General features: G+C 43.0%; 5 protein-coding genes and 1 long non-coding RNA gene across 20 annotated transcripts; 5 read left to right on the forward strand and 1 right to left on the reverse strand.

The window, feature by feature from the left end:
• The first annotated feature begins 4282 nt into the window (after positions 1–4282).
• BDNF (brain derived neurotrophic factor) lies at positions 4283–43385 on the forward strand. Of its 8 annotated transcripts, none has more exons than XR_013951783.1 (2): positions 4283–5290; positions 9474–9655. XR_013951783.1 is itself a non-coding variant. In XM_080593644.1 (2 exons), the coding sequence occupies exons 1-2, from the start codon at positions 5288–5290 to the stop codon at positions 39915–39917; spliced, it is 765 nt and encodes a 254-aa protein (XP_080449770.1). In that variant the 5' UTR covers positions 5267–5287; the 3' UTR covers positions 39918–43385. The 8 variants fall into 8 exon arrangements, 7 of the variants coding, with proteins under 7 accessions (XP_080449770.1, XP_080449771.1, XP_080449775.1 ...); XM_080593644.1 differs by lacking the exon at positions 9474–9655 and adding an exon at positions 39156–43385 and having other exon boundaries at positions 5267–5290; XM_080593645.1 differs by lacking the exons at positions 4283–5290; positions 9474–9655 and adding exons at positions 21521–21800; positions 39156–43385.
• Positions 43386–45009: 1624 nt separating this feature from the next.
• On the forward strand, positions 45010–71745 carry LOC308195533 (uncharacterized protein). Of its 6 annotated transcripts, XM_080593133.1 has the most exons (5): positions 59362–61095; positions 61428–61494; positions 65493–65571; positions 70509–70611; positions 71212–71745. In XM_080593133.1, exons 1-5 carry the CDS (start codon positions 61092–61094, stop codon positions 71265–71267), a joined length of 309 nt encoding a protein of 102 aa, XP_080449259.1. In that variant the 5' UTR covers positions 59362–61091; the 3' UTR covers positions 71268–71745. The 6 variants fall into 6 exon arrangements, 2 of the variants coding, with proteins under 2 accessions (XP_080449260.1, XP_080449259.1); XM_080593134.1 differs by lacking the exons at positions 59362–61095; positions 61428–61494 and adding an exon at positions 45010–45348; XR_013951592.1 differs by lacking the exons at positions 59362–61095; positions 61428–61494; positions 70509–70611; positions 71212–71745 and adding exons at positions 64434–64989; positions 65164–65184; positions 68308–68789.
• A 3272-nt stretch (positions 71746–75017) lies between these two features.
• LIN7C (lin-7 homolog C, crumbs cell polarity complex component) lies at positions 75018–87764 on the forward strand. The gene is made up of 5 exons (XM_080593121.1): positions 75018–75188; positions 79692–79810; positions 80915–80986; positions 81330–81539; positions 84206–87764. Exons 1-5 carry the CDS (start codon positions 75152–75154, stop codon positions 84359–84361), a joined length of 594 nt encoding a protein of 197 aa, XP_080449247.1. The 5' UTR covers positions 75018–75151; the 3' UTR covers positions 84362–87764.
• Positions 87765–94310: 6546 nt separating this feature from the next.
• On the forward strand, positions 94311–169845 carry LGR4 (leucine rich repeat containing G protein-coupled receptor 4). Of its 3 annotated transcripts, none has more exons than XM_080593090.1 (18): positions 94311–94921; positions 125765–125836; positions 140900–140971; positions 142445–142516; positions 153072–153287; positions 153815–153886; positions 155614–155682; positions 156276–156347; positions 156434–156505; positions 157193–157261; positions 157504–157575; positions 158703–158768; positions 160012–160083; positions 160980–161051; positions 161367–161492; positions 162916–163013; positions 163676–163750; positions 166871–169845. In XM_080593090.1, the coding sequence occupies exons 1-18, from the start codon at positions 94731–94733 to the stop codon at positions 168145–168147; spliced, it is 2835 nt and encodes a 944-aa protein (XP_080449216.1). In that variant the 5' UTR covers positions 94311–94730; the 3' UTR covers positions 168148–169845. The 3 variants fall into 3 exon arrangements, with proteins under 3 accessions (XP_080449216.1, XP_080449215.1, XP_080449217.1); XM_080593089.1 differs by having other exon boundaries at positions 94312–94921; positions 162916–163037; XM_080593091.1 differs by lacking the exon at positions 94311–94921 and adding an exon at positions 110431–116693 and having other exon boundaries at positions 162916–163037.
• Positions 169478–175024, reverse strand: LOC308195535. The gene is made up of 2 exons (XR_013951595.1): positions 173621–175024; positions 169478–171215 (listed from the first exon to the last, which is right to left on the reverse strand). It is a non-coding gene; the product is annotated as an uncharacterized lncRNA (long non-coding RNA).
• A 105-nt stretch (positions 175025–175129) lies between these two features.
• Positions 175130–197253, forward strand: CCDC34 (coiled-coil domain containing 34). The gene is made up of 6 exons (XM_080593111.1): positions 175130–175314; positions 178598–178733; positions 180011–180118; positions 193982–194140; positions 194999–195140; positions 196799–197253. The coding sequence occupies exons 1-6, from the start codon at positions 175178–175180 to the stop codon at positions 197011–197013; spliced, it is 897 nt and encodes a 298-aa protein (XP_080449237.1). The 5' UTR covers positions 175130–175177; the 3' UTR covers positions 197014–197253.
• The last annotated feature ends 34968 nt before the right edge of the window (positions 197254–232221 follow it).

Genomic DNA, 232221 nt, shown 5'->3' on the forward strand with positions numbered 1-232221 from the left:
TGTGGCTGAGAACTCCCATTGAAGTCGATGGGGTATTTGGCTGTAAAGAAGTAGATTAATATGGTTTGGAGATAGTTTCCTTTTAAACATTAACTTAGAAAGGAACTAAAGTATGTGTTTACTTTTTACTCACGAGTACAATTAAGACTAATCCCTCTCGGTTCGGTAAGGGCATTTCTGTACTGGAAGTGCTGGAGTTCTCTCCTGACTCAGGGCTGCACCGAACAGCATTTCAGAATGTGACAAGGTGATGGTGTAGCTTTTTTTTTTTTTCCCCACATTTATCATATATGTTTACTCTTTTTAAAGGAAACTGAATAAAGAGTCAGTTTAAATGTTAAGTTGCCCACAGATGCTTCCCCTGTGGTTACAAGAAGCGAGACGTATTCTTTATTGCTGCAGGAAAGGGTCCCCCACCATGTCAAAGCACCCAGTAATCAGGTTGCAATAGTAACAGATTACGGCTGTCATGTTTCTTTTTTCTCCAGGTTCTGATTTCTCTCCCTATCTCTGGTTTTATTCTAGTAAGAGATACCCGGTGGCTCATTTTGCTCAGGTCATCCAGGAGAACTTACATGGGCCAATAGTTTCCATTACATTTATCTCATCTCCTGTCTTTTGCAGCTCACCTAAGTGAGTGCCCCACAAGCAGATGAGATACAGTCCGAACTACATTTGCATCAGTGGTAGTCTGAGGAAAACAAAGCAAGGGCGTTTAATCTGAGTTCTCCCAAATCACGCCTCTTCCATGGATAACAGAAGGGGTTTAAGCAAAACTTTTTGCAGTGGCTGATAATGAATAAGTACTTCATGTAAAGCTTTCAGGCCAGTTCCTCAGTCCTGTCTGTGGTCCCGTCGTGCAACAAGAGCAGTGCGGGGGGACCCAAAGCCAGACAAAAGAGCAAAGCGAAGGGTTTCCCCGGCACGAGCAGACTGGTGGCTGGCACAAGGCTGGCGTCCCTGCTGTCCCCTCAGCCATGCCTCCTCCTGCTGCAGCCTTCGCTGCTGTCCCAACAGCATGGGTGCAGTGGCCGAGGCGCCTGCCTCCAGCTCTCGGCCCCAACCACCTGTGGGGACGGGAACCTGACGTTACCCCGTCTCACATCAGGCCCAGCTTTCCTGGTGGTGCTGAGCTCTAGCCACCGGGAGCTCTTCCCCTCTCTCCTGCTTTTATCAAGTGTGAAGATGAGCTCGGCGCAATTTGTGATTTTTTTTCAAAGAAATGCCTCCCTAAGGCACTGGCACGGGGTGACGAGCAGGAGAGGACATCGCCCCCGCCAAGGCACGTTTGGAGGAGCCCGCTGGTGCAGCATGCTCCTTGAGGTGAAAACACAGCAAACGCACCCGCCGCAGCCTGCCTACTCCATAGTATTTCCTGGTATTTTGAGGAGACGGAAAGCAAGCTGAAATGTTCTGGTGCTTTAAAGGAGGACTAAGCATTGGTGGGAGGCTTGTTTAGTATCTGAGTGGGATCATGACTACGATGTTCATCTGCATGTTACCAGCATGGAAAATACGCAATTGGGAGCGGTTTGAAGACGAGTAGGCTCAGGAAGAAAGGGAAACTATTCCAGGGAGGGAGGAGGTAGCGGCTGCTAATGCTTGCAGCATGAAGATCGTGGAAAAGCTGGAGATATCAGACCGGGATAATCTGCAGGAGGAGGAGATCAGGCACAGATCAACACTTTATGGGAGGCTACCCTAAAAGCATTCTGGCAGGATGGCATTTACCCTCGGGGCAGCAGCAGGGCGGGTGCCAAACCCGCCTGTTGAAGCAGCAGGAGGTTACCAGCCAAATGTGCATGCCGTGACCCTGGGGGACCTTTCTTTCAAACGTGCCTTTAGTTTGCTGGCATGTAGAGGAGCTGGCAGCCACGCTTCACGCCAGTGATGATGCAACGTAGCTCTCCTTTCAGAAGTGTCTCCATAAAGCTGACAGATGCTGTTATCGCCTGGTTCTGCCCGGATCGCTGGCCCCAGTGTTCGAGGCGGCTTTTGGGTGATGTGTAAGCGAGCAGGGAGCAGCACGTGCAGAATGGATGCAAGGTGTCTTCCAGCGCGTGCCTAGCAGGGTAGTCATCTGCACGTTGTGGTAGTCTTTCAAGTATGTGAAAAAGCCAACAAATAACAGCTCGCTGCTTCTGCCTGATGCTTGAAGCCAGGGAATGAACATTTGCAGCTCACTTAGGATTTCGGTGTGTTTGGCAGGTTGGTTCAAGGCACCATGACTTTCTAGCAATGCTCCTGCAGTATTCTTCACATTCTTTTGTCAAAGAGAGGGGAAAATGTATGACTGATTCCTGCTTAATTAGGCCTCATCTGCTAAACACTTTTGTCACTATTTACATATGAGTAGTCCCACTGAAGTCAGGTCCAACAGCTGTATACTTCATCTGGTAACAATGTAAATCCAAGATAAACACACTTGGAACAAGAGATGTACATTGCCTTATATGTATGAACTACCTGAATAGAGCAAATGCTGTGTCGTACAATTCTGGCAAGGGCTAAAAGCTATCCTGTTTCAACACCCTGTAAGCAGATCACCTGGTTATTAGTCTTAAATGATGGACCAAACTCTTCACACTAGTGCTGACTTTTACTGAAGAGTTATAACTTGCCAAATGAGTAACTTGGATTAATTGTTTGCCCCTATGATAATATGAAAAATAAAAATAAAAAATACTCCCCACATACTCCCATCAAGTGCCTTTTTGTGGCTGGGTGTCCCATGGCCTCGGGATCTATTCTCCTGGAGGTAACAACCAGTCAGGAATGGGACGTAGGGAAAGGAAATGGCTGGAAACTTGATGGACAGCTGGGTTTAATTCTGTCTCAGCCCCTTTCCTCATTCCTTTCTTGCAGGAGTCTCTCTGAACCGCCTGCCAGGGACCTTTTTCCACCACTGTTGTGCGTTCACTCATGTCCCATCTTTGGCTCTGGTCCCTCAGAGCAACGTGGGCTGTTCTGTCACCAGTGAGTGTCCGTGCGGGGACTGCGACTGTTCTGTACTACCTCCTCCTCCTCTTCTGCCAAGGAACTTTGCTTTTTGGCATCCCATATCACCCTGCCCGTGACCTTTTGTTCTTCCATACACCATATCTCTAGAGTCTTGATTACTGCGCTTGTTTTTTTCATAAGTACTTCAGACTGACATGATTGAGGCAACGTAGAGCAAAATCTCCCTTCAGCAAACACATGCTTAATTTGGTCTGATGACCGCGAGATGGGTTATCAGCTGCTGCCTATTCCAGTGAAATGGGTGGGGGGGGGTTGGATTATCTTAAACAGAAGTGTTCACCAGAAGCTCTTTGAGATAGCTCTATAAATGAGTATTCTTGCGTGTTGTTCTGTCAGCATGACCCTGCCTTATTATCCTTGGCAAAGCTCATCCATTTGCTCTGGAACAGGCCTGAATTGACTGTGTGTCCTGTTCTTGCTGTGGGTCCCTCTTAGAAAGCCTTCTGTGGAAGTTTTTAGGATGTTTAATGTTACTGTGTCATTATAATACTGTGATCCAGCAAAGTTTCCATCTGGACATCCTTAATGACTGAGAACTTCCTCAGAAAGTGAAAATACCTGGAAGTTAATGATCTGAGAAGTAGGTGAGGAACAGATAGACTACTTTCTTACAAATGATACAGCTAGAATGACTTTCTGGATGAAAGACTGTATTTCTTGAGTTTTGAAGTATGTAGAATTGTTTGTTTGTTTGCTTTAATTGATACTACTTCCTTACTGAGTTGTCTCTACCCACAAGTGCTGAGGACTCCCTGAAGTCAGAAACTTTTAGGGCTCAGATGCGTACTTGTATGACTTTCTGTCCAAAGCAGACCCCACCATAGTTGTTCTACTCCTCGGAGGGAGAGGTGGCAGCTGTTGGCTTAGAAGGTTGGGAGAAGGCATGGTGTGATGCAGTCCCCCTTTGTTAAAACACTTGTGGGGTGTTTTAAGTGGCATTTAAAAAGTGGTGTTCACAACTGGTACTAACACTATCAGTGCTTCCAACGGTGGAAAGTTCAGTTCCCTGACTGAAGATCAATACTTAAGGATGGGTCTTGGGTGACAAGTGACGGGGTAATCTACTGGGTGCAGCCTTACAGCAGCAGCAGCCTTTGGGAGCAGCTCTGTCCGTTGCACGCCACACGGGCAGCGTGTGATGCTGACGAAGGGGGTCAGCAGTCCTCTTCTGGGCAGGTCGGCTGGAGACCACCCGACGTGCCTTCTTGCACCTTGCCCCCAGGACGGCCGAGGCAGGAAAGTACCAGCTGTACCAGTCTTAGGGCAGCATCTGCTGGTTATTGCATGGATCAACATAAGTGGTTGTCATGGAAGAGGCTGCTGGCTTTGGCTCCCGGGCGGAGGTACCTGGGGCTCGGGCCGGGGGGGCACAGGCTCCGCCGGGGGAACGCCCCGCAGCGCCCTGGGAGCAGCCGCCCGGGAGGGAGCGGCACCGGGCGAGGGGCTCCTGCCTCCGCCTTCCCTCCGGTACCGCCGGCAGCCCCCACAAACTTTGCCGGGGCCGCAGGCCGCCTCCGAAGGCGAGGGCGGGCGGGCCGGTGTCGCCCCCAGCCCTCAGCTGGCCGCGGTGGGGGGGACCCGGGGACAAAACGGGGGACGGGAGCGCGGCGGCAGCGGGGCCCGCAGCCCTCCCGGGGTCGGGGGGTGGCGAGGGCAGAGCGAGGAGGGGGCGAGGTGCGGCGGGGACAGGCCGGGGGCTCCGAGGGAGCCGGTCGGGGCAGCGAGCCGCCTCCTCTTGCGGCGTGCAACAAGTCCCTGGAGCTCTCCCCGCGAGGGCGAGCGAGCCCCGGAGCCCCCGATGGGTACTCACCTGCCGGCTCCGCGCCGCCCCGTGTCGCTCGGCCCCGGGTGCGGGCGGGGAGCGGGGCCGGGCTCTCCCCGGGAACTTGGCGTCCCGCTCCGGCGTGCGGGGGGCGGCGGTCACGTTCCGCGGCGGCAGCCGGTAACCCCTCTCGTTCATTGGGATCACGTAAGAACTCGGAGGGAAACGTGACTCTGAGCTAAGGCGTTTGCGTACGTCTATAGGTTCTTAAAACTCCCTGCCAGCCGCTTTCTGTCTTCTGTAGGCACCAAGGTGGCGGAGAGTTGAAGCTTGCGGATATTGCAAAGGGTTATTAGATTCATAAGTCACACCAAGTGGTGGGCGATCCACTGAGCAAAGCAGAAGTTCTCACATGATGACTTCAAACAAGACACATTACCTTCCAGCATCTGTTGGGGAGACTGGATTTTAAGACACTTCTGTCTCCAGGACAGCAAAGAAACAATGGTGAGTACCAATAAAAAGCCTATTTTTGTAACTGGGGAGAGGGGAAAGAAAAAAAAAAAGAAAAAAAAAAGGCTTGCGATGTTGCTTAACAACAGTATCTGGTACCACGGGCTGGGCTGTCTGGCACTTGGCGTGCCGGAGGACGGGACCCGCGGCGGCCGGCAGCACGGCGGTGCGGGCAGCGCAACTTTCCCCGGAACGCTCCGCTGCGGGGCTGCGCCGGGATCCCCGCCTCGGAGAAACTTGGAGCCGCCGGGGAGCGGCGCGGAGCCGGCCGCCCGCTGCCGACGGCTGTCCCCAGGCGGGCCGGGGGCCGGGCCGTGCCCCGAGCCGGGCCGGGCCGGGCGGGGGCCGGGGCGCGCAGGGGGCGCGCAGAGGCCGCGCAGCGCCGCGCGCTTCACGTGACGGGCACGGCGGCGAGGAGCGGCCGGGGCGCGCAGGGGGCGCGCAGCGGCGCGGGGCCGGCGGCGGCGGGGCAGCACCCTGGACAGAGGCGGCGGGGGAGGCCCCGCGCCCCGGCGGGCTCGGGGAGCCGCGGGCAGCCGGTACCGACCCCCCCCCTCCTCCGCTCCTCACCCCTCCTTCCCGTCCTTCCCATCCCATCCCCTCCCCTCCCCTCCCCGCCCGCCGCCCTCTCGCCCCGCCGGAGCTGGGCGAAGTTGAATTCCTAGCGGTGCGGGCTGGAACAGGAAAAGGAGGAAAAAAAAAAAAAAAAAAAAAGAGTCTTGCAAGCTCCGGGGGTTGGTTTGACGGTGTCAAGTTTGGGAAATGCGAGTGTTTATCGGCACGATCTAGCCACTGCTTGTGGTGTTAGCTGTGACTAAGGTAAGCGGGAGGGTGATCCCCCGGCGGCACCCCTCTGCCTGCTGCCCCCGTCTCGGTGCCGTGGGGATGGGTTCCTGCTCTTTGCCGAGTTTTGGTACCTTTGTGGCTGGGCGGTGTGTGGAGGCTAGCGAAGGTAGGAGCAGCTTGATGAGATTTCACTACGACTTGAGTTAAGTTGTGCCTGATTTAATCTGGGAATCTCGTATCTCGATGTGCGTGTGCATGCTATGGGCAGAGATGCAACCGATCTTTACCTAGATAAGCAGATGCGACGGATTTTTCCCTAGCCGGGGATGGAAGTTGCTTTTGCATAGCTAAAGAGATGCAGCTGAGCTCTAGCTGGCACTATGCACAACTGATCTCGCATAGATAAAGAGACGCAGCTGATCTTTACCTACATGGAGATGAGCCGGTCCCCAGCTTGAGGGATCGCTGATGGCCCCTCTGTGTGTGCGAGCTACGACGGAACGGGAGCGCCGTGCATGTATTGCTGATGATCCAATATCCGCAGCTACTTTGCTATAATTAAAAGGGGGGGGGGGGAGGTGTTTGACAAGCCTGAAACCCAAACGCAGCCCCCCCACCTGGAGATCGCTCGGATAAGCTTTCTGCTCATCTCCCTCTCTCTAGTCTCTCCCCCCCCCCCCCCCCCCCTTCCTACGTAGAAATGTAGCTAATAATATTTAGTCTCCGGGCTAAAAATAAGCTCTAGAAAGTCAGCAGTTTGGCGGAGCAGCGGCGGTAGCAGCAGTGCTCGCAGGTAGACAAGCTCCGGGGGTCTCCGGCTGTGCGCGGAGCCCGTGCATTGATTCCCCCCCCCAGCCACCCTCACCAAACCCGGGGGTGTTTTGGGGGGGGGGGGGTTCCTCCCGCGGAGGGGGGGGGGCTCCGAGCCGAGCGGCGCTGCCTCGGCGAGGAGACCCCGTCCCCGTGCCCACCCTGCTGGCCCCGAGGGGCGGCCGAGCCGGGCGGCGCCCCCCTCCCGGGCACCGCGGGGGCGCTCCCTGCGGCACAGCCCCGCGGCCGCCCCGCTGCGGCGCCGGGCCCCGCCGGGGAGGAGGCAGCGATGGAAGGAAGGAGGGATGGGAGGAAGGAGGGATGGGAGGAAGGGAGGGAGGATCCCGCGGCCCCGCCGCCCCCGCCTCCCGCCGGGCTCCCGCTCCGGCTCGCACGTAGCGGCGCCGAGGAGGGAACCCCCCGGCAGGCGGGGAGGGGGCGGCATCCCCGCTGCGCACCCGGGGGCTTCCCCCCCGCGCCCCCCCGCGGCGCCGTTGTCACGGCGACCGCCTCCAACCCCCCCGTGGGCACCGTCCTGCGTGGGCCGGGGATGCCCCCCCGGAGCCGAGCCAAAACGGAGGTGCCGCGGGACGGCCCCGGGGGGCTGTGCGGGGCGGGGGGCTCGCTGCCCGCGGAGGAAAAGGGCCCTCGGCCGGGCGGGGGCAGGCGCAGGAGCGGTGTATTTTTCCGTTTCCACTTTGAAAACTTGCGTTTGCCGGGATGCCCGGGCTAGGCGCGACGGGAGGCGTTTCTCGGCAGCTCTGAGGCGAGGAGGAACTGGTCGAGAAGAGGCCGGCCTCAGGAGTGTCTGTCGTCGGCAGGCTGGAGCGCACTCAAACGCACCTCCTTTGCGGTCCCCGTGTCACTAAATTCGTACCCAAACGTCCTCTGACCGGTTTTCACTTGGGAAGGAGCCAGGTGGTGCCACTAGTGCCTGAACGCACGTACTGGGGTCTGGTGGCGGTGAGCCCTACCCAAGGCTGTCCAGTCCCCAAAATACACAGCTCTGGTACAGAGGAGGTTGCCAAGGAGCTTCTGTTTATGTGAATTTTCCACTCCGGGGATAATCTTGTATGTCTTCATACACTTTAATTTTACACCCGTTACTTTGTCACCGGCTCTTAAAACCTCTGCGTTCTGATATTGCCCTTCCTGCCTCCGCCGTCTTGTTTGTGCCCAGTTCCGATCGCTCTCTGTGGAGACGAATGGGACGGACGGCCGCTAACAAATGACACGGGGCCGTATTTGGTCACATTTGCTCGCAGTGACTCATACCTTAATCTGCAAGTAGCTTTATTGATTTTAGTACCTAGTATTTCTCCAGGAGCTGTCACCCATTTGGTGGTGGTTCGTCACCGCCGTTCGTCTCTTATGGTTATGATAGTGTAAAATGTCGGATCTCCTCTGAGGATCTCTCCGTCCTGCAAAGCTTTGATGTGGCAGCCTGTCTTTCTCCTTTTTAACAGTTCTCTGTTTATTTTACCTGATGCCACAAGTGTTATTTTCAGTGGTTCACTGACCCTCAGGTGTCTGTGTCCAGTGTGAGATGTTTTCCTGTGTGGTGTTTGACATAGGCCTGATCTTTCCCAAAGTTCTTCATTCTCTGTACCTCTCCATTTGCATAACCACTTGATTTTCAGAGTACTTCAATAATTTTCTAATTTCAGAATGATCTGACAGTTCCCACTACTTATTTCTAGAGGCCTTCCCTGACAGGCCTGGAGGATTGCATAGCATTTCATTGATCCGAGGTGGCTGGATTTGACTTTGCACAGCGAGTCCTTTATTTTGTTTCTTTATCACACCGATATTGTCGAGCTCTCAGAAATGCCCAAAGAAAATGCAGGCTGGCTGCCATTTAGTAACCATGCTCTGCTTCCTAAATACGGTGGCATATGATTGCCCAGCCACGAGAAATTCTGGAAAGGTGGATGAATCCCTAGGGAGAGATTTTGCTCAGTGCTGTAAGTCTTACCATGAATCACAGTAGTAAATCACCACTGAGCACTCTAAGATGTAGCTGCTAGAATTTTTTTAATCAGGTACACAAACAAAAAGAGCATCCATAAGGTTTCAGGAGATCTAGTTCATTCCTCTAGCAAAAAATAGTAATTTCAAGTGCTGTAAACAACATCTTGTGTAAGGAACAGTACCTCTCTGAAAATCAGCAGGTTCCTTCAGACTTGGCAAACAGGCAGGTAGCACAAGCTGAAAGACGTATGGAGAGGTGCTTTCACAGCTTCCTCCCCTTTGGGCTAACATTAGATGGAGAATGCAGCATTTCTTTTGTTTGTGGAAAAAAACCCTTGGATGGAGGCTTGGAAACTGGGACTAACAAAAACAGGCTCATCCAAGTGGCCCTTAAAATGGGGACAATGGCTGTTGGGGCATAAAGAGCTAGAAAGAAGGAGCTGAGGAACGCAGGTCTGGCTTTGCCATGCTTCTTGCCATTCGTGGTTGGCGAGTCCAGCTAGCAATAGGGACCACAGAATATGGGCAGATGATACATAAACATGAAATACTTTTATGCCTGGAAGTAAGTGTTTTAAACAAATCTGAGTAGCCCGTGTTTCCCTTGCAGGTGGGCTTCCAATTATTTTTACACTTCTTTTCTGCCTCTCTCCCACCTCATTGTTGGGAATGCTGAAGTGCCCTGGCAGGAAGATGTGATGGGACGTCCTGGGGCTTGTGACGAGCTGCTCGGTGCGCAAACCGCCCAACAGCTCCAGTGATCCCTGCGCCCACACGCAGGCAAGGTGCAGTGCAACACAGGGCACTGACTTCTCCCATTCCCTGAAAATATCTCTGAGACATACTCTTGCAAAATTGTAGCCAGGAAAACATAACGACTGACATAGAGTTCATATAACAACTGCCCACCCATTTCATTATTTCACAAATGTGTGATTCGTGCTTGTGAGCTGTCACTGTTAACATTTCCATCTGTCTCAATATTGCTTCTATTCTTAGTTGCTATGTGATAGATGTAGGTGTATGAAAAGGATTTCTCCCCCTTCCCTGTGTCATGAAACAAAATAAACGAAAGCCACATATGTGTATCCATGCCTTTCATGAGGGCAGTAAGAAATACCAGCACCCTGGCAGCACTCCCTCCGTTGGAAGTAGCGGTGGAGTAAGAAACATACGGCTGGGGCCTCTGGGTACTACTGCTAGAACACGTACACAACGGGGAGAAACGTAAGTCAAAACCTAACCACAAAAGAACAATAATGCTTTGATCTGCTTTTGAACGTGTAGCTTTAGAGACCTATTTTCCTAATCACATAAGAATGGGAGTAATTTTGCTTATCGCGTAATCCTAATTGGTGGTTTCGTGAGGCAGCCTCAGAGGGCAGATAGCTGGGACACACATGAGCATTCAAAGGTCTGGGCCCTTGGCTGTGGGGAGCTTTCCAGACCTGGAGCCTCCAAGGTACTTGTTGCTCGGACAGACAGAAAACTCTCCGCATGAGGCAGGCAAGTCCCGCGTTTGTCCATGCATGTGTGCCAGCGCTGGATGTGATGGGGTACCCGTAAACTCTTGTGGTCTCCTTACAAAATGCACCTTTTGGAGTGGCTAATAGCCACGGCCCACCTCCTGTCCAGCCCCTCGGCGGGGGCTTTGCTGGGGGGCTCAGCCGCTGCGCTCCCCCTGCTCCTCCAGAGGTAAGTGGCTCCCCAGGGCATCCCGTGGGTGGTGTGTGCGGTGGGGCTGTGATCGGCCGAGGTCTCGCCAGAAGCACCTAAATATATACTTTCTCTTCCGCCCACCTCTTAGTGGTCTGGTCTTTCTTTGTTTTTCTTCCCAAAATAGCATGCACAACCCAAATTTAACAAGCATAAGCCATACACGCTGGCCTCCAATTTATTTTGACATTTGGCAAGAATGATTACGCGACGCGTTCATTAAGTCATAACATTTTCACTACTTGGCCATTTCAGATTGTTATTGACTGTCGCGCATGTGAAAATAACAAATTTATTTATTTCAAAATGGGAAGTAGACCACAAACCTCTGAACGCAATGTGTTGTTTCTGGATGCAATGTACACAGAGACTTTTAGAGGCGTAGGTCTCACCTGGCTGTAAGAAATAATGGTTCCTTTCTGAAAGGGGTGAGGAGGGGCTTATTATCCCCTGAAATGTTTATAGGGTTGTGCAGTGAAGGAGGTCTAGGCAGACAAGTTGTTTCCTTTTTCTTAAACAGAGCCCCTTCCTCCTGACAATCCTTTGTGGGGCTTATGAAAAATGCATTAAACAGTTACGGTAATAGATAATTAGATGGACCAGCTAAAAGCAATATGAAAGGGGGCTGGTAGCACAAGGATTACAGAAGGTGTGTGGGCATTTTGACATCCAGAAAACATTATAGATCTGGTCTCAGCTACCTCAGTCTCATGATGATAATTAAGAAATGTGGGTGTAGAAAAGCTATTCGCATGGTTAGGTTGGATTATTGCTGCAGTTCAAAACACAATTGGCACAGACACCCACACTGGACATGATTGCCCTTTGATGAGGCAGATACTGACTTTTTAAAGTTGACATAGTTAAAATTATGTCTAAAGTTTATGGGGCCACAAGCTTCTGACTGGATTCCATTATTATAACAAATTGTAACACACAAGCTGAAGCACTTTAAAAGGAAAAAAAAAAATGAGGAACGTTGAGGAGGAAGGGACCCTGGCAGTGAGAATGCTTCAGGACTTAACCCTTCTCTCATCTGTTCAGCAGAGTAGAAGAACATGGGTGATGTCCAGAGGGTTTGCTTCATGTGAGTTTCATATGCATTCCCATACATCCTCTTCAGAGACAGGCTAGAGGGAAGGCCAGCCAGGCTGGTTCCTTGTCTGCTTCATTGTTAACCCGGAGCATAAATCTGGCTCCTCTATGGCTTGTGTGTTGTGCGGCAGATCTTTGCAGTTCTTTCGCCTCAGTTTGTTCATCAGCAATACAGATGTGTTACAAAACTCTTACCCGAGCACTAAAAAGATGATAAATACCACGGATGGAAAACAAAAAAAAAGTTCAAGATTCTTTATAAGTAGATTTTTTTTTTTTTCAAAGAGATGAGTGCAAATGGAAAGAGAATGATGGAGACTCTCGATGGGGTCTGTTAGTGCATAGGATAGGACATAACAGTATAGCTTGACCTACTCACTCTTGCAGGGTGTTATCTCTCTGTTAGAGACACTAAACGTGTGCAGATATGGAAACTTCAAAATATTGACTTCAGGCCTGATCCTGCTTTTGGGTGTATTTATTCTTTTGCGCACTTGACTTTTTAAAACAACAGCAATGGAAGAATGTTACACGGTGGCCCAGTGGTCATTCCATACTTATCACTTAATTGCCGTTCAGTTTTTCCCTGAGGAACCAGAAAAAGCCACGTGTTGATGAGAGAGACAGATCTGCAACAGCACCTGACACTTCAAAATCATCTCTTTTCCAAAATCTTCAACGCAGACTCAGTTCTATACTTTTTGACACTGTGTTCAAAGAGGCTTTCAAATTTTCCCCGTAAAACTATCATCAAAAACTTACAATGATGTTTGATATAATATTCAGATGCAAAATTAAATTTATAATGAGGACAATGGATTTCAGGCAAACAGGTGGTTACTAAAAGGAAAAAAAAATCTGACAGCAAATACCTTTTGAAAATTGACCAACTCTACTGAGAATGGGATGCAGTGAAAGTCATGAACGGGGTCAAGAGAATGGAGCTGCCGAGGTAGTTAGTTGGCTCTGTCAAATAAATGTTCATTCACATCTGTTGAAAGTTTATAAAACCATCTGAGAGGATATTTGGCTGAGTTTTGTAAACAGATATCTGATAAAATAGAGTTGGCCAAGAAAAAAAAGCCCTAATAGTTTTAAAGCGAGGCTAAATTCTAGTTTTGGAATTTTCCAGTGGATGACAGTGTATCACAAACATCCTTTGCTTCTGTGCATGCCCCTTGCTGTAGCCTGAAGTGTGATACCGCTTATGCTATTGTTGAAATTTTATTGCATCAGAAGGGAAAAAATGAATAATGTATCTATTGGCTATAGAAAGACATCCACACAAGGAGTGAATCTTACAGTATTTCCCATATCAGTCTCTTTCTGTGTCCCAAATTTGGTTTACCAACTAAGTTATTCTAAGTCCTTATACCACACTCATCCTTCATCGTGGTATTTGAACACCTTTCTAAGTGACATGACTAATATCTGCCACATGTTTTGCACTCATCCTTTCCCAAGGGAACTAATGCTTCAAGTCTAGTTTTTTTTCCTTTGCTTTTCCTGCTGTGCGTCGGTCTCTCACAAAGGTCGGGGTGGTGTGAGAGGTAAGAATTTCATCATGGATTCACCCGATTCTTCTCTTTCCCCTGGTGCTTGCCGCTACCTCAGCCGTCCGTCACTCTATCCACCACCTATTCCCCAGGCAGATCTGATTCTCCTGCTTTTCCCGCCCACCACCTGTTGTTTGCCTGCTCCCAAATCCTTCACCTAGACTCAGTCATCAGCTGATCCGACCACAGTCATAGTCCAGGATATCCACTGCTGTTCTTAGCGCTTTTTTTTTTTTTTTTGAACTCTTTGAAAGATCCCAGCTTCTCTGACTTCAGAGAGGCTTTTGTTCCCCAGTCTATCGCCTTTGGCACCAAATAGTTATTTTTATCATCCCATCAAAGATCTCCTGCAGCATTCACTAAGGAAAATTCTGCTAGCTCACAATTTTTAGGGAGCCCAAAGCGACCAAAATATCTGACAAGAAGGCTGAGCCTTTTTTTAAGGCAAAGCGAGAAAGTTAATTTTAAATGGTGAGAATGTCATAATCGTTTATCCAGAGGGATTTTCCAGACAAAGTGGGGCGGAAATTCAAGCTCTCACAAGGCACGCGCTTCAGGGCAGAGGAGAGACGGAGAAGATGGACTTTCCACATTTGTTTTCTGCTGGGTTCGCCCCATCCCCTGGCACGCCAGCCTGCCCCAGAGCAGCAGGGCAGGACCGAGGCGATGTACTGCCGCCTCCACCACCACCAGAGGCCATTTCACCAGCTGCTGCTTCTGTGTGACAGCTGCCCGGGGCTCTGATTAGCAGCACGGCTTCCAGCTCGCCTCTGCCAGGGCTGTAAACGCGAGGCTTGTGTGTGTGATGCCAGTTCCCTCTCAGAAACTGAGAGTCGGGCAGGCTTCAGCGCCTGTTCCCCCAGGACGTACTGGGGATGATGCAGACGCAGTGCTGAGCCTCGTTTGGATCTGTTTGCCTCTTTGTTTCCCTCAATTTGCATTTCTGACGTGGTTTTCAGGCTGGGATGGCAGCAGAGCCCACATGTGACCCCCTAGGTGCCCTGCAGGCCAGCCCTTCCCATGAAGCCCACAGTTGCCTTTGGCTCCCAGAGCTAATTGCAGGGGGCGTTAATGCCCTCCTGCCCCGCAGCAGCCTCTCCCTCTCCAATCTGGCTACAGAGCTGTCAGTGGCCGTGGGTGACAGCCCAGACAGGGAACAAGGGCAGGGGGACTTTAACTCCTTCTGTAAAGAGGCAACTCTTCTGTAAAGAGGCAACCCGTGTCTCTCGGACATAGGCACTTTGGAGACTGTGGCTCAGAGGGCTGGGACCACTGCAGTGGTGGGACGGAGCTGTGGCCGTGAGCCCTCCCTGTGCCCCCCGGTACCACTGCCATGGTGCAGGCCCACTGGCCGTGCCCTCAGATGGGATGCTCTGCAGCCACAGGTGGGGCAATTTGCCTTGGTCTGCCTCATGGCCACTTGGTGAGGCAGAGGCTACGATAGCACAGGTAGGGAAGGGGTAGGAAAGGAAAGTTATAGGGTTGTATATGTCCCTGGCAGGCTGGCGCCGGGTCGCAGCATCTCCTGGGGCAAGCCGGCCATGTGGCCGGGGGTGTCCGGACAGGAGGGCAGCAAACCCAGCGGTAAAACGAGCATGTTGTCATTGTGCCTCCCGAACTCCGACAACCGCTGCAGGTTTCTGGCAGTTAACGGGGCCTACATTAAGAAACTAATCAGAAACAAGCCCCTAGATTATACCAGTTCTTACTCATTTTCTTTTATCTCAATACAGCTCCTTAAAAGAATATTTTTAACGGATCTTTTAAACATTTCTAGTAAGAGGCAATAGACAAAATGTCATAATTTCCATATGAAGGAGTTTCTGTCAGTGCAATTCCTTTCTAAAAAGCCATTTTACCCTAATATGGTCCCAAAGTTTAAGTAACATATTCTGTCGCAATGACTTTTGCATCAAAACAATTTTTCTGTGTTTCATATCCAAGAAAAAATGTTGAATATTTAAATTCCGTATCCTTTTTGATCTTAATTCCCATCACAGAAGAGCTCTTTAGGCCTCATCAATGTGCTCTAGGTACAATATCAGAGTATATTTTTCATATGATGGGATCTAACCCAAATTAGGAAACCAAAGGGGAACACGCTATACATGCCTGGAAGGGAAACGGATTCTGCTCCGAGCATAGAGCAGGGTAAAGCATCAAACAGAAACGTAACAAAAATATAAAATAATGGTTTAAATTCCTCGCCGCAGAATCCTTGCTTAAAACCTAGCACTGGGCTCTGTGCTGATTTACACACTTTGCATTCCTGCTGACTTCAGTGGTGTTTATATTCAAATAACCAAAGGCACAATAAGGCCGTGCAGGATGTCATTGGATTGTAATGAGTTATAGCTGATTAAACAGGATAACTAATGGAAAACAGGGAGGTGTTTAAAGGCACCACTCCTTTGCAATCATTTGCTTTTCAGCTGTGTAAACTCCACAAAAAATAAAGAGTGTCCAGGAAATAAATGCTGATAATGTTGTTTATGAGTTTGTACCCAAAACGCATGGGACCTCAGCCTCAGGTGTCCTGCCGGAGCAGGGGCTGGGTTTCACTTCAGCCCTGCACATGGGGGGGTGACACGGTCTCGTGGAGGCCACGTCCTCCCGTTTGAGAAGAGGCATCGGGCTCGAGGAAGGTTATTTAAATGCAGCTTAAAAATTCACGCTGGTTTTCTGGTTTAGCACTTCAGGACTTTCAGACCTGGAGTGGCTGCACATCTGTCCCGTGCTCCTGTCTCACCTCTGGGCGCCCGTCACCGACAGCCCAGCGCCCGCGGCCGGGCCTTCAGAGCCGCGCGTCCCTGCCATTAATCTCCCAGGCGGAATGCGGCAACGCTTGTACGCCACATGGTTCCAGTTATTAAATTAGCAGAAGATTAACAATCCCAAGTGTTCAATAAACAGAAAAGACAGCAAACAAATGAAATGCGTTAGTTAAGGGAAATTTTGGCTTTAATGCAACTAATCCAGCGTTTGTGTCGTGAACCACAAGTCGCGGTGACTGGGGGAGGAGGAGGACGTGATGTGGTCTAGGTTTTGCTGCTAGGACCCAGGTTTTACTGCTGAGCTGATGATTTTACACCACGATTAGTAAAAATGTCTACTGCTCCTCAGCTACTTCTCTCTTTAATGCTCTATTTGTTAACATGGAGAATATTTTTACCTCCCGAGGTGCTTCTTAGGTGAAATAATTCAATAACCTGTTTTAAAGGGCATCACCTCGGGGCAGTAAAGCTGTGCGGCCCATACCTGGTGAGCTGGGGTCTGATGTCAGAGGAGAGGTTTGCTGCCTAAAGCCAAGTAACCACACAGGGGCATTTGCAGTGTGGCCACAGAGGTTTCACTGAGGTTTGGGGGCTGGCTTACTTTCAGGATGTATCCAAAATAAGCTCTCCAGAGTTACGGACTGAGTAGGGTTTGGTGAGGCAAGTACATGCAGTCAGGTCAGACAAGGTGCCTGGCTAAGTTTATTAAACCTCTGGAATCCGATCCCTTTAAATATTAAAAATAATCCGCTGCATTGCATCTAATTGAAGCACAGTGAGTATGTCGAGGAAAGGAGAGCTGACTCAATCCCAGCACCTTTCACCCACAGGCGCACCACCCGCTTGCTGATCCCCTTCCAGCGCAGGGCTCCAGTGGCTGGCTCTGTCACAGGAGCGTCCCCGGCCATCTCGTCTCACTGCCCGCGGCTCTGGTTTCTCCCAGCCCCAGGAACCACATGCTTCTGGCCTCCAGGGGTGGAGGAGGTTCTCTTTCCCCTTCCCACACCGCCGTGGAGCCTGCCTCCTGCCATTCCTGTCCCGCTGTTGGGGTGGCTGTGCCCGGCCAGGAGGCACACTGACGGGGCACGTGTGCACTGCCACCACCACGTGTGACTCGCTCTCAGTCTCAGCGCCAACCGATGCCAGCAGAGGCACCTGCACAGGGGGGCGAGGCGTGGGCGCAGCAGGGGCGAGCTCCACAGCAAGTACGGTCATGAGCAGCTTAATGCCTCTCCGCACGGCGGGCGCGTGCACTTCCTCGTCGGCAAGGAGCTGATCTGCACCTACCACAGAGCTTTGTTACTGCAGCAGTTCCGTGCGCGTAAATTGCACTGAAATCCCTGACTAGGAGGCATGGGACAGGATCCAGGGTACAGATCCCCCGCGCGATGGAAAACTGGCATACCTTTAGCAGACATGAGAAGAGACCAATTACTCTAATTGTTGGTTGGAGTTTTTTTAATTTGCTTTTGCTGTAGCTGCAGGGTGACGGCGCCGAGCTATTAGGTGATATTTTCTCCAGAAAAAATGTTGTGGTTTCAGTCCCAGTGATTGAAAGGGTGGATTTTGCTGCTTTGTCCTGTACACACACAGCCTGAGAACCGCGTCTAATGAAAGATCTTTGATTTTGCATTCCCAACTTCACTGTTTCTCGTAATGCTTTCCCTGCTAAAACAAGGCTGAAGCACCTCTCTGCGGACGTTGCTCACTGAAGGTGAAATTTCACTTGGTGCTGACGGTGACCACCGCAAGCTGTTGGGGGCACGGCAGCCCGGCCACCTGGCAGGCCGCAGCCACAGGGCCAGACATGGGGTGAACCAGGAGGCCGAGAGACACATGGGGTCCCCAGCGAGCGGTTGGGTCCCCAAGGGTGCTGAGGGCTCGCTGGTCCCACTGGTGTCAGCAGGGTGCATGAAGGGCTCCGGGGCATGCGCCGTGATCGCTGAATCATCAGAGAGTGGCGTCACAGCTCAGTCACTGTCTTACGAACGTGATACGCCTGCAACCTCCAATCGTGTTTATAACTCATTGCAATTCTTAGCATTGCTTGAGTTGGAAAAGTTTATTTCAATGAACTTTCCAGTCCTTTAATGTGAAAAAATAGCAAAGATAGGTAACTAGGAAACATGAATAAACATAATTAAACATAAAATACTTGTAGTGATATAAGAACTGACCTCAGGCAATTAAAATTATTAATAGAAAAAATACTCTAGTGTCAAAACCCGAGCACATCAACATCATTCTCATTTGTGTAATCAGGACTAGTTTATATTTCCCGACAACCAAGTGAGAGGGAGTCCAAGTTGTAGCTTCTTGACCTTTTTCTCTTTGAAAAACAGGTTGAGATACTGTGTTAATGAAACAGGGAGTGTAAAGATACAGTTGTGGGGGGAGGCTGAAGTGCCTTTTGTGTATTGACCAACTGTGGACCTTTTAAGAAGTTTATTCTTTTCTAATATTGACTTTTTTATTGCTTCTCTTACAATTGCAATGGGGGAATTTAAGAGCCCCACAAACTACTTTATCATACAATTAGTTTATCAGTAAATTTGGACCTTGTGCATCAATCACTATAATGCATAACCTCCACTGAGACAGAAACCAGATGTGCGTGCTTCTGCTTTGCTCTTTGTAGTATCTACGGCATCGTTAGTGCCTATGCTATAGTTTAAATTGAATTCAGCAAAAGGCAATGGTCCTACCCCCCTACAAGCAGTCTGATACTGCTGCAGGGATAAATCAACATTATATTGATTGACAACTCTTAGTTGTACTATTTCTTACTCTTTCTCTGTCGCTGTATGGAATAGGGTGAAGTGTAATTGGTGTATGCAGAAAATAATTTTAACCAGTTAGGTGCAGGAAGAAGAGGCTCAATGTCACGGTGGGCATGCCACGGTGGGGACACCAAGAGGCTCGATGCACCGAATTCTCCCAGCTGAAATAACCAGAGACGTGCAGCTGCTCCCCACCGTGCAGCCCACGCTGCCGCACTCCTGCCGAGCACCACCAGGCTCTGGTGCCCACAAAGCCCAGCTGGGGCTTTGCACCCGTGGCCGGACAGCAGGCGTCCTGCAGAGAGAGGTGCAATGGGAGCAGTCGTCGTGGAGCGCCTGGGGACCTCTGATCCTTGCACATGGATTGGGAAGGCGAGGGCTTGTGGACACCTCTAAGCCCCGTGGGCATCCTGTGGAACAAGAAGTTTCGCTCTGACCAGGGAAGTGTCTCCCCGCGAGGATTATTGGTTGCTTCACAAACTAGTGCCACGTGGGCCCAACCTTGTGGGGCTCACTCATACAAAATTCTCCTTGAAGTCAATGTCTAATTGAAAAATATGGAGCCCAGATTGTACGTGCATTAAAATCCAGGCAGATCATTATTTACACTACTTTTTCATTTTCCCAGTAATCAAGCACTGGCTGGTAATAATCCCCCACGGGCTGATTATACCGGCAAGATAGAGCAGCTCTCTGACCACACCTCTTCCCCAGGAAGATCTCGGTACCAGGGCGAAAGGCAGCGTGTTCGCAGTGGAGCAAAATGGGAATTTCAGCGTACAGTTGTCTGGAACTGATGGTTTCCACGTTCTCAGCAGAGCAAAGCTGCAAGCGTGTACCACGGCAGTCCGTAACATGCTTCCTTTCCAGAATTAAAAAACTTGCTCTGATTGCAAGCAGACTCTTTCTGAACATGGGCTGTCTTCCTCGCTCCTGAGAGCCAGTCAGCAGATGCTTCGGTGTCTCTAAAGCATGACACTCGCTGCTGCTCATCTGCATGTCTAGTGTGCGAGGAGACGAGTCCCTCCTCCAGGAATAACATGTGTGCGGTGTATTACATTGCAGCTAATTAAAGTAGCCCCTGCTGCTGTTCAACTCGACTGGTAGATCATTCAAATATTTGCAGGCGTCGTCTTATGAACACAGAATATTAAAACTCTGCCGGCTTGGTCTTCTCACAAGGCAAAAAAGCAGCTTAAAATGTGCAGCCCCGGATGAAATCAGGCACCATGGTAATACAGTTGTACCTGGAAAGCTGAACGGTGTCATGGAAGGAAGTCCAAGGCTATAAAACAAAATGCATGCAGCAACTTGGCAAGTTCCAGCTACAATCCTCTGGTTTGAAACCATGCTCAGAGATCTGCCTTGCAACACCAGTGAGAGATACAGGGTTATACAGGTATATAACGACGGGAAAAGAAATGGCTGGTACTTTCCTAATGTCAGGATTTGAACACTACAGAGGCAGCCGAGCAGGACTGGGCCTGAAGAGCCCCCATTCTTAGCACCTACCTATCAGACAGCGAGAGCTGGGTGCGATTTCCCTGGACAAGGCTGCCAGCAGGGTCTTTGAGAAGCCACCTCTTTTCTTGGGAATGGACTGGCTGTGGTCTGGAAAGCGTGGTGACAAAGAGGTGGAACTGTCTTCCCCACTCGGGGACACTTGCCATCCAAACACGCGAAACCGAACCCCCAAGTGCAAGGAGGATGGTGTCCTGGTACCCGAGCATGGTTTTTAAAGAAGTTCTTAAAGCTGCAAAGGATATTAACCACCAAGATTGTTTCCCTTAATATATATTAAAAGCTGTTTTATATGGGAGGCCTTAGGTGTACTCAGATTTCAAACGCCTGGGATGTTTTACGACTTTACTGATCTCATAAATGCAGGTGTTTCATAGCAAAAGCACACGGGCAATCAGACCGTCTGAAGGCAGCAATGAGTTGCACACATTTCTCCCAGGAGAAATAAACGGGCGCGAGATGGATGGGCCTTGGGCATGGATTGCATCGAGAGGGCCCGTGGGCGCTGCTTGCCGTGCCCGGCTGGCAGAAGAGCCCGGCAGCGCCTGGCCCCGGCAGCCCCGGCGGGGAGCGTGCCACGTCTCTGTCTTTACCGAGATCGGATGGAGCCACTCAATCAGGGGCTGCCATTATTGCCTGCGCCGTGCAGTTTCCACTATCAATAATTCACCGGCCTTGCGGCGCAGGCAGGAGGGGCCCGGGGGGCCGGGGGCTGCGCACGGGGAGCGGGCATCGCGGCCGCCCCTGCCCGTCCCGGCGGGCGATGCCTCGCCCCGGCCCCGTCGCTGTCGCCGTCGTTGTCGCTGTCGCTGTCGCCGGGCTCGGGCAGAGCCGCCCCGAGCCGTGCGCCCGCTGCCCGCCTGCGGCAAGCCGCCGGTGTAGCGTTACCTGTGGCGCTCATTAATAAGCCATGCCTGCCATTATCTTGATTGCATTCCTAATGGGCCAGCCGCGCAGGGGTCAGCGCGGGAGCGACATTTACACGCTCCGCGCCCGGCGCCGTAAACCAACACCCGCCGGTGCGGGTCCCCCCCCCCCCCCCCCCCCCCCCCGCCCCGCTCCCCGCCGCTGCCGGCCCGGCCCCTCCGCGCCCTGCCCGGCCCTGCTCGGGGGGCGCCGGGGGGAGCGGGGGCCGGGCCGGGGGGAGCGGGGGCCGGGCCGGGCGGGCGGGGCGGGGCGGGGGCGGCGGCGCGGAGCCTTTAAGCGGGGCAGCGCGGGGCCTGCGGCCGCTGCCCGGAGGCGCCCGGCCGGGGGGCGAAGCCGCTCGTAGGGGTCGAGCCGAGCCGAGAAGCTCTCGCTCGGCGGGCGTCGGGGTGGGGGATCCGGGACCTGGGGTCCGTCCTGCCGCCCCTCGGGGAGCTCCGATGAGACTCGCGAGCCGCCGCCGGTGCCGCCCGTGCTGCCGGGGCGGCGGGAGGCGGCCGGCGGGGCCGGGCGGCGGGCCGAGGATGTGAGTGCCCGCTGGGGAGCGGCCGCGCTGAGTGTGGACGACGAGGTACGGGGCGCCCCGACGGGGGCTCGCGGGGCCGGGCCGGGCCGGGGGGAGGCGGGCGGCGGAGCCCCGCGCCCCTTTGTTCGGCACCTGCCGGCCCCGCCGCCGCCGTGCGGTGCCGAGCCCCGTCCCGTCCCGTCCCGTCGGGGCTGAGCGCAGCGGGCAGCGCCCCGACGGCGGCGGCGGCGCGGGGCAGGGCCGGGGGCGCGGGCGCTGCGCGGGCGCGGCCGTTGGGCGGCCGTTGGGCGGCGCGCGGCGCCCCCTGGCGGTGGGCGCGCAGCGGGGCCGGGCCCGGGGAACCCCCCGGGATGGGGCCGGGCCCCCGCGGGGCGGCGGGGCGCGGGCTCCGTGCCGGCGGCGGGGGCCGAGCGGTGCCGTCGGCGCGGCGGCAGGGGCGCTTCCCCGTAACAGCTGGCGGTGACGGGGCGCCCCGGGGCTGCTGCTGCCGCCGCGGGATCGATGTCGTTACTTATTGATGTTTCTGGTAACGCGCACCTAACGAGCGCGGAGGACGCGTCCCGGCAGTGCGCTTTACCGGGCCGGTGTCTGTGCCATCGCTAATTCCCGGCCCGATAAGTACGCGGTGAGAGCTGCCGGGGCACCCTGCGGGCTGCGGCCGGGCCCCGAGCAGCCTTGGCCCTGCTGGGCCTGCCCGGGGACTGCAGCCGGCTCGGCACCCCGGGGTGCGTGAGCCCACCTGCGCTGCCCCGGGGGGAGCGGGTGGCAGCCGCAGGGCCCCCCGGGGCACTGCCCAGGGGTACGGGTCCAGAAACCTGTCCCTGTAGGCTGCGTGCGCGTAGGGCTGTGCCAACCGACCCATCGCCTTGGTCTCGGGGCAAGGCAATGGCTGCGTTGGGAGTACAAAACAGCTTGAAGGAGCTGAGAGCGGTTTCATCTGTTTGCTTGCTGAGAAGAGGTATGAGGGGAGCCTTTCTGCAGGGCTCCGTAACTCACAACAATTTTCTGCTGTAGTACTACCACTTAATGTTCAGCCTCATTGAACCTCAGCTGGGAAAACCCATTTGTAAGTAGCATGCCTTCTGTTCGAATTGCCAGTGTGCTCTGCTTTCCAGAGCTGCAGAGTAGGATCCTGTTGCTGTATGGCTGTGAAATCAGGGTAAACCCGGTCAGAAGGATCAAGAACGCTTTATTTGAAAAATCCAGATGTAACAAGGGAGATAGGGGAGGAGAATGGGAAAGGACTTTTGTCTTGGAGGCTAAGCTGAAAAAGTTTAGTTTCAAGCAATGTTCTTTTAAGAGCATGCTGTAGTACTACATATGCTGGAGTACTATGAAACAGTGCACAGATGCAAGGGATCTCAAAGATTAATTAAGATGTGAAAGAATACAGTGGAAGAGGATGATCACTGCTTTTGCTTTAAAGGTCTGTGTGCAATGACAATGCTAACTGAGAGCAGCTGGAGTTAAAAGCCTGCTCTGGTACCTGTAGGGCTTTCTGCAACTGTTGCCCCATCGCTACCCCTAGGAAAACACAGCAAGCTGCACCTTCAGCTCAGCAGTAGTTCTCTGCCAGGGTGCAGGTATGAAAGCAGGTCAGGAGAAGCTCATGACTAGGAGACCATCTCATCATTTCCCTGCATAAGCCGGCATCAAAGAAAGAAACAACTTGCTCTACTGAGTGAACTGTAGAGCAAGTGTGGTCCTATCAAAAATCAAAAGTATTTCCTGTATCTGCCTTCCTGGCTCGTGTGAAAGGCTGAGATGTTGTTCTCTGAATGTGTCTTGTGCTTGCACTAGAAATCGCATGTTAGGCATTGTGTGAATTGGTGGAGGCTCCACTAGAAGAGGATATGTGCTTTGAATAGGTTAATTACCAACTTGTCTTGACCTGTTTGCAAGCATCTGTTGTGAGCACTTGGTTCCTCCTAAATAGCTAAATTGCTGCTGAATTAGGAAGCTCTCAATCACTTAGGTCAGTTCATACGCTGGCATTCTTGGTAATACTTAGCTGTGAACACCCTTGAAAAGGAAGCTTTGAAAAGCACTGACGCTCAGCTATTTTTGTGTATTGCCCAAGTGACGTGGTAACTCAATAACCTGCTGCCTTCAGTTCCAGGTGGGAAGGCGCTGTGTGTGACCGCACCTTTGTTCCCTGCTGTAGTCTGCTGGCAGGTGGCAGCGATGTGGCCTGAGCGAGCTGCCTGAAGGACAGGCAGGGATGGGGCTGGTAGGCTGTGCCCGCTGCCAGCTCACAAAGCCCATTGTTTCCTGTGCTGGCGCACATCCGTCAGCGTTAGTGCTGACTGCACGTTGTTTGGGGCAGGGATCATCTTGCCTGTCTTCTCTGTGTGCGTGCGGTCCTGGTCCCTCCAAGGACTCCTCACTGCTCTTGTAATGTAAAAATAAATAACAGATCTCGCTGGGCGCTAATGCTGGTGACTCTGTTACAGTGCCTTAAACTCGCATGTTATTAAAATAAATACTTAGGCTACTTGATTTGGAAACACTGGAATATACAGTAGCAGAAAAATCAAATGCGTTAACTTTGGAGATTCAAGAGTGTATTGGTAGGGTAGCCATTATATTATGGGCTACATGCTCCAACGTAATCTTAAGTTGGCCATGTTGCTTACAATTACAGGCTCTGAGCAGTCAAATAAGGAACACGTTTCATGAGCTTTCCAAGCTAAGCAGGTCAAATAGTCATAGACAGAAAGTGTAGGTGATCTGTAGGGTTGGAGTCATGTTTTCTCCTCTTCAGCATTCAGGACCTAATTATCAGTTGACAACAGGCAGGTGGAATTCAGCTGCTGCACCCAACTGTAGCTCTCAACATCTCATTGGGACAGCCTGTGGCATTGAAGATGCTGTAGATTTAATGTGATAGGCAGGTCTGGGCAACAAAAGAAAAAGCCAACCCTGTCTCAGACAATTTCTACCGCTTATAAATTGTGAGCGGAGGACTGGCTGGGATGGCGCTGATTTGAGATGACCATAATCGTTTCGTAACACTGATACTGGTGGTAGCAGAACAGCCCATTACAGTGTAATTTAGGCATCACAACTGGATACAGCTGTTTGAAGACAAGTACCGTGGACAACTAGAGAAAGCAGAAGGAAACTTCATTTAGTGAATTCTCATGCCCCAGTGACAGCTGCCATAAGGCTGTAGCAGTTGTATACTCCTCTCGGTAAGAATATTGTATTTTTCAGAGAAGTCAGTTTGAAACCAGTTAATTAGGACAGTTATTTCTGGCCGTGGCATTTGTACAGAACAGAAGGCATGATTGTTCTTATGTTTGTTTCTCTGAGTCCTTTGATCGGCTAGAAGCTCTCGATGCTTTACGCTATAAATTACCTCAATACTTTGGCAGTTCATTTCTTTTCTTGTGTACTTGGTTAGGAAAATGCAGAAATCCTTGTGACTCAGCTTCAGACTACTATAAATTATGAAGAAATGGGGGAGGGGGTCACACTTCAAATTAGGAAAGGCAGTTCTTGGAGGCTGGGAGGAATACTGGTTGCTAAATTTGAGATAAGCATCTCCTGGTATCTCGAAATCTGAGCAGCTACCGCCACCTAGAGCTGCATGACACAAACACGCCGCTATGGCCGGCTCTCCGTCTGCGCCTGGACGATGAAGATGAGTGGGGCTGCTAATCCCAGTTGGTCCTCCTTGGCAAAAGCCACTTGAGCGTGTGCATGAGCGCGGTGCTGAGCCCTGGGACAAGGGTGGTGCCTGCGAATCCTGTTGGGCGATGCAGGTAACGAGTCTTTATGTGCAGTCTTCCTTAGGTGGCTTAGATAGGTAAACAAGGAGGATCACTTTGTGTAAATTGTTTGTTGACTGAACTTCGCAATACACCTGAAGAAGTTTGTGAAAGTCAAATTGCTGCAGGTGCCAGTGAGACTTGGTAGCGTGTCCAAAGCTCTCACTGAAAAGGTGCGATGTAGAACTGGTTCCTTAAGGGTCTGCGCTGGCTCGTGGGGGTGCTTGTTTCCCCTGCTCCCTCAATGAGGTCTGTTTACTAGTGGGCAGCCTGCAATAGATGTTTGCTGGGAAAGAAAAGCTTCGGATATTCTTCATACATTGACTCTGCAGCAATTAGCTTTGTTTCACTAGACCCAGCATTTCCCAGTTTCAAAATTAAATATTGAGGTGAAACTAGATATGTGGGTATTTGTTGCTACTACAGACCTAACGATGTGGAATATGTTTTTTTGTATCTACTCTGCTTAGGTTATAGACTTGTTTTGAGCTCACAACTTTATATTTGTATGTTTTGTACACCAGTTTTTGGCAATAGGAGGCTCTGCATTTGGGAGAGCAGAATAAGCAGCATTGTTCCTTATTTAATTTGCCAGGAACTGCTTACAAGGAGAATCAATGTGCCTTTTTCATTCACCAAACTCATAATCTCATGTGCTGTTATTTCTGCTCGGCTCTTGCGGACACAATATGTTTTGGGGGCTCTTCATTATAACTGCTGGCTTAGGGCTTCCAGAACACCCCGTGAAGTAAGATACCCACCAGAACCAAACTTCAGTGGGAGCTGAGGACTTCCAGCTTGTAGAATCCTGAAAATGTAAGCCCTTGGTTGATAGTATGTACTGACTGTCTTCCCAGGTGATAGTTTTGGTAATTTTTTTTAAATATTTCAAATCTGCCTGTGTCAAGTATATCAGGATAAGGGCTTAGTGTGTGTTTTCTGAAGGAAATGAGTTTTGCTGTGGGAAACGGAGGAGCTGCGGCACATGACCATTTGCCATTCAAGTCAGGAGGCAACTGCAGGCTGTTTATATGAGGCTGTATGAGGGGAGAGAGCTTTCATACCAAACTAACACTGGAAAAACTACCCGTGGCTCACCTGGAGCTCAGCATCTAGCCTCTGCCTCTCCACTATAGGCACTGGGCTACAGTTAGGTTTGTAGTCCCTTATATATGTGTACCATAGCAGGAAGGTTCTGGCAAAAGATCAAAGTAGGAGAAATTCAGCAAAGTGCTGTTGTATGCTCTTTAATAACTCAGCATGCAAAAGACCTGAAGCATGTTGCTGCAGCAAAAGCTTAATTCTGTAACAATAAGAACAGGACTCAAGTCTTTTGATTTATTTTTTTTCTGAATCCTGTAGTATGTATCTTATAAAAGAGTTAAGCATAATCTTGTGCCAACCCTAGCACATATTATACCTTATCTAGCGTGATCAAAACACAGCTTTCTTTAAACATAACAGCTCCTGGAGAAATGCAGTTTTGTCTAGATCAAGGAATTAGAGGTTATGATCTCTGGATTCCTTAGTCCGTTATGCCATTTACTTTCTAAGCTTGGTGCAAAGTTTAGTATCCATATGGTTTAGTTTACCTTTCTTTACGCTGGGCATGGCTCTCTGTAAGTGTTCAGTACTTGATACACTGAAATGAAAAGGAGCAAAATCTAAACTTTATTCAAGGGCTGGATTAGCAAGTAAACCAACCTCCCTGTCGTCACAGCTGTCACCGCGCTACAGAGGTGTGTGGACACTGTCGGGATGAGCGACGGGACTTGTTTTGTGGTATTTCTACATAATTGTGCCTGCTGGCTGTCTGCATTAAGACTTGGATCTTCACTTGGTATATACATTCCTTTTGAGTTGATAATCCAGTTTGAGTTGTAAATGCCAAGAGAAAAATGTTGTTTGATAGAAATTTGTACTGCAAACCAGTGCAAGTCCAAGGGGGAAGCAAAGCCAGTAACAAGTCCAAGCTGGCAAGGGTGCCTTAACCAGAACCCGTGCCAGGAAACTGTGGTGGAGTAAGAGTTTGCTGCTGAACTTCGTGACTGCCCTTTATCTTTACAATGGGTTGACCCAAAACTAGAAATAAATACATCCCAAGTACTCAATTCTTGCTTTCCCAGATATAAACATAATGGCTTATGTCAATGTCATTATTTTTTGGCATCTAATGTTCTGTATCGGTGAAGAAAGGTTGGTTTTATTTAATGGGAGGCAAAGAAGGATGTTTAACATCTCACTACAACAGCAGGGTACTGGTATAGTGTATGCAGGTTGCTGCCAGTGAAATGGTGCACAGAAAGGACAGGCAGGTGCTTCTTTGTATCCAATCACAGAAATACAAATGTTATGTAATGTTTAGCCTCAAGCTCAAAAATGAGCTTCCCCCTTAAAGGTTAATGATTGGCATCTGAATTTAAAGCCAAGAACAAAGCTTGGAAGACTCATTTCAAGTCCTGTTCTCTTTATTTTGTATTAATGATTAATTTCTGCTGCCCCTGGTGCAAACCTTTTCTGCAATTTTAATTGTGAAAGTAGCAGTAATGCTCATGATGAGCAAGGATATTTTAAAAGGATAAGTCAATCAATTCCACATACCTCCATTTAAAAAAAAAAAAAGGATGGGGTGGCAAAACTACGATTTAGCAAGAAATTACTTAGAGGTCAATGCCTGCAGAAGCTGGCTGCCTCCAAGTCGGATGAGTGGAGATGGGACATCCTGAATTCCATAATCCTCAAACATCAAGTCATATCTGTTCTTAATCAATATTGTTCAACACAGGTATTGTTGGATATATTTTTTTCCTTGCTCTGACTCCTGTAACTGAGAATTTAAAAATCTTGTGCTTAGAAAGAGCAAATCATTTCACCTGCCTTTGGCTAATGAAAGGACAGCTGTGCAATGACAGCTAGGAAATGCAATAAATACCTTCCATGTCTCCTCTAAAGAAAACACTCTAGAGCAAATTTTCAGTTGCAAGGCACCACCAGACCTGTTAGCATTCAAGTCGTAGTCACTATAAAATGACTGAGGGGGAGCTGCCGATGTTCTGCATACCTTGTCATGTTCAGGCATACTGCCAAACGTGACGTGTGGTTTTGACTAGGACTGTCTGGAGCCATTTATATTTCTAACAAAGAAAATGCATTTGTGGAGATGACACTGCTGGTATACTGAAGCTAGGTTTTCTTTTTTCTCCATTTGATTGTTTTGATTGGGATGAGACCTGCTTCATTCCCTGTACAGGCCAAGCATCTTTATTATGAGCAGGCACGGCTTTGCTCATCTCCATTTTATGCAAGTTAAGGCTGACCTTTGGTTTCTGGCAAGCGGCCTGTTTTGTGTTTATAGGGCTGGTAAATACCTACTTGTGCAGCAGTAGTTTTTCATGGGAATAGGTATTTCCTGAATTTCATAGCAAATTTGTTCTGGCTAGAAGCAGCCTCTGGATGAGAGAGGAAGTTGTGCTGCATTTCACTTGAAGCCTCCTAGAGGTTTTAATGGTGAAGGATGTTTCTGCATTAGCACTATTTGCCTCCTTCTTGTTTTTTGTTATATAATGGTTGAGCCCACAAACTAGAAGCATGAGGCTAAAAGCTGAAGAATGAAGGAAGAAACAAAAAGCCATATGGCGACAGCAGGAGGTCCTGCCACCCCACCTTAGGCTCGTGACAACATGCCCTACATTTAACCTACAGTCAGGAACTAATTAACAACACAGATGGAATTGAGCTAGCATATGTATTTCAAGTAATACCCCTAAGGTTTTAATCAGCTGCCCAGCCTCTTTCTGGGTTACACATGTAAGTTGCCGTAGAGAGAGTTGCAAAATATTTGAATGATGCATATGGTTAAGGTAGCTCGTGGTAGTGGCTGGAGCGAGGGAGCGGGGGCTCCCGTGTTCTCCGGTTCAGCAGTGACTTGCCATGCAACCCAGGGGAACTTGTTCAGGCCTCTTTATGCTTAGTAGGAAAAGACCATTTCTGGGATGGTTCCTCCTCTCACTGAAGTGTGGTGAGATGCAGTGCTCGCAAACCACTCTGGAAGCTTTGATGGTCTGTTCCGTAAGAAAAGTAGAAGTGGAGGCTCAGCACTGTGAGTACCAGGTCTCTCTTCTCTTGCAGTGTCTTTGTGAGGTTTTTCAACCTCTCCAGAACTGCTGATCATCTCTGATAAGGCAGCATTGATTTTGGCTAGGATTGCGATTTTGAGGTAATCTATTGAGTTGTGCGGAGGTTTAGGAGAGGGAGAACAACTAGCTGTTTCCTACCGAGTCATTTCATGTTTCTCTCTTTCCTCCCCCCACTCCTAGCTATTTGAGGAGAGGCTCTCCTTCCCTGCAGGGCAGTAGCATCTGCTTATGTGAAGGGACAGGTACTGAAGTTTTAATAGAGGAATGTCTAATTACTGAAATCCCATCTATGAACCTACCCTTTGGAGCTTAAGGGCTCTTACAGCGAGGACTGTACACTGGCAGCAAAGCCACTTTGTTCTGTTGGGGGTGTGTGTGCATGAAACAAAACACCCAAATGTGGCATGGAGGGAGGTTGGATTGTGTTGGCCTGGATTTTGCATACTTTTGTTTATAGGCATGTCTGGGCTATTTGTGTGCTTATGTCGGAGGGGGAAGGGAGGAGCTAGTCTGCACACCTAGGAAACTTTTTTTTCTTCCTCTTGAAAGTGTAATTATTACCAAATATGCATGTATCCCTGAGGAATCCTGAGTGTGAGGAAGCTGTTTTACTCAAACCTGTCACAAGTTGTTCTGATAGAGCTATTAGCTATAGTGTTGGCCCCATCTGATTTTATAACCACATAAATGCTGGGCCACCTTCACAGCTGGTACAAATCTGTGAAGAGAGCACTGTGGATTGACATTAGGCAGTGACTCTGGACACCACAATCAGGTTCACTGGAATGTACTACTTCAATGAGCCCTAACAGTTCTCATGGAAATAGTTTCCTGTGATGCTGCAATCTATCTCTGCATCTAATGACTATATGAGAAGTCATCAGCCAGGTACATTTCATTTTTAACTGGGGGGATGGGATGGGACAACCCAATGTCAGTGCGTCATGTTGACAGAAATCTGTGTAATACTCCTCTGGGCAAGAGATTAGATGGTTATACAGCTGGGAGAAGGCATAAGGTTGATAAAAACCTGCAGTCTTGCAGGAAAAAAGAAAAAAAAAAGACTTTTTCCTGAAGTTCCACTACATGTTTGCACCTTGAGCAGGGTGACTACTGAATCCTGATTTCAGACACTTGCATCTTTGGCAGGCATACCACCACACTTCCTATAGTAATTCCTGACTTTTTTCCTCTACAAAACTTACGAAGTGGAAGCAACGATACATGGTGGTGTAAGTCTGTGGGTGTGTGGGTCCTAACTGGCTGGGCAACTGCTGCTGAGCCAGTGAGGCTTGCCCAGGGAAGGCTGGAGGAGGAAAGCTGCTCTGGGTGGTCTCAGCTACTTGCATGCCAGTTACAACATGTGACTGTGGAAGCAGTGCTGTCTGTGGAACTTGGATCCCTCTGAATCCAGTTGGAGCAGGCCCCCAGGTTTTTAGAATTGTGTTAGGGACAGAAAACCAGGCTTAGTGATTGCAGAGGTTTTTTCAACATGAAACCACGTGGTGGGAGGGGAGGGCTAACAACTCTAATGCTTGGAAATCTGTGGTATGCTGCTTTGTCCTAGTAAAATAACAGTGGTGAAGACATCACGTCTTTCCAAAGTGTTTTCAGTAGTTATGCTACTATATTAACATACCTTTGCAGCAACAATGCTATCTCCAAAGATAAAACAGTTGTCACAGCAGGACACGTGCAGGGCTGGTTGCGTAGTGAGATGGATTAGACTGCTAACCCATCCAATGGCATTGATGTCCTCAGTAAGTTAAAACTCTTCATTATTCCATTTATGTAGCTTGAGGTGGCTTTGTGAACCTCCCCCCCCCCCCCCCTCCAAAAAAAAAAAAACCTGCTCCTCGTCTGGTTGTCCCTGTGTTGTATAACTTTGGACTCCAGAAGGTGCTCCTCTGGTACCTCAGCAGAAGCTCTCATGCCTCCTCTGTGTATGGAGGGTATTTCTGTGGAGGTGCTGTGTTAACAACGGGACTCAGCATGTGTTGAGAAGTCTGCACAGGAGGGCAGGAAGCCAAAAGATGACTGATAACACTCCTGGCAAATGCAGGCATATTGTTAATACCTGTCAGGACTCTGACAACAGGCATTTCCAGTTTCTGGTTCATGCACATCACAACATACTGATCTGCTTCATTTCAAGGACTGACTATGGCTAAAAGCAAGGTACTCTCTAACAGCAATGCCACACACAGTCAGGGTCTCAGCTAAGGTAAGTATCTTACAGCAAGTGGGCACAGCCCTTGCTCTCCTCCCTTGCTCTAAGAAAGCACTGCCTGCCCAAACCGTGGGTAACTGCTCCATCCGATGCTTAAGCTTTTTAACCATTGGTTTTCCTTGGCTAAGCTTCGCTTACATTCCTGGTGAGTGCATAATGTTCTATAGGTCCTAGGAAACTTGCCACTCGCAGCAGAGCTGATGGGTGCGTGGGATGTTTTACATGCTGTTCAATAGTTCCTGGGCACTCGCAAGATCCAAGTTTAACTGGTACAGCAGCTTCTGGGTTGTTCGCGGGCTGCTGGACACATGTCACAGTACAAAGGATCCAACACACGCTAGTTTGCATGCAACGTGCTCCATTCTGTTCCTGCTCTCGAATGCCAATTATCCTTAACTTCATGTGTGTGCTTGGCAGAATAGCTTGGTCCTGTGACGATTCAGTGCAGTGTTTCATACCAAAGAGCAGTGGTGAAATGGAAGACAAACCACAGATGCTGCTCTGAGGTCCGAGACTCTGCCCTAATGTTCTTCCACGCACAGGTTGAATTAGTATTAAATAAAGCTCTAGTGGCTATTGAAGCGAATGATTTCAGAGAACTGTAATTATCTGCTGTCATGGAGGAACCAGACAGTATCTTGGCGTGGAGTAATTATTCCATGGAGTGGCTTTGTGGTTGGCTTCTTGTTTTGTTGCTTGGTATGTTTTTTTCTTAAATAACCAGTTCTGTAGGTGAACTCTGCTTTCACAGAAGTCATAATTGTACTTCTGAATGAACACAGTAGTGGCATGAATCTGTTGTGACACATACTCCAAACCGACACATACTCCAAACCAGCTTGATGCAGCTTTCTAAGCCTGAAATCAGTTCAGAAGCTGGAATTCACTAATGCTGAGGTCTTAAACTTGGAAGTTGTATCTCTACTGGCCAGTATTCCTGGCATGGCAATACGAGTATCGCATATCTTACCCATTCTACTCCTGCTGATGAACAGAAGTAGGCCTGTTGGTAGCACCTTCTATTTGAAGGGGACTTTCCCCCATATACCTTTATTTCAACATGAGGGTTTGGCAAAAAAAACTGTTGCAGTTAAGCGAATTGTTTCATAAGCACAGTGGCACACACACGTGCCCTTCTAGAGCTGAGTTAGTTTGTTTACAGTAGTCCTAGTAAAACCCCTGTGTGGTTTGAGTGCCCCTTGTGTGGGATGCTGCACAAACAGCTGGAAAAGCAGCATGTGTCCCTCGCTCAACAATTAATTCCCATTGTAAAAGTATAAAAATAGTGCACATCTGTTCTCTTCTATGGGTGTTGTCTCTCCAAAACCTCTGATACCATCTGTGAGTTTGGCCTGCTCTTTCTTTACTTGCGCACGCTGCCAAAACCCATCCTGCTTGTTTCCTGGTATGGGCAGAATGGGTTTTAGATCTGTCCGACAGAAATCCTGCTGGGAACTCCTTGTAGTCCCGTACTTGGCAAATTGAAGTATAAGCATGCTTGTAATGATGAGACTGTCTAGTCTACGCAGTAGAGCGTCTGAATTCTTTCTTAGAGCTCTGAAGTATGCGAGTCCTTTGCATGGCTGTTTGGGCATCCAGAAAGGTATGAAGAAAATCTGTAGGAAACTCTGATGCATAAGTCAGTGAAAGATCAGGGTATAACGCTGGGACATTAATATTTTGGCATTCATTTTCTTTGGGTTCTTTTTCACCTGTTTGATGGGAGAAGTTGTGATTTTTTTTTGCATGTCTAGAGGGAAGAGTCCGATAAACCCCGGTAACCCCACAAACTCCTTGCAGTACTTTAAACAGATGCTCTCTAGAGCCAATGTAGGCACTGCTGGAGATGCTGTGTTCTCAGAGGCTGTACTATGGGCAAGGTTCCGTAGCATGAGATCAAAGACAATTTCTTATGTTAAAAGTTGTAGTTTACAAACTACTTATAAATTTGTTTGTAATTTGTCTTAGTCTTCAAAATGGTGCTGGCTTAGTCTCTGCCATCTCTGGCATTATGGTTAAGTAGATTTTATTCCCTCAGGGAAAACCAACATGAGGGAATAAAAATGAAATATTTTTTTTCTTCCTGACATGAAGCACCAACTTACAAGAATACAAATTGGGTGTGGGCGTGCCTGTGTATGTATAGATGGGAGATGGGGGGGCTATATTTTCTGTAATAAAAAATAATTACATAGTTTGCATAAATAGCCGTAAGGATAACCATAGTGCGTCAGACATCCAGTTATGCATGTGTTAAAGGTTAATGCTGTTTGTTCTCAGTACACTTAGTCTTTGCAAATCATGTGCTGACATGCATCCCATTTTGGTATCTGTTCACACACTCCAGTAATGATGCGTAGTGCAGGAACTCATGCCTGTGCCATTCAGTAGTATTTAGTAAATTGAACTTTTGTATAAAGGTCTTAGAAAATGGCAAGGCAGAAAATGAATGTCGTCTTGCTGCTAATTTTATCTTCCACTGCACATTCCTTTCTGGAGATTAAAGCATTCTGAATCTATTCACTACTGAAAGTTGTTTCAACTTCCATAGCACATATCAGGATGCAGAAAAGCAAGTTCATGTTCACAGCTGTTACTCAGGTCTCTCTGCTGGAAATACAACCTGTTAAGCAGTTAGATTTCTGCTTAAAATAAGTAAAACTAATGAAATAAAACAGTTAACCGGTCAATTCTCATTGAATGCAAATACAGAAGTAAATAATACAGATAGGTAATTGACTGCATATGTAAACTAGCTGTAGATAATTGACATGACCTTCAATTTAATGAGCCTCCTTCCCATTAGTGGAGATGACTGCCACAATTAAGTGCCCTTATTCTAGCTGTAATTGTATGGACTTCATTGAAGTACAAACTAGGTCATGTCTTCCTGAGATCTGGTCCATGGTGGGTGACCTGTTTTCATTGCTTTGGCTTCACTGTGCTGCATTAGAGAAAGAAGAATGCTCTTGCAGCCATGAGAGTGGATGGCATTCAGGAAACTTGTCTCAAATGTCATTTTTGACAGACATCTTGTGTGACCCGAGGAAGCCTTTTAAAGCTAGGTCTCAAGAGGGCTGGCATACATGTATTTTAAACAGCGCATACCTACTTTTTGCAAGGTAATAGGTGTATTCAACAGTCCATCAGACAGCAATAGAAGTAAGATTTCTTCTCCTAGAGGAGTCTGATCCAGTGACATAGCTGGGTGGGAGGAGTGAAAAAGAGCTTCAGTCTTCACTCATTGTTCCTGGGCTGTGGGGAGTAGGGATCTGAACCTCCCACAGCTGAGAGGGGAGAGAATGGATGCATGATAGGACTACAAAGTGAGGCCACATCATCAGTGACTGGGTTGTGGTTTTTTTCTACCTGTGTGTGGCCAAAAAGTGGCCACAGCTGCTCTGGCTTGGCTGGCATTTGATGGTATTGGTGTGCTTGGTGCCAGTTGGTGGTCTTTATGCCACAAGTTGGGTTGCTTCAGGTAAAAATACGCCATTTCAGAGCACTGATGAGCCTCTGTGGGAAGAACTTGTTTAGTCTACTTGGGCAGCATCTGCCGTGGGAGTACCCAGCAGGGCTGAGGCATCTCCAGACAGGGCCTTGCAGTAGCAGATGTGTCCGAGATGGCAAGGGGCAGTACCTTGCTCAGCCTGTGTGCTGGGGAAATGGGCAAGTGCAGCTTTGTCCTGTGTTCCAGCCCGTCTTCCACTTCCATGTGGGGTGACGTGGTGACTGCCTCGTAACTGGAAGGGTGTATGCAGTCTGGTGTGCAGGGTGTACAAGGTGCTTGGTGTAACAGGACGGCCAGCATCTGTCATCTTTGCTGTATAATACCTGTATATTACCTTGACAGTTGGGGAGCAGAAGGAAAAGGATGGGCAACTGCCATCCAACTTGTTTCCAATGACTTTTTTGGAGCTGCATGGTTTTACTAGTCCTGCCTTGCCAAGTGGGAGGTGAACCATGCACTCATGAGTCAACTCAAAAGGAGCTGAAAGGCTGTTTCCAACCACGAAGGGAGGTTTAATTCTTACTCTTCTAGTGCACTAGTAGATTTAGAGCAACTACTACTAGAAGATATGACCTGTAAAACGAAGAGGTTTCCTAGGTGTTCACAGATGACTTCATCCTGTTAACTCACGCGGTATCATTTTGTTGCTGCCCAGAACTGACTGTATAGGACCATGTTAGAAGATTTTTTTCACAGCCTGCTTACACTGTTCAGAATAGTCAAGGACTCTTTTATGAGCAAGTAGAAGTTTTTCTATTTTCTCTTGACAGTGATATTCCATGTCTGTACTGCCAAAACTTACTTTGACATAATATTCTACAGATATAAACGGGAGGGAAAAGGGTGGCTTTTTAGGGGGCCACGTTTACTTGTGAATAGTTGCTATCTTAAAGTGTCTTAAAGTTGTGGGTTTTCAAAGCCTAGCTGTACGTTTTCTTACTACCCCAAATAGTGACAGTCAGATATCATTGGATGGGATACAAATTGATCAAGCTTGACAGCGTTTTCCCTCAGAAGTGGAAGGAAACACTGAATAAGGAAGGATTAATTGAATGTCAGATATAGAGTAGTGTTAGATCTGGTAATCAACCAGCAATTGGTGGAGGTTGCTGAGGGTATGTCGAGGCCATGGTAAGATAGCTCTACATCTCTCTGCCTTCCCTCTTTGTTCCTTGTAAGAAAGCTGTCCATGCAAATGAAGTTTCACAGCCCCTATTCTAGTCGCTTTGGATCCCATCAAGCTTATTGCTACCCTAATGGCCCAATGGTAGTTGTGAGGGATGTGGCTTGTGCCAGAACTCGTTGCATCTTTTGCTCACCTATTGAATTGAGCAAATACTCAGCCTTCCGAGGGTGAACTTAGCCGATGTGTGCAAACTTTTCTTAGTTCTCTGCTTGCCTTGGTACCCTGTCTGTTGTGCCCTACCTCTTCTGTGTTGGAGGGCTCTCTGGGGCATTGTGTGCTCAGACGGGATCTTGCCTCCAGAGTCCAGATATTGGCTGGGATCTTTGGGCACTACTCTAACAAAAATAATGGGAACTTGATTAGGAGCCAGAAGATCTGTTTTGTGTTCGTTGCTTTGGTGGTCACAACACGTGATATGGGGTTTGGTTTTTGTCATTTTTCTTTTATATGAAAGAATTCTCGAAGAGAGAGCGTATGATGTTCCACTGGCTCTGTCCTGGTATGCTAGGGGAACCACCCCTTCTCCCTCTCTCTTGTCTCTCTGTGTTTGATAAAGGAAGACTGATAGCCTTCTTCCTTGTGTGTAAATCATGTCTAGTGTGTTTCTTCCCTTCGAGGAAGAAATCTGATATTGCCCTCTAAAATGTTTTTAAAAATCCTAGGATGAAAAATCTGCTAAATATTAATGTTCTGCACAGTTAGAGCAAACACTGTGTTCCTGTGAGTCACAGATGTCAGGTTTGTTTAATCTTAATAAATCTATGCCACAATAACACTTAAACAGGAAGAGATGGAGGGAAGAAAGTAGAGTTGGACTGGGGTGGAGATGACTCTTAGCTGCAGTCGTGTTCAGTGGTGGGAGGGGAGGGCCACAGACACAAAACCAAACACTTCGCCCACTCCCCAACACTTCATTAAGTAGACTTAGAGATGTGCATTTTGGCCACTGCCTCTCTAGTACATATTTCATTTTCTTTGTATGGTTTATGATAGATTGTCTTTCCATGTTGGAGTCTTAAGAGTACTAGTTTCCCACAGCATATTTGCAGGAGATGAAGTAAGGCTTTTTACATAGCACCCTGTTGGCAAACAGAAATAGCATTTACTCCAATGAGTGCTGCCAAGTATGAGGTACTTCCGAATGAACTTCAAAAGCTTTGAAACAAGCATTAGCTGCTGCTTCAAAAATGTGAACAATGCCATTGCTTTCTAGCAAGCAGAACGGATGAGAGCCGGGATCGGAAGGAGGAGAAATAACAACTGGGCATGATAGATGTTGTAGTAGCACTTCGGATCAGACAGAAAGCATAGCTGTCTGTCACAGCAGGGTTTGGGATGTTCTTGTTTTAATAGTACCTTAAGTATGTACTCCATACTTCAGGGGGAAACAGTCTCTAATCTCTACCCTGAGGAATGTATGATTGCTAGAGATTCAGCAAAGCACTGGGGAAGGAACAGTCATACAAGCCCAAACTGTTCAGAGTGCTGGTACAAAGGAGTTTGCTCAGGCTGGTGAAAAGTTTTCTTACTGGCACTCACCCATGGTGCTATCCCTCCGTGCTCTAGTCAAGTGTACCTATAAGCATCAAGGCACAGCTCATAACATGCTCCAGAACTGGGAGCAGAATGGGGGAAACAAAGAAGAGCTGCTGTGTTTAAATAGGGCAAGCAGGGCTGCTGCCTGGTTGTGCTCCTGGTTGGTTGTGTTGTGGTTTTTTTTTTTGTGTGTGTGTAGCCGTGTGTTTAAGTAGATACTTTGCCTGCTTGAGAATAGGTGGTGAGTGGCTCTGGGAAAATACGGTACAGTGGTTCTGGTGCTGTTGTTTCAGTATAGCTCTTTATCAGCTCTGTAATCCAGTAAGCCCTTTCCATGGCATTCACATGATGTGAGCAATCTTTCCAGCTCAAATTTAGTACGGTTGCAAGCACACTGTCCTGCACCATTTTCTTGTTCTATATTTGTGCATACATACCTTCTACTTTTAGATGAGGAATTGACCTGCTGAGACCCCAGAGCTGTACAGCGTCTTCCTGTGTTTTGAAGATTGCATATAAAATACAAATGCAATTTATCCTGGTGCTGTTCAGTTTCTTGTGAATTTAACTATTTTTGGCATAGAGAGATCTTAAATCAAATATTTGCATTTGTTCTTTAAATGGAAGTCATACCTTTGACACTCGTGAAGCTGCCTTTTACTGCTCAAATGCTGCATTGCTAAATAGCAGTTCTGCTTCAGTTATTATTTGAAATAGGTGTAATCAGTCAACAAATAAGAGGTCCATATAGTATCTAATCTAATACCACAGAAGGACATTGGCACATAAGAACTCTGACTCACCATTATAAATGTTGCCCAAGTTTTGGCATGTGATTTATGTGAAAATCTAAATCAAAGAAACACCTTGGTACAAGGCTATGCTTTATCACTGATAATGAGTTGCAGCTGCATATGCAGCAGATCTCTGCAGAAAATGCATAATGTCTCATGATAACCCAGATGAATCTTTATTACTTGGTCCTTTGTAAATTAAACACTTTTTTTTCTTGTTCTTGTCCTTAACAGTTCCACCAAGTGAGAAGAGTGATGACCATCCTTTTCCTTACTATGGTTATCTCATACTTCAGTTGCATGAAAGCTGCCCCGATGAAAGAAGCTAGTGTAAGAGGACAAGGCAGCTTGGCTTACCCAGGTCTTCGGACCCACGGGACTCTTGAGAGCCTAAACGGGCCCAATGCAGGTTCAAGAGGACTGACATCGCTGGCAGACACCTTTGAACATGTGATAGAGGAGCTGCTAGATGAAGATCAGGACATCCAGCCCAGCGAGGAAAACAAGGATGCAGACTTGTACACATCCCGAGTCATGCTGAGCAGTCAAGTGCCTTTGGAACCCCCGCTGCTCTTCCTGCTCGAGGAGTACAAAAACTACTTGGATGCTGCAAACATGTCCATGAGAGTCCGGCGTCACTCTGACCCAGCTCGCCGTGGGGAACTGAGCGTGTGTGACAGTACGAGCGAGTGGGTGACGGCGGCAGAGAAAAAGACTGCAGTGGACATGTCTGGTGCGACTGTCACAGTCCTTGAAAAAGTCCCAGTACCCAAAGGCCAACTGAAGCAATACTTCTATGAGACCAAATGCAACCCCAAGGGGTACACAAAGGAGGGCTGCAGGGGCATAGACAAGAGGCACTGGAACTCCCAGTGCCGAACTACCCAGTCTTACGTGAGAGCTCTCACCATGGATAACAAGAAGAGAGTTGGCTGGCGGTTTATAAGAATAGACACTTCCTGTGTATGTACATTAACCATTAAAAGGGGAAGATAGTGGATTTGTGTTGTATAGATTATATTGAGACAAAATTATCTATTTGTATATATACATAACAGGGTAAATTATTCAGTAAAAAAATAATTTTATGGACTGCATGTATAACTGAAGTTTATACAGTACAGTGGTTCCACAAACTATTTATTGAACATATCCATGACCTGAAAGGGAACAAAAGTCATTTGCGCACAACGTAAAAAACAACAAAAAAAAAGCAAACTAAAAAGTCTGCATTACATTCCTCGATAACATTGTGGTTTGTCGCCGTTGCCAAGAATTGAAAGTATAAAAAGTTTAAAAAAAAAAAAGAATAAAATTGCATGCTGCTTCAATTGTGAATTGATGATACTGTCCTCTTTCAGAAAAATAAATTGAACCAAAACATTCCGTTTACATTTTAGACAGTAAGTATCTTTATTCTTGTTAGTATTATATCTGTTTACTGCTTTTAACTTCTGGTAGCGTTGGAATTAAAACAATGTCAAGGTGCTGTTGTCATAGTTTTACTGTTTCTCTTACTTTTGAGCTCCCATCAGATTGAGGAAGAAAAAAAAGATAAAAAATCATTACCTTATCCTGGATTAAAGACCAATTTGTTTTTTTGTATGTTGTGAGGTGTTTGCAATAGCAATCCAACTACTGACAAAAAAAAATAAAATAAAAAAAAAGGCAACTGAAAAAGAATGGTGATGTTCCACTTCACATTGTTGAACTTCAGGCTTAAAGACAGCACTTATTTAACTGTCTGACAACATGCTTTGGTGTTTTGTTTTTTTTTCAGTCACTGTCTTTTGAGACGTGCATTTTCTTATACCATGTTTGTTTGTGTTTGGTTTCCCCCCATACCCCTCTGGAAGGAATTGGATGGTGATCTTTGAAATGTTTCACTTACCATACAACTGGAGCTTGTCATGCAGAAACTATTCTTTAGAATGTTGAGAGCAATGATTGTAATGTAACAGGATCCTGGGCTTGGATCAAATATCTTGGTGAAGCACAGCAAGAATGTCAATACAAAAGGGTCTGGAATGATTACAGCGAAGCAGAGGGATGTCATGGGACTAGATAGCTTAGTTCAGGGATAAACAACAGTGTTTTGGCTTGACTGCTGCTCTCCAGATTGTAGTCAGCACTGAATTTGGTTCTGTGCGTGCTGCCTGAGAGAAACGGCTTTGCCTTGCGCACTGATGCACGTAGTGCAGCCTTCTGCTCCAGAGTGTGTCCTGCAGCCACAGGCCTCAACGTGCTGGGGGAGAGCACAGTGTGCGAACAGTTGCGGCATCCGTGCCGGAGAGACCCCTCTGCAACAGCAGGGCAATGAGGCAGAAATTGTCCAAAGATTCCCTGCCTCTGGTTGAAAGCAATTAACATCTATGTGAATGCAGCTCTAACTCTCCTGTCAGCCTTATTCCATGAAACAAATTGGCATTAAAAGTAAACTTGAAGTAAGTGCTAGAGTAGCAGGCTGAACATCTGCTTTGGTTCTGATAAACTTATTTATCCCTGTGCTGCTGCTCTAGCTACCCTGACAGAAGTATTACTAAAACATCAGGTTGTAAGCCTAAGAGTTTGGGCATAGCACTTGAGCTGGCTACAGTGGGTGGGGAGGCAGAAACAGCTCATTAGTGAGCTCACTGAAGGTAGATGTGATAATTGTAATCACTGTAGATAAAGACGAAAATGCTGCAAGATATAACTACTGCAGAAGCTGCAACGGTTACGCCTTTCTGTTGAAATTAATTAAAACCTGGACTAGGCAAAGCTTATTTGGAATATCATCCCCCACAAGTATTACCTATGAAGAATACATTTAATATGTTTATGTCACTCCTAGTAGCTCCTAGTAGAAACCAATTCTGTAGGCCAGCAAAATAAGTGATTTCCTCTACTTAAGGTAAGAGGACCTCCCTTTGCAATTTAACGGACTGTCAAAGTAGAGCCATCCCAACTGTAAAATGGAAACTTTCTGAACTTTCTGTATTGGCTGCGAGTCCACTGGACCATAAATGAGAAGACAAGGTTAGGTGACCCATTTGAACTTCAAAGTTGAGCCATTGCCAAGTGATTGGAGGTATGTAGGCTCCCACATAAAAATCAGACATGATGAAGATCATACTGAAATGCCTCAAAACTTTAGCCAAAGTATTTTTTTATGCAAACTGGACATTGGAGCAAGGGAGAATTTCATTTTGCTGCAGCCGGTACCTGTCTGTGTATTACCCTTTGCGTTTAATGACCCAAACATTACTAAGGCGCTATTCTCAGCAGTGTTTCTAAACTACTGCAGAGAGACAGTGTAACGGTAGCTCCACTGAAAATTAGATTTTATTGTTTAGGAAGGGGAAAGGATGATGCTAGTGAGTGAATACCAAACAGATCATGTAGAATGGAAAAAGAAACAGTGGCTAGGACATAATGGTGATCTTAATCAGATACAAGAATAAAGTAATTCCAAGTTCAAATAAAATGTATTTCCAAAAGAAGTGTTAACACCTAAATCATGCCGGAAATAAAGTTCCTAATTTCCTGAAGTTAATGATGGGTATACCTTTAACTCAGTCATCCTCACCCGGAATAGGTGAGAGCGTCACTGGTGTTACAGAATTAAAACAGTTGGATGGTAGGTCCAAGTTGTGCCATTAACTTTCTAGATGAGTAAAATAAATAGGTCTACTCATAGAATAGCTTGGTATTTAAAGTAACTCAAAATGATGGCCTTCATTAAAATACAAAATGGAGAAAACCTACTTTTTTTGGTTTTGACCAGGGAATACAAATGCTAGTATATTAAAGCACGAACAACAAGTGGCTTCTACTCTGCTCTGTCTTTTGCAGCAAAGCCACCTGATGAGGTTTCTACTCCTGTTCCCCATTGCCCGTTCACTGACCGTGGTGTGGGGAGCCTTGCAGTACAGCAGTCTGTTGGCAGCTGCACGCCAGACCACTGGAATAATTCCTTTAAAATACACCCAAAGGGGTAAAGTGCAGCCCATGCAGGTGGGGAGAACTAAAGGATGGAGCCGAGAACTTACAGAACCATGTCTAACTACTTCTAGAGTATGTTCCCGTAACACGCCACTTATATGCCAATTGATGCTTTCAACATCCATAACGTGAAACTGGCAATTAAAGGCAGTCCCATGACTCTCACCTGCCTGACCCGCTACGTACACGATCACAGGCTCGGGAGTTTTAGTTAGAGTTGGGGGGTGATGGCTGGGTGGGGGGTTGGTTTTCGTTCATGTCACTTAATTAAAATCTTGCTGTGGTCTGTTTGTGACAAAGGTATATCATGCATGTCAGCAGGCCTAGTGCTGTGTTAAAGTAAAGACTTGCAAATGTAAGTTCATGTCTGTGGCCTTGTTCTCTACTATTCACCTTGTGTAACATAAATATTTATTGTATATTTATATAATTTTATGTTTTTTGGGAAAAACTGAAATTGGCATTAAAATTTAAAAGCAACTGCGTCATATTGTAAATATAATTAAGCTATATTTAAGTGTACTGATTAACATAATATATGTTTAACTATAGAGTTTTTTATGTTTTTAAATATATTTTCAAAATATATATAAAACTTGGGGTTTTTTGGGGGACCATGTGACTCTTTTCTCTAATTGTAAAACAAACTTGAGTTTTACTATAAAGATGTGTGTTCTTTGTTTTAAAACAATTTTTACTTTATTTTAGCAATAAAATCTCACTTGGAGGGCAGATAGCCACCTGTTTCATAGCGGGACAGTTAGCAGCGGGAGGGGAGGGGTGGCAAGAATTTGCTTTCTGCAAAACTTGGGGATACTCACAGAACAATGTAGTACTAGCCTGTAAGTCCTCATGAGACTAAAAACCCACAAATGATGAATGTAAATGATTTTATTCAGCTATGAAGTAATGAGCGTAATGGAAGTGAGTTGGGGGGTCATTAACGTTAATAACTAACGAGTAAGTGAGACACAACGTCCATAGCTGTAGTCTAGTCATGTACTTGATATTTAAGTGGCGTCATGGATATTTATATCCAGTACGCTGAACTTAGTTATGTTCTCCACAGTGTAATAAGAGTGGAATTCCTTGGATTTAACGTACTGTTAGCATTGCTAAAAGAATATGCTCTACTATAGCTGTCAAGCCTTTGTGTATTTAATTATCCCAAACTCCTAGAACAATCAGTAAATCTTCATGATGAATAGAAGACTTTCATATAACTTAAGGGGAAAAAAAGCACAAACCCAAACTCCCTTCGGAAATGCCGTTGCCGTGAATTTCACAGGAGATCGGTGCCAGCAATGCCTCCGCGAGAACCTAGTAAATGGTGCTTCTGCAGATTCTCGTTTATATTAAACGCACACGCGTGCACGTTGCTTGGGCTATTGTTGTCTCGAAGTAAGCCCCCAGCAGCAGTGAGAGGCGTGCAGGGTGCTGCTGGACGGAGCGAGGGGGCCGCGCTCCCGGCACGCCGTGTTGGCTCCCTGCTGCGGCAGCCGGCGGCCCCGGCAGCTTGCTGCCTCCGCCGCGGGCTCCCAAGCAAACACCAGCCAGCCCCCGGCCCTCTTCCCTTGACGGCGACAGAGGGAGATGAGGGAGGCTGTTACGGCTTATTTTGCTGTTAAGCATTTGGCACGGGTACCCAGGGAAGAAAAGGGGCACCCTAAAATCCTTCTTTGAGGTATAGGGGAAGATGCAGGAGCTGACAGTCCATGCATAGGCTCTACTGAATCTTAGCTTTGTACCCATGAACCATCCGGGAGGGGAAAGGAAAAGGTGTCTCCATAGCTGTCACCACTTAGAGCAAAAGCTAGGCTTTTAAATCGCTCAGCCCGAGAACAATAGCAGAGTAAAAGAAGATTTTTGAACAGAATATCAAGGCACCGTTAAAGTGCAATGAGAAGGTGAGGACATTTATCTCAATTTGTCCCAGGTGGATCCAATACTCTGCTTCCACAGGCTACTTCTCCTAATTAAGATCTCATTCAGAAGATACCTTCTGGCAGGGCAATTAAAATGAAAAAGGAATGAATGCGCTTGTTTGGAGTAAATATAAACAGCTGCAAGGCTACACCTTGGGAAGCAATTTTAAAGTTGGGAAAGTTCTGCGGTGGGAGAGGGAAAGATTTTCTCAACTGCTTTTTGTGTTTGTTTTTTACAAAAAGCTTGCTACCATTTGGGGGTAGCTAAAGACTGTGGTATTGTTATAAACCACTGGGGTTGAATTGAAAGGGCTTTTTTGTTTGGTTGGTGGGGTTTTTTGGTTGTTTGTTTCGTTTTTACATCTCTGGGAGAGAAATGCCTGGAGATCTCATGAGCAGGTCCAACTTTTCGAGGTAACAAAAGAAAGATTGGGATTCAGCTGTGGAAATTGAGATGCTTCTGGAAATCAGGTCTTTTAAATCTCATCCTGTTACATGGAGGCAGAAAGCACCCAGAGGTAAGCTGCTGCTTGTTATGCCAATGCTCTGTTGAAAGCAACGACACGCAGCTGCTGGTTTTTCCTTCCCTGTCTGTAGGGTGAGTTCCTAAAGCCTGTCTGTGACCTGATCTGTTCTCTCAGGGGTCCGTACCAAAACCACAACTACCTATACGTGCAAGCTAGCTGTTGGTGCTGCTGGTTTGCTGTTGGCAGGGCTGGTGCTATAGTGTTGGCTCTGTGTCTCTGACTGCAGCTTGCTCAGGATTTGGTGTCCAGGGTGCAGGGAGAGCAGGTACTGATGTCCGGTCACAAAACCCTCTGCACGGGCAAGCCCCAGGGATGCGAGTGGCGCAGTTACGTGCCGTGCGCTCTGGTCAGGTGCCTGTTGCAACGGAAGGGATGCTTTCAGTGGACTTCTGGGAGGGCAGTATGGGCACAGGTAGGAACCAGCCCCTCTGCTGCAGATCCCTGTTCCCAGCCCCCTGCCTGGGAGGACAGTGAGAGCTCCTCTGCTGCTGGGAGCTGCAGGCAGCGCTCGCCTGCTGCAGGGTCTGCTGGGCTGGGCGGTGCTGGCTTGCAATAAACGCCCTTCGTACTGAGGCTGTGCTGTTGCAGAAGCTCGAGCGGGGCTGGATCCATGTGGCAGGAGCAGCCTCTCGGGTGACGGGTGTGAGGGGGAAGGTGGCGGGCACTGCTGCCAGGACGGCTTCAGAAGCAGCACCTTGTGGCACCATGCAGGAGGTGCTTCCCTGCTGGAATAATCCACACACACACAAAAAAAAAAAAGGTCTGGTCTAGCTTAAGACTATAAAGTACTGGAATTCAAAAGTTAAAGCTGGAGTTCACGTACATAAACTAGGCTATCTTCTCCTACTGTGTTATACTGATTATAACAACCTTTTAAAGGACTCAGACTCTCGATAAGCGCTTAGGTACTTACTGCACTAAATATTCCTTCAACTGGCATCTACACCGAGTATCTTAAATTACCCTAATAAGGTTTCCAATTATAATTTTTTCTGACCTTTAACTAAAGACCACTCTGCTGGGAAACTCATTTTTGCTCTAACCCCAGCATGTTCCTTAATGGAAGCTTCACTATATTTGGACTCCGGTCTTGGGAATCTGTTATTTAAAGACAATGTAAAGTCTATACAGTCATGTTTGTGTTACAGAAATAGTTAGTGCTGCCAACTTTGTCATCTGAATTTAGGAAATAGCCCGATGAGGTTATGCCACTTCCAGTTCTGCTTTCTATTCTCACTTGAATGCACATAATCATGTCCAAACCAGTACAGCTGGGAAATTGAATGCAGGGACATATGAGAGAGCTTTGAGAGAAAGATTCTAGTGGGCCTTAGCAAAAGTAAAGCACAGATGATATGATGCAGGACAGCAACCTCATAAGTGCTGCTGCCACTGCTTCCTCTTTTGCTAACAGGATGCACAGCTGCACCTGTGTCGGCCAATTCTCTGCTGGAGTGGGAGCAAGCAACAAAAAGTCTGTGCTTACTCCTGCTTGGTTGCAAGAAGTATGGGCGTCTTTTACTGGAACCAACAGCACACAAACAACTCTTGCTCTTGCTGAAACTGCAGCTTTTTTATTATTATTTAATTATTTCTTAAAATAAGCAAGGGAAAAAAAAAAGACTTTATCACCTCACAAACTAATAGTCTTTTGGACCTGTAGGAGCAGCTGCTCCAGAAGGCTGGATCCAGCTATCTGGCAGTGGTGCTGATGTAGATGCAGATCTGGCTGCTGACAGAAAGTCCCTGCTAGTGCTTGGGTGCAGCAACACCCTAGGGCACCGGTGGCTTCTGCTTGCTTCTTCTAACATCACATCGCCTTCCACCTCCCCATCTCTAGGACACTCTTCTCTCACTTTAAACCAATATCAGTCTTAAAGCTGATGTGGGCTGGGTGCCATTGACCGTTCTTATAATCCTTAGGGGTGCAGAAGAGAGTTGTAGGCGGCCTCAGTGTGACTGTTCCCAACAGCCACATCACCTTGCGGTTTTTCTTTTACACGTCCACCCCTTGCTGTGCTGCTGTGCAATGCTCGCTTTGCATCCCAGGGCTGTGAGCCCAGGCGTGCTCACCCAGCCGTGCTGGCAGCTGCTGTGCCCATCAGGGAACTGCCCCAGCAGCAGAGGGCACGGCTTTGAGGACGGAGGGGACTCTGCTGTGGGAGACAGGGTGCAGGAGGCTCTCCTCTCCAGGCTGCACAGGGCTTGGATAGAAATGAAGTGTGTGTAAAACAAGTTTGTGCTAACTCACTGCCAGATCTGATAAGGTCTAGGGGACCCAGTGTTAGGATTCTGACAACCCATGGGCTTCTCCTAGCACCTCCAGAGGAACGTGCTAGGCTCATGTCTTCAGAAGCCTTGCTGTCACCTAGCTGTCTAATGAAATGTGGAAAGCGATACCTGGCGGTGTGAAGCTACACCCTGCTTTGTTCTCCATAGGGAACTAGGGCAAACACCCGGAAGAGGCTACTGGGAGAAAACACTGCGTTGCATGTTCTCCTGAACACTTGTGGCCTTCAGCTCCCCGGTGAGCTGCCAGCTGTGCCGTGGCCGGGTGCACTGAGGCCCTGACAGCAGCCGGGTGCTGACTCCTGTGGGGTCTACAGGGGCTGTTCCCCCTGGGCCGTCTGGGAAGGAGCTGCTGGGGCAGAGGAAAGGCAGACAAGCATGCGAGACCTCTTTGTAAACCCTTTGTGGTGGTGCGGCATGGCTCCGGCATGCGCCTCTGCCGAGTTCAACAGATTCCAGGCATAGCTCTGCGTGTCCTTACGGCGTCGTAATTGTTGCTTGCATGGCAAGGCTAGAAATAATGAGGGTAGAGTAGTGCACACAATCACTATACAAGCTAATTAGCTCTGCCTGTCACTGAAAATAATACAGTGAATGGGCTGACAACCTAAAGCCTTGCTTGAACTTTCAGGGCAGGAAGTTTGTGTGAGGAGATACTAAAATAAAGCATTTCTGTAGCTCGAGATGACTTTAGGGGTCTGCAGTGCATTACCTCAGCAACAGCCACGTCATAAATTCCCCTTGAGGACCACAGTACTCTCAGTTACGTGCTTCATAACACAGCAGATAGCTGCAGTTTCTAAGAATTGGTGCAACATCCCATATAAAGTATGTGTCAGGTATTACGCATGGCAATATCTGCAGTACACTAAATTATGCTACTGTATAATTTACAGTTTGGTGCAAGACTACTGACATGACCACCTACGCACTGATGTTTGAGCATTTCAGAACAAAGCTGTATGCCTGGATCTCTCTGAATCTTTCCATGAGTTTTAAGTTTCTTCTGCTTTAAATAAAACAATTTATGTTGATCACAGAGCACAATCCTGCCTCTGAAAAGGACTGTGCCTACCAAATTGGATTTGATGATCCTTGTGGGTCCCTTTCAACCTGTGCTACTCTATGAAAGTGGGAGGCATGAAGAAGGAACAGGAAATGACCCTAGCAGGAGCCTTTGGGCATGGTGCTGGTTTCTGACTGGGAAGCCCCAGAGATGTGACTGGCGGAGGCTGGAAGAGCTCTGGCTGCTGCCGGAGGCCAGGGTGGAGCAGTGGTCTCCTTTGGTGTGGGCTTCTTAGAAATGTGTTTCTGTGCTTTCAGAGCACTACAAAAAAGAGCCGTAGTGGCCGGCAGTGCTGGTGCCATGACCCAAGCCACTCAGTGGTGCTTGCGCCTCCAGCAGAGGCTCAGGACCTCACCTGGCCCGGGAGGCTGCTGCCATCCCGGGGCACTGGCACTGGCAGGGCGCTTCTTCAGCTCACCACGGGGCTGGGGAGCAGCCATGTGCATTGCTTGTGCCTGCTGGGTCGGTCTCTGCGCTCCCAAGCTGTGCGAGGTCGGCTTTCTGGAAAATTAAAGCCAGGCCAGCAGTCTGTTTTGGATTTACATAAACGCACTGCAAATGCCGCTTGCCTTGTGAATCGCGTGGGGATGAGAAATCAGTGGTGCTTTGGTTTTGCCACAGATTTGGTGCCTGGCCTCGGGCACGCTCAAGCTCCCTGGCTCTGCTTTCCCATTAATTTCGTCTGTTTTGTTTTGCTGTGGGTGCTGCTGGTTGCTGTCTGCAGCAGGCTGCTGGAGGCCCAGCCCCGCGCCCAGGCAGATGTGCTGCAGCTGTGGGGCTGGCCGGCAGTCCCCGCTCGGCTTTGAAGCGAAGGCGCCTGAGCCATCCAGTGCTTTTAACCTGGCACCAAGCAGCACAGGCCCCGGGAGGCCCTGCTCAGCACTGTGACTGCCATCCGGGCCTGCCTCAGCGTCCTGCGGTGCTCTGAAAGCCCCCGTGGCGTGCCGGTGGTAGAGCAGGACAGAAAGTGTCACAGCACTGGTGGCTTGGTGTCCCTGCGGGGAGCAGGCCGCCGACAGCACGGTGCTGGGCAGAGGGCCGCGGGCTCTGCTGAGTGACCTGCATTACGAGGGGGCGGTCTTCCTGCCACAGCCGGGATCAGCTGTAGGAAGCCACCGGTGAATCGCAGGGACTTCTGTTCAAAACACAACAGTGAACTGCAGACAGGAAAAGCCCTGCTCCTCGCTGGTCGCTCCTTGTCGCCCAGCGCCGTCTGCGGCTTCACACCTCGTAGGCTTGCTCCGGGCATAATGAGCGTATGGGAGGAGGACACGGCCCAGGGACCCCGCTTGGGTCAGGCAGTGTCACAGGACTTGGCTGGTGTGGTTCGGAGAAATTTCTCTCCCCTGGTACTGACGGCTGCTGCCCGTGCTGAGATTCCTCGGACCTGCCCCAGCAGCAACAGGGCAGGTGCTCCTGTACCCGGCTGTGGCAGGACTTGATCAGCTCACGATGCTGTTTGGACAAGGATGGCGTGCCCAGGTTTGTGTTATTAACTAATTACATTGATATCTCTAGCATGCTCAAAGAAAAGCATGCAAAAATCTCAGCAGTGCTTCTGCCATATAGTTTTCTCTCTTCTGAGGTGAGCAACATACTCCACAAAATGTTCTGAAGTTTTGAAAAATTGATTTATAAAGATTTCAGCGTCACGGAGCACAAAAATATCCTTTCTGTAAATGCGTATTACCAAGTATTTGTTCGTTGATGTTAAAATATCCACGATATAAATATTTTTATGGTGTAAATATAACTATACATTAAATAACAAAACAAAAAATATGACAGGCTGCGTGAGTCACTAGCACAGACGCATGCTGTATTGGTTGTCAATGCAAAGGTCCACTTTGTAGGTTGATTTCATTTATCAGAATGCACGCATCATGCCAAAACTGGAAATACTCCTACCCACAGGGTATTTAAAGGCTGTTCAAAATACACCCCACCCCACCCCCTGCAAAAAATAAAACTCTGTCAAAGACTGTAGACTCCTCAGGCGCACTTCAAGTTTGAAGTGAAGGAAAATATGGGCTCCAGACGTCGTTTCTGGCCTGGCAAGCAAATGCTGCAACATCTCACAGTGAGGCCCCTTGGTCCTCCTCTGCGTGGGGCTGGGCACATCCTGCAAATGCAGTCTTGCGCTCTGGTGCTTGGACGGGACCCCTCTGCCAGGGTCTGGCACTTTGTGCCTTCCCTTCCTGCAGATATTGGGGCCTACTTCCCAGGGGAAGCGGTCTGAATTGGGTCGGGGGGAGGCCACGCTGGAGGCCCCAGAGCAGTCGGACACCGTGGCCGTGATCCCAATGTGGGGATTTAGATGTGAGCGGCCTCCGCTCGGGGCTTGTTTGTGCTTGCGTGCTGCCGGTGCCTGAAATGGAGGCGCCGCAGTGAGGAGCAGATGTTTTCACCGCGTAGCTGTTACGACATCCTTTGGGGCTCCCAGGCCGTGCGTGCAAGCTGCCATCCCCTCCCACGCCCCCATGCTGAATGCCGTCCCTAACGCACGGTTGTGCAACGGCGTTCACTTCGCACCGCTCCTCAAAGTCTGAGATATCTATAGAAACTGGAGCTAAAAAAGAGAGGAAAAAAAAAAAAACTGCTGCTGCTATAAGAGAATTGACATTTCTGGTTCTTTGGGCGCTCAGCAATCTGTTACTCAAAAGCCCAAATCTGGGATTCCCAATGTGCTGGCTACCTGTCTGGCGGTTTCCTCCAGCCTGGCTGTGGAGCTGCTGTGTAAGCCCCCCCAGGCTGTGCCCAGGCACACATCGCCACCCGTTTCCCCCAGCCTTCAGCATCAGAAGGCAGCTGGCTCAGCCACCGGCTGCTTGGGGGCAAGAGGCGTTGGGGTAGCAGAGAGCGACGCAGGGAAAATCATTCTCGTAAACCGTGAGCGCACATTGCTTTTGTGAGTGCTATGACCAGTTATGAAAATCCTTTTGGAGACCCCACCGCCGTATGCGTGCACGCAATCGATGCAGCAATCAATTAAAACCGATGGTGGAGGCGTTTTACAAAGGACGTTATTTATGCCGCATCCACCTGTAAAGCAAAAAACCATCCCTGTGGGTTTTAGATGGTGCGTGCTGTAATGGATGGCTTAATTAGACAGTACCTGAGGCATAGGGCTGATCTTTTCCGTTTTTCTGGAAAAGTCTGTCTCAGTTTCTCATTTATCACCTGAGAATTAACGTCTCGCACAAGCACTGCGGAACGTGGCAGAGCATCGCTTCCGCGCTAACAACATTTACAGGAAAATGGAGAAAATAATAAGTGCGTGTTTGCTTTTCCTAATGGATTGGTTGGCCTTTTAAGAGATTACTTTTCTCTACTAATCTTTTCTTATTTAGCTATGCGGTTGTGTGGGAACTGCTGCAGTTTCTCATATTTTGCTTTCAGCTTTTGAGTAGTGTTTCTGGCCCGTCCTAATTACTGCCATGGTTTGTGCCTGGGCAGGGATGAGCAAGGCAGGAGGAAAGCCCTTCCCTGGCGGAGCAGATGTTTGCATATTGCCTAGGTTACCATCTGTGTGGAGGGGAAGAGCTTGCAACTGCAGCATCCTGGGTCTTTCCCAGCTGAGTGATGGGCTGTGGAACACATGAGATGTGGAAGAGAGCATCAATAAGTAATAATGCTCTTCCCTGTTGGAGCAGCTCATCCTCCACACTCCTCAATTACAGTTGTCTGTGGAACACTGCTGCGGGGTATGCGGGCGTTTTATGATCAGGCGAGCTTGGCACGGAGTGTTTAAGAGACTTGCTCAAGTCTTGCTGTAACGTACTGGTGTGGTTGGCTGTGTTCTCTTTATTTGGTGTGTCATCTTTCATTTAAAACAAATGAGAGTCCTCGCATCCCCCTTTCCAGCGTTGCAATGAGGAATTGTAGCATTGCAGGAGGATCTGAATAGGCTGGACCGATGGGCTGAGGCCAACTGTATGAGGTTCAACAAGGCCAAGTGCCGGGTCCTGCACCTGGGGCACAACAACCCCAAGCAGCGCTACAGGCCGGGAGATGAGTGGCTGGAAAGCTGCCTGGCAGAGAAGGACCTGGGAGTACTGGTTGATAGGCAGCTGAATATGAGCCAGCAGTGTGCTCAGGTGGCCAAGAAGGCCAACAGCATCCTGGCTTGCATAAGAAACAGTGTGGCCAGCAGGGCTAGGGAGGTGATCGTCCCCCTGTACTCGGCTCTGGTGAGGCCGCACCTCGAGTGCTGTGTTCAGTTTTGGGCCCCTCGCTACAAGAAGGACATCGAGGTGCTCGAGTGTGTCCAGAGAAGGGCAACGAAGCTGGTGAGGGGTCTGGAGAACAAGTCTTACGAGGAGCGGCTGAGGGAGCTGGGGTTGTTCAGTTTGGAGAAGAGGAGGCTCAGGGGTGACCTTATCGCTCTCTACAGGTACCTTAAAGGAGGCTGTAGCGAGGTGGGGTTGGTCTGTTCTCCCACGTGCCTGGTGACAGGACAAGGGGGAATGGGCTAAAGTTGCGCCAGGGGAGGTTTAGGTTGGATATTAGGAAGAACTTCTTTACCGAAAGGGTTGTTAGGCACTGGAAAGGGCTGCCCAGGGAGGTGGTTGAGTCACCATCCCTGGAGGTCTTTAAGAGACATTTAGATGTAGAGCTTAGTGATATGGTTTAGTGCAGGACTTGTTAGTGTTAGGTCAGAGGTTGGACTAGGTGGTCTTGGAGGTCTCTTCCAGCCTAGATGATTCTGTGATTTACAAGGGAAGTGCTTGCTTTTGGGTGACATAGGCACTCAGCGTCGCGACTGGGAGGAGGTGAAAGCAATGTGGGTGGCCCAGCCAGAGATGCTGAAGCAACCTTAACCTTCTGAGGCTTGCAGGATCCACTACCACTTTGGGGACATCTGAAGTCCCGGCGTGGGAGCAGGCAGCCTGGTGGTGCTGGCTGCAGAGCCAAGGAGAGCAGGAGGCCCAGCACAGCAGTGGGCATGGTGCCGTGGAGGCTCTGCTCCGTGGAGGGATGTGTGTTTTAGCTCTCGACTGCGAGTGGTGCCTGATGTGTACTCGCTTTGCAGTCTAGGAGGCTCTTGTAGTCATCTCTCCTGATGCTGAATTAAGGTTCCCACGCAACGCGTTCAATAAAGATGATCTTTTATGCAAAGCAACAGCATCCTGTTTGCAAGGCTTGCTGCCGCAGTGATTGCTTGTGACATTATCCTTCAAGCAGCTAAAGTTCAAACGAGAAACAAAGCGTCTGGGGAATCAGGCGGGGGAGGCCTGGAGCTCAGCGTGGTGGAGATGAACAGAGCTGATGAGGGCAAGGAAGGAAGCCAACTTATCATACCAAGGTGACAGCCTTGCCTGAGATGTTGGGGTTAAAAGGTTATCGGGTGCACAAATAACACCGCTGCGGTTAAATTAATCCTAGCTCAGTAGAATTGAATGCCTTCCAGAGACTTCACTGGCATTACTGAGCAGGGCTGAAGCCCCAGGTTCATGGCGATGCCTGGGAACACTCTCCTCCAGCTTGGGGCAGGGGCCCCATGGGCTAGCTAGTCAGGAAGGGGGAGACTGGGCCATTTGCCCCCTCGGCGCGTAGCAGTGTGTCTTCCCACACAGCCACGCCACCTGTAATGTCCATAGTTATGGGTGCCTAAAGCACAGAGCTGAAGCTCCTCTATCTCTTTTCTCTAGCAGTCAATGTTTAGGTACCTCTCATTTTCTGCAGGAGCCTCTGGAATTGCCATTTTCTCTGTAGCTATCGGAGCTGGAAACCTTTATTCCCTGAGTAAAAGCTGAGATTTTCACATAATAACACAGTTCTGGTAACTAGAGCTTTAAGAAAAAGGTCAGATAATGTGACACTTGCAATAAAAGCTCAAGATTTGACAAAGCTGTATTTAGTGCAGTTCCCAGCTGAATGTGGATTTGCCATTAGGTGTTCAGTTTAAAGTACACTTACATTTATTCCAGGAAAGCTCTAATGCAACCTGTTCCTATTAGCTAAATAAAAGATTAACTTAATGCTGCCACTTATTTTAAAATTTACTGAAAGTATCAGTGGGAGAAAAAAAAAAAAGTGGCAAAGACTTCTGTAGACGAGTCGCTATAGAAATACTCAGTGTTGGCAAAACTCTGCTGCTCAGCGTTATTCATTAATATTCACAGTAGACTTGGCTAATTATAGTCTGAAGCTACACATCCTCATTTTCTTTTTTCCTTTTTGCTAATTTCACGGAATTTCTGTTGCTTTATCGGTCGGCTTGGCTTGCGTCTGTCCCTCTTCCTGAAAGCCTCTCAGCTGACGTGCAGCAGGAGCGTCGGCTCCCAGCTGGGGCTCAGGAGGGGATGTGCTGCTCAGAGCACGGCCATCGTGCCTGAGGGTACCGGCTTTTGGGACAAGTCCCAGGGCAGCAGGGACCCCCCAGCGTCTCTCAGCGTGCACGCCTTGTGGAGGGCGAGAGCTTTGAACGGGGACATCTGCCTGTGAGTGCTGTTGGTCTCTGTCCCGCCAGGTGTTTGATATCAGTGCAAGGCTCTCGTGGAAATTCAATGTCCTCACTCTTGTCACAGGGAGCAGTGCCCTGGACTGGCTGTATGTGGGACACCTGCTGCCAGGCTTTATCACCCAAGTGCTTCCAGCACAAGTGTGCAAAACGCACGGTGACAAATAACATGAACGCAAATTCTGGCAAGGAATTTACCTTGGCCCAGCTTGGATTAGGAGATTTTCTGTGCTCTGTAATGGATGGCAGGCCTTGGTGCCCATGGCACAGAGCACTAGTGAACACATGGATTAAAAAAGCTTAGAAACAATCTTTTTTTTTAAAGCTTAACCATATCTTTTGCCTCAAAAGACTTTACAAAGGTACCTATAACCCTTTCTGTGATGGAAAGGATTCTGCCACATGTTCTTCTTGAGAAAAGCAGAGAAATATGTCAAAATCGGTCAAAAAGAAGCTGTGCAAATAATGTTAGGTATTGTAAACAGGAACGTGAAACCATTTGTGGCCAAATTTGTGTGTATACTATATTCATAAAGACTCCTCTCAAAGGATGTTTTATTCCATTTTCCCTTATTTCACTACCGAACAAGGTCTTATTGCTTCTCATATACGCATCCTTGCTTTTTACCAGCACTGCTGATGCATAATGTGATTTCACATATTCTTGCATTTGTTTACCAAAATGTGTTTAAATTATTGAATCCAGTCCTGTATTAGCCTTTCAGCATGGGCTTCATTAAGCAGGAATATCACAGGATCTGACTCCTACCTCTGCTCCTTCCTTTTCTCTTGCTAATTAATCATTTTCATACCATTGATCAAATTTTGATGGTGAAAGACTGTTTTCCTGTATTCTGAAAATGCTCAGAGAAGCATTGCTGTAAAGGTCTGGTGTTCAGGGAAGGAGTGATTACTGGCTATGGCTAGCATCTAGAGTAGAGTAGCATCTACTGGAAATTAAATGAAATGACAGCTCAGAAATGAGAATTGCAATCAAATCTTGGAAATACAAAGGTGTCCACATCTACTCCTCAAATGCGAGCTTTCTGCAGCCTGCAGGACAACACGATTGGCAGAAAAACAAGCTGGATCAGTTCACGTAGCAAGTCTCTCTGGCATAGTCGTCACCCATGTTGTCAAGGCACCCAAATGGAGGAGAAGCCCTCCTGTGGGACAAGTCCGTGCCTAGTCCCCGTGGCCAGTGGCACTTCCTTTCCCGCTTTGACCAAGCCCCACAGTGAGAAAGGAGGAGGGGGTGGCCAGAGCTCCTGTATGGGGCGCACCCCAACAAGTGAGGTGCAGCCCAGATCTTTTGGCGTCGTTTCACAAAGGGAGCTTGTACCACGCGTCTGAGGCAAAGGAGGGAAGGTACTTTCACTAAGTGGGCTGCCATTGATTTTCATATGTTCATAGGTATTAGAGAAGGAAAAGACCTATTCAATCATCTAGTCAGTATAATCAGGGCAGAACTATTCCCTACTGGACATTTACTGGTGGTTTGTCAACTCTAGTTCAGGAAATTGAGTTGTAGTGTTCAATATAATGGATTCTAAATTTCCATTTAATATCAGTTTTCTTTGGTTTCTGCTTTTACATTAATGCATTGATGTGCTTTATATTGATTGACTTTTCTTAGTGTAATGAGAACAAAATGCCACTTATCATTTAAGTCATTTAACTCAAACTAGCAAGCTATCAAGCTAGCTCCTCCCAGGGGAAAATCATAATGGCTATAGCAGAGAGCCATGTCGATACAGAAGTGTTGGTAAGATGGATAATTCTACAAATGTTTTAATTTATTTCAAAACAAGGGTAGAGTTATACAGCTGAATACAACATCAAAAACTATTCAAACAATTACTTAAATCCTCAGCACTAATCTTGCCAGTCCTACTTGCCTTCCAGCTTCTTAATAATTTTATACATCTTATTTGCTCAACTGTCTTTTCAAAAACAGAGAAACTCTTCAAAATCATGTGAAACAATGCAAGCATAGTGCTAACCTTTGAGCCAAATCCCAACTGGGTTATAACCGCTGCACCATGGAGATCTGCTAGAGAAGGGCAGAATGAAGAAGAGTACGTCCATTGCCGTCCCTCAGTTCATCCAGTAAAATGGATGCTGCTTGTAGTGGATTATTCAGAGATGTCAATGTAGCAGCAGACAGTGTGAGAATAGGTAACAGAAGTAGGTTTTGGTCTTCACAAATGGGTTGTTGAAAAGATGCTGTGATTACTGCCATGTTACATTCCCAAAAATATAGATTGTTATTTAACGTGAGAAATATTACACCCCTGTAGCACCAGGCTGTTATAAATGTGTTCTGGATTTTGCGCGCGCACACACACACCCCAACTGTTCCACAACTGTTAGCCACTGGAAGAAAGCTCTGCACTTTACACATCTGTAGAGCACAGATGTGGTGCAGCGTGAAGTGTAATCCAAAACTGCCAGAAGGCAATTAAAATGTTCCTGTTCTTACTAAGACATCACTGGAATTATTTATAGCATTAATTTTGTATATTGGGTAACAGCTTTCCCTTTGTGTTGAGTAAAAAATGATCAAACTGGAAATACTGTATATCCTGTGATACATTCCTTGTGCTAAATTTTTATGAACTTTTAATAAGTTTGGGGTAACAAACTAAGGCAGATGATACAGTGTTTCTCTTTGCAGTATGATGCAATCTTTTTTAATTATGAATTCGTGGGGAGGTATGAGGAGGAGAAAACATCCAGATCCTCTTGTATTGTCTGCCATCACACTTACTGTATTGCAGTGGTCTACATCTAGCCTAGAGCATGAAATTATTGGCAAGAGCTTAGTTCTTACATGGTGTTTCTCTGAGGTGTTCTAATCCAGGCTGAAAACATAAAAGCCTTAAGACCACTTCTGAATGTTAACAGATCTGTTCTCATTCTGTGCCAAAAAAAAAAAAAAAAAGCTCGTTACAGATTAGACTGTTGCAAGAGAATCTGAAGTGCAGTTAGACAAAACAGACTGCTGTCAGTGATTCTCTGCAGAAGGTGGAGAATCAGAAAATTTCCCATGGCTTCAGGCTATTTCCCTGGAAAGGTGTCAAAGACTGAACTGAGGAGAAGGTGGTTGGGAGCACAGCTAAGTCACGCTCCTCATTTCCAGAACTAATTATACTATTTACATATGGCTGCTCTCCAAGGAAAACAAATCTAGCCATGCTTTCTCCAGCCATCTTTCTTCCTTTCAGAAACTGCTTTTGAATCATCCCCCACAGTCTTATAAACAAAATTGGAAGGAAAAAATCAGAGCAGCCAGGCTGAAGGTCCCTGCAGCCCAATAGCCTCTTTCCAGCAGCGGCATGAGCAGGCTATGGAGAAATAAGAACAGCAAGTAAATATTGTACTTTCCCTGACGATGACTTTTTCAGATTAAGGAACTTCTTGAGCTGGTGCTGGCTGAACCTCCTGTTGGCCCAGAGATGCTGATACTAGTAGTGTCCTTGGACAGGCAGTGCCAGGGGCTTTCTGTGGAGGACCATATGTTAGTGCATTTTTTGTTTCTGGATCCTTTGCATGCTTGGAGTGGAAGACGCGTGGCAAACACTTGACCCTGCTCTGGTTCCTGCTTCGGTCATCTGGGACCTCTGGCTTACCTCCTTAGCTGACCCATTTCCAGAAGGTAGAGTCTTAGCCTACCACATTGTTTGTTTGTTTTTCTACGTGTGATCATGCTCGTTGCCATATTTTGACTTTTTTTTCCCCATTTCTGCCATAGCTGTTTGAGACCAGAAGTGCATACGTAACAAGAACATCTTGTCCATTTGTCCATGCTAAGAGAGTAAGCTGATAGCAGCAACATTGACCTCAGGACTAAGATTTAAAAAATAAAAAAATAAAAAATAATCACTTTTTGTTCTTTGTTAAGTGGAGATAACAGACATAAAATTAGAAGACTAGAAGCAGCACCTGCGCTGTGTAGCAGTCACCAGTGCTGAGAAACCATCTTAATGTGTAGACCATCCATTGCTGGTCTCCTTAAAATAAAAAGGATCTTCTGCTCCCATTCTTCATCCCCATTGCTGTTAAGAATCTTTCTCACAACTTTGTTATTTTGGGGTTAGAAACCTTTTTTCTTCATTTTTGGTCGAACTTCATTTGTACTCAGCTTATATCACTTGTTCTTGTTACCTTTAATCAGACTGGAATATTGAACAACTCAGCTCTGGATTTTGTTCTCCTGGCTGGTCAAATCTTTAGAAAGAGTGTCTGCAGTTATAAAAATGCTTCCAAATTTGTATACAATTGGCAAACTGCTATATCTTTGTTTCTGAAAAGAAAAAAAAAAAAAAAAAAAACCTTTCCTGCTTGACATGTCAAGTGCCATTTTTTCCAATGGCACAGGACAATCGGTTTCAGCTATGGTGATCTTCTCAAAAGATGATGTAAAAACTTCTTATACCCATGAGCAAAATCTGAAGTTGCCTCCTCAGAATATGATTACATTTGGGATTTTTTTAGTACACAAAATCTGCCGCCCTGTGGTTTAGCTGCTACTGTTGTTATTCTAGTAGTACTCTTGAGTCTGTCTATGAGGAGTCTGAGTTCAGCCTCTGATCAGAGATGGCCAGAGCACTTCGAGAATGGGGGCTGTTCAGTTAGTTTATTAGAAAATAATTCACTTTAATGCAAAGATTTTCATCACATGAGAAATAGATGCTTTTCCCTGTTGTCTCTGGTTTGTCGGCAGTAGGCCCACATTCACAAGGAAGTTTGATGGGGCACGCCCTGTACCACTGCCACCTACTCAGCCCCCTCAGCGTTGCTCCAGGCCAGCCGACCCCAAGCAGACATTTTGGGGCCTCGCTGTTTACCATGACCCTGCACACAGAGGACGGAGCCCACCCGTGTGGCACGTTCCCCGGTGCGCTGGGCCCTGTCGGGGCTGTGACTGCAATGCCGCTGGCCGGGCCCATGCCAAAGGTGGGTGGCTGCCGGCGGGCTGATCCTCGGGGGTCCTCCTGCTCTTGAGGCGGCTCAGTGCTTTGTCAGACGCTTGGTGATGTGGCATTTATGGTGCTGCTGCACCGACGTTCTCCATGAAGGACAAACTCCAAGTTTGCACCTGGCACAAAACACAGGTAAAGCCTCTGACCGGTGGCGGGACGTAACAGGAGAAACAGAGACAACTTTCCAACTAGAAACACTTAACCGCCCTAGAAACCTCCAATGAGTGTTTACACTCTCTCGTTTTAGGCAACTTGATCTGCTTATTTTAACCTCAGAGTTAGTACAGACAAGCCCCGGAGAGCCATCAATCAGAGCGCTCTGCCTGCCTGCCAGCACGAGATGGATGCCTGCTCGGCCTGAACCACTGCCCAGACTGTGCCCGGGCCCTGAGGGGCAGCACGGTGTGCGGGCGCGTCGCCTGCCTCCCCTCGCCCCGCGGAGCGCCGGCAGCTCGGCCGGCAGGCCCTGGGGGAGCTCCAGGAGGCTCTGCCGCTTGTCCCGTGCCTTGCCGCTCACCCGGCAGCCTCTCCTCACCGCAATCCCCCTGTTGTCTTGGTATGCTGAGCGTCTCCTCAGGCTGTTCCCCGATAAGATCGAGCATGTGCTGGGTAATGATGTGGGGCAGGCTCGTTCCTCACCTTGCCGAAAGAGATGAAGCTAGTGGAGGTTTTGCAATGTGGTATATAACGCAAAAAATATGCCAGTGGGTGGCAGAGAGCAGTGCTTAGTCACTCGATATTAAGCAACGCAGGGCAAGACGAGCGATGATGACCAAGTTCCTGGGGATGCCAGGTTAGGTAACCATGTGGAGGCAGGGACACGCTGTGGCATGGGAGCCCTCAGCTGAAACACACGGGCACATGCGCTTGTGTCCGCAGGGACACTCTGGCCCTGGTCAGAGGCAAGAAAGATGAGCTCTTCACACTGACAATGGGTAAATGCACCTCAGCGTCTGGTTACTCACCTAGAAAACATGAGTAACAAGACAAGACTGTGAAAGTTTATCTTAAAACAGAGATAGAAACGTAGCTGGCTATTCCAACAAACCCAATTCATTTTTCCTGTACTTTCTTAAATAAGGATGTGTCTTTTATTAAGTAAATGTTAATTATCGTTCCGATTTCCATCAGCGTTGAAATTTTGTTTGTTTTCTTTTAAGACTAGTAACAGATACTACATTGAGCTGAAATTCAGCAGGTATTTAAAAGCAATCTCTTGTATACCTTCAGCTACATATTTCTTTTTCCATATTCCCTTCCAAAATAGTACTGTATTCAGGCATGGACAGAGGATTTCCTCAGATGTCCTTATCAGAAAACACTAAAAGCGGAAGGTAGGCGGTAATTCATTCATGCTTAGAGAATTTCCTATAAAGCTGTTGCATAAAACCAAAATTATAGCAGTTGGAATTACGTGAGAGTTGATTTGATTATATAAAAATGCATCAATGGTTTCAGATTTTCTATTCCCGAAGACAGAAATAGTCAGAGTTTTAGCTAATCTTTCTTACCTGTGGTTTTGGAATAGCCTAGTGTTACAGATACTAGAATCAAAAATAAGGCTGTGGTTAGCACCGAAGCCAGGTAGCAGAGTCTTGGGGGGGGGGGGAGGAGCATATTGTGACAGGGAAAAAAGCATATTGTGAGAAACTGTGAGAGGGTCAGATGTGTGAACTGTCAGTCTTAGGTGGAAAAATACACCGAGAAAGCTTCTGGAAGTAAGTTAGAGATGGTTTTAGTGCTCCCTGGGATTGTGCATGTGGGGTCCCATCCCGTGTCACCTGAGCTTGTGAGTAGTTCAATTCCAGGCACCTGGCCGCCAGAGATTTAGGAAAGCATGGTCTTTAAAAAAATGTTAACAGTTATTGGGAACACAGAGTAGAACTGTTGACTTCTTTCTCTACTTCTGCCTAGCTTTTTTGGTTTTGCACCTTCACACTGAGCTTGTCTGCTTTAGCTTACTGACTTTACCTTTCCTTTTAAAGGGAAATAGTTTGGAGAACATTTTGGTAGGCATGATTCTTGGGTCTCAGCAGAAATGGTAGATTAATCTTTGCATGTAAATGAGAAAAAAAAATAATGCTTTATTGAACAAATGTTGAGTAGACACCTCAGAAACGTGTTTACCACTAGGCTGCTGGGCTCAAATGAGAATTTCTAGTCAAAATGAGGTATGAGAAAGAGGAGAAATGATCAAGCCGTTCCAGACCAGGCAATATCCTGGTTACGTTATTCACCTGGAACTAGGTCATTTAGGATCCTAATTTGGAACTAGAACTGGTTGGGGGCTATAGATATTTATATGATTTATGTAATAATGCTATAGTTACTTTTTTCTTTGAATGGAGCTGTTTAATTTTGCATAGGTGCATCAATATTCATTGAGCCGGAGACTGCAAATTACTCTATTCCAGTTAGTTATTTTTGCCAAAAAATGAAGACAGAAAACTGCAATTCTCATAGTTGGTTTCACTCTGCACTGAAACAGAAGCAAGCATTTCAAGGGACAGTGAAAATTACATAAAAGACAGTAGAAGAGCCTTAGAATAAACTGTGTCCTGGGGGTGAGTAGTGTGCTGCCCTCAGACACCGTAGATTCCCTCCCTGCTTTCCACCGCCTGCGCAGAGACTTGAGCGTGCGTCTCCTGGGGACTTCCCTAGCCACACAACTCCTGGGTATCCTGGTGTCTCTCTGTTTCATTCTGGGTTACCATTAAAAAATTTAGATATCTTGGTTTCACCTTGCTTCAAGTAAAACCAACTGCCAAGCTTTGTGTTTCTTTTTTGTTGTTCTTAATGAAGTTCCATCTATTTATTTATTTATTTTAATGAAGCCTGCTTCTTTGCATTTGCTTCTAAATGCACCAGGATCTTGCTGGAGTGCAAGAGACGGGTTCTGGTTTTTCTGGTTTTTCTCCTTCTAGAAAATCCTTCACACTTAAGCACGATAAAAACCTGTAATCTCTCTTTTGGCATTTGAAACATCTTATGTGACCTTTAATAAAAGTACGGCTATAGAAATCTGCACAATACTGCTGGACTTGAGGGTGATAGATTGGGCTGTGGTTCTCCTCCACAGCAATTCATGTACTGGTGCATGTGCATGTGGCATGGCATTTCCACCATCGCAGCAGAAAATAATTCCGTTTTGAAGGGGAAACTGCTAACTGAGCAGACTTAATGGTGAGTTCAGGAGAAAAAGCTACAAGAAAAAGACCAGGAGGTGAGCTTGCTAGAAGACAGGAAGCGTCATTCCTCGTTGTCATCAAGATGCTTGCACAAAGGGGAGAAGTTGAGCCTCAAGCAGCTGGCACAGCTAGGCTCCAGCACGTGTTATCACTGAGGAGGAGCAGCTCAGGCTTTGTGCTCCGGGAAAGTGTCCCTCAGCAGGAGGGACTTGCCCTTGATTGTCTTAAGAATGAAATCACAGAAACAAGGTGAAGTATGTCACTGAGTATTTTGGACTCTGTCCTGCCTTCCTGTGAAGCAGAGGGTTGGTGCATCCAGCTACTGATGGACTCATCTTGCTCTGCTTCGTGCATCACCCACCCCATAAAAAACGTGTTGTTAATGCATAAGAATACTCTTTCACCTGAAAGACATCATAGAATGTTTTACAGCCATCTGTTTAGGACGATGATTTTGAGGATTATTACACCTTCAGAATACGGGATGTTTCACTATGTGTTAGAGCATTCTGTGTGTGTTAATATATGGTGAGATTTAATGTTTGAAGTATGTCTTGACTTTAAAAAGAGTCAATTCTCAGAATGAGAACAAAGATAAAACAATAAATCTCACCATTATGGTTATGCTTAATATTAATTTTTCTTTTTTATTCCAGCTAACTCACCTTTTCCTTTTTTTAAGCTAGAATCTCTGTAGCAGTAGATATCTAAGCATGCTGCTAATGAATGTAATTGAAATGTTCTTAATTAAACTTTCTGAGGAGTTCCCTTCTTCTCAGGAGATAAGCTTTAGAGAGAGGTCTCTGGGCACAGCAAGTAACCTGCAGAAAAGTAGGACTTTTCGCATCCACTCCACTCAAGTCCCTGTGAGTTTTCTAAGACAAGCACAGCATAAGTAGAAAGCAGCCTTTTGCCTTTGTGAGATTCCCACCTGGAAAACAAAGGAAAATTCAATGGATAAATATGATGCTTATGACTGCTGCTGGTACATTCGTTATTGACCCAGGTCAACCTCAGTGAACAGGTTGTATTACAAAACAAGGCAAACTGAGTGAGTTTAGAGAGACACTGTCTCCAGTTGAATGTTGCCAAAACAAAACAAAAAAGAAACAACAACAACAAAAACTTGTGTTCTAAAATTGATGCTGTTCTTTAATAGCATGCGTTAACTTTAATGATGCAGTTCTCTCAGCTGTGGAGGAAAGAAGCAGCAGTTGGACAACCTTAGCTGGCCCTTCTTCAAGTTTAATATTCTTTCCTAGTTTTCTTGTGTGGCTCATTGCAAAAGCCCTATTTATTTCTCACTAAACAGAAATGGCAGGGCGCGGAGGAGAGGCAGTGTGTTTGCACTCCAGAGGACAGGAGCTGGCTGTACTCTTTTTGAACTACCATAAATTATAGCAGCACAGGAATGAGATGAAAGTTACTCGTAGCCCTCCCTGCATAGTTAAGAGAGAGGTTTTTATTTTCCCCATTTTATTGTGATACCAGTCCCCCATATTTGTCGTCACAACACTCACAACACCTGAGTAAAGGGGATAAAGCCTGGATCTCATCAGGGTTTCTCTATGTAAATCCATCCTGTGTGTTTGCCAAAATAATTCTAGAGAGGGGATATCCCAGATTTATTCAAGATTCTAGGTCTGCTCATCTGCTTATTTTTTCATTTTTATCATTTTTATTTTCCTTTGTGTTCTTAAAAAAGCATTTTACTATAATTTGCTTTCTTACTTTTTGAGTATATTTACTTGGTATACAAAGAATTTCTAGATGTTTTCATAAAGTTCACTTTCTAACTGTGTAAGCCAAAACCAGACAACATGACAAGTTTGAAATGTAAGTTCGCATAGGTCTTTCTGAAGAATAAAAAATATTATTAATTTCAGTGGACTCTTGTATTTCAAGGTCATTTTAAAAAGGAGAGAGATGAAAGACTACTTTTGCAAGGGTATTTATATCGTATGGATGAGACTATATGGAGAAATATTTTCAAACTAAATAGTTACATAATTTGACAGAGACAGTTGCATTGTACCCTGTAGAGTGTTGTAGCTAGGATTAGGTAAATGTACAAGTACATGTAAATTCTTTCCTATTTGATGAAAAGGATAAAACTAATTGGCCTTGTGTCTGTTCCCTTGTAGAGGTCTTTGCCTTGCTGGGCATACCCACTCTCGTTCTGCCATGGTTCATGTAGTAAAGCTCAACTACTTGTGGGTGAAGGTAAGGCTTGGTGTTGGAAAGCTTCTAGAGCAGCTTCCCAGAGGAAGTGTTGGAAATTTGTTTGAAAATACTGGAACTGAATGTTGACAAGGCAGGACAGACGAGAAGCTCTGATGTCACAACAAGTAGAATTAAAACACAGGTACCGGTCTTGAGGTTCTATCTGTTGGAGACTTATGTAGCTTAAAAAACAGGTGTATCCAATTGAAAGACAAAATCTCCAAGGCAGAAGATAGACTTAGATTGTCTGAGGTGAACAATTAACTATTTTAACTCCTGTCCTGCGAGGAGAAAGGGAAAAAACTATGAGTGAAAGTGAGGCTGATGTTTATGAGCCTTGGAAGTATTAGCTCTGAAGCTTTTTGTCAGGAGAGGAAGATGCCAGAGAGCCTGCAACACGCTTTCTTTCAGAAGTACAACGGGGCTATGGGAAGAGCTTGTACTGAGCTGCAAGCACTCCTGCTTTACCGTGGGAAAGGCTTTCCTCCCAGGTCACTTCTAGCAGCTGCGGAAATACAGGCACAAAATAATTCATCCTAGAGAAAAATGGATAGTGTGGTAAATCAAATTTGATTTGCCAGAACTGAGGTTATGATGAAGAAGGAAGGAAAGCATGTGATTACCATTACTGATGCTTTCTGCTCTGCAGAGGGCAAGGGAAGCATTACCACTTGGTAGTGACAGTGGCATTGGGATTGCTGCTTTTGAGAGCCCACCTGTCACGCTGTGCTACACGAAGTGGATATAGACAGACAAAAATGATGCATGATGCAGCTGTCTCCAAAGCCACAGTGGTCTTGCATGTGGATCAGGAAATCCAGTCTCTTGCTATTTCAGGAACCATGTCCTAACCCCTTTCATAAATGAGATGATCTTCCTTGTAAAGGCCTGTTTCTGTGTTGTTTTTTTTGTTTGTTTTTCCCCCTCTCCTGTTTCAACTCCAAAAGTTATTCAGAATCAGATTTCGGTAAGGACAGAGAACTTGCTCCTAATTCTTAACTTTAGTACTGGCTAATTTGCATCTATTTGTTGTCGCAGTAAGATTTCCCTCCCTTGACCCCCAGTATACACTCAAAGAAAGTAGTTCTCTTTTCCCTGCTCCTTGTTAAGTTAGGCTTTTCTTTCCCCTAATCACCCAAGCAGTCTTTGTTTCCATCTGTTACAAATCATTGATTTTAATGTTTGATGGAGCAAGGGACACTGGAGTTAGGTGGGTTTTTTCTTTGTTGGTGTGGTTTGTTTTTACAAAGGTTGAAGGAATGTAGTTTCCTTGCTATTAGAGGAACTCACCTCTCGGTTTGTGGTATTAGAATCTGACTTTCAGCTTGTTATTGCTGATACTTTTTATGTGGGTGCTCCTCAGAAGGCCAATTTCATACAGAAATATTTTCACTGAATTGCAAGGCTAAAAACCTATGGGGCAAGCATCACTGAAACCACAGAACAAATAGGACTTAGGGAACACAATCCCAGTCTGTAAACACTAGCACACCACGCTGGTTAAAGTATTTCAGTTCAAAGGTGCAGAAAAACATTAAAATGGTTCAAAAGTGCCTAAGTCTCCAAATCTTGCTGTCTTGCAGCTGTACTCTAGGTTCCTTCATCGTTCGTTTTTGGTTTTAACTGAAGTTCTAAATTTCATGAATTTACAAGCTGTCATGGAAATTCACTTTGTCATAGGCTGAAAAAAAGTAGCAGTTGAATGTATTCATAAACCCCTTTTATTGGCTTCCTACACAAATTTAATTTCAGTCCTTCAGCTGAAATGTAAAACACAAGGAAGTACACTTTAAGAAAACTAAAATCCCCTGTTACTACAATGTACACATGCAAAAAAATGAATGTTTCAAATTTCATTCTGTACTTACTACTAAAATACAGCTTCACAAATCATATTACGAATTGAATCGCTTCTTCCGCTGTTTAACCAAAACCATAAAAAATAAAATGTCAAATCAGTTGTAATCCTTTATTCCTTGAGCATGAAGAGCACTTTTATCACCAAATTACGAAATATTTTCCCATGTGCATAATGCTCTCCCCATATGTGTAACTACAAAGCAGATCAGGAGGAAACAGGAAAAGATAAAGTTGGACAAATAAGACGTATTTCTCCATTCAAAATGCATTACTAAACACAGAATCTGGAATAATTAGCAGGTTTTTATACTCAGAAACAATTTTAATATAAATTATATTGTAAGCTGGGGCCCAAGCATGAAAACATTAAAGAATATGAGGTTATTTTATGCATGTAATTCCTCTTGAGAATATTTGCAAGATTAGAAAACAGAATAACACGATAAAATAATATGGGAGAAGATCATATTATTTCTGTTCAGGCTTATACCAGTTAGCTACTACTAATGTAGTCTAGTTAACATTAGTCAAATTCACTGGCTTCATAAAGATGATAAAATAGATACTTTACGAAAACAAAATTAATCTACCTGTAGTGCTATCAGATTGGCACTTTTGATGGGGAGAGGAAAGACTGGCTAAAGACTCCATTTTAGGACATGATCAATATATATTCTTCAAAATATAGAAAGTAATTCTGAAATTCTTTATTGATATGGAGATAATATACTAATGGTATATAGCACACTGTCCATGCAAAGGGGCAGCATACCTACCTGATACCTGCTCAGAGTGGTCCAGTCCTATTGCTACTGCAATTAATAGCAAAACTCCTGGGACCACAGGAACTAAACCCTGTTTATGTTGCTCCTGCAGTGATAGATACCAATGAGCCAGACCCTTGGAGAAAGGAAGACTATGTAGAGCTTCATCAACAAGTCCTCTGGCCCTATGCAAGTCTACAGAAAGATAATGTTTTAACATCTGAATGTTTTAAAAGGAAGTTACACGTTTACACATTAAATGCTTATCTCTGAGCTTTAAAAGTGCAGCGATGTGTGTTAGCACACTTCTTGGAGCTCATTACATTTCAGAGATATTACTAAAAACACAGTCAACATCTCTGAGACTTGCATTCCTTTCTGTACAAAAGGACCTCATTATGAGGAGCTAGACAATCTGCTGGAGATCCGAAATGGTGTATGCGTTTTTGCAAGCATAAACAGTTTGACAGTAATTTCACTTCAATGTTATGTTAGCAGTTTGTATCCGTTTTACTACAATCAGACCTTTGAGAAATGGTATTTACAAATCATTTTTTGGTCAAAAGCATTTGGCGAAAAAAGTCTCTTTACAAAGCCAGAAATTTATTACGTAGCACACAGCCAAATCCATCTGCTCTTCAGTCCCAAATATATATCTTAATTGTATTCAAATTTTCTCATTTGCACAAAAGGAGAGCAAGAACCACCTTAAAGAACTTGAACGATCTGCTGGGGTTTGGTCCAACTCCCACTTAGGTCAATGGGACACATTTAATGACTTACGCAGAGCTGTACTCCATGTCTAGTACACAGGATGTAACAGAACACTTTCAGATCTTAGGAGTCAAACCAGTGTTTTCTAGAGACTTTTCTCATCCAAGAGAGGTTTGTTCTGAGATGGTTCATCTAAAGGTACACAGAGAAATGGTGCGTGGCAGAAGAACTAGCCGAAGAGCACCAGAGTTACCAAAAGCCTCAGATGTAGCCTGAGACAGCAGAGAAATTACCACAATGCAGGGAAAAGAGCCAAAAGGTGAAATTAAATTCCAGTTTGGATGCTTACAAGGTCCTGAACTGCACAGATGCTTATTCTGTACTGTGACCCTTTGCTGATCGTAACAGTTCATCTGCTCAGGATAGCTATTCTCAAAAGATGTGAAATAGCAAACTTTGTATTTCCTGATGAAGATGTACAATGTAAGATTTCATATAACTCTAGTGAGCTGACGTTCCTGCTCAGTTGTTTTCTTCTTTAAAGAAGAAAATCTTTTATACGTACTGTAGAAAAAATATATTGTCTTGATAACTTAGAAGTCTACTCTGTTTTATAAGACATCGAAAGCATTGCATATTACCACTGATTGTCTAATATGTCATAAAAATATTTTGCCATGATTATTTTGCAGGTATGATTATATATTTATTGTGGAAATTGGGATCTTCCTTAAGTCTCTTTATTAAAGGCTTCGTAGACGTTTTTATTACATTTTAGGGGGAAGCAATGACCTACTCCCTTACAGCACAGTCTAAATTCAATAAAAGCTGATCCCTGGAATTCACTGTTAACTCACGCCTGTATTTGTGCAGGACACACAGTGAATTTGCAGCTGTCACCCCTTTCCTACTCAGAAAACCCTGCCAAGCTGAAGTGAGAAGAAGAGCATACTGCAGAGGCAGAGTTTCTTCTTCTGACCACCCTTCCCACAGGCTGAGGGCACGCGTTGCTGCCAGTGATGAAAGCAGAGGGAGCCTCAGCATGTTTATTTTCTTGTTTCAAAAGGCTGTTCTGCCAAGTCTATTTTGGGTAGTTTTAGTTCAACGCTCGTTCTTTTTTAAAGTACACTCAAATCTTTAAGGGTTCAAGTAACTTTTTATAAAGTGAAATGAGACGTTTCTAATGTTGCCATCTGTTTGCCCATCACTTTTTCTTGTACGGTACTTTAAAAGGACACTAAGCAAAGCTCTTGAAAGGCGGGCATATGTTGCTAGCGCAATCTTAACTCTATGACTGCACAGAACAACACAACCTGATAGCAGTTTTCTTAAAAACCTCCCTGTCCCATCTAAGCTGAAGTTACACAGCTTGTGTTTCAGCTGAAATTTGCTGATTAGCACAATTTCATTCCCTGGGCGATTTCAATTGCGTACCACTGAAAACGTGCTTGTAGGTGTACCAGCTTAATTACTGCCCCATCACCACTTGCATATGGGAAGTGGTAAATTTTGTCATGTTAGTGCTTGAAAGGAGTTTTTGGTTTGTATAGAACACTAAAGAAAACACAAAAAAGACAAGGTTTTGTTTTGCTGTCACAGATGAATTTAGTAGACAGAAGTCTGCGGTCCTTAAGAAGTGATGGTGAAGGGGTTCCTGTGAAGCGGTACGGTGCAACATATGCTTACTGCATCATACAACAGGGTGAGTCTGTCTTATCTATATGAGGCCTTTCCCAGCTACTTTACATTTTACTAAGAAGGAACATCTGCAAGATCAAGTACTCTCCTCTGGAGGAAAAAAAAAAAACATATTTGTTTTGGAGTATTAATGTTAATTAGCATCTAGACACATTATTGACTTTCCAGTTTGACTCTGCTTCCTCTGTCAACGTTGTCATCAGTAAATAACATTTTCATCTACAGACAAGGCCAGGAGAGCAGGAGGGAATGAAAAAGACAAATTTTCCAAAAAGCAGAATAACAGACAGGGCTTTCTTATATGTCTTGTATATGCTCCCACATTTTCCAGGAGTGACTAGCAAAATTCTGAGACAACTCACGTAGTCAAGTTTTATGTGGAAAAAATAAACGGCATTGAGATTAGGTGGCACTTGCCAAAATGCTGGGCTCTGTCTACATGTTAATCAAGCAGTGTGTGAGGGAATAATCAACTGCATACTTTGTAATAGGTAACAAAGCAAAAATCTGTTCTGTCATGTGAAGACCGAAAAAATTGCAAGCATGTGCATGACCGAAAAGGTACCAGGTTCTTCAATATGCATAAACCACTGAATTTTGACAGGAACAGCAGCAATCAATCACAGTGTGTGGCAGACCATGAAACTCACTCTGGACTAGGCCAATGAATCAAAGTACTGCTGAAATTGCAAATACTAATGCAACTGTCAAGGACTTAAAGTAATTAAATTCAGTGGTATTAAAGCAATAAAATTCTACCAACATGGTAGTCCTGAGGCAAAGGAATGTCTTAATAACCTAAAAATTGAATTTGCACTCTCTTCACTGCCCCGAATCATAAATAAATGTCGTGGTTAATTCTGCCTGTCAGGTTTCCAAGGCAGACTTCGTTTTTTTTTTGTGGACGACAGATTCCTCTGCAATTTTCCTAAGCATATGCTGTGTCCTGATACCCGTTTCTAGCTGATTCTTTTTCACTCCACAACAGTGTACTGTGTTACATGATTGCCATTTCCCCCTTAAAGGCAACTGGACACACATGTACTTTCTATAGCGATTAAGTAGGTAGCTATTTGAGAAAATACGCTTTCAGTTTGGATTTAACATTTGCTTAATAATGCTAGTACTTTGAGATCATCCTTGACCATGTGCATTTGAAATACGTGCATAAATGCTGTAGGTATGTGTTCATTAAAACAATGTTCATCTGTTCATTAAAACAATGCACTAATTAGACCTGTTGCATTTCTAAAGTTGTTATTGGGACTACGAGATTTTAGAAAACTGTGCTCTAACGTTTTCTGTGGCATCTAAACAATCTTAGAGTCCCTCCTTGTGACTCAGTTCATATCAGCAGGATGAGAAGGAGAATAATACCTAGCTACAAGACCACTACGGACTGGTCCTGTTAACACAAGTACACCTATACACGTGCATAAGTCTATACACATGAAAAGTAACTTTCCAATATAACTAAGGCATAAGTTTACTCACTGGTAGAATTGTAATAAGACAAAGCTATCTTTAATCCATGCGCATTTTCTTATTTTTATGATGGCTTTTTTTGATTTAGCGTGTATAAGCTAAAGGTAAATGAAGCTAAACCAAGTGAAGCTGCTCTTGAATAAAAAAAGTTCACATAAGAGATGTTCATGAGAATGACCTCTTGCACAGTTGTAAATAGCCTCTCTTTCTCTATAGATTCTTCAGCCTGAACCTTGCAGCTGAGCAGAAGCCTGAAAGAAAGTGAACAAAGTTTCTTGAACCACTCATATTCCTGCAATTTCCCTAGACAGTCACAGAGCATATTCCATCATATTTGCATTCCCTATCCACCTGTGTCTCTAATGCCTTGAATAGAATAGGACTGTCTGTTAGACGCTATTATAAAAATATTATGACCTTATTAATTAATTTATAAAGAAGGCTTATCTTCTTACTCAGTTATGGATTAACTTCTTACACACTAAAACCTCTCACCTAAAATAAGCTGCGCATTCATTCCAGGTTAGCTTACACTGGAGACTGATTTCCATTTTCTTTTGGACTGCTAATGCAACTGTTTTCCAATGAGGACTTGGGCTATATTGCTTGATTATTGATAGTCCTTCAACAGTAGTGTTACTGCATACATAAAAGACCTGCAGGATGTGCTTGCTCCCAGGAGGCCTACTGACATATGCTAACACCTAGGCTAATTCATCAATGACAACAGAAGTAAAGTACAAGATTTCACAAGCTTGACTGACACAGACAATGGGGTCTAAACTAATAATTTCATTACCGTTAGCAAAATACATCAATTGAAGTTTAATGTTTAGGTCTTCCATACTCCTCAGCCACTACTGTGCAAATCCGTTTTCCTAGTTATTCAGGCGGAGCAGACCCTTGCTGTTTGAGAATCACTTTTGGGACCTGTTTTTCTTCCAGAAGCTTACCAGAATAAGGATTTCCTAGGATGGCATGAATAGTTTGTCTTGTTAATGCAGAATCTGCCAGCATCCACCTATGCTTTTAATTTCTCTTGAGAAAAATATAGCTTGCTGAAGACTCAGCAGTTCACTCCCTCCCCCCCCTCCTTTTTTTTTTTTGGGGGGGGGAGCAGGCGGGGGGATGGTCAGGAGTAGAATTCTGACTTACGTAGTGGGTATTTCTTTGATTCAAATACATCTTGTTATTTTCAAAGACAAACATGCACTAAAATACTTCTGTCATACTAACGCCTAGCTTTGTAACTTAGGCCTGACTGCCTAAATACAGCACTGTGCCAAAATGTTGCCTCAGAAAGGAAAAAGCAAGTGGGTATGCATCCTTTTATTTTCCTGTATAATCTGATAATCTGAAGCTTTATTTTCCTCCCCTCTTCGTGGTCCTCCACTGGCATTCCATTTCTTCTTCCACCAGAATATCAAGCCTGCCATTCTTTGGCTCTACTGGAAAACACAGAAAAGGTGCACAAGCCAGCTTTTAGCTTGCTGCTTTTTTTTTTTTTTTTTCTTCAGAAAGGACAGCAATGTTGAATTTTATACAAGTTTTCTCTCTCGGATATTTTTCATTTGGTTGAGTTCTGTAGGTGCTATGAAAAAGCAAACACTAAAAAGACTAAGACACCACCTCAACTACTTCTTTTCCGTTCTTGTGTAAGATTATAACCCAACTCATTTTCCTACTAAACACGGGGATTTTGTGGAGAAGAGACCTAGCTTTCTCAAGGAAAAGATAATCAGAGAAAGTAATTTCCCTTTTGGGAACAAAGAACAAACAGAAATGAGTAAATAGTACATCATTGGCACTCTTTATTGGATTGCAAAATAAAAACTAAAACTTCTGTTCTTTTGCTTGTTTTTCCCACACGTATAAATCAGTGCAAGGTCCTAGAGCGATATGGTTTAAGCTCGACGGTGTTATGAAGAAGACAGCGGAAGCACTGCATAAAATTCGCTTTTTGTATTTTCTTATTCTCATAATGTCGTATTTTAGACCACAGAGGTCTGAATCCATTGTCACTCACTAGGCCTAGAGGAAAGGTAAAGCAACTGCCCTAACTTCTGAATCTTTAGTCTTTACTAAAGTCAAAGTAATGCCAAATTAAATATGCTTCAAATACGTATTCTTACCAGCCATCTTTTGGAAAAACGCTATGTTTTTGAAATATTGCTTAACACTCAATTTTCTCCATGCGTTTATCTGTCCAAAGTCAGAGCAAGCTATTTAAAGTTTCAATCACTTGTAACTGAGTGGTAGTTTCTGCACCACTGTGACAGAAACATCTGGGTTTTATTCCAGAAATATTCTACAGTTCCAGCTGCTAAAACACTTCTTGCCGGAAACAAGTCTGTGAGGATTTAATTTTGTTCACCTGCGGAATTCCATTCGCGTGACCTTTTCACTGAAACACGCACGCGGCATCCTTCAAACCGAGAGGACCTGCCATTAATACGAGTTACAGAGCGGAGGGAGCACATCGCCGCCGCATTCACTGGCACCGTGAGACCCGCGGGAGCTCTCTGCTTTCAGAGCAGAGCGCACAACCCGCAGCCGACACCAAAGCCAGGCAGCAGGCAGGGCCAGACCCGGGAAGCGGTGGAGTCACCGTCCCTGCGGGTGTTCAAGGAAGGGTTGGCCGCGGGGCTTGGGGATGTGGTTCAGGGGTGACACTGGCGGTAGGGGGTGGTGGGACCCGATGAGGCCGGAGGGCTCTTCCAACCCGAACGGTTCTGTGATTGTGTCTGTAGGTGCGCCGCTTCCACGGGGGAGCTCAATGCCCGTCGCGGGTGTTGCGGGGCTTTGTCCACGTTCCCCACGGGGTGACTCGGGGCGCACAGACGGATACGCTCCATACTTCGTGGTTTTGCGCCCAAACGCGCCCCGGCTGAGGCTGGCGGAGGGGAACACAGGCGGGGAGCAGCAGCGAGGCGCCCCCCTGCAGCCCAGGCCGCCCCGCGGAGCCGCCGCCCCTCACGCCTCGACCCCGCCGCCTCCCTGAGCAACGGCCGCGCTTCCGGCAGCCGCGTCACTTCCTGCGGGGCCGCGGCGGGGACAAGATGGCGGCGCTGGGCGAGCCGGTGCGGCTGGAGCGAGGTGAGCGCGGCCCCGGCAGCCCTGAGGCAGCGGCGAGCCGCGGGGCGGCCCGGCCCGGCCCGGCCCGGGGTGCTCCCTTGGCTCTCCCTTCGTGGTGCAGCCCGCGAGGGTTTTTCTCGGGGTTCAGTTTGGTTCCGCTCAGTGCAGGGCTCCCGTAGGTGCGCCTGCTTCGCCCGTGCCCGAATGCTGCCGGCTCCTCGTTTCCGTCACGTGAAGAGTTAAAGTTAAACGCACGGCCTCAGTTTGGGCTCGTCAGGTTGCGTCTGGTAGCAGCGGCCGGCCTGTCTCTGCGGGAGGCAGCTGGCACACGTAGGCGCCGTCAGCGCTCGTTCGTGAGCTCTGCTGTCGCAGCCTGACGCTCCTGTTTACATCCCGATTTTCCACTTAGCAGCTTTGATTTGTGTTGTTCGTGCCGTGCGGTGCCTAGCTAGAGCTAGCAAGGAGAAAGCTAAAGTCCATTCGTGTCGTCTATCCAGCGCTTTTAGGAGGCTGAGGTAAATCTCGGCCAGTGTGGTTCTTCCTGCCTGTGAAAGGGAAGGCGGTTACGTGGGGGGCAGGTGACCGAAGGAACCGTTCCCCTGTTGCCGTTCCCTCTGGGTCCACCGGCTTGGCTCAGAGCGCTCGGTGCCTCTCTGTAGGCGCGTAATGCGCTGTATGTACCCACTTTATTGTGCTAGCTGCCGTCACGTGTTACCTACCACAGAATTCAGGTCTGCTTGCCCAGCCCTCCTTCCCGCTCCACGAGTAAATCGCTTGTAATGTGTGAGGGAAAGCCTGTAAATAGTGACTTATGTAAGAACTTTACTTCCCACTCCGCGGCTCCAAAGCTTCTTAATTAGGGCAGCTGCTTTGGCAGTGGATTAGTTGCTCTTGGTAGGTCTGCTGAGTTAAACCTCAGGCAGCATCCTCCTCCACCTCATTACCCTGCCACTATGCTCTATCCGTGAAAACAAACAAATCTGCGGAGTTACTTGGGGATCGGTGGAACAAAGGAGCTATTCATTCTTCTGGCAGATTGGTCTTTTTAAGGAAAAGAAGAAAAAGGGAACACAGTGTAATGGACCTACAAAAGCAAGCGCTCTATTTACAGAAATAAACAACCTCTGTTAATTGTGTAGGGTTGACTGCAGATAACCTTATGATGAATCATCGTCGGCTTGAAAATGAACATCACTGATGTTGTTAGCATATAGCAGAACAGAAGAGAGAATAGTGTAGAAAATGTGCTGATTTAAAATGGTTACCATATGCTTACCATGAGGGCAATGGAAAATTCTCCCCATCTGTTCTTTCTTCCAAGCTGCATTGCAAAAGACACCACCCAAATTTACTGGAGTGCAGGGATCCAACAACGTTTATCACTTGGAAATTTTTCTTACGTTTTGGTGGTGATGTGTGGCGAATCTGCGTATTCCTTAGGCGTCCACACTGTTTGAACATAAGCAGCCAAAGTGGTTAATCAGGAGTGTCTGTGAGGACACAGCATTTTCCCTCTTTGTTTGATTCACACATGCATGGAGTGGTGGCATCTCACTGTAGGTTTGTTTTTGTTTTTCCCAATGTTATTTTAGTTTAAATGCATCTTCCTTTCAGGTTTCCAGTCTGGTAACCTGTGATCAGAAAAATAATTCCTGAAGAATGGGCAATTAATCTAAAGAGGCTGAAGAGGTTAAAAGAAAATAAAATTTAAAATTATTTATGAATTCTGTTTTGCAGTGAGTTTTATGGGGGTTGTTTGTTTGTTTGTGTTTTATCACATCTGGAGTTACTTCTACATTGTTCCTTCTTGAAATCCTTCACGGAAGCAGAATTCTCTAGTGTTCATTTCTGTCTAATTCTGAACGGTTGGCTAAACTATAGTGTCAGGACTATGAGGAAGACAGCTCTCAGACACCTTTTTTTTTTTCAGTAGTTAAAGTGCATTTTTGCTTTAGTTTCGTCTAAAATAAAACCTCTTCATGTGCAACCTGTGTGTGTCACAGTAACTTTTTGACAAGATGAATCTGTGCTCTTAGTTTGCTTTTTGAATGACCCAGCTGATTCCCAAGCTAGCTGATTTTGCCTTAAGGTATAAAACGCTACATAGTTAAAGTCTGAGCTGTTAGGAGATGCAGGTGGGAACTGAATCGAGTTTATTGACGAAAGATCCATGTTATAAAAGAGAAATTAGCAAGTGGAGTTCTGGAGTCCTGATTACTGCAGCTACTCATCGGATCAGTAGACTGCTGTCATTTTTTAAATTGATTGTAGTATCCTAATCAAAGTGTTAGGTAACAACTTCACACACTTACAGCATAACACGATTCAGGGACCACAGGCGTGAGGACTGCTGCACGGAACGGTGATCTTCATATGCACGAACCAGTCATTTGTCTGCAAACATCTGCACGTATTTGATAGTTGTATTGTAATTTACATAATTACCAGACTTCTGTCATGAATATATGGAGTGTTGCGGGATTGCAACTGCTGCTGTTGCCAAGGGAGGTGAACAGCTTCTTCCTTCCGTTTGTTGATCGTTCCACTTCAAGCTGTTCAGTGCGAGACTTCGTGAAACGAAGAGAATTTGTGCTGCTGATGCTGAACATAGAGATTCCTGAGAATTTTAGTCAATTTGCATCAGTAAGATAAAGAGATTAATAAACAATCGCACCTAGAGTATCTTCAATTTCATTACATATTTTTTAGTTAAAAACAAATCCAAGTGTGTATTAGGAAATTAAAAGTTTTAGGAGCGTTTTCTTCATTTGTAATTTTTGTACAAATAGCAACTATGCAGTGCCTCTGTGACGCTAGTTCTCTGCAGACTTGGGGTTAGTAATAGCTCGAATGTAGGTTTTGACATTTATTTGTGTTAGGCACCCGATCCTCTTAAAGCTTGAAAGAGCCAAAAAATGCGCAGTTGTCTTGGCATGTGGAAACTTCAACTCTTGTGTGAAATAATGTGTCTCATGGCTGTGGCTGTGATACTCGGGTGCTCTTCTGTGAATGATTTTTTTTTCCAGTCCCTGGCACAAACACAGCTTTAACTGTGCTAAGGGATGACCAGTCTGTTAAGTTGGACTTTGTTTAATTGACTGTACCACCTGATAATCATTGTGGCAGTCTGTAAGAGCTCTGACTGATACCTTACAGAACTGGACAGCGTTAGCTGTGGGTTGTCTTTTGTCAGTGCATTTCACCTTAATTTCAGAACATAACGATCAGTGTCTTTCCATCCTGTTGTGACTCCTCACTTCTTACACTCCTGTACTCTTGCAGGCAGTTTCGTGGCTGTTGAATGTCTTCTGTGCTGGTACAATGCCATCGAGTGGACGTGCATTCACATGAAAAATGATTGTCTAAAGGTTAATTACTGAAAAAAGAAAGTAATACATTTGGGACGTAGCTGTGTCCCAGATTTCAGCCTTTTCTAAAATGATCAATGCTTTGTTTGTATAGTAGATTAATCACTGCTTCTTTGTGCCTTTGTGGTAATGAAGGCAATCCTTTCTATCTGCCTTTCTGAGAGATTGTTCTACTTCTGTTCAAGGACTTACGTGATTCAGAATCGTCGCTAATGTAACACTCTGGAAATACAAGTGAGGAATATTAATCCTTCCTACTCTTGAAGAGCTGCCTGCAGCATATCACGTAGCATTTGATGTCATGTTTGATGCGCATCTTAATTGGTACTGGTCTGAAATCAAATCCTTCAGAGGGGAGTTTGGTTTCACCAAACAGCATGTGCATTTATTAGAATATCAACAGGGTGATCTTTAGGGACAAACGTTTAGGATCTGGGAAAAAGGTTTGGGGTTCAGGATTCTGGGCTACAGAATGCTCAGCTGAGATTATTGAGGAGTTTAGGTCATTTTTCGAAACGCTTTGATAAATTAGGTACATCAGAGATAGAGGAAATAAGAAAGCATTTCAAACTGGTAAAAGACCTAGCCAAGCTTTTATGATTCCAGACTGCTGTCTGGAATCCCGTTAATGTAATTGCAGGCTAGTGGTGCCTGAATAGGCCAGATATTACTCAGCCCTGTTATGGGGAAAGCATTGGGTGTACGCTTGTTGAACTGGGTTTTGAATGTAAGAGGAATGTCAGCATACCTGACAGCACTCTAGGTGGTCATAACAAAGTGATATCCACATAGATAGATTGTGACGTTCTGCATGTGAAATGTTGGTAGTATATATTATCAAAGAAATATTTCAGCCTGATCTCAGCTTCAAGGAAAAATCAAATTCTTTAAAATATGGATATGGTAGTGTTATCTCCAGATTCTTTATAGGCTTGTATTGCTGTGCTTGACCTAAATAGTCTGTAAATAAGGCTTTTTATGGTAACATTTTTAAATACATAGAGGTATGGAAGAAATGAAACTATAACATAGTCTTAAGATGTACACAAGCACACACAGACTGCTCTATTAACTTAATTTAAAAACAAACAAAAGAAAAGCCACCACTAGAATCTCCTCAGGCATTCCTCTTTACCAGTGCTTTGTTTTTCCGTAGACATCTGCAGAGCAATTGAGTTGCTGGAAAAATTACAGAGAAGTGGAGAAGTGCCGCCACAGAAACTACAGGCTTTGCAAAGGGTCCTTCAGAGTGAATTCTGTAATGCTGTAAGGGAGGTAAGTTAACTGCGCGCTGTTACCTTGCGTTAAGAATGGTACTTTTCTTTTTATGTTCAGTTCAGTAACCTATTGTTTTTCTTTCTAAAACTGAATTTGACTTATGGATCTTTTTGGAACAAGACTCATTTTTTAGAAGTTCAAGAGAAAATAATTTGGGATCATATAGGTGTGCTAAGCAATGGCTCAGAAAGAAATTACTTACTATAGGTTATTTTGAGGGTCTGCCCTTACCAACAGCTCAGCTAGCAGTGTGTTATTCTGTTGGCAGGTAAGAATGGGTGAAGTACAAATGGCCTCTGTTTCTTTTCAGCCAAATCAGCATCGTAGCCTTGCACCACCTCTTCTTCATTCCAGATACTCTTTCAGAGATTTGAAGTGATTGAATGCACCCTATAATTGCTGCTGGCGATGGTGCTACCACTGGTGTTAACACCTGCAGTGATTTAAAAGATCTCTTTGTAGGCACGGAAGTTGTCAAGGACCGTGTGTTTATTGCTTAGCAAATCCAGATGATTGGCAGGTCAATGTGAAGATGTGGTTAGCTCTAGGTGTGAGCACCTCCCTGGCATTAGTGTTCTTATTGCCTCTGTGTTTTCAATACTTTTCTTAAGATACTCAGTCTGTTGCATCAGTTGAAGGAACGTAAGGATTTGAGGGGGCGGGGGTGGGGCAGGGGCTGGATGTTCGGGAGGGCTTTGAAGAGCAGTCCTTAAATTAATTTTTCATGCATCGTTATGGAGGAGTTCCAACTTGAATCAAACGTGAGAAGGTAATCACCCGTATCTCCAGTCAGGTGTGTTACACTAGCAATAAGCATTTCTAAATGGATAATGACGTCTGCATGCCACAGAAGGAGGGAGTATTTGGGTTGAGACCTAGAAGATCCATGGTTTGACCAAGAAATAAAGATGCTGAGAGAGTTATTTTCTCATAGTATGGGAGATTCTCACTTGGCACCTTGCAGGGAATTGGAGAGCAACTTATTAGAGGTGTAGGTTTTTTTCATCTACACAGTTTTAAGTTGTAACTGGTATTTTGTTACATTGTTTAAGCATAAAAATGACTGTTTTCACCATACTTAAGCTGTTTTTTTCCCTAAAGGTGTATGAACACGTATATGAGACCGTGGATATCAGCAGTAGCCCAGAAGTCAGAGCTAATGCAACAGCAAAGGTAAAAGCCAAACTGTAGATTAAGTAAAATTCAGTAGTTTGTTGCTTTAGAAGCAGAAGATGGGTATTTAAAATTCAGAAGGGTATTATCACGATGTCTGATAAAATGGATAAGCATAATGGGTCATTAAAAAGTATAATAAAAGACTTGTTATTTTTAATTTTTTTACATTGGATTTTATTCTTAGGGTTCTAAATTTTTCACACTAGTGTTGGCATCTAGGAAATTAATCTCATTTGTCTTGTACAAATGAGATAAAAATAATTTTTCAACCTGCTCACTGTGTCTAGCTAAGGGGTCTATATTTAATTTCTTATAAATAGGAAAATTTTATTTCTTACAGGCCACTGTAGCTGCATTTGCTGCTAGTGAAGGTCATTCCCATCCCAGAGTGGTTGAACTACCAAAAACTGAAGAAGGTCTTGGATTCAATATCATGGGAGGCAAAGAACAAAATTCACCGATCTATATCTCTCGAATTATCCCTGGTGGTATAGCTGATAGACATGGAGGCCTGAAACGCGGAGACCAGCTTCTTTCTGTAAACGGAGTGGTAGGAATTGGTTTTCACTTTACGTAGCAGTAACTACTGGCTTCCACTTGGGGGCATACAAAGAATATACATGGCACGAGCTCAACGTCCTCGTCTGATCTTGGCCTAATTGGTTCTTTTTGTCCTTGCAAGAACATCTTGCTTAGTTTTCTGAACTTCAGTGTGTGCAGTGAGAGGCCTTGGATTATGCTTTCGTTACCATTCTCTACTGGGAACTGTACTATTTATGTCAACATTTCAGATTTTAGAGGTGGTGTAAGTCTAGTCAAGGTGTGGTATTCTGAAATAACATTCAATTGCCATTGTGGCTTCCTGTTTGATCCAAATTTGATGATGCAGATTTTGATTAATAGACTTTTCTGTAGCTTCTAAGGTAAGTAGTAAATTAGGTTACATTGCTCTAGACTGAGGAGGGGTTCCTTGACATCATTATCCCAATAAATATGCTAGTGCATAATGAAAGCTGTATTAAGATGGAAGAACAAGGTGGTGTTATCTTTGGTTGTGTGCTTTATTGTCTTCGCTTAAGTGTACTGAGCTTCAAAAAGAGGCTTCCTATCGTTTGAAGGAGTATATGTCTGAAGTGCTCTGTAGCTATTTATTTTTAATAAGTATCCTCTTCTGATGAGTTACAATACAAAAAGAAAAACACAGGTTGACTGGAAAGAGGAGGCTGCGGACAGGATTTGATTTAAGACAGCTGCTTGTCAAATGCGGCTAAATCTCTCAAACTTTCTGTTTTATTTACAGAAGCTTTTATCATATGGTAGCTTGACATCAAAGTTCTTGTAACTACGTCTGCCAACTCAATTTAGCTCGACTCTCAGTCTTGAAATAAATTTCTGTATAGCCTGAGTGTTTTTTGGACTCACGGAAGGAATGGAGACTTATTGGCTGTCTACTGTGGGAAATTCCTGCTAGCAAGGACCTGACGTGCTTGTCTCCTGACTGTTACCTGGGAGTCCAACTGTTCTTTTCAGGAAACACACCTGAAATCATGGCCAAAGTGCTGCAACTATCCCTGTCCTAGCTTTCCTAGTACTTTAAAGTATCAAGGGACAAGTCTACTGTCCCTAAAGTATCAGCTGTCCTCAGATGAGGCCTTCCCCGCCCGCCCACAGACCCTCCTAAAGAAAAAGCAATCACTCCACCCCAACCTGATTCTGATCATCAGACAGTTGTCACATCCAGCAGTGCCTGAATCTGTGTGCATACATGTATATAAGTATATAGAGACGTGGTAAGAATACAGTGAGTGCATAAAATACTGTGAGAATGCAAAATCTGACTCAGAGGGAGAACCTCCTGATGTTTACAGATGGATTACTGTCATCTTAATACATGACAGACATTATTGTAATTGTAATTGCTAATTTAATACTTGAAAAGTAATTTGCCACAGCCAAGACTGCAATGAATGTGCCTTAAAACAAGTTGTGGGGTGGTTTTTTTTCCTTTCCCACTGGGAGATTTTAAGTGTACTTCAGAATTTTAGGTGTTTGGATTTAATTAAGCATAAAACTTAGCCAGCTTTTTGTTACCGGTTTTAATTGGAACAACCTACACATCCACTTGAATAACAAACATGAAAGCATTCAACTGTATGTGTTTGAGTCTGACAGAGGAGAAATATCTTGGGTTTTTTTAACTGTTGTTTTTCTTTCTGTAAGTAACTTTATAGTAACGGGGATACCCTCCAATCAACAGGTACATCACCTGCCTTCTAGCTTCTAATAGCACCAGTGGGAGGTAGGCTTGGGGTAGTCCCATCATTGTGTTTGATAAGTTTGGAAGAAATAAGTTGTGCTGATAGAATGTATGCTATCCAGGAATGTATATTTGGATGCAGTTGTTGAGAATTGTTGCTTAAATTTTATAATGGGATGAATCTAGTATAACCTTAATAAATTGTGAGAGTAGTTTTAGGAAGGGTTTTTGTTGTTTTTGCTTTGATTTGTGTTTTTTTTGTGCGTGGTTTTTTTTTTATCTGTTCTTGTTTATTTGGGCTTTGTTGTTCTTGATCAGTCTAGAGGAAGTTAATCCCAATACCTCGCAGTTACGATTAGACGTATATGGAGAGCTAAGACAAGCAACGTGCAGTGCGTTAGCTGTTCCATTGCACCTGCCCAGTAGACGCCATTTTGCCCAACATAGGGATAGCATCCAGAAGGCAGCTACCTTGCAGGGTTTTTTTTGTGGGGGGAGAGAGGGGGGGTCACTTGTCCTTAGCTAAATGCAAGATAATTTGAAGTAGCTTACTAGGTAAATTGAGGTACACTACTAAATTTAAAATGCATGACAAAAGAAGAAACAAATTACAAGTGTCCTCCTGAAGTTGTTGATTTTTAAATATAATTTCATAATTGCCTAATACTCTCCTTATTTCACTTACTGTATGTAAATGAGTAAATGTGTATAAAGGCTCAGCATAAGCCTAACCAGAAGTTTTGCACTACTCTTACTAATATTGATCAGTATATTTATTATCACTTCTTAGTGATATGCTGGAGAAAAAATCCTAAGCTTGGGTGACGTTGTTCTTGTGAAGTCTTCGAACTAGAATATTTTAATAGTTGATTATATAGAAGTTGTAAAAAAAAAAAAAAAAAGTCTTTTTTCTGTGTTTGTCCTTACTAATATGATACTTACTGTTTTATGCTTTGCAGAGTGTCGAAGGTGAACACCATGAAAAAGCTGTAGAACTGCTGAAGGCAGCCCAAGGAAAGGTTAAATTAGTTGTACGATACACACCAAAGGTCCTGGAAGAAATGGAGTCAAGATTTGAAAAAATGAGGTCGGCAAAACGCAGGCAGCAAAACTAATGTTTGTATGCAATAACTTAAAGAGAAAATATATTCCATTTACATTGTATAGTTTGCTTTGTGACTCAGTCGATGCAATTCCTGGGCTGCAAAAGATACTGTCATTTTCATAGAATCACAGAGTGGCTGAGGTTGGAAAGGGCTCCTGGAGATCATCTCATCCAACCCCCCAGCTAGAGCAGGTTGCTTAGGGCTGTGACAAATTGAATTCTGAGCATCTCCAAGGATGGAGACTCTACAAGATCTCTGGGCAACCTGTTCTAGTGTTCTGATCTCTCTCACACTAAAAATGCCCATTTTTATGTGTAAATGGAGTTTCTTATATTACAATTAGGGGCTGTTGCCTCATGTCCTATCACTGTATACTACTGAGAAGAGTCTGGCTCCTGTTTTTTTTTCTTTTTAACTCCTCCACGTCAGGCATTTACAGATCTTGGTAAGAAAACCCCTGAGCCTTCTCTTCTCCGAGTTAGACAATCTCAATTGTCTCAGTCTCTCTCCTTGTCTGTCAGATGCTCCAATCACTTAATCATCTTTGTGGCCCTTCACTATATGCCCGTGTCTGTCTTCTACTGGGGAGCCCAAAACTGGACCCATCACTCCAGCTGTGTCTCGTGGGGGCTGAGCAGAGGGGAAGGATCACCTCCCTCGCCTTGCTGGCAGTGCTTTTCCTAACGCAGACCAGGAGGCTGTCACCTGTCTTTGCTGCAAGGGTGCATCGGTGGCTTGCGACCATTTTGGTGTCTTTCTCTGCAAGCTGGTCAGCCCCCGGCCTGTACTGGTGCATGGGATTGTTCTTCCCCAGGTTCCCACTTTCCTTTGCTCAGCGTTGAGATTCTTGATTGCTCATTTCTCCAGCCTGCCAAGGTTCCTCAGAATGGCTTGCTGGGAGCGTACTCAGTCCCATCACTCATGTTATTAACCAAGATGTTAAACAGTATGGATCCCAGTAGTGACCCCCTGGGGTACATCGGTAGTGACTGGCTTCTGGCGGGACTTGGTGCCACTGATGACAGCCCTTGGCAGTTCAGCCGTTTTTAGAATGTTTTCAGTTTCCATGCGTTTTTCACATTTTAAGAAGAATGTGTACTTTTAAAATAGCCTAGGAGACCCTGAAAAAGCATGTATATTGATTTTTATAGATCTTTTTCATGTCAGACCTTTACGCATGAAAGTGAATTTACAGATTTTTGAAAGGCATTTAATAGGACCTATTTCTACAATTGACATCACTTTTTTTTTCCCTATTTTATTTTGGCATTATTTAACATTAAATCTGAAGGTTTTTTGCTGAATTATTTTGGAAAAAAGATTCTTATGTAGCAGTATTTTGGCACTTTTCTTAAGAACATGTTATATATCAACTACAAAATGTAATCATGATCTACTATGTAACTGATAACAATACCAGATTTTGTAATGCTTTGGTGAGTACATTATTTTTACACTTCTGCTAAATCGTAATTCGTTATTCTGAAAATTTTATTACCTCACCTGTAAATAATCTACAGTTGGTGTTCTCATATAATGACTTTGTAATAGCTGACATTAACAAATTTGCAGCAATCAGTCTTTCCTGTAACTTATTTTGTACTAATTTTAAAGCAGTTAGGGGGAAAAGATGTAATTGTTTGCAGTTCTGGATTAAGTCTCTATATGTATTTTTATATTCAAAAACAGAAGATATGTTAATGCAGTGAAAAAGAATTCCAGATGTTTCCCTGACTTTCTGCTGTTTAAAAAAAAAAAAAAAGCTGAATTTAACTGTCATACCTCTTTTGTGTTCTTAGTATGTCCTATTGTAAAGTCTTACATACAGAGTGACTGTACAGAACTTGGAGTCGTTAGTATCTAAATTACTGATTTACTGATCGTTACATTTGTAAGGGTAAAAAGTTCCGAGGCTTACATGTTGCGTAACCCTAACGTGAACTTGTCTGGGGTTAATTGCTGACTACTTCTGATTTGGAGGGTTCACGTTTGTAGTGCAGAAGGAGTAGCATCAACATCGCTGTAAAACCTTATATGGAATGGTGCTGTGGTGGCAATAAGGAAATCTCCAGGTATAAACAATGTCTTTTTCCAAGTGTGGTTGATGGTGGCTCATTTTTTGTGTGCCATTCTAAAGAACCTCTTTTCTGGACAAAAGTACACTTCTGTGAATCTACCAGGTTTGAGGCTGTACTTGTGTAGCTTAGTTTATTTTAAAAGCTTCACTTTTGGGTATATATCTATAATTAACTTGATTGTCTACTGGGTGTCTGTTAACTTGTATGGCAGCTATGAGTGCATCCTAATTGACTCTTAGTAATAAAATTCTTAGAGACTTAAAAGTGCAGTTCTGACCGTGTGGCTACTCCCTAATTTTTCCACATGGAACAGTACGATCGATTGTGAAATAATTCAGTATGTGAAAGAAAGTAAAAGGTTAAAGATCTAAAAATGGCAGCATGAAGTTTGTACTTCTTCAGCTAATCTATGGGAAAAGAAAAAAATGGGATTGCTACAGGCCAGTGAGAAATGTGATTGCTTTCTGCATGTTTGCAAGCATGGTCAGCCTGCAAAGAGAAATTGAGATTTTAAAGATACTGATAGTTTGAAAATGCAGTATAAATATTTATCAGTTAGATGACATTGAGCACTGAAATGCATGGTTGATTATCTGTCATAGGTCTCTATCTAAAGGCCTCATGTCACTGATAGGACCATGTTGTTGAATTGTATATTTTTATGGAACAACTAATGTTTAAAGTATTGAGACCAAAATCACTAGTTAGATCAATCGTGGATGTGTGTTAATTTAATTGTAAAATAGTAGATATTTGCTTTAGAGCTATATATATAAATATATATATATTAAAGAAAGGTATGGATACAAGATAGAAATGTGCATTTTAAAACGTGTATCCCTCGGTGTTACTGAACAAAGCAGTGGTTTCTGTTACTCTAAGGAAATACTTTAGTGTAGCTAGAGCTGCTAAATGCCAGTAGCGTTGTCGTTCTGAGTGGAAGCATTTGGATACAGTTTGTCATCCACTACAAAATGTGAGGGAGTGTACCCGGGCATATAAATTGTACATGTAGAATTTAATACCAAGTTTTTTTTAATTGCAACAACAAAAAACATCCAATAAGCAGATAACTCGTTAACGGTCATCTTTTATTACTATGAAAACCCTATTATATTGAGGAAAGGGTGGATTAAAATGTGCTGAGAAACTTGATTTCTTTTACTACTGAGCAGTGCCTGTACTGTGTTAATATGCAGTCCCTACACACTTGACATACTTGGGTGTGCAAACAGATTAAGAAGAGATAACAGTTCTGCAGGTAACTTCTGCATCTATTGCTGCTGTGAGGGATCTCTGGGTTTTATCAACAGAAAAATAAAAGGTGAATTTCACGTGCATTGTGTTTGTGTGTTTTTTTCTGACTTTCCATTTTTGGTACTGTTTTCAGGCAGCTGTAGTTGGGTGTTTATAATCTCTGGGGCATAACATAAACAGTGCATGTGTGTGGGCGTGCAAAGAAAACTTTAAATCCTGGGTTTTAGTTTGTTTTCCTGGTTGCTTATGAATCTTGCCTTTTCTGCCCTATGTTTTGTGATGTGTTGGAGAGACGAGGAGAAAATTAGAATGCTATAAAGGGCACGTAATATCGTGGACCTCCTGCATTTTAGAGACCTCCTTAGTTTCAGCTGCATGAACTTACATGATGCGTATTATTCTGAGTCTGATATTATCTTTTAATTGTTTGAAGCAAGTATCTCCAGTAATGAGATGTTAAATATCTGTAATTCCTAGCTTAAAGACCTTGTAAGGTCTTTTAAGAAAAATGTGCCTGAAGTTACGAACTGAGATAAAGGCAGGAGAAATGCTTCAGTTCTGAATGCAAAAAGATTTTTTTCATATAGGTAGGCTGGAATGGGGATTGAAAATATATGCAAAAATATTTTTATATTTTTTTTATTTGATACAGAAGACTGGTATCACTTGAATTGGAAGTATGAATTTTCAATTTAATTTTAAAAAATCAAATAATTTCCATGATCTGGCTGTGTTCTTCTGAATATAATCCAAAATCATAGAGAAAAGCTCTGAATTGCATTTTAAGACTAAAAGTGCATCGAAGACTGAATAAAGGTAATGATGTTTCGTATCTTAAAAAACATGAGCTTATCTACCTCGTGTTTTTTATTGTAATTATGGGCATAACTATTTTGACTTTAAAACAACTGGGGAAAAAATGGTAAAACGCCTATTTCTACCTGACTTTTGATGTCAACCATAGCAGTCAGTATCCAAACGAGGTGGAAAAGTACTTTGTCAAAGTACATATGCCTTCTTAAAAGTGCATCCACTGAGCAGAACCAAACTTTTACACATAATAGACAGAGCAGCTGTTTCACTGAAATTATTTTTCCCTCCCGATAATTTCTTATGGAGGTTCGTGCTGGGTTTGGTGCTACTGTGTATTTTCATCTAAGTTTAAAACAATGCTAATTGGAAAAGGTAAAACTTGTATGTATCTGAGACTGGCTACGTATTAACCCGATGAACCCTGCCTGCTGCACTCCTAACACCTTTTTGTCCTCAGTTTGCTTGCTTGTGCTGGCACTCGCTGGTTTCTGCCCACATACTGCGCCGGTTCAGTTCAGTAAGCTAGCAGAGGCCGGTGAACTGTGTCTTAGTTCTTTCAGTTTTTCTGTTGCCTTACGCGAACTCAAAAAGTGCAGCATATGGTTGAGGGAACTGTGTTGGTGCAAGGGAGGGTGTGACCACAGTGGATAGACAATGGGGTGAAGTGACATGGAAGCCCAAGAGTTGGAGTCAGCTGGGCTTCTGATTAATCCTGATCAGAAGCTAATTTGAGAGCTGTGTTCCTATGCAAGATGTGTGTGAGTTGCTTAGAAGCAATTGTGTGTCCTGATGAATGTAGGTATCAGGAGACAAAGTTGTTTTAATAGGGTTAGCAAAAAATGGTTTTCCCCATCCATCCATCCATCCATCCCTCTCCCTCTCTCTCTCTCTCTCTCTCTCTCTCTCTCTATATATATATATATATATATATATATATATAAAAGGCATTTGTGTAACGTCTTCTGACTATAGGGCTGTTGGTTATTAGCAATGCTGTGTTAATGACCAAGCAAAAATACTATAACCTACTTCGGGCATGATAATTGTCCATAGTCCATAGTTTGCCTCCTCTTGAAAAACTCTTCTGCTTTCCCCCTTTAAAAATGAAGGAGAAAAGCCTACAAAACTGAGTTGTATTCTAATACGTGCTTGCCAAAAAAGCCTTCAGATTAGACACATGCTAATCATTTCTTCCCGCTCTTCAAAGAAGAAAGGCGTATTGTTGCACGTTGCAAGACTTGGGGAAACTTCCTCTACTAATTTCAAAATGAGCTGTCCTCAGATACCTATTATGATCTTAGTATCTGTTTAGTTCTGCCACTTGATGTATTGATAAATCTTTCATATGTAGAAGCGTTTCTGTTAATGCAAAAAACAGAGTAAAATCAATACATTCTGATATTGCTGGGTGATCATCTTCAGTTTTAGAAAATACTGCTTTGAAATGTGTCTTGTTGAGAAATTGTGATGTTTAAATAGTAATTTCCTCCCACTTACAATTAAGTTCCCTCCCCTTCTTCCATCATTTTAATAGTACTTTATTTTCCTGGCTTGTTAATGTGATTTGATAGCACAGAAGGCAAATATGATTATCCAAGTTAGCCAATTTGTGTGAAGTTACTGGACTTTTGTCCGTCATGAGTCTGATGATCTAAAACAGATGATAAGTTCTTCCAAGTTTCTTTCTGATTTCTCCTTTGCTATTTAGAAAATAGATCTGTGGACTGCAAGGGAAAAAGAATAATAAAAATAAAATATTAATAATAAAAAGGAAAGTTAAAAAGTAAAAGTAAAAAATAAAATGTTGTCTTCCTGAGCAGTGTTGGGCTTTGTCCTGTGTACTTCAAAAGGTGAGTAAAATCACCTGCATGTGGTTCTTATCTAATCACAGCTCGGCTTCTCTGCCCGAGCAGCACAGTAGTATTGTCTGAATAAAATCTAATCTGTGTTGGAGACAGGCTGGCTAGCAGCAGAGCAGTCCTCACAGCTCTCATCTACTCCAAGCGGCAGTAAGTAAAATGCAAAGGTTAGTGATTTATTGTATTACTTGCATTTCCGTAGCACCTCGGAGTCCCGGTTTTGAATCAGGATCCTATTGTATTTTGCAATGTAAACACGGTACAAATAGTTTGGCTCCAAGGAGCCTCAATCTATTGCTAAGAAATCATAGGTTTAGTGACTGAAGAGAACCAAAGTGAAAACACAGTAGACAATTAGAAAAACTTTTTTTTCCCCAGTTTCTTCTGTAACTTAATTTTGAGCTTTTATTTATTTATTAATATCTCCAAAGGATACAAAAGTGAGTCTGGCTATCAGCACAGACAGGCAGCTTGAGATGCAAATACCCATGTCACCTGTGGTAGCCTTTTGTTTGTTTGTTTGTTTTTGTGGTCCCAGGCGCGCTCCATAGTTAATTCGGTGTTGCTGATGCTTTGTGAAAGTATGAGATGTGTACAATGTGTCTGAGCGGCTCCCGGCAGTAACTGTGTCACACTGCAGTTTGGTAACTGTGTGCAGGGACAGCTTTAGGTGAACGTGAAGGCATAGTCAAAAGAGAAGTCCAAAGTAACTCTCATTAGACAAGGAGAATGCTGCTAGTTAAGTAATTTAAAAATAAAAAATAAAAAAGGAAGATCAGGATAAAGCGTGACAATTACTTCTGGGAAGTGATACTTGTCTTTGAAGATTGTGATCCATGAAGCACTGACAAATAATGTCACTTGGTGCCTAGTGTCCCCCAAAATTTGCACGTTAATTTCCGTGTCCTGTCTGGCATTTTTGGCATAAATGCCATGCTTTTGGGTCATTCTCTCAATGATGGCCGGTGGATATATATTCTGAGTAGCAATTCATCAGTGACCGGTCCATTTGCTCTCCTTCACCAAAACGATATTTGCAATGTGTCCAGACCCCTTGGAAAGCATCAGCATTAATGAGTGTCAGATCCTGAATCTGTACCAGACCCTCTCCAGTGCAAGTATCCTCTGACTTTTAGGCCTGGTGGTGATTTTAAAACTTAAAGATGTTTTTTCAGTTTTTATATAACCTCCTCACTATTTAACGACAGAGGCGACATCATAAAAAATATTTTCCAAAAATTTGACTGCTGGCAAACAAAGCTGATCTCTGAGGTGGAGAAATGCTCATGGCCCCTAAGGGATCTACTTGTCTGGATTTTGCCCTGCAAATGTTGAAGGGAGGCCTTGGATAAAGCTCTGCTGAGCTAGGGCTACTGGTTGGCAGGAGAAACGTCGCAACCTGTCTGCTGTGACCAAAAAGCCAGCGTGTTCTCTTGAGGAACAATAGCTCTGTGACGTTTACAGCTTTCTGGTTTGTTTTGCAGGTGCAGCTGTTTTTCCATTAAGCTTATGCTACAGAACACAGCTTGAATTTCCCTGCATTGCAAGCCAGAAGGAAATTATAGGAAGTAAATTGTTGGGGGGGAGGAGGGAAGGATAAAAAATTAGCAGAGAGAAGAAAATAGTCCCAAAATAACTAGTGTATGCTTATGCCCAAATTTTTGAGGATATTTTAATAGCTGATAAGTCAATTTGATTATAAAACTTAATTACTGAACTTACTTTCCCTTCCTCCATACAAAAATACAAACTACTTGAAATAAGGCTCACATTTAGCCCTTACACCTGGTTATAGGAAATCTGAAGCCTGTCGGGTTGGGCACCTTCTTAAGAGCTTTTCAGGGTACCAACTTAAAGTTAGTCCTAGAGAAACTAAAATACCTTCAGATGAATAAATTCTTTATACTGCTTCAAAATATGAATCAACTCAGATCTGCTGTTTCACTGCAGCGTTTGAGGGAGTCAAGAGCAGCAGGGATCCTGCCTTGTTAGATAACGATGAGGAATTACTCGCTGTAACAAAACAAAAATAACACTTGTGTGGATTTTCAAGGCTCCAGGTACAGGGTTATGGCAGTTACCTAGTCATTTCTGAGAACACGCCAAAATAAGATATTTGGCATGTACACAGCCTGACTTGGATCAATAGAGGGCATCTGGGAATGTTATCGGGTTAATTTATACTAATAGAAAATCCAACCCAAAAATCTATGGGGTGCATATCCCCTGCGACTTCACTGGGGATGTTCTGTTACCTATGGCTTAAAAATAAATAATTTGCCTTGCTAGTGCAGCCGAATGTTTTGGTAATGAAAAGAGCAGAGCATGTAATTGCTCCCTTACAAGATTCAATGTGTGCTTTTTTTATTTTTTTCTTCCCAGAGCATTAGGGTTATTCTGTGATGATGATGGGAAGTTTATCAAGGGAGGTTTGTTTAATAAAGACCTTAATCAAAAGGATTACTTGTACTACACGTACTTGTTTTGCAGCCCCTTGGGAAAGCCCATAGGGCCTAAGGACTTCAAAGCTGTGCCCAGAGGAGGGCGAATGAGGAGTTGCTGCTGAAGGGACGGAGGGCCAGGGGAGGGCCAGGCGAAGGATGGTCAGGCACCAGCTGCCAGCAGGTACGGCGCTGTCTCTGGCGTGTGTCTGAGCAGTGGGACACCTGATGAAGGCATAAAATGAGTCAAAAAAACCCAAACCAGTGGTGATGGGAGGTGACTGAACCTCTCCATCAGCAGTGAAAAAACATAAGCGCATGCTTGGTGAGCAGAAGTTTTCCACCTGTGGTCTTTCACCGATGGACCGCTTTGGTAGAGGGGGCTCTGGCTGTAAAAGGCCCAGGTAGCGCCAACCTTATGCACGGGGTATTTTTGTGGGGAATCACAAGGCCGGGTAAGGGCCAGTTAACCTGCTGCAGCTCAGAAACCTATTGAATTACTGCCAAGTACATAAAAAGCCAGGTGACGCTCGGATCCAAACCGTGGTATCGGGCAGGGGGGGGGGGCCGGTGGCAGGAGAGCTGCCTGCTGATCTTGTATTTACGGTGCACCATCCCCTTCCTACGCACAGCCCAGCTCACGGGGCCCAGGGTAGCTCAGGGGATACCCCAGCAAGAGGCAGGTCACAGAGCCAGGCCGCCAAGTGCTCGCACTCCCTGCAGGCAGCCCTTGCTGCAGGGCGTGCCACAGGCCCCGTGCCTTTGGAAGTTGAAATACCATTTACGCGTACAGGTAACGTTTCATTATGAGCATTTTTTTTTTTAAATAAAATTCGTCTCCTTTCATTCAGTGTATGAGTTGTGTATCTCTTTCCTTCGCTCTCCACGTGCTGTTTTTAAACTGTGAACCTCGGGGGCCTTGCTTGTCTGCATCAGCTTCTCTCGTGAGGTAGACGAAGGTGTCGTTACGGTCGCTTTCTGGGCAAGCCTTTGGCCTTACCAAAGCAAATCTCTTTTATTTATTTATTTATTTATTTATTTATTTATTTATTTATTTATTTATTTATTTCATCAGTGTAACCGTTCTTCTGAAGTCTCAAATTGTCCTTGTGTTTCTGAGCCGTGGCCAAGGCTTGGGTCGTCGCCTTCGTTATCTCCGTAAACTCGGTTTAGCCTCTCTCAGCCCTGAGGCGTTATTGCGGCGAGCTGTAGGGGTTTCCCTGCACCACCTCCCCACCGGACCTGCAGGGCGCTGCCGTGGGGCCGGGCCGGGCCGGGCCGGGGTCGCTCCGCGGCGCTGCGCGGTCGCGTCCAGGCCGCGGGGGCACGGCGCGGAGCCAGCGCCCGCCCCCCCTGCGCCCCGCCCCCCGCCGCCCATTGGCCGCGCCGGGGCTGCGCTTTGCATATTCACGAGCTGCGGGCCAATGGGGGCGCCGGGGCGGCCGCCTCATTAGCATACGCACCCCGGCGCAGGGCGCACAGCAGCAGCAGCCGCAGCCGCCGCCGCCGCGGCTCGCAGCGACCCAGGGCCGGGAGGGGCGGGCGGCGCCCCGCAGCCCCGCAGCCCCGCAGCCGCCCCGCGCCGCTCGGCGGCCGCGCTCCCTGGGGACCGCCCCGCGGCAGCCGGCGATGGCCGCCCCCGCGCCCTACCTGCGGGGCTGAGCCGGGCCGGGCCGGGCAGGGCAGGGCACGGCTCTGCATGGGGCGGGCGCGCCGCTGAGACAGCCCCAGGGCCGCGCCGCGCCGCGCCGGCCAGCACCGGGCTGGCGGCCGGAGAGGGCTTTTTTTAAATTATTTATCGCTGCTCGTTTCCGTGCTTTTAATTTTTTTTTTTTAGCTATTGTTTTCATTATTCTCGCGTTTTTGCGGGGGGCCGAGCCGTGCCGTGCCGTGCCCCGGCGGGCGGGCGGGCGGGGGGGGGGGGGCGGCGATGCGGTGCCTCCTCGCTCTGCTCGGCCTCGTCGCATGGGGCCCGGGGAGCTCGGCCGGAGGGCCCGGCGGCGGGGCCTCCCCCCCGCCCTGCCCGGCCGCCTGCAGCTGCGACGGGGACCGAGGAGTGGACTGCTCCGGCAGGGGGCTGGCCGCCGTGCCCCCGGGACTCAGCGCCTTCACGCACGCCCTGTGAGTGGGGCCGGGGGGCGGGGGGCTTGGGGCGGGGGGGGGGGGGGCTGCGGCCCCTCCGCCTTTAAACCCCGGGCAGGGGGCGGCGGCAGGTGGAGGCGGCCGGGGACCCCCGGTGGCGGCGGTGTGCTGCGGGCCGGCCGGCGGAGGCCGCGGCTTCCCCCGCGGGCCGGCCCCGGGAGGGCAGGGCAGGGCGGGGGGCTCCCTGCCGGTCCCGCGGCACGGCCTCGCGGCAGGGCCGGGCGGCGGCCCCCGGACCCGCGGGGCTGCTCGCGAGGAGCCGTGGGTCCGGCCCCGCTCCCCGCGCCGTGCCAGCGCGAGAAGCGCCTCTGCCCTCGGACGCGGCGCCTCGCTCCCTTTGTTCGGCAGCGCCCGAATCTGCCCGCGGGTCACCGGAGGCTCCGGCCGCTGAGCGGGGTCCCGGTTTCCCCACCCTGCTTGGCCGAGCACCAGGCCCTGCTCCTGCCCGCGGGCACCGGGAGCCCGCCTGCGAGCCGCCGCCGTGGGGTGCCCGGCCGGGGGACAGAGAGGGAGCCCGGGGCTGGGAGGCCTCAGGCTGGCTGGTAACCTGCCTTCTGCGGCCCCCCAGGCGAAGCGGGGCTGCTGCCCCGTGTCAGAAGCTGCTTGGAGTGTATTTGGCGGAAGCCACGTTTGAGCGCTGGGTTTTACGGCTCCTGCGCCGTCTGGCTGCCTCGTGAAATGGGATCGGTACATCCCTGCGTGCCTGCAACATGGCATTTGCCGGCTGATGGGTGCGAGTTGTCACAGCCAACACCCATTGCAGATAAGGTTGCCAAAGAGTTTCAGGTGTAGCTTCCTACTTTCCGGGCAGGTAGGTTCCCAGAAGGCTTGTGCTCCGGCTTATGGCCAAAGCGAGAGGGGACACACACACACACACATGGAGGGAGGGGTGTTTGTGTCTGCCTCGCTTGGCCCAGTTTGAAAGCGAGCAGCAGCTTCGTGGCCATCTCCTGCTGCGGCCGTGGAGGATCCCCACTTGTGTCTTGGCTCTTGTTTCCTCATTTACAACATGAAAAAATGGGTGCCTTCGTGGCACTTCTGCGCTTGAATAAGCCTCTGTTGCAGCACGGCTGCTGGAGGTGTAGGGTATGCACAAAGCAGTTTTGTAGGCCATAGAAAACTCACCTCTGAACCTGCTCGGGCTGTGCAGCGTGCAGCTTTGCCAGAGAAGCTGAATTAGCTTGTGTGGAGCAAAAAAAAAAAAAAAAGTAATAAATAAATCGCACCCCCTAGCTGACACGTTGGTGTCACGGTCAAGCGTCTTAGCGACACGAAGAGAAGAAAGCTTCCCCGTGCTCCGTGCCTGGCAGCACAGCTACGCCAGGAAATCCCCTTTGCCTTGCGATGGGGCTTTTTTTGATTATAGCCATGGCAGCAGAGATGGCGTGGAGATGGCTGAAGGAGGGCTGCAGGGAATGGGCTGCGATACCAAGGGCCAAGTCATGCCTACGTTTTTGGCTTTGGCCGGGAGAGAGGCTGGGAGCTGTTGCTGACAATTAACCCGAGCTGGCAGCCAAGGACTTCACAGGCAGCGGGGAAGCGTGGAAGGGAGCTGGCATTTCTGTTTTACTACTCGTGTTTTAATTTCCCTGCGTTCATTTCAATAACTTAACGTAACCTCCACCCGCGTTGTTAAGGCAGCGCCGTGTTCCTGGGGCCGCAGCGAAGGGCCAGGCGGCGACTCCTTCGGGGCCTCGGCAGCGTGTCCCTCGGGACTCCCGGTCTCGCCCTGCGTTTCCTTCAGCCGCTGACCACGGCATTGCATGTTCCTGCCCTTCGGTGGCTGGTGGAAGGTCCAGCAGACCTCTGGGGGGATGTGTGCTGGGCAGGGAGGCCTGTGGGGATGGCCATGGGGATAGCCATGTCAGGCCCCGCGGCGCTGAGGGACGGGCCGACCCGCTGGCAGGGCCTGAGGAAAGGAAAGGCAAAAGCGTGCCCCCAGCTGCCAGCACCTCGTCTCGTCTCGGTGGTGGTGCTGGGAGGTAGGAGAGCCCTGGGGGGTGGCAGGGGGCTGGTGGTGGTGGGAGGGGAGGAGTGGGGAGGGAGCCGGGAGGACACCGCCGGGGTAATTGCCTGGTGCTTGTGCTGGAGGTGGCCCTTGGCTCCGTGTAATTTAGGTGGGTGTTTATGTAACGCTTAATTACCAGCTGCCTGGCTCGCTGTTTGTGAAGGTTGTGATTTTACTTTGTTGCAAAATAACTGTCGTCTGACAAGTTGATATGCCTATGCAGTAACGTCCAAGTGTTTGTTTGGCTTCGCTAATCAGTGCCGTACGTTCCCCATCTTTGCTGTGACATTTCACGTCCTGCGTGCTAGAAAACTTCCACGTTAATGGAAGGCAGTTAGGCAGGGCGTGCTGATGGTGCTTCTGCTTCCCGTGGGTGCCCGTCTGGGAAATGAAATCCCTGGTTTGGGAGGCTGATGCTTGCGTTAGTGGTCTGCAGGAGACAAAAAACAGATAATCCTAGATAATGGCTTCAGGGATGTCTTAAATGGGCCTGGCTGTTTCAGGGGCTTGCCTGACAGCCGTCGGTGATGCAGTCCCTTCACAGGGCCTGCAATTATATTTTGGGCACTTTAAATATGAAAACATTGCAGATAACTTTCTTTCTAGTGCCTCTGATGAACTTGTCCAGGATTTCCCTCCCCCCACCGCTACTCTCATATTTTCCTAGTGGCAGGGTCCATGGCTTTAATTTTTCTTCCCTGGAGTTGGGAAGGGAGTGCTTTCAAGCCCCTGGTGGCCCTGCAGTCTTAACGCTTCTACACAACGCTGGGCACAAATGCTAGAAACAGCACACTTGTTTATGTTCTCTGCTACCCTCCCTTTGTGAAGCAAGCCCACAATCGCTGCTTGCTTTTGTTTTAAAAGCGCTCCAGTTTTGCTGGCCGTGTTCTAGTGTTCCCTCCTTCCAAATCCATTGCCTCTCAAAAACCTCAAATCTCCTTTATCCACTTCTCCCACAAAGGATAGTCCTCTGCAGGATGGAACAGTCCTCTTGGCTTTTGTTTTTCCTAACCCATCTAGCCTACTTCTGGCGGCCTTTCTGTGTGCTGTGTTACGCAAGACCTCCGTACGATCAAGGTGTCCAAGTTCAGAAGGATTCTGTTTTAGTCATTTTGTAACACAGGCTGGTTCACCAACCATAGAGAGCTGATTGCCTTTTCAGTATACAGACTAAGTAGAAATACCCCGCTGTCTCACGTTTGAGTTAATTTCCTGCTGTGTTTATGTATAAATGGCAAAATTATATAGTTCTGTTTGGAATCAGCAAAGCTTGAGTGTTTTTGTGTCTTTCTTTCTGGTACTTATATTTTTTGTAGAATGGTGATGCAACGCGGTGGGTGGATGTGAGATGTGGCCTCCTCATATACCAGGCACCAACACGTGGACATTGAGCATCCCGCTGTTGTCAGATAAGCATGGTCAAGACCTGGCTGAGGTTCTGTGAATGGTGTCTCGCAGAGTGGTTATGGTGAAAAGTAAGGATGTCCAGACCCGGCCTTGAGTCTGGAAAACATAGCATAATTGCTGCCCTGCTGAGATAGAGAAGCCTTATCTAATTAGAAGGTTTCACAGTTGCACTGTCTAGGTCTTTGCTTGCATTCGCTGTGTACTGGTGCTAGGATGGCAAGTAATAAAACACTCATTCTGTCTTTTGAGAAACATGCTTTCCATAATTCTTCAGGAAAGGTACAATCATGCCATTTTAATGCACGTATTTGTGTTAATCAGCAGAAACGTTGTTACCCTGCTTTACTAACCCCTGGTGCTGGTGCAGCCCCACTTCCCTGGCTGGTGCAAACGGACAGAACCCGGCCCTAAAGCTGGCAGGGGCTTTACCTGTCCCTCATCTCGGAGATGCTGGAGGTGGCTGTGTGCACCTTTCAGCCATGGCACCTCTCTGGTCCCGGTGCTGCCGCCGTGGCATGGTGACATGCAGCTGGCACGAGGGGACCGGCTCTATCTGCGCGACGTTGGGCTGCTCCGGGGCACGAGAAGTGGTGCACAGAGAAGTGAGGTTGCTGTTCCAAAGCCCGTTGCATATTTTTGCCCTTTTTATGTTCTCTGTTGGCAGCAGACTTTGTGTTTGGCCACTACCCCTCTTTCTCTTTTCTTCCTCCCTGAAAAAACCCAATGCCCCACCATAACACATAATTTGTCAGGTATTTGGCGTGTGTTTGATATGTTGAGCTCATTTATATCAGCAATATGTCATTTCTTGTTTGGTGCTTACTGGCAGAGGCTCATAAATGTGACTTGGGGGAGCAAATACTAAGATAAGTCTGCAGTGTGGAGGAAAAAAAAAAAAAAGGTTGGACTTTAGTGTAAGCAGGTTTATGCCAGTAAATAATTAGCTAGTTCTCGAGAGGAATTTACTAGTAACTATCTGCTTGAGATGGAAAATATGGAAGCTGTAATATAAGGACTCAAAACCAAAACAAAACCCAAAGAAACCTCCTCCGCAAGGATCTTTATTTGTTTTGTATTCTACATCTAAGCCAGCAATTTTTGCAGAACACAAGCTCTTATTTACCCAGAGAAAATTACTGGCCTAGATTTCGGAAGGGCTGAGCACCCATATCTCGTTTTAGAGAGGGTGGGAGCTGCTGGGCTCGGGGAGGGTCTCTGAGCGTCAGTCGTGCTCTTCCCTTCCCTCTTCTCTGCCACCCTTGTGCTTGTTCCTAAAGATCTCCCTTGTGTCGGGAACGGATACGAGCTGCTGTGTTTATGTGCTGGGGAATTTGCAAACAACTGGGATTTGCCTGCTTAGTGTTTCCCAAACAAACAAGGGAGTGAAATGGATGAGGCTCTTTAGCTTCGGTGCTGTGTGTGGGACTTCACGGCCGGCAGCTATCCCACCGGGATCCCAGTGGGGTTCAGGCTGCGCTCTGTGCTGTCGGGGCCTGGCTTTGGGGCTCTTCAAGGAGGAAGTCCAAAGTCTAACGCAGCCTGGGGGAGAAATCTGCACGATCCTAGAAACAGGAGACAAAGGTCGGAGAAGACACACGAGAGGATAAGACAGGAGAAGAAGCCATCCCGACATGATCAAAATGATCAAAAGAAACCTGTAAACAGAGGCTGAGGATTTAAATGTTAGGAAGCCTGTGTTAGCAGAGGTTTCGAGAGCATTTCCAAATGTTAGAGCTCCCCGGCCACCCTCCCTACCTGGAAGACTGCTGCAGTGGTGACCCAGGGTTTTGCTACAGGGAAATTCTCTTCTGTAGTTTTTCATACCCGCCTTTCAAGTACTGCTGCAGTTTTCTGATAAGATATTCTCAAACTGTGGTCAGAAAAGAGATTTCTGCTCATGTGATATTGGTTCTTAATTATTTCCCACTGCGCAGTTGCCCTGCAGAGCCCTTTTGGGAACGTGGGTGCAGCTGTGAACACTTCCTCTGCTAACACAGAAGCAAACAGCTCAGGGGGTGTGGGACAGTGGCTTAGGCAGAGGAGAGGAGGACCTCGACATCATTGTGTAAGCACCGTCCTCACTAGGAAATTGTGCGAAAGCCTTTCTATCAGAATCGGGTCCAGATTCATTTGAGTTTGGGACCCAAATAAAGCTGTGAAGTCCCAATGGGGAGCATCTAGTGTTTTATGTGTTGGTGCTTGGAAAGTGTAATTAAATGATGCAGAAACGGCATGTGATCTACCTGGCAGCAGAGTGGACTTTATTTTTAAAAGTGCTGAGTTACCGCAGCTGTCAGCGACTTTCACCGAAGTAGGAAGTTTCCAATATTTTCAAATCTTATGTCATGTATTTTAAAATACATAACTGAAATAGTTGACTGCGTTTCGTTTTACTGTTGAATAATTTAACTGTTCCAGGACTGTAGCAAGGCCAGAACTCACAGAAATGCACTATAGTGGCTGAGAGATGGGGGGGGGAACCAAACCGGGTTTCAGCTTTATCCTGAATTTGACAGCACATTCTGCGTAGTCAATAAAATGACATTGTTACTGATATACATCTCAGAGAGAACAACAGAGCACTGTATCGGTCTCAAAATGAGCGCTTGAGTTTGGGTGTCTTTAAAAAAAAAAAAAGATGAATTAGAATACATAACAGATAACTGATGGCTTTATGCATAGTGTCAATCGATATGATAACATGTTTGGGGAAAAAAAAAAGCAGATAGCTACTCTTGAGCAGGTGATATCTGTGTGTGTGCCCTGGTGGAGCGGGGTCTGACAGCTGTGAAAGATGTTTGGCTTTGGAAATGAAGGACATCACCTGATGAACTGTTGCCAGCCTCGTTTTCCAGGTGCTTTTTATATTTACTCTGCATACTCACTGAATTACAGGGGAGTCATATTTTTCTTAGGTGGGCCGTTCACTCGTACGGTGTGCCTAGAAATTAGTAAAATTCTCTTAGGGAAGAGAATTTCAACTGTAACTTTTTTTGTAAACATGTTAAAAAGCATGTCTGGATGATTTCATTTGGTATCTTGTCAGATGAAAAATGATCTTCGCTGCATGGCAGAAATAAAATGACTTCCTTACAGGCTTTCCTTGTTTGTATTTTGCATTCCCATGTAATGAGTACAATTGGCTAAGGACACCTGAAAAGCAATGAGCATGTGGAACATAAGGGCAGTGCGTTTCGCGCTGTTGAAAAATGTTTCTCTTGTTTCTCAAGCGATGCCACTCTTAAGCGTAGCCAGATGTTTGGTGCTATAACACAGGGTAACTCCTGAAACTTAGAAGGTCTGTTGCTGAAATGTGATGCACAGTATGACAGTCGATTTTGTTGTTGGCCAACTCTGTTATCGATAACTCCACATTTAATTAAAAATCTGCTCTATAACTTTGCCTGTAAGTCCTTCAGACAATGATCTGTGACTTTTGACAACTCCGCCTGAAGGTTTTGATACAGGGAAGATGAGTATTAAGCAATTTTTCAGTCTGACTTTTTTATCACCTGAAGTTGAGGAAATATTGAAGATAATTGTGTTCAGGAGTAAGAAAACTGTAATGAAAATGGAGGAACTCTTTAAAATACAGAAATCAATTCCTGTGAGTCTTACATTAACGGTGCAGGAGGAACCTCAGACCACCTCTGTGGTCTGGAGGGAGGGAACAGGAGTGATACAGGCGGTGGTGTGATTGGGGAAGGAAGAAAGACACTCGCCATGAGAGCAAGTGCTATTTCTTAATCTTGAGGAAGAAATCAGGAGAAATCCCAAAGGGAGCTTAAGTTGTTGAGAGCGTTGTGAGGAGTGCCCTGAGAAATCGGGCCTCCGGAGAGCAAACAGCTGTCTTTGCAGCTCTCAGTTGAGCGCTTTATTATTTAAGTATGATTATTTAAGTGCTGTACTTCCTTCTTTCCTCTCCCCCAGCCAGTGCTGGGGGAATGCTAGGTCTCACGAGGGCTTTTCTTCACCCTGAAATCTTTGAGAAAGTGTGTTGGGGCTTTCGAATGGTGCACAATTAGCAATGAATCATAAATGGATGTGCAATTTCTGAGGTATGCAGGGGAGGCCTAAACCTGTTTAATTTAGCTTAATGATGCTGCAAGCACAGTTGTGTATTTTATAACCTTGTCCTGTGAAAATGTGTTGTTGTTTGGGAGTTCTCCCATTACCTTCTGACATCCGCATAGCTGCACATGAATAGCCTGACCCGGCGTCTCAGCGGGGAGACCCGCGTGGCTGTGCTTTCAATAGGCGTGTTACTGACAAAGAAAACATATGGGATGTTTCATTCCCGTCTTTGCAAGCAGCACGTGGGGCTGTGAGGGCACAGGCCTGGAGGCTTCGGCCTGGTAAGCTGGCCGCGAGCTTTGCGGGGAGCTCGCGAAACGCTCCTGCCAAGGCCGTCGTGCCTCGCGTGGCCACGTGTGGCTGAGGGGAGGGAATCCCAGGTGGACAACAAACCATCTCGGCAGCCAACGTCAGTAACGTGACCGTGTCTCTGAAAGCAGAGATCTGGGTGTGCGGGGCCAGGTCTCAAGAGCAGCTGATCCCTCTGCACAGAGACCTGCCCGTGCTTCTCGGCTTGGCAGGGCTGGTGGATCCAGCTTGGCTCAGCTCCAGCATGCACAAGCTTTGAGAGAGCCATCTTCTTTCTCAGGAGGCATGGTTGAAGGCGAGAGGAACGTATTGGTTTTGAACCAGAGGAGATCTCCTTTGGACCAGGAGTTGTGCCTGCAGCTCTAAGAGAACCTCACAAAGCTGCAGTCGGCAATGATCTGCGGACTCCTTGTTCATCTCTCCTGGTTGCGGTTTTGCTCACGTGGCTGCCCATCTGGAGCACTGACTGCGCACCCAGCTGTGGCCTCGCTGGGCATCTCCTTGGAGTCCCCGGTGGTCTTCATGGAGGTTGCGGAGGGGAAGGAAAGGATAAGATCCTGAACAGCTTCACATGCTATGGGGCTGTGCTTTGAAAACGTAGCTGCTGCTGGTTTGGACCTGGATGGGCTCCTGCCTTCTGATAGTTGTTACTGCTGGTGGGTTTAACACTTGGATTTGGGAAGGGAAAAAAAAAAAAAAGAGAGAAAATGCATGTGCTAATATTGACCAAACTGTTAATATTTTACAGAACTAGTGTGAGTCTTGTTAGGTGTAGAAAATCCATGTCTCTTCCAAGGGCAAATGTGCTAGCACTGAGTGTTTAGTGGAGGCATTACATCTCTTGAATATCTAGGTCAATTATTTTAGAATTGACGTGCTCTTGCTTGAAATCTCATTTTCAAAAACTCCAACTAATTTATTTACGTGTTTTTTGTTACTGTTTTTTACGATGTTTCCCACAAAAACAGCTCTCTGGTTTCCAGGTCAGAAAACGTGCAGTATCCTGATATTTATTTTTTTATGCAGGTTTTTGATCTCTTGTGAGGATAATAAATAGCAGTTGCTTACTGCTTCAGCAGAAACCTCTGCAATTGTGCAGCAGGGCCAATTCTTCCTTTGTAAAAACACTCCTGAGTAATTGTACCAGTAAAAAAAAAAGGCTATCATTTAAGCAACAACATATCAAAAATCCTGCCCCAGAGTAGGACTGCTTGCACTGTTGTCTCTTCATTCACATAAGACAAATTTTTGTGTCCTGATACCATCATCGGGAGAGATGCCATCGCACATGGGGTTGACATGTATATCCAAATACCCTGGATATTTGTTGGACTTGTCTAACCAAGCACATTCCACAGTTCCTTCAGGCAAAGTGCATCACTGGGTCTCAGTTCATTCAGTGCCGTCATGAACAGAAAATAGGGAAATAACAATATTGAACATCAAAAATATCCTTCCCAATGCCATTTTTTCATCGAGTTGAGTTCAGTAATGGGTTTCCCGTCTTGCTAGAAAAGGACCAGTTGGATTCCATAGGCCATGCTGCTGTGCAGGTTGCTCTACACCCAGCTTGTCCTTTGCCATCGTCTCTTGGATTCGACAGCTGCTGTTTCAGCTCCCTGCCACCCAAGCCCCTGGCAGGGGACAACACTCAGGGCTTGCTTCTTGCTCGGGTCTGTCTGGCAGCACCGAGGCCTTTGGGCTGTGCGATGTGGGGCTGGCAGGGAGCTCTGTACAGTTTGAGCCCCTGCGATCTGTTGTCTTAGCAAGTGTGCCAGATTGCTCTTTGTCCGTGTAAGCTCAGTTGGTATAACAAATGTGACAGAAACAAATGCTTCCAACCACGAGGCATGTAATGTGCATGTAGCTTAGTAATCACGAAGTTAAGAAATTCTGCCTTAGCAGGGCAATGTGAAATCATCTTCCTCCATGAGCTTCACTTGTGCTAGTGAAGAATAGGTGGTCATACGTGCCTCATGCTACCGAAAGAAAATGTTTAGCTCCCTTGCTTTGCTCCCTGATGACCACAAGATGTGTACTTGAACACCTGGGACTTGAGCATCATACCCATCCTGTCAGAGAGTCTGATACCCAAAGCACACGTACTGCCATACGTTCCCATTGCTTTTCTGGTTTGGGGCTGTTTTATAGAACATCACGTTAATTGGCAAACATCTGTGGATGTATTAATTTTGCTATGTCCTCTAAAGCCACCTTGCTCTCGCTGGAGTGGAGTCCCCTCACTTGTTGACAGTACTGCTCAAAGAAGTCTGAGCTTTTTTCTACAACTTTAGAGCAGTAAATATTAGTCATGACAAAAACAATTATACGTTTGCCTGCATGGAGCTGGACCTGTTGAATGGCCAAGTACTCAATGTGTACTTTACTAAACTCTAGATGACTTTTTAAAATAACTTTTTTCACTGTCCTGTTTGTGTGTTGCAGCATTGAGGACTGATGACATTGCTGGGTTATCCCTGTTCTCTAGCCTACTTCTTTTCAACAGGTGCTAGTTGAACATGACTTCCACCTGTAGCTCCTGCGCAGTCAGTCCCCGCTGGCTTCTCACACTTTTGAGGTACTGGCGAAACCAAGGATTCTCCATGGTATTTATCCCAGAATCATCTAGGTTGGAAGAGACCTCCAAGATCACACACACATAAAAAACAAAAACAGAAACAAAAACCCCCAAAAATCCAAAGATGGTAAATCAGAATTCATTTTGCTCTTATGGAGAAAAAGGACAACAAATCTGTAGTGCCTACAATTGCTCATCTCATTTTAATTAAGTACATTTTTAATTGTGGGTGCCCTTCTTGAACTACCGTGCCAGGTTGAAAAGTGGCTTCTGATTTTAAGACAACAGGTGAATCACAGCACAAATCACCAGCAAAGATGCAGAGTATTTTGTATGTGACCATCTTCAATATTACAAAAGTCCCTGCACCTCTGATTTAAAAAAGAAACCCTAGAGTAGCAACACGTTGCTTCAGGGTTGGAGTCCTTCCTGTATGTTTGTAGTACAGAGCAAGGTGTATGTGTGGTGGTGGGGATCGCTGTGCAGACGCTGTTTGGGTTAGCTCTGTACCTCCACAGAAACGTATTGGTACGTAGAGATACAGTTTGGAAAGTTAATCTAAGGGATTTGCTGAAGGGGTTAAGAGGCAAGCAATTATGAAGTTGTTAAAAGTTTTGTAAAGGAAGCAGAACAGTTCTTGCAGCACAACAGTGTTAGCAGACACTTCTTTTGAGGCCGATAGCAGATCTCTTAACAATGCATATCTCCAAAAATATTGGGAAAGCCTTAAGGTTTGTCTACTGTAAACATTTTGCTTCTCTTTTGGAGCTCAGACTCGCAAGCATGGGTTTATATGGGATTTTCTTCTTAACCTTTCATTACTAAATAGTCTCTTTTAGATTTCCCTGAACTGCATAAGAGTGCATACTCTGTATGTGCTTTGTATTTTTAAAAGCAGTTAGGGCATAGTTTATTTTCAGAGAATATATGCAGATCATCCGAGAAGCTTCAGTGAATAATAACCAAGTGTTTGTGTAATTAAAAATGCAAGCAAAGCCTACTCTGATGCTGTCTTGCCAGCAATAAGGCATTGCTAATGCCTTAGAAAGGCTCTTTGCCCTAGATAACGCAACTCGCATAGAAGGAGGAGATTCTGTTGCAGCTTTTCTTCACAATCTTTTCGGGTTGTTCAAATGACTTTCATTTGTTTTTTTCACAGTAGCCCAAGGCTTTTGAGGAACTGCTAGACTAGAAGCTTGTCACACTTGTTCCCATATGTTGCAGTCATTTGAAGAAGGCAGTTTCCAAAACACGATGGTGGTTGAAGCACAACAAGCATCTTAAACGTTGAAAATCTCGGTCACATTTTAAGTATTTTTAACTGTTGAAAAGATGCTATCTGGGGAGAGATTAATGAGCAATAAGTAAACTATGTTGGATCCGGGCTTGCAGAATGCAGTTTAACTGCTTTAGGTTTCAGCACACTCGTTTAATTACTGGGTTACTGCATGTTTTCTCCGGGGGGTGGAGGGACGTATTTATGTGTGTGTGTAGGGGAAGTGTATACATTTATACAAAGAACACGAATTAACTTTGGGGATACTGTGTTTGTGTTGCCTAAACAATCACACTTTAGATTACCACTGCCTTAATTTCCTTTCAAGAAAATTGTAGATAGGTCTTGCTATCGCTTACACTTGATTACTTCAGTATTAAATTCCCCTGTGTGATTTAACATGCATGAGCTTAATTATTCTTTTCTGGCCTAGGGAGAGATTTCCTTCCAATAATTACCTTCACTGCCCTTTACCCTTCTGCACAGGAGTTTGTTTGGAGAGCCGTAGTTGCTCGGTAAGCAATTCCAAACACGGCAGTGCCTGAAGCTGTCTTGGAAACATAATTTATACCTTTTACATTGCGTGTTAAGCTTCGTTTCACCGAAGCACAACTACTAGGTGGAGAGAATTAGTGAGTTTTAAACGTTTCTCACTTCACTGAAGGCAGTACGTGTTCACCAGAAAAACACTAGTTTGCACCTCCCTTTTATACTGTGGTGGGGTGATTCAGGTAAAAAGGAAAGGAAATATAAATTAGCAACTAACATCTATTAATTCAGCCATTTCTTTTTACTAGCAACTGCTGTTTAGTCATATACTATTTAAACGTCAAAAGAGAATGACTCCTCATGAGCTGGATGTGATGCAATGTTGCCAGACTGATCGCTCCTGCGATAGCAAAGAAATACATATTTAATCCGGTGGAAATTCTCAGGTCTGCATCTTTCTGATTGCTCATCATACTGCCCTTCCTGATATGTAGTATGGAGGAAAAAAAAATACAAGTGGTAAAGACGGGCAAAAATAAAGCAGAGAAGTTGTTTGTTAAAATCTTTTTATCTTAAGTCAGTGGTAGTTGGAGGAGGCATGACTTCTTGATTGTTTCTTGGAGTGGGTGGTACAGAATTAGTTCTAAGAGCTTTGTGCTCTGCAACTTGTATTAGGCTGTACACTATACAAGATACAGCCTGCTCTGTCCAAGGGATGTGGATGCTGCCTTCTCTGCCATGGTTACTGTTGTAGTCCATACGTAACTGTTTTCTGGTAAATAGAGTAAAAAGCAGCAGAAATACCTTTCAGATTTGGTGGTGACTCTGAGATGTGTTGGTGTTTATTGTGGGATCTGACACCGTAAGTGCAGAGTGCTAGTTCAGATCTGGTTTCCAACTTTTATAACACTTAACAAATTAAAAGAGAATAGGGCTTACCAGTCCCAATAAAACCCTTTCACCCTCTTAATTTTTTTGGGGGGGTTAATTTTTTAGTAGTATCTTTTCACAGTTTTGCTGGCTGTAGATTGGAAAAGCTGATGGTAGTAAGGGATGAAATTGGTAATGAGGGAGACGGTGCGTTGCTAGCCCTTAGGTGTCCGTACCTGGGGCAGGTTTCGAGCTGCACGACAAGTTTTGCTGGTCCCAGCTTACTGATTCAGTAAAACAGTCTTTAAAGGGAGAAGAAACCAGACTGGATTGAAATAAGTGAGAGCAAGGAAAACCAGATGTCTTTATTAATGGAGCTTGGGGTATGTGCTTTGTCCAGCTCACATCATCCTTTAGCGTTCTGTCTTAACAATAACGTTGTTTTTTCATCAAAACATAATGTATGTTGATCAGTGGCCTTGAGGTAAGAACTGGGGTGTGTTTCCCTGCCCATGTGATAGTTATCATGGAGCAGGAACACGGCCGTGTTCTTTGTGTGGAGAAAGCTGAGGAGACACAGGTTTGCAAGTCCAATTTTCTTGTTTGGATTCACCTGCCAAATGCATGCTGCCAGGAAGATGCACATGCGACTTCTGTCTACAGGCAGGCTGGAAATACAGACAGGTTACTTGGTTGCCTTTTGTGGGTCTCTTGCTTTTCCATCACACGTGCATTAGATGTGTTTGTATTATAAAAAAAAATAAAATTGATCCTATGTACATGATTAAACTTGACAAGCCTTAATCTCTGTTGCAAAGAGTGTGGGCTAGATAGTTCATGTGGTAGGTCTTTGTTTCTCATGTAAATACTTGTGATGTTGTATTTGCATTAAGTATGCTGTTTTTCTCTTGACAGTTTACTGATAAAAATCTACTCAGTTTTAAATATAAGTGTAGTCATGTAAGTACTAAGAACAGTGTTAAACTGAAGAGAGAAATTGACCTTTTCAAGAAAATAACTAGTAATAAGTTCTTCTTTGACCTCATTTATTCATGACAGGGGCAGGCAGTGGCTGTCGGTTTTTGTCTGAGAGTTTCTGAGGAAGATTTCATTTGCTTTTATGATTTTCTTTTAAAGAAATAGAAAATACACTAACAGCTCTTACTTCTTTAGATTCTTGTGTCAGCAGCAGTAAGCGTTATTATCTTTTATTGATATTAGGGGAGAATCCAGAAGTGCAGAGCTCTACTACTGAATTTGTTTAGCACAGCTATTCAGCTTGGGCTGCGATTCCTGACCAACCAAGTCTTGCTGGCAGTTTCCCCCGATGTGCGGACAGCTGTAGCAGCAAACCCTGCCCATGCTGATACAGCTCGTTCTGCTTGGGCGGCGGGGCACCGAGCAGGGACGGAGGGATCCTGTCCTGATACGAGGGCAGCTTTGCCACTGTGAGCAAAGGGACAGTCCTCTGCCAATCTGTGCTACTGCTGCCACAATTCCACTGGCAAAGTGTGCCTTTTTATTTATTCTATTCGTTCTTTTCAGGCCGTAGCTGTGTGTAGGTAGTGAGATCTATCTGTGTTGGATGCTAAGCCATGCACTAGCAAGAGGCAGGTCTTCCCCTTTGTGCTCTACCTGTAGAATAAAGCTCCGAGTCTGGGGCTTTTTGGGGGGGCCAGGCAAGAGGGAGCGGGGGGTAAGTCTTGGTTGTCTTTTTTACACTGTATTGCAGTGGCATGTGTTACTTCCAGTGAGAATCTGTGTGCCTCGGTATGCTGTATAATATGTAGGGGATTACTTGGGGTGGTTTGGAAGTTGGTTTTGAAATGTGTTATATCAGAGGCTCTCGTTGAGATATTTTTTGTAGCTGATGCATTGGATGCACTCGGGATGACACTTGATGTGCATTGTTGGAATTTAAATTGCTGTTCTTTCTGTTTGCTGCTGCTCTTGAACTCCTCTGGTAAATAATGACTGGAATTGCCAATAACAACGTGAGAGCAAACTCCTGCTTGACCGATGTTGAAATTCTGTCAAGGCCAGTGCTATAACAAGTTGTGATAAAGGTTTGTGGGCAGGCTTCCTAAAAATGTATGCTTAGAGTTAGGCATTAAACCAAATCATGCATATATTAGAATCATAGAAGCATAGAATATCCCGAGTTGGAAGGAACCCATAAGGATCATCGAGTCCAACTCCTGGCACCGCATGGGTCTGCCCAAAAGTTCAGACCGTGTGACTAAGTGCACAGTCCAAACGCTTCTTAAATTCAGACAGGCTTGGTGCAGTGACTGCTTCACTGGGGAGCCTGTTCCAGTGTGCAACCACCCTCTCGGTGAAGAACCTCTTCCTGATGTCTAGCCTAAACTTCCCCTGCCTCAACTTGTCACCATTCCCGGGGGTCCTATCACTGGTGATAACGGAGAATAGGTCACCTGCCTCTCCACTCCCCCTCGCAAGGAAGTTGTAGACTGTGATGAGGAATCTCTCTTTTTTTTCTTTCTTATCTTTTAGTAGAGCTATGTCATATTTTCTTGGAGTAGAAGGAAGCAAGAATGCTGTGGGGAACAGGTGATAGTTGTCTGTTATTTGTTGGGCCTTAAATCAGCCATCTAAGGCTGATTTAGATGCCACCTACGGCCTGAGCAGCTCGCAGGACGAGCTTTGTTAGCTGTTGGGTCTACCTTCTGCGCCTGCTGTCCCTTCCCCTCATCGCCTCGCCACTCGCTGACCTGCCAAGCACGCTCCCACGTTAGCTTGTCACTCGGGCTGGTTTTGGGTGGAAATGGGCTGGTTTGGGTGGAAAAGGGCTGGATGTCCTGCGCAGCCTACACCCACGAGGAGGATATTTTATAGGGGTTTTCTTAAAGCTTTTATGTTTGCTGTTTGGGGGAGAAGTCCTTTAGGAAAAGAGCTGCTGTTTGGTCTCACACAGTAAGTTTCTGTAGCTGTAAAGAGTTAAAGGGGCTGTTTAGCAGAGACTGCCTACATTGCTGCAAAGCGGCTGTGACGTGCTGTTTCACATAGAGACGCTGATACTCCAGCGGTTCGGTTGTAACTAACGGAATACAGATGACCTTCATCTGTATTATATACAAGCCCGCGCTGAATCGGCTGCGAGGCCACCAAGACCAGCAGGGTGTACCCGAGTGTGGACAAGCGCTGGTGTTTGGGCAATGCCAGTGCTTGGCGTTGCGGTCCCAGCAAGTCGGCATCCATATCGCAGCAGCTTCCCCATCTGCCCGGGCCCAGGGGTGCTTCAGCCGCATCCCCGCCGGTTGCCTGCCTTCTGGGAGCTGCTGCCTTGTGGTGGATGTGGGCGAGCTGCTGTAGCTATGTCACGTTGATGACCGGCTGGATTTTTTTTTTTTCCCCCTTAAAATAGCAAGGAACATAGAGCCAAGAGGGGACGCAGTAAACTTGGACTTCTTTTTATTGCCGATAATATTTAAAAGCTGAAATGTAACAGTATTTCGGTTGTGAATACGTGGAAATTGTGTATACTGCTTAATGTGTTTCAGAAATCCCTGTTACTTTTCTTCCTTAAATACAAGAAAACAGGCGTGTAATGCCTCATTGAAAGGAGCCTGTAGGGGTGCTTTGTGAGGGTCTTAATTAAGGGCTTTGAAAGACTAAACAAAAGGGAAAAGAAAATGCTACAGGGTTATTGTTATTCCAGCCCATTGGCTCAGCTAGCTGCCCATCCATTGGTGCCTTCTGTCCATTTGGAAGCTGAATGACACTTTTGTTCGTGGTTAACAGAGGTGAAAGAAGCCAATTATTGGCTGTCTTTTCCACAGGGCAGCTGCAGACGGATTTAACTGCAGGCAAATATGGACTTTTCTGCCACAAGGATGGTTGTGATGACAGTTAGTTTTGTGGAATTGTATGAAAGAAAACAGATTTTTTTTTCCCCTCCAGTGACTTGTGTAGATGTTTATTGAAAACTACTGTGAATATGCTGGCTTGGAGTGGGATTGTGTAAATGGGTGGATTCCCTCTGCTAACAGTGTACTCAGCTTTTTCTCTGTGTGTGAGGGAGTGGGATTTTTTGTGCTGCTTTTTTTTTTTTTAATTGTAGTTTTTTTCTTTTCCTTTTTTTTTTCTTTTTTAATTGCTATGCAGTGTGCATTAACCCTCCTATAGCTGCTAGCTCAGAAGCTGCAGAAGGACACTTGCAGGTTAGCAGGAAGTCCTAGGGCTGCAGAATAACTCGGTGTATGCAACTAGGGACCTCAGAAAGTATCTGCGTGCCAGGAACTTGCCACCCCTGCTCCTACATCTCTAATCAGCTGATCCAAAATATTATCATATCTTTTCCTCCAGCCCTTGTTTTTATAAAAAGCGTACTCCTTTCCCCCAGATCTCTCTGTTTAAACCTATGGTCGTAGTTTACATGTGTGCAAAAGGCTCGGTTGAGAACAAATCAGGTTCGCTAACTGTGTTGGTTCTGGAAAAGTCTTGGGGACAAATTTTGATAAAGGACCCTTGTTGCCTTCGGAGTTTATCTATCTTAGTTTATTGTGCTGAACACCGTCTCAGCACATTAGCTGCTCAGAAGACCTGTTGGTGATTATAGTAGGTTGCTTGTGGCCTCTCTGCATAGCCACCCAAATCTGCCTTATGGCTTAGAATAACAGTATGAAAAAAAAAAAAAAAAAAAAAAAAAAGCCCGTGGTGATCTTCTGTGGCTTTCTGCTGGTGGTGAGAGGAGTCTGCCTGTTGTCCTCTGGCTGTGGGAGGTGGCAGTTGTATGAGGTGACTGGTGGTTCATCCTGGGGTGCGTAAAGCAGAGGTTTTGTGCTTTCAGTTGCTTTTTCTCTTCAGCCTGGCTGGTTACTTTCTGTTACAGACCTTGTCACCGGCTGACTGTTTACCTGTAGCTGTGACTGCCTGATGGCCAGCACAGGCCGATGGCAATCAGCCGTGTCCCCTTGGCAGGGCGCAGGCAGCCTCCCCTCAGGCCTCCGGCCTGTCTGAGGATGCAGCTCGCCGGCCATTTGTCATCTGCTGGCTGGCGGCAGCGCAGAGCCCGGACTCTGCCAAGTTCCTGAAAACACACAAGATGTGTATGTGAGCAGTGCCCTGAAGTCGTTTGTGCAGCCTTGGCAGCAATGGCTGAACGCACAGATGCGCTGGCAGGAACGAGGGTGACCAGCCTGGAGGCCTGGCTAACCCTTCCAAGGGGGCGAGGGAGCAGCACGGGTCCTGTGAAGCAGCTTCTTTCTCAGCCTGAGGTGCCAGCAAACGGAGGTCCCCAGGTGGGGGCTGAAGGTCCCCAGGTGTGGGCCGCCTGCTGGGGGGCAAATGCTGGTGCTGACCGCCCCCAGGCTGTGCTCTTGAAGTCCAGGCCTTACTCGCAGGAGAAGTAGAACTAGTCTGCCCGTCATTTGGAAAGGAAGAACAGTTTGTGGCCAAATTTGGAAAGCACTAATGACTTGCTGTTTTTTCCAAGTGTTTGTAATGCCAGCTAGTTTTTTATTGCAGGCTTTATGGGAGGGAACCCACCATTATGTATACAAAGTACACGGACACGAGTACTGCTGTCCCTGTAGGTCCTGGACTTTGGTGCATGTCATATTCAAATGGAGTTTGGGGGAGGAAAAAAAAGTAGTTTAAAAGCTACGCAGCTTTCACCACCGAGGAGTTATGCTTTTCGAAAGAAGGCAAAGCATACCTGAGGTTTTATTTCTTGAAATGTGAGTTCTGTGTTTAGTCTGATAGGAACGAGATAATTCTTGACACTTTCATTATACAAGAAAAAATAAAGCTGAATTGAAATACTTGTTTGACGACCCTTGGTTACTAAAGTAATGACGAAGTAGAAGCTGAACCTGTAACTCGTTCCTAAGAGTGTCCTGGCAGGCGCTTTGCGCAGCTTTCATTTTGATTAGTATCTAAGGTTCATTGGAAGGTAAGAGTGGATGTTCAGCCTGCATTTTCATGTGTATTAGGGACTAGGCAATACATCTCAAATGCAAAAGAGGAATGTGGCTGAAACCAGTATAGCTCAAAAGGGATAGGAAGCTTTTTCCTTAAACTGAAAATTAACTTGTCTGTTAAAGTGTGGTAACTGATGACTAAGAATTACCCAAACCTAAGTTTTACATCTTATCAAAACTGGCTAGCTCATGCTTCATCAGCTAGTTTAAGATGCCTTGCAAATTGCTATGTAAAAGCACATTTAGTGCTATAAAGGCAATTCCAGGTGCTGCCATGAAATCTATTTTGACACTAGAAAGCGGTACTGTGTGCTTTTCGTTTTCCCACAGTATATAGATAATTATAGTGCTGTAGTGCAGAAAAGGCTTTTTTTGCCAGAAATAATTTTTAGTTACATCCAAGTTATGTGTTATATGCAAGTGAAAAAATGGTAAATGTTGGCACAGTTATGTACAGGTTTGGCCTGATTGGAATGTTTATATTTTGTGTTCTTGCTTAATCCTATCAGTGACCATGTTCATACACTAACTTTGTTTTGCTTTTTTACTTTAGTCTTCTAAAAATGTAGGGCTTACCCAGACTTTTGAGGCTCAGGTTGCTTTCTAAACATTGGGTGGGACAGACTAGCAGACCAAAATAAACCAGAAGAAAATGAATAAAATTCAAAATACTCAGAGTTACTCAAGTTGGCTTTTTTATGAAATTGGATTTGTAGCTGTTCGTGTTCTCTCTCTCTTTTTTTTTTTTAACAGAACAAAAATACCAAGCGAAAATGCAACAGAAGACTTTTATAGGAATATAAGCGTATAACAATAGTACTGCTTTTCTATTGGCGTAAACAGATTTAAGTGCCGGGCTCTGTCTGGACAGCTCAAAAACATCAGTAGTTTTATCCGCCCCCTGCTTCTGAGATGCGGAAAAGATTTTTCTTCTTTGAGTAGGGTAGCAGGGGCTTGGAGAGGGGAAGCAACCTGCCCAGCCCCACGGAGTGAGTCCGGATGGGGGCAAGGCGCTGAACCTCCATGGATGCCTGCCTTTAGCTCGGGAGGCTGCCATGCTCTCAGAGGAGCGTTCAGCTGGAAGTGTTTGTTGCAGTAAGTAAGTGCACTGTTGCTAGGTGGAGCGAGACGTCGTGTCCTTGGAGTCCAAAGGGTGAACGTGGCTCCGTATGCTCCTGTTGGGCGGTTTAAATTTTATGGAATTGCCCTTGGAACTGTAAGATGGAATGAAACACGCACTGGACGTGTTTATGGCTGTGAAATAGGGACCTGAGAGTGGAGGTGGGAAGGGGGAAAAAAAAAAGACTTTACTAAGCCGGTTAGATGCATATTTTGGAGATGTTCTTAATATTTCAGCACTGGTTGTTCACAGAAGCTTTTGGTAAAGACAAAATACTTACGAATTTACTCAACAATAGTGTGCCAAACATTGACTTTTTCACATATGAAGTGTCTGGGTTAGCAATATGTGCTTTGAGTTAAAACTCCAATCTGTCTCTAACCTGGGACTAACGTAACTCATTGATGAAAATACCAAGTTCTAGAGTTGTCGTGTGGTCACCTTGCTGGCTGATGGTATGATGTGACTGAGAGATGGCAAGGACAATTGTCCCTACTGCCTGTACTGTCCTGTTTGAAGGTGGTTGCAAACATAGTGTTAAACTTAATTTATTTAAAACATGACAAGTATCTTTCTGTCACAATCCTTTAGGGAAATTGGTGTTCATTTCACTGGAGATGTAGCTGCTATGTGTCATGTTTTCTTTTGGTGGAATGTGTATTGAAGCCTTAAGCCTGTAACCTGTTGCTGTTCTCTTTCCCCTTGTGACAAGACTGGTGTCGCGTTTGTGTGTGGAGACCTATGGATTAACAATGCCTTACAGTTGGCTTTATGGGCTTTTACAAATAATCTCAAGTCTTGCCAGCAAAAGCTGGTTGTTGTGAATGGTTTGGACACGTGTCTGGGCTAAGGGGATCCCAGGTGCCAGCCCCTCATGTGTGGAAAGTTGTTAATCCAGCCAGTTTGATGGCGTTATTGTTAACTGAGATGAAGGCATTAAAATATTCCTCGTAGTTCCTCATATCTAGGAGATACCTTAGTAAAATATGAAAATATCGGTAGCACGAGAATAGCATTTTGAATGTTTGTACCCCAAAATTCCGTCGTCAGGTTTACAACTTCTCTCAGCTCCGTGCTTAGACTGAGCCGTGGTGGCTGGAGGCAGGACCCTAGCCAGAAGGAAGCGAAGTGGATAAAGCACAGAAGATGCACAGCAGGCATCAAACAATTACATGGCTTAGATTTGACCCCCCTCGCGAACAGCCTGGGTAGTGGCAGGATGCAGGGAGCCTGCCTGGTGAAGGCGCTTGGCGGCTGTGCTTGGGAAGATGTCGGTCCTCACAGGCACTAGATGCTGCATGGTTCTCCCGAAATCCCTGTGCTGCCCGGCACAGCACGACCCTCAGCGTGAGGGGATTATCTGCCTGGCATTCTGAACCGCGGGTGGTCTCGGAGCCCTGGGTAGCAGTGGTACTTTTCATACAGAGTTTTTAAAAACCGTGAAGTCAGAGAGTAGCTGGGGTAAAACCGTGCTGAGAGCCCCTCTGCTAGGAGTGGGGTGGCAGCAGGACGTGCCAGATCCCACACTGACCTGGGACACAACACGCATGACCCCAGGTCCCGCTCTCTTCCATCCATCCACGGACTTCTCCACAGTCGGCACGGACCACTTGTTCCTGCTTCGTGACGGATCCCGGTGGGTGTACGAGGAGCGTCGCGGGCTGCTCGCCCTGCACAGGTGAAGCCTCCCTGCTCAGTCCCCAAGTCAGAGCGTAAATGGTTACAGACACCTGAGGAACGCATCATTTTACTCCCTGCTGTAAATAACCGCCGCTTATGTGAGGGAAATGCTCGTACCCACCAGCCCGTAATCTGCACCAAACGTGCGGCTCTTCTTAAATGAAAGGAGGGACGCAGGAACTCGTGCTATATTTCTATTCCAGGCCACCATCCCTTTCCTAATAATGCAGTGGAATTTTTTTCGTGGTTAATTCCCCACCATGTGTCAACAGAGACCATTAACCGTACGTGTGATTGCTTAATGGCTGGCCTGCAGTGACTCAAATACCAGTCCAAAATAGGTCTTTGCATACAAGTATTGTTCTCTCCAGGATCTTGATGATGGCTTGATTGGCACATGAATAGGGTACATTAGAGCTAGTTACTGTGTCTGAAAGAAAGCTAAGACATCATGTTGGAGGAAAAAAACAGGTTGATGTGACATGGGAAGGAGAAGGAAGGAGAAATAACTTACAAATATGGTGGGGGAAGAGAGGGACGTTGCTTCTGTTGCAGGAACAGACCTGTCTGGCATTTTTTAGCCTTTCTGTGGCTGTCAGTGAAAATGTTGTAGGTCCTGCTTCAGCAAAATGCTCAAGGCTCACTGGCATCAACAGAATGTGTATGCGTTTTTGGTATTTTCACTGAAAAGAGCTCTGTGTACCCAGATTATTAAAACTTCTCAATGTCTAAGGCGCCTCTGGTAGCCAGGATTTGTGGCTGTTTTGAAGGGTGATTGCTCCCTGAAAAAACATGTTAAGTGCTTCATCCACAAGTGAGTGTCACACAAATGTTCCAGTTAGATCCACAGAGAAGTGGATGGAAACCCTGCCCAAATAGCTGAACGTGTCATTAATTTCCATCTCTACGAAATGGACGGAACCTACACATCTAGCAAATGAGAAACCGAGAAACTATCAGAGCACCCTCCCATCCTGGTTCCTTGCTTCAAAAAGAAGTAGAAGGAAAGGAATTTAGTCTCTATGTCTGCTCTCTTTTTGTTTTATGATTTGGATATGTTTACTTCTGCAGGTGTTTTGAAAAGGCCATTGTAGGCAGTAGCTGGGCGCAGTGGATGAGAAGGGCGTCGTGGGAGCTGGAGGGGCATCCAGGCTCCTCCTGGCTTTGGCAAGTTGCTTCGCCCCGGTGCTCCTGGCTTCCTGGCTTCCGTCCCGTGCTGTTTGTCCTGTCCACTTAGGCAGCAAACCCTTCCAGGCGAGGAGTGTCTCCAGCTGAGTATTTGTCCAGTGCCAGTCACACACGTTGAGCCGGCGCTCTTAGCTTCTTGTTGCAGTACAAACAATGGTGATAAGGCGTTGTGCTCATTAGGGAGATAGTGTGCGTACTTGGGAGACGGCCAGGGCATTTGCTGGGTGGGAGGGCAGCAGTGCGTTAATACCTGTGGCTTGTTGAGCCAATTGCAGCAGAAGTTGACTAAGGCTTTGAGTATTTGGATATTTCCTTTCTTACAAGAACAGTATCTTAGAAGAAGTGGAAAAGGAAACATACGCATAAGTGACATGACTGATGTGCTTATTGTGAATGCAAAATGGGCTGTGCATAAAGAAAGGTTTCTGCACTTTTCAAGTGCTGGAGGTCTCTGATCATTTCAGAGGCAGTGGGACCGTATTTAAAATTAATGAGGAGGGATGGAATCACAAGCAGAAACAGCTGTAATAATGCAAAAATGATTTCAAATCTTCTGCTTCATTTTACCATTAATAAACTTGTCAGTGTGAAAAGGAACAGTAAATGAAGTCTGCAAGGAGAAAAATGTGCTGGGGCATGGCGGTGAGGACTTGGGGATATGGGACAGCTAACGCTGGAGCACCCAAGGGTGCCCTTGCCTCCTGCTGATGCTTGTGCAGACCTTGTCAGAACACGGAGAACTTAAATTGTAAATGCAATGCCAGTCAAACGTATTGGGGCATCAGTGTGCTATTACTTTATAAATGTTAACTAATAGCATAGGTTGAGGTAGCCAAACCTTGCAGTAGTGAAAGTACGTAGTATGTAAAAGGTAAGAAATTAATTAGTCAGCCTATTACTTTACCATTTTTGAAATTCAGGCACTGTTGCAAGCTCACTTTTCAAGCGTAGGCTTCTCTGTAAGCATCATCTTTCCTTTGCCTGATAATTATTTTCCTCATGTTTGTGATTTTTAGCTGATGGGCTTGGCATGTCTGCATGTAATGTACCCTTGAGTTGTAGCTGCATTAATTGGATTCACAGTCCAGGCAATTACTGTTCAAAGTAGTAGTTGTGAAGTAATGCTTCTGGGAGATAATTGTTTGCTTCTTGTTATCAGGAAGATGCAGTAAAACAAACAAACAAAAACCCCTACTTTTTTCTTTTTAATTGAATGAATTTAATCAGAATTTCCTTGCTGATTCTTGAGGTTTTCTGCACTTTCATTACATACCAAATACGACTAAGACGCGGGACAGTGTTAATGCAAGCTCATTTGCTCTGTTCCTTGAGAGTTTTTGTTTTCATCCTGAAGGAGCTGGCTAAGGGGGAAAACAGTTCTGAAATGGGGATGGAGTTGAGCTCTCGGTCTCCCCTGAGACTGTCTGCTGGTATGTGATGTGGTTGAAAATGACATTGGTTTTCATCCTGTGAGCATGTTCCTGCAAGGCATTCAACGCTGCATGTGCTTCTTCAGGACCGTAGCACCGCAGTGCAGCTTAGAAGCAGCCGAAGGTCAAGTTCCTGCCAATCTCCCTCCCTGCTCACCCTCCGCTCCAGCTCCTGTGCCTCTCCGTGCAGCTTTCTGAAGCCCGTTCACTGTGGGTTGAACAAGCACCGATGCTGGCACAGCAGTGGAGAGGAAGGAACCCAGTATGAAGTGTGCACAGAGCTCCTGTGAAACCGTTAGTAGGAAGGAGTGGATTTTTCTTTGTATTATTTTTGCATTTGCTATTATTTAATTGCCGTTCTGTGTAGGATGTAAATGACTAGCAGTAACAAAACCTGAAGTATCCTCCGGACTTGCACTGACTTACGGCCTCAGAAAGGCAGTGCCATTTTTAGCAGTTCTGTTAGCTAATGTGGGTTTAGCCTGGACTCTATTCAAAGCAATGACCGCTGCTGTACAGCTATGTATTTTTCTTAGTATACCAGTATATGAACAATTCTGTGTCTGATTGCCAAAAAAATAGGAGGGAGGAGAGGGTACAGAAAAAAATTGTTGCTTTGTGTTGGTGATCTTCACCTAAGTTAACGTAACCGGACCATTACCCAGGTATTAGTGGTCCCAGTCATAACGGACAGCTCCTTGTTGTCGAGTGTTTCCCAGCATCATGTTGACTTACATTTTCAATAATCTGGTTTATTTAATGGGCTTTTAAGAAATATTAACAGCTCCGGCTTTGCCTAGTACTACTAAACTGGGTCAGGGTTACTACCTGGGGAATTTTACATAAGACGAAGACCTTTTACCTAATTGTTTTTGTACAAGTAGGTGGGAGGGCTTTATTCAAATATAGATAACTCTGCCTAAATCATTTTGTAAGTGTTATAATTAAATTGTTCAGTGGCAGAGGGCCCAGACCTTGGAAAAGACTGAATGGAGCCTACAGTATTACATGCTATTATCTATCAGCAAACAGGTTAAGCTTGCTCAGAGGGAGTATTTTATAGGATTTTAAAGGTGCCTTGTTGAAACATGATCTTCTTTCCTTCAACAAACACTCCTCTCTCTCTGCTTCCCCCTCTCCTGTCCCTTCTTAGCTTCACAAAAGATAGAGGTGAGGTGGAGGGACAAAAAGTTGGCTGTTAATGAAGTGTAGGGGGAGCGCAGGAGTATTTTAACTTTATTTTTTAAGCAACCCGTCTTGACTGGCTTTGACCGAGATTTTCTGTAGCTAGCTCTTGCACGTCTTTTCAGGCTTAAGGCCTTTTTTTTTTTCTAACCAAGCAGAATGTTTCAGGCCATCAGCATGTGCTCAGATGCAGCGCACAAGCGTGGTGGGAAGGAGTGTGTGCAGGCTCAAGGGGTGATAGCCGAGCCTACGGTGCAGGGTAGGAACCAGCACCAGCATCTCCTGGGAGTTTGAGGAGACATACCTGCACACCAGGGCTGGGGGGGAGGAAGGTTGCTCTGTCTAACGTAGGAACACCTTTCAACTGGGAAGATGCAGTGAAGAATGGTACATTTAGCCAGAAAAAAAAAAAGAAATAAAGAAAAGTTGTTGCAGGTAGATGGCCCTCAGTTCAGACAGACTGGCGTTGTTTTCTTTTTCTCTGCCCATTAATTACTGTGGCTCTTCAGCTTTCATTCTCTGCCTCTGTCTTGGGCCAATTTTTTGATCACTTCTGTGTGTCCTTTCTGTAGTACTCTGCTGGAAGCCGGTGCTTTCCCATGTTGTGTTCCCTCGTTGTTACAGCTTTTCTTGCCATGCAGGAATTATTTGTTGTTCCCCCTCCTCTGTTCGGTCACCTTCACTCAGCCGTCCTGCCTAGACAGAATCCCCCTGTAGCTGTCAGCAAGGAGGACATTTAGGACAAGTCGTCTCACAAGGGTCGGGCTATTTCTCGGTACAGGCAGTAATTTAAAGTAAGAGAGAAGGCTCTCTGTGCCCTGCCTGAGACTGTGAAAATGCTGGGTGTGCATTTTTATCTAATTCTTCTTCGCGTGATCTCACCGATGAAAGCCTTGACTTAAGCCACGCTCGAAGATAGATAAATGCAGTGTTTTTATTTTTAATGCGAGAGAGTTAGTTAGGTGCCGTTCAAGACACAAGAAGTGGTGCGGAGTTTGGTGCAGCAGCGGTGGCCAGATGGGGGGGTGGGGGGGTTAAGGGACTCAGGAGAGGCACGGGATGTGTGAGGGCTGCTGTGGGGCTGGCAGGCTGCAGCAAGCCGGGAGCGCTGGGTCCTGAGAGGAACGGGAGCTGTTGGGGGATCGGGTGGGATGCGAGCGCTTCCAGCTAACCGCCACGCTCAGGTGTGGTGTCCCTGCTCGTCTCGGGGCCTGGGCGAGTTCGCCCAGCGACCGATGGAGCAGCGACCAGAACAAGCCGGGGGGGCCTGCTGGAGTGGGCTGCAGGCCGAGGACAGCGAGTAGCCGCTGGGGTGCTGCTGCTTGGCTTGCTTTCACCTTTGGCCAGGAAAAGTTAGACTGCCGTACCCGGGAGAGCGAGATAACATTTCCAGCAGTTTCTGCGAGCTACCTGTTTGACTCGTTAGTTTGTTTGCTTTCTTCCTTGGTGCGTTCCTGGAAGAAGGATGAAACCTGTGTGTTACTGGGGTGGGCGGCCACTGCTGCGGCTCCTCGGTCCGGGCGCGTGAGCCTCGGCGACCCTGTGGGCGTCCGGCCCGGGCAGCAGCACTGCTGCCGGAGCAGGCACCGCGCTGCCTCCGTGCCGCTGCCACGGCTCCTCCGCCTCAAGTGGCGAAACTCACGGCGGCGATAGGGCCGTGATTCACCTTATCCCCTCGATGCGGCTTACTCTCGCTGAAGCGGTTGCCACCTTGGGCTGCTCATCCCCGCGGTTTCGGTGCCAGCTCCTTGCCTGCTCACGCCCCAGCCTGTCTGGCTTTGAGGCGGTGAGGGAGCCGCGGTGCGCTGCAGCTCCCCGGCGCAGATAAGCCGAGTTAATGGCTAACTGCTGAAAGGCACAGCTCTGCCCCGCGCCGTGCCTGCGGGACGGGGCGCTTGGCTCGCTGAGAACAAGTCATTTAAGCCTTTCAGATATTTAGTCTGAACTTGAGCGTACCAGGAAAAGGTAGGGCAAGGTTTTTTTCGTAACGGTGGCCACATTCTTTAAGTGTTGCCTTGCTGTCACATGCAGATGTGAGTCCCAGAAGGGATGCTTTGGCATGCTCCTGCTGAAGTGTGCCGTGCCTGACCCTGCTTGCTGCTCTTCCAGCTTTGTGGCAAAGCATCAGGACACGCTCTCCCCAGGTACAGAAAGAAAATAGAGGGTGTCTATTTCAGATGCTTCTCAAATCTTCACTTTTAAGGTGTTCTGATTAGTGCTTACATCCAAAGAGTCTACTCCCCATATTAAAATTATAGATGCTAACGCTCAGAGCTACAGGCAAAACATTCTTTGCTAATTTCAGATCCCAGAGAAAGCTGAAATTACGTCGAGTTTGGATGTCAGCCATGCGAGATGTGTACATGATTTCCACTGACTCTGTGGACAATTTCATGTGAAGTTTCTGAGCATCAGGCATTTCTGGCTCTAGAAACTTCAAGGCTATTGCTTTCAGATGGGCGGGATAACGTATGTCTGTCCTGAAGAGCAACAAATGCGGTTGCACGCAAAATCCTTGACGAGGTGATATGTATTTGTTTGGGAAGTGCTTTCTGAGGATGTGACCTGCTGCCCTGTTTTCACCGCCACCATTTCATACGGTATACGACAATAAGGATTTTATACCAGCTGTACGGGCTTCTGAGAAGCTTTACAGGAAGAAAGAGAGTTGTGGTTTCCATGCACACCTTACTATTTCTTATGATTCACTTAGGGGGTCTACTCTCTTCTCAGGCTCTTGCCCTACTCATAAATGCTTCCAAATGGATAGTGGAAAGGCTTGTGTGGTCGTCTGGAAGGGAAAGGACTAGCCTGGTTGTGAGAAACGCGTGTGTTGGTGACAATTTGAAAAATGTACGTGTGTGTCGGGGCAGGGGGGCAGAGAGAATGAATGTTGCAGTCTCCTGTGGAGCAGACAGCTGACGATTCATGCATCTGATACTTTTATTTGCTTTTCTGCACAAGAAGAAAAATGTCCCCCCGCAGCAACTGCAGCATCTTGCGGTACCCAAGCTGCTGGTGAGATACAAAGCGCCTTTTAAAACAGGCAGACGGCAGAACTCAGAAATAAATCATCTCTGATTCAGCTCCTCCTGGAGCGGAGTGAAGGCGCCTCTATTGTGCTGCAGTGAGTTTTATTTTGGTCATCTCTCACAACTGGACTTGTTTTCAGTGTGCTGAACCTTATTTTGATCTCCATTGATATTGGTTTACATCAGTTTACCAGCTGCTGAGGAGTAAGTCTCTTGGCTTACATTGGTGTATGTGTAAATGAAGATTTGGTCTATGTAATGAACAGCTAGTTTAAGGAAATAACTGCATCCAGATTTCATGTAGCAGGGTAATGTTAGTGCCAGCGGCAGCTAGGGCTCAGTGCTGCTCCAGAGGGAGAACAGGGGGCAGCATACCAGATGGGTGCCAGTTATTTACCGATTTCAACATAAATTCACTGGCATCAGTTGACTTTGTCAATTGCTGTAGAGAAAAAATATTTTTCCCAGTAACTGTGCTTTTTTTTTTCTTTATATGGTACATTCTGTTGTCAGTATAAATACGGAAACTTTTTTAATGAGCTAGGTTAGACATTATGGTCTGGCAATTGGAGGAATAATGTGGGCATTCTTCTCGAAAAGCGGTTTAATTAGCTACTGCAATGACTTTGATTGTAGATTATATGGTACTGACATGGCTTTTGGTTCGTCACAGCATGAAAGGAGGCACAGATACCCTGAGATAGCATTTCCTTAGAAGCAGCACCAAGCCCTTTGCATGTTCCTTGCTCTCCTTTCAAGCCAATTCTGCCCTGTCCAGCACCGAGTCCTCTCCTGGGTGGGAACTGTTGAAGAGTATATCCTAATGATGAGCCTGTTCAGTTTCGTGACTTTTTTTTTTTTGCTGTTACAAAATGTTTCTTCATGGATCTGTGCAGTTAGTGCGCAGCAGGGAGAGTCTAAACTGGTCTTCCTCTGCCTCACTAGAAGAAGCAGATGTTTGAAACACGGTGGAGGGTATGGCCAGGCTAGGAACATCCATACCTTGTGGTAGTTTAGGGCTGGCACTTAATTCTGAGGCTGAGCCTTTGAGGTGACAATCAGTCTGCTGGCTCGCGTGCAGTCCTTAGGCCTGTGGCTCTTCGTGCGAGAGCTTCAGGGTACTTGCTGAATATGGGTGAGAAGGAAGGGGTTGTTTGGTTTGGTTTGTTTGCTTTTTACCCAAAGTACGTGGGGAGGTGACACAGATGCTAGAGGACAACAATAGTGTTCGTTTGGAGAACAGCAAACAGAAGGAGGTTGGGAAGGCTGTGCTAATGAGCATCACTGGATCTGTCTTTAAACTACATTAAAAAAAAAAGAAAGTAATCAAGTAGAAAGTAAGAACTTGGGTTATGTCATGAATTGTTAGGCAGTTATTAGTTTAATTATCAAACTGAATTGTTTTTGTGCTACTGTTACTTATATTGAGTAATGGCTTGCTTTAGGATGAGATTATCCCTGGTGGTTACGTAGATGTGAACTGAGGTGATGGCACCAAGTTTGCCACTTACTGCTTATGTGGAAAGAAAAAAAGCTGAACAGGTCTGCATACCTATCATGTAAGCACTTGCTGCTGGCCTGTCTCTGCTCATGGACTGAAAATGAAATCTGCTTAAAACTATTACCTCGAGGACGTCTATAGGTTTTGTAAAAAAAAAAATGACTGTGGTAGAGCTGGGACATGTTTCTGCTCTTCTTGTCAGTTGTTCCAGAAGCTGTTTGCCAGAAGCTCTTTATTAAGTCCCAATATATGTTTTTTGTTGGTGGTGGTTTTTTTTAAAGACATTGTGGGGTGAAAATTTGCATGGTGGGTGGTCACAAGCTTTTTTTTTTTTTTCTGTAATTTTTTCATATGCTGTGGTTTTCGAGCAGCCTTAATTGTGTGTTCAAATTGTATACACGTGCAAGTTGGCAAAAACTAGTGCTGGGGATACCAGTACCATAGAGACTGTTCTATACATGTGTACCGTGCAGTTTACAGTCATGTTGCTTATAGTTATCAGAAAACATTTTTTATCAACATTGCATTACATAGGCCTTTGCTGCAACCAGAGTCTCAAATTGCTGTGCTTTCAAAGTTTAGCATGCAAATTTCTAGAAACAGATATTACTGTTTGATGATAGATTTTTTTTTTCTCCTACTGTCTGATCAGGCTTACTTTTTTCTCCTCCTTTTTCTAGAGTGGAAAAATCCCTTACTGTTTATTGACAAATCTGTGTTTCTTCTTCCACAGAGATGTTAGCATGAATAACATCACAAGGCTACCAGAGGATGCGTTCAAGAACTTCCCCTACTTGGAAGAGCTGTAAGTATTTCACACAAGTTAGTTTTGCTACAACATCAGGTGGCTGTGTAAAGTGGAAGGTGGGTGGGGAAATAATATTGAGTTGAGCTGTGAACAGAGAAAGCAATTATACCAAAAAAAAAAAAAATCCTCTACGTGTTTGGAAACCGGAACAGTAAATGCTACTACCTACAAGGGACTTTTTACAGTAATTATTTTAATCATGACTAGAGTGATGACACATCTTAATTACAGCGTTATCCAAAGATAACACAAGAGGTGTGTAATTACCATTGTTTCCGATGGAGCTGCAGTGTATCTGTTGCATAACTTCCATAAAATATATGTTGTTTCAGTTACTGAGCAGCTTGCTCCCTTTGCCCTTGTAGGCTGCAGAGACAGTGTTCACAAGCCCAGCCTGACCTGCTTCAGAAACTGAAGTTACGTGGTACAGGACTTCTTGTTCTTAGTTTCTCTGTCAGAAGCTCTCTCTCCAGCTCCCATTTACGTCCTGTCCCACTTGCTTTTTAGCTTTAGGTTTTGCTTAGGTGGTACTTGCACTTCTGTACTCTAGTCCCTAGTTTGTACTTGATTCGTGTGCCCAGTATTTTGCTGAACCCAAGTCTTCACTGGGATGCCTTTGCAAAGGCGAAACCCTTAACAACACAGCGCTAAATGAGATTGGGTTTGAGAGCTGTCTGTTTTCAGAGTCAATAAACAGGGAGGAGGCTTTGACTTTGAATTACTACTTTCATAAGTACTATTATGTTACAAGTAACTTCTGTGTGCCTTAGTTTCCGTATCTTTAAAAGAGGGCAGTGGTTCAACCTTTCCCCGAGAATGTTGAGAACTTGGAATCATAAAATGTCCCGAGTTGGAAGGGACCCATAAGGATCATCAAGTCCAACTCCTGGCACCACACAGGTCTACCCAAAATTTCAGACCATGTGATGAAGTGCACAGTCCAAACGCTTCTTAAACTCCGACAGGCTTGGTGCAGTGACTACTTCACTGGAGGGCCTGTTCCAGTGTGCAACCACCCTCTCGGTAAAGAACCTTTTCCTGATGTCTAGCCTAAACCTCTCCTGCCTCAGCTTGACACCATTCCCTTGGGTCCTATCACTGGTGACTAGGAATAAATCGGCGCCTGCCCCTCCACTCCCTCTCGTGAGGAAGTTGTAGACTGCGATGAGGTCCCCCCTCAGCCTCCTCTTCTCCAGGCTGAACAGGCCCAGTGACCTCAGCCGCTCCTCATACGTCTTCCCCTCTAGGCCCTTCACCATCTTCGTCGCCCTCCTCTGGACACTCTCCAGCAGTTTCACGTCCTTTTTGTACTGTGGTGCCCAGAACTGCACACAGTACTCGAGGTGAGGCCGCACCAGCACAGAGTACAGCGGGACAATCACTTCCCTCGACCAACTAGCAATGCTGTGCTTGATGCACCCCAGGATACGGTTGGCCCTCCTGGCTGCCAGGGCACACTGCTGGCTCATATTCAACTTGCTATCAACCACAACTCCCACAACTTCCAGTAGTAAGCAGTAGAGAAGCAAAAAGCACTGCAATTTTCTTTTCTTTTGCATTTTCACAGTGTCAAAGTAACATTTCTCATGGCAAAGAACATTTAAAATACAAACTAAGGCTGTCCCTATTTGTGACTTCATATAGCCTGAAAATACTAATTCTGTGTTAAGAGATTTTTTTCAATAAAAGTACCTTGGGGAAAGAAGAGTTCAGTTTCCAAAAAGATATGGGTCCTTACGAAGTAGGGAAGCATTGTTCCAACTGTTAAAGAAAAAGAAACTGAAACAAAAAAGGAAAGCCATTTATAGACGGCAACCCGATAAATTAACGCCACAGCAAAACCAGAGATAAAACCAGGAACCTTTTAATTCTAGTTATCTGCTATAACTGCACCTCCTTGGAACAAAGGTACTGAGAAACTGATAGAGATGGCTCAATTGCTCCTGAAGGAAGGCTTGTGTTTCTGAAAGCTTCTCTGTGTTTGTCCCTTGTGCTGCGGCTACACTGATGGGTCTAATAAGGTGTTCTGCCTCTACTTAGAATTTTGGTCTCTCCTATGTCCTGATAATATAGCAGCTACCATTCCTGATACACGTACGTGTCTGATTTCACTGTGCTTTAAGAGACTCTGGCTCAGGTCATTACAGTTGTGAAGTGTTAGATGAATGTCAGATGAACTGTGTGTGAGATTCCTCATTTCATGCTCAACAGGTTCTGTTTCCTTGCATATTACTTTAAGCATTGCTTACTTTTACAATATAGTCTAGAAAACCTGGCAGGAAACAGATTTACCAGAATTTCAGATGGTTCATAGTCACAATTGACGTGATTTGAGAAAGGCTGCGGTATGGCATGAGTAACCAATTCAAAAAAAGGAAAGGAGAAAAAAAAAAGAGAGGCCTGGGGGAAACTTGCTTGGCTCAGAATTTGTATTGGCCAGCACTCCCTGTGTGCTTTATAATATGTGCTACTGTGTGGCTGTATCTTATTTTGTTAGCCTATATTTGTAGGCCATTTGTTTTCCAAATTCTTTAGCTGTATTTCACACCAAAAGTGGAAAGAAACAATTCTGTTTTCTGAACTCCACCCCCAACTTCAGATGACTGTGGGAGCCTTTATTTTTTCAGTATAAGTAATTAAGCAATAAAACCTAACTGGTGGGTGTGCATATTGTGTAACTTCCATAAACCCAGGGGTGTGTCAGGAGGTAAAGAGAAAAGGCAGAGCCTTCAGCCACCATCTATTGTGCTTATTGCCCAAGAGTCGTTTGCTACATGCACCTCATTGTCCCCTTAAATTCCAGCATTTCATTTTGCAAAAAAATAGATCGGCATTAAGAATTAGATGTGAACACCCAAAGGCTTTAAATCATTCCTAGCGTGCTGACTTCAGGGTTAAATCAACTTCTGAAAACAACAACAACTTTACAGTGAAAATTAGACTTGCCAAAGGTTCAGACATACTTGAAGCAATCACAGATCCTTAGTACAAAAGAAAGAAAAAACACCCGATATTTTTTTATGCTTGAGTTACCTCTTACAAAAGGTAGCTGTTTGAAGCTGATGTTCTTACTTTGGAAGATTTGGGAAAGTAATCATGTATATCAGAGTACGTGAGTCAATCTGTTGTTTCACCCGTAGTCTCTTCTCCCCTCAGAAAAACCAGCCAGTAGAATTATGCTGCAGAGGTAGGAGAATCTCCAGAAAGAAAAGTTTTGTTTTTTTTTTTTTAAAGAAAAACTCTCCAATTGACAACCTGTCATGTGTAGGAAGACAGGAAGGTTGCCCAAGAGAGCAGAAGATAAATATGCTATATCTACATGCTCTTCTCATCAAATTTTCTCACCAAGAGAGCAGAAGATAAATATGCTATATCTACATACTCTTCGAATTTTCTCACTTGAAAACCATGAAGTGAGACGTGTGAGTTGTTAATGTTTCGCAGCAGCAGCCTGCTTACAATTGGAAGCCTGCCTGCAGAGCCTCTGGACCTCTCCACTGGCAGTGGGAAGGTTTCTTCTTGTTGCATAAAGATCTGGTTATGGTCATCTACGCACAAGTCAGCTCCAGGTTCCCTCGCTTCATTTCGTGCTCTTCCTAGAGAGACTCTAACAGCCTAAAGTAGACACAGGGAAGTTTACCTCCCTATCAGAAATAACTAGTACCAGACATGGCACATTTTGGCTTCATTCTGCTGATTCCCTTTTCTCTATGGGAACAGGGTAAAGAAGCTTCTAGTCTTTACTTTTCCTGGTTGTTACTAGAACAAACTGTCGTACTTCCCAGTGTACAACCACAATTTTCCCTCTCCACTCAAAGACGATTTTCAAACTTTCTTCCTGGATTTTGTTTACAGTTGAACAGATCCAAGTTCTGACTGCCAGGCGCTAGCAAATTTGCTTTTTCAGCACACAAACCTGGGTGTGAGTCTCCATGCCAAATAAAGAGAGATGGAGTTAAAGCAAAGAGGTGTTGAAATCTGTGCTGGAAGCAACTTTTCCATCTAGACCTTTTCCCAAGAATTACATGCCTAAAGCAAATGAGAATCCCACAAACTAATGTGAATGCAATAAGTACCACACCGCCATGGACACTAGTAGCTGTCTTCATCCAGGAGATGAGCCCCACATACCTTTTTCTTTATACCATGGGAGAGCATGGTTCTCTCTAAAGCGTGACTTTAGCCGTGCTGTTTGTCAAATCCTCCAGGAGATTAGCCCCTTGAAAGAGTTAGTTAATATTGCAAAATAGTATCACAGAATTTAATTGAATGTAAATGGGAGGCAATTAAATGTATTATGTAGGCAACTGAGTCTTACACAGTACACATGTGGAGAGGATGGGATTAAAAAATGCATTAGGAGTTCTTTAATATGGAGCTTGTCATCTCCTTAATGCAATGTGGTAGTCTCCAGAGATTTCAGAGGATCGTTTTCCAAATCCTAAAAGGAATGCTAGCAAATAAAAACGAAAGAAGTAGCATAACAGATTTGTAAAAGCTGGCTGCTCCATTAAAAAGTGTCTTCCACATCACTAAAAGGTGGTTGATTTGGGTGCCTAAACACCTTCATCCAGTGCTGTTCTTAGGTGTGCTAGGTTTTCTGACCTAGATGCAGATGGGAGACCGGTGGCCTCCTGGCATGGCAGTGGGAGGCCGGCTGGAAGAGGACATTTAACGTGACACTAAATGGCCATGTTTAGGGAGCCGACTGCCTGGTGAAAGATCATATTTGCAGGTATAATCTGAGGTTTTGTGCTACAGAGGTGCTGTCGTACGTGAGTCTTACTAGGAGGTACAAGAAAGGCATTCCAGCTGTCTGCAAGCCAAATCTGCCTGGTGGGTTATGTGCTCCATGTGCCCCTGCTCACAAGCTCGTGCATGTTGCTGCACAGTGTACTTACCATGTGTCTGTAGGATTCTTGCACTATTTATAAATGTTATAAAAATTCTCCATTTCTGTGTAACTGATACCCATCTGGAAGTAATTTGCGAATGATTGAAACAGCAATGGTCAGAGTCAGCGAGGAGCAGACCACCAAGGGTTTTGCCACAGCAGTTAAAGAAGTGTATTCTCCAGAAAATGTTAACATAAATATGCTACAGCCCTGAACTTGATATGGAAACTAAAAATCCTTGAAGAATTTGGCCACAGTTTTCTAACCACACCTTAAAGTATTTATAGAAAGCTAGAAGGGGAAAATATAGCTAGCTAATGCAGTGTTTTTAGAAAGCAGGACCCGTTTTCCAGTGTGAATTTTTAACTAGAAGAGCAAGGCTGTGCCATGTTTTGATGCTTTTCTAAACTGTTTTAGTTCCTTCTAATATTTAAAGTTATCTGAAGGAGTCCGAAGGGTTTTGACTACACAATTTCTATTCACTGCATCGGTGGAAGATCTGCTGGATTAATTAAAAGGTGCTCTCTCATCAGGGAAGGCAAATTGAAATGATTTTTATTCTTGGCAAGTTTTCCAGTCTGACTTCAGAAACGTGCACCACTCAAAGAAAGCAAATGTCTCCTTGACTTCATGACCTTTTTACCATGGCTTGATTTCTGCTCTTAACCTTTTAAAGCATTGTCTTCTTGTCTGCCCTGCACTGTTGAATAAAAGTTTTGCCTCGCTGCCTTCTGGTCAGCGTGAGCTGGTGGGGGAGGCAGAGCAAAGTGTGCTGCTCATCTTCAGGCTGCCGGTGGCATAAGCGTGTGGCTGGCAGAACAAGACCATCGCTCACCCCAAGCCAGCCAGCCATGGGCAGGGCTCTGCACTTCCACAGAGGTCAGGGAGGATGCTCACTGCTCTCTGCCTGCAAGTTTCAAAGAGCGTATCGTGCCCGGTGTTATTGAGAGGAAAATCATTGCTCCTGAAGGCACCAAGAGACAGCAGTGCTCGGTTATCTTGCAGATGTGTGCTGATGCCAAGGTCTGTTTTGTTTCTGGTTTTTGTTTATATGTCATGTGAAACAGTCTCTCTTCTGTGACACTGTCCTCAGATAGTTTTTATTGGTCATGGGCAAATTTGATTGAGATTTTTGTTTAATAGCTGGTGAAAGTGCTTAGGGAATGAAAGTGACACAAAGAAAATTTTGATCTAGAAAAGGTTTCTCTTTTCTGAAAGACAATGCGTGTCTGCTTTTGGAGAGGTGAATAAACAGTGAGCGAGAGAGCATGCAACTGTAGTTTTTCAGGAAAAGGAATAGTAGGACTGAGAATGGCTTGACTATTTGATTATAGCTATGCTGATTACAGCACTAAAAGGTTTTACTGAAACACCTCACACACCCCTCCCCCCAAGCCAGAGCTTCTGATCGTGGCTTCTAATTGACAAAATACATTTTGAGAACGTAAGGATTAATTAAAATGCATACAGGCAGTGGAAAATGAGGTGTTTTGGCCATGAGGTTGTAATCAGGAAGTATCTGCAAGGGAAATGTCTCGAGTTATTTTTCCTCTTGACTGCAGCTGAAGATGACCACCTGGCTGAAATGGCACAGCTGCTTGCTTTTGTAGTATCTGCTTCAGCGTGTAATTGCGATGGTCCCTTCCTATTAATTTCCGCATCGATACCAAGCCGTGTTATCCTTGAGGAGGGAGGGGGAGCGTCGGTCTGTTTTATTACTTGGGTTTTATGAATAAGACATGTCGTGGAGTTGTGCCAAGGCCACCGAGGCTGAGCTGGTAGCTCGGCGTGCAGCGGCTTTCCTCACCTGGCTGCGGAAGCATTTGGTGGAAGGAGGTCTTCGTCCTTCGGTGCTCGGGCTGGTCATACAGTGCTCGCAGGGTAGCGTGGGGCTGTTGATAAGGTGGTGTCATTCCTCTCCCTTCCATAAATACAGCTAGCCCCGGGACTGGTAATGGGAAGCTGGAGACAAAGGGCTCATTCTGAGTAGAAAAGGAAGGATGAATCTCCATGAGAGAAGTTGTCCTGCTGACATGTGCTAACTGAGGCTGTGGTTGAGCATCCTCTTGTGAAACTAGCTGGTGCGACTGGAGACGTCACTGCCCCGCACCTCTCCGTTCAGCTCCCACAACAGGGACGGAGGAGCAAACCAAGAGTTCTCGTCAGCTGCTTTATTGTCAAGGCAGCCCGTTGAGCCGTCCTGGGTCGGTGTTTCAGAAATAGCCGGCTGACGGTGGGTTGGAAGCCGACGCGCGCCCGTGGTCCGTCTGCCAGCCCTGAATATTTGAACAGCTGGAGGAGGCAATTTCTTCACTCTCTCCCTCCAGCTTGAATTCCGAGAGGTGAAGTTCTAATGAAGAAAATGTGAGATGTAGGTTTCACGTGTGTTAGCAAGTTAAAAGCCTAAGCTTCAACTTGACCAGCTAGCATACATTAGAAACTTTTGCTGCCTTGTGTGTGCTGGAGCTTCAGACAGTGCGCCGGCGTGTCGCAACTTGCACCTTCGCATTCTCGTCAAGACAAACCTCTAGGCGAAGACTCCCAAGTAGAATTAACCACAGTCAGCTAAGATATTTTTAAACATCACCTACTTGGTCTGCACTAGATGCTAAATGATGTTTAAAAACATGTTGGCCAACCTGCGTTTAATTAGTGTTTTCTTATCTGTGTGAGTCCTAAATCAGTTTGATTCTGGATGAGTTTCAGTCCTGCTGATACAAGAACAATGCTTCAGTGGCTTAGAAAGCTCACACTGTGCTTCACAATCGCATATTGTTTTCTGTCTGAGGGCTGAACCTTACGGTGTCAGACTTCGAGACCCGTCTCACAAGCCAGAATTGATTACGCTGCCTCAGCTGCCAGGCTGGGGCTGCCTGAAAGTATAAACCAGGTAAGAAACTTCTGGAGGCTGAGTGGCAGCCTCAGAACCTCTCGGGCTAGGCCTCCCCAGTTGCAGAGGTGTCTACATAAACTAGGTATTGTATTTGCCCGGTATGTATCTGAAGTGGTTAGAAAAATGGTAACAGATTTAGTTGCCAAATATATGTTGATTGAATCCACTTCCACATTTTGCAGTGTCACTTGCTAGATGCGTGGTCATTCAAATGATCCCATGCCTGGAAAATCAATAAATGTCAGGGCAAGAGACAGGCTGTATGGACAGAATAAAGCAGCTTTGAGGATTTACTGGCTCAACTGACTTCTTGTTTTCACCTTCTCATGTCTAACTGTCAAAGAGTTTTGTGATCTTGGAAACCCGAGCATCCGAATAGCAGTATCTGCCAGAAGTGCAAAGCTGTAGTTGTTTCAAGAGCTGCATCCTAGCTGATGAAAACATATCTTGGTTGCCTTGATCTCTGCGTTTCTGCTTTACAGACTTGGTAAGTGAAATGGATCTATAGCTAGGAAGGAGTGTGTTGGTGCTGGAAGAGCTTCTGTCAGCTCAGTGTAGCGGACCACGTGCTGATCCACACAGGCAGCAGAGGGCCTGTGTCCATCTCGTGGCCTGTGATGAGGTTGGTTTCAAATCCACGCATCCAGCTTGGAAAGTCCAAGTCCTCTGAACTGGAGCTGTCAACCACAAGCCTCTGAGAACATCAGAGACCCTGCTCAGCAGCTGGCCCACCACTGTTGAAGTCATTCCCGTAGCACAGCGAGGTGCTCCCTATCTCTCAGTATCCACAGTGAAAAGGAGAAGTTAGTGCTTAGATATGGCTTTTGGAATCAACAACAAGAAAAAAGAAAATCCCCCCAAAAAGTCAGCTCTCTCCTCTCCAGCACTGGCTTATTTAAGTTTGGCTATCATGGTGAGGAGTGTGGGATGTTTGTCTCAGGTAGCTCCTTTTCCTATAAATGTGATGGCATCTGTAATAGCGCCTGTTTGTGCTCAAAGAAACACAGAAATCCAGAGTGGCAGAACCTAGATCAGCTTGTACAGACCCACCCTAGTGCTTTGGGGCAGCTATCCAGGGAAAGGTGTAGCTGGGAAGGAAGCTACTGCAACTTCCCAGCTTACAGCTACTTCCTACTGCAAAGGAAGGGTAGTTGCCATGACACGGTGCAAGACATGCAAAGGCAAATAGGGAGAAGGTGTATTTTATAAAATAAGTTCTGCTTTCAAGGTAGGAGAAATTGAAGTTGTGTACTGCAACAACTTGTCATTATGACTGCAGAATAGTTGTTACCAATTCTCAAAGCAGCATGTTTTTACTGATTTTTAGAAAATTTCTGCAAAATTCTGTTTTTTTGCTGGTGAATGCTAAATGGGAGTACTGTGACAGCAACTCATATTGTGTAATAACTGTTTTAGGTTATATGTATTTCCTTAAGTGCACATGACGGTCCCTGATGGTCACCACTTCAAGGAGGTCTTGCCCAAATATTAGGCATCATTCAATTTGCAGGCAGTATCTCGCAAATTAATGACGACTCATGTTTTGCATAGAGGGAAGTACTCGCTTTTTTCGATATCGATTATTTTCCCCTTAACAAGAAAAGAATATCAGTATAAATATTCTGTGATAGTCCTTGAAAAGGAGTATCATACAACCACATTTTGTCTTGCAGTAGGTGCTAGTGACTCTTGCCAAATATTTAGCATTAGAACTTATGGAGAGGCTGTAGACTTTCTTTTGTTCAGTTTAGTTTACTTTGTCATTTTAAATTTCAGATCAGGAATGCATTTGGAAAACAAACTATTACCTTGGAGTTCACTATAGTTTATAGACAACTGGAGATGTGAACAAGTCTCGGGATGGGAAGTGCCTGCTCAGCCTGATGGAGCTGGTGCAGTTTCAGTGCTGGTTGTAGTTGTAGACCTCCTTTTTTGGTTCCTGATGTGTCTTGGCGTATGTAATCAGAGTTTTATAAGTAATGGTTGAGATTGTGGAATAAAGAAACCAGTGTAAGAAAAGGAGATGAGGATGAATGCATGTTCCATTACCAGAAGCAGAATAAAGTATCCATTTAGTTAAGCTAAACTGGCACGGAAGAATTGGAGTAATCTGTAGGTTATTGATTTGCTTCACAGCAGTGCAGCAGGCTGCAGCTGACAGAAGTCCCAAAGGGGCCGTTTGCTTCTCACAGATAAGCAAAGTGAAGTTTAGTCCAGCAATACTGCTTCCACTTAAAAGCGTCCCCCCTTCTGCGGCTGCTGAGGACGGGCAGGAGCTGTCTGCACAGGCGTGTGCCCTCTCAAGGCATCGCTGCACGGGAGAAGCAGTGAGCCTTTGATATTTTCCTGCAAGCGTCTGTACCTCTTTTGTAAAACTTCAAACCTTTAGGAATAAATTGCAGCATGTAACTATGGATCTCCAGCGCTTTTCACTTGTTGAAGTTAGAAGGTGGGTGTAAAATTGTCATCGTCTGCCTTTTCTGTATGGCTTAAAAAAAGCAGATAATCATACATTTTATCGATTCTTTGCACTTAAGGAAACAGAATTCCATTCCAAAGTGGCTACTTTGCAGGAATAAGTGGAACATGAAACTCTTTTCCTAGGTCTGAGAATTTAATCCATATTCTCCATTAGGTGTATCTGTAAGGCATTTTCAAAGGTTACTTCTGTAGCGGGAGAACTTGAAGCAAAATGCAAATTTGTGTGTGAAGCACAAGGAACCCCAAAAAAGCTGATGGTAGGGGTATGGACACGTATGTAAGGATGACAGAATAGTCTGGTGGAAGACAGCAAAAATGTAAAGAAATTGCTAAAGTGTGAGTGGGGAAGCAACCAAATGTTTTCCTTTAAGATGAAAGTATGTAGATAAAAGTTGGAGAATTAAAAGGAAACGGGGAACAGGCAGAGAACCGGTGGCAGACGGTCTGAAAGGAACTGTGAAAGGTTGACTCGATCTTGAATAGGAGTCTTGGGTCTCACTAGAAAGCAGCTAAGAAATAAAAATAATAAAGCTTGTGATTTCTTATGACGTGTAAAGCTTTTATTGTGTGTCAACATATGAATTTTCAGTTGAGAAAGCCAGATTACAGTTGATCCGTGGAAAAAGTAGCCTATATATTATTATGGGAGACAAAGACTGCCAGGTAGAGTTAGGAACACACAAAGGTGGAAAAAAAACAACAACCTGAACTAAATTAAAAAAAAAAAAAGGCAAAACCTCTCTCTCTCCCGGTGTGTGTGTGTGTATGTGTGAGAGAGAGAGAGGTTTTCAGAAGGACAGGAGGAGACCTATTCTTTGCTCAGGTAACTCGGGTTCACCACCATCTGGGATGAAAGACAAGCAAGATGTTTGTGTTGCATCCTGTCAAGATGAGAGTGGTGGTTTTAATTGTTATGGCCAAAGATGCATCCGTGGGACATCCTCCCTGATTTTGGAGTGACATGAGTGATTAACTTGGCTCGGTTACCATGCAGCAGGGTTGCCAGACTCATCATTGCAGAACTCTTAATTTCCCAAAAGAGAGCAGTCTTTGCTGCCTTCAGAACAGTTTCACTGCAAGAAGTGATGCTTGCTGTGTACTCTGGGAATTAGATAATGTGGAAGATTATTCCCCAGCCGGATTGTGTCCCGATTTCTGTAATAACAACAAGGTTTCCTCTACATTTGGAGATCATTTACTGTGCCACTTAAAATAATGATTAGAGTGTATCGGTCTCCTACCAGAAATGACAGGATAGCAGAATTATTTTGTCCTCCGTATGTCCTACTTACTCTATTATGCTAATACACTGAAATGAGTTTTGTCCTTTTGGATGTGTCCAAAATGGCAAAAATTTTATCCCAACAGTAGTCTATTAAATTACATTTTTACTGTTTGTCTCTGTAGACGGATCTATTTTATAGTCCTAGGCCTTTTGGAGAAAGAGCTCTCCTGAATGTTGATGTGACTTGGCCAGCCTAACTATGGACTGACTTTCAGCCTAGCTCTCTCAGTCTGTTTCCATTCAAAAGGAAGAAAAGGGTGGGTTCTCAGTTCCTGACAGCGTAGGTGTAGGGCTGCCTTCAGGTGTCACTTCGGAGCAGCTTGGAGTTGTCCCACCGTGGTGAGGAAGTTTCCAGGCCTGGGCCCGAGCAGACCAGGCAGGCTGCTGGGAAGAGGTTAAGCTTGCTTCTGTCCTGCTGGGGCTCTGAGCCTTGGCAATGCTGGGATTTTCCTCAGCCCACTTACGCCGTGTGTTTGTGAGAGAGAAACAGAGGTGCTTTATTTTTTTGTGTGTGTGTATATGTATAAAAATTATACTTTAAACTCTGAATGTGTCTATTTTTCAGACATGCTGTAAGGAGGTATGTGGAAAACCCAACTGCACTATTTCAGTGACATTTCAGTGCGTGTGCTGTATACGCGCTACGTTATGTGCCATTATTTGCTCTTTTCTCTCTTTAAAATGAAGCTGATTATGCAAAGAGAAATCCCTCCATCCGCCCAGCTGCTGCGTGCTGCAGCAGAGGGAAGTAAGCGTGCTGAGAGCGGCGTCCAACACATTCGTCCTTGCCTACTGGAGAGCTGCAGCTCCAACCTCCTAATGAGTAGCTATGCTCCCCAAGGCTAGGACACGAATGATAAATGTATATTTGGCAAACTGATTAGTAAAGCCTTTGCACACTTGGCTAGTTGTATCCTGTTTCCTGGAAGGCTGCCAGATGGAGGAGAAACGGAAATGTATTGGATTGCAGTTTTTTTCTGCTGGTTGGTTGCAAAAGGCTGAATAAACAGGAGTTGCCTTGAGGTAGGCTGAGTCTTGCTATTTGAAGTCACGCAAGCCTTGCTGTGGCTAAGTTGTATTTTGTTTCCAGTGCTCTGTAAATTGTGTTAGGGACACTCGGTGAGGCTGGGGGAAGGTTGTTCAACTGGCTTTAGTTTAGCTTTCTAAAACAAATCATAATCCTGAGTCTCTCTGGGAGGAAGAAATTACAGCAGATGCCTGATATGTCACACACCAACCCATTTAACTGGAAACCTCAGCAGAGCTGGAACCAGAGCTGCTTGACAAACATTCATCAGGACTTCTGCGTTTTGAAGCACGTGTTAGGTAATCAGCATCCACTATTGTTTCGGTGCCAAAATAATTCAGTGCTGAAGTCTCAGTTAAATTTCTCTTGATTTAAGGATTTCTATTTTGATGTTTTGAATGCTTTTTAAAACAAACATGTGTTCTGCAGATCACTGCCAAAATTACTGGTGTAGAGACCCAGCATGTTTAATCTATTTCTTTCAGTTTACAATGACCTTCTTAGGAGAATGTTAAAACGAAAGCCATGAAATACTGGAGAACTTCTCTCCCCACCCCCCCCCCACCCCCTTTAAGGTGTAAAAAAAATGATTTGGGGCAGCTACTGGCAACAAAATGAATTTGGGGAGGCAGATATTTAGTTGCCATTTGGAATTTTTCATTCCTGTTAAAAATTCAAAGTATTTGAAAAATCATATCACAGCTCCCAAGTCCCGAGGTTCTTTGCAGATGGGGGATTTCAAGAATAAGTGTATGTTGTTTCTCCTTTTCTTCTGGTTCAGGGCTGCCCAGTTATATACAAGCCACGCGAGCTTTTCACAGCAGTCAGCTCTCTATTTTTTTATTTTTATTATTATGATTTGTTAACAGCAGGTGATGAACTTTAAGCATGCTTGAGATTATGTTGGAGCTGAAGCTATGGCGATTGGGGTGTGCATGGGAATGATGGAAACTAAAAGCAAGTTCTCTAAAAGCAAGTAGGATCTGCAGCTACCATCCTGTTTACCGTGAGCAATCCTCTTCTCCCTTCGCTCACAAATGAAATCGTCTGCCTTTGATGAATGGATTTAATAAACATAACTGTTATGCTCTCTATTAGGCAGCATTCGATTAAGCCATTAATTCTGCTATGAGCAGATTGCTATTGGAATCAAATGCTCTGGGTGATCGCTGCTATGTAGTTAGAGAGCAAGATCAAATGTAATTGTGTTGTTTTGTTAAGCTGATCCTTTAGATGATGCCACTTTATTTCCTTATTTTCCTGTTGGAAATAGTATTTTCTCCTAGTGTGGCTGTCTCACTTCAGTTCCCGGTAGCAGTGGTGTGTCATGATGTTGTTTGAAGCACATATACTGCTTCTCACTTATGAACGCTGTGTTGTACGTGGTACTTCCACCAGATGATTTCGTTACACGACCTCTTCCAACATTGATTTTGCTTAGCTTGGGTATGAAACCAAGTCTGAAAGCAAAGACCTGGCCTGAAATGATGGCGTCTTTTGGCAGCTATGGATCACCAGGTGTTCTGCGTTGTTGTCCTTACCCCTAAAACATACACCTCGTGTCCCAGCTATCCGCAGCTCAGCAAAGGTTGGACCACACGGGGTCTGCTGGTCAGGATGCGGGCAAAAAGGTCGTCGAAAAAAGGAGAGGGGGATGGGAGGAGCTGCTGGAAAGCAGCTGTTGGGGCTGATGTTTCTGCTTTGTCTTCTGCTGTGCCTCCTGTATGTATTGCTGCTGGTCTCGCAGTTGTTTTCCCAGTTGGGTTGTATTAGCATCTAGCAGTCCAAGGCTGAAAGCAGCCTCGGTTGGAGGCAGTGGGATTACTGCTGCGGATGCTGTTCCCTTCTTTCTTTCTCGCTTCCCAAAACAGTTTTCTTTCAGAAAAAAATATCCAGAGAGCTGACAACAAAGTGAAGGATGACCAAGACAATTGTCTTGGTGATGTTGGCAGGCTTTCTGTCAGCTGTCAACGCTGTAAATGTACAGCCTGCTTGTGAGTACCGTTCACGTTTGAGACTCCAGTACAAACTTTTCCCTCCCTCTCCTTAGCATCTAGCTATTTTTACTTCACTGCAGTTTCTTTAGAAACTGCTGCATAGATTAAAACCACATGTATATCAGAGCATGTGTTTCACTGAAGCAATGCTGAAAGCCTGAGGAATTGCACTGATAGCGGGAAATGAACTTTTCTCAAACCTAGTACCATAAGGAGATTCTTTATTGTTCTGTAGTGCTTTTTTTTTTTTTTCCCTAGCATGTTTGCACAAGTATATCTGTGAGGCTGAGTGTATCCCGGTTGTGAAAAGCGTGTAATGACTGAAGCAACTGATACAAACTTGGAAGATCATAAATATAGCATAAGTGGATGCAAAACACCTCGTTGCTTGCAAGATTTCTTGTGTCGGTGATTTGTCTTGTTAGATGATTGTAGAAGTACTGTATTTTATGACTGAAATTATTATTACAATTTTTTTCCAGGCGACTGGCTGGCAATGACCTTTCTTTTATCCATCCGAAGGCCTTGTCTGGGTTGAAAGAACTCAAAGTTCTGTAAGTAATCGGGTTTTAGAGCTTCGTAGCTAGATGTATGCTTTCTTATTGCATAGTCAGCCTATTTACTGATGGGCTGCCTTGAGATTTTTTTTCCTGCCTTTCTCTGCTAAAACAGTATTGTGTGTCCCCCCCCCAAATTTACAGCGCTCCCACATTTTATATAAAGCCTAAACAGAAATTACTGCATCCAGTTAGAACACTGAGGTTTTTTTTCCAGACGTATAGCTTGTAGCAGAGGAATCCTAAGGAGGAAAAATCCTGAAAAGGGCATATAAAGCTTTTTTGTTGTTCTCCACCCCCGCATCTTATTGCATCAGGTAGTGCTAGTGCTTACAGAGATTTATGATACCGGTTGAACTTTGCACCATACCCTACCGGAGATAGAAGTCATTCTGAGAGTTTCATGCTGCTTTAGGTGGAAATGACTTACTGTTAGAAAAAAAGTTCAACTACTTTTCTATAGCTAAGGATAAAAACAGCTTTTTGCTCTTTGGGGTTTTAAAAACCTCTACCCAGAAATTGTAGCATTTATGCAGATATAAATATTTCCAATTGCTGGTAGGGTAATAGATAGTTAATTAAACAGGTATTTAAATAACTTAATGACAAAGGACTTTGAGGTTTTAAAGAAAGAAGCATAAACACACAGCATAAGCAGGATGCAGATTAGGAAACTGCTGATCTGCAAAGATGTTTTGTGAATTGAATGCACAATATGAAGGCCCTTGAAGGTATCTCTGTTGAGATACTCAACTCTGGAGAAGCCTGAAATTTTCGCAGTTCCTGAAAAAATTGGTGTTTAGATATTAATTAACAGGTAACCTTACATGTCCAATTACAGTTACCCTAATATGAACCAAAACCTAATAATATTTCATAATGTTTGAGAATCTTAATTATTTAAATTCTCTTTATGTGAAAGTACTCATCATGCCATGCTATGGTGTCCCATAAAAGAAATTCTAAAAATACAGCATAACTTAATTCCACTTGGCTCTAGTTTTGTTCTGTATCTTTTTAATGTTGTGCCCAGAGGTGCTTTGTTGTGAATAAACTTTGTAAATTAGATTGCTAACACATTGTGTATTGATGCGGCTTTAAGAAGAATTAGAGGTTTGTGTATTTTGTAGCATGTATAGGAAGATTTCACAAGAAAATAATAAAATGTCATTCGTTTTAGCAAATTTGTACTAGCATTAAACTGTTTGGCCTCTTCAGTGAGTTCTCAGGAATTTCAGTGTGTTATGTCAGAACCTTATTGTCTGCAAGTTAATACCATTAATGAGTTGCAAATGCAGCTCAAATAGACCATTTTCTTGTTTCATCATTGTCTTTTGGTATGTTGTCTTGATAATCGCACGTGCTCTTATGTGCATTAGAAGTGAACCGTGGGCTCTTCTGTCTGCTCTGCTGTTTGTATAAAGATGATTGTCAAAGTCTACTACACTAACACACTGGAAATTTTTACAGAACCCTACAGAACAATCAGCTGAAGACCGTACCTAATGAGGCCATCAGAGGATTAAGTGGTTTACAGTCCTTGTAAGTTTTCTTACTTGGCTTTTCTTCTTGCATTGTTCTCCAAGTTCCACTTTCGGTCACTTCGTACAAGTTTGCTTCATTCTGTAAACTTCTGAGGTATAATCGTTTGTGTAATAATGTACCCGGACTTTCTGATATTGCTGTTTCAGCTGAGGCAAAGTTTTCCAAGTTCACAAGGTATTGTATTCATTGTCCTTGGGGTGTTCCAGACCCAAACTCTTTCAAAACCCAAACCCAGGTACATGATTGCTGTATAAATGTAGAGGTGGTGGAGTTAAGTATTTATCATTCTTATGCATGTCCTAAGGTGTTTAAGCAATTTTAAAACGTTGTGCAAAAATGAATCATGCCCGAGTCTTTTGTATCTGGAGGAGGAAAGGGGGTTTCTGGGAAGGAGCAGTGCTTGAGACATGCATAGTATTGGTTTTACTGGAAGGTGTTGAAATCACATAGACAGTTACGAACGCCTCAGCCATTATTGCTAGTTGCTCATAAGGTATTTCGTATGTGCTTATGCTATCTCATGGCTTATTATGTTTTATAAAGCATCTTAATCAGACCTTAATAGTTAGCTACAGCTCTCTAGGTGGTAGATACTTATCACTGATGAGGAGGCGGAGGGGGGGAAGGGTTTCAAAATTTTTCCTCCTTTCTGCTTACCTACAGAGAGAGGGCAGATTATCTACTCCTTCTGTGCCAAAACTCAGGTTTCTGGCTAAGATCCTGTTTCTTTGTGTTGCATCAGATTACGGAGTAGTTGTGCAACTCTTGCAAAGGTGCTTTCTGCATTCCCTGAGCTTGGATCTTGGCCACTACATTCTCATGGTTGCTCCTGTATTCCCGCCTTTTCCATCTCGAGAAACCCCAACAAGCTGCACGGGGCACTGTGAGACTGGCTGCAGGTTATCCCGCGGCGGAGCAGGAGTGGGACAACGTGTAGCGCATGCCATGGGGGCTGCTGCTGCTCATCTCAGGGCTGCAGTCTGCTTGGTGCGGAGGTTGTGCATCGTTATATAACCCCGCCAGATGACGTGATATGAATAACCCTGTAGTAAGATTTCTAAAGAAGAACCAAAATGCCTCCCTCCTTGCTTCCAGCACTTCTGAGGTGCCAAAGAAGAAACTGCTTCAGTAAATACTTGTTTTCTAAAAATAATCCATTTCATTTTCGATGAATATGCTTTTGTCTCTGCTTATTTACAGTAACGTTTGTTCTGTATTTGAAGTTCAAAATATTTAATCTCCAGTTGTTGGTTTGGTAATTTTATGGGCAAGAGAAAAAGGTCAAAGTTAAGGGGAAAATGATAAAGCCATCATTTCTCTCTTTCTTTTGAAATTAATATACTTGGATATGGTTAGAAACAAGTTGTTCAAAAAAGCAGATATTTTAGGTTTAAAAATAAAAACACTGATTATGCAATACCAAATGATATAAATGATAATCGTGTGATACAGTGTCATTGATACTGAAACATGAAGCCACAATTCCAAGTGTGGTGATGTCTGCTGTTCTGGGAGCTTCGGTGTTCGTAGACAAATGATAAACTATCAATTTTAGTAAGGTCAAAAAGGAGGAAATTGGATTAATAAGTAGCTAGATGTTTGTTTTTTCTTTTTCTGAGGAAAACCAGATTGTGTTTTCAAGAATTACTGTGAGAAATACAGTGGACAAATCCAGTCTGGAAGTCACTGAATATCAGTGTCAGAAAGTCAAAGAGTTTTCTTCTCTTTTTAGAAAAGCGTAGTGAGAAATGTGAAGCATTTTTCCTGTGTGATCGGTATACTTCACCAGAATGCATTTCTGTCATTTTCACGTTTCAGGAAACCTTCGAATTTCTTGCATCGCTTGTAGAAATTGCAAAGTAGTTAGGCAGATCCCCTGCTAATATAGACAGCACCTTCTGGCAAAAGAATATTGGACTGGTCCTCTGAATTCTGTGTGAGCATGGAAATCTGAATGCCTGCGTGCTGCTTTATTTAGTAAAAAAAAAAATATGCAAACAAACAAAAACTTTTTGAAAGAATGTGTCAAAAATGGATTTAAAGCTCCTGAGCTGCTCTGACCTTCTAGAACAAATAACTTGTTGCAGAATATATGCTTCTACCTATTTATATATAATCTCAATCCAAAAACTGCAAGTTTAAACATCGCTTAACTGAATGTCTTTTGGCAGTTGCCCAGTTTGCTCTAAAGGTGGCTTTAGGGGGATTTTTTCTTGGTGAAGACACGGTTTGCTTGTTCATAAAACTTTATAGTATATTGATAATCTGAGCTTGGTTTGCAGCTCCCGTAGAACCCTGTCTCGTTTCAGTCTTAATGTGCTCCAAGTCCCGGCTGCGTAGGAAGGCAGTTGCCACATTGTGTGCATTAATGAGCCCAGTAAACATACCTGGGTTGAAATAAATGAGATGGTTACAGGAGCTTCATGATTCCGAGTGTTTATACTATAGCTGGAGAGTAGCCAGTGTGGTTCAGAATACTAAATGACAGCTCTTTATTTTCTGTTTATATTGGATATTTTCCCAGCTCTGGCCTCCTAAAGAGAGTTAGAAAAGAGTTATTATTTATGAAAGTGAAATTTTACCAAAAGGAAGAGTTCTGGTGAGTGGAAACTCACTTTTTAGCACCTCAGAAGAGCTTATCTGGCAAGATATGCTCTCACATTGCGCGATGCAGCGATACCTGTGGGCAGAAACTGGGACCGTGGGACTGTGCTGCTGGGATGGGAGCCGCCAGCTGCTTCTGCCTGCAGCTTTTGGGAGCAGAGAAAGCTGATGAGTAAGGAGCTACACACGGAAGCAATACTGCACTGACAGTGTATTTTTGTTACTACAAGGTAATGAAGTGGCATCGTACATTGCTTAAGTCTGGGAATGGTGTTGGTGAGGTTTACCGGCAGTCCAAGGGTCACACAGAGAGGGGCAGCAAGGTGGTGTGCCGCTGTGATGGTGTGTGCAGATACTGAAAGGACTGGGAAATAACTTCAGAGGGTCACTTGTTTCAGTGTTTTAGCGTAAGGTGTGTATTTGACTGTGATAACTTTTTTTTGGTAATACTGTTTATTCTGGGATTTAACCCAGAAATGGTTCTTTAAGCTACAGCAGTTTCCACGATTCCTCTAACTCACCCCCAGAAGCCCAGATAAACTGAATTCTTTGTCATAACACAGAATTTTCTAGTACAAACCAGAGCATGATGAATACTGAAACTACTGCATTAAAAAAAATATTAAAAAAAAAATCAGGTGCTTTGGAAAAGAGAACTGTATTCCATCTGAACTCAGAAAACGGATTGCTGCTGCTGTTGTGTCGGGCATTTGCCATCAAACCCGTGAGTCATTTCTGAAAGCTCGTCAATGGCCACCAACCCGTCAGAGACCACGTCTTGTAATTGCAGCCGGGGAAGCGCGGAGCTGTTGGCCCTGCACATGTGCACACACGCCCGCGCGCAGGGAATGTTCGAGCGTTCTCCAGTACCAGTTCAAAGCACCGCAGCCTCGGTGTTGTTCCAGATTCCCAAACGGTGGTGTTGGGACGGAGCCAGTGCCGCACTCGGCTGTGGTAGCTCCTGCCTTGCTCCGTGTGTGGGCGTTCACCCGAGCTGCAGGTATGTGGCCGCGTGCGCCGGGCCAGCCGCGAGCATCCGTGGTACCCAGCCAGCTCCGAGCAGCGTGGCCCCACCAGGGAGGAGCTGAGAGCTGAAGGCTGGGGTCCTGCTGCAGGACGGAAGGAAATGAGAGCGGCACCTTGCTTCGCAGGGCAAAGGTGTACAGTAAAAGGGTGGGAACAGGGGATGGAGGCGTATTTCAGCCACATTTTAGATGTGCTGTAGCACATACCTCCTCTAACCTCGCATCTCTAGCATCCAGTCCGTCTGTGGCTGTCTGGCTGTCTTGGAAGGATCCCTTATCTTCCTGTATATACAACAAACAACAACAAAACCCACAAATCACTTCTAGAAACGTTCTGCTAGTACCGTAATTGAAATACACAGCTTCAAGTGGTAGTTCGCAATGATGACAAAGATTTTAGTAATGTAACACATACAAACTGAAGCACGTTGACAGGTGTCACAAGGGAAGATCCCTGAATTTGGAGAGGACCACACAAACACTGCTTTATATTTAAAAAAAAATAAAATAAAATGCAAGGTTCAGCTTGTTTCTTAAAAAAAAAAAAAAAAAAGCTTCTGTTGATAATTTTGTGTTTCTGGATTACCAAATCTTGAAGGACCGGGGGTGTCTGTAAGGATAATCTTCAGTGGAAGACTAGAAGCTGTTGATTAACAGCAATAACTAGATGAAGGTAGCAAGCATCCTGTCTCAGATGATGCACGCTCCTTCAACAGTTGTAGATACTTTTTTTTTTTTGAATGAATCGACTTTGAATGGGTTTTCTCTAGAGGTTTTTCATTTTCCTTCTTTGCTGTTACTAAAATGATAAAAGGAACCAGCCTTCAAGTGTGTCTGTTGTCAGCTGAAGAGTTAAACTCTCAGTGTCAGAATGGGAAAGGGAGAAATCTGCACACACTTTACATTGTTTTTGCAGGTTAAAAACAAATTTAAACGTTCTGAATGTGCTTTTCCCTTCAAGAGCTCTCCTCAGCATGTTTGGTTGTGCTGAAAGATCTTTAAATATGCAGAAGTTAAAATATACTGCTTTGGAAACTTTGCATACTTGCTGTAGGACAAAATAAATTAAAAAAAATAATAAATTTCTGTGCTATGTGCATTTTTGGGAGCTCCTCTGATTTTCTTGTACGTGAGGCATGGGTATTTCTTGTGAACCTCAGGATTCTCTGGGCATTTTGTATCTTATTTTTTCAGTCTAGGCTTGTTTAAGGCACTGCTAATGTTTAAATAACAATCAATAAATGATTTAGAAACAGAACGCATTGGAAATTTACCTGGAGTGGTGGAAATTATCACTCTTCTGCTTATCGGTTGTTTTTCTTTTCCTTTTCACAGCATATAGGTAAAGATCAGCTGAATCTTCTATGGGCAATTGGCAGCAAACTCGGTGTAATTTCTGCTTAGTACCATTTGAAGCATTTCAGTGGGAGAAATATACGTGCTGTCAAATCAATACTGGTGATTGAAATACCTTTGGCATGTATCATTTGTTTCTGAGAGCTGCCGTAAATTTGTCTTCAAATAAAGCAAATCCTTGTACTGATGTTCACAATACGCAAGGTGCAGAGAGCAGCTGTTTGATACAGTGAGCAAACGAACTAAGTATGTTAAAGTACCACTGTTAACACGGCAGGTTTACTGCCTTACATTGTAGCGGAGTTTCCGATGTATTAGTCTTATCAGGACTCAACTTCAAAACCTAAAAATCAACTCCAGTGTTATTTGAGTGATTTCTTTGTGGTTTTTGAAGGAGCACTTTAAAGAGCAAAGTTCTTTAACGATTGCCATTGAGCAGAAGTGGTTTTACACAAGAGTCGGGAGTGATTTTCCTTTTATTAGCATCAATGTTCAACTCTTGCTATTAGTACAAGGCTGTTACAGTTTCTCCATCACTGAAACCCGGACTCCTGTGTGTGGTTGCAGGTGAGAGCTAGCGTGGGGACCAGCGAGGCTGTGACAGAAGCCAGAAATAAATGTGACAGTCTCCTCTTCCCTGGCAAATATCGATAAAAGGCATGGCAGGGTTACGAGATGCAGTGCAAGTACATTTGTAACGAGTATTGCTAAAACTGCATGCATGAGGTGTCTTCTTCCGCTGTAATGTATTTGAAAAGCTGGATGGCATGCCATTGTGCCTCCCAAGTATCTGCCCCAAAATTGTCTGTGCTCTGCACACACCAGCATGTTCCTGGCAGGCCTGGGCTGAGGCTTTCAGTACAGAGTTTTAAGAAAATTTAAGATATACTGGACTCAGAATGGTAATGTTACGTGTGCTTATATAATTCACATACACACACGCACTTAGGTGTTAGTTAGACTTTGGAACTCTTATTCATTTGAATTAGGGTAGGAGTTCTTATTAGTTTTACGGTTTCCTTTATGTGAAGTTAATTGTTTGTAGATCTTTCATTTGCTTTGTTCTTTACCTGTTCTAACAATACGTTAAAATCTCGCGTGAGAGCTGTTGAATGTATAGGCTTTTGTTGTGCTCCTGCTCTTTCTTCTTGTGCACTTGTTGGAGTTTGTGTGAGGAGAGAACCCGACAGGAAATGCCAATGAAGATGACAGCTCAGAAGGTAAACTCTGAGTTTAGAGACTAAAATTTGAAGGCCTCTCACAAGTCAGTGCTTATAGGGCAGCTGGAACTGGAGTAGCTTTTGAAAGATGAAGGAATTTAAGTATATGCTGCAAGCTCTAATTTCAAGACCATAGAACATCCTTAAAACCAATGGAAAAGGACAGACTTCATTAAAGGTCAGTCTAAACAGCAAAGAAGATTTCCTGTACTTTGTTAGCTATTAGTGCTAGTGAATACTCTCGTGCCATCGGAAAGAAAAGGCGTGGTGCTGAATTGCACTGTTTTATGGAAGCTGTCAAATATTCTGGTTTTGCTTTTCAGTTGTTTCATGAAGTACACTGTTGCGTGCGTGCCATGTTATACAGAAGCATCACAGCTGTGATTTCCACAGTGGAAGTAATGTAGATAAGCTTAAATTTTACCGAGGGGTGTGGGGAGGTGGGGAAGTAAGAATAACTGTGGCATATCAGGTTTACACCAAGAGGAATGAAGGAACACAAACTGTGAATGAGACAAAAATGGCTGAATTAGTTAAAAATAAATCTCAACGTCTGATAACTAATAACAGAAATTGAGCTCCAATAAATTATTTTTTTCTGTAACCCTAGTAATACCCAGTTGGGTTCTTTTTAATGTTATACTTGCTCCTGTTACATTTGTAAATCACAGGTTTTCCCTTTAAAGCTGTAAATGCAGCTCAACAAGAGCGCTATGCAAACCGTCAGTTTTCAGCTATTTTGCTGAGATGTCTGATGGCCTTTGGGGAGAGCTGGGGCCAGCACACTGCTTTTCAGACTCGCAGAGCAGGCAGCTGCTATGTAACTGGGGGATTGGAGGGATGCAACCCATCACAGCATGCTGCCCCGTCTGCCTGCTTAACTTGGGCTTTATGATTTGGCATCAGTAATTACTTCCAGCTCGGTTCAGACATTGCTCTTGGTTAGATGATGCCAAGAAGCCACAGAGAGCGAGAAAAATGCCCTTTCTGTCTTCCACCCGCTCTCCCGCTCCATGGGAACGGTGGCTGTTTTGCCTCCCCCCCCTCGGGTTTACTGCTGGGGGCAGAAGATGAAAATTAGAGATTGAAGGGCTGTGGAGAGCCATCGGCGTATGACCCCGATGCGGAGTTACGTGGGTTCTGGATGGGGCTAAGAGCAGGGCCAAGGTCCCGACCAGGGGAGCACCTCGGTGACCTGCCTGGCTCCCTGGCCCTGTGCATCCATCCTTCTGCCACCCGCCTGCCGGTGAGCGGCCGGAGGGACAGACCCCGGCCTGGGATTTCTGTGGGTTTTGTTGTTGTTGTCTGTTCGCTTGTGTGGTTGTTTTGTGTGTTTTTGCCCAAATCTTCTTGGATAAGTGGAATTTAATAAGGAGCACAATGAAAGTACAAGCATAGGTGGAGACAGGTAGTCCCAGGGACAAAGTGCTGCCTGCCTCTCAGGGTGTGCTGCTTCTCTTACAAAAATAATAATAGAAAAATCAGTTGAAGAGAAGACTCGGATATATTTATTCCACTGGAAAATAATTCTTTTGATCTTCAGGGAGGTGTGTGAATTCAGGAGGGAGAAGAAAGACAGGTAATTTCTATTTTTTTCTTCTGCAGCAGAGCCTCAGGCTTTTTTTCTCTACCTGCTCCCCCTCCCCCCCCTTTTTTTAATTATCACCAGACATTTAATTTCTCTGAAATGTTCCAGTCTTGAAGCACGCTAAAAGCATTCAAACAGAATGGTGTACACACCTGTCAGACCATGGGGCAACTGATAAGGGGATGCCAATATATGAACCATAGGAATTAGCTCTTTGATATATAGCTTTAGAGCTAATGGCACCTCCCTCGTCTTAGGAAAAGAGCCTTTTGGCTGCGGTTTTGTAAATTCCTGCTTATATCAGTGTATTTGTTGCTTAATTTTGTGTATTCCTTGACTTGTTATTATATGGAAATTCAGCTGCTGACATGTTTTTCTGAATAACTGGGAATATTCAAACCACGTACAGCACAACAGCAAGACCCTCTTTCACAGAAGTAGACGAAGGGCATTAATGCCTTATGGATATTATGTGGAGATTTCTTAAGACGGTGTGATCAAGCTTTTCTTCTTTCTTTGAATTTACCGTATATTTCACATTTTGGAGAGAAAATAATTAGGCTAATGCTGACCACTTTGGGAAACCCAACATTTTAACATCTTAATTGTTCAAGGTTGATTTAGATGCAATAAAATGTATCCTCACAGGTATGCACAGTGCTGTAAGCTAGGCTGAAACAAGATGTTTCCAGCTGACTGCAGGTGGAGCAATGTACAGAAACACCTCCCCTTCTCTTGGCCCTTTCTGCCTTCCCAGTATGGTCCAGTGAGCTGGGCTGGCTGCTCTTCATCTGCTCTTGTACACGGTGAAAGAGGAGAGAGCCCAGAAGCCCCCTCGTGATTACTGAAGCCATGGTGACCGTGCACAGGGACAAATGTGGAGCAGTCACCTGGGCCATCCTGCGCCTGCCGAGAGGGCCAGGATGAATGGCTGCAGGCAATGACTTCTTAAACTGATCCGGCTAGATTTTCAAGAGCATGTCTGATCATGGCTTCAGAAACGCAGTGCGTGCTTAATATAACTCCCAACCCGTGCTGTGCTGGTTTGTATCATAATAAGCATCAGCGTTAATGGAGTGCATACGAGTTTTGTCTCCCCAGACAGCAGCATACATAACACAACTGGTACGCCAGTCATCTCAAGCTAGTTATGCAAGGTGTTTTCTTCCACGTTTGCAGTGAAGTCACCAGGTTTCAGCTCTGTGTTGACCTGCAGAAGACTGAATGCCAGGCACTCTCAGCCCTACACAGACTCAATTTGTTACAGTTCTCTTTCTGTTGTTTTTTTTTTTTTTAATAATTAGTTGGTTTTGTTTTCTTTTTTTCTTTTTTCATCTTGTGGGCTATCATTGCTTGCCTTTCATGTCCTCCACTTACGAAGAATAGTGCTTTATTAATGTTTTTTGCTTCTTCCTGGGTCATCCCTCGCAGCTGCCCGTTCTTGGGGCTTCTGTCCATGTAGACCCAAACTTAAGCTTTTACTCTGGATGTTTTTCCATTTTTGTCCCTGACACAGCTGGTTATGTAGCAAAACATGGGCAAACCCAAACCAGGCCCTGTCTGTACGTTCTGCCTGCTGTGGCTGCCAGTGATGCTATCCAAGTCACCACGCTGCTGGAGTAGGAAGATGAAAAAGCATGTTGATTCAGAGCATGTTGCACGAGGGAAAAGCACACGTAGTTTTGCATAAGAGTTTCTGTTGTCACTGCCAAAGCCAGGCATCGGACAGGGAGCACACAGTACTGCGTGGATGAGGATTTGTGGTGGGGCTGTGAGTAGCACCTGCACCTCCGTTGTGAGGGTTCACAGCTGGAGCCCAGGCTGAGGACCTGCCTTTGGCCTCTGAGGTGGAGGACCGTGGAGTTCTTCCAGGTGTGGAGTTCTTTTTTGTTTTTTTTTTTGATGCTTTGAAACATGAAGAAGCTGTGAAACCCAAGAGCATACGTGAGCGAGTAGTTGTAACAGGACTAACTGTAACACGTGTGCTGCAGTTCTTTTTGAAAGGCAGCAAAGCCATTTTCTACATGTGTTGCTTCTGCTAATACTTACGATCAGAGTTAATGTAGGGAAAAAACGTGAAGGCAATAATGTCCAACACTTACCAGTGCTAGTGTTCTGGTTTGCATTTTTTGTGGAGCGTGACAGAAGAGATCAGCTGTCAGACTGAAAGATATTTCTCCGTTTTTGCTGATGGTGTAATGTTTTATTTGCCAACATGGTTCATAACTGACTTTGTTCAAGAACTGCATTTGATAGTCGCGTTTCATTAAAGTAGTTGCTTAAGGTGCGTAGCAGTACCACAGGACAATACATATGACAGTATACGGCGCTATTGACAATGGAGGTACAGGGATAATCATTCAAAGGAGTAACGCTCTCTGCAATCTGTGAGACAATATCAAGCCACCTTTCAAGGTTGTGTTCCAGTAGGGTACCTACAGGAGCTGGAGGGTTTGTGGGGAGGAGACTTCTGTAGTTACCAATTGATGTGGGTAAGCTGATTGTAAGCATGTGAATTTGTTAAAATGTTTTATTAAAAACATCTAAGAAGATATTTTTATGAAGCTTTCTTTTATGGGTTCATGTGACTTGAAAGAGTGTTCACACGTCGCTTCAGTAAACTCTCAAACTTATCAGTATTAAAATATTTCAGTAAAACACATTTAAAAAATGTTCAGGAGTGACAGGACTTAAATCTACTTTTTTACTGCTTTGCAGTTTGTGGATTTACCATGGAAATTCTTTCTGTTTCAATCCAGGCGTTTAGATGCGAACCACATCACAGCCGTACCAAAGGACAGTTTTGAGGGCCTGGTACAGTTGCGTCACCTCTGGCTGGATGACAACAGTTTGACAGAAGTCCCCATCCATCCGCTCAGCAACCTCCCCTCTCTGCAGGCGTTGACGCTGGCCCTTAACAAAATAACACACATTCCTGACTATGCATTTACAAACCTGTCAAGTCTTGTTGTTCTGTGAGTATTTGTTACTTTGCTTCATGGGTCACTTGGATTGTCCCCGGTTAGAGCTTCAGTTTATCTAGGATGGCACTGAAAATGGTATTTGGCTGTATTTTAGCTCAATTGTCTAGTAACGGCCTATACCACCAGTGCAAGTTGTTATCATGTATACTCGACAGTCCACTGCAGGTTTGCTGAAGACTTTCTCCTATACAGAAAGTCAAAAGTGCTATGGGTAGTGAGGTTCCCGGATATCTTGATACCATATTTTGATTTATACGTTTAAATCATGTTTAATTGCACTTCTGGATAGTGAGTAAAGGTTTAAAATAGGTTGTTTTGACTGCAGGCAATCTATTCTGTTCCCATATGAGGATGAGATGTTTCTGTCTGGAAGTGCAAGACATTTTGCTGCATTATCCATCCCATGAAATGTTTTTTCTAAAGCATTTAATTGTCTTGATTTCATAGAATAATCTGCTAATTTGTTAATTTACGTGAAGTTATTCACTGATCTTCATTCTTGTTTTGTTCTTTTTCAGACATCTTCATAATAATAAAATAAAAACTATAGGAAAACACTGTTTTGATGGATTAGACAACCTTGAAACCTTGTAAGTATGCCTCTTAAAGTAATTCTTTGTTCAGTGTCATTTGTCTCATTCACAGCTTAATTGAGCTTTATGGTGAAGATTTTGCAAACAATGCATGTGTGCAGCACAACACATACCTCCAACACTTATGTCCAGCTCAGGTTTCGGAAGCGAAGGCTAATATCAGTGCAGTGCTCCACCAAAACTAATTAACTATGTTGAGAAGCGGGTAAATATTAGCCTGGGTGAAATGTCGTGCAGGATGATGTGGCTCTAATGTTCCTGGTCCTGACCTAGCTGGTGTATCTTTGCATAGCACTCCTCTGAGTCAGCTGGATATATCAGAAGTGTTTGAGTGGCCCTGTTATGTGATAAGGGACAAATATTTGTTTCTCAGATTTACCGTGGGATTAAACATATTTAAAATACGCTGTCAGAACTGTTGTGTGTCAATAGGAGGTTTCTCAGAGGGCCCTAGTGGGTTGTTTCTCCACTGCTCCTCCTCTCTTACTGGATGGGCACCACTGCCTGCCAAGGAAACTCTCTATCTCAAGTGTCCAAGCAGCTCCTAAAGTGATCCTCAGCTCCTGGGTTCCCAGCCTCTCGAGACTGACATGAGTTCACTTCAAATACTGGCAAATATTAAACTGATAGACTGCTTTATCTGAAACATTGAGCGTTGCATTCCTTCTGACAGAAATAGGAGATGCAGGTGCACCCGCACCACTTTCCCCTTGCCTCGAGTCTGTTGTCCTTGCTGACAATTCATACTTATCCCAGTACCACTTTTCTATAGTGGCCTGTCAAGACAGGGTCTGGGCTCTTTTCAACCTCCAGAGCACCTCCTAGGAGAGGAATGGCCTTCAGCTGCTTGAGTTGCATTCCCTGTTTCCCTTCGACTTGCTCAATGAATGTCTAGTAAGCAGTGTTTCCTTCAGCGGTGCTTTTAGTTATGCTTAAGAGAATGCTAAATAATTAAAACTAATGAAGGAGGGCAAGGGCGCACGCTACAGCCACTGACAACCTCTGTTAACATCAGGAGTTTGGAGGAGTCCAGGAACATTGCTTACTCCAACTACCTTGTCATTCTCTTGGAGCCTTCAGTTATTAAATTAGGTAATAACCAGGTACTATGTAAATGCATGCAGCTGCTGTGAGACTAAAAATGGTTTTGTTTCTCATAAGCAATCCTTTTTGCAGAAGTTTATAGCAGGTTCTGACATAACTGCTAGAATGGTGACAGGTTAACAGTCCACGTCTGTATCATTGACGTGCACTGATTCAGTGTGATGTGATGGGCTTTACCTATGCTTCTCTTTAATATTTAGAATTGGTTTTGCTACAAGGTCTGCTATTGCCTAATGGCTTATTTACTATTTATTTTCTAAAACCAGAGAGAAAAGTTGTCAGAGTAAGCTAACAAAGAGTAATCATATGTGTCTACTTTTTTTTTTGTCGTTGTTACTTTAAAATCTTAGTTCATTGTCATGTAAATTCATTTGAAGAAAAATCTGTGAGGTGTTGAAAAATACTGAGCTTTGCTGTAAAGAAATGTCATAAGTTATTAGCTGGTTATAAAGTATGTAAAACATCAGAATACTGAATCTAAGTTAAAAATCAAGTTATTCAGTAGCCTAGTTAAAGATGTTCTGAAAGTTTTCACTTTCACAGAATTGTCTTAACTAAAAAAGATTTTGTTTCATAACCATGATAAGTATTTTCTAACTTTTCTGTTTTGTTTCTTCTAGGGATTTAAATTATAACAACATGGTAGAGTTCCCTGAAGCCATAAAAGCCCTCCCAAGTCTAAAAGAGTTGTGAGTATTATCTATTATCCCTTTTTAACTCTTTTCTTTATCCTTTCTGTAAATAAAAAGAGAAAAGAAATTCCCAGATTTAAGAATGCTCATCTGATTATGCAGCAGCCTAGATCAGATCAAGTTATGCTAAGTGATGCTGTAATTAAAGGAAAATATAATCAACAGCTACAGAGGGAACCTATTGAAAATGATTTTGGAGTTATATAACCAAGGAATTTATTCAGGAGTACCATTAGCATAGATCTTAATCATGAGCTGGTTTTGGCCTCCCATAGCAGAATTATATATTCACTGATTGTGCATATTTTCCTTGTTCCCTCCTTAAAAAGGGAAAAGGAGAGAAAGCATAAGATCATGTTTTGGACAGAATATTTTCTTCCTACTGAAATATTTTCGGTATAGCTAGAGTGGAGTAGACAAAAATCATGCCTTCAAACTTGCTCCTACATACTCCAATTTAACTACAACCTAACTTTTGGCAGGATTAGGAGTTGAATAGGTGTAGTGTATCCCCATAAAGATGACGACTGTTGGTTGAATCTACTGGCGGTATATTTCTAAATGTGGGTTTTCTTTGCTAATATCTTTAGGGCATTTCACAGTAACTACATTTCCATAATTCCTGATGGTGCATTTGCAGGAAACCCCCTTCTAAGAACGATGTAAGTAATTTTCATGCTTCTATTTTTAGTCTGTAGCAGACTGCGACTGTAAGAACAGTGATTGAAACATGTTTTTCATTTCCCAGACATTTGTATGATAATCCTTTGTCTTTTGTGGGAAACTCGGCATTTCAGAATCTGTCAGATTTGCATTCCCTGTAAGTATCACCTCAACTAAATAGTACAATAATTTGATATGAAATGTTGTGGCTAAAAACTCGAAATAACTGAATTTCCCAACTGCTTCTACCTCTTAATGTGTAATTTTTTTAATCAGTTAGCTTTAGCAAGCATTGTTATGGTTGGGAACGTCCAGTTTCATAAGAAGTTCTGCTAAATACGCTTTACAACGTTGTTTTTTTTAATCTTCATCACCTTGCGTAAGACATAACCTCAGGCTGAATGCTCAGGTTCTTACCTAAACAAACTCCAGTATGTCCTGGGTGTTTTTTGAACAGGGGTGTACATTGTGAGAATACTTTGCAGGTTAGTGCGTGCATGCTCTCAAACGATATCAGTTCTGGGGGTTAGGAGTAAGCAAAATGGAGTTCCAGCTTTGAGCTACAAACTACCAAAGAGTTTAGGCCCTTTTTCTAAGTGTTTTGATATGACGCTTTCCAATTTGATTAGTTCCAGTTAATTGCTAACAGAAGTAATTTGTTAAACAAATTATTAGTGTAAGAAGCACTTAGAAGAATATCTTCATGTGTAAAATTTAAATAAAGCAGAAATAATAAGGATGTTAGAATGTCTGCTTAGTGAAAATATCTACCTGATAGTAAGACTGCATGTCACAATTCATTTGCATAATAATTTACAGCTAATTTTTGTGGGGATTTTTTTAGGGTCATTCGGGGTGCCAGTATGGTGCAGTGGTTTCCTAATTTGACAGGAACCATTAATCTGGAGAGCCTGTAAGTATATTCTGCAGAAATAATTTCCAATGATTTCTTGGGTTTGTCCCATGTGAAATGATTGAAATGTGATTTAGTGGGTCTGGAGAGCATCTTGGATATTTGTTCTCTTCCTCTCACTAAATGTCTTTGTTGGTGAATCTAGCACCTAACAGCTAAGGCACCATCTTCCGTCTGTTCCTATGTATGCTAGTTTTGTTATACCATCAACGATACAAATATTTATATATTTTTTTTCCTAGAACTCTAACAGGGACCAAGATAAACAGTATTCCTGATAATTTGTGCCAAGAGCAAAAGATGCTACGAACTCTGTAAGTGTACACGTTGTGCTCCTATTTTCATCTGGATCAAAATGTTTTGATGTAGAGCTAATTTAAAGAAAAGGTTTTGCTCAGTTAGTAATGCAAAGGAAAAACAGAAAAAGAAGAAGCAAGGTGTGCTGAAAATAAATGCAAAAGAACAAACTGGAAAACATAACCATTAGGGGGCCAAAGCCATGTTTACAAAGGATGCATACGAAAAAATGGAACAAAAGCACTTTGTGAGAAATGGAGGAGAAAAATACCTTTTGTTTTCCAGGAGATAAATTGGGATGAAGGAGGATGATGATGTATGATTTATTTTCAAATACCTGTTTATCTTTTGAACAGAACTTGAAGGGTTGTTTGCAAGTTTCTAGTCTCCCTTTTTTGCTGCATAGTTTCACAGGAAATTCTGGGAGGTACCAGTACCCCAAATCAAAATCTGCAACAAATTCCTGCATCACATACTAGCCATCCAGTTCATCCTAAAAATCCAGTTTATCAATAAACCTTTTTAGATTACAGTTCTAAGAATTCAGGAAATTTGTACAGTACGATTTTGGGGTATGCATGTATCCAGACATAGAGCTAAAAGGAGCACCTATAGGATCAGAACTGTTGTTTGGAAGGGATTGCATGAGCTGTTGAAGCCACTGCAGAGGTACAGCCTATTTCTCCCTTACATTTCAATTGCAGAACACTAATTTCAGTTGTTAATGTTTGCCAAATAGAGTTTTCAGTTGATTGTTTTTTCTATGCTTGCTCACTTTACATTACTTGTTGAATATTTCAGGAAAGTCAGTGATAATTTTGTTCACCTAATTCAGAGAATTGATGGGGGAGATAGAAAAGTACATTTTAACAATGTTACAAGAATGAAGTGTTGTAAGGCAATAAATCAGTGTTTTACGGAGTTTAAAATAGCGTTATTTCTGTTACTTGTTGATGTATGTATGTAACACGTATAACTGAAGTGCACAACGGGACTAGTCAGGGCAGCTGTCTCCACAGATGATGCTTGTAATTCCCTCTTTAAAAAGTTTTTTTCCTGCCAATCCACTTGGTTACAAGCAATGAGATGTTTCAAGTAGAACAGAATTAAACTAAGCATCCTCCTCCCATTTTCTGTTTTGAAGGGACTTGTCTTATAACAATATAAAGGACCTCCCAAGTTTTAAGGGCTGCCACTCCTTGGAAGAAATGTAAGTAGAAATATATGTTGGTTATTTTATTACTTCTTTAGTTAGTACATTGAATCCTGCTCTCCAGAGTTGTTTTTGCTTCATGTTTGAGCATAAGTACAATTTGGAAATTAAGGCCAGAGTGAAGTAATATGACCCTGTCATGATGGACAGAGAATTTAACCAGTTGTGTTTTCCTCAATCAGCTATGGTTTAATTGTTCTTTTATCACACACAAAAAAAAAAAAGAAGGATGCATGAATCCTACATTTCATAGAAGTATTGCTATATGCATAAATGGAATGAGCACTTAGGTGTTTTCTTTCATGCCTGTTATTTCTTCCACTCTTCTTCAGCTGCCTTCAACTATCAGCCTATGCTTGGATAAAATACTTGCTTTATTCCTGTAGTCCCTATAAAACACATTATTTCACAAAACCCATCTGTGTTTTTCCTTATTTCATTGTTTTAAAACTTCCTAAGCTTTATTTCTAGGTCCCATGCAATTTTTCCATGTGCTTATGTTCCTACTTCTCCTTAAACCTCTCTGCTCCTAATCTTCTTGACTTTTAATGAGATTGGAGATAATAGACTTCTCACAGGTCTTTGCTGTTACACTGACATCTTTGGGCTCATTGTGCACGCTTTTTCCGTAGAACATCGAGCAAAGCATCTTCAGAGCTTGTTGTGTGTGAAGGAAGCCTGTTAGTCTCCAACAAAGGCACCACTGATGTGGTGTTTGTTAGAACATGCTGTTACTGTATACACAGGGGAGCCTAAGGGAGTTTGTCTGGAAGGGACACGAGGAGCAAATTTATTGGAGTATAATTTAATTTGCCTATTAGCTCTTGAAGCATTTATCAGCGTTTTCCTTTCAAAAATCTGTATTTTGAGAAAAAGAAAGCACACCTGAATGTCCTAAAGATTCCTTGCAGAATTAGGTGGGCTTGCGTTAAATCTCTATGACTCCTGAAAATTCATAAAGTGTTACTTTTCACTTGGAAGTAATACAGTCCACCCATGACATTCTCTTCTAAATAATAAGAGTTGTGAAGTGGGATTGGGCAAAGGTGCTAAAAAAAGAGCTTCATAATTGTACTAACATAGCTAATGTGAAATGCAGAGCAGATACCTACACAGTTTGTCTTCAAGGGGAAACTAAATCTCGCCATTGGTAAGGCTAAATCTACTTAGTAGCAGCCACCAAGCTATTCCATGGTTTGAAGTCAGCCCGGTTTGCCAACAAAGTTTTGTTTCTTTGCAGTTCCTTACAGCATAATCAAATCCATGAAATCACAGACGATACCTTTCAAGGACTGTCCTCCCTTCGTATCCTGTAAGTTTACACAGTTGCATACTGAGTAAAACAAGATAATGTTTCTGATTCCTTCCTAAAATGATGGCAGGGCTTGGTGTTGCAAATCTGGTTTACGTCCAGTGGCCAGGTATGCTGGATCCTAAGGTGAAGCAAACAATGTGCAAGAAATACTAGCAGCAGCTAGTTTCAGTCCCGTTCTTTTTATTCTTTGTTTTGCTTTTGTAGACTCTCACACGTATGCGTATCTAAAGTGATTTTTCTTGGGTAGTCTACTATTCAGCATTATATGCTTTGTATTTGCATCCTATCTGTTTTCTTTAAGAGAAGCAAACCACTAAACAAAAGTAACCCCTACCTTCACATTAGCTGTATGAAGATTATATAGAAACACTGCAATTATCAGTTAAAAAAAAATACAGAATTTGACAGGCCATTTAAAAGGAATGTCCTAAAAAGTCATAGTGGTCCAGCAGGAGCTGGATCTGGAATTAGAAATCCAACCAAGCAAATGCCCTTCTCGTTATTCTTCTGTTCTCTTCCTCCACCCCTTCTGACTTGCCCTACTGCAGGTGTGGTTGTCACCAAAGTGATCTAGCTGGCACCTTCACCCTGGGAATGGGTGATGCCAGAGCCTGCCTCTGCCTTGCTGAGTTGCCAGGGTCAAGGAAGGAAGGGAAGGGGAGCACTAATGGGATGCAGCTACTAATGGGATGAAGCCAAATGCGGCTGACTGGCCAACAGATTCAGCTGCTACTGCACTTGTCCAGCTGGGGAGAGAGGGGAGGTGGGAGGGTCATTCAGCTTTTCTGTCAAAGATACAATGGGTGTGTCACGTTAGCTTTTTTCTCAGAATAGTGGCTGTTGCAATGTTTTGATGAAACTGCTAAAATAATGTTATTTGGCATTCATTGCAGTGACCTCAGTAGAAATCAGATCCATAAGATCCACAAGGAAGCTTTCATCACCCTTGGAGCTATTGTTAACCTGTAAGTAGGCTATTCTGTATGGGAACCTCCTTTCTCTACCGTTAAATTGCTGAGAGAGTAAATGCTTTTAGCTTAAAACTGGTATATCTCCATCATTTTTTTTCATCTGTGTGGATCACAAAACCTCTCGTGAACTGAATGCATGCAGGACACAGTAAAATGAGGCATGCTTCTTTAAAGTGCCTGCTGCAGCGACAGTCGTTTTCCGGACCACAGCCTTGGTGCAGGACTTTAAAGACTTCCTACTCCTAAAAGTACGCTATAGGATCTTCAAACTTGCTTTGTTGTAACGCTATCTTAATATTCATATTTCAGAGACCTAAGTTTCAATGAACTCACTTCAGTTCCAACTGAAGGATTAAGTGGACTCAACCAGCTTAAACTTGCAGGCAATTCCGAGTTGAAAGAAGCTTTGGCAGCGAAGAACTTTGCGAAGCTCCGGTACGTTGGTAAACAACACTACAGAGTGCCTCGCTTTTCCTTTGCCTGTAACAAGCAACGTGACAATAAATGAAGCCGGTTTATTAGATAGTACTGATGACAAACGATCAGGCCCTTCACTGAGTCCTGCAGTGCCTCAACATTGGTGTATATTAAGGTGTATCCTGACTATTCTGATGGAAAAAAAAACATTTGTAGACGATTTTCTTGGAACCTGTTACATTTTTCCTCCACTGCTTTTCAGGCAGATATAATCAGCTGACTTCAGATTAGTGGTTTGGATGGATTCCATTTGTTATTGAACTGAGCACATCTGTCTTTCAGTGCGTGGAAAATGGGAACAAACTCACAGGTGCCTGATTCCATAATCACCACACTTCATACATATGCTGTTTATTCACGGAGGCAAATTATATAAGAGTAACAGTAATCATTTAAATTGGAACCTGTTACTGATTTCAATACACGGTGGATCAGACAGTGATGAACTGTTTTGCATTTCCAAGATCGTTGTACACATTGATATTTCAATCCTGAAGAAGTAGTTAAAAATTGTTTTCCATACTGTCCAGTGGAAAAATGGGCATGAAGATACTGTTAATTTGTGTAAGGCTATTAGAGGGTTCTTTGTCAGTCTTAGAAACAAGCCTTGGCAATCCCGTGGAAACAACACATTTTTATGTTGTTGTTGGTTTTGATCTGTGCTTGAGAACTAATGCACTGTGGGATCCTTCAGACCAATGTTCCTCCTAAATATTTACAAGAACATAATTCAGGAACAATACTGCAGATAGTTGATATTGTAGCCTTGAGTCAGAAAAAATAGCTTTTGGTCTGCTATTACTGAGTTGTTTATATGTACTTTTAAAAGCTCTGTATGCAGCTATACTTCTTTTCTACACAGATTAGTAGCATGTACCATTTCCAGAAAACACACAGAAAGACAACAGCAAAATATATATGTTTTTTTTTTTTTTCTGGCCAACAAAATGAACTGAAAAGGAAACATGAGTTTTTAATGCTGTGGTCATTTGGGAATTAACTTTCTTACAAAACAGTTATGCTGTAATTAACTTGCTTGGTGAATTTTTGATTTAATTTGTACAGTAACACCACAAATATTGGTCAGAACTTGTTTTGTATAAGGAGGAAAAGTAAAAGCAAAGAGATAAATGTCACAAAATATTTTTGGTACTCCTTGCTGTAGACGACACTTGGATGCATCACCTGTCCTTTATCTCAGTGAAAAAGTTAATCAGAAGTGGTTACAACTGATGCAATTTAAAATTTATTTTTTTCTTAGTGACCAGACAAAATACTTCTGTTTTAGCACTGAAGTGTGCCGCTTAATGTTTTTTTAATAGGTGGTAACCTTGGTTAAAGTTACAGCAGGTAAGTCTTCATTGTTCTGCCTGTATTTCAGGTCGCTCTCTGTGCCATACGCTTACCAGTGCTGTGCGTTTTGGGGTTGTGACTCTTACTTAAACTCGGATGCCGAAGATTCCAGTCACCAAGATCAAGGTACCTTGGTGGATCGTGAGAAGGGTAAGGGTACTTATCCTAGTGAGGAATATGCGTTAGGACAGCAATAGTTTTTTTTGGGCCAGACTAGACCAAATAAAATGTCTATTGTCTTTGAGTAAGAAAATATGGAAAATATCATCTTCATAGGAGTACAGAAACCATCTGTGAAAGTGATTAGCAGTTCCTGGCCAGGTGGGCAATGCCACGTTCTTTCTAAATGTGTGAGAACTGACTGTTGTTTAAAACTATTTCCCACTGCCAGATTGTTTCCGTTATTTTCTGCAAGAGCAGAAGATGTTTTATTGATCTCAGTATTTCAGCCTTCCTGTACAGAAAGCTTGTCCTTACGCTATCTAGTTCAAGGCCTTGTAGATCTTTTCTCTGTTGATTAAAAATGTTGCTGCTGTGTTGCAAAACGCTGTGAGTAGTTACCCAGGGCAGTAGTAACTTACCCTGCTGCAGCAGTTTCTGCGCTGAGTGTTGGACCATTTGTGACAAACTGGAACAGCTCCGCTTGTTATAGGCTAGAAAGCTGGTGAAGTGTTGTGTCTTTGATCTTCCAAAGCTGTACTTCCATCCTAGGCAGCTTTGTTGCATTTCGTTCTTTTTTTTTTTTTTCTTTCTGCAACTAACCTGATTTTCATTTTATTTGGGTACAGCTGATGCAGATGTTCTGAGAAATGATGAAAATGCAGAACTGGGACAGACTATTATTCACTGTACACCAGCAACAGGTAAATCTCATAAAGTGCTTTAGCCACATGGCAAACTTTAGGCATGGTGTTACGCAAATAGCTGTCTGCAGAATTGTGTTGTGTTCCTCTGTACAGAGGTTAAGCTGCAGTGCTTGGGTGAAACTTCATTTGATGCCGTTGTTGTTTTGGACAAGCAGTCACAAAGAATTGGCTCAGCTTTAGACATAGTACTGTATGGGAGAAATATGTTACAAAAAAACCTGAAGTTGGTTTCCATATGCAGAGTATGTTAGACTGTGATACTTACATTTGGGGCTTGCTGTGTTTGCACTGCCCCCTAATTCTGCATTACTCTTGCCAAGGAAATATCTGTGGAGCAGACTGTATGAATGCTCATCTGCTTCAGTGAGAAGTTAGCCTGCGCTTTAAAAAGCTTCTATCAAACTGCTGTCATTCGTGGTTTAAGCTAAGCCTGATGTCTTTTCAGGAGAGGATGAGGAATGCTCACGTGATCTGTTCGCTCAGCCCTGCCTTAGCAGCATTAATTGACAGCAGAAGACTGTTACAAGTAGCTGGAGTAGCATCTTAAACTGCTACAGATATTTGTGCTATGGGTACTCATATTGGCATACCAGAACTACTTCGATTTGGGCTTGAACAGCCCAGGAGTGTTGAAAGCCTTTGATCTCGCAGATGAATATATTCATACTAGGCAGTTTCATTGCTCCCCTTCTGCTTATCTTCCTTCTTCTGCACATTTCCACACACGGTTCCGCTCAGCTCCTAAAGCGGAGGCTGTGCTGCCTCTTACTTCCTCACCTTTGCCATGGGCTCACAAGAAGAGAGAAGCTTTTATACATCTTGTATCCTTCTGTTTGCATAAACAGGAATACGTAGATAAGGGGGAGAGTATGCTTTGAAGAAAGCTGATTCTGGATGAACGCGGGTTTTCCAAGCCTGGTTTCATTCTTTTCTCCTTTACTGGTATTTTACATCCATTATGAAACTTCATCTGTTTGCTCTTCATCTTTTGGGATAGCTCTGGCTGTAGTGTACAGAATACTGCAAGGATTTCTAGGTCACAGCAAAAGAAAATTTGTGGTGGTACTAATGTAACTGCATGATCTGAGAGGGAATTGAACCAATGTTGCTTATTTGCTTTTGATCTCCTGTTCACAGAATGAGAGTTCAGATAGTATGTTATATGGGTTAAATCTTTAAAGCCTTTAGCTCTCTTTTTGCCCATGCCAGAGATGCTGTAACTCTAAAAGGAATGAAGAGCTTGTTTTACAAGTTCACAATTTGCCTTGTTTTTCACCAGTCCCTCCCATACTAACAACTTATTTTCCCTGCCGTGCTGTCGTCTGGTCATAAGTAGGACACTCCACCCACCACCCGAAGTTCTGAATCATTGCTCATCCCACAGAGCCACTTTCCACCTTGCCTAATGGCAGGAATGGATTGCTGAACGGTGGCACTCAAGTAGCATAGCGCTGAAAGCAGCAAAACCCATCCTTCCTAGCATGAATTTCCCTGGTGGGTTGGGAATGTTAGTGGGAGAGGAGGCTAGCTTCGTGCTATGATAGAGAGAATGGGAGTTGGGAGAATGACAGGAAGGTGTGGTGGGGTTTGTTGGTTGTGTAAAGATGACCCATGATACAGCTGCTAGATAGAAAAAAGACTTCAGATTGATTTTTCAAAACACAGAATTTGCATTTTAAAATTTCCTAAGTAGGAAGTTGTTTTTATTTTAAAGTATATTCAGGTTAGAAGATTTTGCTAAATAGAATGGTCTGGGTGGAAAGAAAAGAAAGACCGTCTAGCTGCAACCCCTTGCAACGGGCAGGGATGCCTCCCACTAGATCAGGATGAATGTCTGTGGTGAATGTACTTCAGAAATAATTCCCTGAGTAAGAGATGCTCACTGGAGCATACCTGCAAAAAAGGGGATTGTACTGCTGTTTTTACTGGTCTGATAATCCAATTAACAGCATTATTTCTTGCTCAGAAATGAAGCTTGCTCGTTTAAACAAACAAAAAGATTCTTTCCGGACTTGTCAGTTGAGTTATTTCTGGAAGTTGCTTTAGGCCTTGGGAGTTTCTCATCCTGATGTTTAATCTCTCTGTGCAGTCAGCATTAGGAATGGGTTGTGCTTACCTTTCACCTGCCTAAAAGGAGGGGATGAGGCATGTGGGGCTGAGGGCTGCCTGGCCGTGGCTCAGAAGCTGCTTCGCCAGTGCGGTTTGGCGTTCCTCTGCTTCTCCTTCAGCTCGCAGGGGGCCAGACTACATGAGAGATCCCTCGGTATTGTGTTTGGGACAATTAGCAGTGCTTAATGGAGATGAAGGAGAGGTTAAACTCTTGTAATCATTACATAAAATCAGTGGGATTTCCCTATGGAATAAATAGCAATTAGAAGGATTAGAAGGGTAAGCAGAAACAGTGACCTTTTTTTTTCCCTTGTCTTGCCTTATATCATTAGACATTTTATTTATCTTTATTTTATCACTTAGTTTTTTACCTCAGTGGCAAAAGAAGAAGAAAATCCCGTTTTTCCTATGACTTTGCAAACTCTCGATGCCTTCCAGTGATGGGGGTGGGAGAGAGGGTTTGTGGTGAATTCCTGTCCCTATTAAAGCTGATAAATTGAATTTGTTGGCTGTTTTACAGATGTTTCCTTGTGACCAAAAGCTACTCCGGAAGGCATGTTTGTGAATCATTTTTTGAGAGAAATGTTACTTATAAGGGAAAAGGATATTATTTTTTTTTACAAGTGGGTTTTGAACTTTTGGTTTTATTTAGTTATCAACTTTTTTTATCAAGTATGAAATATTTTAAAAAAAAAAGTATTTAGGGGGCACTACTGAAAGCTATTTTGAGTAGCTGAGAGGTAATTAGGTTTGTTTATCTAGTTTGTTTATAGAAAGTATTCCCAAGTGACCATTCATTGCAGTAATTATTATTTCAGGCATAATTAATTAGTAAATAGCTTCAGCAGAGCAGTTTACTTTCAGCTGACCTATTTAGCAGTTCAGCTGGGTACTCTATTCATGAATTAATGAATGAGGAGTGCTCTTGTAATACCTTTGAAAATCTTGCTTATTAAGGCACAAGTTTTCTCCCTAAATTGGTTGTCCTTCTGTTTTTTTTTCTTCTAGGTGCTTTTAAGCCTTGTGAATATTTACTGGGAAGCTGGATGATTCGACTGACTGTCTGGTTTATTTTTTTGGTTGCTTTGTTCTTCAACCTGCTTGTCATGTTAACAATATTTGCATCTTGTACTCCATTGCCATCTTCCAAACTGTTTATAGGCCTGATTTCTGTGTCTAACTTATTCATGGGAGTCTATACTGGTATTTTAACTTTCTTGGATGCTGTCTCTTGGGGAAGATTTGCTGAATTTGGCATATGGTGGGAGACTGGCACTGGTTGCAGAGTTGCTGGGTTTCTTGCAGTATTTTCATCAGAAAGTGCCATTTTTTTTCTGATGTTGGCAGCCGTTGAACGGAGCTTCTCTGCGAAGGAGATCATTAAAAAGGGGAAAAGCAATCGGCAAAAACAATTTCAAATTGCAGCAGTCCTTGCTTTCCTGTGTGCTATGGTAGCAGGATGCTTACCACTTTTCCATAAAGTGGAGTATTCGGCATCACCCCTTTGCTTGCCCTTCCCCACTGGAGAGACACCTTCACTAGGCTTCACGGTAACTTTAGTTCTCCTGAATTCGTTAGCATTTTTGCTAATGGCTATTATCTACACTAAACTTTACTGCAACTTGGAAAAAGAGGACCTCTCCGAAAACTCACAGTCCAGCATGATTAAGCATGTCGCTTGGCTAATCTTCACGAACTGCATCTTTTTCTGCCCTGTTGCATTTTTCTCGTTTGCACCGTTGATCACTGCAATTTCTATCAGCCCTGAAATAATGAAGTCTGTTACTCTGATATTTTTCCCATTACCTGCTTGCCTGAACCCAGTTCTGTACGTATTCTTCAATCCAAAGTTCAAGGAAGACTGGAAGTTGCTCAGACGCCACATGACCAGGAAGAACGGAGCAGTAGCAATTTCCGTCAACACTCAAGGGGGCTGCGTGACGCAGGACTTTTACTATGACTGTGGCATGTACACCCACCTGCAGGGGAACATCGCCGTGTGCGAGTGTTGCGAATCGCTCCTCTTGTCCAAGCCCGTGCCATGTAAACACTTAATCAAATCACACAGCTGCCCCACGCTGGCAGTGGTGCCTTGCCAAAGGCCGGATGGCTACTGGTCGGACTGTGGCACCCAGTCCGCCCACTCCGACTATGCGGACGAGGACGACTCTTTCGTGTCGGACAGCTCAGACCAAGTGCAAGCCTGCGGCCGCGCGTGCTTCTACCAAAGCCGAGGATTCCCTTTGGTTCGCTATGCCTACAACATACCAAGAATTAAAGACTGAAAGGCTTTGCCGTCAGCTCCTCTAACGAAGAGGTATAACGCTTCATAGACCGTTACCTGTTTTGACCTTTTCAAGCAGGAAGCACTTTTGTAATCGTTGTTTAGCGTCATTTGTAAAGAAGGGAAGTGGGCAGTAATTTCTTGAGCCATACATTTAAAAATAATGAAACAAATAAATAAATTGCCCTGACTGTAAATAATTGGTAAACCAAATTTGTTACCCAATATTTTTACTCTTTCCAAGCAATAGTGGTTCCTTTTATACGGTTTTTACATGCCTAATGGTCTGTTTCCATGTTGTGCTCCAGTTGTATTTACTTCTGCTGGTGGTGAGGTAAGTTCTGATGATTTTTTTCCTGCCAAAGCACAATATAAAGGACAGCTGTTAATATTAAAGAAATTATTTTTAAATGTGACTTTTCTATAATTAAGCAAACAACTCTCTTGCTAGCTTTGTATAGTGTATTCAGCATTGAATCTCAGGATGAATTTTACTGCAGGGCCAAAAAAGGGATTAATTCTCCCATAATAACTGTGAGAGCAATATAGGAATACCGTGTTTGTTTTGTATTTCAAGCCAATGTTCAATCTTTTTTAGACAAAGAAAAGATTGCTATAGTAAAAGCATTTGTAATCCACAATATCTGCAGACTATGAAACAACAATATTAACAGCTGTCAGGCACAATAGGGCTGAACGCATTTTTCAGCGACAATGCATTACTTCAGGTGAAGCACGGCAACTTTCTTCAGTATTATGCAGTAGGGTCACACTGTTAGGAGGAATATCGATGCATCAGGTGGCGTATTAGCAGTGCCGTCAATGTATACAGCTCATGTGCTTGTAGAAAAAGACTGGCTAATACTGTGCAGCCTGTTGAATGTTGGTGCACCCCAATAATATCTATGAATAGACTGAGATTTTAGCAAATGGAGAGAAAAAGGAATTTTACAATTAAAAAAAAGGCGTTTTTTCCAATTATTTTACTGAGTGTGATGTACACTGTGCAAAGTCACTGATTTTCATGTAAATCAGTGCTTTATTTTAAAACCATTTAAGTCTTGAGGCCCAAATGATTTAAGTACAATCAGTGATTCATTCATTTAGTTTGAAATCTGATCAATATAAAGTTATGAATGCTCGATTAAGTAATTATGTTCCTCAAATATGACAAATCAAGAGCAAATTCACTGCCATCCCAGTTACTCTGGAGACATTCTTCTTAAGATTTAAAGCTAGATTGCTGTTTTGAGAATTAACCTGTATATACTGTTCATACAATGAATTTTTATCTTTGTATTGTAAATTATTTGATAGAACACATGATGGGAAATGTGGCTTCAGTTCATTTTGTTAATTAAAGCTACCTCCTAAACAATAGTGGCTGCCAGTAGCAGAATGTTTAAAACATGGTTTATATACTTTTGCATTGTAAATAGACATGGTTGTATATTGTCACTGTAATAAAAACAGAATCCTTCTATATCAAAAACATGTAGTTTGTATAAAATACGGGAGGATTATTTACTGTAATGCTGTTAATTTTGTAAGCCAAAATATTCACATGTAAAAACAAAGGAGAAGAAAACCAACCACCCAGAGTTGTTAATTCTTATATTTACACTCATGAATATTACAGCCATCTGCAATTAGCATGGAATGTTACACTGAAAACAAATAAAGGGTACATGAATATTGATTGTTATTTATCTCTGTTTTTCAGAAGTTTAGGGTAAAAGTGGTGGTTAGAGTGTTAATGTGGTTAGAGTGTTGGGAAGGAATAGACAGCAAAATAAGCAAGTTGCCAGTCTACGTGTGGATCTGTGATCTCTGACTAACGTTGTCTCAGGGCGTGCAGATGATTAAAACATTCAGAGAAGTGCTTGCCCTCTTCCAAAGCAATTGCTTTGAAAGAAGACATCATGTACTGTATTTAACCCCAAATGTGTGATACATCTTAGAAAGTCATACAGAGGATGATTTTATGTTTTCGATATCATTTCCCTGCTAGGTGTTACTTTTTTTAAAGCCATAGTTTTGTAGAGTCACAGTTTGTTCCATGCTCCCTCTGTTGGCCAACTAGTCACAGGTAACAAGAATACTTCTAACAAGAATTCTCCTCAAAAAGGAAAACAAATTTCAGATGGAATTTTATAATCAGCAGGAAGGAAATCCAACTATCAAGCTTCCAACTGCATTTTCCAACAATATTCTTGAGCATGGATATATGTCGCTTGTTGTTTACCAATGAGTCCTCACTGAAATGCTATGAAAGTGGCCAAATGGAGTTCATTTAGAACTCTAGTATTTCGTTACACTGCGATATGTGTTTTTTTTCAGTTAACTTCTAATTCAGTCAGTCCAGTGTCTTCCAACATGTGCAGGTTTTACTGATAGAGGTGAAGGAACACAGGCAGTAGCTAGTAAAATCAACCTGTTGAGAAGTAGTGCTGCGAAACTCGCCTGGCTCAGCATCACCGCATGCCCAACACGACCACGTAAGAACGCAGAGAAGCGCAGCCACCAGGTACCAAATAAATCCCTTGTCACATCTTTGCTGGGCAAGCTGATCTCTGTAGCTGTGCCTAATGTTCAGATGTTCACAGCTGCAACAGAAATGATCTGCTGAGAATTCACTCCCTCTCTTCCCGGCTCCGAAAGCGGTATCAGGTATGTGGGGACAGCTTGCCTCGAAGCTGCGCCGTGTTGGTAACACGTGGGGGGGATTGCTTAGCTCTGTATGAGTGATGTCCAGAGTGCTCTCCTCCCTTGCTAGGCAAAGCTTCGTAATCTCCATTTTGATATCCAGGCAAGTGAAACCTCATAAGTTACATCCTTCTTGGGTGTCCATAGGAAAAAAAAATCTTCTGATTTCCTACAGTCTAGAGTTATCTGAAACTATTTTTACAGTGACAATGTCACTTACCTTATCTCTAAACTCTGCCGAGCAACTGTTGTACTGAGCTTCGGTACCAAATTCAGCAGACACAAGGAATTTGCTGTTCACTTTAAACAAATGAAATCTTTTGAGCAAGATGGGGATTTCTGCTGTTGTGAGGAAGCAGCTTTCTGCTAGGGGACAGAGGAGAAAAATAGAAAATGCCAAAAGTTGTTGCTAAGATATTCCACACCTGCCCCCCATTAAGTTTACAGACAGCTGTTAACCTGCTCTATGGAAGTATTCTGGTGAGATCTCTTAATCTGGAAGGAAGCCTTATTACTCTCTTACAGAAATAATGCATCTACTCGACAACTGTTTGGTCTAAATCCCTTTTGACTTGTTTCATTTCTCTCCATTAGAACTTCCTGAGTTTAATCACACATTTACTCAGAAAATTCCAAGTTGCACAAGGATACTTTTGACTTCGATTACAATTTTTAATCCTTTGGTTTTAATTTATAGGGTAATGTTTTTAATTAAAAGCACAATGCACGGTTTGTTTCATATGTACTCTCAATTTAATAACTTTTAATTACATAGATACTTTTGATCTTTTACTGCTAGCATAATAAGTTTATTTTTAGGTAGAGATTTTTAATATTGCCTTTCATATACTGTACAGTAGAATCTGAGCAATTTACTCTGGAGCTAGAGTTCAGTTGAGTGTGATTCCCAAAATAAGGAAATGAATGAAAGGTGGAGCAGCATAAAGCATCACAAATTACTGTGTTTTGTTTACTGCTGTATGGTGTGAGAACTTGGAGGATGAATGGACACATTCTCTGTTGTTGCATTCGTGGCACTACACCAATATAAAATACCATCATTTAGGTCTTACTGAAGAAGTACTAGTTAATGGGAATTGTGGCCTTTATTATAAGGAAATTGGTGTAGATTTGAGAGCAATGACATGTGAGGTATATCAATGGTTTCCAGTAACAAAAGCGTAACCTACGAGTGTCTTTTGAAAACTTTAGCCCAAAAGCGAGTGAATAAATCTGTTAATAACTGATGCTTTAAAAGAGTATAAGGACCGAAGTAAAGACTTTGCATGAAGTAGCCAAGCAAGTGAAGGTTGTTCAGCAGCAGGCTGTGATCTCCAACTAATACAAAAACTGGGTGCATTTTGCTTGAATATAAGGTGAAATCCAGCCCAGTGAGTTGAGCATGAATCATGCTATTGATTTGAAAAGATGAGATTTTACTTTGTTTGTTTCATAGAATTCTTGCACGTTCACCTAAAAAGAGAAACACGTCTTCTCAAGGCTGTGGTCCTTGAAAATAGCTGGCTCCATATGTGCAACCTACAGAAAATCTGGACTGGGACCAGTAGTGGGTATGGCTTATTGCAAGGATGGGAACCCGTCTGAAAGTGAAGGAAAACTGAAGCTATCCAAGACCCCTCAGGATTCATAGCATCTAATTAAGCAGAATTACAATTGCAGGTGCAAAAATAGCTCATAGGCTAGCATAGACATTGATCGGTCAACTCCGATGGTGAGCGTGGAGCCAAGTAGCTTTCTTCCTTGCAGAGGCACCTGCTGCACCACTTACTTTTGCCCACACCAGAAAAATCTGAAGACTCAGGGAGACTTTTTAAATTCATCTACATACATTTGGCTTAAATTTTGTATTTTTTTTTCTGTTTGAGTAAAATGTAGACAAACATTCTCAAAATGTGTGCTTTGTTGATGCCAAGAAGCTTAAGGCATGTTGTCTGTGCCTTATTTTGTGCCTCAGTTTAGTCTTTTTCTTTTCAGTAGGATTATTTTATGTTTTTTCTGTGTTCCTGAATGCAGGTATGGAACTAGAGACAATACATCTGAGAACAATGTCATTTGATTCTTTTCATTAAATCTGACTAGTATTAAGTTCAGCTGAGAGGTTTCCTCCTGACAGCCCTTGCGTTCTCTGAGGCTGAGCTGATCAGAATATAGTTGAATTTCTAAAATTTAAATATTTTATAAGAAAGAATTGGCAAATTCACTTATTGCATAGAGTTGTCAAAACAGGGTTGTTAATAATTGAGGGTGGTTGATTTATGTCTAGGATTGAATTCATTTCTATGTTTCAGTTAGCTCTAAAATTGCTTTCTCAGCACCATTTTCTACGTAAAATCTTTTTTCAAGTACAGTGGATGACAATTAGGGATTACGTGTCAGCAATCTGTCAGAATCATTTAGAAGTTCAGACATGTTGATTGACTTTGAACTGACATAAAGTATAGGTCTGTGAATATGCACCTGTGGTTTTACTCTGAATTTAACTCCTGTTGCTAGATAGCTTAAAAGTACTTCCTCCATAGTCTGTGATGGTGTGAGTTCAGTTAGCTCTGAAAGACTGAATGTAGATTTTGTCACTTGTACGGTGGGAACTTCGGCTGTTTTTTCACAACGGTATCAACTGTAGGGGTTATTACCCCTACATGTATGCCCACCCACGCACATATACATTGCACACATATATTCATTCACCGCATCCAGTTCTTTGTGGCAAATTTTGTGCCTCATCGGGTCAGTTTGGTTTTACTCACGGGCTTCAGTAGTATCAGTGCTTGATTCCTGCCATAGCAGATGCTTTTCAGAGACAGTCTTTCCTAGGAAAAGTTCACAGAGTTAAAGTTTTGCCATGAAGCATGTCCTTGCAATGTGCCATTTTTCTATTTGCCAGTCCTTCTGTGGCCATAGAAGCTGTGTATGAACCTGCAGGATTCCTGTTCCAGTCCTTATTATTTTACAAAATCTCATTGTCTGGGATCTTGCCAGTATTAATTTGGGCAGAGTGACTGGACAGAACAAAAAGAAAAGAGGCAGCAACGATGTTACATTATACCTTTACATCTTCAAAGCTGGATGTTTCTGCCATTCCAGTAACGATGCTTTAATTCCTCAGAAGGCGAGCAGGCTTTTGCTGCCCTCTGTGTAAGTAATCTGGAGACATGAACTCTGGTGCCTTGTCACAGCAGTAAGGTTTGCACTGCTTGTTAATACCAGCAGCTGGCCCAACACGGTCTTCAGGAAGTGAGGCTGAAGGGAGGAGTGGGATATAAGCAATCGTTTGTGAGGATAAATGATATTTCTGTTCTGGAATCCTCAAGGAATTATTCTGTACAATACTATGCAGCTTTCTTAGGGAAGAAGAGAACGACTCAAATGTGTTGTTATCTGGCTGCTGCCTTTCCTTGAGGCGTCCTGTTTCATAGTCGGTGCTTGGGAGCAGCAGCAGGGTCCGTGCTAACTCTGGCTGTCCTGGACGAACAGCGTGGGGCTTCACTGGTAGGGTGAGATTACTGGTGCAGTGAGCTCCTGAAACAATCAGTTCAGTGAGGACCGTTATTTTTTCCCCCCTCTTATTTAAGACTGTTGCCTGTGTTCACTATGAAGTGGGCTTTAAGGTCACAGGAGGCTTTCAGGCTTTCAGCAGATATCTTCCAATTACGTTGGTCTGCAGCTTGTTGAAATTCCTGACATTTTCATGCCCACCATGATGTGAAGCTTTGCTCTTACTGCTTCCTAAGTCATTGACTAAAAAACGTAGTTTCTAGTGCTATCCTGTTGCTTCCAGTGCTGGACTTAGCTTAGGTTATTTGAATTACTGTAATTTGCTGTCTATTACAGACTGTAGCTCGTACTGCTCGAATCTCTGTGGACGACCAGCTCAGCAGCCTCCTGTGGAGTTAACGCCACGAGTATCAGCTGCTGCACGGAGAGGCAGCCCGTGTTGTGAGTTAGGAGTCTGACCGGGTTTGCGTTTCTGACCCTGGCCTTTTGTTGTGCTTCTGAGCCTGGCCGAGGGCAGTTTCAGACCAACACCAGCAGCCAGCCCCGGCTGGGGGCTAACGCCGGGGCTCTCCCTGCGGGAGCCATCACGGCGTTTCTCCCAGCTGCGGCTCCTGTGGGGAGCTGCCACGGGGAAGGGCAGACCCCTCACACGGGGCAGGGGGGACCGATGGCGCGGGCAAGTCGCGACAGGCGGGCGAGGAGGCGGCTCGGGGCCGGGCCCGCCGCGCCGCGTCGCGGTCGCCATGGCGGCGCCGCGGGGGCCGCCGGGAGCTGGGCGGGGGGAAGTTGGGGGCCGTTAATGGCCGTTAATGGCCGTTAAGCGCTGCCGCCTCCCTCAGGTGCTTGCCGGCGGCATGAGCAGCGGCGGCGAGGAGGAGGAGGAGGAAGGGGCAGGGGCGGCAGCGAGGGCCCCGTCCCCGTCCCCCTGCGGCCGGGCGGGCCATAGGTAACCGCGCGTCTGGGCCCCGGCCCGGCGGGGAGGAGGCTGCGGGGTGCGGGCTTTATTTTCCCGTGGCTTTATTTCGCCCCCTTCTGCAGACCTCACGTGTCTGCTTGGCCTCGGGACCTCCTGTGCTCCGCAGGGGGATAAACAGGCGCAAAGGCGCGTGCTGGCTTTAAAAGGAGCGTGAGGAGCTGGCAGTGCCCGGGTCGTTCTGGGATGTGACCTTCCCGGTGGGAAACGGGTAGCTCTGCCTGCGCCTCTCGGGGCAACTGAGCTAAAAGTGCCGCTGGGGCAACGGAAGGACCACGCTGAACCTTTCTGGCAAGCATTTCCCGAAAGAAGTGCTCAAAGTCCAAGAAAAATGTTCAAACGTCCTCAGAAGTCTCAGGGTAGAAAGGCTGTGAGCCTGGTCGTGGTCCCTCCTGTCTTTCGGCCCCTTCCCAGTCACTAATGTTCACGTCCCTCGAAGCTCTGTAGCACTCGGGTCAAACTGCTTGAGATCTTTGAGGTCTTTGCAGCTTGAGATGCTAGTTGAAACAGCTCTCGGTTTTGGGGCCTGTTGCTACAGTATTCACTGGCAGCTGTAGAATGCAACTGAGGAAGACCTCTGTTAGGGCTTGAGTTGGAACAGCCTCATTAAATTCTGTGGGCACAATATAAATTTCACTCATACATACCCCGCATCTGAATAATGCTGCTGTATTGTAATAAGTGTCTACCAAACGTTCATATAGTAGCTTCCGTGTGTAACTGCCAAGATCTCAAAGGTATAATAATAAAAAACATTTCTTACACAGACTCTACCCGCCCCCCCCCCCCCCAACACACTTTCTCAGAGTCTTCTTGCTGTTGTTGTCTTCTTAATTTGCCAGAGGCAGAGGTTTAACGTGGGAAATTTTAATATTTGTAGAAGCTGAAAACAAGGCCTTGTGAAAGGATGTTAGGCATTTTTGTGCTTTCAGTATAGATCAATATTGCGTCTGATGGTGGGACTTCAGTGAATGTATGGTAAATAATAATCACAGTGTTTTGTTAATCAGGCTTCCGTTTTAACACCAAACACATTTGATTTGGTTTAGGATACTTATTTAAATACATACGCACACTTAAGAATGTGGTACTTCAAGAAGTCTCGTTTTAATTACTCTGATGAAGGTCATAGCTGTGAATATGCTAGCATTTCAGAAAGGAGTCCCGTGAAATTTAAGTTTTGTGTGGCTCAAAACACAACCAGTGTGCCACAGGGAGTGGGACTGGTGGCCAGGGTGTGCATTGGGAAGGATGGGGTTCCAGTCCTTGCTCTGGTGCAACCTGAGAGCTTTGGGCAGAGAACTGCAGGAGAGGGAACACACTTCTCCTACCAATTCTGCATCTTCGGCATGTGTTTTCCTCTGTTTAAACTCCATTTTCTGTTATTTCTGACTTGCACTTAACAAGGGTCTTGTTCATTACTCTGAATATTTTTTTTTTGAAAAGTTAACAATCTGGACTTTATTGATCTAAGAAAACACATAGCGAATAATGTTTTTCTGAATTGATTCCTTCCGTCAGTGCTTTTTCCCAGGTTAGCCTAGTATGTCAGCGTTGTTTTGGTACAAAGTACCATAATGCAAATTGTGCTGAGCAAAGGAATGTGTTCAGGAAGTATCCCTGCCCAAAACATCAAGTCTGGACAGAGTTGCATCGGTTTGCTGAATTTGAATGCATAATACCTTTATCCTTATCTTTAATAAACTCTCAGAGAGTTATTTTCTAACAAAATGCATTATTATGCATTCTTAAGTTGTATCCCTTATATCTGCCTGTTTAAAAACTGCCTCTGTTAAATTTTTGGTCTTCCTGCTTTCGCATCCAAGACCTAGGGTGCAGCAGGTGTTGGACAACGCCATGCTTGGGGGTGCTTGGCCTGTGCTGCTTTTCTCCGCTTGGTGTCTGCGTGTGGCCTGTCATTTCCATCGCGCTACCACGCCTCTGTGGCAACACAGTATAAAGAGGGTTGCAGGCTGATTCTGTGCAGGGAACATGACCCTCTTTAAGGGTTAGTTTCAACAAGAAGCAGTTTCCCTGGAATTCCACAACGTGACCAGTGAGCGGTCATGTAGGCACATGCATGTGGATAACAGCAACGGAGAACAGTAGGATAAAACTCCTTCACATTGCCCCCAAGTGCTTGCTATCACGGAAATATATTCTAAAGATTACTGGGACAAAATATTTTGCAATATATTATTGCTGCTTCTTGTGAATATGCATTACTTCCATGTTTATAAAAATATGTTATGCTTAAAAGATCCATTTCAGAAGCATTAACATAATATGCTTATTTGGATGGCTCTTTCATAGCTCGAATTAAGCAAGCAGAATTACTCACTGTAGTAAAGTGTGTAGGAAGGTGTTTTCAGAGTACATGCGTTCCTATAAAATACTAATGTGAAGTCTAATTTCATTGTTTTGTTGTTATGAAAAAAAAATTCTATAGGATAGAGGAAAGCTTATAAAGAAATCTACTGGCATGTTATCAGTTTTTGTTGACTTAGAGCCCAATATATTTTCTTTCTTAGGAGGGTGTACACGTACAGAATATTATAAAAGATATTTCTGGCCCAAGGCTAGGATGGCTGCATTATTCATGAGTAAAGAAGTTACGAGTGAGTTATGCAAGGTGTCCTACTAAAAGTCTAACCTTGTATAATGTCATCAAGTATTGTGTGCTAGCCATAGTTCTTGTGTATTTTTCCTATGAATGTGTTTTAAGAAGAAAATCGTAACCGTTAGAATGAATGGATTCTCAATGCTGAGGTTGCTTGATATCATTAATCCAATTCCATAGGACTTGAAAGAAGAAAAAATAATCTTGGTTATCTTTTCCTTGTGCTAAAGGCCCCTTGATACTTTGAGCCTCTCAGTGACCAAAGATTGGATGTTAATGTAAAATCTCTGATTTCCTTTGGTCTCCGTATGTGAGAAGGAAGGTGACACTTTGATGTTTCTGGTGTTAGTTTTTCTTTAGCTTATAAAAGGTAATGCTTGAATCTGTTTCACAGTTTGGAACAGGAACTAAAAAAATCACTAGCAAGCTATAATTTAGTAAGTAGAATGTAAGTGGGATGGTCAGAAATACAAAATAAATGATGTTTATCCATTCTGGAGATTACTAGACAAGTAGAAAAAATGATTTTGTTGTCACAATACAAAGAAATGTCATTTTGGGGGGCAGCAGCACAAGTTAACTTTTCAATGAAACATTACAGATAATATTCTTTTACATTTCTCATTTTTAACTCAGGAAGGCTGCTGAAGACTCAGAAATAACAGAAGGAAAAAACCAGTCTCCTTTGAAAGACAGTCTTTCACCATGGGAAGAATGGTTCGTTGGGAAAGAGAAGGAACTGCGTGCCCGCTTACAGGCGAGAGCTGCAGAGGTGAATACATCTGATTAGCTTGACATCAAGTCTAATAGAAAACAGCAAGCACCAAATACAGGAATTCTTTTACTTTTGGTTGTGGAAATACAAGTCAATTTTGTCCATTATTTTAGGGTTGTTATCTCTCCATGTTTGGTAATGCTTACGTGATTCATGCTCTGCATATTCTCTTTTGCTAAACATTGCACATCATTGGTGGTGCTCTATAATGTTTTTCTTATTCTACTGTCAGGTAATGGTTCAAGTTTAAAAGACTGAAACATTTCTGTAATTGGTACCTTCATTTTCATCATGGGTACATACGCATGCATGTAGGTAGTAAAACGCGACAGGGTGTGTGCTGGGCGTAAGCATGCCAAACTGCTTGGTTAGATATGAGGCACAGTGTTATTACCTGCTTAGTGTGTAATTACACACGTCATTTTCCAGGCTGTGCTTCTCTGTTTTTCCTGCCTTCCTTCCTGCCTTCCTTCCTGCCTTCCTGCCTTCCATTTTTTGCCCCCTTGCAAACAAACAGTTCCTGAATACTGGGGATAGGGCAGAACTAAGTGAGCGCACTATATCTTTTCTTGATTAATGTATGGGTAGTTGCAGTTGATTAAATGATACTATTGTTTACAATCAAGTTGGAAATATCGGGTAGTGGTTAGAATAATTACATCAAAGTTCGATCATTTCTCACTTTAGTTACTGATTTGCCATTTGACCTTGAGCAATGTCCTAACCTTTCTATGATTTCCTTTATCTGTAAAGTGAAAGTAACATAAATATATTTTTATGTGGGTTACCTTGTGCTGTTATTTAACACCTACCGCTGGAAGGTTATAGAACAGTGTTTTAGAGGTCAGCATAACACCAAAATAATTTGTTAATCTTGAGGAATATTTTCTTATCTGTTAGTGTTCACCACACATTTCATGCTTTCCTGTTTAGATTCCAGTTCGGTAGTTGTCTCTCTTTGTAGTACTGCATATTGAGATCCCATTAACTGAAAGGACATTTAAAAGAAGGGGTGATTTACTATGTTGAATTGTTTCCAAAGCCCAGCTAAAAATACATATTTCCAGTTCATCTTCTAAAATATATATTTCCATTGGTTGTATTTCATAATGTTTCGGTGTTGGCTGTCATCCATCTTTTACAAAATCTTAGTGAAGGAAAATTTTCTAAATCTAATACTTACATTGTTTTAACCGCAGCACTATTGATGGTACTGAGCGCGTTTGTGTAGGCAGCCGTGACATATTAAAGTTGTCTACTTTTTCTTTAATTAGCAAATGAATATACAGCTTGAGAAGATGAAGCAAAAACAAGAATGTGAAAGAAGGAAAAGGCTAGCTGAAGAGAAGCACAAGGAATGGATGCAAAAAAAAAGAGAAGAGGTAAAATACTCTTTGCCTGCAAGAGTTCCAGCATATGCCATGCTTAAGTAAACCTATGTAAAATTTACTTATACTGTTTGGACAGCCATGTTTTTAGTTTGCTGAAAGAATGACTGTTTTAATTGAAAATTACAAAACCACACCAACACAGTTAAACGTTCTCCCAAGACTGATTTCTTTTTTTTCCCATGAGGTATAAAGAGATTTGTTTTCTGAGTAGTCAGATAACTGACAATTGGCTTGCATCTTGCAGTAGACTTCTGCTAATGATAGCTGGGATTCTGGTCTAGGGTATACCCTAGTCTTTCTGACTTCCTAGGTTCAATGTCCAAGCATATTGGGTGAAGCATACAACTTAACTGCAATGTTTTGTACACCAAGTAGAGCCAGAAAAGGGGTTTAGTTAAGTACCATTGTGGAAAGGCAAATAGTACAGTAGAGTTTAGAGGGATAATTGAGGTGTGAGGCCAGATTCAGGAAATTCTCAGTAGACCACAGCTAGCAATTGGGAGTTCCTTCATGCAAAAAGTCATTTCTGAGTGGGATCAAGAAATCTTTTTCAGTTCTCTAGAGAGGATGCCCACGTCCAGTGTCAGAAGCAGACAGAATCCCGATCTCTACAGGGCAATATGCAGCTCTGTGCGCCACAAACAGTGTGTGCACTGAGTGGCAACAATGGAAAAGCTTGAGAGATTTGGTCTTGTTCAGCCCCTGGTAATTCATGGACATATTTGTTCACTGTCTTGTGGTCTGTAGCAGTACCAGTTACTTACTGTTTCATACTTCTGTTTCTCAATAAAATCAGATGAAAATTGATTAAAAATAACACAATAGCACTACGTGGGCTAGATATCCAGGCCTAATACATTTGTGTCTCCACCTTCAGGTTCAGTCTAGAACCACTAAAATAACCTGTGTTCGGATCTAACCTGTTTTCTCGTAGCCTCATTGCTGACTGGCTGACTAGCATAAATCTGCACCAGAACAATCCTGCTTCAGATGTTTAATATGATGTAGAAACGATCCGTCCTTATTGAAGTACACAGCAAAAAGTAAAGGATGTATTATTCAGCAAGAACAATGCAATTTTCCTCTTCTAAAACACAAATTACAGCTGTCTGTAACTATTCATTGGCTTGAACAAGTTTGGGTTGCCTGTTAAAATTTTTCACTTCAGAGTTCAAAACAGTCAAAATTCTCTCTCAGTCTATCTATCTTAGTCAACTTCTGTAAATCTCTAGCTATTTGGGTCCTCCTTGAAACTTTGTGGGTTTACTGATGAACTTCTTCCTTTCTGTTGTCCATGGGAGTAGGAGATCTTTTTGATGGCACATCAGCCCAGGGGACAGTGGGGGGAAAAAAAAAAAACAAACATATTTGTGTCTGGACTTGTACATGTTATGTTTTGGAAGAATAAGGTCATCCTTAGGCCATGTCCCAAGCACTTACCAAAAGTAATCTGATTTTCATTTAAATCAGATGATTCATTGGCTAGTCTTTTCTGTAAACTGCACACAAATCAAGAACAAACTGAACTTAAAGGCTTAGCTGTCTTGAGAATATTAACGTGTGTTAGATAGTCCTCACCACTTCAGGTTTCCGCAAGATTACCTGTGGATCTGAACACAGACTGAAGGATAAGCATGTCAATTCAGTGGCTAAGAATGCGTTTAAAATTGCATGAAGATTTCATGTGAAGTTTAAGGTTGGATTCATGAATACTTGCTATGATTTCCTTGAGGAATGCGTGTGTGTATTGTATTTGGGAAAGCTCTCTTTATTTCCTTCTACAGTCATGAAAAAGTGCTCCTTCTTGAGGGCAAAATTCACAGTATTCTTCACTGAGTTAAGCATTAAGCACTCATCCTTTTCATATCTTCCTGATTCTCACCCTTGTGTGTAAATTGCAGAAAACGCGTTATTCTACAGGAGGCAGTCCTTTCAGGGATGTTACCTTTATGATCTCTGCAGACCTATAATCCTTCCCCATTGCTGAATACTATACAGAGGAAGAAAGTACAGGATGGTTGAGCATACATGAAACTTTTTCCTTCATGTTGAGCACAAAATCTTTGGGCAGCTGCAGGATACTGCTGGAAAAGTCTTTGTACTGTGAATGTGAGGGATGTTTATGCCAGAATTAGAATAACTGTATTTGCATAGAAGCATTCTGCTCTTTTTCTGTCTATCAAGTCAGATTTCTTGCATTTTGTTATGTGGCGAAGTAAGTTGTGATCTGACAGACTTTTCAGGTCATGTCAGGTTAGGAAGCAACACTTGAGGATCAATTTCATCTACTGGTAGTTGCTGGTTTTTTTTTGTTTGTTTAATATCTATTTAAAAACATGTGATGTGAAGTTTTCATACACTTCCAGTCATTTTGCATAAATTATTTTTGAAAATAAAGTGTCATCAGCACTTAATAAACTTCTATGTAAATAGCTTTTGTGATTTTAAAGGATGAAAGTGAACTAGAACTGATATTTTGAAATATGAACTATCAAAGAACATCTTAAGCCGTGAAATATGTATGCAAATAAAACAAAATTTTGCAGTTTACCAGGAAGTAAAAGCTTAATAAAATAAGCTGTCAGGTGCTATCCTGGTTCTACTAATGCCTTTCCAATTTTCATTAAGATACTAGATCTCTGGTGGACAAAAATAGTCTTAAATTCACTGTCTCCTAAGGTTGAGTCATTTGTGGGCAGACAGTAAATTGTCTGTCTGACTTGTTCTGTTTTAGCTGTAATAGAGCTCTATCTTGTAACAAGTCAGAGGAATACTGGTCAAAATATTTTAACTCTAAAAGTATCTCCAGACATAGTTTTGAATCCAGAAGAAAATTTGAATGAAACCAACAGGATTTTGTACGTATTACTAAAACTTCTTTCTCTGTTACTGTTAGATTTATGGATAAAAATGAGGTGTGCATGATTATAAATGCAGGGCAAGTGAAGTTGTTCAATGTCATTTTTTCATTATTAAAGAAGCCTTATTTTGACAGGGATTTGAGTGGTATTCAGAACTAAACTTAGATCAGCAAAGCCGTTAGAGTCCGTCTTAATGTTTCTGACATGTTAAAATGATTGCTTGATTGTTAATTGCTGTATTTAGGCTCCAGTTTGTAAGGAGCTCTGTGTAGGCAACTCATCGTTGAACTGTGAAGCTTAAAAAGAAAGAAATTGACATCCTTGATTCCCCCATCTCATCACTGATCTAAATCTTGAATAGGTATTGAAAGCTGCCTACTGTCTCATTTCTTCGGGTTAGAGTTAGTGCTTGTGAAAGCTTATTTTCTCCATGTCTGTTCATTCTGGCGCTTTTTGTTGTTGTGTTTTTTATTGCTATTTTTGTTCTACGTTTCAGTAACCACACATGGGTAAATCTGTTAACATTATGTGGAATAAAGTTGTTAAGAGGTAAAATTGACCTATATATGCATAGTTTATTTTGGATTGAAACAGTGCAGCCATGCTTACAGAGCTTGTAATTCCTTGTGCCATACATAAATTTTATTAGGTTTTGAGTACAAAGATGTATTTTTGTGAAGTAATTTAAAACTTCAGCTCATTTTAAGCTGTGATGTGGTAGGTATATATTTATGTAATTGTATTAGCTCCTAAAGCAGTTCAAATCTGTGATGATTGTACCAACAACTTACTTATGGTCCTATTTTAAAGTCAGTCACTGCTTTTGTTGTTATATACTCCCTAGATGTGTATAAGTCTAGAACTGTAGAGAACTCACTCACCCACTTTTTACAATAATAGGAAAGCTGTTTTTCCTCTGTCATTTTCAATTTTATCAGTACAATCTTGCAAGCCTGTAAATGTCCTTCTCATCGTTCTTTATTATCTCACAGTCCTTGAGGGAAATTACCTGATTTCACTGATTGATCACATTCTTCCAAATTCTTTGAAAATATGCGATTCTTCTGTTTAAATTCAAGAAATTTAAAAGTGGAAGTAATCAGGACTGAAGTTGTACTTTTAAAATATATAAAAGTAAACCTTTGAAAATCTCTACAACAGCAGTCTCGATATGGACTGATTTTGAAGATCCATTTATATGTCACTCTTTCTTGTCTGTGTTGTCTACGTTGCTTTTTGTGGCTAAATGTTTTTGCAAAAGCTGGGTGTATTTCTTGTTACTATGTCATTTAACGTGCTGATATGATGTGTAAGCACTAAATCCAAGCAGCTTGTGGAAGCATTCTGAACTAATACTCAGCACTCTGTTTCCTGTACTAGTGACAAACAGAAAGATAAAAGTTCTCAGAGGGCCAAGAAAGGGCCTTTTCCTAGTGGAATGAAGCTAAAGGCTTTTTTTTTTTTTTTAAAGAGGTAAAGAATTGCTAGAACTTATAATTAAAAAAATAAAAATTGAGACCCTTGAAGTCTGTCAGTTCATGTTTATATGCTGACTGACTCCCTGTAGACGATGAACAGATCAGTTAACTTCAATCGTTGTTTACCACCACTGAGTAAGGTTAAAAAAGCAAGCCTGTATCGTTGAATCATTGGGACTGGGAGACCTACACATGTGATACATTTTGAAAATCTCCTCTCCATAACAGCATCTTTGTAACTTGTATCTTGTCAAATGCGTTCTTGCTTGACAAATAAGAGCTATAGTTTTGTGACTGTAGGTGATGCTTAAATGATTTGCAGAATTGGGTAAATAACAGTTTAAGGAGGAAGATAAAAAGTACTGCTTTAATGTCTTCAAAATATTTGGGATTTCCATCTGTGACTCCTTACAAGGGTTTTTCTTTCTTATCTGAATTTTGATGGATGAACATGTAATTACAAAACTGAGTATAAAATGAGCAACAAAAATGTCATGAGTGAGGTCATAGGTGTTCAGAGCTGATCACTCATTCATGCTTTCTTTTGTAGTGTTTCCTTTGAAGATCACCACTATTCAGAATTTGTCCAAAATGGTTCAATTCCAAGTTCCTTCACAGTGTGACCAGACACTGGTTCTACTGCCTCATTACTCCCTATGTTCTACTCAGTGGAAATTTGGAGATGCTAGTGAAAAGCTTCTCTTCTCTTTTGGAAAATACGTAAGCTGCTGTCTGAAGCCAGTTTAGTGGTGTTTGTTTGTTTGTTTGTTTTGATTTGTTTCCTCTTTTCCCTTATCTGCCCTGGAGTTTCTGAATTCAAAACATATGTAGCCTTTTTTCCCACAACCTCATCTTGCATGAACGAGGAGCAGTACACAGAACTCTTGAGTTAAAAAAAACTTTGTCTTCCAGACTCCCTTTCTTCCTTACTCCGTGTCCTCTTCCTGGTATTTCTGGAAAGACCTGAGGATGGTTTTAATTATAGATGTCTCACACGATGTGTTATTAAGTTATCTTCATGTAAACAGTGACACAGCCCCTGCCTCTTTGGTTTTTGATAATCTGGGTTTAAGACTTGTCTGCTTGTCAAGACTGCTGTGTTTACAAGACTATGTCAGAAGAACCCCGGTTTTATCCATGAGCTACTCTCTATTGTTTTGCTATAGAATAGAAAGCTCGTTGTTGACAGTAGGAAGGTTTTTTTATTATTTCTTTTTTCTGTTTTACATAACTGTTGATCCACAGATGTGCTTCTTTGGTTCCTCTCAACAACTGTGGGATTGAACGCTTAAATTAGGTACATAATTAGCTACATTTAATTGCTCATTTACTGATTAATTGCCATCAACTCAAAGTACCAGAGACTTTGAGAAATGCATTATGGATGCTTGAACTGTGAAACGTTTATGAAATGATATAACCATTTAATTCTCTAGAACATTTTCATAAAAGAACCTCTAATGAATTAATGCTGATTAAAATATCAGGATTAAAAGTAAGGGATGATGACAACAGTTTTTTGATTAAACATTTAAAAAATTAACATTGATGCAGTGCACTTCACCCTCTACATTCTATTTAATATTTTCATGTCCTGTTAAATCCACCTTTATTAACTGCAACGTGACTTCACTCTTAGAATACCAATAGAAAATAAACCTAGAAATATCTAGGGAATTTGATTAATGTATATACATAGTGTACGTATAAATACTCACATTATATGTTGTTGTTGTTTAGCTCTGGTAAGTGGCTAAGCACCATGCAGCTGTTCTCTCACGTAATTCTTCTTCCTTCCACCCACTCACCCACCCTCCTAATGGCAGGATGTGGAAGAGTCCCCATCGTGCCGAGAGGGTAAAACTGAGAAAACTTGTGAACTGAGGTAAAGACAATTTAACAGGTACAGCAAAAGACGCATATGCAAGCAAAACAAAATAAGGAGTTGATTCACTACTTCCCATTGTCAGGCAGACATTTAGCCATGTATCAGAAAGGAGGGCTTCATCATGCCTAATAGGTACTTCAGAAGACAAATGCTCTAACTCCAAATGTTCTCCCCCTCCTCTTTCTTTCCCTCAGCGTTTGTTGCTGAGTATAACATCATATGGTATGGGATATCCCTTTGGTCAGCTTGGGTGAGCTGTCCTGGCTTTGTCTGCTCCCAGCTTCCTGTGCATCACCAGCCTACTTGCTGCATGAGAAACAAGAAGGCCTTAACATTGCTCAGCAATAGCTAAAACGTTGGTGTATTATCAACACTGTTTTGGTCACAAATCTAAAATGTAGGGCCGTTATAACCTACTATGAAGAAAATTTACTCTGTCCCAGACAAAACCAGTGCGTTTATCTAATACACATTTGTAACAATAACAGAAATCTAAAAAGCAGAATGCTTGCATCCCAAAACAGATGTAGTTCTGAAACTCGTATTGTTAGCATTTTTGTCTTCATTCTTTAACTTACGTATAATACATTATGCTATACTAATGTGATATCCGGAAAAGTTGTGAGAGCACAAGGAGGAAAACTGCACACTTCGCATTGGAAAAAAAGTATATATATACTAATACCAACATTAATTTGACTGTAGCATCTCAAATGCTTTGTGTCACTGAATAGAGAATAAGGCATTGTTTTTTATTTTTTTCTTAAAACTAAATATGAGCAAAGCAGATGTTACCCTTAGAATTCTGCTGCTCAATTTTTTTGTTCCTTTTTCATTTCTTTCAGTAATCCCCCATTGCTTGCTGAGAAACAGCATTTTAAAGGAAAAAAAGGTACAGGGTGGGAAAACTCTCTGCTGTTGCTTTTTCAATGAAAAATATATGTTTTTATAACTTACTTTTCTATTGGCTGACAGTCTTTATAAGAAGGACGAAGCAATAAGAAATATGAAAGCTAGAACCGTCATGCTATGAAATAATGAATGACAATGTTCTTAGAGCAGAATTCCCTTTCTTGGGGTACTGCATGATTTCTCCCGGAAGAGAGACTTAGATTCCGACTCTTACTCCAAAGACTTCTTGTTTAATGCATACTTTATCTCACTATTGCTAATATAGAATACAGGTTGTTCAGCAGCTTGAGTATTAGTTTAGAACTGAAAAGTAATTCTCACTCCTCCTCTCTTGCTTCCATTCAATGAATATGTAATTTTTTCATTTTTTTTTAAAGCATCAAGTCCGTGTCTCTTTACACAGATCTTTTCTGTGAGCCTGTGCCAGGCCAATGCCATTGATATAATTTTAGGTTGTGCCTAGATCTTATTTGTGTCAGACTTACTTTTAGATTTCTGTAGTAGAATGAACTAATTTCTCGTGTTTAGTGTTAAAATGAGTTTGGGGTAGACTTGTGGAGAATAAATTGAGGGTGGCAGATGATTAAAGTAAGAGTGCTCATGTTTTGCAGCAGTTTTTACGGAGTCTGCATTATTCCGAAGACCCTTTGAGTGTTCATGGACCAAATACAAAAAGAATCATAGAACATTTTGTGTTAGAAGGGACCTTAAAGCCCATCTAATTCCAATCCTCTGCCATGGACAGGGACAATTCCCGCCAGACCAGGTTGCTCAAAGCCCCATCCAACCTGGCCTTGAACACCTCCAGTGATGGGACATCCACAGCTCCTCTGGGCAGCCTCTTCCAGTGCCTCATCACCCTCTGAGTGAAGAATTTCCTCCTTATTATCTAATCTAAATTTTCCCTCTTTCAGTTGAAAACCATGAGTCCTTGTCTGTTTGATACATTCCTTAATAAAGAGTCCTTCTCCAGCTTTCTTGTAGCTGTCCCCCACCCCTCCCTCCCCCCCATTTTGGTACTGGAAGATTTCTGTTTGGTCTCCCCAGTGCCATTTCTTCTCCAGGCTGAAAAAGCCCAACTCCCTCTGCCTGTCTTCATAGGAGATGTGCTCCATCCCTTTGATCATCCTCGTGGCCTTCCTCTGGACTTGCTGTAATAGGTCCGTGTCCTTGTACTGGGGTCTCCAGAGCTGAATGCAGTACTCCTGGAGGAGAACGACCTCCCTCAACCTGCTCGTCATGCTGCTTTTGATGGAGCCCAGGATACGGTTGGCTTTCTGGGGTGCAGGTGCACATTGCCGAGTCATGGTGAGCTTCTCATCAACCAACACCCCCAAGTCCTTTTCGTCAGAGCTGCTCTCAGTCCGTTGTCTGCTCAGCCTGTATTTGTGCTTGGGATTGCCCCAGTCCAGGTGCAGGGCCTTACACTTGATCTTGTTGAACTTCACGAGGTTCGCACAGGCCCACCTCTCAGGCCTGTCCCTCTGAATGGCAGCCCTTCCCTTCAGCGTGCTGACTGCGGCACACAGCATGGTGTCATCGGCAGCCTTGCTGAGGGTGCGCTCGGTCCTGCTGTCCATGTCGCCAACAAAGTTGTTAAACAAGTGTTGTTCCCAATACCGACCCCTGTGGAACACCACTCATCACTGGTCTCCACCTGGACATAGAGCCGTAGGACTCGTGGAACTCTTTGAGTGCAACCATCCAGGCAATCCCTTACCCACGGAGTGGTCCGTCCATCAAATCCATGCCTCTCCAATTTAGAGACAAGGATATCATTTGGGACAGTGTCAAATGCTTTGCACATGTCCAGGTAGATTACATCAGTTGTTCTTCCCTATCACCACAATGCTGTAACCCCATCACAGAAGGGCACCAGAGATTATAGAGAGGTTACAGAGGCATTTTTATGAGCCAGGGTTGGTGATTGAGCTGTGGAAAATTTAGCTGTGCTAAATTAAAAAGATAACAACAGTTGGCTGAATGACCCATGTTTCCGAGATTGTTAAATGTGCCTGACGTTCTGGATTGCTGTGAGTATAAATGAGGAAATTTGGATGTATGTTCTGTTGTTGGTTCCTATATTTCACTGTCAGCATAAAATTATGGTAGAATATGGAAGCTAAGATGTCAGAGCAAACAGCTGTGAAATAGAAAAGAAAAATGTCCAAAAAGAAAAACGTTGTTACATTCTGCAGAGTGGAAACGATTGCTGTGAGAAGTATCTTAGACGTACAAAACAAAACACTGATTTCTGGAAATATTTCTGTTTGCAGAATCACAGAATAGTTTGGGTTGGAAGGGACCTTGAAAGATCATCTAGTTCCAACTCTCCTGTCATGACACTCTGCATAGAAAATGCAGAACACATAGCAGCTCTGCGCTTGTCCCTCTCTTCAGCCTCTCATTTAATTGTTAATACAAAAGTACAGGAATGTATGTTTTACTGATTGTCTTCCAGTTGGATATGTTGTCTCTGTTGCAGTGCTAATTGGGGTATTTTCTGCCTGGGAAATTCTTCCTGACAGAAGGCAGATATAGTAAATAAAGTGTGATGCTTCTTCAAATTTTAAATTCCTTTGACAGTTCTCAGCATATATGTAGATGTGATTTTTCTTAGGAGGTTGATAGTTCTTTCGATGAGACATGGGTTTGGTACTGACTTGGTGAGACACGTGCTGCCCACTGAGTCACCCATCCTGCTTTGTGTGATGGCTGGATTTGTTTTGGGTGGCGGATTTCCAGGTACTGACCTAGCCCAGCCTTTATTACGTTCATAGGCTCGATAGGATCACAGCCCAGAGCAGTGAACCTGCAGGCCAGATTTGTATCCTTTCTCCTTAATAATGTGCCTGGGTGGGGTGGTGGGAGAACACGCCTTTCTTGCAATGAGTAATTGGATGTTTTACAATCAATACCTTAATTTATGTAATATGTGTAACCATATTTTAAAGTGCATGTAGATTTCCTAGTGGTTTAGTGAACAGATCATGTCTGTTTGGAACAAAGGATCAAAGAGAATTTTTAAAATCCGATCTGACGATACCAAGCATAAACAAATGAAATCCATCTCCCACCCCCCCAGTTGTGGAAGGGGAGTGAAGGGAGGATTGAAGAACATATACATTAATATGCACATTCCTAGCATTTTTGATAGACTTGTGTAAGGGAAAGTAATGAGGCTGGAGGGAAGCTGGCAGGGCTGGGGTGACAGGAGTTTGACATGAAGCAGGTTATTAAAGCAGCTGAGAATGTGGTGTACGCTAACTGTATGAAGGAGAAGCTGTTCTGTGCTGGAGAGAAAAAGGAAGCGTTTCTGGTTTGTCTGCAGAGTAATTTCTAGGCAGCTGCAACATCTGCAATTCTACAGGGAGTCTCCCAGTCTTCAGGGTGTCTCATTGGAAGGAAAACTTAGCAATAGCTGTGGCTTTCATGGTAGTATGCAAGTATGCATGGCATATCATTGTTTACATAGGGCTTTATTTAACTTTGGGACAGCCTAGATTGTTGCTAACCTGCTGAACTCATTTGAAGTATTGTGATTAAAGATTTGTTATCTAAGAAGCTCCCCTTCCCCCGCCCTGCCCTTTTAATTACAACCTTTGGAAAGATTTTTAGCCTATTTTCTGCTTAAATATTGTCGATAGTGTATAAATCCCTTATGTATGGAAGGGCCCCATTTTTTTAGTTTCTCCTATATTTATTTTTGTTGCTTGTTATATAAGAGCCTTAGCTAAAAGCTGTTGCTTTGAAAGATCCTTACTTTTGTAATTTAATGTTACGGTATGTTAAGTCCTCAAATTTTGTGTAGAGTGCTGATAAGCAAAAGCTAGCAAACAACAAAAGACTTGAAATCCTTGTAAACCTTTTTTTCTCAAATGATTTTAACTCACTGTTTTAGCATGTATCTCTTATCTACATAATGCTTGCTGTGTGTCAGACTGTCATTGTCTCAAAATAGGAGTTGTTGAGAGATGCATGTGAGGAATATTTAGAAATGAAGGGACAGAGGAACAGCTCTCAATAAAAGAGAATAAGATGCATTATAGAAGAAGGGGGAAAAGCTTGGTTATTTGTTTTTTCATGCAGATGTTACTTAGGATCTACATAACTTGCCAAAACCAGGTGATTTTTCTCTTTTTTACATATTTAAACAAAAAAGAGTTTTCTTCGTATTAGGAAAAATCATTTCCATTCTTTACTAGTACAGAAGTGTTTCAGAATCTCCATTTTTTTTTTTCCCAAAATGAAGTTCTTCTTTTAATGGTCTTAGTTGTAATCAGTAATTTTATCACAGGTACAGGCCTTTTCTATAAACCCCGTTGTGCAGTCATGTTATTAAGACTGATTATTTTGTAGTTCTGTGGAGTTTTGTGTTTCAGAGTATGCATTGAAATTGTCATGTATTCATATCTGACTGTTTTCCCTGTGCTGCAGAACAGATTCAGATGATGTTCACCAGAATTTATTAGAAGTGAAATGGAAAAAAAAAATACAAGGAGAAAATGTAGTTATGTAGCCAGGTGTTTTTTGAAATTGAGTGCAGTGTGTGCACAAGTAACTGTTTCTTGTCATATAAGAACACACGACAAGAGTATACCATACAGGGCTCCCGTATGTACCATCGTAATGAAGAAATGTACCCCAGAGGTTACGGCAAGTACAGTCAGTAAGGCATATCTTGTAAAAGTAAAAAACAAAACAAAACAACAAAACAATCACTTGATGCATACTTTAGCTGCTGATGTGAACATTGTACTATTGCTTCTAGTAGTGCCAAACACAGATAGGGACACACTAATGCAAGTAATTCAGTAATCTGGCTCCTTTAGATAAGAAGAGTGCAGTTTAACATTATGACACTTTACAAGGAAATGAATGGCAAGAGTAAGCTAAGGTTATGCTTAAAATGACTTCTTTATCAAGACAATTTCATGTAGTGTGGGTAAAGCTTCAAATATGAAAATATTATTATCCAGTACATTCTTACAATAAAAATAGCAAACATTTTAGAGAGAAAATGTATTGCTTTCATGTTATTGGCCTTGTTTTTGCACCTCATCCAGTAAGTGGCAGAAATGAGTTAGTGTTTTACGGGGCAATATAAGCTTAACTTTTCTTCTGTATGATGCTGCTGTATTGGATTACTGACAGGTTTTGTTGCTAAGGACAAGGACTGACCCAGCAAATGTCCGCTTTAGACCAGACCAAGAGAATTGTGCTGGTCCCCAGCTCCAGTTTTATGCCTATTGTTTCTTTATGCATAACTGCATTTTCCAGAAGAAAACAGAATTTTCTGGAAGAAAAGCAGGGGAAGAGGGGAGATCTAGCTTTCTATCTTTGTGTTTATAAGTGAGACAGGAAGGGACGTGTACATGCCTGTTTGTTTTTTTGCTTTTTTGTTTTGTTTTGTTTGGTAAATGTTTTTCCTCTTTTCACTGAAGAAGACATCCAGTTTGTTTTACTTTGCAGTTGTATTTCTAGGCAGTAGACATCCATACTGCCAACTGTAGTAATTCTGAGAAGGTGTAATTTCCAGCTATACTGCATGTCCTTTATATAGTCAAAATTTGTTGTAGTATGTCAAAATAGTTCAGATTCTCCTCCTTATTGGCAAGGAAGGCTTACGTGAAAAAGATTTCTTGAGAAAAATATCTTTTTTTGGCAGTTCTTTTCTATAAAATGCATATGACTCTCCTCCAAGTCATGTGTACAGCTTGTCTAGTAAAGATTTTTGCCCCTGCGTGTGTATCACAGGTTCTTCGGAGCTAGGTAAGCTAAGCAGCAGTAGTAGTACTGAACCAGCAGAATCCCAGGCATTTCAAAAAGGTTGCAGGAAAGGGAAGTGAGAGGTATGGTTAGTCTTCAGATGAAAATGCCTTTCTCTCCAGATCAAGAAGAGCCCTTAAGTATGTGCTTGTTAGCTTAGAGAATGGTTCCCAAAACATCACATGCCACACTTGAAAAAGACGGAGAAGTAATGACACTTCTGTGTTTTGTATTTTAAAAATCATAAGGATAGCAATTTCACTTCACACTGTTACTTTTCACCAACCCTAGAACGTGTTTTCTCATTTTCCATTTCAGCATTTAAAAAAGAGGATCGTGTAGACGAACAGGAGAATTTCATATGCAAATAAATGAAAAAATATCACAAATGTAGAAAATATAATACATGAACTGGATTCTCATTTGGACTTCTTATTTGCCGTATCCATTTATGCTTAAGTGTGCTGAAAATCTGAGTATCTCAGTTATTCTTAGAAGGGGATAGTTTGACTTCCATTTGGTACTGGAGTTTGCTCTAGGTTCTCTGAAAAGTGGATTTCTTCATCTAAAACTAAAACATGTTTGTCAAGAATTGCAACATATATTTCTTTCCCAGAAATACTGAGAAGTGTTTGAAATTTTTTAAAAGATGTTCGAAGAAATAAAACAGAAGAGTAATGTTCGAAGAAATAAAACAGAAGAGTAAACATAACAGCATAGGGACTCCAGAAAGTCAATTTTTATCATGTTTTATGACAAGTTTATATCTTTAAAACTATTTTATCTGCAGCTAGTGATGAATAGGTTCTGTCTTCAGAGATTGCAATTAGATTTTTTTCAAGGTTTATGATAATTTTATTTGTAATTTTATAATAAAATAAACTATTCATCAAAATAATTGCCCATTGAAATTTTTTATTCTGTTTCTGTTATCTGTTTCATGTAGGAAAGAAGGGAAAGGGAACAAAAGCAGAGCAAGGAAATGGCAGAAAAAGCCACAAGGGAACTAGAAAAAATGCAGCTACAAGAAAAGGCTGAAGTAAAGTATAAAGAATGGTTAAAGAAGAAGAGAGCTGAAGAGTCAGAAAAGAAGAAGAGAGAGAAGGTATTATTTATTAATTTATTTGGGTGGGTTTACCTAACACGTTAAATATATTGGTTGATTAAATTGATTGGAATTTATCAGATGGAGTGTTGTATGTTAAGAATAGTTTCAAAAGTTATATTTTTAGTGCAGTGAAGACATTGAGGTATGGCCAGCAAAACATGATGCATATTAAACACATTTGTTAATAGCCTCTGTTGCAAAGCCAAGCAAATCCACTGCAGTCATGATGTGTGATATGGGAAATGGAAATACAAACCACGGAGTATATCTTCATTACTCAGCCGAGGCAGAAAATAAGCGGCATTCTGGGCATTTTTATCCCAGTACCGCTATTATCTTGGTCATTATACTTGCACCTATTTCAAACTAAAAAAATGTTCTCTTCTATCTGTCTGTACCAATCTGATGCTAGGAGCCCTAATTTTAGTGTTCCTTCATATTTAATAATTAATCAGCTATTTATTTTTATAGGAGCTTCATAAGACCTCTTACTTGTTGTAAGCGTCTTCGAAGTCCTAGACCAAATTTTAAGAAAGCTGCGTTTTCAGAAATCATCCAAAATTCCTCTGTGTCATGTATTGGTCTTCCAAAAGAGTTTTGCAAGCTTCCCCCTGCCCCCAAATTAATATAGAGAGGGTGGTGGTGGTGAGGATGTGATTGTGTGTTTTTTCAGACTTAAATGAAAAAATTGTGACTTTTCTATTTTCAGGAAAATGTGTTCATATATGAAAACATAACTGAAATATATTCAGCAGTCTGGGAATCTGCAAAGATTTTATTTGCCATTTTTTGTATATTGTACAGGGCTTTGTCAGTAGGCATCTTAGTTTTTTTTTTTTTTTATTTCACTTTCAGGAAAAAGAAAAAGAAAGGGAAGCTGAGCTGCAGGAGAAGAGAGAGAGATCAGAGAAGATCTTTCAGGAATGGCTACATAATGCTAGAAATAAACCACGCCCTGTTTTAAATGGTTATGGCTTACCACACAGGAAATCTACAGGTTTGTATTCCTGCTACACATATGTAGTGGCTTAGGTTTGTGGTTCCTTCCCTCTAATCCTTCAATGTAAAATTAAGCCTGTTTAAGAATTTCATCTAATACATAGTTTTGACACATAGGAATGAATATTCCATATGGTGTAAGTTCGAGAATCTTTTACAGTCAGACATTAGTACATTTTTCATAGCCATTTATTGGAGGAGAAGAATGTTACTTGAGAAGACAATAATGTATACCAAATTATAATCAATTTTGACCTCATTGTGTTCCTTATCAGGCATAAGAATCACCAAAGCCAATTACTGGTTCCTGTGAAGCGTATCAGCTATGTTAGCATCCTTGTAAAGTCAATGTTTGTGTTAGAGGAGCTGTGTGCCTTCTTATTGCACCACAATCTGTGTTTGAAACGGGATTTTTGAGATGCAAAAATTAACAGAAGCCTGGCAGAAGTCCTGTCTGAAAAAGAAGACACGGAATCATCCTCTGTTCTTAGCTACAGTTTGCTTTCCATTTAGTGTTGCAATTGTATCACACCTTCTTGGGTCTGTGGTCCTATTCTTGTTTTACATTTAAAGGGAAGTGTTAAAGAGAATACTGCTGATAGCTGGTATGGAGTTTTGAGAGCCTCACTTGATTTTTGTCTTTTCTTTGCAATCCCACATGGTACAAAAGCTGAAGAGCAGTAAGAAATAGTATTGCACATTACATTTGAGTGCTTAATTAAATTTCCTTTAAAAACAAACAAACACAAGAAAAATCTATGCTTTCATCTTTCTTTTTGCGTAGAATTAAAATCATTGTTATTTGAATTTATAACAGAAAATATTCCAGGACCTAAATCCCAGACTTAGAATGCTTAAGGAAATGTATGTAGCAGATGAACAACCAGTTGCTCTTGTGCTTACGTCTTTTTATAGGTGGTGATACGCTTTGCTTTCATGTTTTGTTTTGGAACCTCATTAGATCCTGACAGCTGCAATCGTTTGTTAAACTGGTTTAAAAAAAAAAAGTAAAATCCATACTCAGTTGTGTTCACACAATAGAATACATTATAGACTTTGTTTTACCCAACAACCTAATAGTGCACTGGAATTTCACTACAGACAAGCGTGACTGATAGAGCAATATGTTCTGTCTGTTACATTTTAGGCTTTCTGATACTGCTTTACCGGGCCCTAGGTTAATAATTGCAGGTAATTAATGTAATTATGGAAAACCAACATATTTTTCTCCTCAGTCAAATGAAAAGTAGTAGTTCAGCAAACATGGAAAAATATGTGAATTTTACATACCTGGTGACAGGAAGTAATATTTATAACTGCTTTGAAATAATACAAAGTAGCCAATTTTTTTACATTCGCATCTTTTAAGTATACAAAAGACTGAGCATTCTGAATGTTGCATAGAATTTGACCTGTGGGTTTGTTGTTTTTTTTTGTTGTTGTTTGTTTGTTTGTTTTTTTCAAACACAGATGAGAAATATGCCAGTAAAAGAAAGGTGGAAGATTTCTCTCTTTAAATCATTTGAATTACTTGATGTACCTTTTAAGATGCGGTTGTGTCTTTGTTAGTCAAGATAATTTTTATAACTGCTGGCATTATAAAGCTTGTAGTGTAAATATTCCTTTTTAGTTATGTATATTTTCTAAATGTTTTAGGGCGCCCTGATGGAAATTCATATCCAACTCCAGCATATTGCAACCCCATTCCTTGGAAACCAGTACATGTGCCTCCTCCAAAGGAAGACAATGTTCTTACCATGAAGAATAGTAAGAGACCTGTATCTTGTCAATCACATAAGTCTTCATCTATAGTAATTTATAAGCCCAAGAACAACCTTCGTGTTGGCTCCTTGCATAGAAAGCAGTTATAGTATGGAAAGCAAAATCATTCTTATGAGCTTGAGTAAACTGGGGCATAAATATCAAGTTACATGTACAAATGTGTTTGTTTTTTTTGAGAACCTGTTTTGTATTTATAGGTAACTGACCTAACTTATTATTCAGTGGCTCTTACATGTTGATTTTTTTTTAAGAAGTTATATTTAGCTAATTATAATGGGATTGTAACTCAATACCAATAAAATATAAAGGATTGTTGGTTGCTTTCTTCATTTTTTGTTGTTGAAAGAGTTCTTTTGTGCATATGGTATTTCCATATTCCATGCATTTCCATATTTCCATGCATTTCCAGTATTATTGGATTATTTTAAAAATGGTGGTTATAACAGAGTTTAAAACAATTCTTGGCTGAATGGGGGAGAAACTCGAGGCCTGTCTGCAGCTGCAGGGCTATGATGGCATTGGGATTACAGAGACGTAGTCGGATAGCTTACATCGCCGGAACACTGCAGTGGATGGATACAGGCCCTTTAGGAAGGAAAGTCTGGGACAGTACAAGGAGGAGAGCACAGCAGCAATGCATGAAGTTTTACCTGAGGACTGATGATTAGCCAGATGAGACCTTATGAGTTTGCATTAAAGGGTGACCAAGGTGAACAATGCTGCGATGGGCATCTCCTGCAGACCACCTGATCAGGAAGAAGGTATGTAAGACATTTCTCAAGACAGCTGGAAGAAGCCTTATACTTGCAGGCCCTTGTCTTACAGGGAGACTTGAACCACCCTGAAATCTGCTGGAAGGGCAAGAAAGCAGAGTACAGCAGTCAATGGAGTTTCTGGAATGCATTGATAACTTCTTGACCTTCCTGACACAGCTGGTAGAGGAGCTGACAAGCGGAGGTGCTTCTAGAAGAGTCTAGGTTGCAAGAGATCACCTGAGATCATCTGATCAAGCCCTCTGTTGAAACCAGACCTTTCAAATGCATTATCAAGGGTCCTGTCAATCTGAATCTTGAACATTTTTAGTGAGGAAGATGTTCTCATGATGATGATTTTTCTTCTTATATACAGGTGCAATTTCTTCTGGAGCAACTCATGCCCATTGTCTCTCTCTGTCACCATGCAATCTAACATAGAGGCTACCTGTCTTCTCCATAGCTAACTTTTAGGTGGTCAAAGACTGTGTTTAAATCCCCACTGAGCCTTCTCTTATCTAGGCTGAATAAATGCAGTCTCTTCAGCTGTTCTTCATGTTACTATCCATATCTCTAATTATCATACCTGAAGCAATTGGGAAGGACAAAAATGCAGGAATTACTGTAGTGTTTGTGTTGATGCTGTAGGTTTTTCTATACGGCAGAAGGATTTGAACACTTTATTGTTTTTTAACCTTGTCTTTCTGATGTGTTCAGCTTTGTGTCAGAGGTGACAGGAGTTTGAGAACAGCTGTCCAGAGTCAACATGTTCTATTGATGCATCGAGTCTTTTAATCCCTTGGTTGCTTTCATGCATAAGCTCAGAACAGCTGTGCATTAATTGCATTTTTTCAGACTACCTGAAAGAAACATCAAAAGCACCAAAAACTTTTGTCTTTTTTACTTATAGCATCCACTTTGGAGAACTGGTTAGTAAAATTTAGCAGGGAAGTAAAAGATCAATTTAGAAAGGAAAAACATTGTTTGGGTTTTGCAAACCTTTCAGCCCAGATATGATAGGGATAAGGATAGGGATAGAATATCCTATATCATTGAAGTCACTATTGATGGTGTGTAATATACAGGATGTCTTCTGCCTCCTGTGAGCAGCCTTATATGAAATAGAAGAAAACTGCTTTTAAATGTGGTCATTAGTAGAAATATTTACGTGGTGTAGATACATGGCTCTGCACTTAGACTTACAGATATAATAAAACTGCTATTCAACAAGGAGAGAATGAAGTATGGGGACTGATGAACCTACTACAGTTTCAGCCATTAAGTTGTTTTTACCCTTATCATTCCTTATCATTGAAAAAAAAAAAACAAAACACCACCAAACATCTTGTACTTAAGTGTTAACATTTTGTCCTTATCTTTTTTTATAAACTATAAGTGCTTTTTTATTTGGTCTTGCCTAGTTTTACTTTAGTGGTTAAGCATTCAGTAACTGTCGCTGTCCTGGAAAAGGATGTATTATACTTAAAAACACATGGGCATGACATACCCATGTTAATAACTGCATATCTAAATAGGCAATGAGAGCCTCTGTACTTCTAAAAAGTGTTTCTTACTGGGTCTCTGAACTTGGCCTCTGCCTTAAGTCATCTGTGTTACCAAGAAGAATAATCTGTTAGTGTGTAGCATAACTAAGTGATGCAATTCTGCGAGATGGCTTATCAAGGTGCAGGCAAGCTTCAAGCAGAGATGTGGCTTAGAGTGCAATTCTCCTTGCTTAGAAAAAGCTGTTATTTACCATGAAGGAGATGGAGGTTTTCCTGCCAGCAGCCCTAGTTCTTAGTGACAGTAGTACAGAAATAGGAACTAAGGCTGACTCACCACTAGTAAAACTCAGGCTATGCTCAATAGACCTGTGTCAGAGAGCTGTAACCACTTCCATGTGGACCTACATATTTTTAATACTATCCTGTGTACATACACATACATACGTATGAATATATACACCAGTTTATCACATACTGGGAGTGCGCAGGCTGATCTGATGCATTTCACTTCTACTGTCTTGTAAGATACTTACGCTCAACAGTGTCCATGATGGGACCGTTCACTTTCTGCTGTAACAATGTGCAAATAAAGTGTAAAACATTTATGAATATGTAATGTATAACATGAATGATCATTATATTAGTTAATGAATGTCTGCTAAGAGTACATGAATTTCTGCAGTCTAGTATTTGTCATAGGGTATATAGAGTAAAAGAAAAAAGTAGTCTTGTTATGCTGTACTTATTTAGTAATTTAACCTATTTATTCTAATACGTAAGTGAATTAGAGATGCCTAATGCAGCTCTCATGAAAAGCAATAACAACTAGCAAGGTCACTGCCACGACTTAATATAGTGTTCTCTTAATGTTTTTTATAGGTTATTTCGATGTTCTGAAGTATATAAAGCTTTTGTTTCACTGCAAGTTACTTTTTTTTTTAAAGGGCAGAAAATATGTTTAATTGTTCGTGCACTATTCTGTGTATTTATTTGTTATTAATTTGACTAAAAACAGGAGAAATTTGGAATCCACAAAATGTGTGGAGTGTCAAACTCTGTTTCTGTTTAATAGGAGTATATGGGCTTCACAGAAGAAGTCTGCACGTTATCATCAAAACGTAGAACTCTGCGTCCACCTTCTGTTGTAAGGAGTCCATGATGAATTGGTTTTGAAACCAGTGGATTAGCATATTAGTTGTCAATCTCTCCTGCTGACGTTCCCATGTGGAGATACGTTATGTGAGTAAGAAGTTTGACAATTGTGTAAGCTACCAGACGCTCATCAGCATTTAGATGAAAGCACAGCATTTTACTATAATGTGAATGATGAATTTTGGCTTAACCTACATTGATTTTTTAGGACCCTGCTGTCATTGAAGAGGAGCCCTATGCTATCATGTTAATATTTTCTGGGATAGTTTTTCTGAAATAGCAGGTGGCCACCAGTAAGGTGTGTTGACTTAGTTACATGAGTGTATGTTTATGACTTTGAATTTATACAATGTAAATGCTCTAACAAATAAATGTTACAGTGTTTATTTGAGGTAAAATGATCTATCATATAAAGATAGGTATTGACAGCATTTATATTAACAGAGTATGAAAGAATCCATGGCTCAATTCTGCTGTAACACATAGTTGACAAGATTTCTCTTGGCTTGAATAGTGACAAATGGCAACTTAACAGACATTCCTACGCTGAAATAGATAGAGTGGTCCTTCATGATTTCATGTCTGTACCCAGGCAGAAGGGCTAAATAAATCTGAAGTGCACATTTGGTTCAGGAATAGGGATATATCGGTAAATGTTGAAGTCTAGTAGATTTTTTTCAGATGCCCCAGCCAGAATAATTAGGCTGAGTACTTTCTGGAATTCTGATTTAGAGATTTTAGAAAATACTAATAAACGTTGAAAGCTATTATTCCTTTTCTCTTCCAACCATAGATGGTATTGTTTTTCCTCCACCAAATTTTCTGTGGAAAGGTTTATCCTGTCTTCAGAATCAAAACAACATGTTTCATTTGGAGAGAGACAGCTTTAAGTGGACTTAAATAGGAAGTTTAAAATGAGGCCCTTGCTGTATCTTATCTATAGCATCGTACATACAGTTCTGTCCTAACAAGTTTACAAATAAGGTTAAGGCAAGATAGCTCATGAGTGTACATATTGGCTCTGATTCAATCAACATAGTGTTTTTGCTGAGCAAAGAAGAGAAGAGTTGTTTGGAATTTTTCCAACAGGATATCAACCACAAAATAAAAATTTCCTGGCATCATAGCGTAATTTAAGATTATATGCTACGGAAAGCTATAAGTTCATATTGTTGTGGCAGATAATTAATTTACACCATTCTTTCTCAAATGTTAGAAAGATAAAATGTTAACGCTTTGTAAGGTTAAACAGCATTCTCTGCTCTCTAGTTCTGTCCTGGATTTCTCTGCTCATGAAATTTCACAGTAGATCAAGTTGCGGAATCTAGAATTACTCAGAAACAATCCAAGATCTTGCATCTTGATGCCTATGCTACTAAAATAATATACGACTGAAGCTCAGCTTATTTTCATCCCCCTGTTTTTGTGGGACTTCTGGTTCTAAGAATTCACAGACCATTTCCAAATCCTGGCCGCGGCATCCTTCTAGTATGCAGAGCCTTTCCTCCTCTCCGTCTGTCAGTCATAAATACATTGCCACATTCAATCTCACTGTGAAGGATTGCATCTCCAATGAGCCTTTGCTGTTTTTCAAAATTTTACAGTGTAGGTGCTTCATAAAACAACATGACTTTCCTATAATTGTCAGTAGATCCACACTGATATTTCAGGGTTGAAAGTCTACAAGCTGTAAGTGGACCAAAAGAAATCAGAGAAGAAAATACGATTAGTAAGAGGTCACTATTATTGTAGGCAGCATTGCGTTCTTAGGAAGTAGTCCTATTAATGTAACATAATACAGCTTCACTGATGGAAGTTTTGTTACTGATTCTGGTGTGGAGCCAAAGTCTCATCTGAACCAAGTAATGCATCAGATTTGAATAATGTTTTTGCCAGTGTAATGGTTAATTGTAAAATTAATTTCTTGACTTGCTGTCAGTAGTCCAGATGTCGTTTTCACTGTGAGATTTTTGTGAGTAAATATGGAAGATTCCGTCCTTTATTGTTGTGGTCAAAAGGTAAGTGTTCCAGCCTGCTGTCCTCTGGGCAACATGGTGAACCTAGTTTCAACTCAGTAATGAAAAGGAAATCTGAGCACCCTGATCTAGTAAAGCTTATAAACACTTGATTAGCTTGAAATGTGCTAGAGAGATCGTTGATAAAGCAGGGCTAAAGCTGTCATGCTTTCCTGGATTAGAGGCAAGGGGCTTAAGGCCTGGTCAGTTGGCATAGCCTCCATTTCATATATAAAGTTATGTCCATGTTTTTACACAAGTAAATCATTTTACAATGACCTATTAGGCAATCTTCTGTAACTGTAGTTAAGTACATAAATTTTTGCAAAAGAAGAGTTTTTCTTAGTATCTGGGCTTAATTGTTTGCTTGGTCTAACTTAGTGAATCAAGCAGGGATTGTAAATAATTCAAAGACGAATTTGCATTTATGGAAAATTGGCAGGATGGGTGATTCAAAAACTGAGATACTTGTAGCTCCTGATGTCAAAATCTACTGAACTATGTGGTGGTTAACTTTGCTGGTGGGTTTGATTATGTTAGTGATATTGTTACAAAGAACTCAGAGTTTGATTTCTTTTACTTAAGTCACAAGTGCAGTGGTTTCAATATTGCTAGCACTAAACATGGTAAGTGGTTAACACAGACAAAAATATTTTAATAGGTGCTTTTGTGCACCGGTTCATTGGAAGATGCATCTTTGCCTTTCATGTGTTACTTAAACAATGCAGGGTTATGTGTTTGGGGATTAAGGCAACAAGTTGTAAATAAGTAAAGCAGCAAAGTCAAAATGTTAAAAGATGCTAGAATGTTTTCTCTATCACTTCAGTCCGACTCTGCACTTTTCTGTCTGTACTGCTGCTGAGGCACAGTGTTCTCGGTACATTGTTATACCTTAGCAATGGTTCCCAACCCTCAGCGCTCCCTTAAAAGAAAACAGGAAGGAGATCTTAGTCTGGCATCCCTTCCTGTAAGTTTGTGGAAGTAAGTTGCAGAGTTTTGAGTGGGCTGGTAGAGAAGGTACTTGGTTTTGGACTTGACTGTGAGATTTGGACTTAACCTGTGGGTTATATATCCAAGTTGGCAGGAGAACGTTTTGGCTGAGCAGGGTTGGCTTTATTTTCATAGCTGTACCTGCTTTGCTTGACACTATTGACCTCTGCATTCAGTACTAATATTAGTATGGCACATTAACATGCTAAAAAAAAAGAAAATAGAACTTCTGTTATGCAGTGCCACCTTGTATGATTGTGCAGATCTGAAATTCGTAAGTCTTAGTTAAGAAGATGGTCAGGGTGTGAAGAAACCTCTTCAGTTTCCTCTTTATGTTGACACGTGGATCCATCTTTAAATAAGTTACTGAAAACTATGTAGTGTATTGATCGGTACCCAGAAAGAAAGCAAGATGGCTCTGGTTCCTGAGTTCCAAGAGCCCTATCACAGCTGACATAGACTGTACGAAACTTCCTAGTTTTCTTGTGTGTACCTCAACCTCAAATGGCTTTCCAAATCTTAGCATTATTTCTTGCTCTCCTCAGGCCTGAAGATGGTAGGGTAAGTCTGTTTAACAGTACTAACATGCTTGGTGTAGCAGAAGTGAGCAATATAACCCCAACTAAATTTGTTGGGAAGAATTGCAAGGGAAGAATTATCATACTGGTTTAATCTGCTAGTAATACAAAAGATACAGGAACCAGAGTTTGGAGAAACTCTAGGATACAGGTGCCTCTGATTCCCCTCCCTTCCCTGTTTTTCTTCAGGCTGAAGTTGTTATTGCACTACTAATCAAGGCCGTGCTTAAACACTGACCACGATCTCTTTTTTGTTTCTGTATTGGTTAAGTTGAATGGCTTTGATAACTGGTAAGGTTTTATGTGATCTCCTGACTGCAGTGGATGTGCTGGTAGTGTTTCAAGAGATTCCAAAACAAACAAATCATTTGAAAAAAAAACTTCCCACTTTTTTTTTTGTTTTGTTATTACAGGTGGCCTGGGTGTGTTGCTCATAGAATTGTTAGGGTTCTTCTAAGACTGCTTCAGAGGTATAAGGTTTCAGGATTGAACCGTTTGGATGGGAGTAAGGTGACTAAACTTCAACATTATGCCTTTTAAAACTATTGAAGAGTGGACTTATACCTTTAAACTTAACCATAAACCTGTGATACTTTTAAAGCATAATCGCGTATAACAGTTATTTGATCTAGTCAGTTAAAACATTGATCTATTTCATGTCTAGTTCTATATATGAAAGATGATTTATTGTTAATTTACTTTCCTTACTAATAAATTTACAGTATTTGATCTCCCTCAGGCCTTGCTGTCGAAATCTGTATTTTCAATTTTTAGTTTTTATAAGATCACTTACAAGTAGTAATGATTCTAGAGCCACTGGCCTAGAAGATAAGATATAGGAGTTTCAAGTCTTTGATCCATGAACTTTTACTTATATATGGAAACTGAAATATTTCCAACAGAAGGGATTAAATATCTCCAGGTAATCTATTCTCATTTGCTCCACTAGGTTACTCACCTGAGTATACAGGGAAGAAAGAAACAGAAATCACTGATACTCATGGTAAGTGTTGACTATTGGGAAATAATGTGCTTTGATTTTTTTTTTTCAGAAGTTTAGTGAAAAATCTTTTAATTATCTTATATTCTCTTTATAGTAACCGACACAAACTGTTTTATGTCGCAAGTTTGATGTTGAGCGAACAATATTTTAGGCTTTTTACCTTGGTAAGGACAGTTTTAGTTTGGGTTTGGATACAGTTTGAATGGTATCTTGGGGAGAGGGAAAATGTAGTTCCTTAACTGATGCTAAAAGCCTAATTATTCTTACAGTTCTGTTCTTTAGCATCTATGTTACAGTTAAGGTTTTGCTGCATACAGTTGTTTGGCAGAGTAGATATGCATGGATGGTGACTGATGTTTGTGCACTGCAAATTTTATTTCCCAGAGTGATCAACCGAGAGGCTAGCTGGGAAGAGTAATAGATTTACTTAGCATTTTGACTTTATTTGTAATACAAGTATTGCAATAGTGTGCTACTTTTTCCTTTTAATTTTGCGTATATTCAATGGTAAGTTATATCTAAGTCGTATATAAAAAGGATTTGCAGTCTAGACTTTCTAGACAAAATCACTGGTAAATAAAAGACACACCTCACAAGTTGATGATATGATCTACAAAGTGTATCCAGGGGTTTGTTTTCCTCTTTCTTCTAGTGCTATGAAGCACTTTTGTTCTGTTTTATCTTGGGACTTGTTTTAAGAGTAGAAACATGTATGAAATTATATTTTTATTTGCATAAGGATTTCAAATGCACTTCTTCGGAGTCTTATTATATATAATATGTGTATTTTTATATCTATGAAAAACATTTGGCTAAGTTTTAGTGTCACTTCAGTTTCTTAACTCAAAAGGGAAGCAAAATGAATAATCATAAGCTTTTGACTCATGATCGCAAAAAATAATTCCTGTCTGCCTCAGTATAGCTTGTGGAGTTCCAGAGAATACTCTTTAATTAACACTGAGACAGTATAGTGGCTAAAGAATGCTGTCTTGAGATGAAATCAAAGAACTTGATTTAAACCTCCTGAGTTATATATCTAACTGCCTCTGACTCTTTGTTAGATCTAGGACAAGCTAAGTAACTTCTCTCTGCCAATGTTAGAGCATGTCTGAAAGCTAGTATCTTTCATAAATAAACGCTTTTGATTGCCATGTAAAAACACACATGAAACAGGGCGTAGCAGGCTCAGTTACACTGAATAGCTGAGTGATAAGGGAGGACTGCCATTGTCTGGCTTTTTTGTAATGGCTGGCATAGACAGTATTGCTTTTACTACACTGATGATCCACTGCTATAAGAGGCAGTGTCTCAAACACATGCAATTAAATATTATCTGGAAACAAGATCACAATGTTTTCCACCACTTTGTTTTAATTTTGTTTCTATCTTTGCTGCCACGTTGTTGTTCTTGATCATGAGTTTGAAAGGCATGCTCTGCCAGGCAACTAAATGTACTTTGGCAATATGAACTTTTAAAAAAGCTAAAAACTGTAAGAAAAGATTACTGTAGAGGGTAAACCAAACACAAACAATGTTTGGAACTAACATTGTATGCCAAAAAGTTCTTGCCAAAAAAAAAAAAAAAGTTTTGGCAGTAGAGGAACCTATAACCAATTGTAAATCCAATACTGCTCTCATACGTAGTATGTACAGAGCAGTTATTGCTTCATAAACATTTTCCTCTCTCTTAGTTAGCAGTTAAGAAACAGGTTAACTTTTCTACACTGTAAGTCCGCCCCAAACCCCTTTGGTAGTTTTTTAGGGGAAGAAAAAATAAAAACCACAAGGCAAAAAAGAAACAACCATTCAACCAATCCCATGTGAAAGCTTGACTCACTGCAGCCTGAGGCATAGTGCAGAATCCAGCTTTTTGGAAAGACAAGTTCTTCCAGTTGCTGGAGAAGGGAGTGGAGGGATGAGAGCCTGTGTCATGGATTTCAAATGCAACATGATTTGCAATGTGAAGAATTGGTTGCTGTGTACTTTCAAGACTGGTTTTAAGGTTTTTTTTTTTTCTTAAGTGAACAACTTTTGATATGCCCGAAAGAAGGTGAATTTTGAGAAGCTGCTGATCTATTTAAATCAAAATCTTTCCTCAAATTTGTCTCAAATAATTTGAGGCAAAAGAAAAACAAAAGTCAAGTGCCTTGGGTTTCATCTCACCTAACTTTAGACACCTACCTTGTAAACTATTCCCACTATGTTCCTTTATATCAATGAACATATATTGGCATGCTCAGGATGCAGTTACATATCTTTTAGAACGACAACTTGTGCGCTAGAATTTCATGCTTCTTTCCATTGTATATACTGACTGTCTGTGATGACGATATCTACAGTGCAGGTCTCTTAGGTCGGGTTTACCATATGCCATTTGTGTTCACAACTTCTGCAGCATTTGCTGTGTCTTTAAATAAACTGTATCTACCGTTATTGTTACTGTCACAACATTATTTTGAGACTTATATTGGATATTTTTTCATTACAATCCTAGTTTGAATTATAATTTCACTTTCATTAAAAACCACCTCCAAGTACTATGAAAACAGAGGAATCTTAGTGCTGTGATTTGTAAGCCAATGCTCCATTAACTTACTGGGGATAGACTCATGCTTTTTGCACTTCTAAGGTGCACAGCCATGCCAGTCAGTCCAAATTAAATTTCTGTTTGCCTGGCTTCCAGTTCCTCCCAAACATCAGGTGAGAACAGCATACTAATTCTTCAGTGCAGACCTTCATATCTATGTTGCACCTCTCTATCGGATATTACCTGTTACTGTGTCTCATCACTAACTCCATCTGTACCGCAATATGGAGAAAGGCAAGAAGCAGAATATATCTATGTATTTGGAAATATAAAGATATATTTTGTATATATTCTTGTGCAGGTTTCTGGTAGGACAGTCACTAGCAGCCTGAATATCCTCAATCCAGCATCACTTTGAGCAGGACACAAATGTATCACAAATAAATTAATAGTATGGGCTGTGCGTCTGGTGCCTAGCAGCATTATACATTGTAAGAAAAGCAAAAATAATAGTTATATTTTATTCAATCTGTAAAAGTGAGCACCCTGCAAATTGTAAGATGAGTTTGGAAGATGATTTTTGTGAAGAAACCTGTATGAGACTTATGAAGCTAACAAGTGGTTACAAAGATGAGGTAGTTAGCTGATGATATGCCTGGATACTCAGTATACCTTTTAGTAATGATATTGAAAATTGTGATGTGTGGAAAAAAAACTAAGAGGTTCTATCAAGCCTGATTAACCTTCATTTTAACAAATTTTATTTGACAGAAGCAATAAAATATCCAGTATATAATGTCTTTATGATCACTGGGAATGTAATTCACAAGTTTGCCTTGCTACCCATTTCCTAGTGCTTTCCCGCAGCTGTGTGAACACTACATGTGAGTTGAAATGAAACCCTTAAAATTACAACCGTGCTGTATCTAGTGAAATGATGAGAAATTTCTGCGAAACACTGGTTTAGTCCTTGGTGGCCAGATTGTGATACAAGATATATGCCAAAAGTAATATGATCTCTAGCCATGACTGATGATGGAATCATAATCAGTTGTGAAAAGAACTCTCATAGATAATTTCCTCACAACATCACAAAAAGCAAAGTTCGTGTACCAAAAAATATGAAAATACTAGGTCAAACCTCAGCAATTAAAAGTCTTTGTCCTGTGTGCTAAAGGATACTGCTTCCCCCATTTTAGTAGGCCAACAATGTCTGACCCAGCAAAAAGGATAGCCAATAGTTAGTACAAGACCTATCTATTTCCATCGCAGCAGACCACTGCTTAATATGTATGTGTAAAGACTGGGAGGTCTGATTTCAAGGAGTTTTGATAAAAAGAAGTTCCCATTAAGCCTTTCCTGCCCTACTAACATAGCCAGTCTCAAATATAACAGGAATGGTAGTAGTGTGGTTGGAATTTATTTTTTTTCAAGTCCTTGAGGGAAAAAAATCTAAAAAAATCCTGTGGTGCTGCTGCTTTTTTCAAGATTTTTTTTCTCTCTGAGAGATACGGAGAGATTCAAATATAGATGCAGTGTCAATCCAGCATGTGCTATTTATTGATCATAAAAGTGGATAGGAATTTGCTTATATTTAATAATTATTATTATTATGTAAAGAAGAGAATATGACCTAATGTCCAATTTCAAGGGACCTGAAAGTTTCTCATCATTATCAACTCTTGCAAATTGTAGTGAACCTGTTGCAATACATTGATTTTTAAACCCCTGCTTTTGATTACGGTTGTTTGAAAATTTTAACTTAAATTTGAAAGAGTACATTTGTTTTTTCTCGAATATGGTTCATGTGTAATCTTACAACTAAGAAACTGAAATGAAAATATATTATCCATCATTAAAATGACCACTGCAACACCATCATTGAACAATTCACCTTGGCAGGATACGTCTCTCAGTATTACATCTTTTTTAAGTACTTCTCCACACATGGTTCCTGGCAGAATGTCAGGGGTTCTGTTCTCTGAACTGATTTGCTTGCTCATCATTTTAAGAGCCCCAAGAAGCAGTTCTGATGTATTTGAGGCTGATGAATGTTGATTGTTTGAACTGTATTTGGCGGGCCCATAAGGCAAATAATTAGTTGAATCTTTTCATTGATTGAGGAACAAAGTTATGGCAGGTTTTGTTATACTTATTGATGATAATCCAGTTGTGGAAAACTTGTGTTTCCTTTGAAAAGAAAGGAGGGTCCATGTCTTGAGTGATGTGTTTCATCACAATTTCTGAATTTTAAGTAAACGTGGTCTGTAGTGATAAATATGCCAGGTATCGGTTTAATGTTTAGCACTTAATGCCAGACTTGCACTATTAGCAAAAACACTAAACATTATTGCTCTGAGTTTGAAAGACTTTAAGTGTCAGCCAGAGACACAGATCAAGGGATTTGTCAAAGCCATTTTAGGGAAAGTGGGAAATGTCAGTTGCAAAAATACCAGCAGAGATAGGCCTTTCCTAGTGGAACTGGAGTTTTTCCATTCGTTATTGAGAGTGGAATTCAGAATTTGAATGCACTTGGGTGTCAGAGATCTTACACAGGTGTATTTTGATAGAGTATCTTTGCACTCATGTTTTCTTTTCCTGGGAACTTCAGGAAGTGTAAAGTGTACTGTGAAAAAATCATGTAGTAATCAAACTCCCCTAGCAATGAGCCCATGCACTTCTTATATCTAATAAGTAAAAAAATAATACTGTTTTATTTATATAATTCCAAGTTGTTTTACTTGCAATATACTCTTCACTCATTAGAAGTTTTGGTGCTCTCTAAGTTTCCACATATGGTTTGATTCTTAGTAAACTGCATCTTCAAAAAGAACCTAAGGCATTACTTACTGAATTCTTGAATTTGTCAGAGCCGTATTTGTTCGCACAAAAATGTCCCTACACATTTTAGAATCTTTTCTGGATTTTAGTAACTAGAATGTAATTTCTATGTTGCCTGCTATGTAATAAGAATATGATGTCACAATATGACTTATAACTAATTTTGCTTTTTAGGAAGGAATGGTTACTTTTTGAATCTGAAAACAGTTCTGTCAAACCGAACAATCCTCATATCCATGAGAGGTTTGCAACATTTCTCCAGTTATTAACCCACATGAAAATCAATATTACTGTTCCCATGAGCTTTAGTTTTTTATATGGAATCTTTCAGCTTGATTTAAATAATAAAAAGATTGCAAACAAATAATTCAAAGAAAGTATAATTTAATCAGTGCAGTAGGCAAATGGCAAGGAGTTCACCTCTAAAGCAATTTTCAATATATTCTGTTTAGATGGAAGTGTTGATAGAAATGAGTGGGATTTTTCTTTCATCTCATTGAATTCTAGGTCCTAATGAATCTCTAGATTCTCTTCCGTTGTTGGAAGCTTATCCTCAACTGCTTTGAAGAACAAATATTTCATCTTCGGGACGCAGCACATTGCATGCCTTGCAGGCATTCTCTTGTGTAGTTGACTTCTTAACCCCTTAATCATTTTCCTTATCTCTAACTTCTCCTCTGAGTTAGTCGTGGTATCACAAGTAGGTTACAGGAAGGTGAGGGAATACAAAGACTTCTAGACTAGTATAAGGGAGGGGGACAGCAATTAACGTACAGTCGAACATGAGATACAAACTAGTTTGTTGTGGTCTTAACCTACCTGCATAACTAATACAGTCGTGGATTTCATTTTCATTTATTCAGAAAGGTAGTTTGCTTCTCAGAGACATTACATACAAAGTTTTATGTCGTTTCATGTGCTTTCAACAAAACTTTTTCCAAATTTCTTCACTAAGGAGGCAGTTCAACATTGCATGGGTTTCCTTTCATTGCTTGCATAAATCTCAGTCTGAATGTTTTAGTGTTATACTAAAAAGCAGACAAAGAGGTGTTACTTAATTTGATTGTCAGATGCTTGATTATCACAAAATATTTCTTAACATGCTATAGAAAGAGTAAACTTATGGAAAGCAAGTATTTCACGTTGCCGTTCTTTATAATGCTGAATATTTGTGACTGGCTAAAGTATTTACAAAACAGCTAGTCTTCTCATTTTTAAGAAGTTCCAGAAATTAAAAACAGCTGAGGAGGGTAGTTCAATATCTGGCAGAGGAGCTGGCTGTATCTGCCAAAGTGTATCTCACATATATGGTATACATGTGAAATATACAAACTTGTTATTGTGTGTATTAGATCTATGTGATGAAGATAAAACATCAAATTGCATGTCTAAATTTTTACATTTGCTATCAGGTTACAAATATTCAGGCTCCAGCTTGTCAAACCTCAACCACGTAAACACAGGCTCTATATGTTCATCCTGTTTTTAAAGATGTAAATCCTCATCTTACAATGGCATCACTTGGAAGGATACTAACTGTCTCTCAGAATGAACATCATTCGGTGGAGTTAGGTGTTGAACCTCTGGCACACGGAGGTAACGGAGGACAGGAGACAGTTACTCCACTCAGCATTTTAGGATTAGCCAACGGTCTGCAGCATTTTCTGCTAGTGTAGCTATACATTGTAGCTTCCCAGAAGAGCTCAACAGTTGTGAAGCTCAAGACCAGAAACCTCAGGTTAATGGAAGCTTTTAAAAATATTCTCAGGTCTTTGTTGTTGTTGTTTTTGTTGTTCATGGGACACTGATATAGTCAAAATTATTATGAAGTGTCACTATTTCTTGTGGCCCTCTAGCACCCATGAAAGTATCAGATGAATTGAGGAAAAAGCTTGAAAATGATCCTGCTTTCTGTGACTGAAGAAAGACAGATGTATCAGACAGGAAATTAACTTTATTTTTAAAAGAGGGCACAGTATATAAAAGGTCTGAGACACTTTGCTGAAATCAGAAATCAATACTTTTCAAATCTTGCGTAGATAACATTTCAAAGTTCTGCAGTAAGACCTCTGCTTGTGCTGCTTTGAATGAAGCTATAAATTAAGACCTAATGTTAAGAATTAAAATTGTTACAAATTAAGTAGGGTTTATGTACATTGTTATGTTTTGTACCTCATTAGGATTCACAAAGGAGCAAATGATACAACACAAGGGAGCTACCTCATTTTTGAGGATTAGGATGTTAGTATCCGTTCAGTTTCCTCTTCCTGTTTGTACAAGTGTTTGAGAATAGCTCAGTGGTTTGGCGCGATGGGAAAGGAGGCAGATGAAGGGATGTTTTTGTGAAGATCAGGATCATCCTTCATGTCATAGGACTGGCCAGATGTCAGAGCTGAAGGATTTCTGTCTTGATCATATTAAATACTTGGACTTTTCGTCATAATTACTGACTTTAGAAGAAAGACATTGCAGCCTTTAACTGTTCCTTTTTTTTTTTTTTCCCTGCAAAGTCATGTCTCTATTTGTGGTGTTACCCTGAAGGTGTTATGAATGCTGTCAGCAGATGATACAGTACAAGAACATGGTGGAACAATATGTTGGTACTATCTGTCCTTGTCCAGAATCAGCCTTCTGTAAGTCCTAGGCCTTCTTGTCAGAGCCCTGATTAGCTCTGGGTATTCATCTTCTCTTGAGGCTGTAGCCAACAGAGAAGAAAGAAATGATTGTTCTTGTCTGAAGATACCAAAACCCAAAAAAAGGGCGTAAGTATCCCTGTTAATGATTAGAAGCATCCAATTTACTGAGTTCCATGGATTTTAAATAAGGTCCTATAATGAAGGTTTAACTCTAAGGTGATCTTGTTCTTTGAGGACTATAGGAAGTAGTTGTTTATATTTTTTACCCCTTCTCTAGCAGTTCAGTTTGTAAGGTCTCAGTGCTTGTCTCTGGCCAGATGAAAGGTTGGTTTCTGTCCAGCAATACTTCAGTGCAGCAGGACTTCACCTGAAGGAAATAGTACGGCTAAGTATGATCCTGTGCCAAAATCAACTGTTGTAACAGTTCATCCTTTGGCCGCGCTACCCTATCTGTATGCGTATGATGAATGATTCTATTTCTATTCTTTAGTTCTTCATGCGTTAAGAAACGTTTTACTGCTCTTTTTTCCGTCTGTGGTCTGGCTGCCACATCTCACCAGTTCAGATAACTGAACTTCTCATTTTCATTCAACTGCCTATGAAGCAGAGCATGGCAAATTGCATAGTTTCACTGTCTTTTACGTATTGACTCGCCCACCTCTGCCAGGATTTTTGGTAGCTTCTGCTGCAAGAGATCTGTAGGCATGGTTTTGCAGATATGTATGTACTCAAGACCTAGAAGGAAGGGTAGTTAAAACTATCTTATAGAGTTCTTTAGCACTCTTCTCTTTATTTGTTTGAAGGTTTGTTAATGAAGAAAAAATATGCATAAAAAGAAAGTCTTGTCTGTGTTCCTGCGAGCAGCAGCAGGACTTTCAACTAGAGTGGGATCAGGATTTCATTATATGTCTGTAACATAAGGGCTGTGGGTAGTACCAGTGGTGTTTGTCCGCAACATGGTTTACCTTTCTGACTGGATGGCTGTCTGGAAGGCCATGAATGCTACAAGTTTTTCCAGCAGGGAAGAAAGCATGGCTGTGGACTGAGGAGCCTCTATACTGATCCTGTTCATCTACAAATAAAGTAGGATAAACATTTTCCCTGAAAACAGGATATAAGAATAATTAGGAAAAGTTTCATTGCTTTCAGCTGGAAGCCTCATTCAGCTAGCACCAGACCCTGCAACTTTTTCAAAGTTTTTTCCCTTTTATTTACACTGCCAAGGCTTCAGCAACTGTCTAGACGTAATCATTGATGCATCTGTCCTTTTTCTCCTCGCTTTTTCTTTTCCTGCTGTCGAAGTTGCACATCTTCTGTTTAAAAACATTACACAGGAAACACATTTGTTTGTTCCTGAGCAAACCTGTATATGCTTTCTTTGTGTGTCAGTGATGTGTCTGTGGTTTGGTTTTGAGTTTCTGGCCATCTTGCACATTGAAGCTGGATAGAGGGTAGATTTCCCACTCATAGTTTGTAGGGAGATTTAACTCATAATAATACCGTTTACTCAACATCTTGACTGATTATATGTGTAAACTGGATAGCAGCGGCCATTATTCTGACACTGTCATAGTTTCGTTGTCTGAAGTTAGTGTTCACTGAAGTATCATTGTTTCTTTATCTTAGCCAAGGTTACTGTTCCTTGTCAGAAACTATCCTGATGGCACTATGGTCTGAACACTTTAGATATATACAAAGGTCTCAGTTATCTTTCCCAGCAGCAACACAATCTGCATTTTAGATGACTGGCATCACACACACACAGGTTCTGTGGGACTGATCCAAGTGTAACTGACAGATGTATCACTTGAGTTAAGGGCTGGTTGCATGTCTGAACAGGCTGGTAACATCCTTATAAGAAAATTGTCGTTGTGGTTGTGTTGCCTGTAAACTTTCATTCAAAGTTTTAGAAATGCTAGATTCAGGCCCACTGAATAACCCTGTATTTAGAGCAGAAAATGTGGGAGAGCACCTGCCTTTTTTGAGGTGGAAACATGATAGAAGAAAGAGGGAATGTCCACAGTTATTGAAACTGCCTGCTGAACTGTTTTTGACCATATAAGCTAATAAAGTTCAACTGTGACCTTGTTTAAGCTTATTCCAAAAGTGAAGTCATTTCTGGCATCTAAAGCAAGTCCTTGAAGCTTTAAAATCATGGCTCTATAAACTGTGTTCCTCTGCATTACAAATAAACTATTAGTATGCACCATTTAAGACGTGAATATGGGCTGTTTTGCTTCAACCCATATGCACAGTTCAGAAGGTCAGGCATTACCACAGTATCTCTCCTGTTATTTTAGGGCTCTCATGTGTTATGGTTGGCCCTGATCACATGGCATTTGGTTTCAGTTATTTTTCCATGGGTTTGGCTTTTAAGAATAGACACATTTCAAGAAAAATCCAACAAGTTGTAAAGTTCACAAAGACTGAGGACTGTGATCACTTTTAGACTTCAGCAGCTGAAAGAAGATAAGCATCTTATTTTAAGGACTGTGACTTTTTAACCTAAATATAGCGAGTCTAAGTTATGGGTAATGGAGAAAGCAAAATTTGTTGAGGGTTATGGGATGGGGAGATGAAAATAGAAGCAGTTAGTATTGTAATAGCTGTGAATTTCTTTCTAATTCACACTGATTATTGCTAATTTCTCCAAATTTAGAGGCAAATGGATGCAAAAGTAAAGAAAGAGTGCTCTTTGTTGCAGTTGAATAATTAGTTTGATAAATAACACAAGGAGGCGAAAAGGGATTCCCTTCTGGTCAAAATGTTGACCCTTTGATCTCCAGCTGTGGCTCATCATTTAAACTGGTGTTTTTCTTGTTGCTGTGGTTTTTACTGTAAGATGTTGTTTTTAACCTCTGTGTAAAGACCCATACAGCAAATGTGGGCACCCTTTGTTTAAAGAGTGCCTTGGGGGGTAGAGTCAAAATTCCAAGGACTACATTTCAAAATGTACGTGGCTGTTTAAATGATCAAATTCTAGTGGTATTAAAAGGAGCATGTCTCTCCTCTTTTGTCTCAATACTGAAAACTTGCCTCAGGACTTATAGACTCACCATCTAAATGATATGGTAAGATTTTCAAAACCAGGAGCTGCTTAACACTTTAGAAAATGTTTCCTCGGATTCATTCCTAAGAATGCTTCTGAATGTTGAATGAAATAAATTAATGCCAGCATGAAAGAAGTGTATTTTGCGTATCTGTGGATTGGTAGAGACTAGCTGCTTATGTAGAAATGCAAGAAGGCAAGGGAGACCTGAAGGAATGTGTATTTAGGTCTTTTCAATCATAAAGAAGAGTATTATATGCACATAAATCCAGAGAACACACAACTTTATAAGGAACTTGTGGATGTGGAATTCTAAATAAACCCTGCCATGTTCACTAGTCTTTCAGTCTTTTCAGGCTCTGCAAACAATCCGCTGTCAATGGAAATGTGATGCTGTAGCCCTAACAGGAGATCAATGAAATGCCAGAAAACCGTGATAGGAGCTAGAGATTAAGACGATAGGAAGGACCTCTCTCTCCCACTGTTCTCTACATCTGTGAGAGTATATATGGCTCATGTTGACACTAAGTGTGCATTCTTAGCTTATTTTGACTGTTTCAGTATAATTAACTTTGCTTAAATACATGCGACAGTATCAAGACATGAGGTTTCGGTTTGTTTTGGATTTCAGCTCTTGTCGCTGTCATTCTAATCCAAATCAAAACTTGATTCAAGACTGCACTCTTTTGGTAATGAAGATTTATCATAGAGGAATTTGAGTGTGTGAAGGCTGAGGTTTACAATACTAATAACGCAACTTTTTTTTGAAGACTTCTTATGTCTTCCATCTTTATTCCAGGCACTTGTCTTCAAATAGGTGTAAGTAGCCATATAGTTAAACATAATATAACTTCTGTTCCAGAGAAGAGCACAATAGCGATAAAACGGTAAGTCTACTAAAACATTTCCGGCTCCTCTCATGGCAGTATCAGACTGAAATAACAGATTTAGAAGTTCATGTTCTGGTGAAACACAGAGACATATTCTTCCTTTCTGCTGAAATTAAAAACAACTTCGATGTGTTTCCTATCAATATAATGAAAACATACATTAGATTAGGTTTATATAAAAAAGGCAAATGTTTAAGACCACTACCTACTTGTGTTTACCGGTGAAAGTTCACATATGTCATGGATAGAAGACATGGTCAGTAGCACCGGTGTAAAGTTCACTATAATTTGAATAAAGGATCCTGTTAAAATCAAACTTTCTGCTTTTTAAAATCCTCATGGATATTTTCCAGTTAACTTTGTGCATCTCATATGCCTGCTCTTACTTGGTATACTTCTCAGCCCTGCTATCTTGGACATGTTTACCCTTTTACTGGTATCATTGCAGAGAGAATAAACCACGAATGTGTTTGTAGGTCATATAGATCCTTAGCAGTTTCCTGGTATTAATTGTCAAATCAGCATAAGGTACATATGTGTAAGTACCCATTTACAGTATGCTATCACAATATAAAAAAATATTTAAGTAAATTATTTCAAGTATAGACAGTGTCTCATCACTGTGTGTGTGTAAGTTCCTGTAATCTGGAAGATGTTGCTCGATTTTAAGCCATTTCTGAGTGAAAATGAACTTCTGATGTTTATCATGTGCATTACAAGTTTTTCTCCATCTTCTGCTGATATTCTTTAATGTTGTGAAATATGCTCTTGAGCAGTTTGAAGTACGTTTCGAATGAAAAATGTTGTCCCAAGGCACTGTTTTATTATGCATGTCCAAGGAGCATGACAAGAGACCTAGATAATCTCTCAGTTCTACTCACAGCTCACTGGACTTGTGTCACCAGCAGAATAAATTATTCAGTGAAAATCACAATTGTGTCGGACAGTTTAGTAGGCTAACAGGACCTAATATGCTATGGCATTGAAGGAGAACTTCCATACACTAAATGCACCACAATTTAATGAACTGTAACTGTGCTATTTAAATAATGCTGGTTAATTCTACAGTGAAGTGAGAATTAAAACTGGGAACATAAGTATTTCTTTCCCTCTAAGGAAAGTAAAGTAAAAACCAAGACTCCGAAAAGAAACTAGAATGTATTTTTTAAAATTATTTTTTATTTCTGAATAGTGTTGGCTAGTTCAACAAGGGCTCAGTTGACTAATTTAACTGAGGCCCCATTAAAATGGATTTTACTCTGGGTCACCTAGAGTTTAAGAAGTTCAGGAAGAGAGCAGAAGAAATATTTTTGTGTGCTTTCAACAGGCCTCTGCAGGGCCTCAGCAGTAAGGGAGCTATTGTTTGTGAAGGACCAGATCTGTTGGACAGAACCCGTTAACCTGGGAGGGGAGAGGCGAACGTTGTAGTTAATGGCAGGAAATCTATTATTTATTATCAGTCAAAACTAAAAAGCATGTGTAAGTCTTCAGAGAGAACAAGGATGTAAATGTAGCATCACATTGATGAAAAAGTATATATCCCCTGCTTCTTTCCTGCTTAGAGTATGAAAATATTGAGATCCTCTCTTGCGTTTTTTTTGCCTGCTGTTTTTTGCTAACCAGCATGGCTTCCTGGCTTGCAAATAATTTTTCCTCGTGTTTTTTTTTTTCACCTTAATAAATCCCCACCAAAATTTGAACAAAAAAAGACAAAAGGGGAAAAGAAATACCACAGCCTTCAACTTCTGGAAAAATATCTCTATATATAGATTAAACTGAAGGGAACTTTTATTTATTTAGTGCATATTTGTAGCTGATTTTGTGACTATTGGTCTCCAGAATGAAACATGAGGAGTAAAAGCTACTTGTATTCATAGAAGAAGTTATGAGTTTTAGACTTTGTTCATGACCAAGAACTACTTAGGCTCAGAATTTGTCCCTTTTTCAGTATGGTTGAGGTGCAAGTGTATTTTGTCTGGAGCTTTTACCTAAGCCTTGGTAAGGTAGTGAGCATCCAGGATGAAATAAACATCTGTCACAAGTGCAGAGGACCAGTTCTTACAAAGTGATAAGGTAAATCTTGGGAAATCTGGAATTTGAATAACTAATAGATATTCTCAGCTGTGGTCTCCTTCAAGATGGTGGTGCTAGATATTGCCGTAGTGACAGAATGTTTGAAATACTCGAATGCTAGGGATTTTAAAGGTCAGTTTTGCCATAGGTATTGAATCTCCATCTAAACATTCGGGTTTTGTAGTATTTAAGATTGTAGCTATTTTAAGATTTAGCATGAGCAGAAGTGCTCTGCAGACACAATCATCTTTTGATGTGTCCCAGAAATGGGAAGAGAATTTTCACTTTGTACAGGAGGGAAAATATTATGGCTAGATGTAATTGGCCAGATAACCAATTAGGTCTAAGCTTCTGGAGTCTTGGAATTTGTTTAGGCCTGTTATGGCATAGAGTGTAGAAATACCACCAGCGTATGGTCCCTGCCGCTCCAGGCCTGAACAGAGCTCTCTGTACTAGAAGTAGAGTTATGTGAATTCTTTTATCTTTTATCTTTTATGTACCACTGACTACTGCTGGGCAGAAATCTTCTGACTAAATGAATCTGTTTGCTGAACTGGAATCGTTGCCAAGAAAGATTGAGCTAGCTGAATCTCCTGTTTAGAATTTCTGGGGGTTTAAAATAATAATAATAATAATAATAAAGCCCTTTGATATTCCCATTCTGATGTTTTCTCTCTCTCTCTCTTTTTTTTCTTTCCCTTCCCAAATTCAGTGTTGAAATTCAGCTTTCACTCACGGGAAGGAGGTCAAAATCTGAAGGAAATACTTCAAAAGTGTGGAAAGCAAAACTGTTCTCTCAAGCCCATCTGCTGGATATGATTAGTCTGTGGACATTTTTCCCTCCAAATTTTCAGCTCCTTATGTGGTAAGGAAAAATGTCTGAGTTCTTAAATGCTGACAGGCTAGGAAAACTGTTTCCTTTGCTGCACCCCCTATAACTGTGCAGCCCTTGTTTGTGGACTGATAGCACTGGGCCGGCAGCCAGGACCGACACAATTCAGTGGGGCTCTGGCTGGCAGCAGTGCTAACAAGGGAGCTGGTCTAAGATGCTTTTGTTTTACTGTCATCAATATCTTACTGTTTGCTAGAATAATTGCCCAGTTAATCCTAACTGGTAGGATAATTATATAAAGCTCATGCCCAGTGTAAACAGGAGGCAATATTCTTTCCTTATCTTTGCCAGGCATTAAGTTCCCTCAACTTCTAACAGCCTCTCAGGGTTGGCCCTTAATTGTTTACTGGCAGGCAGTATAGGTTGACAAATTAACGTTAGGGACATGGGATCAAATCCTAATCTCCTTTATTATTCAGGTGAAGTTCCAGATTTTTTAGGGCCTAATTTTACTAGATCTAAGGATTAGGCTTAATTAGATTGTGTCCTATATTTATAGCCACCCAGCTGGTATTTTTGACTTTGAAACAAATAGTTCTAGAAGTTCATGCTTTAACAGGCTTTTTCTCAGCTCTAATAGTAGTTCTGGTACTTTTATATTCGCAATAAAGAGGACAATTACTGAGTAGTAATACAGCCTGCTCTATAAAAATCTGATTATTACTACAGCAAATGTTTCGGACAGTTACAAACTTTACTTGACTTAATAATGATTTTATGCCAATCAGCTAACTCATTATAATTATGAGGACAGGTTCTAAAATCAGTGTTTTGTAGTAATGGAAAAATCTTGTTTAGTTTTTCTCCCATTTTAACCCCTGAAATTTAACTACAGGTTTTGCTTTGCCTTCTCACATTGAGCATTGGTGCCTTACTGCACGAGTAGGGCTATTTGATTCACTGGGACTGATTGTACTGCTGAGCATATCAAAATGCGTATCTCAGTAATAACTGATTCAACAGTGACTATGTGCAAACTTGTAAAATATTGGTGGAAAATTGGTTGGGAAGATAAAAATTCCCACTTTTGATTTCAAAGTCATGAGTGGTACAGAATTGAATGAGTAGGTGTTGTACAGTCAGGTATTGACCTAAATTTTATGAGGTAAGGGGATGTAGTGAATGCTGCCTGTGTACCTTTCCTGCTGCCAATTCCTTAACTCCATAAAATCTCTTGTATTTCTTAGGCTTGCTTACTTCTAGGTTACCATGCTGGAAGTAGTTGTGGTAAATTCCTTTCTGAATAGTAACATTTCACTACTGGGCTCTCCAACCTTGGGCAGCAGACCTCTACGTACTTTGATTAAGGTGCTTTTCACGTGCACAAGATCATTGATGCTTTCTTTATTCCAGTTCCCCCACTATAGTTTTTGTGGTGGGTGGAGTTAAGCCAGCGGTGGAAGTGAAGAGAACATTCCTTACTATAGCCTAAGGGGTCTGTTTTAATATGCCTGCTTTTCCAACTTCAGTTAACGAGTATGGTAAGTCAAAAATAGCTGAAGAAAAGACATTTTAAAAGGGTATCTGAAAGTTCCTAAATGATTCAGTATTTTAGGACAAACTTTCAAGTAGTACAGGAATATATCTGTCTGTGCTCAAACACCCTCTGCTTTCACTTCCTGATAACACCTGGTGGGTCCACCAACTCATGTACTATTACATTTATAAGTTTTGATTTTGGTTAACTATATTGTTCCCCTGTTTTATATGAATTTCTAGCTGGTAGGTCTACATAGTGTGTCATATAATTCAGTTTGTTTGTTCCAGTAAACCTTTCTGCCATCTTTTAACCATTTGATTTCTTGAGTCACCTTACAAAATTCCAGGAGACTGTTCAGAAAATCAGTGAATCCACTGACTTTCTCACGTATCTTTTTCAGAATTTGGCCTTACGTAACAGCTTTTGAAATTTGTGGTACTGGGCAGGCCACCAAAACAGATCAACAACATCTTTTATCATTTGTCTTATTTACAATCTCTGTTGAGAAAACAAGAGTGTGGACTGCTATGTGCTTGGTGACTTTCTGTAGTAAGATAGGCTTTGGAAGAAATTAAGTTTGTTTATTTGTTTGTTTGAAGTAGGCTAATTTCCTTAGAACAAATTGTTTCTTTCAAAGTCTCTTAAAGTGTATCCTTCTGTTTGTAGTCCTAGTTTTCTCCTAGAAGCCATACTTATATTTAAAGCAACTCTTCCACAATAAAAGACTTCGGCAAGTTAATGTCAAAGCAGCTACACAACTCCAATGAAACTCTGCCTCTCAGGCAGGTTTCTAATGGACTCTGGCTTGGTTCCCTTTGTATGTCTAGCTTCTCCAGTACCAGGTCACTCTGAATGGTGCCCTTCTCCAAGCTGTAGAAGCTGCATCTCCGGGGTTGTCTGAAAGACAAGAGCGTGGAATTCCAAGGCCTGGGCTGGGCCAAGTGTTTGAGCTGAAGCAGAAAAGGAACAAGGGGTTTGGAAACCTCTAAAAGTCACTGAGCAGCTCTGAAATCCCATTTTATGAAAGCATCCATTTTTCTAGGCCTGCAGGCAAAAAAGCTGCATGTACAGTAATGATTTTGTTTCAGAAAATAAATTCTCCTTCATAATATGTATGTACTTCACCAGATTTCTGGGAAGTTTCAAAGAAAAAGAAAAAGTGGTTTGGGCTCAATCCAGAAGTAGGTAATTTTTTCCTGAAATAGAATTTTTCTGTAAATTGAAAGTCTTGAATTTTAGAGATAGGCAGCAATAACTAAGTAGGGGGAAAAAGTGTGAGAAGCACTTAAATTTCTGAAGTAGAATTTGCTATGCTATTTCATGGTTAGTACTAGGATTTGTGCTGTCAATCAGCCAGCACACTACTCCTCACTGAAATCTGTGAACAAATGAAGTAAGAGGGACTCTTATTGTTGTGTTCTGTTACCATAACTTCCGAGAAGTGAATTAAGGCTATTGATTTCACGGTATCTGATGCTATCATTTTTCTTGCTTTTCCCCTTCTGCTCTTTGTCTTTTCTGTTACTGTGCTTGTTCTGTGAAGTGCAACCTGCTCTGTACAGGCTCAACATCAGCCTGAAGACATGAGCTCTGACAGTGCTACATCTGCAAACCTTCCCCCAAAGGAATGCAATTGTCATGGCATTCTAGGAAAGAAGAAACACGTTCTGATTAGTCGGGTCCTAAGCCCTTATTTAGGGCTCCGTCACAAAAACAGAGATATCAGCAGCGAGCAATGAACCAGCAGAGATGCTGAACAATATGCTAAGGTATGTCCAGCTCTTCCGGCTGGTGCGGCAGGTCTGGATTTGCATCTCCTGGCACTGTTCACACCTCCACAGCAGGAAAACAAGCTTTGCCATTTTGTCCATGGATTGCTTCCAAACTTGGCTCAGAAAGTTGCCACCTAGAATATGTAATGAGGAGCCTTATAAATAGAGCTAGGTGGCGTTTGACTGCAATTGCCAGTGGAACAACTGCTCTGTCCTGATCTGTGGGCCTGGTTGAAATTTTTGTCTGCTGACTGTTGATGGAGTTGTTTTCTCCATGCAGCTGTGTAAAGCTTGTTTTCCATGCTGATTTTCTTGGGTTCAAGCCTTTAGCTAGAAGTCAGACAGCAAATGTTTGAGAGGAAGAAAGGACCTGTTGGGCCAGAGCTATAATTACATGCAGAAGATGTAGGTTCAAATTCTGGCTTTACTGCAGGTTTCCTATGTGACCCTGCATAAACATCCCAGTGCATCAGTTGCTATAGCAAAACAAAGATATCATTTCCTTTCTTCCACTGCCTGTCTCACATGCAAGCATTCGAGAACAAACATTATTACTTACAGTTTCACTGAACCGTGCTCGAAAATGCGGTAAGGTCCTGCCTTCTGGCTGGGGCGATTAGCTGCCTCCTTGTTACCAATAATAAATAAAAGCAAAGCAGGCAGTCTTGTTCTGCAACAGTGACAACCCTGGACTGCTATCAAGGGCAGCCTGATCAGAAGCACATGCGCTGTCTAAAAAGTATTTTATCTCTTATTACCAATTCCCTAGTTCATCCAGCCTTCCAGTTATTCTCATGTAAAGAAACAGCCAGTGCCAAAAGCCGAGTAAAGCTGTAGCTTCCTCCCTTTGCTTCTTTAATGTGGCATGTAGAGAAGTAGCAGCCACTCTGCTCGTTCTGGTATCATGTATATGCATAAGTCCCCCAGTGAGCATGGTCCCTGCAGGGTGGAAACAGCAAACGTGACTGACACTCAGACACAGACTGTCTCTTCCTTATGTGCGTGTTGACAGATGTGACAGGATGTGTCCATCCTGGCCTGCGTCTCTGGTGGAGGGTGCACAACATCAGCCACGTGCAGGGAGTGGTCTGCGAGGCTGGGGCTAGGAATGGGATCGTCTCCCTGTGATATTGCTGCTTTGAGCTTCAGCTGAACATGTGTGTCCCATGAGGTAGGTGTCAGAGTCTGTAATGTGAAGTCCTCAGTAAAGCAGCCTTAAAAATACCATCACATACTTATCCAGAAAGAACCTTAAAAATAAGGTGTTTTGGATATGTCTTCTCAGTCACTGGTCCTTGAGGGTGGAAAATGGCAACTGACCCACTAGTCCACGTAAGCAACTTTGGACTGGAAGTGAATGCAAATACCCTGCACTCCAAGGAAACTACGTAGGAAGAATTCAACTTAAGAAAAGATGTTAGCAATGTCTATCCTGGGAGCTGGGCAAGGACACTGTGAGCTGCTTGCCTCTCTGAAAGATTGCCAGGGTCTCTGAAGCTTTTTTGGTGCATTATGCAAATCTTTGAGAGATTTATAGTAGTTAGAGAGTAGAAAGGGAGTTATGTTGGTGTGGTGATGCCTTAGCAAATACACTACGTCATAAACAAGCTCTAGGTTAGCTACCACTGGTATCAGACTTGTGTCTCCTAATGGCATGGTGGGACACAAGCAGAGCAGTAATTCACAGGGAGGAGTGCTGTCTACAAAATTACAATGTCTCCCTTTTAAGCTCCTGGTATGTTTCTGGAGGTTTTCATCAGCCAAACATTGGCACAACATTGTTTATCCTAGTTGAAGAGACCACAGCTTGAAGCGATTGTAGGCCATTAGGGTTATAGCAAAAGGGCATGTTTCAGGCACATTTGGGGACTTTAAGAAATATATTGACTAAGGAGGCAACACTTTGATCAGGTTCCAAGAAGAGCATATAAAAAGCCGTTTTGATTAAAATGAGTTTCAGTTCTGCAGTAAGGTGAGAGGTGGGCAAAATGCTTAGTGAAGTCATTTCTCTGTCAGATATTGCTGGTACCTTTTTGATATGCCCATTTTCCTGTGGTTTCCAATGAGTAAAAAAAATCTCTGCCCCCCCATCTGCCTGTGAGCTCGTCACATCAGTGACATCCATGCTCAACTGTCATCTGTTTTCCTCCATTCTCAGCCCTTTTTTTTTTTTTCCCTCCTCTGTTTCTTGTCCTTTCTCGTGTCACTCTCTGTATTCATCATCACTTTGTTCGTTTTTGATTCTTTCTTCCTGAGTGCAGGGGAATTCTGTCCACACTGGCTGTTTTGAACCTACCTATGAATGGGGATGCCCACATAAAGAAGTGGCATTCTGAAGTGTTGGGTGTGCTGACACTATTCCTGTTAATTGTTTTTTTGTTTTGTTGTTTTTTAAAGATTGTTGAAGGTCACATCTGTGCCTGAACATTTGTGACTTATGTGCAGTTTTCACAGATTCACAGATTCACAGATTTCTCTAGGTTGGAAGAGACCTCAAGATCATTGAGTCCAACCTCCGACCTAACACTAAGTACTCCACTAAACCATATCCCTAAGCTCTACATCTAAACGTCTTTTAAAGACCTCCAGGGATGGTGACTCCACCACCTCCCTGGGCAGCCCGTTCCAATGCTTAATAACCCTTTCGGTAAAGAAGTACTTCCTAACATCCAACCTAAAACTCCCCTGTCGCAACTTTAGCCCATTCCCCCTCGTCCTGTCACTAGGCACGTGGGAGAATAGACCAACCCCCACCTCTCTACAGCCTCCTTTCAGGTAACTGTAGAGAGCGATGAGGTCGCCCCTGAGCCTCCTCTTCTCCAGGCTGAACAAGCCCAGCTCCCTCAGCCGCTCCTCGTAAGACTTGTTCTCCAGACCCCTCACAAGCTTGGTCGCCCTTCTCTGGACTCGCTCGAGCACGTCCATGTCCTTCCTGTAGCGAGGGGCCCAAAACTGAACACAGTACTCGAGGTGCGGCCTCACCAGAGCCGAGTACAGGGGCACAATCACTTCCCTCGACCTGCTGGCCACACTGCTTCTTATACAGGCCAGGATGCCATTGGCCTTCTTGGCCACCTGAGCACACTGCTGGCTCATATTCAGCCGACTATCCACCAATACTCCCAGGTCCTTCTCGGCCAGGCAGCTTTCCAGCCACTCATCTCCCAGCCTGTAGCTCTGCTTGGGGTTGTTGCAGCCCAGGTGCAGGACCCGGCACTTGGCCTTGTTGAACTTCATGCAGTTGACCTCAGCCCATCGCTTCAGCCTATCCAGATCCTCCTGCAGAGCCTTCCTGCCCTCGAGCAGATCGACACACGCACTTAGCTTGGTGTCGTCTGCAAACTTACTGAGGGTGCACTGGACGCCCTCATCCAGATCATCAATAAAGATATTAAAGAGGACCGGCCCCAGTACCGAGCCCTGGGGGACTCCACTAGTGACCGGCCTCCAACCAGATTTGACTCCATTCACCACAACTCTCTGGGCCCGGCCATCCAGCCAGTTTCTAACCCAGCGAAGCGTACGCTAGTCCAAGCCCCGAGCAGCCAGTTTCTCGAGGAGAATGTTGTGGGGAACGGTGTCAAAAGCCTTGCTGAGGTCAAGGTAGACCACGTCCACAGCCTTTCCCTCATCCACCAAGCGCGTCACTTGGTCATAGAAGGAGATCAGGTTCGTCAAGCAGGACCTGCCTTTCATAAACCCATGCTGACTGGGCCTGATCGCCTGCTTGCCCTGCAAGTGCCGCGTGATGACCCTCAAGATAATCTGCTCCATGAGCTTCCCCGGCACTGAGGTCAAACTGACAGGCCTATAGTTCCCCGGGTCTGCCCTCCGGCCCTTCTTATAGATGGGCGTCACATTGGCTAGCCGCCAGTCAACCGGGACCTCCCCCGATAGCCAGGACTGCCGATAAATGATGGAAAGCGGCTCGGCCAGCTCCTCCGCCAGTTCTCTCAGTACCCTTGGGTGGATCCCATCCGGCCCCATCGACTTGCGCACATCCAAGCTCCGTAGCAGGTCGCCAACCATTTCCTCATGGATAGCGAAGGCCACATCCTGCTCCCCATCCCCATCATTTTCAATTGGTCAAGTTCATATAACACTGTGAAGTCATTTTGTTAGAGCGTTTTGTTGGATCCATGTGGGCTCCATGCCAAGCAAACTTGCCACAGTCAAATTCTTTAGATCTTAGAGCTGTGGTTGTCAAAAGTGCCAAAAAACAAGTGCTCAAGGCTAGAATTGTGAAAGTTCATTTAGTCATTTAACCATCCCTGAAGTGGGGGTTGACCCTCAGTACTTGTTGCAGTGCAGTTGAGTTTGGACAACTAGCTTTTCCAAGCTCTTTGAGAAGCTCTGGTTCTGCATGTGTTGCAGAATCCGAGCTTCATTATGCATTAAGGGGGAGGTCAGTAACTAAGAAAAGCAGATAAGAATCAGGAAAGCAAAGCAGGAAGTCAGTGTGTGCCATTTGGTTCTTAGATAATCTTGACAGTCAGCCAGCAATATATGTTTTCTGGGGCTATTTTTTCATCTTTCACAAGAAGAAGCTAGGTTTGTGCTTGAATTTTGGATAAATATTTTCAGGGGAATATGTGTATTTGTTGTTCATCACAAATACTAACCAGCATCCTGAGGAAGAGCTCTTACTCCCAAACAGGCACCAAGAGCAACTTCCCTTACTGCCCAAAGAGCGGTTTGACAGTAAATTAACATTTACAAGATGGGAATCACTCCAAAGTGAGAGAATTAAATTTTTCACCCATCCATGGGAGGATACTTTTCAGCTCTGAATGTATTTTGCTGTAAGATGAAATGTATGGCTTTTTTATAAGTAAAGTTATCAGTTAACACTGGATCAAGTGGTAATTTTATTAGCTTCAGAACCATTCAGACTTATTTGGAAGATTCTGCTTCATTTTCTATCTGCACATCTGTGTAGCAGCTGCAGGCACATAGTTCCCAGGGGCTCAGTCTAATTTGTAGAATTACAGGGGTTGTGCCTGGCTACAGAAAAGGTCTATTAGTGTTGCTCATGTTGAAAATTTAAGCTTGATGCCTTCCACATGTTTGTTTTGTTTTGTTAGTCTTTTTCTGGGTCCACAATTAACCCTTTGGAGAAATTTCCTTTAAAGCAAGGTAACTATTGTGTTGTCTAATTCCTGATAAACTGTTTTCAGGAGGCCATGGTTTCATATCGAGTATTCTTTGAGTTTCTAACAACAGTGTCAGATGAATCGTAAACTCAGTTGGATTTTCACTTTCTCCATCTTTTAAGTGCATTCAGAAATGTATTTCTCCATTCCTGGAAAGTATCTGCTCTCGCAGAAATAGCAGCTGACAGAAGAGGTGTGCATGAAGCACGCAGCAAAGAGTACTTCATCCAAATTAAACACTGAAGATAATTTTGGTTAAGTAGAGTGAAGTTGATCAGATCTGAATTTGGTCAAAACACTCAGCACAAGGCCTCACTACGATGTTTGTTGGATTCCAGCACCAGCCTGTACCTTAGGGTGAAGGGAGGCACAGGGCCTCTTTTTCTTTGACAGCAGCAAATCGGCAGCGACTGGGTCAGTCGTGCAGGCAGCTCCGTGCAGATGGCCTACTTGCTTCTCTATTTTTGTCCAACTGAACTCGACCATATGTTTATGTTCTGCAAGTGAAGAGCATCAGAAAAATAACACTTTTCCATTTTTGAACCTTTGGACAATATATCTGTTGTCTGGGGTCTGACTGATCGGGGCTTCTTGCCAGACTGGAACCTCATAGAGCAAAGTGCCACCTAGTGAATAACCACTACCACATCCTGCCTTGTTCCTTTTCAGCTTTCTGTCTAAACACTGTGACAGCTCAGCTCATCAACTCAAACAAATGCTGACAGCTCTATGTCAGACACTTTCTGTGCTGGGAGGAACCCTCAAGCTGAATTTCCAAGTGGGAACAACTTTGCTGTTTGGAGTGAGCTGGGGGCTATTGCTTTTCTCGTAGAAAATGAAATGGGACTGGAGGGGAGGTGTTAAAAAATTATTTAGGTGAAATTTTGGATTTGCTACTGGAAAGAGATTGCAGCACTTACTTTCTGTTAGGCTAGCTCTATAAGCTCTAGTTTGTCAGACTAAGCCAATTCTTTCCTTTTAGATCTGCTTCTCATTAATCTGTGTTCATCTCAGTTATGATACCTTCGCAGTGCCTTATTTCACTCCTGCTGCAGGGGCTGGGGTCACTGGAAGAAGCACATCTTTCATGTCACATTTTAGTCACACAACATGCAGTTTGCATCACAGAAATCCTATCAGAATGTGAAGTGTAGGCTGTGGAGACATTTGGCACAGAGTACAGAAATGGGATTCAGGCAGACTTCAGGAGGTGCTGCGAGAGCTCAATGGAAAGTAGTCCAAAGAAAAGATTTGAACATGTACAAGTATTCTGTCTGGTAAATTTCTCTTCAGAAAAAATCTCAGTATTTTAATTGTTCTTCCTTTACATGAAAAACTAGAATAATATATCTTCTTTATCCCAGAGATGAAGTTTATAGCTTCTGAATGGCTGTCTTTGGATAGGTTTTTGAATAGAGCATTATAAGGAAGCCATTTAAAGAAGTTGTTTACTGTCCATATGTGTTGTGCAGTTGAAGGGGAAGGTGTTAAGACATTATCTGTGTGACCAGCGACTATGCATGATTAAACTTAGCATTATGCCCAGACCTTCTGTGACCATTACATGTATACAGTTATTTCCTGTAAACAATATAGAGAATTCTGGTATTTTTTAGTTAAAAAGAGCTTCAAGTCTTTATACCTAACTAACCTGACTCTTGCTCTGTATTCTCAGACCCTCTGTTTTACTGTATCTTTCATTCTTGAACCATACAGACATACGTATAAAAGAATTAACCATTTTATTGTAATTTCATTGATATTGTGGAAATCATTTGAAGAGCTAACTATTTGATCACAGCAATTTGTTTCTGGAATGGTCATCTAAACTTTTAATGAAGGAAGGAGTAAGTTCTTTTTTTACCACAATAGCTCATTATTTCCTTCAGCTGTATACCACCTTTTGTGTGCTATAACTAATTAATTGTTCAAGAGATTAAGATCATGATTTACCTGCTTTTTTATGGGAATAGGCCTTATAATTCAATAATCTGTGCAATTTGATAATGACATTCAAGTACAAAGGAAATTTCACGAAAATACTGCTCATTAGTATTATGTGAAGTAATAATATGTATATATGAATTCATTCATGTGAGATTCATTACACAAGATCCAAGTGTACTTTAGCCAAAATTACCTTACCAGTCCTTCTGAAGTAATTGATTAAACTCCTGTATTCTTCAGTGGAGACAAGAATTCATCCTCACTTAAGGTCTTTAAGCCCTCTTGCTCTTTTTGTCCTTCACATATGCCCTCTCCCTTTCTCTCTCACCCCAGATTCCCCAATCTATGCTTATAGGCTTACTACATCCATCACTGAAATGCAGCTATTCCTGTTCAGCAACTTGCAGCCGTGTTGCATAAACAAATGGAGAGAAATGAAGAATGGGGTATCAAATATCATAGGTGGCCATAAAACTTTGTTTTTGACCATATAAAATATTATTAAAACATATTTTGACATTAAAATTACCACACACTGTCTTTGCATGTGCTCTTTCTTCAAACCCATGGTTTTATTTCAGAAAAACTGAGATAGCACTATAAGAATTGCTCAAGTGCTTGAAAGCATGTGTTGGGAGGTGCAGCTAAAAGCTTACCACAACAAAAGCAGGCACACACAGTGTATTCAAGTGTCTCTTGCCTACAGTTAAGAGTATTTTTTGTCATCAATTTAGGTAACAAAAATATTGGAGCAAGTGAAATAAATTAGAGATGACTAATCCCATTTTCCTGTTCATTGTTTACCTTTCATTCATTATCTGTTCTTTAACTCTGAGCTCATTATTTTATGTTCCTTCAGCTGAATTTGTGCAAAAGAAATATATTTTCACATGCTGTGTAACCAGCTGTTTGCTCTGGCAAGTTATATGGTTTGCCTTTCAGAGGGGCTGACATGATATTATGCAAACATGTCTTTTCATTTGCTACACCATCTTGGTTACCATTTCGGCCATGTTTTCTGTTCCAGCTTTCACATCTGTATTTCTAACTGTGTAATGTCCAGATTTAAACCAACTCCATAGCTATGTGGAGAACTTCAAAATGAAAGGAAAAGATAAATGGTCATTTAATAACCTGCGAGCAAGACTTTGCTTTGGTTGTCTTCATTGTTTAACATTAGATGATGTATGTGCAACAGAAAAAATGAAGTAATGGGAACAAACTCAACTAAGTCAGGAGATGTTTGGAAATTCAGATGTGCTTTTGGTTTAGTGAAAGCCTGAAAAAGCATCAGATCTATGGGAAACATGAAAATATGTGTGTTAGAGCAAAAGGAGCCTCCACTGGTTAGTTTTACTGAAATACATTGGTAGATCGTGGAGTACTACTTTTGTGGTCTGAAAAACAAATAAACATTGGGTCACATTCTTAGTACATGTAAGCATAGGTTCTTGAAGTCAGTGAGGTTACACCATTATATTTTAGCTCCATTCTGTCCATGCATACAACTAAAAATGGTGACAACGGGCCACTTTATGAACAGAGTGACTGGGAATGTCAAATTCAGCTTTCTGAAAAGCTGTGCAGTCGCTAGTTTATTATTTATATTTATTATTTATATTTATATAAATTTATATAAATAATAAATTTATATAAATATATTATTTATATTCTTTTTATTTATTCTTTTTATTTATTTTTATATTGCCATTCAATAGAATGAATACAGTTCGCATATGCTGTAATGCTATGGATATTTTTTTTCTATTATTGTACTGGTAGTAGTAACATTAACATTGCCTGGCTTTTACTCCCCATCACCATTTTTTTTTTTTTTTTTTCCTGCTAACAGCAAACTAAATAAATGGAAGGCTTCTGCTAAGCTTGGACTCTCACAAAACTCAGCTCCTCACCTCCGACGAATCAACTGCCACAAACCCCACGCAGGCTGGGTGAGTCCTCTTTCTAGAGAGCCACTTTGCTCCAGCTCTCCAGTGATGGGCGCCTGTGAAATTGTTGGTTTTGAAAAGTAACATTGCTCT

The sequence above is a fragment of the Anser brachyrhynchus genome, assembly GCF_964034855.1.
Source record: "Anser brachyrhynchus genome assembly, chromosome: 5".
Taxonomy (NCBI): Eukaryota; Metazoa; Chordata; class Aves; order Anseriformes; family Anatidae; genus Anser; species Anser brachyrhynchus.

Coding starts and splice junctions, on each gene's coding strand:
- LGR4 (XM_080593089.1), top strand. CDS start 94,731: ATGCGGTGCCTCCTCGCTCTGCTCGGCCTCGTCGCATGGGGCCCGGGG. Junction 160,084..160,979: donor CTGTCCTCCCTTCGTATCCT/GTAAGTTTACAC, acceptor CATTCATTGCAG/TGACCTCAGTAGAAATCAGA. Junction 161,493..162,915: donor AAGAACTTTGCGAAGCTCCG/GTACGTTGGTAA, acceptor CCTGTATTTCAG/GTCGCTCTCTGTGCCATACG.
- CCDC34 (XM_080593111.1), top strand. CDS start 175,178: ATGGCCGTTAAGCGCTGCCGCCTCCCTCAGGTGCTTGCCGGCGGCATG. Junction 194,141..194,998: donor AAAAGAAGAAGAGAGAGAAG/GTATTATTTATT, acceptor TTTCACTTTCAG/GAAAAAGAAAAAGAAAGGGA. Junction 195,141..196,798: donor ACCACACAGGAAATCTACAG/GTTTGTATTCCT, acceptor TAAATGTTTTAG/GGCGCCCTGATGGAAATTCA.
- LOC308195533 (XM_080593133.1), top strand. Junction 65,572..70,508: donor TCAACTACTTGTGGGTGAAG/GTAAGGCTTGGT, acceptor TTGCTGTCACAG/ATGAATTTAGTAGACAGAAG. Junction 70,612..71,211: donor TTACTGCATCATACAACAGG/GTGAGTCTGTCT, acceptor GAATTTTGACAG/GAACAGCAGCAATCAATCAC.
- LIN7C (XM_080593121.1), top strand. CDS start 75,152: ATGGCGGCGCTGGGCGAGCCGGTGCGGCTGGAGCGAG. Junction 75,189..79,691: donor GCCGGTGCGGCTGGAGCGAG/GTGAGCGCGGCC, acceptor GTTTTTCCGTAG/ACATCTGCAGAGCAATTGAG. Junction 81,540..84,205: donor TTCTTTCTGTAAACGGAGTG/GTAGGAATTGGT, acceptor TATGCTTTGCAG/AGTGTCGAAGGTGAACACCA.